Here is a 288,358-nt window from a genome sequence, read left to right as displayed (position 1 = left end):
TATACAGGAAAGACAGGAAAGATGCTTGATTCTTTCCCTTGGTTAATTTTTAGCATAGTGAGCTGTTGCTTAAGCCACCTCCAAAAACAGTTGGCCCGTGAAAACTTTTCATAATGATTCTTGTGCCTTTTTTAAAAATTCAGCATTACTGAGATACAATTTACATCCAATAAAATTCACCCATATTGACTCTACAGTTAGAAGAGTTTTGGCAAATGAAACCATTCATGTAAACATAACCATGATCAAAATATAGGACATCTCCAGGACCCCAAAAAACTTTTCTCCTCTCCCTTAAAGTCAGTTCATGTTCCTCACTCCAGTCCCAATCAAATGCTGATCTGCTTTCTATCACTTTAAATTTATCTTTTTTAGAATTTCCTGTAAATGAAATCATACAGATATAGTCTTTTGTATGGGTATCTTTCTCTTAGCATAATGCTTTTGAGATTAATCCATGTTGTTTCACGTATCAGCAGTTCTTTATAGTGTGGAGTAGTTTTCAATCTTATGAACGTACCACATTTTATTCATTCATCCACAATTTTATTGGACATTTCATGCCTGAAATGTAGATCAGCACTTAGCCAAAGGGACCCCTCTGCAGATCTTTGGAGCCCATTCCCCCCTCCCTGTCTCTTTCTATGTGTGTATTTACCTCTTATCTGGTACTCTGTTCTGCAAATTCCAGCCACCTCCACCTGCTAGAACTCCATTCTCCATATGGTCAACCCAAAGAGACAGATGGGCTCTGTTTTGATTCTGCCTCCCTGCACCACAGCCTGAAAACTGCTTCCAGGTACTAATTAGGGGCAATCATAGAGCTCACCTTTTATGTTTCTTATCAAAGGGATCACAAACCTGCATTGCCTGTTTTTCAATGTCTGAAAAGAAATGTTTTTAAAATATATTTTGTTTAGTGTTCTAGTTTTTTGAGGCAGGAGGGCAACTCCCATAGAAGTCAATCCTTCATGGTGGAAGCAGAAGTCTCCTGCATCTTTTTGACAAGATAAAATCGGAGGTGTTTTTTCCAATCAACCTTCTGAAGTATAATTTATATACTTTAAAATTCACAGTTTAAGTCTATAGTTTGTTCATTTTGACAACTGTATGCAACATATAATCACCACCTCTATCTCCCGCAGGAAGTTTCCTCAATCCTTTTTGCAATCAGGCTTCATTCACATCTCTCAATCTGGGCAACTACTTATCCGATTACTGTCAATATAGATTCGTTGCATCTGTCCTAATAGTTCAAATATATGGAATCACTTTTTGTTTTGTGTCTGGCTTCTTTCACCAGCATAATGTCTATAAGATTCATTCATGCCATTGCATGTGTCAATGTTTTGTTCTTTTTATTGCTGAGTAGTATTCAATTGTACGGATGAACTATAGTGTGTTTATCAATTCATTTGTTGATGATCATTTGGAGAGTATTCAGTTTGGGATTATTATGAATAAAGCTGCTATGAACATTCCTATACAAGTCTTTTTATGGGTTTCATGTTTTCTCTTCTCTTCTATCTAGAAATGGAATTAGTCATATGTAAGTATATGTTGAATTTTATAAAAAATTTCCAAACTCTTTTCCAAAGTGATTGCACCATTTTACATTTCTAACAGTAATGTTGAAAGTTCCAATTGCTCCACATTATCACCAACACCGGGAGTGGTTTTGCCACTCCTTTTAATTTAATTTATGCCAGTGAGTAGAAAGGGATATCTTGTTGTGGTTTTCATTTGGGATTCCTGATGACTACATTAAGTATATATTCATTTGCTAATGGGCCATTGGTATATTCTTTTGGATTGTCTATTCTAGTTTTCTGCCCTTTTGTTGAACAGGGTTGTTTGTGCCCTTACTAAGTTGTAAATGCCATTTAGATAGTATGGATACAGGTTCTTTGTCAGATATATGTGTTGTCAATATATTCTCACAGACTTTTGCTTGGAATCCCACTTCTGGGTATTTATTCAAAAGAATTGAAATCAGGATCCCAAAATGATATTAGCACTCCCATGTTCACTGCAGCAGTATTCGCAGAGGGTAGATCTCATGTTAAATGTTCTTACCATAACAAAATGAAAATTTTAACTTTTTTAAAACAGTTTCACTCATTATTGATTCCATTTTCAATCTGGATACATTTTTCTTTTTTATTTTGTATTATTGCCCTTGCTAGACCTCTGGTGCAATGTTGAACAGGAGTGATGAAAGCAGACATCCTTGCCTTGTCCCTCATCTTATGGGAAAGAATTCAGTCTTTCACCATTAAGCATGATGTTACCTTTCAGCTTTTCATAGACACACTTTATGAGATTGAGGAAGTTCCCTTCTAGTCCTGAGTTGCTCAGAGATTTTATCAAGTATGGATTTCGGATTTTATTATATCCTTTTCTTAAACCTATTAAGCTAATCATGTACTTTTCTTTTTTAGTCTGTTAATATGATGACCCACATTGATATATGCTCCATGTTCTTGGATTGGAAGAATCAATATTGTCAAAACGACTATACTACCCAAGTCAATCTACAGATTCAGTGCAATCCCTATCAAATTACTAATGGCATTTTTCACAGAACTAGAACAGAAATTTAAAGTTTTATTGATCTTCTCAAAGAGTCAGCTTTTGATTTCATTGATTTTCTCTATTGTTTTTCTGTTTTTAATTTCATTGTTTTCTTTTCTTTTCTTTATTATTTCATTGCTTCTGCTACTTTGGGTTTAATTTTCTTTTCTTTTTCTAATCTTATAAAGTATAAACTGAGCTAATTGATCTGAGATCTTTCTTCTTTAGAATATAGGCATTTTTGTGCTGTAAATTTCCTTCTAAAGTACTGCTTTAGTTCATCTCACAATTTTTCATCTGTTGTGTCATAATTCATTCATTTCAAAATATTCTAATTTTCTGTTTGATTTAATTTTTTAATCTGTGGGTTATTGATTTATTTTATTGAAGTGTAATTGATTTAAAATATTGTTAGTTTCAGGTATACAGCAAAGTGATTCAGTGAAATATTTTTTCAGATTATTTTCCATTGTAGGTTATTACAAGATATTTAATATAGTTCCTTGTGTTATACAGTAAACCCTTATTGCTTATCTATTTTATGTATGGGCAGGTGGGGCCAGGAAGGCTCTCAGTGTTCTCCACCCAGTTCTCTGGGAGGCCCTCCAGGGCGGGTCCCCATCAGTGGAGCAGAACCAGCCAGATTCCATACACACAGGTCAGCACTGTGGCTGATCTATGGGTTATTTAGAAGTACATTATTTGATTTCCAAGTATTAGGGGTATTTTCCAGATACCTTTCTATTTCGTTTCATTGTGGTCAGAGAATACACTTTGTTATTTCAATACTTTTATTAAACTTGTTTTATGGCCCAGAATATGGTCTATCTTGATAAATGTTCCTTGTGCACTGGAAAACAATGAGTATTCTGTAGTTGCCAGGTAGAATATTCTATAAATGTCAATTTGGCCAAGTTGGTTGATAGTGTTGTTTGTTTCTTTTATCCTTACTAATTTTATTTATATAAATTCTACAAATTACTGAGAAATAAGTGTTGAAATTACTGACTATGATTGTGGGTATACAGATTCTTCCACACAGTCCCATCAGTTTTGTGTCATGTATTTGGGAGCTCTGTCATTAGAAGCAAAAACATTAAGGATTTTTATGTTCCCTTGATGAATATTAGTCCCTACATCACTGAGAAATGACTCTCTTGATCACTGTTAACAGTCTTGGTTCTGAAGATTAATCTTTATTTATTATTATTTATTAGCATAGCCATCCCTATTTTTTTAAATTAGTGTTAGCATGGTATATCTTTTTCTATCCTTCTATTCTTCACCTAGTTGTGTCTTTACACTAAAAATTTGTTTTGTTTTGTTTTGGGTTGTTGTCAGCATTATATATTGTGATCTTGTTCTTTTATTTGATCTGGCAATCTATGCCTTTTAATCAGGTGTTAAAACCATTTATATTTATTGTGATTCTTAATAATGTTAAGTTTAAATCTTTGTCTTGCTATCTATTTCCTTTTTATCTAAACTCTTCCTTATTTTCTCTTTCCTCTTTTTCTGTCTTATTTTAGATTCAGTGTTTCTTATGATTTCATTTTATCATATTTGTTGACTAGTTATAATTCTTTGATATATTATTTTAGAGGTTGCTTTAGAGTTTAGAGTATACAGCTATGACTTATTACAGTCTACCTTCAAGTGATTATATACTGTTGCACATATAGTATAAGAACCTTATAACAGTATAGTTCCATTTCTTCCCATCTGGACTTTGTACAATTTGTACTATTGTTGTCATTCCTAGCTGCCTTGGCCTTTCCAGACTTTTACCTCTGTCTTCTCAGGGAATCATTGCTTGGCTGTCCCTTCCCTATGATATGGCCTGGAAACTCTTTCCAGGCAGTAAGCTGGGAGAATAAGAGCTCCCCTGGTTTGTTTCTACTCTCGCAGGGAACACCATCCTATCTGCCTCATGACCAATGTTAAAAATAAACCACATTATTTCATAAATTTTGTCTGATTTTTTAATTGTTTCATATGGAAGGGTAAGTCTACTCCCTGTTACTCCATCTTTGTTAGAAAGTGGGACTAATGTTTATTGAATATCTACTATGTACCAAACACTTTATATTCATTCTTTCACCAAATTCTATCAGATTCACTATGATGAAGATACTATTAAGCCTTTTCATAGATGAGGAGACTAGGGTATATGACAGAATTAATGAATAAAGTCATACATCCTACTAAATGATGGAATAATTTTTTGATCTCAGATGTGTTTGACTACAAAAGGACAGTACTTCCATATAAAACAGAGAGAGAGAAAAGTATATGAATGTGAATAAATTACATCCATTCTGTAAAATTCATTTTAATCATAATCATTTTAATGAGCAGTTTAAACTTTTTCCCTAGTGATTATAGCAGGGACATGCTATCAGAATTAGAGCTTTATATTTCATCAGATCACTATCTTTTTAATTTTTTTTTCTTGTCCCTTAATGATTTCATGGACAGATTCTACACATTTCTGGCCACTTTTGTTGCAAGAAAGTCCAGACCACTTTGACATTCCAATCTTAAATAAAGTTTAAACCCTTTCCTCAGTGGACTCCCAGGGACTTGGAGAAGGGGAACTATATAGTTCTTATATAACTAATACTTTTGTGGTGCTATGGCATTACTGGTCTTTCCCTGATCAGTCATGTTCCATATGCTCCTGCTGTGCTCTGCTCTTAAGATGTGTTGTTTTCATGAGAAAGTTCACCTTCAATCAGATCCCTTCTATCACTACTTGCTCTGACCCTGCCTGTGGTTCTATGCCTGCTCAGAGTGAAGTATTACCTTATTTGACCTAGAGTCTTCCAAGGGCAATGCCATGGTTTCTGTCCCCTTATATAACCCCTGTGCTCCTTCACATGGAGCCAGGAAACTGCTAAGTTCCTCTTTGGCACACTCGAAGGGCTAATGGGAGCTAGGATGGGTTTGGCCACCATTCCTTTCCCAGGCTCACACACTGAGGCTCGTTCTTGCCCTTCAACCTTGAATTATTTCTGCAAGCCTGCCCTCCTCAGCTCTGTCTCAAGATAATATGGAGTAACCAAGATTTTCTAAGAAATCCCTCACTATGATCGGCAACAAAGGGTTGGAGTGGGGGCTGCTCTGTGGTTCTGTAGTTCATCAAGTCTCCAGCTGGGGAGTGAGGTGTAAGTCTTTCCTTGTGTAGGCACCCCATTCTCTATGATGATTTTCCTGGAACCCCATTCCAGTCATTTAAATTCTGGAGGTGAGAGAATTACCTCATGAGAAAGGATGGGAAAGATATTACCTCCCACTGAGAGAACAATGGATTTCCCTCTCCCTCTCCCCAGTAATCTCCTTATAACAGCTTATTTGCTAGGTGATGATTATGAGTAATAGGGTCTGTTTAGCTGCCTCTCAGTAAGCTCTGGGGGAATTAATAGGCCCCAGTATTGGCAGTTCTTTTTAGACTGTGGCACATTAATGCCTCTTGTTTTCAGAGGAAGCCCTCAGGTAACAATAAAAATCCCACTTAATGTCTTGTTCCATAACCAGTAGTTCAACTGACCTTCTACCTTAGAGTCCAATATATGATCACAAAAGTCGATTTAAATTTCACTTTGCCTGTTTCTGTTGTGACGACTTTGAAAATCTTAACTCAGCACTGAAGTACACAAGACATGGATAGAAGCCTGAGGAAAGTCAGTACAGTGGGCAATAATACAAAATAAACAAATTACTCTCCTGCACAAAATGTGTACAATCTGACAACAAAAACAGGGTACCTTCTTTTGGAACCTGATCTGGTTTCCAAGAAGTAGGACTGGGCGTTGTGAGGAGACTGGGGAGTAGTATGGCAAAAGAGGGAAAAGAGGAGAAGTGGGTGGGGAAAGAGAGGGATAGAGAGAGACTGAGAACACAGTAAGACACTCCTTGCTTTCATTCTTGGCTCCCATGGACACAGCTGAGAAGGGGCACTGTGGGCCCCTTGAGGGGAGGGCTGAAGGCTGGCAGCCTCCCTTAACTCACAGAGCTATTTCAAGCTCTGGGATTGGTGTCCACGCCCAGGGAGTTAGCATTCCTGTTGGGGGAGGTGGCATGGAAGAGAGCTTTCAAGTGTATTCAACATTCTCCCCCTCAACCCTCTCCAAAAGTCTCTCTATCTCCCACCTCCCCAACACCGAGCTCCTAAAATTTACTGAAGAAAAACAAGCACATTAATCCAGGCTCAACCTGGCATAGCAAAAGAAGCAGGCAACATTCTCAGCAAACCCTGGATTTGTAGGTAAGTGCTACTCACCACATTCTTTAATAAAAGTTTAGTCTACGCTTTAGACTAAAAGCTGTCTTAAAATTCCTTTCCTGTGTCCTGACCTTATCCTCCCTTTTAATGCTAAGCTTTTTCCTGTGTTATTATCACCAAAGCTTTATTCATAGCAATCCATTTATATCCCGGGCACATATTGTGCTCTTAGCTCTGCATATTGTGAGGGACACAAAGAGGAGGAAAGATTTGTCCCTACCTGTTAGTGCAACAGAGCTCAGAGGAGGAAGGTGGGCGAGGGCAGGAAGAGGAACCACTTTCCAATCCAAGTGGTTTCACCAGAGCTTCCCAGACTACTTGTTCTGGATACCTGTACTATTTTGTGACCAACAGATCCCACTCTTCCCACTCTTTGAAATATTGATTGTTCAGATTTGGCATGCACCATTAGACTCCAGCATCGTAAATCTGAAAGTTCCTTGAGAGCAGGAGCTGTGTCTCATTCACCACTACCCTCAGCCCTCAGCATAGCACCTGCCACATGGTAGGATTGCAGGCTGCATGGACCCTCACGTTCATGAATTAATGAACTGAAAGGGCTCCAGAATGGCTCTGTCCTAAGTCCCCAAATCCTCTCCAGGCCCCTGAGCGGGTCTTTGGGGAAACTTTAAAGAACAGTAGAAGAGGCTTATCTCACAGGGCGAATAATGCCTTATATATGTAAAATGTTTTTATTATTTTTGCCCCAAAAGTTATTCATGTAGTTTTCACTTGATCTTTATAGCAACCTGATTGAGGATTTTGTAGGGAGCCTGTCGTCTATTTTATTGGCAAGGAGACTGAGGCTCAGAGGAATGACTCTGTCCTCAATACTTCTGTGTCACTCTGGAAAATCATGTTACTATAGGGCTGATAAATGGAACATTGTCTGCCATAGATGTCACAGTTATCAGCGATTGCAGACATAGCCGATGGTGAGCTGGTGAGCCCTGAGGATACTGGCCCCAGATAAGCTGGGGTGTATATCAAAGGAATGATTTCAGTGAGCCCAGACTCTTGCATCTTCCCATACATAGAAAAACGCTAAGTTCCTTAACTTGGGATATCTAGGTTTCTTTTATTAGCAGTAATCTTTTGTTCCTACTACCTGACCTTTGTTGCAAACTTCTACATATCCTAGCTCCCCCCTCACCTCCTCAGAGCAGTTTTCTCAGGGTTACTTGAGATGATGCCTCCCGGGCTCGAAGTCCTAAAAATTCCTGCCAAATAAAACATAATTCTCAACTTTTAGGTTGTGAATAATATTTTAGTCAGCAGGGCAAAGTTTTCTAATAGCGTGACTTTGTCTGACTAGGTAGCTGTGGATTCAGAAAAACACAGGATTCAAACACTGATCTTCCAGTTAAAAGCCAGGGGTCAGGTTCCCCGTTTTACTTTATCAGGTCTGTCATGGTGCCTGGGAGAATCTTGTTCTATTGTCTCTAGACCATGAAGAGGATGGAGAGGAACATGGTCAGGGGACCACTACAGAAGCACTTTGATTTGGAGAGGGAGAACGCCAAACAGGCTGAAGCCAAAGACTGCAGAGACTAGAGGATATCTGCCTATACCATGTGAGGTTGTTGACCAGGGAGCAGAGACAGCTCCAAAAAGAACTGCAGAGGTTGCAGCAAGTTAAGCCTTCCAGGATGGGGAGAGGCAGAGCAGGGCAGCAAGCCATCAGCTGGCTAAGGCAAGAGTAACATCCCCTACCTCATGACGAGGGCCCTTTCAGAGATCTGGACACCAAGAAAGTGAGAACTTCTGATCTCAACTTGGATTTTAGGCTGCCCACCCATCCATGTCCCTCTCTCCCTCAATTACACAGCTCCCTGGAGCAGCCCACATGCAAACCATCTTGAGCTAACACTTCTCAGGCTCCCAGTCTTTCAAATGAGCTCTCTCTGGCTTTAAAGCCTTAATGTTCTACTTTCTTATATCTGGGTTGATTTGGTTTCACTTCTTTTCTATGCCTGGTCAACAAGCATTCATTGAGTAACTATTAATGTGCAAGTTGTCTTATGAAAAGGAAGTAAAACAAAAAAATTTCCCTGGGATTGGCGACCAGAGAGAATTGTGTAACGATGGCTGACCTCTGATAGGGCTGAGCAAGGAGCACTTGGCTGTTTTCAACACTCACTAATATGAGAGTCAGGCCCTTCCTTTCTTCTGCAGAAAGTGAATTTGTCAACTACCCTCCTTGTGCTCCAAAGTATATTCACACAAGAGCTTACAGATTTTGCTTAGATTAGAAAATGTTGCACAAGCGATTGTTGCGTATTGGTACTGTGATTTCTTTGTCTTCTTAAGCCAAAGGGCAGATATTTCTGTCATTTACCCAAAGAGGCCTCTTTACTCAGAAGCTGTGAGCTCATATCCTTTGTAATAATTCCCTCCCATAAAACCTTCTGTTGCCAAAGAATAATCCTTTCCAAATGTGCACATCACTTAGAAGACTATCCAATGAACATAGACTATATAGTTAAGTAGTTATAACAAGAATAATGCTACTAACTTCATACACTCATTTCTAGTTAGTAGCTACTGATTATCACAGAAGGAAGGGCTACACAATGCTATCCAGAATCTCAGACCTTCCAAAGCTGTCTACACCATTCAGTAAAAAGAGAAGGAAATAAAACTGCCTGCTCAGTGATTCCATCTTCGTCCATTAAACCATGGTGGCTAAGAATACAGACTCTGGACCCAGATTGCCAGGGTTGAAATCCTGACTCTATCACTTACCAGCTGTGAGGCCTTGGGCAGCTTACTGGACCTGTCTCTGCCTCAGTTTTCTCCAGAGTAAAATGTAAATGATGTTTCCTACCTCATAAAGTCATTTGAGGATGCAGTGAGTACTTGAAACAGTACCTAAATGCAAAATAAGTGCTATATAAGTGTTTGCTCTTATCAGTCAATCAATCCTGTAAAAGATTGTTACAGGATTAAAACTCTTCTGTTTTGTTGAAAGTTGCCATAGTTATACAGTTTGTAGAAACTAGTTCTATTTTTCCCATAACAAAATAATCATATGTTAATATTCAGCATAGAATGGATCTATCTCAGCTCTTCAAAACTATGGTCGCTTCTTACTTAAGGCAGGTGCAGGAGCCCTGAAAATGACGTAGCATGTTCAAGAGGAAAGCCAAGTATCACAATTGAATGTAAAATCATTTAGGTCTCCACAGCTAATAGGTGGACACAAGACCCTATAGTAATATCCAGGCATCTGGCCTAAGAATTATTTCTAGCCTCCAGCTTTGGGTTTTAAAGAGGAGAAACTGAGCAAATAACTGAACTTCCTTGTCTGTAATAAATGGTTAAACCAAACTAGAATGAGAGGTCACAGAATGGAAAAGAATCTTAGAAGCCATTTGGTTGAATCCCACTTTAGTTCTCAAAAAGGATGCTGAAGACCAGATACCTACTCTCTATGGGGTGTTCAGAAGACCAGGTCCGAGGGAGGTGGCTGGCCTTGATGACTAGAGAGTTTGTGTCAGGGACAGGTGGTATAAAAGGAGTCTGGACAAGGAGGCAGCAAACTTTGATTCAGGGGCCTCTGTCTCTATTTCCTTTAGAAAGTCACATCATCCTCTCTGAGCCTCAGACTTCTTGACAGTAAAACTAGGGAAGAAGGAAGGAAACAATATGAATTAAGTGTCAGTATTTATCAGGCACTGTACTAGGCAATATATTGCCATGATTCACTTAATGAAATTGTTATTGAGATTCAACTACAGGATACATGCCAGTTGGTGGATTTTTTATTTTTTTATAAACTTATTTATTTTATTTATTTTACTTTTGGCTGCATTGGGTCTTCGTTGCTGCGAGTGGGCTTTCTCTAGTTGTGGCGAGCGGGGGCTACACTTCGTTGCGGAGCACAGGCTCTAGGTGCACAGGCTTCAGTAGTTGTGGCTCACAGGTTCTAGAGCGCAGGCTCGGTAGTTGTGGCGCACGGGCTTAGTTGCTCAGCGGCATGTGGGATCTTCCTGGACCAGGGCTCGAACCCGTGTCCCCTGCATTGGCAGGTGGATTCTTAACCACTGTGTCACCAGGTGGATTGTTTAACATGCATATTCCCAGTCTTCATCTGTAGAGATTTGGATCAGTAAGTTAGGAGTTAGGCTCAAAATCCACATTTTTAAATGAGCTGACACTAAGGCAGATTATTCTGAGACAGGTGTTTTGTGGGCCAGACTTTACAAAACCCCATTACAGCATCTCAGATAGACACAGGAATGCAAATATGAAAAAACATGGTCTGTGCCCTCAAGATGCTCACATTTAAATTGGAAGTTAGCCATGCTTGCAAAAAATTATCACAGAAAATACTAATTGCTAAATTAGAGTTGTTTTCAAAGTAGAACAAGAGCATTGAAAGTTTCCTATGTCTATCAAAGGGGCTCAGGTGAGATGTCCCAAAAGAGGCAGTGTATGAGCAGAATCTTAGAAGAGAAAGAGAATGAAGATGGGTGGGGTAGGGGGGTGGGCAGCTTGTCACGAGGACACGTGGCAAGGCCACTCCTGGCAGTAGGAACACTATGTACAAAGGCGCATGCATGAGAATGATTTGCTACAGGTTGCTCAACCTGCAGGGGTGTAAGGGGTGACGAGAAGGTGTAGGTGAAATGTTTACAGACAAAGCAGTGTAGGCAGTGTCTTCAGTCATGAATAGTTTCATAGGTCTTGCAAGAGTTTAAATCTCACCCTACAGGGTTTGGGAGTAGGGAGATTACATGTCCACGTGTGAGAAGGATTACTCAGCTGTAATGTTTAAGGTAGACCAGATAGGAGAATTCCAGAGTGTAGGCCAGGGTTTAAAGGCCTAAACTAGGGCATTGGCCAGGTGAAAAAAAATGAGTTTCTTAAGATATTTAGGAAGTGAAATTACATCTTTTTTTTTTTAACATCTTTATTGGAGTATAATTGCTTTACAATGGTGTGTTAGTTTCTAACAAAGTGAATCAGCTGTACATGTACATATATCTCCATATCTCCTCCCTCTTGCATCTCTCTCCCTCCCACCCTCTCTATCCCACCCCTCTAGGTGGACACAAAGCATGGAGCTGATCTCCCTGTGCTATGCGGCTGCTTCCCACGAAATTGCATCTTAAGTGTACAAGCATTTCGAGATATTTAAGTGGGGAATTATCAGAGCTTTATGATTAATTATATGTTCAAGGTAAAAAAAAACAGAGTCAAGAATATACTGCCTGGCACAAAGTAGGCACTCATACATCCTTGTTAAACTGGATAACTAGATGGACACACACACACACTCACACACACACACACACACACACGCACTCAAGAAGACAACAGAAGAAGAGCGACCCCAAAAGGACTATCTCTTTCCTTGACTACCTCACCAAGAAGTTATTTGATGAAAGAATATTAGGAGTTTAATGTAAACTCTAGGCCCTTTATCTGGTCATAAGTCCTCTGCCTGGTGCCTACTAACCCATGTAGATTTAGGGAACTCACTCCCATTAGAGCAAACTAGTGCAAGACTTTCAACTCTAAGTGACCAACTCATGAGACATCTTGAAAACAAACCGGGTTTTCTACAGCAGCTATGACTACAAGATGCTGAAACATTAACTCAAAGAGCAAAAAACCCACTTACTCATGGCCGGCAGCTGCAACTCTTGGCTCAGGTGGGTAGGAGGTCACGTAATTGAGGTGAATGAAACAATAGGGCACCAGCTCTGTGTATCACTCACACCCAGTCATTTTCTTTTGAAAACACCATGCTTGCCAAATAAAACATTCAGACAAAACCTCCACGGGCCAAGTCCGTTTAAACCTCTGACCTTGGTGTTTCTAAATCCTCTTTCACATATTTGAGGTAAACATTGGGGACCTGCTTTAGGTTTTTCTGTTTCCATTCATCATGCCAGATCAGCCTATTGTGTAATGTGATCCAGTGGTATTCATATACTCTTTCTCCACCCAGAGAACTAGCTTCAATCATTCTTTTCCTTCTTCTGTTACTGTATTCGTTTTTTAGGGCTACCCTAACAGCACCACAAACTGGGTGGCTTAAGCAACACGAGTGTCTTCTCACATTTCTGGAGGCTTGAAGTCCGAAATCAAGAGTCGGTTCCTTCTGAAGGCTGGGAAAGAAGGATCTGTTCCAGGCCACCCTCTTTGGCTTGTCGATGGCCATCTTCTTCCTGTGCCTCTTCCCATCACCTTCCCTCTATCTGAGTCTCTGTGTCCAAATTTCTCTTTATTATAAGGACACCAGTCATATTGGACTAGGGCTCACCCTAATGACCTCATCTTAACTTGATTATCTCTGTAAAGGGCCTGTCTCCAAATAAGGTCACATTCTGAAGTACTGGGGATTAGGACGTCTACATATGACATTTGGGGAGGATACAATTCAACCCATGACACCTATTAATTAACTCGAAACAGGTATCATCAAGAAAAAGTTCTCCTCTTACTTTGAGAAGGGAAGTCAGAAGAGACCAGAAGATGTTCTTATGTTCTCATCACAGGGAGGACAGAAGCACAGGGTTCTACAGGCTAATAAATTTAGGTAAGAAAATGCTTACTAAACTCATGGATATGGCTTCTTCCCAAATGACCTCTTTACATCGTCCTCTCCTTGAGAAAGTGCTGCCTTTTTCTTCTTACGGAAAGAGCCATTTTTCCACGTTGTTACCACCCATTCTCACCCTTCATGCTCTTCCCACTCACTTTATTACCTCACCTAATACCACACTGAAAGGGGCCATGGTCTAATAACTTGAAAATGCTAAATATGAGCCTCTTCATCTGTTTTCAGAGATGTCTCTTCTTTTTACCTCCTTTCCCAGAGCACTGACAACAAATACGATCCAAGAAATATACAAAACCAAGTCCCAAATGCCTCCTTTCCATCACACTGGTCCCAAGGACTCCATGAAAAGCAAAAGGCAGTCGCTATCTCAAAATAACAGAACTTCCCACTTTATAGAAGAGAAGCCGCAAGCCCAAGAGAAATATTCTATAAACCCACTGAAGGGCAAAGACTCCAACAAGGGCATCTCTCTTCTATGTCAAGATCAAGACGTCTCCACTCACACCCTAGACCAAGGCCCCAGTTCCAGCCCAGCTGGTGGTAGCAGAATGGCACACAGCGATAAGACCAGATCAAATGATGCCAACAAAAGGCCAGACCACACCACTGGGAAACAAATTCCCCTGAATCCCATGGAATGTGGAGGGAACTTCAAAGGCGAGCCCAAAACATCAACCTATTCAGAGTTGTTTGCAAAGGCCAGAAACACTCACTACCTCCGGCACCAGGTCCCCCCTGAGTCTGAGATTGCTTAGCATTGGGGAGATCTCTGGGCACAAGGAATCCTCACAGTACAGAGCAGAAAAGGGGTGTAAAAACAGGGTGACCATCTAAGTTACTTCCTCTCTAACCATCTAACATATCCTCACAATAACATATGCTATAATCACTAAATAAAAGTATTTGTCAAGCAACTGTAGTAAGCAATACAAATATATATATGCAATACATATATGTGTGTGTGTGTATATATATATATATATACTTTTTTCTTAAAACCTAGGTTTTTGTCCTTTTATGGGAATATAATCTTTCACTGAATGAGCAATGTTAGCATGAAAAATGAAGGGAGAGATGAATCTTCCGAAACCATTTTAAGCAATGTACACACGTTGTTAATATCATCAAAATTATGAATCTACATTGATGTCTAGAGTTTTCCTGAAAGGTAAAATATTAAGGATCCTATTTATATTTGCCACCCTTTTCTTATAGGAGATTCTTATGGTGCCACCTGCTGGCAAAATGGCGTGGCTCTTCTGTTTGTTTTAGTTTCACATATAAAGGTAAGAATAGAAACTCAATTGAAAATATGTACATAATATGGTCTATAAATAAAAACTCCTCTCCCACCACAGCTCTGTGCTCTTTTTTGAAGCCCTTTCCTTTCTTCTTTTATTTCCAGATAGCTCCATTTTGGTTTTCTCATTCCCACTTTCTTTTTTTTTAACATCTTTATTGGAGTATAATTGCTTTACATTGTTGTGTTAGTTTCTGCTTTATAACAAAGTGGATCAGCTATACATATACATGTATCCCCATATCTCCTCCCTCTTGCATCTCCCTCCACCCTCCCTCATTCCCACTTTCAACCTGCTCTTATCAAACTTTTTGGATCCTAAAAAATGAAAAAGGAACAGTTTATAAGAAACGTGTCCCCTCTAACATTTTCTTCCAAGAAGCAAAGCAGTGGGGGAAAGCAGGCCAGGGGCAACAAAATTGACTGATGAATAACTAATTTATTTACACCATCCACGACTGTGCTGGCAGGAATAGGAACACCCAGGGTGGAGAAACTCCTTTGTAAACTTCCCAGTCCTTTATTGTGTGTTCTTTCTCGTTGTCTATCTCCATTACAATCACTCCTCAAGGATGAGTTCTCAAAATGATTCACCCCACTTCTAAATGGGTCTTTTCTCTGTGCTGGCCATAACTTCAGGACAGGGTCATTGTCAAGGCAGCAAGGACCTGGCCCCATCTTAGTCGTCTCCTCCACTTGATTAATCGCCCCTGTTCCAAGTACACCTCAGTCTCATGAACTTGAGAAATAAGCATTCTGCATGTTCCTTCTTGTTATCCTGCTTGTATCTTCATATATCTGATGGACCCAGATCTGCCTGTATCTCTAACTCCAAAATTTTATACATTCTATTTCAAATGACATTTCATGAACTGCAACAAAATTGTGCATTTACAAATCTTCTAACATCATAGATTTTATTCTTATCATTTAGTCTAATACATTTCCTTCTTCAATATGATGGATACAATACTTTTATTGATATAACTCAACACAACCAGAGGGAAAGCTGTTGCACGGGTCCTTGCTTGTCCTAACCCATTAAATTCTATAGAACAGTTTAAATCCTTAATCTTCACAAGCCACACTGAGTTCCAGGATAGCTCTCACCCAATCAGCTTAAAGTCATTCATTCATACCAGAGGTCTCATCTGGGGATAGATGTGCTCCCCAAAAGACATTTGATAATGTCCAGAGATATGTTTGGTTGTCACAACCCAGGTGAGGGGGGTAAAAGACCCTGACCTAGAGACAGTAGCACTGACATATGTACACTACCAAATGTAAAATAGATAGCTAGTGGGAAACAGCTGCATAGCACAGGGAGATCGGCTTGGTGCTGTGTGACCACCTAGAGGGGTGGGATAAGGAGGGTGGGAGGGAGATGCAAGAGGGAGGGGATATGGGGATATATGTATACATATAGCTGATTCACTTTGTTATACAGCAGAAACTAACACACCATTGTAAAGCAATTATACTCCAATAAAGATGTAAAAAAAAAAAAAAGGAGTTAATCTCTTAAGGGAAAACTACCTCCAGTTAATACAGAACTCTCCTTTATTTGGTCATTCATTCATTGCATATTTATTGGGTACTCTATCCAAAGTCCCAATCCCAGGTGTTGGGAACACTGAAAACGTACATATAAAACCCTCCCTCTTGGAGCATTTACTTTGACAGACAAAACAATAAGAAAGTAATTATTCTATTAATTTTTAGCATTTACTTTGACAGACAAAACAATAAGAAAGTAATTATTCTATTAATTTTTAATCATGGTTATGATGAGTGTTAGAAAGAAGTACAGGTGCTAAGAAAGCCTAAAACATATGTGCTGACCTAGTCTGGAGAGTCGAGGGAGGCTTCTAGGAGGGCTGATGATCAAGCTGAGTCCGATGGGAAGGAGAAATCGGCCAGGGAAAAGGAAGGAGTGAGGTAGAGAGTTTCCGGAAGGAAGAAGAACCTGCATGAAGGACCTTAGGAGAGAAGCTGCGTGGGGTAATGGGGGTCCTGAAAGAAGAGCAGTATGGTTGGAGCTTAGAAAGAGAAAGGGAGGGGCTGGGAATGAGCTGAAAAGGTTTGTAGAGAAGGCAGGGGCCTCACTACTGAAAGTTTTCCGTTAAGCAACATTAAAATAACATACTTTGGGAGATTTATATAATTATTTCCAAGGCTTATGGTAGCACAATGATATCTCGGGAATGGATTCAGAGACTGGGGCTTTTGCTGGAGCAGCTGTAACTAGATAGGAAATGGGAATGTTCTTAACTCACACCAACCCAAGACAAGTGAGGTTCTGGTGCTGTTCACCTAGTACCTTACACGAAACAAAACTTACCAATCTGGGCTTCCCTGGTGTCGCAGTGGTTGAGAGTCCGCCTGCCGATGCAGGGGACATGGGTTCCTCCCCCAGTCCGGGAAGATCCCACATGCCGCGGAGCGTCTGGGCCCGTGAGCCATGGCCACTGAGCCTGCGCGTCTGGAGCCTGTGCTCCGCCACGGGAGAGGCCACAACAGTGAGAGGCCTGCGTACCGCAAAAAAAAAACAACAAAAAAACGTACCAATCCTGTGTTCATTTGTTATTTCTCCAGGATTACATATACCTGGAAAGTAAGCCAGAGGAAGGGAGTGGGACAGACTGCTGAGCAGTGTCCTTGCAAATTATTTAAAAGAAAAGAATCCCATGATAGCTGTCTTCTTCCCTCAAGCTCTATGGAGTTCAACTTAGCACACGCTGTGTCAACACAAGTATGCATCTCTAATCTCCTGGGACCTTGAAAATGGAATGGTAACAAACCCCTCAACCATAACTAATTCAACATGTGTTATAGACATCGTTTGGCATAGAGTTATTATTAGTCTAGTTTTCCAAATGGAATTGAAGAACAGACACATCCAAACCCAGGTTAGACAGACAGTGAAGGGCTAAGTCTTGTGCCTGCTAGAGCAGCTCATCCTATACAAATTACTGCACAGGACAAAGAACTGAATCTCCATTATAAGCTCAAACATTCATATGAGTATAGATACACATATGCAAAAGCATGTACATTTATACATATGTGAATAGACACAGATATTCATTACCATATTTTATCTGACCCAAAATGCCATATTTTATAGGATGCAATATTATGTCATGTACTAGTGAGAGGAAAAAATGTTGTCAATTAAATTATGACATGCTATTGACTATAAGATGCATCATAATTTCAAAGAAATGAAAACATGAAAATGAAAATTTCAGAACTGACAAAATGAGGTGTATCTGAGTGTGCATATCGTGTGTGCGACACACACATACACATACTTTTTAAAAATATCCCTCACCTATGAAGAACCAAACATGTTAGAACTAAAATAAAACCTTTGGTGATAGTCTTCTATCACCCAAATCATAAGAAACCAGAAAAAAGATTACATGAACTAAAAATTAAGATTACGCTGAAATCCCTTTATTTCCACTTAAGTCCCACTTAATGCATGAAGCATTTTCCAACAGACCTCCCTTTCCCGGCACTGCTGGGACACCTGCCATCTGCACTATACAATTCTACATTTGAGGAGAGAAAGTCTTGTTTTGACCTCTCGTTGTTTCTGTATTTAAATTGTGTTTTCCTGCCAAGAGTTAAGGTCCCTGCAATGTCTGTGTGGGGGGGATGGGGTGACTGGCGTCGTGTTTTCTATCTGTCCCCTGGAGTTTAGCGTGAGCCGCCGTAAATACCCTGGCTCTTGACTTGCCTCCCATTGCTGTAAAATACAGAAAGTGAGTGCCCTCAATTGGTTGTTCATTGGTGTTCTTGGAGATTTTCAAAAGGGAAAAAGGCCATATAGGAAAATCAATTTAAGATTTCTCACTGTGACCACCAATTCCCCTTTTACTAAATTCTTTACTTAGTTTTAATCCAGGAATATTTATGAAATAACTGCTAGGCCCTGCTGGGCTAGGTGCTGGGGATACAAGGGGAGGAACTAACGCTTGCTGCTTGCTGAGCACTCACCCTGTGCCAGATGACGGCCTGAAGATGCTCAGAGAGAGAGGAGCGGGACAGATACACCAACAAGCAAGGACTATGCACGCTGATCTTCTCACGTGACACAAGGAAGGTCTGGCAAATAGGTTTGTTTCTCATGGGCCATAACTGCAGCTGTGTTGAGAAGAATTCTGAAGCCCTAACACTTAACAACATATCTGAACCCTTGTAAGGCGTGATTGTGAAGGAATTCCTTAAAAGAGCACAGCTGAGCAAAGGAAAGACGATAAGTCACTCGTTAACAACTTGCCATATTTTCGTAGTTTTAGCCAGGGTCATAAAGACATACTTTTTAATTATTTTATGATTGAATAATGTATGCTAATTGTTGGCTTTTCGAAAGTACAAAACATGTTACAGGGAGCTAAAAATGATAGATAGTCCCACAGATAGGAGAAATGCTGTTAACATGTTAGCATATTTCTTTCCAATCTTTTTCCTAAGCATCATCAAAAAGGAGAAACATTTCAACAACCATAATTATAAGAGAAATCTTCATCTTTTGGTTCCTGTTAAGGAATGGAGAACAGTTCCCAAAGCATATTCATAGAGCACTCTTACCACAAGATACTCTCAAAAAGGAGGTCCGTGTTTAAATATATCTAGGATACACTACAGCCTGTATCCCCATCCTAGGTTTGGGTGAGGGGTGGTGGTAACATGGTATTAGTGTAACCAAGCAGGACCCTATGGGCCTTCCCGGGACAGACCCCACCTCCACCCCATGTCCTCTGTCTGCCTTTTATCTGTAAAAAAGTTTTAGCCTCCTAGGCCTTCCCCGTGTTCCAAAGAATAAATTCAATCAGAGAAGTGAGAAAATGCAGAAACAAAGGAAAACAGTCAAGCAAGACAAAATAATAATAGTTTAACCACTAAACAAAGTCAAGGGCCTTTAGCTCCTCCTCAAGGGCTGTAGATTATATTCTGAGCCATATTCTTTGAGCTGTTTTGCAGATACTGAAACACCCACCAGGTGGAAGAAATTAACTGTATGAAGATCCCAGACAGGTTGAAAAAAGAAGGTTGATGATGTTGACTTCCAATTACCTCACCACCAAGCAATCAGAAGAATATCCAAGAGCTGATCACATACCCTGCAAACCTCCCCCTCACCCTGTCTTTAAAAACCTTTCCCTGAAAGCCTTCAAGGGGTTCAAGTCTTTTAAGCACTAGCCACCTGGACTCATTGCTTGGTTTCCTTCAATAAATGCTGAACTTTCCTTCACCATAACCCCGTGTTGGTAGATTGGCTTTAGTGCACACAGGTGAGCAGACCCAAGTTTGGTTCAGTAACACTAGCATAGCAAAGATTTTGAGAAGTTCCACAGAAAAGAAACATATTCTCATGAAAACTTCTCTTTTTTCTTACTGTCTTCATTCCTTCCCTTCTTCTTCTCTCTCTCTCTCTCTCTCTCTCTCTCTCTCCCTCCTTTCCTCTCCTCCTTCCTTCTTTTCTTGCTTACTTGCTTGGATTACCAACTAACACCTTGCAGCAGATTTACATTCCTGCGGAATACACTTGGGAAATACTTTCTCAGTTGATGTTCCCAGGTTTCCAAATTTATATGCTTCCCAGGTCCAAGCAGCCAAGGTGAGGGAAGCAAGCCTACCTCAAGCAAGACGGTAAGTGGTAGGATGCTTGCCTTGTACCTAGTGGTACTTGCTGAGGTATATTCCCTCAGAAAATACTGTGTAAGCTGAATAAGGTTACCGAGTAAAACCCTACCAGGCTGTACCTACTGGAATTGGTAGGAAAAAGTCAAAGTGAAGAACTAATAAGGTTTGAAAACTCTTTAAACTTTCCATTTACATAGAGATCTGCTATCTTCATTTTCCAAACCTAAAATTTCTCTTCTATGATCCAAAGTGAATGCATTTTTATAATTAAGACATATTTCTTACCCACCAACAGTATGATGGGTACCAGCAGCCTCCAGACTGAAGGAGGCAGAACTCCAAATATCAGGTTGGTCATCACTGCACCTGGGCATTCAACACTGGAACGTGAGCCTTAAGGATGCAGACAGAGGTGCTGTGAGGACATTAAGTCATCAGATTTGTCCCAAGTTGTTATCATCTGCAAGATACCATCCTAAGCAAATGTTCTTTTAATTTTCCTTCAAACTGGATATCTGTTTAGTTTAACAACCATATATATGTGTCCACTATATGAAAGGAGCCTGGAATATAAAAGAAAACTTCCACTTTCCAGAAACTTCTAGTATAAAAACATTGACAGCTATCCTGTGCCTTTACCCAAGAAATGGCTGGGGGTGGGGCAGTGGTCCCAGAGGTGTAATATCCATCACCTCTAGCTTGAGGTAGGAGCTTTCCACACCAGGGAAGCCTCAAAATGAGACGCTTAGCCTGGGTCCCATCCCACTGGTAAATTCTGCCCCTGTAAATAACATCTCAGTCTGCACAGAATTTGTGTTGGCTTTTAGCTGTTTTATTCTGTATAAAGGTACAGCTTGACCTTTAGTGATTTATTACCCACAGCAGAATTGCTTCACTGTTTTATCTAGTTTAATTTTGGGTGATTCAGTTTAATTATTGAGCATTTATTTTTAAAATATATTTATTATTTGTAATCTTAATTTATTTTTAATCTTAATTTATTTTAATAATAATTTTAATAATTATATGTTATATAACTGTATGTTACATGATGTTATAAAATTATTATAGTAATGATGTTCTATAGTTCTAATTATCATATATAATAATATAATTATTATTTTAAATAACAAATTATTTTAATCTTAATTTTTAATCTTATTTTTATTCATTTAAGTGAGGAATAGAAAATGCCAATGTGAGTGAAATAGTCCATGTTTGGCCTATGCCCCAAATAAAAGACACCTATGCCTTCCTTACCCCAGTCAGCAGTATAGAAATCTGTTAACCCTTAATGCAGATCTCCTGTTGAGTTCCATACATGGTTAAATAAGAAGCTCATAATAGCCTCCAGGGAAGGTCAGGTGAATCGTCTTAGACTCAACATCATGGCCTTTGGCAACTCATTATTTATTTTTAATTTATTTTAATAAACACTAATACAGCAGTAGCTACGATATCCCAGATACTGTTCTAAGCATTTTATAAATATTGACCCAGAACTTTCCCCACAAAGAGTAATGAGTCCTATCTGAAGGAGAGCTGAGAGAGTTGAGAGCTCTGTGTTTCTATCTTATTTTTAGAACTAACACTCTGTCCTTAGTTGAGGAAATCTTTGAACTAAAATTCAGAGTCTCCAACACATAAATTAATATTAGACAAAAAATAAGTAGACAGGAAGTCACAGCCTAGTAAGCCCCACATTTAAATCCCACCATGGGCTTACTTCAAGGAAAAAGGCAGGTGAACCTGAGACTTTCTATAAGAGGTGTGTTGAACTATTAAAATCTGTTACCCTGCTTCTATGAAACCAGACAACTACCAATAGCATAATTCTTTGAAAGGAATTATAACATTGTATGTCAACTAGAATTCAATTTTTTTTAAAGGAATTTTCTAGTTTAGTTCTTTCCCAGGTCCTTCCTCATCAAGAAAGCCAACAGGTACTTCCCTGCTGGTCCAGTGGTTAAGACTCCATGCTTCCAATGCAGGGGGCAGGGGTTTGGTCTCTGGTCAGGGAACTAAGATCCCCCCATGCCGTGTGACCAAAAAAAAAAAAGAAAGAAAGAAAGAAAGCTAACAGACTCTTCAGAAAGGAATATTCTATCATTAACTTATTGCCCTTTTGTAGAACACTGAGTCTCAAAACGTCCCTTGGCAACTGTGGCTTAAGTGAAAGTCCAAATACCCTCCAGAACAGAGAGTGAATAACATTTTCTGACCTCAACCAGCACAAGCCTAGTTTGTACAGGCTAAGCAAGAGTGACTGAAATCAAAAAACTGACCAGAGAAAGAGAGGGAAACAAATGAAAGTGACACCACTACCACCCAACCTCGCTTCAAGCTACAGAGTCTATTATACGTGCATGTAGGAGAACTAAACCTTAAAGACTGTGAACAGCAGTGCTAGATAATTACACAAAATGGAGATAGATCTGAAAGGAAGATCGGCATAAAAAAAATAAAGCATTAATAGGCAAATTTTAAGGTGACAATAACTGGCGATGGTGATATTATTACAGCATATACATTGAAGGAATATGCTTAGGAAAGTACAAGGAGGATGAAATGTATTGAAGAGGAGGCACAGAAGCCAACACACTGGTCCAGGACTGGTTAGGTGTTGGAAAGACCCAGCTCAGAGACACGAAGGTGGAAAGATTAGTTGGAACAGGTAGTAGCTTGTGGCAGACCCAGGACTCACTGCTTTTATATCTTACTAGAAGGGACCCCATGAGATAAAATCTAGAGAAGCATGTTAAGAAAACAAATATCTGGCCCTGAAAGCAAACAGAAAATAAGGCACTAAGATCCTACAAATAGCGTTAGTTCTACATGTGGTGAAGGAAAGGGACAAAAATCAGGAAACAGGCTAAAATTTTAAAAGCTCAGCTGAGCCGCCTAGGAACAGTAAAACCTCAAAGTAAATATAACACTATTAGCATAAATTATTCAAAGCTTCCAACCTGCAAACAATGAGAAAGGGTAGTTTGAGGAATGCTTGGCAGAACAGGAATTGGTTTTCACGGTGTCCCCTGAAGCCAGAATCCGGAAACACTAAGAGCAGCTTCAGTTCAGGTATATGTTAGGGATGATTTTCTAGCTGAGATAAATCTATGACAAGGGGGAGACTCTCCCTAGGATGAAGTTTACATAGGCCTAAAGAAATTCCAGAGCAAGAGACAGTGGCAAAGGCCACAGTGGCATCAGGCTAAAAATGTCTTGAACCCTTTTGGGATGGAGAAACCCAAAGGAAGAGCAAGAGATCAGATCTTGGAGAAGGCCAGACAATTAGCTGTGTGCTTGAGACACACCTACCACAAATATGTCACTAGACAGAGCCCAGTGTAACCGTGCAGCTGGGGACACAGTACTTAAGGGGAAAAAGAAGTGAAAAGGTCTTAAATAGGCACAGAAGGAAAAGAGGGAATTTCAAGCAAAGGCCAGGTGACTGGCCACTATTGTAAACTTTTTAATTTGCAAGATTAAATGCTTCAAATGCTCCTCTCTGACAAAATATGCTTAGGTGCATTTTCCTCCATATATGGTGAAATGTCTTCCATAAGTTAAACTCCAGATAGCTGACAGAAAGCCCAGCATCCGGTGAAGCTGAAAACTATAAGATTTTCTCTACTCTCATTTTTTCACTGTCTACTCTCTTCTCCCCATTTATCACCAAGTCCTCTGCTACAATCTTTGGTGGGAAAAGCAATGTGGGTCCTGATATTTGTTTAGGGTGGTTGTGACACGCTCAGGATTTGTTTGTAGTTTCTAAAGTGTTTCAATAGGGTGGAAATGATCAGCTGTGTTAACTGCTACTGATGGATCATTGCAAGTAGCAATGAAGGTCATTGTTGTCCATGATAAGAACTGTTTTGGTAGAGGGGTGAAAGTGAAAGTCTGATTAAAGTGTATTTAAGAGAGGAAGAGAGGTGAGGCATTGGATACAGAGACTAAAGACAGGTCTGAGTTTTGCTACAAAGAAGAGCAAATAAATGGAATAGTAAGTTGCTTAGGGAAATGGGATAACAAAGAGTTTTTTGTTTGATTGATTCTTTTGTAAAGAAGGAAGACACTGACACATTCATTCATTCCAGGAATTACTAATTTCCTATTCCATCCCGAAAAACAATCCAATTTTTGTAGTGTCCTCGAGACTTTGAACCCCATGAAAACATCCATGTCTAGCAGCATTTCTCATAGTAGAAATTGTCCTTTCATATTATGGCAATACCTATTCCTACTTATTCACCCTATTCAACATCCCCACACTTTTATCACCATTATTTCATAAATCAAGGACAAAACTAGGCCCAAAAATGAAGACTTTAACTCCAATGAATACATCTAGAATAAGAAAGTTATCTTGAAAAGAGGTCAGAAAAGAATGCTTCGTATTCGGCAGAGGATTAAACATGATTCCAGCATTTAGATGTGCAGTCGGATCTCCTAAAACTGTAAGTGAAACATAAACATGGTATTGTTAGCTACAGCTAGAAAGTCATCCAAGATTATGACAGCAACAAAAAAAAGAAACAGCATTCTTCATTTCAAAAGAAGAGAGCCAAAGGAATTGAAATACAATATCATCAGGTTGTAATAGGGAAGAAACTTTGTATTCTATTACAAGTTAATCACTAAAAGGATGTTGCCTATAAGCTTAAATTATACATAATGGCCCATCTCTGCGAACCCTGCCTCCCAGGTAATGAGCATTAAGCTAAAATACTTTTGTTTATCTTGCAGGAAACCTCCTGGGAGGCCCACCTGTGATTGGCTGCAGGATGGACAAAATTAACACATCCCCCTCCTGGCCAAAACCAGGTCTTTAGCCCCTCCCCTGTTAGTAGGAAAGAAGCCTGACTTCTCACTCAGGGAAGATGGTTCTTTGAGACGCAAACACTTTCTCAGCCGGCTGGCTTTCCAAATAAAGTCTCCATTTTTTGCCCCAGCAACTCGTCTCTCAGTTCATTGGCCTGTTGTGCAGAGAGCAGTATGAGCCTGGACTCTGTAACAAATTGAGGTGAAGCCAGCCAGGAACCTTGCTGCCCATGGCTGGCCAGCCCTGGTCAGCGAGTTTGGGGGTAAGGCCCTAGCAGCTCCCGGGACCACTTGTCTTGAGGATCTTCCTCTCAAAGTTCCCCCGAAGCAGCACCGGCTGCCCCAGCACTTGGCAGTGGGAGAAAGGAATCGATGTTTGGGAGCCGACGGACTCCACACAGCAGGGTAAGTTGCTCTGGTGTGGACAGCCAGAAACTTTACTCCTCTCTGAGGCTTTTTTCTCCAGAATAAGCCAATTTGTTTTGTATTTGAGTGACATACCCTGTTAGAGAGAGGAAAGTACTTTGACTCTATTTGTGAACGAGTTTGTTTGTTACATTGGTTGCTAGCATTTGTGTGCACCATTTTGTTTTGTCTTTGTATTTCTGTTTTTTTAAAAATGGGGAATGTTTCAACTATCCCTAAAGAAATTCTTCTGAGGCGCATTTGGGATCAGTGGTCTGACTACAGCTAGGAACCCATGACTAAGAGGAAGATGAACCATGTGTTGCCCCCAGTACATGTTTGGATCTCCACAAAGGGTTTAGGCAGGCTTATCTTGGGACCCCGTGTACCACGTACTGCCACTGCTGCTGTGCTAATTACATTGTTTGTAGTCTCCTGTGTTGTTGGTATATGTAAAACCCCAAGACCAAACTTGAGGGTTTATTTAGGGTTTTCCGGGGTTTTTTGTTTGTTTGTTTCATTTTGTTTTGGTACCATTTCTCCAGTTACAGCCAAATCAGTTTTGTGATTTTTAAAACCTTTACTGATGTCAGATGGAGGAAATGAACAGAAAAAAAACTCTGTTCTTGTCTGAGAGTGGGACATTCCCAGGGAGAAGAGAAAAGTCCCATTTGGTTCCTAAAATCACCAAAAACCCCAGCCCAGAATTCAGCACAGCTGGTTGATGTCAAGACAAAATGGTTAGAGAGGATCAGTTGCTACCTGTGGTTTTACAATAAAGCACTGAGGAATGGGGGCCTTTGAATGGCTCTAAATAATCCTGCAATTAGAGCTACTCTGTGAAAAAGCAGGGAAGAATGATAAAATCCACTATGTGCAAGCATTTGTGCTGTTACATCAGGGAACAAGAGTGAGGATATGTTGCTTCAAACCTTAACTCCTAAGGCTGAGCTAGCTGTCACAGCTGCTCCGACTGTTACGCCAACATATCCAGCCCCTTCCACCACCTCCGGTTTCCTGTTCAGCCCCAATTCCCAACACTGGGGCTCAGGAAGTGGTCAGACTGACTCCCTTCCTTATAAGGTCAATTAGAAAATTCTGTTAGTTCCTGGAGCAGAGGGACCTGGTCTGGTATCATCATCTAAGACCCAACAGGGGACCCACTCCTGGGGCAGGGCAGTTTCCCTTATGCCATTATCCCGTAGGAGGCCTAAATACAAACTGACAGCCAGCTGGGATTCTACAGATGCATAGTTCTTTCTCCACCTCAGACATTTAATTGGGAAGATCAGAGTGCTCCTTATAGCGAGGCTCCTCTCTGAATTGTTCACTTCTATTTTTGCTACCCACCACACTTTATGGGCAGACATACACATTCTTAGTAATATGATGCTTACGAGAGACGAAAGGAGAATGGTCATTGATAAGGCCAGGAGAGAAGTGTACCAGCTCCACCTAACAGACCCAAATGGTACACCTGAAGCTTGGCAGTACCGACAGCTGAACCAAATTGGGATCCCAATGAGGGAGAACTGCCCTTATTAGAGCACTACTGTAAGTGCATCTTAGCAGGGCTTTCAAAAGGGGAAACCAAGTAAAAGAATTTGGACAAAATTCAAATTCAGCAAAAACCAAATGAAGACCCCTCTGGATTTTTGGAAAGGACTTGTCAGGCCTACACACATTATACTGATGCAGATCCCAAAGCCCCTGAAAATACTAGAAAGATAAATCTGAACTTTTTTGGGCAAAGCACCTCAGATATCAGGAGAAAGTTGAAAAAACTTAGATGGTGCGTTTGGAACAAACTCTTCTCAATTGGTAGACGTTGCTTTTAAAGTATTCAACAACAGGAACAATGACAGAAGAAAGACAGTGCAAAACGAAATGCCGTTTTTCTGGCAGTGGCATTAGATTCCCAGAAGGTAAGTAACACGAAGAGGTAAGCCACCATTGGGGAAGGAATGGTGCACTTACTGCAAGGGGGAAGGGCATTGGAAAAAATAATGCCCTGGGCTTAATAGAAAAGAAAGCAATAAAAGAAAGACAGGAGCCTCTCAGATGGTAGAAAGAGAGGAACACTGATGATAAATGAAGAGGCCCGCAGACTTCCAATTCCAATTTCCCCACAGGAGCCCCAGGAAAAATTGACAGTGGGAAATGAGCTGGTTGACTAATAGTTATGGGTGCAGCATACCATAAACACCAAGGTGGCACAGAAAACATCTCAATCCATGCAGGTCACGGGAGTCTCTGGAGAAGTACAAAATCGTTTGTTCTTAAACAGGACGAAATAGTGGGGTTTCACTCTTTTCTGAATTTTTAATTGAGATATAATTCACATACCATAAGTTTTCCCTTTTAAAAGTGTACAAATCAAGGATTTTTAGTGTATTCACAAAATTCACTATTTAAATTTAGAATATTTTTATCACCCGACAAAGAAACCCTATACCCATTAGAAGTCATTTCCTATTCCTCCATTCCAACAAGCCCTGGAAACCAGTATAGTACTTTCTGTTTCAGTGGATTTACGGGATTTGAGCATTCCATGTAAATGGTATCATAAAAGGGGCCTTTTGTATCTGGTTAATTTCACTTAGCATGTTTTCAAGGTTCATCCATGTTACAGCAAGAATCACAATTTCATTCCTTTTTTTTTTTTAAAACTCTGGACCTGCCGAAGACACAAGACACTTTTGGGTTTTTTTGGGGTACGCGGGCCTCTCACTGTTGTAGCCTCTCCACTTGTGGAGCACAGGCTCCGGACGCGCAGGCTCAGCGGCCATGGCTCACGGGCCCAGCCGCTCCGCGGCATGTGGGATCTTCCCGGACAGGGGCACGAACCCGTGTCCCCTGCATCAGCAGGTGGACTCTCAACCACTGCGACACCAGCGAAGCCCTCCTTTTTTTATTGACGTATAGTTGACTCACAATGCTGTGTTAGATCTGGTATAGAGCAAAGTGTTTCAGTTATATATATTTTCCATTATAATTTATTAGAAGGTATTGAATATGCCTCCCTGTGCTGTAGAGCATATCCTTGTTTTTTATCTATTTTATATATATTAGTATGTATCTGTTAAGCTTAAACTCATTTGTTCCTTCCCAGCTCTTTCCCTTTTGGCAACCATAAATTTGATTTCTATGTCTGGGAGTCTTCCTGTTTTATAAATAAGTTCATTTATATCTTATTTGAGGTTTCATGGATGAATGATATCGTATGATATTTGTCTTTCTGTATCTGACTTACTTCACTTAGTATGATAATCTCTAGGTCCATCCTTTTTGCTGCAAACAGCATTATTTCATTCTTTTTTATGACTGAGTAATATTGCGTATATATACCACATCTTTATCCATTCATCTGTTGATGGACGTTTAGGTTGCTTCCGTGTCTTGGGTGTTGTAAACAGTGCTGCTATGAGCATGGGTTGCATGTATCTTTTTGACTTCAGTTTTTCATCTTTTCTGGACTTATTCCCAGGAGTGGGATTGGTGGATCATATGGTAGCTCTATTTTTAGTTCTGTAAGGAACCTCCTTCCTGTCTTCCATACTGACTGCACCAAATTACTTTCCCACCAATGGAATAGGAGGGCTCCCTTTTCTCCACACCCACTACAGCATTTATTGTTCGTAGACTTTTTGAAGATGGTCAGTCTGACTGGTGTGAGGAATAGTTTTGATTTACATTCCTCTAAAAACTAGTGATGTCCAGCATCGTTTCGTGTGACTTTTGGCCGTCTGTATGTCTTTTCTGGAGAAATGTCTATCTAAACTATTTTGAGCAAAAGTGGCAAGAGTGAGCATTCTTGTCTTGTTCCGTATCTTAGAGGGAATGCTTTCAGCTTTTCACCACGTAGTATGATGTTAGCTGTGGATATGTCATATATGGCCTTTCTTATGTTGAGGTATGTTCCTTCTATGCTCACTCACTGGAGAGTGTTTATCGTACATGGGTATTGAATTTTATCACAAGATTTTCTAAACCTATTAACATGATCATATGTTTTTTATTCAATTGTTAATGTGGTGTATCACATTGAATTTGCAGGTAGTGAAAAATCCTTGCGTCCTTGGGATAAATACTTGGTCATGCCATATGATATTTACTTTTTTTTACATCTTTATTGGAGTATAATTGCTTTACAGTGTTGTTAGTTTCTGCTGTATAACGAAGTCAATCAACTATATGTATACATATATCCCCATATCCACTCCCTCTTGCATCTCCCGCCCACCCTCCCTATCCCAGCTCTCTAGGTGGTCACAAAGCACCCAGCTGATCTCCCTGTGTTATGCAGCTGCTTCCCAATAGCTGTCTATTCTACATTTGGTAGTATATAAATGTCAGCTACTCTCTCACTTTGTCCCAACTTACCCTTCCCCCTCCCTGTGTCCTCAAGTCCACTGTCTCCGTCTGCGTCTGTCCTGCTCCTATGTTCATCAGAACCATTATTTTAGATTCTATATATATGTGTTAGCATACGGTATTTGTTTTGCTTTTTCTGAATTACTTCACTCTGTACGACAGAATCTAGGTCCATCCACCTCACTACAAATAACTCAATTTCGTTTCTTTCTATGGCTGAGTAATATTCCATTGTGTATATATGCCACATCTTTATCCATTCATCTGTCGATGGACGCTTAGGTTGCTTCCATACCCTGGCTATTGTAAAGAGTGCTGCAATGAACATTGTGGTACATGTCTCTTTTTGAATTATGGTTTTCTCAGGGTATATGCCCAGTAGTGAGATTGCTGGGTCATATGCTAGTTTTTCATTTAGTATTTTTAGGAACCTCCATGCTGTTCTCCATAGTGACTGTATCAATGTACATTCCTCCCAAGAGTGCAAGAGGGTCCCATTTCTCCCCACCCTGTCCAGCATTTATTGTTTGTAGATTTTTTGATGATGTCCATTCTGACCAGTATGAGGTGATACCTCATTGTAGTTTTTTGGTTTTTTGTGGGGTTATATTGCGGTACGCGGGCCCCTCAGTGTTGTGGCCTCTCCCGTTGCGGAGCACAGGCTCCGGACGCGCAGGCTCAGCGTCCATGGCTCACGGGCGCAGCCGCTCCGCAGCATGTGGGATACTCCCAGACCAGGGCACGAACCCGTGTCCCTTGCATCAGCAGGTGGACTCTCAGGCACTGCGACACCAGGGAAGCCCTCCTTCTTTTATTGACGTATAGTTGACTCACAATGCTGTGTTAGATCTGGTATACAGCAAAGTGTATCAGTTATATATACTTTCCATTATAATTTATTAGAAGATATTGAGTATGCCTCCCTGTGCTGTATAGCATATCCTTGTTTTTTATCTATTTTATATATAGTAGTATGGATCTGTTAAGCTCAAACTCATTAGTTCCTTCCGAACCCTTTCCCTTTTGGCAACCATAAGTTTAATTTCTATGTCTGGGAGTCTTCCTGTTTTATAAATAAGTTCATTTATATCTTATTTGAGGTTTCACGGATGAATGATATCATATGATATTTGTCTTTCTGTATCTGACTTACTTCACTTAGTATGATAATCTCTAGGTCCATCCTTTTTGCTGCAAACAGCATTATTTCATTCTTTTTTATGACTGAGTAATATTGCGTATATATACCACATCTTCTTTATCCAGTCATCTGTTGATGGACGTTTAGGTTTCTTCCGTGTCTTGGATGTTGTAATCAGTGCTGCTATGAGCATGGGTTGCATGTATCTTTTTGAATTCAATTTTTCATCTTTTCTGAACTTATTCCCAGGAGTGGGATTGGTGGATCATACGGTAGCTCTATTTTTAGTTCTGTACGGAACCTCCATCCTGTCTTCCATACTGACTGCACCAAATTACTTTCCCACCAATGGAATAGGAGGGCTCCCTTTTCTCCACACCCACTACAGCATTTATTGTTCGTAGACTTTTTGAAGGTGGTCAGTCTGACTGGTGTGAGGACTAGTTTTGATTTATATTCCTCTAAATACTAGTGATGGCCAGCATCGTTTCGTGTGACTTTTGACCATCTGTATATCTTTTCTGGAGAAATGTCTATCCAAACTATTTTGAGTAAAAGTGGCAAGAGTGAGCATTCTTGTCTTGTTCCATATCTTAGAGGGAATGCTTTCAGCTTTTCACCATGTACTATGATGTTAGCTGTGGGTTTGTCATATATGGCCTTTCTTATGTTGAGGTACGTTCCTTCTATGCCCACTCTCTGGAGAGAATTTATCATACATGGGTGTTGAATTTTATCACAAGTTTTTCTGCACCTATTAACATGATCATATGTGTTTTATTCAATTGTTAACGTGGTGTATCACATTGAATTTGCAGGTATTGAAAAATCCTTGCGTCCTTGGGATAAATACTTGGTCATGCCGTATGATCTTTATTTTTTTTTACATCTTTATTGGCGTATAATTGCTTTTCAGTGTTGTTAGTTTCTTCTGTATAACAAAGTCACTCAACTATATGTATACATATATCCCCATATCCACTCCCTCTTGCATCTCCCGCCCACCCTCCCTATCCCAGCTCTCTAGGTGGTCACAAAGCACCCAGCTGATCTCCCTGTGTTATGCAACTGCTTCCCAATAGCTGTCTATTCTACATTTGGTAGTATATAAATGTCAGCTACTCTCTCACTTTGTCCCAACTTACCCTACCCCCTCCCTGTGTCCTCAAGTCCACTGTCTCCGTCTGCGTCTATCCTGCTCCTATGTTCATCAGAACCACTATTTTAGATTCTATATATGTGTGTTAGCGTACGGTATTTGTTTTGCTTTTTCTGAAATACTTCACTCTGTACGACAGAATCTAGGTCCATCTACCTCACTACAAAAAACTCAATTTCGTTTCATTTTATGGCTGAGTAATATTCCATTGTGTATATATGCCACATCTTTATCCATTCATCTGTCGATGGACACTTAGGTTGCTTCCATATCCTGGCTATTGTAAATAGTGCTGCAATGAACATTGTGGTACATGTCTCTTTTTGAATTATGGTTTTCTCATGGTATATGCCTAGTAGTGGGATTGCTGGGTCATATGCTAGTTTTGCATTTAGGTTTTTTAGGAACCTCCATGCTGTTCTCCATAGTGACTGTATCAATGTACATTCCTCCCAACAGTGCAAGAGGGTTCCCATTTCTCCCCACCCTGTCCAGCATTTATTGTTTGTAGATTTTTTGATGATGTCCATTCTGACCAGTATGAGGTGATACCTCATTGTAGTTTTTTGGTTTTTTGTGGGGTTATATTGCGGTACGCGGGCCCCTCAGTGTTGTGGCCTCTCCCGTTGCAGAGCACAGGCTCCGGACGCGCAGGCTCGGCGTCCATGGCTCACGGGCCCAGCCGCTCCGCAGCATGTGGGATACTCCCAGACCAGGGCACGAACCCGTGTCCCCTGCATCAGCAGGTGGACTCTCAACCACTGCGACACCAGGAAAGCCCTCCTTCTTTTATTGACGTATAGTTGACTCACAATGCTGTGTTAGATCTGGTATACAGCAAAGTGTTTCAGTTATATATATTTTCCATTATTATTTATTAGAAGCTATTGAGTATGCCTCCCTGTGCTGTATAGCATATCCTTGTTTTTTATCTATTTTATATATAGTAGTATGGATCTGTTAAGCTCAAACTCATTAGTTCCTTCCCAACCCTTTCCCTTTTGGCAACCATAAGTTTGATTTCTATGTCTGGGAGTCTTCCTGTTTTATAAATAAGTTCATTTATATCCTATTTGAGGTTTCACGGATGAATGATATCATATGATATTTGTCTTTCTGTATCTGACTTACTTCACTTAGTATGATAATCTCTAGGTCCATCCTTTTTGCTGCAAACAGCATTATTTCATTTTTTCTTATGACTGAGTAATATTGCGTATATATATACCACATATTCTTTATCCAGTCATCTGTTGATGGACGTTTATGTTGCTTCCGTGTCTTGGGTGTTGTAAACAGTGCTGCTATGAACTTGGGATGCATGTATCTTTTTGAATTCAATTTTTCATCTTTTCTGGACTTATTCCCAGGAGTGTGATTGGTGGATCATACGGTAGCTCTATTTTTAGTTCTGTACGGAACCTCCATCCTGTCTTCCATACTGACTGCACCAAATTACTTTCCCACCAATGGAATAGGAGGGCTCCCTTTTCTCCACACCCACTACAGCATTTATTGTTCGTAGACTTTTTGAAGATGGTCAGTCTGACTGGTGTGAGGACTAGTTTTGATTTATATTCCTCTAAATACTAGTGATGGCCAGCATCGTTTCGTGTGACTTTTGGCCGCCTGTAGTTCTTTTCTGGTGAAATGTCTATCCAAACGATTTTGAGTAAAAGTGGCAAGAGTGAGCATTCTTGTCTTGTTCCATATCTTAGAGGGAATGCTTTCAGCTTTTCACCATGTAGTATGATGTCAGCTGTGGGTTTGTCATATATGGCCTTTCTTATGTTGAGGTACGTTCCTTCTATGCCCACTCTCTGGAGAGTATTTATCATACATGGGTGTTGAATTTTATCAAAAGTTTTTCTGTACCTATTAACATGATCATATGTTTTTTATTGAATTGTTAATGTGGTGTATCACATTGAATTTGCAGGTATTAAATAATCCTTGCGTCCTTGGGATATATACTTGGTATTGCCGTATGATCTTTATTTTTTTTACATCTTTATTGGAGTACAATTGCTTTACAGTGTTGTTAGTTTCTGCTGTATAACAAAGTCACTCAACTATATGTATACATATATCCCCATATCCACTCCCTCTTGCATCTCCCGCCCACCCTCCCTATCCCAGCTCTCTAGGTGGTCACAAAGCACCCAGCTGATCTCCCTGTGTTATGCAGCTGCTTCCCAATAGCTGTCTATTCTACATTTGGTAGTATATAAATGTCAGCTACTCTCTCACTTTGTCCCAACTTACCCTACCCCCTCCCTGTGTCCTCAAGTCCACTGTCTCCGTCTGCGTCTGTCCTGCTCCTATGTTCATCAGAACCATTATTTTAGATTCTATATATATGTGTTAGCATACGGTATTTGTTTTGCTTTTTCTGAATTACTTCACTCTGTACGACAGAATCTAGGTCCATCCACCTCACTACAAATAACTCAATTTCGTTTCTTTCTATGGCTGAGTAATATTCCATTGTGTATATATGCCACATCTTTATCCATTCATCTGTCGATGGACACTTAGGTTGCTTCCATATCCTGGCTATTGTAAATAGTGCTGCAATGAACATTGTGGTACATGTCTCTTTTTGAATTATGGTTTTCTCAGGGTATATGCCCAGTAGTGAGATTGCTGAGTCATATGCTAGTTTTTCATTTAGTTTTTTAAGGAACCTCCATGCTGTTCTCCATAGTGACTGTATCAATGTACATTCCTCCCAAGAGTGCAAGAGGGTTCCCATTTCTCCCCACCCTGTCCAGCATTTATTGTTTGTAGATTTTTTGATGATGTCCATTCTGACCAGTATGAGGTGATACCTCATTGTAGTTTTTGGTTTTTTGTGGGGTTATATTGCGGTACGCGGGCCCCTCAGTGTTGTGGCCTGTCCCGTTGCGGAGCACAGGCTCCGGACGCGCAGGCTCAGCGTCCATGGCTCACGGGCCCAGCCGCTCCGCAGCATGTGGAATACTCCCAGACCAGGGCACGAACCCGTGTCCCTTGCATCAGCAGGTGGACTCTCAGGCACTGCGACACCAGGGAAGCCCTCCTTCTTTTATTGACGTATAGTTGACTCACAATGCTGTGTTAGATCTGGTATACAGCAAAGTGTTTCAGTTATATATATTTTCCATTATAATTTATTAGAAGCTATTGAGTATGCCTCCCTGTGCTGTATAGCATATCCTTGTTTTTTATCTATTTTATATATAGTAGTATGGATCTGTTAAGCTCAAACTCATTAGTTCCTTCCCAACCCTTTCCCTTTTGGCAACCATAAGTTTGATTTCTATGTCTGGGAGTCTTCCTGTTTTATAAATGAGTTCATTTATATCTTATTTGAGGTTTCACGAATGAATGATATCATATGATATTTGTCTTTCTGTATCTGACTTACTTCACTTAGTATGATAATCTCTAGGTCCATCCTTTTTGCTGCAAACAGCATTATTTCATTCTTTTTTATGACTGAGTAATATTGCGTATATATACCACATCTTCTTTATCCAGTCATCTGTTGATGGACGTTTATGTTGCTTCCGTGTCTTGGGTGTTGTAAACAGTGCTGCTATGAACTTGGGATGCATGTATCTTTTTGAATTCAATTTTTCATCTTTTCTGGACTTATTCCCAGGAGTGGGATTGGTGGATCATATGGTAGCTCTATTTTTAGTTCTGTAAGGAACCTCCATCCTGTCTTCCATACTGACTGCACCAAATTACTTTCCCACCAATGGAATAGGAGGGCTCCCTTTTCTCCACACCCACTACAGCATTTATTGTTCGTAGACTTTTTGAAGATGGTCAGTCTGACTGGTGTGAGGAATAGTTTTGATTTACATTCCTCTAAATACTAGTGATGGCCAGCATCGTTTCGTGTGACTTTTCGCCGTTTGCATGTCTTTTCTGGAGAAATGTCTATCCAAACTATTTTGAGTAAAAGTGGCAAGAGTGAGCATTCTTGTCTTGTTCCATATCTTAGAGGGAATGCTTTCAGCTTTTCACCATGTAGTATGATGTTAGCTGTGGGTTTGTCATATATGGCCTTTCTTATGTTGAGGTATGTTCCTCCTATGTCCACTCTCTGGAGCGTATTTATCATACATGGGTGTTGAATTTTATCACAAGTTTTTCTGCACCTATTAACATGATCATATGTTTTTTATTCAATTGTTAATGTGGTGTATCACATTGAATTTGCAGGTAGTGAAAAATCCTTGCGTCCTTGGGATAAATACTTGGTCATGCCGTATGATATTTACTTTTTTTTACATCTTTATTGGAGTACAATTGCTTTACAGTGTTGTTAGTTTCTGCTGTATAACAAAGTCAATCAACTATATGTATACATATATCCCCATATCCACTCCCTCTTGCATCTCCCGCCCACCCTCCCTATCCCAGCTCTCTAGGTGGTCACAAAGCACCCAGCTGATCTCCCTGTGTTATGCAGCTGCTTCCCAATAGCTGTCTATTCTACATTTGGTAGTATATAAATGTCAGCTACTCTCTCACTTTGTCCCAACTTACCCTTCCCCCTCCCTGTGTCCTCAAGTCCACTGTCTACGTCTGCGTCTGTCCTTCTCCTATGTTCATCAGAACCATTATTTTAGATTCTATATATGTGTGTTAGCATACGGTATTTGTTTTGCTTTTTCTGAATTACTTCACTCTGTACGACAGAATCTAGGTCCATCCACCTCACTACAAATAACTCAATTTCGTTTCTTTCTATGGCTGAGTAATATTCCATTGTGTATATATGCCACATCTTTATCCATTCATCTGTCGATGGACACTTAGGTTGCTTCCATACCCTGGCTATTGTAAAGAGTGCTGCAATGAACATTGTGGTACATGTCTCTTTTTGAATTATGGTTTTCTCAGGTTATATGCCCAGTAGTGAGATTGCTGGGTCATATGCTAGTTTTTCATTTAGTTTTTTAAGGAACCTCTATGCTGTTCTCCATAGTGACTGTATCAATGTACATTCCTCCCAAGAGTGCAAGAGGGTTCCCATTTCTCCCCACCCTGTCCAGCATTTATTGTTTGTAGATTTTTTGATGATGTCCATTCTGAGCGGTATGAGGTGATACCTCATTGTAGTTTTTTTTTTTTTTTTGCAGTACGCCGGCCTCTCATTGTTTTTGCCTCTCCCGTTGCGGAGCACAGGCTTCGGACGTGCAGGCTCAGCAGCCATGGCTCACGGGCCCAGCCGCTCTGCGGCATGTGGAATCCTCCCGGATCAGGCCTCTAATTCTCATCCCCTGCAGTGCCAGGCCTACTCTCAACCACTGCGTCCCCAGGGAAGTCCCTCATTGTAGTTTTTATTTGCATTTCTCTAATCATTAGTGATGTTAAACATTCTTGCCTGTGTTTGTTGACAATCTGTATATCTTCTTTGGAGTAATGCCTACTTAGGTGTTCTGCCCATGTTTGGATTGTGTTGTTTGTTTTTTTGATATTGAGCTGCCTGAGCTGCTTGGAGATTAATCCTTTGTCAGTTGCTTCATTTGCAAAATTTTCTCCTATTTGCAAGTATTTTCTCCCATTCTGAAGGTTGTCTTTTCATCTTGTTTACGGTTTCCTTTGCTGTGCAAAAGCTTTTAAGTTTCATTAAGTCATATTTGTTAATTTTCATTTTTATGTCCATTTCTCTAAGAGGTTGGTCAAAAAGGAACTTGCTGTGATTTATGTCTTAGAGTGTTCTGCCTATAGTTTCCTTTAAGAGTTTTATAGTGTCTGGCCTTACATTTAGGTCTTTAATCCATTTTTTGTTTATTTTTGTGTATGGTGTTAGGAAGTGTTCTAATTTCATTCTTTTACATGTAGTTGTCCAGTTTTCTCAGCACCACTTATTGAAGAGACTGTCTTTTCTCCAATGTATATTCTTGCCTCCTTTGTCAAAGGTAAGATTACCATATGTATGTGGGTTATCTCTGGGCTTTCTATCCTGTTCCATTGATTTATCTTTCTGAGTTTGTGCCAGTACCATACTGTCTTGATTACTGTAGCTTTATAGTGTAGTCTGAAATCAGGGAGCCTGGTTCGTCAAGCTCTATTTTTCTTTCTGATGATTCCTTTGATTATTCAGGATCTTTTGTGTTTCCATACAAATTGTGAAATTTTTTGTTTAGTTCTGTGAAAAATGCAGTTGGTAGTTTGATAGGGATTGCATTCAATCTGTAGATTGCTTTGGGTAGTATAGTCATTTTCACAATGCTCATTTTTCCAACCCAAGAACTTGGTATATCTCTCCATCTGTTTGTATCATCTTTAATTTCTTTCATCAGTGTCTTATAGTTTTCTGTATACAGGTCTTTTGTCTCCTAAGGTAGGTTTATTCCTAGGTATTTTATTTTTTTATTGCAGTGGCAATTGGGATTGTTTCCTTAATTTCTCTTTCAGATATTTCATTGTTAGTGTATAAGAATGCAAGAGATTTCTGTGCATTAATTTTGTATCTTGCTACTTTACCAGATTCATTGATTAGCTCTAGTAGTTTTCTGGTAGCATATTTAGGCTTCTCTATGTACAATATCATGTCATCTGCAAACAGTGACAGTTTTACTTCTTTTCTGATTTGGATTCCTTTTATTTCTTTTTCTACTCTGATTCTCGTGGCTAAAACTTCCAAAACTATGTTAAATAATAGTGGTGAGAGTGGCCAACCTTGTCTTAGAGGAAATGGTTCCTGATCTAAGAAGAAATGGCTTCAGTTTTTTACCATTGGGAACAGTGTTGGCTGTGGGTTTACCATATATGGCCTTTATTATATTGAGGTAGCTTCCCTCTCTGCCTAATTTCTGGAGAGTTTTTTTTTATCATAAATGGGTTTAAAACTTGTTAAAATCTTTTTCTGCATCTATTGAGAGTATCATATGGTTTTTATCCTTCAGTTTGTTAATATGGTGTATCATACTGATTTGTGTATATTGAAGAATCATTGCATTCCTGGGATAAACCCCACTTGATCATGGTGTATGATCCTTTTAATGTGCTGCTGGATTCTGCTTACTAGTATTTTGTTGAGGATTATTGAGTCTATGTTCATCAGTGATGTTGCCCTGTAGGTTTTTTTTGTGCATGTTACATGTTTGTTTGGTTTTGGTATCAAGGCTGAAGGTGGTCTCATAGAATCAGTTTGAGAGTGTGCCTCCCTCTGCTATATTTTGGAAGAGTTTGAGAAGGATAGGTGTTAGCTCTTCTCTAAATGTTTGATAGAATTCACCTGTGAAGCCATATCGTCCTGAGCTTTTGTTTGTTGGACGATTTCTAATATCAGTTTCAATTTCAGTGCTTGTGATTGGTCTGTTTATATTTTCTATTTCTTCCTGGTTCAGTCTTGGAAGTTGTGCTTTTCTAAGAATTCATCCATTTCTTCCAGGTTGTCCATTTTATTGGCATATAGTTGCTTGTAGTAGTCTCTCATGATTCTTTGTATTTCTGCAGTATCAGTTGTTACTTCTCCTTTTTCATTTCTAATTATGTTGATTTGAGTCTTTTCCCTCTTTTTTTGATGAGTCTGGCAAACGGTTTATCAATTTTGTTTATCTTCTCAAAGAACCATCTTTTAGTTTTATTGATCTTTGCTATTGTTTCCTTCATTTCTTTTTCTTTTATTTCTGATCTGATCTTTATGTTTTCTTTCTTTATGCTAACTTTGGGTTTTGTTTGTTCTTCTTTCTCTAACTGCTTTAGGTGTAAATTTAGGTTGTTTGAGATTTTTCTTGTTTCTTGAGGTAGGATTGTATTGCCATAAACTTCCCTCTTATAACTGCTTTTGCTGTATCCCATAGGTATTGGGTCATCGTGTTTTCATTGTCATTTGTTTCTAGGTGTTTTTTGATTTCCTTTTCGATTTCTTCATTGATCTCTGGGTTATTTAGTAATGTATTGCTTAACCTCCATGTGTTTTTTTTTTTTTTTTTTATGGCTGTGTTGGGTCTTCGTTTCTGTGCGAGGGCTTTCTCTAGTTGTGGCAAGCGGGGGCCACTCTTCATTGCGGTGCGCGGCCTCTCACTATCACGGCCTCTCTTGTTGTGGAGCACAGGCTCCAGACGCGCAGGCTCAGTAATTGTGGCTCACGGGCCCTGTTGCTCCGCGGCATGTGGGATCCTCCCAGACCAGGGCTCGAACCCGTGTCCCCTGCATTGGCAGGCAGATTCTCAACCACTGTGCCACCAGGGAAGCCCCGTGTTTTTGTTTTTTACAGTTTTTTTTCCTGTAATTGTTATCTAGTCTCATAGCCTTGTGGTTGGAAAAGATACTTGATACAATTTCAGTTTTCTTAAATTTACCAACACTTGATTTGTGACCCAAGATATGATCTATCCTGGAGAATGTTCCATGAGCACTTGAAAAGAAAGTGTATTCTGTTGTTTTTAGATGGAATTTCCTATAAATATCAATTAAGTCCATTTGGTCTAATGTGTCATTTAAAGCTTGTGTTTCCTTATTTATTTTCATTTTGGATGATCTGCCCATTGCTGAAAGTGGGGTGTTAAAATCCCCTACTATGATTGTGTTATTGTTGATTTCCCCTTTTATGGCTGTTAGCATTTGCCTTATGTATTGAGGTGCTCCTGTGTTGGGTGCATAAATATTTACAGTTGTTATATCTTCTTGGATTGATCCCTTAATCATTATGTAGTGTCCTTCTTTGTCTCTTGTAACAGTCTTTATTTTAAAGTCTATTTTCTCTGATATGAGTATGGTTACTCCAGTTTTCTTTTGATTTCCATTTGTATGGAATATCTTTTTCTATCCCCTCACTTTCAGTCAGTATGTGTCCCTAAGTCTGAAGTGGGTCTCTTGTAGACAACATATATACAGCTCTTGTTTTTGTATCCATTCAGCCGGTCTGTGTCCTTTGGTTGGAACATTTACTCTGCTTACATTTAAGGTAATTGTCAGTACGTATATTCCTTTTGCTATTTTGTTAATTGTTTTGGATTTGTTTTTGTAGGTCTTTTTTTACCCTTGTGTTCTCTTCACTTTTGATTTGACAACTATCTTTAGTGTTATGTTAGGGTTCCTTTTTCTTTTTTGTGTGTATATCTGTTATAGGTTTTTGTTTTGTTGTTACCATGAGGGTTTTGTAAAGCAGTCTATGTATATACGTGATAGTTTTAAGTTGGTGATCTTTTAGTTGTGAGTGCAGTTTAACTACCCTGCATTTGTACTCTCCTCCCTTCATAATTACTCTTTCTGATATCATATTTTACATCTTATTGTCTTGTGTATCCCTTATCTGCTTATTGAGGATACAGACGATTTTACTACTTTTGTCTTTTAACCTCCCTAATAGCTTTGGGTTTGGGTGATTTCTTACCTTGCCTGTCTGTTTTCCTTTACTGGTGAGGTTTCCCATTTCGTAATTTTCTTGTTTCTAGTTGTGACCTTTTTTTTCCCACCTAGAGAAGTTCATATAACATTTTACTCTAGTTTGTGTGTCACCTGACCCGGGGGTTTGAGATTTGATTATATTGTAAGTCCACCCCTCCTAACCATCTCATTGTAGTTCCTTCTTTATGTCTTTACCCAAAGAAGATCTTTTGTGGTAGGTTCCAGTCTTTTTCATTGATTGCTGTTCTGCAGTTAGTTGTGATTTTGGTGTGCTCATGAGAGGAGGTGGGCTCAGGGTCTTTCTACTCAGCTGTGGTGGCTGCTTTCCTCTGTTTGATTTGTTCAAGTAAACAGCACAGGAATTTATTATCTGTATTGGGAACTAGAACAAAACCCCAAGTTCAGCTACAAATTAGACAACAAAGTGCCAAGGGGTTTCATCAGGTTTAAATAGTTGTAGATAAAAAGGGAAAGAGGACTGTACTATTAAAAGATTCTGAGGAATATTCCCTGTATAAGGCTGATTGATTCCAGTCTAAAATCACCTCTTCATCACTCCATTCCATCATTGTTCTGCAGGAAGTACTCAGAGCAATCTTCATCTCTTTTCCCACAGGATAGTGGAATGGATCACTGACAGTGTGAAATTATAATAGGGAAGAACCTTTGTATTCTGTTACAAGTTAATCACTCAAGGAATGTTACCTATAAGCTTAAATTATACATAATGGCCCATATCTAGTTACCCTGCCTCCCAGGCAATGAGCATTAACGGAAATACCTTTGTTTAGCTCACTGGAAACCACCTGACCAAGCCCACCTGTGAATGGCTGCAGGAAGGACAGAATTAACACATCTCCTCCAGAGTCTGGCCAGAACCAGGACTTTACCCCTTCCTCTTTTAAATAGTATAAAGGAAGCCTGAACCCTAACTTGGGGAAGATGGTTCTTTGGGACACTAGTCCACCATCTTCTCATTCTGCTCACTTTCCAAATAAGGTCATTATTCCTTGTCCCAACCACATGTCTCGATTTATTGGCCTGTTGTACAATGAGCAATATGAGCTTGGACTCAGTAACAAGGTTTTCTGTTTGCCTTTTGTCCAGATAAATTTACAATATCTGGTTGAAGGGACCTCCCCAGAAGGGAAGACCCTTCCAGAACTTCTAATCAACGTATTTGTTACCACCTTGCCATGGCTCACACTCCGCATGTCCTCACTGCCTCCCTTACCCAGGTGAGATTCCATGATTTATCATAACCTTTCCCATTTGACTGCTCACTCTCCCCCTCACTTAACACCCTCACTTTAGGATGGTGTCAGGTAGGGGCATTTCTCTCCAGTTCAAATAAATGACCACTTTGGCTCTAATCAGTAGCCCAAGGAGATATTGTTTTTATTTTAAAAATTATTTCATGAAAGGGAGGAGGGAGCCCATACTGTCATCAAATGAGAGTTGCTCTTTTCCTTTTCTCTATCAAGTTTATCTTGAGGTAAATTATCCTGCACATACTATGCAACTGATACCTGCATTTGATTTAAACCACCAATGGCAGGTGTTAAAGACAGCAGGCTCATTAACCAGTTTTTAAGTTCTTTGGGGCAAATACAGTATCATGATTCAGTGTAATCAATGCAGTTAGGAGCAAACAGCAAATATTTTCTGCATGAATTACTGATTGAATTCATTTTTACTATTCAGTATGAGAAAATACCTAACAGAAAAATGGAGTCTGGTGTAACAAAGTATGTGTTTGGTTTTGTGACACTATCTTTCCTTGAACAAATTAGAAGTTTAGAAGGAAGAATGGAGGAAATACAAAATAGAGACCAGGAAGGAGAAACTAGGAAGAGTAGGATATGCAAGGATACAGGTGTTCAAAGGAAGCCAGGTCTTCAGAGGAAGAAAACAGGACTGTGTATTTAAAAAACAACAACCCTGACCTCTCATTGAATATCTTTGCTGTCTCCCTCCCACATGCTGACAAAATGTCTCAAACGTGTTCTACAATATGTTCTGAAGTATAACCTTAAGCAGCTGTCCTATAAGCACAGAACTGAACACCTTCATTGTGCATTCTTCCTTCACTGAGAAAGATTGTCTTGCCTTATTTTTACATACATTCACACATAGAGAGAGAGGTTGGGGTGAAAATTGGAGGGAGAGAGATTGAGAATGCACATACTGTGACCTTGTGAGACAATTTTAGTGTAGTAGTTATGAGTACAGAATCTAGAAATAGATGGTTAAGTTTGAGTCCTGACTATTGCTTGCTAGCTCTGAGCCTTAGGCAAGTTACTTAACCTTTTTGCCTCATATGTAAAATGAGGATAATAATTGTGCCTGCCCATAGCAGGAAGATTACATGAAAAATATAATACACTTAGATCAGTGCTTGCCACCCGATTAGTGCTATTTAATTTTTTAACGTAGTTTAATAACAAGATTCTATCTTGTGTGCATTATCTAGGCACTGCTGGGTGAATAGATCTATTGCAGGAATTATTAAGGAGATCAATGAAAAGGGAAATGGTGAGGATTCACTGGGCATGGCAAAGCTTCACTCAAGCACCTAAAAATCTATTTCAGTTAATAGAGAGTGTAGGTAAATACCATCAATGCTATGTAATTTTAATTGAGACCTTTAAATCTAGTGCCAGCATAGACTATAAATGCAGATTCCAAAAGTAGCAAAAGGGATTTGTTAATGTCTACAGACATTTCTTTCCATGCCCCTGCACTAGAAAGGCAAATAAAGTGAAACATCCAGAAAAAGAGTCAGCATGCTGAGACACTGAGAGTTCCGGTTGTATTTTGATCCTTTCCATATTCAAAAGGTAAATGATTCTTCCTTCCAATGGGTTAGTCATCAAATAAGAATTGACAGATGCTACCACGCGGTCACCACAAGCTCTGAGGGGAGGATGCCCAGTTCCTATTCCGCTTGGTAATTATATCAGGTTGGGGGAAAGGCTCTACACACATCAAACAACTAGAACCATTACATGGCCATGTGGGTCAGGACCACCGGCTCTGAGTGGGGTCAGGGACAGTTGGTTGCTCTTGCCCATCACACTTGGATCTGTGTGATGGCAGGACTCCAGTTCCTGGAGTCCGGCTTGATTCGGTTGTGCATTCCCCATGCATTCAGTGAGGGGAGCTGAATGTGACAGGATCTCAGCCCTTCCAGGTGATGCAGCCACTGGTCACAGGGTCCCCCGACTCAGTTGGTGCTTCATTTGAGGTCCAGGAGAAGGCACTCACCTCCTCCCTGATGACCACAACCACCTTCTCATCAGTGGAGTGGGTACGAAAACCAAGCACCCAGCAGCAGGACCACAGACCACAGTTTACTGAATAGTACTTATTTCTGCACCCTGACGGACCCTGTGGCCCTGCCTGTGGCTCAGCCCTTCATCCTTGCCACACCTGAACTGGCAGGGCAGGTAACATGGGCTGCGGGCCCCCTCCACTCTCCTGCTGCCCACTGAACCGGTTCAGCCCCATGCTCACTGCTCAACACCTGGCCTGGTGGCTGCCCCAGGAGAGAGGCCCTGGCTGGCCATGAGGCAGGGCAGGGCCCAGGACCTGTCACTTGTCACCCTGGATTCCACATGGTTCCATGTAGTTCCTCCATTGCTTCCATGCACATCCTCCACCACAAAGCTTTTTCCTAGGAGCTACAATGTTGAATCATTATTCCACTTGTTCTCTTATCTCATTTTGAATGCAAAGATCAAGCCACTGTGTCATTTGAGTTCACATTCCAATCCTTCATTTCGTCTTCTCTCCCTCTGTTGCCATTACACTACTAGTCATGACATCTTAGAGAAAATTCTTCATTTGTCTTGATTTCTTTGTTTACAGGCTGAAGCAGAAAGTCGATTTTGATAAGGAATTGTATGTACTGTCACAATATATATAATTTCATGGTGTGGAAGAGGTCATCCACTTCAACTGCCTGTGCATAAAACTGAACCTCCATAAAATATTTCGATTAGTTTCTCTTTTTATCCACCTCTCTGGATCATCTTGCTAAATATCCACCATTAAGGGAAGTGACAACTTCATTGTAAGAGGCCTGGAGACAGAACTAAATATAAACCAATCATTTTATATCCTAGAGATTTTTTTCTTTTGGAGCAATATGCACTGGAAAATAAAACAAAATATATAAACTAAAAAATTCAGTACAAGGGGAATGCAAAAAAAAGCCTATGACCACTCTTCTTGTCTAGTTAATCTTCCCAGAACTGCCAGTTACCCTCACAAAACCCAGGTTTTTTATAGGTCCTTCCAGAGATTGTGTGCGTGTGTGTGTGTGTGTAATACAAATGAAAACAAAGTATACATACTTCACAGCATCTTGTTTTTATTCACTTTGATAATAATTTGATAGAGATCATATTAAATCTGTAGATTGCTTTGGATAATATGGCCATTTTAACAATACCAATTCTTCCAGTAAAAGACCATGTGATATCTTTCCATTTCTTTGAATCATTTTAAATTTCCTTTATCAATGTTTTATAGTTCCCAGGATATAAATCTTTTAAACTTGTGGTCAAGTTTATTCCTAAGAAATTTTTTGATGCAATTTTTAAAGGGATTGTTTTTGAAAAAGATATTGCTGTGATTTATGTCAAAAAGTGTTCTGCATATGTTTTCCAATAGCAGTTTTATACTACCTGGTCTTACATTTAGGTCTTTAATCCATTTTGAGTTTATTTTTGTGAATGGTGTTAGAGAATGTTCTACTTTCATTCTTTTACATGTAGTTGTCCAGTTTTCCCAGCACCATTTATTGAAGAGACTGTTATATAGTCTTGCCTCTTTTGTCATAGATTATATGACATTATATAGTCTTGCCTCTTTTGTCATAGATTTTCTCCATTATACAGTCTTGCCTCTTTTGTCATAGATTAATTGCCCATAAGTGCATGGGTTTATTTCTGGGCTTTGTATCCTTTTCCATTGATCTATATTTCTCTTTTTGTGTCAGTACCATACTGTGTTGATGACTGTAGCTTTGTAGTATAGTCTGAAGTCAGGGATCCTGATTCCTCCAGTTCTGTTCTTCTTTCTCAAGATTGCTTTGGCTATTTGGGGTCCTTTGTGTCTCCAAACAAGTTTAAATTTTTTTTGTTCTAGTTCTGTGAAAAATACCACTGGTAATTTGATAGGGATTGCATTGAATCTGTAGATTGTCTAAGATAGCATAATCATTTTGACAGTATTGATTCTTCCAATCCAAGAACATGGTATATCTTTCCATTTGTTTGTTACATCTTCAGTTTCTTTCATCAGTGTCATAGTTTTTGGAGTACAGGAATTTTGCCTCCTTAAGTAGGTTTATTCCTTGATATTTCATTCTTTTTGATGTGAGGGTAAATGTGATCATTTCCTTAATTTCTCTTATCTTTAATTATTAGTGTACAGAAATGCAACAGATTTCTGTGTTTTAATTTTATAACCTGCAACCTTACCAAATTCATTGATGATCTCTAGTAATTTTCTGGTAGTGCCTTGAGGATTTTCTATGTATAGTATCATGTCATCTGCAAGCAGAGACAGTTTTACTTCTTCCTTTCCAATTTGGATTTGTTTTATTTCTTTTTCTTCTCTGATTGATAGGGTTAGGACTTCCAAAACTATTTTGAATAAAAGTGACAAGAGTGGGCATTCTTTTCTTACTCCTGATCTTAGAGAGAATGCATTCAGCTTTTCACCATTGAATATGATGTTAGCTGTGAGTTTGTCATATATGGCCTTTATTTTTGTTATGTTCCCACTATGCCCACTTCCTGGAGGGTTTTTATCATAAGTGGATGTTGAATTTTATCAAAAGACTTTTATGCATCTATTAAGATGATCATATGATTTTTATTCTTCAGTTTGTTAATGCAGTGTATCAGGTTGATTTGTGGATATTGAAAAAACCTTGCATCCTGGGGATAAAACCCACTTGATCATGGTGTATGATCCTTTTCATGTATTGTTGGATTCAGTTTGCTTATGTTTTGTTGAGAATATTTGCATCTATGTTCATCAGTGATATTGGCCTATAATTTTCCTTTTTTTGTGATATTTTCATCTGGTTTTGGCAGCAGGGTGATGGTGGCCTCATAGAATGAGTTTGGAAGTGCTCCTTCGTCTGAAAGTTTTTAGAGTAGTTTCAGAAGGACAGGTGTTAACTCTTCTCTAATGTTTGGTAGAACTCTCCTGTGAAGCCATCTGGTCCTGGACTTTAGTTTGCTGGGAGTTTTTAATCACAGATTTAATTTGAGTATTTATAATTGGTCTGTTCATATTTTCTATTTTTTCCTGGTTCAGTCTTGGGAGATTGTACCTTTCTAAGAATTTGTCCGTTTCTTCTAGGTTGTCAATTTTATTGGCCTATAGTTTCCTATAGTAATCTTTTATGGTTCTATTTCTGTGGTGTCAGTAGTAACTTCTTTTTCATTTACAATTTTACTTATTTGCATCCTTCCCTGCCCTTTTTTGATAAATCTAAGGGTTTATCCAGAAAAAAAGAAATCTAAGGGTTTATAAATTTTCTTTATCTTTTTAAAGAACCAGCTTATAGTTTCATATTTTCTATTGTCTTCTTAGTCTCTATTTCATTTTTTTCTGCTCCATCCATTATGATTTCTTTCTTTCTACTAACATTGGGTTTTACTTCTTTCACTAGTTGCTTTAGGTGTAAGGTTAGGTTGTTTATTTAAGATTTTTCATGTTTCCTGAGTTAAGCTTGTATTGCTATTAACTTTCCTTTTAGAACTGTTTTGCTGCATCCCGTACAATTTGGTTCATTGTGTTTTCATTTTCATTTGTCTCCAGGCATTATTTTAATTTCTTTGATTTCTTCAGTGATCCACTGGTTGTTTAGTAGCATATTGTTTAGCCTCCAAATGTTTTTTGTTTTTTGCAGTTTTTTTCTCATAATTGATTTCTAGTCTCATAGCACAGGGGTAGGAAAAGATGCTTATATGTTTTCAATTTTCTTAAATTTACCAAGGCTTGTTTTGTGGTCCAGCATATGATCCACCCTGGATAATGTTCCATGTGCACTTAAAATGAATGTGTATTTTGCTGTTTTTGGATGGAAAGCTTTGTAAAGATCAATTAAGTCCTTTGGTTTAAAGTGTCATTTAAGGCCTGTGTTTCCTTGCTGATTCTCTGTCTGGATGATCTATCCATTGATGAAAGTAGAGTATTAAAATCCCCTATTATTACTGTGTCACTGTTAATTTCTCCTTTTATGCTTGTTAACATTTGCCTTATATACTGAATTGCTCCTGGGTTGGGTGTATATATATATATATATTTAAATTTGTTATATCTTCTTCTTGGATTGATTCCTTGATCATTATGTTGTGTCCTTCTTTGTCTCTCGTAACATTCTTTTTTTAAAGTCTATTTTGTCTGATATGAGTATGGCTACTCCAGCTTTCATCTGATTTCCTTTTGCGTGGAATACCTTTTTCTGTCCTCTCACTTTAAGTCTGTATGTGTCTCTAGATCTGAAATGGGTCTCTTGTAGACAGCATATATACTGTTCTTATTTTTGTATCCATTCAGCCAGTCTGTGTCTTTTGGTTGGGACATTTAATCCATCTACATTTAATGTAATTATTGATCTGCATGTTCTTATTGCCACTTTGTTAATTGTTTTGGATTTGTTTTTATGGGTCTTTTTTCTTTTCTCTTTTGTTCTCCTCTCTTGTTATTTGATGTTTATTTTTAGTGTTGTGTTTGAATTGCTTTTTTGTCTGTATATTTATTATAGATATTTGGTTACCATGAGGTTTTGATATAGCTCTCTCTCTCTCTCTCTCTCTCTCTCTCTACACACACACACACACACACACACACACACACACACACACACACGATTGTTTTAAGTTGCTGATGTCCTAAGTTCAAATGCATTTCAAATAGCCTGCATTTGTACTATCATCCTCTCACAATTACTCATTTAGATATAATATTTGTGTGTGGATGATTTTCTACCTTTACTGTATATTTGCCTTTACCAGTGAGCTTTTTCCTTTCATAATTTTCTTTTTTCTAGTTGTGGCCATTTATTTTCCATCTAGAGAAGTTCCTTTTAGCATTTGTTGTAAAGCTAGTTTGGTGATTCTGAATTTTTTTAGCTTTTGCTTGTCTGTAAAGCTTTTGATTTCTCCATCAAATCTGAATAAAATCCTCACTGGGTAGAATATTCATGGTTGTAGGTTTTTCCCTTTCATCACTTGAAACATATCTTGCCACTCCCACTGGCTTGCAGAATTTCTGCTGAAAAATCATCTTATAACCTCATGGGGATTCCCTTGTGTTATCTGTTGCTTTTCCATTGTTGCTTTTAATATTTTCTCTTTATCTTTAATTTTTGTCAATTTGATTACTATGTGTCTCTGTATGTTCCTCCTTTGGGTTAATCCTTTATGGAACTCTCTGCACTTCTTGGACTTGGGTGACTGTTTCCTTTCCCATGTTAGGGAAGTTTTCAGCTATTATCTTTTCACATATTTTCTCAGACCCTTTCTCTCTCCCTTATCCTTCTGAGACCCCTATAATGCAAATATTGATGTGTTTCACTTTGTCCCAGAGGTCTCTTAAACTGTCTTTTCATTCTTTTTTCTTTATTCTGTTCTGTGACAATGATTTCTACCACTCTGTCTTCTAGCTCACTTATTCATTCTTCTGACTCATTTTTTCTGCTATTGATTCCTTCTAGTGTGTTTTTCATTTCAGTTATTGTATTCTTGAGCTGTGTTTGGTTGTTCTTTATATTTTCTCTTTGTTAAAACTTCTTGTAACTTCTCGTTCTGTGCACCCATTCTTTTCCTGAGTTCTTGGATCATCTTTATGATCATTACTCTGAACTCTTTCTCAGGTAGATTGCCTATCTACACTTACTTGCTCTTCTGGGGGTTTATCTTATTCCTTCATCTGGAACATATTCCTCTTACTTGCTCTTCTTACTTGCTCTTCTGGGGGTTTATCTTGTTCCTTCATCTGGAACATATTCCTCTGCCAACTCATTTTGTCTAAATTTCTTATTTGTATTTTTATGTATGTGGAAGGTTAGATGTTTCTCAACCTTGAAGAAGTGGCCCTCTATATGGGGTGTCCTACTTGCCCCAGCAGTGCACTCCCCTCTCATCACCCAAGGGCCAGGCACCAGCTGGTCCCAGGGTAGTTTCTAATCTACATTTGCAGCCTTGTTCGTCAGTCTGCAGGATTGTAGTTTTCTTGCTTCTGTGTCTTCCCCAAGGTGAGTGAGGTTGGTCTAGAGGCTTGTGGAGGCTTCTTTCTGGGAGGGGCTGGTGCCTGCCCACTGGTGGGTGGAGCTGGGTCTTGGCTCTCTGGTGAGCAGGGCCATGTCAAGGGGGATGTCTAGAGGCAGCTGTGGGCTCAGGAAGTCTTTAGGCAGCCTGTCTGTTGATGGGTGGAGCTGTGTTCTTGCCCTGTTGATTGGCTGGCCTGAGGTGTCCCAGCACTGGAGCCTACAGGCTGTTGGGTGGGGCCTGGTCTTGGTGCCAAAATGTTGGCTCCAGGAGACCTCATGCTAGTGTATACTCCCTGGTACCTCTGCCAGCAGTATCCTGTCCTCACAGTGAGCCACAGCCATCCTCCACCTTCTCAGGAGACCCTTGAAGGCCAGCAGGTAGGTCTGGTCTAAGCTCCTATGAAGTCACTGCTTTTGCCCTGAGTCCCAGTGTGCATGAGACCTTGTGTTCTCCCTCCAAGAGTGGAGTCTCTGTTTCCTCCAGTGTTGTGGAGCTCATGCACTCCAGCCTCACTGGCCTTCAAAACCAAATGCTCTGGGGGTTTCTCCTTCCAATCCAGAACTCCAGGCTGGGGTGCCTGCAATGGGGCTCAGAACTCTCACTCCTGTGTGAGAACTTCTGTGATATAATTGTTCTCCAGTTGGTGCATCACCCACCCAGGGGGTGTGAGATTTGATTATATCACAACTGTGTTCCTCCTACCATCTTGTATCTATTTTTTTCAAATGCCCATACATCCATCTTGGCTTAGAACTAATGTGTGAGATAGGATTTTTTTTATAATATTGTTTTACATGATAAGTAGTGAATTCTTACTCATAGGCCCCAAAGAAAACATAATTTTTTTCTTTATAAAAGTTTCAGAAGTGAGAAAATGAGTGTTATGATTATGCTTTTTTTCTAAATACAGAATGTAAATGATAGCCATAAATGGAAATCATTTTGCAATCAGAGAGAAAATATAGCACCATTACAGCTACTAAATAGAATAAAGTGGAATAGAGTTCCTTGCCCAAAAAAGAAAAGAAATCTAAACATTGCCTATATCTAAAACTGTATTTATAGTACCTATCCACATTTGAACCCATTCACGTGTCACTACCAAAGAAAAAAAAATGTGTGTTTCTTGAACACCAGGAGTCTTGGGGATTTTTCTTTTCCACTACAAATCCTCCAAAAAACCTCTTAGAATTCCTGTCCTTGAAGAAGGAGTCAAATTAGACAGTGAGAAATAACCCTCAATGAAGGTGAGATGGGCCCTCTCTAATCTAGTAGTTTACTGTCCATTTCTAACAGTACCTGTCTATATTCTCATAGCTATAAAAAATGAGATTTATCAGCTAAAAGAAAATCATTCAGATTTTCAGGTGCCAGATAAAAAACATGGTTATTATCTGGAGTTTCTTTACTAGGAATAAGACTAGTATTACTAGGAAAGATTAATTTCTTTACTAGGAATAAGACTCATTCTACATTCTGGTGGTTCTCAGTAATTTTTAGCTGTTTTCCGAGAAGGAATTGTATGTATCAGCACAAGGCAGTCTTCTGAAATGATGGTAACAGCAGACAGAGTCTCAATAAACTCTGGCTTGGTACTCCCAACACCATTCTAAATTAAGAGCATGATATTGTCATACAGCAATTTTTTCTATTTTTAAAAAATAAATCAAGTAAGGCTATAAAACAGACATATCAAAGGGCAAGATATTTTTATTCAAATAAACCTGTTTAATGAATTGTTCAGATATTTATTTATGCAACAAGTATTTATCAAGAAACTTCTATGTGCCAAACATTGATTTAGTGGTGGGGATACAATAATGAACAATGAAAAATAACCCCACACAAGTCCCAACCCTTTTGGAGTGCATTCTTTGGAAGGGTTGACAGGCAATAAACGAGGTAAATAAGTGAAAAACACATGATAGTAATAAGTGGTAAAAGAAAAAAAATGTAGATGAGAAAACTTGAGGGCCATGATGAAATTTTAGATTAGGTGATCAGAGAGGACCTCATTGAAAAGTCAAGAAAATGAAATGAGAATCAAAACACTTCAGCTAACTTCATAATTACCCCCTCTCCCACCTTCAAGGACACAACTGCAAGGGAGAAGAAAACTATAACACAACGTACTAATTTGAACTATGCACATGTGTGCACAATCCAACTTAAGAAATAAAACCTTACAGATACTAATATAAAATCCCATATAATTAATGTTCTACCACTGTTTTATCCCACATTAAAAAGTAATCAGTATTCTTAATTTGGTGTTTATCACATCTATAATTTTTACTTTTTCTACATAGGATTATATTTCTAAACCACGAGTGAAATCAAACTGTATGCATCCTTCTGTAACTTGTCTTTATTCAACATTACATATTTTCAGGGTTATCTCTAATGACAAAAATATTTCTAAGTCATTAATTTTAAACTGCTCTATAGACTTTTGTGGAATGACCATCTATTCTCTTGTTAGTTAATGGTCATTTAACTGTTTATTTCTGATATAGAGAGTGCAGTTGACTTACTTGAAAAGTTAATATGTATCTATACCTTACTGATCATTTTAATTTTCAGTATAGACAATCATGTCATCTACAATACTTTGTTACTTCCTTTCTGATCAATATGTATCTCTACCTTATTGATCATTTTAATTTTCAGTATAGACAATCATGTCATCTACAATACTTTGTTACTTCCTTTCTGATCATTAGACATTTTATTTATCTGTCATGTTTTACTCTTCTGGCTAAAACTTCTGGTACAGTGTTGAAAAGAAATGGGCATAACAGTCATACATGTTTTGTTCCTATCTTTAAAAGAAATGCTTCAATATTTCATCATGTGATGTTATGGTTATTTGCTAGTTATGTTTGGTTTAGGAAGTTCTCTTCTTTTTTGAATTGAAGTATAGTTCGTTTGCAATGTTGTGTTAATTTCTGCTGTACAGCAAAGTGATTCAGATTATATACATATATATATATATAATTTTTCATATATTTTTTCCATTATGGTTTATCACAGGATATCAAATATAGTTCCCTGTGCTATACAGTAGGACCTTGTTGTTTATCCATCCTATATATAATAGTTTGCATCTGTGAACCCCAAACTCCCAATTCATCCCTGCCCCAGCACCCCCTTGACAACCTCAGGTCTGTTCTCCATGTCTGTGAGTTTGTTTCTGTTTCATAGATAGGTTCATTTGTGTCATATTTAGGTTCCACATATAAGTGATATGATATGGTATTTATCTTTCTCTGTCTGACTTATTTCACTTAGTATGATAATCTCTATGTCTATCCACATTGCTGCAAATGGTATTATTTCATTCTTTTTTATGTCTGGGTAGTATTCCATTGTATATAGGCACCACATCTTCTTTATCTATTCATCTGTTGATGGACATGTGGGTTGTTTCCATGTCTTATCTATTGTAAATAGTGCCGCTATGAACATTGGGGTGCATGTATCTTTTGAATTATAGTTTTGTCCAGATATATGCCCAGGAGTGGGATTGCTGGATCATATGGCAACTCTATTTTTAGTTTTTTAAGGAACCTACATACTGTTTTTTATAGTGGCTGCACCATCTTACATACTCACCAACAGTGTAGGAGGGTTCCCTTTTCTCCACACCCTCTCCAGCATTTGTTATTTGTAGACTTTTTAATGATGGCCATTCTGACTGGTGTGAAATGTTACCTCATTGTAGTTTTGATTTGCATGTCTCTAATAATTAGTGATGTTGAGCATCTTTTAGTGTGCCTATTGGCCATCTGTATGTCTTCTTCAGAGAAATGTCTATTTAGGTCTCCGGACCATTTTTTTTTTTGATTCAGTTTTTTGTTTTTTGCTATTGTTGTTGAATTTTATGAGCCTTTTGCATGTTTTGGAAATTAAGTCATTTTCAGTTGCATCATTTGCAAATATTTTCTCCCTGTCTATAAGTTATGTTTTCATTTTGTTTATAGTTTCCTTTGCTGTGCAAAAGGTTGTTTGATTATGTCCCATTTGTTTATTTTTGCTTTTGTTTCTATTACCTTGGGAGACTGACCTAAGAAAACATTGCTATGATTTATGTCAGAGAATGTTTTCCCTATGTTCTCTTGTAGGAGTTTTATGGTGTCATGTCTTATATTTAAGTCTTTAAGCCATTTTGAGGTTTTTTTTGTGTGTGTGTGTGTATGGTGTGAGGGTGTTCTAACTTCCTTAATTTATGTGGGGTTCTCCAGCTTTCCCAACACCACTTGCTGAAGAGACGTTTTTCCCGTAGTATATTCTTGCCTCCTCTGTCAAGTGTTAATTGACCCTATGTGTGTTTGTTTATTTCTGGGCTTTCTAATCTGTTCCATTGATTCCTATGTCTGTTTTTGTGCCAATACCATGCTGCTCTACTTACTTTAGTTTTGCAGCATTGTCTGAAGTCTGGGAGGGTTATGCCTCCTACTTTGTGCTTTACCCTCAGGATTGACTTGGCAATTCTGGGTCTTTTATGGTTCCATATAAATGTTAGGATTATTTGTTCTAGTTCTGTAGAAAAATGTCATGGTTAGTTTGATAGGGATTGTATTAAATCTGTAGATTGCTTTGGGTAGTACGACCATGTCAACGATGTTAATTCTTCCTATCCAAGAGAGTAGAATATCTTTCCATTTCTTTGAATCATCTTCAATTTCCTGTATTAATGTTTTATCATTCTCAGATCTTTCACCTCATTGGTCAGGTTTATTCTTAAGTATTTAATTTTTGGATGTGATTTTTAAAAGGATTGTTCTTTTACATTCCCTTTCTGATATTTCATTGTTAGTGTAAAGAAATGCAATCAACTTCTGTATGTTAATCTTGTATCCTGCTACCTTTTTGAATTTGTTTATCAGTTCTAGTAGTTCTAGTTTGGAGTCTTTAGGGTTTTCTTTATATAGTATCATGTCATCTGCATATAATGACAATTTTACCTCTTCCCTTCCTATTTGGATACATTTTATTTCTTTTTCTTGTCTGATTGCTGTGTCTCAGACTTCCATTACTATGTTGAATAGAAGTGGTGAGAGTGGGTATCCTTGTTCCATATTTTAGCAGGAAGGCTTTCAGCTTTTCACCATTGAGTATTATGTTGGCTGTGGGTTTGTCATAAATAGCTTTTATTATATTGAGATATGTTCTCTCTATATCTACTTTGGTAAGAGTTTTTAAAAATTTTTTATCATGAATGGATGTTGGATTTTATCAAATGCTTTTTCTACCTGTACTGAGATTATTGTGTGGTTTTTGTCTTATCTTCATGTGGTTCATCACATTGATTGATTTCAATATGTTGAACCATCCTTGTGACACTGGGATGAATCCAACTTGGTTGTGGTGTATGATCTTTTTTATATGTTGTTGGATTCAGTTTGCTAATATTTTGAGGATTTTTGCATCTATATTCATCAAAGATATTGGCCTGTAATTTTCTTTTTTGATAGCATCTTTGGTTTTGGTATCAGGGTGAAGGTGGCTTCACAGAATGTTTTTTGGAGTGTTCCCTCCTCTTTAACCTTTTGGAAAAACTTGAGAAAGATCGATATAAGTTCTTTTTTATCTGTTTGGTAGAATTCGCCTTTGAAGATATCTGGTCCTGTACTTTTGTTTGTAGGTAGTTTATTTATTTTTTTATTACAGATCCTATTTCACTTCTAGTGATTGGTCTGTTCACATTATCTGTTTCTTCTTGATTCAATTTTGGTGGGCTCTTATGTTTCTAGAAAGTTGTCCATTTCTTCTAGGTTGTCAAATTTGTTGGTAATTAATTGCTCATAATATTCTCTTATGGTTTTTTGTATTTCTGTGATATCGGTTGTTATTTCTCCTTTTTCATTTCTTTTGTTTATTTGGGTCCTCTCTCTTTTCTTCTTGTCGAGTCTGCACAGAGTTTTGTCAGTTTTGTTTATTACCCTTTCAAAGAATGAGCTCTTGGTTTTATTGATTTTTTTTCTATTGTTTTTTAAAACTCTATTTTATTTATTTCTTCTCTGCTTTTGATTTCCTTCCTTTTACTGACTTTAGGTTTTGTTTATTCTTCTTTTTCCAATTCTTTTAGGTGGTTATTTATTTGGCCTGTGTCGCTATGAACTTCTCTCTAAGAACTGCCTTTGCTGAAACCCATACATAGAGTTTGTATGGTTCTGTTTTCATTGTCATTTGTCTCAAGGTATTTTTTAATTTCCTCTTTGATTTCATCATTTACCCATTGGTTTTTTAGTAGCATGTTGTTTAGTCTCCATGTAATCGTTTTTTCTCATTTCTTTTTCTGTGGTTGATTTCTAGTTTCATGCAATTCTGGTCAGAAAAGATGATTGAAATAATTTCTATAGTCTTAAATATGTTGAGGCATGTTTTATGTCCTAGTTCGTTGTCAATCCTAAAAAATATTCCATGTACACTTGAAAAGAAAGTGTATGCTGGATTTTGTGTGTGTGTGTGTGTGTGGTGGGGGTGTGGGGGTGTGGATGCAATGTCCTGAAAGTATCAATTAAGTCTAATTTCTATTGTGTCATTTAGGATCTCTGTTGCCTTACTGATTTTCTGTCTAGAAGATCTCTCCATTGATGTGAGCAGAGTGTTAAAGTCTCCTACTATCATTGTATTCCCATAATTTTTTTCCTTTATGTCTGTTAGTATTTGCTTTACTTATTTTGGTGCTCCTATATTTGGTGCATATATGTTGACAACTGTAATATTCTCTTTTTGTATTGATCCTTTTATCATTATACAGTGTCCTTCTTTATCTTTCTTTATGGCCTTTCTTTTAAAGTCTACTTTGTCTGAGTATTGCAACCCCCATTTTCTTGTCATTTCCTTTTTATGAAATATCTTTTTACAACCCCAAATTTTCAATCTATGTGTGTCCTTTGTCCTAAAGTGAGTATCTTTTAGGCAGCATATTGTAGGCTCTCTCTTTTTTTTTTTTTAAATCCAGTCTGCCACTCTTTGTCTTTTGATTGAAGCACTGACATTTGACATTGACATTTGAGGTAATTATCAATAGATATGTATTTGTTGCCATTTTATACATTGTTTTCCAGTTGATTCTGTATTTCTACTTTTATCCTTTTTGTTTTTCCATTTGTGTTTTAATGACTTCCTTTTGTATTATGTTTGTGTGTTCTTTTTTTTGGTTTTTGTGATTCTGTTATGTTTTTGATTTGTGGGTATGCTATTTTTCAAGTATGCTAACCACTTCCTATTTCTACTTGCTTTAAATTATAGTCATTTAGACTCAAATGCATTCTAAAAGAAAGAAGAAAAAATCTACATTTTCTTACTATCTTCCTCCAGATTATATTATTTTGATGTCTTGTTTTACATTTTCATGTTTATCCTTTTGCTGTTCATTCTGATCATCATTGCTTTCAAAAAAAAATTATTTAAGAAAAATCTGTATACTGGCTTATTTAAGTGATTTACTTTCCAATTGTGATTTTCTCTTTCCTATAGCTTCTTGCTTCTTTTCTGTTTAGAGAAGACCTTTCAATATTTCTTTTAGGATAGGTTTAGTATTGCTGTATTCTTTTCATTTTTGCTTGTCTGAGAAATTCTTTATCTCTCCTTCTAAATGATAATCTTTACTGGGTAAAGTATCCTAAGTTTCAGATTTTTTCCTTTCAGGCCTTTGAATATATCTTGCCACTCCCTTCTGGCCTGCAACATTTCTGTAGAGGAATCAGCTGATAACCTTATGGGGGGGGGTCCCTTGTAATTAACTCTTCTTTTATCTCTTGCTGACTTTAGAATCCTCTCTTTATATCTTTTGCCATGTTAATTACAGCACATCTTGGTGGAGGTCTGTTTGGGTTCATCTTGTTTGGGACCCTCTGTGCTTCCTGTCCCTGGATATCTGTTTCCTTCTTTAGGTTTGGGGGTTTTCAGCCATAATTTCTTCAAATACATTTTCAATCTCCTTTTCTCTTCTTCTCCTTCTGGAATTCCTATTTCGCACAGATTGACCCACTTTATATTATCCAATAGTCTCCTATGTTGCTTTTGTTTTTGTTTTTTTGTGTTTTTTTTTTTTTTTTTTTGGCTTTCTGTCTGCTGGGTGATTTCCATTATTCTATATTCCATATCACTTATTCATTCTTCTGCATTATTCATTCTGCTATTCATTGCCTTTAGCTCACCTTTCATTTCATCTCAGCAAAAGAGTTTTCTAATTCTTCTTTGCTCTTTATAGTTTCTAGTTCCTTTTCATAATAATCTGCCTTTCTATTGATAGTCTTTCTTAATTCCTTCAGTATTTTCATTATCTCCTTTTCAAACTTGGTGTCTACCAAACTAAAGATGTCTGTTTCATTTTTTTTAAGGGAGTTCTCTTGACCTTTTAACTCGGAGTGGTTCCTCTAATTCTTCATTTTACTTATTTCTCTTACTCTGTGATTTTAGGAGAAATGGTTATCTACTGTGGTCTTAGAGGGCTATTTATATGTGGGAGCATCCCTGTGTATCCTCTGTTGGTTTAGTATTTTGGTTCAAGGGTTGTTTTTAGTATGGTTGTCTGCCAACTCTTTCCTCAGTGTGTCATGGCCATTATCCCCTTGATAAGGGGAGTATGACTGGTGTTGTGGTGACCAGAGCCTACACTAAATGTTGATCAGGTCATCTTCTTTGCTCTGTGGTTGTCACAGCCCTGTCTCAGGTAGGGTCTGCTCCCTAATTGTTGGAGTAGAAGCCCCCAGATTCATTTCTGAGCCGTGTTTCTAATCTGCAGTGTGAGGTAAGTGGTATCAGAGGGCTCCCACTGGGAAAGAAACTACTGAGTATTCCTCCACCAGAGCTGTCCACTGGGGAGTGCACTCTGCTGTGCCACCTGTCACAAAGTACACTGTTGTTGGTGCTTCCCTCAGCCCCTCCTCAACACCAGCAATTGGCCCTTGTGTCACTCAGGTATTGTTTTCACAAGGCCGCCAGTGAAGAACTGCTGATGTCAAGTCCCTGGACTGCAGTCGTCGTGCACCTGGACCCACTATGGGAGCTATGGAAGCAGCTCAGACCCTGGCCCAGCCTAGCCCAGCCCCCATGTGCACGCACCCACAATGTCCACACCTGTTAAGTCCAAATCCATCTCAGCCACAGGAGCACCTTTTGTCTGCTCTGATGCCCCGCAGGCACCCAGTTCACAAAGCCAGTGGTGGCTTGCACAGCTGTGGGGAGAGATTTCAGTTCTACTTCCTAAATTGTGTGGCCCCTGGGAATCAGCTATGATTTCAGCCCAGCCTCTCTCTGTGGGCCACCCGCTGGCACCTGCTTCAGGAGCCTGCTGAGGCGGCAGCTGGTACGTACACTCCCAGAGCCCACTGAGGTGGTGACTGGTGTGCGAAGAGGCTGCTGACGTGGGCTCCACCCCTCCCTTCATGTGCCACTTAACAGTGGTGCTTCACTTCTGTGGCAGGCCCTGGCTTCTTCCGTGTACACCCCTGGTTGCAGCCATACCATGCTCCAGCCCCTTCAGGCTGTCTCCGTGCAGCCAACCCCAGTCCTCTCCCTGGGTCTGTCCTCTAAACCCCGAGTTTCAGCACCCAGCCCCTGCCCTTACCAGGTGGACGCACATCTGGTGTTGGGAGCACAGGAGAGTGGCACAGACCATCTGTGCAGGTCTCTCTTGTTCTGCCTGCTGCAAACTTGTTGTTGTGCTCTCCACTGAGCCTCTGAAGCTCTCCCTCTGTCCTGGTTGATCTCCCCACTGATGAGGGGACTTCTCAGTGATTGGGAAACTTTTCTCTTTCTCACCTCCCTCACAGGGGAGCAGTTCCCATCCTGCTTCCTTTTTTTTTTCTTTCATCCTACCCAGTTATGTGGAGATCTTTCTTGTCCTTTCAAGTTTTTAACATCTTCTGCCTGTGTTCAGTAGGTATTCTGTGAGAATTGTTCCATATGTAGATGTATTTTCCATGTATTTGTGGGAGGAGGCAAGTTCCACATCCTTCTACTCTACCATCTTGATTTCAATTCCAGAAGTTTCCTTCTATTACTGATTTGTTAAGATGATTTTATTATACATGAGTGTAGAATCTTATTAAATGTATATCTGCATATACCAAAAGGATCACATTACTTTTCTTCCTTATTCTTTCAACATAATAAATTATATTATTAGCTCTTCTGGTGCTGAGCTATACTTGCATTTTTAGTACAAATACAACTTGGTCATGTTTAGTTGTGTTTGTTAATATATTGCTATATTCAGTTATGAGATCTTTGTATTAAGTAAACTTAGCCTACAAATTTCCTTTTTTTTTTTAACATCTTTATTGGGGTATAATTGCTTTACAATTGTGTGTCAGTTTCTGCTTTATAACAAAGTGAATCAGTTATACATATACATATTTTCCCATATCTCTTCCCTATTGTGTCTCCCTCACTCCCACCCTCCCTATCCCACCCCTCCAGGTGGTCACAAAGCACCGAGCTGATATCCCTGTGCTATGCGGCTGCTTCCCACTAGCTATCTACCTACGTTTGTTAGTGTATATATGTCCATGACTCTCTCTTGCTTTGTCACAGCTCACCCTTCCCCCTCACCATATCCTCAAGTCCGTTCTCCAGTAGGTCTGTGTCTTTCTTCCTGTCTTACCCCTAGGTTCTTCATGACAGTTTTTTTCTTCTGAAATTCCATATATATGTGTTAGTTTATGGTATTTGTCTTTCTCTTTCTGACTTACTTCACTCTGTATGACAGACTCTAGGTCTATCCACCTCATTAAAAATAGCTCAGTTTCGTTTCTTTTTATGACTAATATTCCATTGTATATATGTGCCACATCTTCTTTATCCATTAATCCAATGATGGGCTCTTAGGTTGTTTCCATCTCCAGGCTATTGTAAATAGAGCTGCAATGAACATTTTGGTACATGACTCTTTTTGAATTTTGGTTTTCTCAGGGTATATGCCCAGTAGTGGGATTGCTAGGTCATATGGTAGTTCTATTTGTAGTTTTTTAAGGAACCTCCATACTGTTCTCCATAGTGGCTGAACCAATTCACATTCCCACCAGCAGTGCAAGAGGGTTCCCTTTAATCCACACTCTCTCCAGCATTTATTGTTTCTAGATTTTTTGATGATGGCCATTCTGACTGGTGTGAGATGATATCTCATTGTAGTTTTGATTTGCATTTCTCTAATGATTAGTGAAGTTGAGCATTCTTTCATGCGTTTGTTGGCAGTCTGTATATCTTCTTTGGAGAAATGTCTATTTAGGTCTTCTGCCCATCTTTGGATTGGGTTGTTTGTTTTTTTGTTATTGAGCTGCATGAGCTGCTTGTAAATTTTGGAAATTAATCCTTTGTCAATTGCTTCATTTGCAAATATTTTCTCCCATTCTGAGGGTTGTCTTTTGGTCTTGTTTATGGTTTCCTTTGCTGTGCAAAAGCTTTGAAGTTTCATTAGGTCCCATTTGTTTATTTTTGTTTTAATTTGCATTTCTCTAGGAGGTGGGTCCAAAAGGATCTTGCTGTGATTTATGTCAAGAAGTGTTCTGCCTATGTTTTCCTCTAAGAGTTTGATACTTTCTGGCCTTACATTTAGTTCTTTAATCCGTTTTGAGCTTATTTTTGGTTATGGTGTTAGGGAGTGATCTAATTTCATACTTTTACATGTACCTGTCCAGATTTCCCAGCACCACTTATTGAAGAGGCTGTCCTTTCTCCACTGTACATTCCTGCCTCCATTATCAAAGATAAGGTAACGATATGTGCGTGGGTTTATCCCTGGGCTTTCTATCCTGTTCCATTGATCTATTTTTCTGTTTTTGTGCCAGTACCATACTGTCTTGATTACTGTAGCTTTGGAGTATAGTCTGAAGTCAGGGAGCCTGATTCATCCAGTTCCGTTTTTCATTCTCAAGATTGCTTTGGCTATTCGGGGTCTTTTGTGTTTCCATACAGATTGTGAAATTTTTTGTTCTAGTTCTGTGAAAAATGCCAGTGGTAGTTTGATAGGGATTGCATTGAATCTATAGATTGCTTTGGGTAGTAGAGTCATTTTCACAATGTTGATTCTTCCAATCCAAGAACATGGTATATTTCTCCATCTATTTGTATCATCTTAAATTTCTTTCATCAGTGTCTTATAATTTTCTGCATACAGGTCTTTTGTCTCCTGAGGTATGTTTATTCCTAGATATTTTATTCTTTTTGTTGCAATGGTAAATGGGAGTGTTTTCTTGATTTCACTTTCAGATTTTTCATCATTAGTGTATAGGAATGTCAGAGATTTCTGTGCATTAATTTTGTATCCTGCTGCTTTACCAAATTCATTGATTAGCTCCAGTAGTTTTCTGGTAGCATCTTTAGGATTCTCTATGTATAGTATCATGTCATCTGCAAAGAGTGACAGCTTTACTTCTTCCTTTCTGATTTGGATTCCTTTTATTTCCTTTTCTTCTCTGATTGCTGTGGCTAAAACTTCCAAAACTATGTTGAATAAGAGTGGTGAGAGTGGGCAACCTTGTCTTTTTCCTGATCTTAGTGGAAATGCTTTCAGTGTTTCACCATTGAGGATGATGTTTGCTGTGGGCTTGTCATATATGGCCTTTATTATGTTGAGGAAAGTTCCCTCTATGTCTAATTTCTGCAGGGCTTTTATCATAAATGGGTGTTGAATTTTGTCAAAAGCTTTCTCTGCATCTATTGAGGTGATCATATGGTTTTTCTCCTTCAATTTGTTAATATGGTTTATCACATTGATAGATTTGCGTATATTGAAGAATCCTTGCATTCCTGGAATAAACCCCACTTGATCATGGTGTATGATCCTTTTAATGTGCTGTTGGATTCTGTTTGCTAGTATTTTGTTGAGGATTTTTGCATCTATGTTCATCAGTGATATTGGCCTGTAGTTTTCTTTCTTTGTGACATCCTTGTCTGGTTTTGGTATCAAGGTGTTGGTGGCCTCCTAGAAGGAATTTGGGAGTGTTCCTCCCTCTGCTATATTTTGGAAGAGTTTGAGAAGGATGGGTGTTAGCTCTTCTCTAAATGTTTGATAGAATTCCCCTGTGAAGCCACCTGGTCCTGGGCTTTTGTTTGTTGGAAGATTTTTAATCACAGTTTCAATTTCAGTGCTTGTGACTGGTCTGTTCATAATTTCTATTTCTTCCTGATTCAGTCTTGGCAGGTTGTGCATTTCTAAGAATTTGTCCATTTCTTCCAGGTTGTCTATTTTATTGGCATAGAGTTCCTTGAAGTAATCTCTCATGATCTTCTTTATTTCTGCAGTGTCAGTTGTTACTTCTCCTTTTTCATTTCTAATTCTATTGATTTGAGTCTTCTCCCTTTTTTTCTTGATGAGTCTTGCTAATGGTTTATCTATTTTGTTTATCTTCTCAAAGAACCAGCTTTTAGTTTTATTGATCTTTGCTATTGTTTCCTTCATTTCTTTTTCATTTATTTCTGATCTGATTTTTATGATTTCTGTCCTTCTAACTTTGGGGTTTTTTGTTCTTCTTTCTGTAATTGCTTTAGGTGCAAGGTTAGGTTGTTTATTCGAGATGTTTCCTGCTTCTTAAGGTGGGCTTGTATTGCTATAAACTTCCCCCTTAGAACTGCTTTTGCTACATCCCATAGGTTTTGGGTCATTGTGTCTCCATTGTCATTTGTTTCTAGGTATTTTTTTATTTCTTCTTTGATTTCTTCAGTGATCACTTCGTTATTAAGTAGTGTATTGTTTAGCCTCCACGTGTTTGTATTTTTTACAAATCTTTTCCTGTAATTGATATCTAGTCTCATGGCAATGTGGTCGGAAAAGATACTTGGTACAATTTCAATTTTCTTAAATTTACCAAGGCTTGATTTGTGACCCAAGATATGATCTATCCTGGAGAATGTTCCATGAGCACTTGAGAAAAATGTGTATTCTGTTGTTTTTGGATGGAGTGTCCTATAAATATCAATTAAGTCATCTTGTTTAATGTATCATTTAAAGCTTGTGTTTCCTTATTTATTTTCATTTTGGATGATCTGTCCATGGGTGAAAGTGGGGTGTTAAAGTCCCCTACTATGAATGTGTTACTGTTGATTTCCCCTTTTATGGCTGTTAGTATTTGCCTTATGTATTGAGGTGCTCCTGTGTTGGGTGCATAAATATTTACAATTGTTATATCTCTTCTTGGATCGATCCCTTGATCATTATGTAGTGTCCTTCTTTGTCTCTTCTAATAGTCTTTATTTTAAAGTCTATTTTGTCTGATATGAGGATTGCTACTCCAGCTTTCTTTTGTTTTCCATTTTGCATCTTTTTCCATCCCCTTCCGTTCAGTCTGTATGTGTCTCTAGGTCTGAAGTGGGTCTCTTGTAGACAGCATATATAAGGGTCTTGCTTTTGTATCCATTCAGCCAATCTGTGTCTTTTGGTGGGAGCATTTAGTCCATTTACATTTAAGGTAATTATCGATATGTATGTTCCTATTCCCATTTTCTAAATTGTTTTGGGTTCTATATTATAGATCTTTTCCTTCTCTTGTGTTTCTTGTCTAGAGAAGTTCCTTTAGCATTTGTTGTAAAGCTGGTTTGGTGGTGCTGAACTCGCTCAGCTTTTGCTTGTCTGTAAAGGTTTTAATTTCTCCATCAAATCTGAATGAGGTTCTTGCTGGGTAGAGTAGTCTTGGTTGCAGGTTTTTCTCCTTCATCACTTTCAGTATGTCCTGCCACTCCCTTCTGGCTTGTAGGGTTTCTGCTGAGAGATCAGCTGTTAACCTTATGGGGATTCCCTTGTGTGTTATTTGTTGTTTTTCCCTTGCTGCTTTTAATATGCTTTCTTTGTATTTAATTTTTGACAGTTTGATTAATATGTGTCTTGGAGTATTTCTCCTTGGATTTATCCTGTATGGGACTCTCTGTACTTCCTGGACTTGATTAACTATTTCCTTTCCCATATTAGGGAAGTTTTCAACTCTAATCTCTTCAAATATTTTCTCATTCCCTTTCTTTTTCTCTTCTTTTTCTGGAACCCCTATAATTTGAATGTTAGTGCATTTAATGTTGTCCCTGAGGTCTCTGAGACTGTCCTCAGTTCTTTTCATTCTTTTTTCTTTATTCTGCTCTGCAGTAGGTAGTTCCACTATTCTATCTTCCAGGTCACTTATCCGTTCCTCTGCCTCAGTTATTCTGCTATTGATCCCATCTAGAGTACTTTTAATTTCATTTATTGTGCTGTTCATCGTTGCTTGTTTCATTTTTATTTCTTGTAGGTCCTTGTTAACTGTTTCTTGCATTTTGTCCATTCTATTTCCAAGATTTTGGATCATCTTTACTATCATTATTCTGAATTCTTGTTCAGGTAGACTGCCTATTTCCTCTTCATTTGTTAGGTCTGGTGCATTTTTACCTTGCTCCTTCATCTGCTGTGTTTTTCTGTCTTCTCATTTTGCTTATCTTACTGTGTTTGGGGTCTCCTTTTTGCAGGCTGCAGGTTCGTAGTTCCCGTTGTTTTTGATGTCTGTCTCCAGTGGCTGAGGTTGGTTCAGTGGGTTGTGTAGGCTTCCTGGTGGAGGGGACTAGTGCCTGTGTTGTGGTGGATGAGGCTGGATCTTGTCTCTCTAGTGGGCAGGTCCACGTCTGGTGGTGTGTTTTGGGGTGTCTGTGGCCTTCTTATGATTTTAGGCAGCCTCTCTGCTAATGGGTGGGGTTGTGTTCCTGTTTTGCTAGTTGTTTGGCATAGGTTGTCCAGCACTGTAGCTTGCTGGTCGTTGAGTGAAGCTGGGTGCTGGTGTTAAGATGGAGGTCTCTGGGAGATTTTAGCTGTTTGACATTATGTGGAGCTGGGAGGTCTCTTGTTGACCAGTGTCCTGAAGTTGGCTCTCCCACCTCAGAGGCAGAGCCCTGACTCCTGGCTGGAGCACCAAGAGCCTTTCATCCACACGGCTCAGAATAAAAGGGAGAAAAAGTAGAGAGAATTAGTAGAAGTATGAAGAAATAAAGAAAGGAGGGAAGGAAGGAAGGAAAGAAAGAATGTAAAGTATAATAAAGTTATTAAAATTAATTATTAAGAAAAAACCAAGGACGGATAGAACCCTAGGACAAATGGTGGAAGCAAAGCTATACAGACAAGATCTCACACAGAAGCATACACATACACATTCACAAAAAGAGGAAAAGGGGAAAAATCATAGATCTTGCTCTCGAAGCCCACCTCCTCAATTTGGGATGATTCGTTGTCTATTCATGTATTCCAAAGATGCAGGGTACATCAAGTTGATTGTGGAGCTTTAATCCGCTGCTTCTGAGGCCGCTGGGAGACATTTCCCTTTCTCTTCTTTGTTCTCACAGCTCCCAGGGGCTCAGCTTTGGATTTGGCCCCGCCTCTGCGTGTAGGTCGCTGGAGGGCATCTGTTTTTTGCTCAGACAGGACGGGGTTAAAGGAGCCGCTGATTTGGGGGCTCTGGCGCACTCAGTCCAAGGGGATGGAGGGGCACTGCGTGCGGGGCGGGCCTGCAGCGGCAGAGGCCAGCATGACGTTGCACCAGCCTGAGGCCCGCCGTGCGTTCTCCTGGAGAAGTTGTCCCTGGATCCCGGGAACCTGGCAGTGGCAGGCTGCACAGGCTCCGTGGAAGAGGGGTGTGGATAGTGACCTGTGCTCGCACACAGGCCCCTTGGTGGCGGCAGCAGCAGCCTTAGCATCTCCCCCCCGGTCCCTGGGGTCTGTGCTTTTAGCCGCGGCTCATGCCCGTCTCTGGGGTCTGTGCTTTTAGCCGCGGCTCGCGCCCGTCTCTGGGGTCTGCTTTTAGCCACGGCTCGTGCCCGTCTCTGGGGATCATGCTTTTCGCCACGGCTCACGCCCATCTCTGGAGTTCCTTTAAGCAGCGCTCTTAAACCCCTCTCCTCGCGCACTAGGAAACAAAGAGGGAAGAAAAAGTCTCTTGCCTCTTCAGCAGGTGCAGACTTTTCCCCGGACTCTCTCCTGGCTAGCTGTGGTGCACTAACCCCTTCAGGCTATGTTCAAGCCGCCAACCCCAGTCCTCTCCCTGCACTCCAACCGAAACTGGAGCCTCAGCTCGCAGCCCCGCCCACCCCGGCGGGTGAGCAGACAAGTCTCTTGGGCTGGTGAGTGACGGTCGGCACCGATCCTCTGTGCGGGAATCTCCCTGCTTTGCCCTCCGCACCCGTTGCTGTGCACTCCTCTGTGGCTCCGAAGCTCCCCCCTCCGCCTCCCGCAGTCTCCGCCCGCAAAGGGGCTTCCTAGTGTGTGGAAACCTTTCCTCCTTCACAGCTCCCTCCCACTGGTGCAGGTCCTGTCCCTATTCTTTTGTCTCTGTTTTTTTCTTTTTTTCTTTTGCCCTACCCAGGTACGTGGGGAGTTTCTTGCCTTTTGGGAGGTCTGAGGTCTTCTGCCAGCATTCAGTGGTGTCTGTAGGAGTTGTTCCACGTGTAGATGTATTTCTGGTGTATCTGTGGGGAGGAAGGTGATCTCTGCATCTTACTCTTCTGCCATCTTCCTCTTGTAGCTTTTTTTAAAAAGTTGAGGCTATTGTTGTACAGTATTACATAAGTTTCTGGTATACAATGTAATGAGTCATAATTTTCAAAGGTTATGTTTCATTTATTGTTATTATAAAATATTGGCTGTATTCTCTGTTGTACAATATATCCTTGTAGTTTATTTTATACATAGTAGTTTGTATCTCTTAATCCTCTACCTCTATCTTGACCCTCCTCCCCCTTCCTTCTCCTCACTGGTAACTGCTAAAACTAGCAGTTCTCTATATCCATGAGTCTGTTTTGTTATAATCACTAACTGCTTTTTTTTTTAGATTCCACATATAAGTGATATCATATTGTATTTATATTTTTCTCTGTATGACTTATTTCATGTAGTATAATACCCTCTAAGTCCATCCATCTTGTTACAGATGGCAAAATCTCATTATTTTTTATGACTGAGTAGTATTCCATTGTATATATAGCCACATCTTCCTTATCCATTAATCTGTTGATGGACATTTAGGTTGCTGCAATATTTTGGGAATTGTAAATAATGCTGCTATGAACATTGGAAGTATAGTATCTTTTTGAATTAGTGTTTTGGGTTTTTTATTTACCCTGGAGTAGAAATGCTGGGTCATATGGTAGTTCTATTTTCAGATTTTTGAGAATATTAGAATATATTTTAAAAATCGAATTGGGGAATTTTTATTTATCTGTTTTTTTCTATTATCATCTGCTTCTCCTTTCCATTTTATTTTTTTGGATGGCTTGTATTTTTTTATACCTCTGTTGGTTTGGAAATTGTATATTTTATTTCTGTATAGTAATGTTATGATTAAAAATGTAAAAAGTACATCAGATATGTTAATGTATAAAGGGTCTATGATTTGTTCTCTATTTTAGGGAAATTGGATGTAATGACTCAGAAAATATATAGAGCACCAACCTACTGACACATCATAAATGACTTGAAATCAGGATTTAGTTCATGTTTAAAATCTCCTTTTCTGTACTTCATGTGGGACAGAATGAAATGTTATATTAACTGTGAGTACATTAGGCTATAATATAACAATTCTGCAAGGTAAGCATCAGTATTTTTTATAATTAAGTTGAGGTATAAATTCAAGCAACTTGCCAGAACTCATGCTAGTTAACGGCTAAAATTTGATTCAATGTCTGCCCAGTCCCAGAGCCCACACTCTTCCCCCCACACGCTCACACTTGACCTGATGCTGCTCCTAGGTGATGACTCAATATTCGGAAAACAGAGTGGGGAGAGTGGCCTTGATGGAGAATACAGAAAGACCCTGAGCTCACTTCCTCTCACAAGCACATGAAAATCACAACTATATGCAGAATAACCATCAATGAAAAAGACAGGCACCTACCAGAAAAGATATTCTATAACTAAAGACATAAAGAAGGAACCACAATGAGACAGGTAAGAAGCACAAGCTCGCGATATAATCAAATCACATAATGCCTGGGTGGATGACTCACAAACTGTAGAATTATATTGCAGAGGTTCTCCCACAGAAGAAATAGTTCTGAGCCCCACATTAAGCTCCCCAGGCCAGGGTTCTGGCACCAGAAAGATGAGCCCCCAGAGCATTTGGCTTTGAAGGCCAGCGGAGTTTAATTGCAGGAGCTCCACAGGACTGGGGGAAATAGATATGTCACTCTTAAAGGGCACACACAAAATCCAGCATGCACTGGGACCCAGGGCAAAAGCAGTAATTTGATAGGAGCCTGGGTCAGACCTGCCTTCTGGTCTTGGAGAGTCCTGGAGAGGCAGGGGGCAGCTGTGGCTCATCCTGGGGACACAGACACTGGTGGCAGCCATACTGAGGAACATTCAGCCACATTAACACTCCTGGATGCTGATGTCTTGGATCATTAGTGCCAAGACCTGACCCCGCCCAAAAGCCTATAGGTTCCAGTGCTGGGACGCCTCAGAGCAAAACAACTAACTGGGCAGGGACCCAGTCCCAGCCATCAGCAGACAGGGTGCGTTAAGACTAAAGAGTCCACAGCAACCTCTGGAAATGCCCCTAGACATAGCCCAGCCCATCAGAGGGCCAAGACCCAGCTTCACCCACCAGTGGACAGGTACAGGCCTGTCCTGCCAGGAAGCCTGCACAAGCCTCTAGACCAGCCTCAACCACCAGGGGGCAGACACCAGAAACAAAACTATGATACCACAACGCAGGCCCTACCCTACCCTGGGACCAGCTGGACCTGCCCACTAGCAGGCCAAAGCAAACTTCCAGACATCCTGCTGCATCAGGAACACCCTCTCCCTGCAACAATCTGAAAAAAGCTCTGGGGTCCCTGGGACCTGCAGCCAGACTCCAGAAACCAACTCCGCCTGCTAGTGGTCTGGCACTAACCCCAGGATGTGGCTTCACCTGCCAGTGGATTGGCAACAGCACCAGAGTCTTCGGGACCCTGCCTCGCCCACCAGTGAGCCAGCACTAGCTCCATGGCCCCCTAAGATTCCACAGCCAGTCACATCATGACCAGGCTCCACTAAACAACAGCCAGCAGCACCTGCACAAGGCAGGTCCTGGCAACCAACAAGACTAGGGGCCAACCAAGCCTACCAGGCTGCCCACAAAGTCAGTCGCCACAACAGAAGGACCTATGCAGACCTCAGGGGGAACCCCCAGAGCATAGAGCTTGGGTGACAAGAGGGGAGTGCACTGCTGGGACTCACAGGATGCCTCCTACAGAAGACCACATCTCCAAGGTCGAGAAACATAACTTACCACATATACATAAAAATACAAACAGCAACTTAGACAAAATGAGGAAGGAATGAAGATAGAACTCCAGAAGAACTATGTGGAGATGGGCAATCTACCTGAGAAAGAGTTCACAGTAATGATCATAAAGATGATCAAAGAACTTGGGAGAATAGATGCACGGAGCGAGAAGTTAGAAGTTTTAAACGAAGAGTTAGAAAATATAAAGAACAACCAAACAGAGATGAAGAATACAATAACAAATGAAAAATAAACTAGAAGGAATCAATAGTAGACTAAATGATTCAGAAGAAAGAATATGTGACCTGGAAGACAGAGAAGTGGACATCACTGCCACTGAAAAGAAAAAAAAAAGAAAAGAAATGAGGACAGTTTAAGAGACCTCTAGGACAACATCAAGTACACTAATATTTACATTAGAGAGTCCCAGAAGGAGAAAAGAGAGAGAAAGGGCCCAAGAAAATATTTGAAGACATAACAGCTGAACACCTCCCTATCCTGGGAAATGAAACAGTCACCCAAGCCCAAAAGTGCAGAGTCCCATAGAGGAACACACAAAGACACATTGTAATCAAAATAAAAAAGATTAAAGATAAAGAGAGGATACTAAACGCCACAAGGGAGAACAACAAATTACAGGGCAACTCCCATAAGGCCAGCAAAAAATCTATAGGCCAGAAGGGAGTGGCATGATATACGTAAGGTGATGAAAGGGAAAAACCTACAATCAAGAATACTCACCCAGCAAGGCTCTCATTCAGATTTGATGGAGAAATCAAAAGGTTTACAGACAAGCAAAAGCTAGAAGAATTCAGTACCACAAAACCACTTTACAAAAAATGCTAAAGGAACTTCTCTAGGTGGAAAAGACAATGTCACAGATAAAAACAAGAAAATTAGGGAAGGACAAAGCTCACCAGTAAAGGCAAACATACAGTCAAGGTATGAAATCATCCACACACAAAACTAGTAGTGAGGTTCAAAGACAAAAGTAGTAAAATCATCTGTATCAACAAGCAGTTATGGGATACATGAAACAATTAGATGTAAAATATATCAAAACCAGTAATAGTGAGGGCAGGAGAATACAAATGAAGGGTATGTAAAACATCTTTGAAATGAACAGACCACCAACTTAAAAACAATCACATATATAGAGACTGCTATATAAAAACCTCATCGTAACTACAAACCAAAAATATGATATATAGAAAACAAAGAAAAAGGAATCCAAACATAACACTAAAGTTGGTCAACAAATCACAAAAGAGAACACAAGGGAAAAAAGATCTACAAAAACAAATCCAAAACAATTAACAAAATGGCAATAAAAACATACATATCGATAATTACCTTAAATATAAATGGACTAAATGTTCCAACCAAAAGACATAGACTGGCTGAATGGATACAAAAAAAAGACCTGTAAATATGCTGCCTACAAGAGACTCACTTCAGATCTAGAGACACATACAGATGGAAAGTGAGGGGATAGAAAAAGGTATTCCACACAAATGGAAATGAAAAGAAAGCTGGAAGAGCAATACTTATATCAGACAAAATAGACTTTAACATGAAAACTGTTACAAGAGACATGGAAGAACACTACATTATGATCAAAGGATCAATCCAAGAAGAAGACATAGCAATTATAAATATAAATGGACCCAACATATATATTTACATATAGGTCCTTCTGGGACTCTCTAATGTGAATATTAGTACACTTGATGTTGTCCTAGAAGTCTCTTAAACTGTCCTCATTTCTTTTCATTCTTTTTTTCTGTTCAGTGGCAGTGCACCTTAACATACAAGGCAAATATTAACAGATATAAAGGGAGAAATTGACAGTAAGACAATAATAGGGGTCTTTAAAACCCACTTACATCAATGGACAGATCAGCCAGCCAGAAAATCAATAAGGAAATGCAGGCCTTAAATGACACATTAGGCCAAAGAAGTTAATTGATATTTACAGAGCATTCCACCAGAAAGCAGCAGAATACACATTCTTTTCAAATTCACGTGGAGCATTCTCCAGGATAGATCACAAGCTAGGACATAAAGCAAGCCTCAGTGAATTTAAGAAAACTGAAATCATATCAAGCATCTTTTCTGACCAAAACACTATGATACTAGAAATCAACTACAAAAATAAAACTTCAAAAAAAAACCTAAGAACACATGAAGACTAAACAATATGCTACTAAACAACCAATAGATCACTTAAGAAATCAAAGAGGAAATCAAAAAATACTTAGAGATAAATGAAAAACCTATGGGATGCAGCAAAAGCAGTTCTAAGAGGGAAGTTTATAGCGATATGAACTTACCTCTCAAATAAACAATCTAACCTTACACCTAAAGGAACTAGAGAAAGAAGAACAAACAAAACCCATAGTTAGTACAAGGAAAGAAATTATAAAGATCAGAGCAGAAATAAATAAAATAGAGACTGAAAAACAATAGTAAAGATCAGTGGCATTAAAAACTGTCTCTTTGAAAAGAAACAAAATTGATAAACCTTTATCCAGACTAAACAGGAAAAAAAAAAGAGGGCCAAAATCAACAAAATCAGAAATGAAAAAGAAGTTACAAATGGCCATAAGAGACTACTTCAAGCAATTATATGCCAATAAAATGGATAACCTAGAAGAAATAGAAAAATTCTTAGAAATGTACAATCTCCCAAGACTGAACTAGGAAGAAATAGAAAATATGAACAGACCAATTACCAGTAATGAAATTGAATCAGTAATTAAACTCCTAACAAACAAAAGTCCAGGACCAGATACCTTCATAGGTGAATTCTACCAATCATTTAGAGAAGAGGTACCACCTGTCCTTCTGAAACTATTCTAAAAAAACTGCAGAGGAAGAAACACTTTCAAACTCATTCTCTGAGGCCACCATCACCCTGATACCAAAACCAAAGATGCCACAAAGAAAATTACAGGCCAATATCAGTGATGAATATAGATGCAAAAATCCTCAACAAAATATAAGCAAACTGAATCCAACGATACATTAAAAGGATCATACACCATGATCAGGTGGGATTTATCCCCAGGATGCAAGGATTTTTCAATATCTGCAAGTCAATCAACCTGATATACCACATTATCATGTGGTTTTTATCCTTCAATTTGTTAATATCAATAGACAAAGAAAAAGCTTTTGATAAAATTCACCATCCTTTTATGATAAAAACTCTCCAGGAAGTGGGCATAGAGGGAATATACCTTAAAATAATAAAGGACATATATGACAAACCCACAGCTAACATACTCAACTGTGAAGAGCTAAACACATTCCCTTTAAGATCAGGAATAAGACAATGATGCCCACTCTTGCCACTTTTATTCAAAAGTTTTGGAAGTCCTAGCCATATCAGAGAAGAAAAAGGAATAAAAGGAATCCAAATTGGAAAGGAAGAAGTAAAACTGTCTCTGTTTGCAGATGACATGATACTATATATAGAAAATCCTAAAGATGCTACCAGAAAACTACCAGAGTTCATCAATGAATTTGGTAAAATTACAGGATACAGAATTAATACACAGAAATCTGTTGCATTTCTATACACTAACAATGAAATCTCAGAAAGAGTAATTAAGGAAACAATCCCATTTACTATTGCATGAAAAAGAATAAAATACCTAGGAATAAACCTACCTAAGGAGGCAAAAGTCCTGTACTCCAAAAACTATAATATGCTGATGAAAGAAATTGAGAATGACACAAACGGAAAGATATAATGTGTTCTTGGATTGGAAGAATCAATATTGTAAAAATGACCATACTTCCCAAGGCAGTCTACAGATTCAATACAATCCCTAGCAAATTACCAATGGTATTTTTCACAGAACTAAAACAAAAAAAATTTAAATTTGTGTAGAAACATAAAACCCTGAAATGCCAAAGGAATCTTAAGAAAAACGGAGCTGGAGGAATCAGGCTCACTGACTACAGACTATACTACAAAGCTATAGTCATCAAAACAATATGGTACTGACACAAAAACAGACACATAGATCAAGGAAGAGGATAGAAAGCCCAGAAATAAACCCATGCAGCTATGGTCAATTAATCTATGACAAAGGAGGCAAGGATATACAATGGAGAAAAGACAGTCTCTTCAATAAGTGGTGCTGGGAAAACTGGACAGATACATGTAAAATAATTAAATTACAACATTCTGTAATACCCTATACAAAAAAACAAAACAAAACTCAAAATGGATTAAATGCCTAAGAGTGGATACTATAAAACTCCTAGAGGAAAATATAGGCAGAACACATAAATTGCAGCAATACTTTTTTGTATCCATCTCGTAAAGTAAAAGAAATAAATAAAAGCAAAAATAAACAAATGGGACCTAATTAAACTTAAAAGCAAAGGGAACCATCAATAAAATGAAAAGACAACCTACAGAATGGGAGAAAATACTTACAAATGATGTGATTGACAAGGGATTAATTTCTAAAATATACAAATAGCTTATACCACTCAATGTTGAAACAAAACCAAATACCCCAATCAAAAAAAATGAACAGAAGACCTAAATAGACATTTCTCAACAGAAGACATACAGATGGCCAAAAAGCACATAAAAAGATGCTCAACATTGCTAATTATTAGAGAAATGCACATCAAAACTAAAATAGGTATCACCTCACACCGGTCAGAATGGTCGTCATCAAAAAGTCTACAAATAGGGACTTCCCTGGTGGCACAGTGGTTAAGAATCCACCTGTTAACGCAGGGGACATGGGTTTGATCCCTAGTCCGGGAAGATCCCACATGCCGTGGAGAAACTAAGCCCATGCGCCACAACTACTGGAGCCCGTGCTCTGCAACAAGAGGAGCCACCGCAGTGAGCAGCCCATGCACCGCAACAAAGAGTAGCTCCTGCTCACTGCAACTAGAGAAAGCCTGCGCACACAGCAGTGAAGACCCAACACAGCCAAAGCAAATTAAAAAAAAGGTCTACAAATAGCAAATGCTGGAGAGGGTGTGGAGAAAAGGGAACCCTCCTAGGCTGTAGGTTGGAATGTAAATTGGTAGAGCCACTATGGAGAACAGTCTGGAGGTTCCTTAAAAATGTAAAAACAGTTACCATATGATCCAGCAATCCCACTTCTGGGTATATATCTGGAAAAGATGAAAACTCCGGCTGGAAAAGATACAAGCACCCCTATGTTCATAGCAGCACTATTCACAATAGCCAAGACATGGAAGCCACCTAAATGTCTATAGACAGATGAATGGATAAAGAATACATGATACACAGACACACACACACACATACAATATACAATGGACTACTACTCAGCCATAAAAAAGAATGAAATAATGCCATTTGCACCAACATGGATGGACCCAGGGATTATCATACTAAGTGAAATAAGTCAGACAGAAAGACAAATATCACATGATATCACTTATACATGGATTCTAAAAATATGATACAAATGAACTTATTTATAAAACAAATAGGCTCACAAAGAAAACAAGCTTATGGTTACTAAAGGGGATAGCAGGGCTGGGGGAGATAAATTAGGAGTTTGGGATTAACAGATACATGCTACTATGCGTAAAATAAACAACAAGGAACTACTGTATGGCACAGGGAACTATATTCAATATCTTGTAATACCTATAATGGAATAGAATCTGAAATATACATATATATAAATAACTGAATTACTTTGCTGTACATCTGAAACACTGTAAGTCAACTGTACTTCAATTTAAAACAAAACATTCGGGAAACAGAACCAACTCTCAGTTAGGTGGGACGTGGTCACTCAGTGCCTTACACAGTAATATTTCAACTATGACACTCTGGCTTATTAATCCCTAATAAAAACTTTGTAGTCATCATTCTCAAAAAATGCTCTTTATTCATTCACATATTATTGCATTTAATGCTCACTTCATACCCATGAACAGAGGAAGCAGAAAGATAATTCCTTCACAGATGAAGAGTTTGAGATCCATAACAAAGTCCTTCTTCCCAATTAACAGCGAGTGAACAGAAGATCAAAAACCAGCTCTGCTTTCAGCTCTCCAACTTTACCCTTCTTTCTTGAAGACAGTGTTCAGCCCTAATTTTCACATGTTTGTTATTAAAAATATCTTTAGCAACAAACTTAAAGTATAACCAAAAATCCATACTTTAAAATGTAAAGAAATTATATTTACATATAATTTTTCACATTAACTCATTCAAACTGTAACTGTTATATTACAGGTGTTGGTTGAAACATCTAAGCATCTTAGCATTTTGTCTTCATATCATGCAAACTAAGTCCTAACCACTTTTGACCACTACTGATACCAGGAGACATTCCACCAGTAATTATTCAATTGGAAAATTTCATTGAAACAATCTGAATAAATCATTTTTGCTGCAAGATTACATCCATTAAAATGTCATGAAAACGAGTGGGTAAGTAATAAACAAATTTGCAAATTGTGTTAAAGGTCAGGCCCACTATTAACATGGACTAAATCAATCTCAATAAAAGACATTTTTAAAATAAGAAAAAAATAATTCAAGTGGCCCAAATACATATACTTTGTTACTATGATTAATTACATGGGCATCTGTATTAAGATTGGTAAAAGCAGCATGTGGAAGAAGAAATAAGGTACAAGACCTAGGAAAACTACTCGAAAGGAACAAGGCTAAGATGGTCACTCAGAGAATGGGCAGTATTTCCTCCTGCTGGGGCAGGTGAAAAGGAGAAAGTGTGTGTCTGTGTCATGATTATTCAAGTCTACACCTCATCCCATGAAGGGTAGCTTGGGCTGCAGTTCACAGAATAAACAAATTGTGACTAGCACAATTTTTTTTTTTTTACATCTTTATTGGAGTATAATTGCTTTACAGTGGTGTGTTAGTTTCTGCTTTATAAAAAAGTGAATCAGTTATACATATACACATGTTCCCATATCTCTTCCCTCTTGCGTCTCCCTCCCTCCCACCCCTCTAGGTGGTCACAAAGCACTGAGCTGATCTCCCTGTGCTATGCGGCTGCTTCCCACTACCTATTTTACGTTTGGTAGTGTATGTATGTCCATGCCACTCTCTTGCTTTGTCACAGCTTACCCTTCCCCCTCCCCATACCCTCAAGTCCATTCTCTAGTAGATCTGTGTCTTTATTCTCATCTTACCCCTAGGTTCTTCATGACATTTTTTTTTCTTAAATTCCATATATATGTGTTAGCATATGGTATTTGTCTTTCTCTTTCTGACTTACTTCACTCTGCATGACAGACTCTAGGTCCATCCACCTCCTTACAAACAGCTCAATTTCGTTTCTTTTTATGGCTGAGTAATATTCCATTGTATATATGTGCCACATCTTCTTTATCCATTCATCCGATGATGGACACTTAGGACAATTTTGATATAACACCATTCTTAAGAATATATTATATTTTATCAATCTTTTTCTCACATGCACAAACACACACACAGTCATAGAGGTAATTCTGAAACAAAGAGAAAATCAGAACTCACAGTTTACCACAAATGCATACCATCCAACTCAGAAACCCAGGTGCTCCAGAATCCACAGAAGGCATGAAAATGGTGCTCAGAGAGCACCATTTTCAGCTCTGGTTTTTGCTTTTTTGAATGGTGACCCTAATATCCTTTTCCAGTTCCAGTAAGTTTTGGTAAAATTTTTCAGCAGTGTCTTCATCTAGGTCTATCTGGAAAAGAAACAAAGATAGGGATGACTACGAAGGAAAAATGAAATGAATAGTATTTGAATAAAAGGGAGCCACTTAAATAACACAGGTAAGAGAACCCAAAATAGGGCCAGTTGGAATGGGCTGTGGTGGCAGCCATGTGGGGAATGTTAGGAATCCTGAGGACACATTAACTCTCCATCCAAACTCCAACACTCACCAAGCCTACTGATGCTTCCCTTAAATAGCAAGACTGAAAGATCTGAGCTTTGCTGTCTCCCCTAACTGCTGTGTACCTAGTAACAGAAGACACCAAACATCTGTGATATAAAGAAGGCAAAGAGGAAAATCAAGAAATTTTTTTTTAATTTCAACTGCTACTTACTTCCTAATATCCACATTCTTTAGTAAAAAGAGCCCTGATCTTAGCTGAGCTCACTGCCCTGCAGATGAAAGACTACATTTCCAGCCTACACTGAAGTTAGTGGTACCAGGTGACCATGTTCTGGCCAATGAGATGTAAGTGGAAGTGTTGTATGGTACCTATCCAGGACTCTCTTTAAAAGGAATGGGGCACCCCTTTCTTTCTCCCTTCTTCCATGCTGCTCCCCTAAGCTATAAGGATGAAGGCCACACCTCAGGGATGACAGAAGGAACCTGGGCACCTGACAATTTGCAGAGCTGCCAGGCCAGCCTAAGGTTGCCTCTCCAAACTGCTTTACATGCGAGAAACCTAAGCTTTTATCTTGTTTAATCCACTATTATTTTACACTCTTCTCTTTTATGTAGAAAATCTAATTTTAACTTACACACTGTACGTAAAAGCAAACTTTCAGCCCCTATAAAGTGTTTGTTATCTCTTTCCAAGTCAACACAGAGCCTAAACTTAAAAAAAACTCTTTCTTCATGAAGCTAAAAGGCTAAAAAATGAAAGAAAATTTTATAACATTTTGGAAAAAATATTTCTATTCGTTCAATTATATTAGTGTTTTTTCATGTTGTAACTGGAAAAGACATTATAGCTCTCTTTAGTTCAACCCAACCTTTAAACAGAGCAGAGAGCTGACTTCCCAAAATTAATCAAAGGTTAAAACATATTCTGCAGTGCTGGGAAAATGGTGGAAGAGTAAGACGTGGAGATCACCTTCCTCCCCACAGATACACCAGAAATACATCTACACGTGGAGCAACTCCTACAGAACAACTACTGAAGGCTGGCAGAAGACCTCAGACCTCCCAAAAGGCAAGAAACTCCCCACGTACCTAGGTAGGGCAAAAGAAAAAACAGAGACAAAAGAATAGGGACGGCACCTGCACCAGTGGGAGGGAGCTGTGAAGGAGGAAAGGTTTCCACACACTAGGAAACCCCTTCGCAGGTGGAGACTGCGGGAGGCGGAGGGGGGAGCTTCGGAGCCACGGAGGAGAGCACAGCAACGGGTGCGGAGGGCAAAGTGGGGAGATTCCCGCACAGAGGATCGGTGCCGACCGGCACTCACCAGCCTGAGAGGCTTGTCTGCTCACCCGCCGGGGTGGGCGGGGCCACAAGCTGAGGCTCGGGCTTCGGTCGGAGCACAGGGAGAAGGACTGGGGTTGGCGGCTTGAACATAGCCTGAAGGGGTTAGTGCACCACGGCTAGCCGGGAGGGAGTCCGGGGAAAAGTCTGGGGAAAAGTCTGCACCTGCCGAAGAGGCAAGAGACTTTTTCTTCCCTCTTTGTTTCCTGGTGCACGAGAAGAGGGGTTTAAGAGCGCTGCTTAAAGGAATTCCAGAGACGGGCGCGAGCCGCGGTTAAAAGCATAGACCCCAGAGACGGGCGCGAGCCGCGGCTAAAAGCACGGACCCCAGAGACGGGGGGAGACGCTAAGGCTGCTGCTGCCGCCACCAAGGGGCCTGTGTGCGAGCACAGGTCACTATCCACACCCCTCTTCCAGGGAGCCTGTGCAGCCCACCACTGCCAGGTTCCCAGGATCCAGGGACAACTTCCCCGGGAGAACACACGGCTGGCCTCAGGCTGGTGCAACGTCACGCTGGCCTCTGCCGCCGCAGGCCCGCCCCGCACGCAGTGCCCCTCCCTCCCCTTGGACTGAGTGCGCCAGAGCCCCCGAATCAGCAGCTCCTTTAACCCCGTCCTGTCTGAGCAAAAAACAGACACCCTCCAGCGACCTACACGCAGAGGCGGGGCCAAATCCAAAGCTGAGCCCCTGGGAGCTGTGAGAATGAAGAAGAGAAAGGGAAATCTCTCCCAGCAGCCTCAGAAACAGCGGATTAAAGCTCCACAATCAACTCGATGTACACTGCATCTGTGGAATACATGAATAGACAACGAATCATCCCAAATTGAGGAGGTGGGCTTCGAGAGCAAGATCTATGATTTTTTCCCCTTTTCCTCTTTTTGTGAATGTGTATGTGTATGCTTCTGTGTGAGATCTTGTCTGTATAGCTTTGCTTCCACCATTTGTCCTAGGGTTCTATCCATCCATTGTTTTTTTTTAATTTTTTCTTAATAATTTTAATAACTTTATTATACTTTACCTTCTTTCTTTCTTTCTTCCCTCCTTTATTCTTTCTTTCTTTCTTCCCTTCCTTCCCTCCTTTAGACAACGAATCATCCCAAATTGAGGAGGTGGACTTTGAGAGCAAGATTTATGATTTTTTCCCCTTTACCTCTTTTTGTGAAGGTGTATGTGTATGCTTCTGTGTAAGATTTTGTCTGTATAGTTTTGCTTCCACCATTTGTCCTAAGGTTCTATATGTCCCTTTTTTTCCTAAATAACTATTTTTTAATTCAATAATTTATTATACTTTTATTTTACTGTATCTTCTTTCTTTGTCTTTTTTCCTTCCTTCCCTCCTTTCTTTCCCTCTTGCCTTCTTTCCTTCTTTTCTTCTTTTTCTTTCTTCCTTCCTTCCTTCCTTCCCTCCTTCTTTCTTTATTTCTTCATACTTCTACTAATTCTCTCTACTTTTTCTCCCTTTTATTCTGAGCTGTGTGGATGAAAGGCTCTTGGTGCTCCAGCCAGGAGTCAGGGCTCTGCCTCTGAGGTGGGAGAGCCAACTTCAGGACACTGGTCAACAAGAGACCTCCCAGCTCCACGTAATATCAAACAGCAAAAATCTCCCAGAGATCTCCATCTCAACACCAGCACCCAGCTTCACTCAACGACCAGCAAGCTACAGTGCTGGACAACCTATGCCAAACAACTAGCAAACAGGAACACAACCCCACCCATTAGCAGAGAGGCTGCCTAAAATCATAAGAAGGCCACAGACACCCCAAAACACACCACCAGACGTGGACCTGCCCACTAGAGAGACAAGATCCAGCCTCATCCACCACAACACAGGCACTAGTCCCCTCCACCAGGAAGCCTACACAACCCACTGAACCAACCTTAGCCACTGGAGACAGACATCAAAAACAACGGGAACTACGAACCTGCAGCCTGCAAAAAGGAGACCCCAAACACAGTAAGATAAGCAAAATGAGAAGACAGAAAAACACAGCAGATGAAGGAGCAAGATAAAAATGCACCAGACCTAACATATGAAGAGGAAATAGGCAGTCTACCTGAACAAGAATTCAGAATAATGATAGTAAAGATGATCCAAAATCTTGGAAATAGAATGGACAAAATGCAAGAAACAGTTAACAAGGACCTAGAAGAAATAAAGATGAAACAAGCAACGATGAACAACACAATAAATGAAATTAAAAATACTCTAGATGGGATCAATAGCAGAAAAACTGAGGCAGAAGAACGGATAAGTGATCTGGAAGATAAAATAGTGGAACTACCTACTGCAGAGCAGAATAAAGAAAAAAGAATGAAAAGAACTGAGGACAGTCTCAGAGACCTCAGGGACAACATTAAATGCACCAACATTCGAATTATAGGGGTTCCAGAAGAAGAAGAGAAAAAGAAAGGGAATGAGAAAATATTTGAAGAGATTATACTTGAAAACTTCCCTAATATGGGAAAGGAAATAGTTAAGTCCAGGAAGCACAGAGAGTCCCATACAGGATAAATCCAAGGAGAAATACGCCAAGACACATATTAATCAAACTGTCAAAAATTAAACACAAAGAAAGCATATTAAAAGCAGCAAGGGAAAAACAACAAATAACACACAAGGGAATCCCCATAAGGTTAACAGCTGATCTCTCAGCAGAAACTCTGCAAGCCAGAAGGAGTGGCAGGACATACTGAAAGTGATGAAGGAGAAAAACGTGCAACCAAGATTTCTCTACCCAGCAAGGATCTCATTCAGATTTCATGGAGAAATTAAAACCTTTACAGACAAGCAAAAGCTGAGAGAGTTCAGCACCACCAAACCAGCTTTACAACAAATGCTAAAGGAACTTCTCTAGACAAGAAACACAAGAGGAGGAAAAGACCTATAATAACGAACCCAAAACAATTTAGAAAATGGGAATAGGAACATACATATCTATAATTACCTTAAAAGTAAATGGACTAAATGCTCCCACCAAAAGACACAGATTGGCTGAATGGATACAAAAGCAAGACCCTTATATATGCTGTCTACAAGAGACCCACTTCAGACCTAGAGACACATACAGGCTGAACCTGAGGGGATGGAAAAAGATATTTCATACAAATGGAAACCAAAAGAAAGCTGGAGTAGCAATTCTCATATCAGACAAAATAGACTTTAAAATAAAGACTATTAGAAGAGACAAAGAAGGACACTACATAATGTTCAAGGGATTGATCCAAGAAGAAGATATAAAAATTGTAAATATTTATGCACCCAACACAGGAGCACCTCAATACATAAGGCAAAAACTAACAGCCATAAAAGGGGGAATTGACAGTAACACATACATAGTAGGGGACTTTAACAACCCACTTTCACCCATGGACAGATCATCCAAAATGAAAATAAATAAGGAAACACAAGCTTTAAATGATACATTAAACAAGATGACTTAATTGATATTTATAGGACACTCCATCCAAAAACAACAGAATACACATTTTTCTCAAGTGCTCATGGAACATTCTCCAGGATAGATCATATCTTGGGTCACAAATCAAGCCTTGGTAAATTTAAGAAAACTGAAATTGTATCAAGTATCTTTTCTGACTGCAATGAGACTAGATATCAATTACAGGAAAAGATCTGTATAAAATACAAACACATGGAAGCTAAACAATACACTACTTAATAACGAAGTGATCACTGAAGAAATCAAAGAAGAAATTAAAAAATACCAAGAAACAAATGACAATGGAGACACAATGACCCAAAATCTATGGGATGCAGCAAAAGCAGTTCTAAGGGGGAAGTTTATAGCAATACAAGCCCATCTTAAGAAGCAGGAAACATCTCGAATAAACACCCTAACCTTGCACCTCAAGCAATTAGAGAAAGAAGAAAAAAAAACCCCCAAAGTTAGCAGAAGGAAAGAAATCATAAAAATCAGATCAGAAAATCAGATCAGAAATAAATGAAAAAGAAATGAAACAATAGCAAAGATCAATAAAACTAAAAGCTGGTTCTTTGAGAAGATAAACAAAATAGATAAACCATTAGCCAGACTCATCAAGAAAAAAAGGGAGAAGACTCAAATCAATAGAATTAGAAATGAAAAAGGAGAAGTAACAACTGACACTGCAGAAATAAAATAAAAAAGATCATGAGAGATTACTACAAGGAACTCTATGCTAATAAAATGGACAATCTGGAAGAAATGGACAAATTCTTAGAAATGCACAACCTGCCAAGACTGAAGCAGGAAGAAATAGAAAATATGAACAGACCAATCACAAGCACTGAAATTGAAACTGTGATTAAAAATCTTCCAACAAACAAAAGCCCAGGACCAGGTGGCTTCACAGGGGAATTCTATCAAACATTTAGAGAAGAGCTAACACCCATCCTTCTCAAACTCTTCCAAAATATAGCAGAGGGAGGAACACTCCCAAATTCCTTCTAGGAGGCCACCAACACCTTGATACCAAAACCAGACAAGGATGTCACAAAGAAAGAAAACTACAGGCCAACATCACTGATGAACATAGATGCAAAAATCCTCAACAAAATACTAGCAAACAGAATCCAACAGCACATTAAAAGGGTCATACACCATGATCAAGTGGGGTTTATTCCAGGAATGCAAGGATTCTTCAATATATGCAAATCTATCAATGTGATAAACCATATTAACAAATTGAAGGAGAAAAACCATATGATCACCTCAATAGATGCAGAGAAAGCTTTTGACAAAATTCAACACCCATTTATGATAAAAGCCCTGCAGAAAGTAGGCACAGAGGGAACTTTCCTCAACATAATAAAGGCCATATATGACAAGCCCACAGCAAACATCATCCTCAATGGTGAAAAACTGAAAGCATTTCCACTAAGATCAGGAACAAGACAAGGTTGCCCACTCTCACCACTCTTATTCAACATAGTTTTGGAAGTTTTAGCCACAGCAATCAGAGAAGTAAAGGAAATAAAAGGAATCCAAATCGGAAAGGAAGAAGTAAAGCTGTCCCTGTTTGCAGATGACATGATACTATACATAGAGAATCCTAAAGATGCTACCAGAAAACTATTGAGGCTAATCAATGAATTTGGTAAAGTTGCAGGATACAAAATTAATGCACAGAAATCTCTGGCATTCCTATATACTAATGATGAAAAATCTGAAAGTGAAATCAAGAAAACACTCCCATTTACCACTGCAACAAAAAGAATAAAATATCTAGGAATAAACCTAGCTAAGGAGACAAAAGACCTGTATGCAGAAAATTATAAGACACTGATGAAAGAAATTTAAGATGATACAAAGAGATGGAGAGATATACCATGTTCTTGGATTGGAAGAATCAACATTGTGAAAATGACTCTACTACCCAAAGCAATCTATAGATTCAATGCAATCCCTATCAAACTACCACTGGCATTTTTCACAGAACTAGAACAAAAAATTTCACAATTTGTATGGAAACACAAAAGACCCCGAATAGCCAAAGCAATCTTGAGAACAAAAAACGGAGCTGGAGGAATCAGGCTCCCTGACTTCAGACTATACTACAAAGCTACAGTAATCAAGACAGTATGGTACTGGCACAAAAACAGAAAGATCAATGGAACAGTATAGAAAGCCTAGATATAAACCCACGCACATATGGACACCTTATCTTTGATAAAGGTGGCAGGAATGTACAGTGGAGAAAGGACAGCCTCTTCAATAAGTGGTGCTGGGAAATCTGGACAGGTACATGTAAAAGTATGAGATTAGATCACTCCCTAACACCATAACCAAAAATAAGCTCAAAATGGATTAAAGACCTAAATGTAAGGCCAGAAAGTATCAAACTCTTAGAGGAAAACATAGGCAGAACACTCTATGACATAACTCACAGGAAGATCCTTTTTGACCCACCTCCTAGAGAAATGGAAATAAAAATTAAAAAATGGGACCTAATGGAACTTCAAAGCTTTTGCACAGCAAAGGAAACCATAAACAAGACCAAAAGACAACCCTCAGAATGGGAGAAAATATTTTCAAATGAAGCAACTGACAAAGGATTAATTTCCAAAATTTACAAGCAGCTCATGCAGTTCAATAACAAAAAAACAACCCCATCCAAAAATGGGCAGAAGACCTAAATAGACATTTCTCCAAAGAAGATATACAGACTGCCAACAAACACATGAAAGAATGCTCAACATCATTAATCATTAGAGAAATGCAAATCAAAACTACAATGAGATATCATCTCACACCAGTCATAATGGCCATCATCAAAAAATCTAGAAACAAAAAATGCTGGAGAGGGTGTGGAGAAAAGGGAACCCTCTTGCACTGCTGGTGGGAATGTAAATTGATAGAGCCACTATGGAGAACAGTATGGAGGTTCCTTAAAAAACTACAAATAGGACTACCATATGACCCAGCAATCCCACTACTGGGCATATACCTGAGAAAACCAAAATTCAAAAAGAGTCATGTACCAGAATGTTCATTGCAGCTCTATTTACAATAGCCCAGAGATGGAAACGTCCTAAGTGCTCATCATCAGATGAATGGATAAAGAAGATGTGGCACATATATACAATGGAATATTACTCAGCCATAAAAAGAAATGAAATTGAGCTATTTGTAATGAGGTGGATAGACCTAGAGTCTGTCATACAGAGTGAAGTAAGTCAGAAAGAGAAAGACAAATACCATATGCTAACACATATATATGGAATTTAAGAAAAAAAAATGTCATGAAGAACCTAGGGGTAAGACAGGAATAAAGACACAGACCTACTGGAGAACGGACTTGAGGATATGGGGAGGGGGAAGGGTGAGCTGTGACAGGGCGTGAGAGAGGCATGGACATATATACACTAACAAACGTAAGGTAGGTAGCTAGTAGGAAGCAGCCGTATGGCACAGGGAGATCAGCTCGGTGCCTTGTGACCGCCTGGAGGGGTGGGATAGGGAGGGTGGGAGGGAGGGAGACGCAAGAGGGAAGAGATATGGGAACATATGTATATGTATAAGTGATTCACTTTGTTATAAAGCAGAAACTAACACACCATTGTAAAGCAATTATACCCCAATAAAGATGTTAAAAAAAAAAAACATTCTGCAATTTCTGCAATTGCATTCTGCAATTCTGCATTTCTATGAAATGCTAATAAAATACTTTGGTTTATAGAATTAAACATTTTCTCCCCTTGGTAAACCAATTATTCCTTCAAGATCAATAGATAGTAAGTCCAAACAAATTCTGAGGGCCTAAAAGTAAGCTCATTAGTTTACAATAGAGTTCCCTAAGTGTGTTCTTTGGGATGATGTTAAGCATTATGTAAAATTTAAAGAGAAAAGAAAAAGTTGTATAGTCAAGAATAGCTTGCAAGCAGCAGGATGAAACACGTCACACATACTTCTTAACCGTATCAACTTCTCAAAGCCTTTACTGGGCTAATGTGCATTGTGCATGTCTCTGAAAGAGGGACATATAATATGAAGCATTTCTCAAATTTACTTGGCTGACAAACTGCTTTCTGCAAATCTCAAGGAACTATCCCACAAAAGGTATTTTGGGAAACACTGGAGGTTCATAGGTTCATTTTCAGTAAACATATACCACGGGAAGCAGAGAGCCTGGTTCCCCTTAGACCTCAAGCTACTGACATAGACAAGATCACTGACAATTTTGACTCTGACTTAGCTAACTTATTTGCTTCAATCTAAGTTTATTTTATGCTGATTCCTCCTCACAATAAGATAGGCAGTGAAAAATGGGAAGCTAAAGTAAACCTTACTCATGACAAAAATACAACAAAATTAGGACTTCACTGGTGGCGCAGTGGTTAAGAATCCGCTTACCAATCCACCTACCAATGCGAGGGACACGGATTCGAGCCCTGGTCCAGGAAGATCCCACATGTCTCAAAGCAACTAAGCCCGTGCGCCACAACTACTGAGCCTGTGCTCTAGAGCCCGTGAGCCACAGCTACTGAGGCCCGCGCACCTGGAGCCCGTGCTCTGCAACAAGAGAAGCCACTGCAATGAGAAGCCTGTGCACTGCAAGGAAGACTAGACCCCGCTCGCCGCAACTAGAGAAAGCCCACGTGCAGCAACGAAGACCCAATGCAGCCAAAAAGAAAAAACAACAACAACAACAAAATTAATCCTTACAGGGTCAAAATAAAACTTTTTTCATTTTTCTAATATGTAACTAGGTTTATTTTTATTATTTATTTATCTGGCTGTGCCGTATCTTGGTTGCAGCAGACAGGATCTTCGTTGCCGCGTGTGGGATCTTTAGGTGCAGCATACGGGATCATTTTTAGTTGTGGCATGCGAGACCTAGTTCCCTGACCAGGGATCGAACCCCGGCCCCCCTGCATTGGGAGTGGTGAGTCTTAACCACTGGGCCACCAGGGAAGTCTCCTGTAACTATGTTTAATTTCATTTTAGGTTACACAGAGTCTACAAAACACAGCATTCATTTTTTTTCCAAACTCCATCCCGTTCCTCCTCAAAACACCAGTCTATTAAAGCTAACAGTTGTCATAAGTGGAACTGAACACTCAAAGGGAAGCTAACTTCACTCAGAAAGATGCTTTATATTTCATCCAACTTGTGACACATTTCTTGAGCACCTGCCATGTGCAAGGGAACATGCTAGGAAAGGGGGTGCAATCCCCCCCTCCTCATGGAGCTTATCCTTGGACAAGGTGGCCCGCTACTGAATGAATACTACACAGAACTGGCATAAGAGGTCAAAAAAGCCTAGCATGAAAGCATCTGACCTGATGTAAAAGGTCACGTGAAAGCTGTGATCTTAAAGATAAACAGTAGAAATGAATCAGTAGAAAGAAGGGTAAGAGCAGTTTAGGTGGAGAGAAGGTGTGCCATGGCTGAGAGGCAGGAGACAGCAGAAAGAAATGAAAACAGGCCCACGTGATGCCAGCGAGCGGAGACGGGAGCTCCAGGAGAGAGAAGCTGGGCAGCTGGTAGGGCTGGTCAGGAACCAGCAGCAACCTCTTCAGTGAAACAAAGGAAACATTTACCTTTTTGGATGTTACGTAATTGCTTCCAAAGCCAGTGGTGGCACTCAGATATTTCACCAGAGGATCGAGAGACTCGGGCTTTTGGTGGAAAAGCCAGACCTGGAAAAGAAGAGGGTGTCAGTGATTCTTCTCTTCTGCCCAAGGTGAGTGAGGCTGGAGGGGATGTATAATCAGCACTTTACAGAGCCCCAGACAAATTCTAAAAGTCCTCCTGAACAGCATCAGCTCACTGTGATGCCTTCATGAACCACTACTATAATTCGAAGGAAGACAGTAGGGCAGCCTGCTTAATAGCATCCTGTGAAATTTTTATTTAAAGCAAAAAACCATATTTTAGCTGTCTCTTCTCTTAATCCCCAGATTAAAGTTCATGGCATGTGGTCTGGAGCTTATTCAGAGTGGATACTCAGCTCACGCCACAGTAAAGTATGGGTCACTGATGTGATATTTTATTAATAGATAAGCACACACACGTACATCTTTCAAAAGATGTACGTGGTAAAAAGTCTTCCTCCCCAATTTTCTAGCCACCCAGTTCTCCTCTCTGGAAGCAAACACTCATGCTACTGTTTTGTATATTCTTCTAAGGAAGTCTATTTGCTTAAAAACATATATATCCATTTCTCTTATGCAAATGGAAGCAAAATATACACACTACTCCACACTTTGCATTTTTCACTTGAACAGGCCTTGGAGATACTTTCAAATCAGTATATGAAAATTTTATTCTCTTTTAAAGTAGCACAGTATTCCATTTCATGGATGTGCCACACTTTATATAATCAGTTTTCAACTGCTAGACCTAGAGGTTCTTTCCAGTTTTTGCTATTACAAACCTCACTGTGATGAATGATGAATACATCATTCCATATAAGTTTGAGTACATCTATAAGATAAATATCAAAGATAGAAATGCTGGGTTAAGGGTATGTGTGTTTATTATTTTGAATGATCTTGTCAAAGAGTCCTTCATAGAGGCTATATGAGTCTACTCTCCCCCAGCAATGTAGAAGACTGCTTATTTCCCTAGACCACTGCCAATATAGTACATTATCAAACTTTCTAATCTTTGCTAATCAGAGTTGAAAAACAGTTTTTCATTATAGTTTTAATTCGCATTTCTCTTAGTAGGAGTAAGATTAGGCATCTTTTCACATGATTAAAACAGTTTCAAAACTCTCTGTTCATGTCCTTTGCCTATTGTTCCAATAGGTTGTTTTTCTTGATTTGTTGAAGCTCCTTAGATAGTAAGAAAATGTAACCCTTTATCTATGGTATGAGTAGCAGGTGTTCTTCCACTTTGTGGTTACTCTTTCGAGTGTATGTGTAGTGAGAATTTTAGTCATGTAAAATTTTTTTACTTTTATTAAATCAAAATTTTCAGTCTTTTCTTTTATGGTTACTGGGCGTAGCTAAGCCTCCACACTCTTAAATTATTTTATAACTTCCCCGTTTTTGTTTTTTTTTTGGCAGCACCAAGCAGCCTGTAGGATCTTAGTGCCCCACCCCCCCGTATTTTTTTCTAGTAACTATATTTTTTAATTTTTATGGATCTTTTAACTTACCAAGAATTTTATTTGACAGTAAGGTAAGAAGAAAAGATCCTATTCTATTATTTTCTGAATAAACCATCTTTTCCCCATTGTTTTGGAAGGCCATCATTATCATATACCAAATCCCTGTATGCTATGGGCCTATTCTCAACTTTCTATTCTGTTCCATTGATCTGTCAGTTCACATGCCAGAACTATACTTGTTTCATTAAGATGGTCTTCTTTAAAATCTCAAATGTTGAAATACACAGAATCCTTTACAATAAGCCTTCTCTCATTTACTCCTATAATTCCTATTTTATAGTTAATAGCAAAAGGCTTAGATGAGTGAAAAACATGTGCCCAAGGGTTCACAGCCAGAAACTGGAGAAATGGAATTCGAACAGAATTACTGTAATTCTATAGTAATAGAATTACATATAGCACATTCTTAACCACCGTGCTTTAGGCCACTCAGGTTCAAACCATCTAAGGAGATAAAACTTATCCAAAGATTGAAGAGATTCTTGCTACACACGTGGTGTGCTCAAACCCTCATTTGTATCCACCAGCATATATAACCATCACTAAGTGGTAATTACCTCCCACCCATCCACACTGAAGGAAATTACAGCAGGGTCACAACAAACTTTTAAAACTGTGACACTGGGGTCATGCTGCTCATCTCATCCAAATCCAACCTATCCTTCAGAGCCCGGATTAAGCCCGACTCAGCAAGCAAAGCCTCCTCCAACCAGTCCAGCCCCACTGTGATCCTCCTTTCTTATTATTCCTACAGTACCTGCCACCAGATGACAGAATGTCTTACTTTCTTGTCTATTTTCTCTATTCATTCTTTTTTTCTAAACATGACTCTAAGCTCCTTAGTAACTTCTAACTATTTTGACTTCTAACTAGATTTTGACTTCTATTTCCACACCACCGACACTCAATATATACTTGACCTCTAGACTTGATTTTCAGTGACATAAATGTGCGGAATGAGTGCCCTAAAGGACTATTCATTATCTTAAATAGTTTGACATATATATTAAGAAATAATTAAAATTAGTTTAAAAGTACTTGCTTCTACTGTGTGTCTCTACAATCAATGCATTTGTTTCTGCAATGTTTACCAAAAGAAGAGTGCCAAGTCAATTCCCTTAACGTTTGCCTTAATTTCAATTCAGCTACGATTTAAGAATCTGTTAAGTATGAGCACTACAGTGCTAGGCTCTCGGGTTTTCAAGATGCCTAGCAAAAGTCCTGAGGGAGCTAAATGGAGTGAGGGAGACACACACACAGAACTGACTTTAGTACAATAGAATTTCAACCAGATGGTGTAAAGCACAGAGGACAAATAAATTTCATCTTGTATGATGATTCTGATCCATTAGTAGTGGATGTCGTTGGGCCTTGAGTTGAAAAACACTCAGAGACATCATTTATGTAAGCAGAACAGAGTATTATGATCCATTACTAATGTCTGCCATTGATGAGGAAACACATGCAATCCACACATGTGCGATTTAAGGAAACGAACTTGTTTTCTAATAAAGTAACAACTCGATTCTCGAATATTAACAGAGAAAAGAGAACCTTCCCATAAGGAAATGGAGCTGGACTTCGTTGCCTCTACTCTTGACCCATGAAACACACCTTCTCCACAGGAAATCTCACACTGACTGCCCAGCCACCGTGTTGCTTTGCCTGCCGCTGCAGTATTCCACGCTGTGCTCTCCTCCGGCTGCTCATGCACTTTGCTTCTACAGAAGTGCTGTCCCCACAACCATGGTATCCAGTGCCATGAAACATACTAAACGTTCAAAGTTCACTCCTAATGCTCAGAACTTAGCCCTAAACAGGACCTTGATTATTCAGAGCTTGTTCTCTTATCTTTTCTGTTAAGATTGTTTCTAAACCAGTGAACTTACAGTCTACATCTGTGAAGTGAATACAATATATTAAAACTCTAGTAACATACCAGTGCTTCTGTTCCATTGTATGGTGTCAACGTGAAAGCATTTGCGAAAAAGCGGAACTAAGAAAAAGAAAACCATAGTCATTTCGTGGTGGTTTAGAGTCACAAAAGCATTATTCATTTAAATATTAATAAAAGACAACCTGCATTTCTTATTATAGAGCATTTTTTAAGTTTCAAAAAATAAAGAAATCTAAATAAGAAATATCACTTAATCTCCATTACTCCAATCAACCACTTTTAACATGAAGGCATATTTCCTTCTCATCTTTTTTCTCTGCCTGCTATAATGGAGGGATATTTTTTTCCTGAGCTCTACAAGGAGGGACATTTCCTAAAAGCAACATTTTCTAATGTGTGCTGGAGGACACTGGTCCTGCAAGATACTCAAAATACAAAACAAACAAGCAAAAACATGATTCTATGATCATACAATGCACAATCGTACACTTTTGGGGAACTTTTAATGCATCTGACTACATTAAAAGCTCAGAGAAATCCAATTTGATATCCTTTAACTCGTTATTGACCAGGGGATTTTTGCAGAAACTAATGCCTGTAGCCGGTAATTTGTTATGAATATTGAAACGTCTCTAGTCAATAACGTTTGGGTAACAAAAGACGTATTAATATGTCTCTGAGACGTATATAACATATTACTGAGACATAATATACGTCTCAATAACATGTGAACACAGGTTTCCCAAAATTATATAATCATAGAACTCTTGGGATCTATGGTGCATGACCAAAGAAACATTCCCTTAAAGAAAAGTGGACACTCAGATGGTGGTACAGTCGGAATATCAGGTAGTATGAAGCAGAGATTACATACTAAGTAACGTCAAAACCCTTGAATGAAATGGAATTCTGCCACCTTTAGACTCAATTTCTTATTTCCCAACCCTTAAACACAACTTTTTGGTTCCAACTCGAACAGCTTAAGTAAACTAAGACAAGAAGTATTCATCACTTACCAGCCATATGATTGGCATGATCAACGTCCACACAAAGGGAGGCATAATTCCATATGTCAAATTGGTCAACACCGTACCTGGGCACGCTACACTGGAATACAGACCCTGGGAACACAGAGAGGGGTAGCAATTAATTTTAATTCAACATACTTTGAGTCACCTATGTGCTAGTTAATAAAGGAGATACACAAATGAGCCAGCAAGCCAGGGCATCAAGGATTTATGCTCTAAGTTGTCCTTGAAGCTGGGTAGACCATTTCAGTTTAAGAATCATGTACTGAGAACTCACTCTGAGAGGCACTCAGGATGCAAAAAATAGTAAGATAAAGTCTCTATTCTCAAGAAACTTAGAGAACAAAGAATAACCAAGCTTGAAGCTGGACGAGAAAAGTAGGACCTGGTTACCTGAGTTTTCCATGTTATTAGCTTAATTGAAGATCAGCTGACCAATCAAAATAAGCTGTGACAAAGCGAGAGAGTGGCATGGACATAGATACACTACCAAACGTAAGGTAGATAGCTAGTGGGAAGCAGCCGCATAGCACAGGGACATCAGCTCGGTGCTTTGTGACCGCCTGGAGGGGTGGGATAGGGAGGGTGGGAGGGAGGGAGACGCAAGAGGGAAGAGATATGGGAACATGTGTATATGTATAACTGATTCACTTTGTTATAAAGCAGAAACTAACACACCACTGTAAAGCAATTATACTCCAATAAAGATGTTAAAAAAATAATAAGCAGTTAAGATAAAAAAAGACATACACAGTAAAGTCTTTGCCTGCAAGAAGTTTCTGATCTAGTAAATATAGACAACTAAACCTCAACTGTGTCTGTTTCCCTGCAGGTATATAAGGTCCATATCTCCAGCTTGAGTTGGGAGCTCCTGGCATCAGAGAGGAATGAGGGCTGTGTGTGGTTCCACAAAGATCTCCTCCAACTGAAGATCTCTAAATCAGGTTCTTAGCCCAGGACTCATCATTTTAGAAAGATCTGTTCTATAAAGAGAGCCCCAGTTAACATACGGCACGTATTAGTAATAGAAGAGGCCCTGGGTGGTCTTTAGTAATCCTTGGAGCACTGGGATTTGTTTTACTAGTTTATTTGGTTTAATTTTCACTGCATTTTACCTTATTTTGATGTTGACCATTTTAATTTATATTTTTATTACTTTTAATCTTATTATTTTTCTTTTAAACAAAAATAGAAAATGCCAGTGTAGCAGAGTCAGTTCAATGGACAGAAAGTACCCTGAGCATCAAAAGCTGGAAGGTCTTCTTCTTTATTCAGTGCTGCAAGGGCCTGGAGGTGCCTGACACGGATAATCCAGCCCCCGAGAGTCCCCCTGATTTACCAACAGTCCTCTGAAAAAAGTCAGGAGTCTTAGAGACCAAAAATTCTTCCCAAGAATATTTTGCCCCAAAGATAGCTAAGGAAAATTTCTTATTCTGGGAACTAGCCAGGAACAGTTAGGGCCTTTTCAGCCCTAAATGAAGACATCTGTGAACTAAAATCCAGGGCTTCCAACACATACAACTTTCTGACATTAAGCAACAAAAGAAACAAGCAAGGAGGCCGTCTTATCCAAGACTACAGTCACCCCACATGTTTAATCCTAGGGAATGAGTGTGACGACCCTGAGTACTTCCACAAGGCCTGTGTGAGGGGCCATTCATGGATGGTTAGTCTTTCAGGTAGCTTGTACAGACCTAACAACATTTCCAGTCATACAAGGCTTCAAAGGGAGGTAGTTCTTTATTAGCTACTTCTCTATTCATAAAAGCCAAGGAGAAAAATCACAGGCTGCAAAATAATCACACAGATTTTAGGAGGCGGCAGCATCAGCTAAATCTCCCTTTTCTGTAAAAGATGAAATCCCAAAACTTATTTGACAATTGAGACAAGCAAAATCCCAGAGCTTATTATGAAAAGAGAAGCTAATCCACTCTGACCTTACCCCTAAAAGGGAGTTTCCAGAGGACAAGCAGTTGTGACAAGTTTTTAAACATCTCAAGAAATCTCAGGAGGAGGCTAACAACTGGACCAACACACTGAGCTCAAATAATAACAAGAACAGTCAACACACAAACACACATAAGCACACGCACACACAGGTGCAGACCACATGACCACAGACACCCATACCCAAGCACACATACCACATATACAATCACATTCATATACATATGCACACACCCAAAAAAACCACACGTGCATGTGGATAGGCACACTCACACGTGTATGCATGCACACAAGCACACACCCTCCCACCCCCCACGCATTCACGCCCACATGTGTGCAGACACATGCACACACGCACACAAGCACACACACACACATTCTGAGCACAAAGCATGGCTGTGACTGCTTCGTACCAATCCCATCATTCAAGCCTCCCAACAAATCTATGAGGCAGGCACTATTATTATCCCTGTTTCTCAGATAAGGAAACTGAAGTACAAGGAGATTAAATAATTTGTCCAAGTTTACAAAGCTGGTGACAAAGCAAGGATTCAAATGCATTTCTAGAGAATATGCTCATAGCTTCTACTTTTATACCACCCTCTTCACTAAGAGGCTTGATTCTAAGAGCCAGTTCTCAGAAGTGAGAATTCCACCTGATGAAGGTCTCCACTGCAGAATCAACCAGGTCTAGACCATTACGTAAGGCTTAGATTACTGTACCTAAAGTGTGATCAAAGAATGTCCCTTAAGGGCAGATAGTTTCTGCACTGTCTTTTTATTTTTCCTTCCTCCTCGATTCTGAGCCTAAAAATGGTCAGTCTTTTGTAAATATTAGTGGAATTAAATTTCTCCCCAGTCCCACACTCAAAAAACACAGTCAAAGCAAACAAAGGAAAATGCCCATGGGAAAGACCAGAGATTTCCAGTTAAGATTTTAGACCTGGGCAAGAGAGACACACAAAGAAGCACTAAGTTCCAGACCACAGAGGACACAAGGAGCCAGCATGACTGACAACAGCTGCTCTCAAAACCCGGGTCCTCACAGAGACAGAGCTCTGCAGCCTCACCAAAGGTCACCACTCTCCAGAAGGCTTTCTAAGTACCAACTGTCCTGTAACATCAGATATAATAAACACTGGGTGGCCGCATGGCTTAGTGGGAAAAATCCAAGCTATGAAGTTAGCCGTGGGCTCAACTCTGAGCTCTACCCTTTACTAGCTGCGTGACTTCTGGGTAAATGACTTAAGGGCTCCAATCTTTCGTGTCCTCATATGAAAATGGGAATACTCAGACCTACCTTACTATGATGGGAAAGGTATTAAATGGCATACATAGATAAAAAGGATGGCACCTAAAACATAGCAAATGCTTAACAGTAACTACTGACATTGTTAGTAGTATCATTCTGTTATATAAAATATAGCTCTTGAAGAGCTATGGAATGGTGAGTGAACCCCCATATATCTAAAAGGTCAGGAGCTAATCATCTCGGCCCTAAAACTTTCCTATACACCAACTATCAGTCTTCATCATGTCTTATCTTGTCCTCATAGCAATCCTGCTCAAGAAACAATATTTCATCTTCTAAACTACCATAGTTACTAGAAAGCCAGCCATCTTACTAGGAAATCAGTGGTAGTTCAGAAATCACTGCCCTGCCATTTCCATATCACTGAGACAGGCCTCACCCGCTGGTTGAAGTTCCTGTTCAAAGCCACACTCAGAAGGTCAATAGCATATTTGGAAGAGCTGTAGGGCTCCTGGCCTTTGCTGTGCTGGATGTCCTCAAGGTTGAAATTAGATTTCACTGCATTACGAGATGATGTCCAGATGAGCTGAGATGGACTGTCACTATGACACAGGAGAGATTCCAGTTCCCGAATCTGAATGAGGAATAAAAGAAACAAAAAAATGTATCAAAATATACTGGGGGAGTACAAGATAACAATTTTGAAACCAATATAAATGTACACTAGAATTGAACAGGTATGTCATTGGTAGAGTGGGACACAGGTACACAAGAGAAGAGACTAGACTGATCTATGTGGTAAGGGATTAGAGTCAGAGACATCAGTGTGAACTCATGATTAGCTTAATAAAGATTCAGATGGTTACATACAAAATATTTACAGATATTTATACATAAATGGGTTAGTATGCACGTAGATACATCCTTGCTCTGTTAGCTGAGAGAGCCTAGAAGCAAATGCTATCTCAACAGCAATAAGCACCCAGACCTTGGTTTCTAGTACCATTCTCCAATAAAAGGAAACAGATCTCCTTAGGAAAATGGCTGATTCTAAGACTGGGATAGGAAATACGTAAGATGAGTCTTAAACATCATGTGATGCCAGAAAGGATGTGCTTAAAACAAAACCAGAAAGCCATAATGATGAGGGCACGTTGAAGATATAGAGGTTCCACAGGACAGAAAGCCTAGAAATAAACCCACGCAGCTATGGTCAATTAACCTAAGACAAAGGAGGCAAGAATATACAATGGAGAAAAGACAGTCTCTTCAATAAGTGGTGAGGGGAAAACTGGACAGCTACATGTAAAAGAATGAAATTAGAACATTCTCTAACACCATACACAAAAATAAACTCAAAGTGGATTAAAGACCTAAATGTAAGACCAGATAGTATAAAACTCCTAGAGGAAAACATAGGCAGAACATTCTTTGACAGAAATTGCAGCAATATCTTTTTGTTTTGTTTTGTTTTGTTTTTTGTTTTGCGGTACGCGGGCCTTTCACTGTTGTGGCCTCTCCCGTTGCAGAGCACAGGCTCCGGACGCACAGGCTCAGCGGCCATGGCTCACGGGCCCAGCCGCTCCGCGGCATGTGGGATCTTCCCGGACCGGGGCACGAACCCGTGTCCCCTGCATCAGCAGGCGGACTCTCAACCACCGCGCCACCAGAGAAGCCCAGCAATATCTTTTTGGATCCACCTCCTAGAGTAATGAAAATGAAAACAAAAATAAACAAATGGGACCTAATTAAACTTAAAAGCTTTTGCACAGCAAAGGAAACCATAAACAAAACAAAAATACAACCTACAGAATGGGAGAAAATATTTGCAAATGATGCAACCAAAAAGGGATTAATTTCCAAAATATACAAACAGCTCATACAGCTCAATATCAGAAAAAACAAACAACCCAGTCAAAAAATGGGCAGGAGATCTAAATAGACATTTCTCCAAAGAAGACATACAGATGGCCAAGAGGCACATGAAAAGATGCTCAACATCGCTACTTATTAGAGAAATGCAAATCAAAACTACGATGAGGTGTCACCTCATACCAGACTACAAATAATAAATGCTGGGGAGGGTGTGGAGAAAAGGGAACCCTCCTACACTGCTGATGGGAATGTAAACTGGTACAGCCACTATGGAGAATAGTATGGAGGAGCTCTACTAAAAATAGAGCTACCATATGATCCTGCAATCCCACTCTTGGGCATCTGGAGAAAACCATACTGCAAAAAGATACATGCACCCCAATGTTCATTGAAGTACTATTTATAATACCCAAGACATGGAAGCAATCTACATGTCCATCGACTGATAAATGGATAAAGACGATGTGAGATATATATATATATATATATATATATATATATATGCCACAATGGAATACTACTCAGCCATAAAAAAGAATGGAATAATACCATTTGCAGCAACATGGATGGACCTATCATACTAAGTAAAGTAAGTCAGAGAAAGACAAATATCATATGACATCACTTATATGTGAAATCTAAAAAAATGATACAAATGAACTTATTTATGAAACAGACACAGAAAACAAACTTATGGTTATCAAAGAGGAAAGGTCAGGGGGGAGGGATAGATTAGAAATTTGGGAATAACATATACACACTACCATATAAAAAATAGATAACCAACAAGTATAGCACAGGGAACTATACTCAATATTTTGTAATAATCTATATGGGAAAAGAATCTGAAAAAAAAAAGATATGTGTGTGTGTGTATATATATATATACACACACATACATGTACGTATAACTGAATCACTTTGCTGTACACCTGAAACTAACACAACATTCTGAATCAATTGTACTTCAATAAAATTTTTAATAAATAAATAAATTTTTAAAAAAGATATAGAGGTTCCAACTGAAAGAGCTCCCAATGGCCCAAACTAAAATAATTTGAGCAAGAAAATAAAGTAGTATTTATAATACAAAGGAGAAAAATATATATCCATGAATCTGCATGGATATAACATGATTTTTTTCAGTTTTACTGAGGAATAATAGGCCAATAAATAAGTGATTGGATAAAGATTTAAGTGGAGGAGAATAGACAAATCTCCCTTGCAGAGAGCTACTTGCAGTAGCTACTCTACTCTTAAGGAGGTCAAGCACAACCCCTTAAGTGTGGGCTACACATAGTAACTCTTCCAAAGAGTACAGTATGTAAAGGGAGAAAGAAACAAGTAACTTAATAGTGGAAAAACCTGACAAACACTGATTCAAGTCAGGGGATCAAAAAGAACATCAATATACCTAGAGTCTGTCATACAGAGTGAAGTAAGTCAGAAAGAGAAAAACAAATACCATATGCTAACACATATATATGGAATCTAAAAAAAAAAAAAAGGTTCTGATGAACCTAAGGGCAGGACAGGAATAAAGACGAAGACATAGAGAATGGACTTGAGGATATGGGGAGGGGGAAGGGTAAGCTGGGATGAAGTGAGAAAGTGGCACTGACATATATACACTACCAAATGTAAAAGAGATAGCTAGTGGGAAGCAGCCGCATAGCACAGGGAGATCAGCTCCGTGCTTTGTGACCACCCAGAGGGGTGTGATATAGGGAGGGTGGGAGGGAGGGAGACGCAAGAGGGAGGAGATATGGGAACATATGTATAACTGATTCACTTTGTTACAAAGTAGAAACTAACACACCATTGTAAAGCAATTATACTCCAATAAAGATGTTTAAAAAAAAAAGAACATCAATACTGATAAAACATATTGATTGGATGTGATGAGAATGGCACTCCGTCTCTGTGGTCTTCTTCCTAAAAACACATTTTCTCAAATCTAACCATGAGGAAAACAGACAAATCCCAATCAAGGGACCATGTACAAATACCTGAGCAGTAATCCCAAAACTGTCAAGGTCTTCAAAAACAAGGAAAGTGTGAGAAACTATCACAACCAAGAAGAGCCTAAGGAGATTTGACTATTAAATGTAATGTGGTATCCTAGAAGGGGTGCTAGAACTGAAAAGGGACATCACACAAAATTAAAGAGTTCTGAATAAGGTATGGACTTTCATTAATAGTAATGTATCAATATTGGTTCACTAATTGTGACAAATCTACCATACTAATGTAAGATGTCAATAATAGAGGAAACTGGGCATAGTGTATGCAGGAACTCTCTTTGCAATAATTCTATAAATCTAAGATTATCCTAAAACTAAAGTTTTATTAAAGAAAAATCTAGGAAAGCTTCCAGATGTGCAATGAACATTTACATCAAACACAATCAAGAGAACTCATGAACATGAGATTAAATCAGTTACCTGGTTCCACAACTGTAATATTGCACTGTGCCTGGAACTTTACAGAAATTCTCTCTACTCTTTTAACAGCCCTAAAAGTTTGGTCATTTATAATCAAACTGGGGATGGATCCATTTATATAATGCTTTTACATCTGGACATAGAATCCAAGTTTGTGATCCATAAAAAGTTGTAAGATTCCTAAAACTAATTTGGAGAGAGTGGAAGGCATCATCAACCTTCCTATCATTTTATTTGATAAATCAATCCCAAAACCCCTGCTGATAGCCTACCTATATAAGAATACACAAAGATAAGTCATGTCACAAGGACACCTGTAATAACTGTGCCTTTGGCCACAACTCTCCTCTGCCATTCCCCCAACCTGGATTACCCCAATACTAGATATCCTTAACAACTTAATTTTTTAAACAATAGATTCATCAAAAAATTAACAGACTATTAACAGCAACAATTAACTTACCCTCTACCACTGCCAATTCATTTAATAATTTGAAAAGAGAGCATTTGAATTTGAAAAGAGAGCAAAATATTTCCTTTATCTTTTATCTTATGAAAAGATAAAGGAAATATTAGATAATGAATCCCTGTAGAGTTATAAAACATGACCATATAAGAATTCAATCCCATCCTGAACTATATTTTAACTTTTGTCATTGAAAAGGTAATACCACATATTTTTTTTAAGATTCATGTTTCATTCTAAAGGATCTAGAATGAAACATGAATCTCCCACTCATCCCTGATGCTCTGGCACCCCAGTTCAAAGGTATCCACTGTTCCCAATTTCATCTGTATCATTCTAGAAATGGTATATACATGTATATACAATGTGTAAAGATATATATTTTTGTTTGTTTATACAAATGAGATCACACTATACAAATTACAACCTGCTATTTCTTCTCAATAATGAAATACTACAGGCTATCCCATGTAAGTGCAAGATATTTATCTGATTTCTTTTAGTGGTTTCACAATATTCCAATGTTTATGTATATCTTAAATTATGTATATCCAGGCTAGTCCTCAAGGAGGTCCAATTTTGAGGGAAATTAGGTTTAAGGTGAAAAAAGTGATCATGAATATAAAAGTGTCAGAGATACAAGTTCTATGCAAGCAAACCCAGCATTAGAAGGAGTTCTTCTCGCACCAAGGAATTGAAAGCAACTGGCAACATATCTGGCCATTACTTAATCTAGATATTAAAGCTGTCCTATGAGACTAAACCTGAGGGAAAAGCACAGAACAACCTAGACAAGTTGCACATCCCTTGCTTAACATTATAGTTGCCTGAAATTGTGGCACACCAGACTGGATGCTTAAAAAAAAATCACAAATCAAGATAGTAAAAGATTAACCATGAAGTAGTGTTTAATAATGGCTTCCCTGTCACCCCATCCTATCTGATGCAAAGCCCAGTTTCAAAGACCATTTAGAACAGTACTGGTGCACTTACTCGGTTCTGTACATTGTTTCTGAAGGTGCTTGTGTGTTTATACCTTACTTTCTCTCCGATCTCTAAAGCTGATGTCAAAAGAAAAAATATACCAGTAGGCTGCTTTAAGCAATGTCTTAAAAGAGTAGAGTGATCACCCTATTTAAACACGCAAAGATTTAATGCTAGCCATAAACTAATGAGCTTAACAAAACAGCACTGTGATCTATCTGTGCAAGCGTTTAGGATCACAGTACTAAGTGTTGGCTTATTAAGCCCAAAGCCTTTTTACCAGGATAAAGTGGCCAAAGACATTGGTTGCAAACACCTCCTGGAGGCCATCGGCAGTAATCTTTTCACTCTGGGTCAGCACTCCTTCAGCTGTAGAGAATATATGAATCGCTTTTCTGAAACAGTAGAAGACAATTGCATGACTTTTTAAAGCTTTTTTAACTGAAGATACTAAACAGACACCCCCTCCTGCCTTCCCCCACCCTAAAACTACATTTTCCTTGATTCTGTAATAACAGGAACAAAAATACCTATTTCTCAGAGTGGGTTATCATGAGTACTAAATCAAATGCAAAAATGCTTTCTTGCTCCAATTCACAGAAGGACTTACATAGTTATAGCTCATACTACCAATAGGAACCTGAGTCTCTCAAAAAGCTGCTGCAAAAACTCTCGTCACCTCTTTCCAAACCAGGTTACAAGTCAGCTGCCCTGGGGAAATAATAGCTACGCCAAGAAGAAAAAGTCATCCCCTGAACACTGACTTTTAACTGCTGAACAAAGTTAAACAGGCTGTTTTATTATCAGGAATTCTTGAAGCACCGAATATACTAATTGATTTGCTGTGAGATCTATGTCGTAGGTCAAGACCAGCGTGGAATTTTGTGTGTAGGGCTCTGTTTAATGGCAGAGAAGTAAAACAAAAGTAGCAGTATAGGAAATAGCATGCAGTGAGAGTAATATCTGTTTATGAATAAGTACCCTGGGTCACAAAATAAGATTTATCTCTTACTGTAGGTTGTGGTTAAACATTTTTGGAAGCCACTCTAATAATGCATATAGAGAATCTCCCAGGAAGGTATTTAGGTCTGTACATTTCCCCAGCCTGCTGGTCAGGGCACCTGGCATACAGCTGAGAAATTGCTTCTCAAGTTGCCTTCCTGGGTATTAGAGTCTCACTGACAATTCTGCCTAGTTCTGAAATGTTCTTGCTAACAGACACAGTCAGGCAGACCAAAATTGACCTGCCAAAACGTCCAACCACTCAGAATGTCCTGGGGACCAAGAACACAATAAGAATCATGACTTGCAACATTCCTCACAAAGATGAAACCTTCTTTCATGACATGGCTGCAACACGCCCTTTCTGTCTTCATCCTTCTCAACACCCCCTCATCTCAAGTTATCCTACTGAGGGCAAAACCAGGCAAAGTAATAAACACCTCCCTTCTAATCAGTTCACCTAGAAGACGGAAATTACCTTGAAAAGAGGCCACAGAAAAGTGCTTTGATATTTAGCTGTGGATTAGGCATGATCCCAGCATTTAGATATACATAGTCAAATCTCTGAAACCTGCAAGTAAAACCAAGAAAAGATCGTTAGTTATCTCTTTGAGCAACTAGAATCAAGAAGGCCTATGAAGGACAGAAAGTACTTTCTGAACCAAAAAGATGGCCATAGCAAGCTAAAGCATCAGTATTACATTCTCAACAGTTTTTCTTTAGCCATGGTAAATATTTGAGTATTCCTTTTTTTGATGGTGGCTTCAAACAGAATTTGGAGAGCTGTAACGGGCTTTGAAGTCCAATCTTCTCTGATCAATGCCCCTTCCAGCTTAGTCCTCCCAACAAGGCACTGAAGCAACTTTCTATTAAACCCACTCTCCTTCTGGTCTTAGAAAGTTTTTTGCATTTTTTTTTAATTCACATCTTCCCTCATTGACAAGTGAAATCTATATAATCTGATCCATCCGTGCTGGAATCTGAACGCCAAGATATCCACTAGAGCATTAGATCCATGTGGAAACCTCTCCTTGTTCATGGCCACGTGCTCTGTGTCATAAAATGATGAAAGCTCACAAGAATACAGTGAGATTACAGAAGCTGAATGGGGGTAAGGTGCTTCCGATAGGCTCCCTCCAGGACACGTGTGAAATGCTGACTTGTGAAGCCTTTTTCACCAACATAAACCTTGATCTAAGTGTATTCTTTTTGAACTAGATTCAAGGTAAGTAGAGCCCGTGCTCATTACACTTACAGACACTATGAATATTCAAAATGTCGCCTAGAATTCTGTGCACCACACTGTCTCCCTGTCCTCCGTATAATCCAGGACAACACGGGCCACAGCTACTAAAGCTGGTACCTCAGGATCATACATGGTTACCAATACACACCACACACAACATTTCCTGATCATCCTATAAGTAATCAACAGCCGCATGGCTCTAATTATAAACTGTTTAAATTGCTCATACTGATACCATCAGGTTATCCATGTAAGAGCCATAAAGACAGTATGGGTCCAGCTATTGCTAGTTGTTCCATTATCTAACTTGCAAACTTTCATCTAAGTATACTAACAAATCTCGCTGGGAATGGAGAGGGAATGTGTAGCAAAGAGTGGAAATGGCAAATTTCCAAATTCAGGTCTGGCTGCAGTTAAACGGCATAGTACCCTTGAAAGCTTAAATGATTGACACAAGTGCTCTATTCTGGATAAAACAGAACCACTATTCCTTATCAGTTTTCAGCAGCACAAATCTAATAGAACAGAGTATCACAGGTGGAAAGACCAGCATCAGGAACGGTGCTGCTTCAGCCAACTGGAAAGGGCCCTTCTCAAGCTCTCTTAGCCTCTAAATTTAGGTCCACAGTCGAAGATATCCATTTGGGCCATGAAGTGCAAGACATCCTTCGTATAAGCAAGAGATCTATCTGGACACTGTCACATATTCCCAAATTTGTCAGTATCACTACAACCATCATTTCCTAAATTCGGATAATACCACCCACCTCAAAGAGAGCTGTTTTGAGGATTAAATAAATACATCAACGCTGCACTTAAATGCTGACAGGCAGCTGGGACAACTCATCATCCTAGTGCTACCTTCTTCCCCACAGCCTCCCCCCTTACGTTTGGGTCGAATTACTAAATATCTTACTAAATACTAAATTACTAAAACTGTGATAACCTATCCTGAGCCTTTGAAGGCAGTTGAGAATAGTCAGTACTATGAATGTCGCAACATGAAATCTCAAAACTGTACTGAAATGGGCTACGACTAACTGAGGATGAAGGTTCTATTCTGCTAAACAAGGAAATAACTAAATCTATACAAAACAGGATGAGAGAGCCAACTGGCTGAGAAGGTTTGGGGACAGAAAGCCTGCAAACACGACTTGCAACTCATAAATGCTCTCCCGACTTGAGGGTTTTTAAATCAGCAAGAACACTGACTGTATAGTTTCACAGACTTGGAGACAAGTTATGGAAAAGTAGATGTGAAACCTAGAAAAGCTCAGTTTTTAGAAAGACAGTGTGACAGAAAATTCTAGGAGCTCAGCAGTAGAGGAGAGCAAACCCTCATTTACAAAGGGCTAAGGCTGAAGGGAAAACTGTGCCGAAGAAAACCAGTTTCACTTTGTAACTTGTACATGTGGAACAGGGTAATGCAAATTGCTATCAATAAACATATACAAAATGCAAACTATTGGGCTTCCCTGGTGGCGCAGTGGTTGAGAGTCCACCTGCCGATGCAGGGGACACGGGTTCGTGTCCCGGGAAGATCCCACATGCCACGGAGAGGCTGGGCCCGTGAGCCATGGCCTCTGAGCCTGCGCGTCCGGAGCCTGTGCTCCGCAACAGGAGAGGCCACAATAGTGAGAGGCCCCCGTACCGCAAAACAAAAACAAAACAAAAGCAAACTATTATTCTTCAGCCAACGCTTTAACCAAGAAGGTCTTCCTTATGTATACTGAAGTTCATTTTATTGTCCAAGGAAATAAAGCAGCTCTTGCTTTGTAAGGGCCTCAATTACAAAAATATAATTAATAATTTATTGTTTAAATTAAATGACTGATTAAATTTAATTATTCCAGATATTGCTAGGACTCAGCATGGACTAGTGCAGGGTTCTTGACTTTTTGATCATAAATTCCTCTTAGAATTTAATAAAAAGCATGCCCTCTCTCTCCAGAAAAATGCATTGTGCACCCATATGCAATTTATTGTACACACTTTCTGGGAATTTATACATCCAAAGACTCTATCCCTTCATATACTAAATATTTATCAAATGTTTATTACATGCCAATTACTGTCCAGGTATGAAGAAATTTTTAGTGGCCTGGGGAAGTTTCTTCACTTGTCAGTACCTGCCCTACCACTTAATGAAGTTCTTATGTGAAGGAAAGATGCAAAAAATGCATTCAAACATCAAAGGACTTACACTAACATAAAGCTTCACAACTGACCACATGTCAAAACACACTGAGAAATTAATCTTCATGGAATGGTCATGATTTTGACTGAGAATGAAATTTTGGTACTGAGGCAAGGCAATAACGGGTCACTCTATACAGATTTCCTCAGCGTAACTTCTTTTTATACTGCACCTATTTCTTTTTTAGGTTTTCCTATCCTTTCTTATTCTATTAGCTGTTGTGTTGCACAATCACATGAGAGAAAAGCCATCCACAAGAGGCATACCTTTGCTTGAGCTCCTTGGAGGCCTGGAACACTGACGGCAGGCTGCTGACATCCACCTGCACAGTGGAGACCTCGGCGGTGGGGTGGGAGGCCAGCAGAGCAGTGCGGACGGCTTCCGCTTTGCTCATGTTCCTGCACGCCAAGCACAGGTGAAGCTCATGGTCTTCCTCCAGCAACCGCCTGCAGAGGGCTAGGCCAACGCCACTGAAAGGACAATTCAGATACAGAATATGCATTCAATGAGATGGTGCCAAATAGAAGCATTTCTCCCTGGCTCAGAAGACTGATTTTGTCAGCTTGAGCCCCAACCAGGAGCCCAGGTAGACAGAAAGAATTCAAAAATTATGTATATATGTGCCACATCTTCTTTATCCATTCATCCGATGATGGACACTTAGGTTGTTTCCATCTCCGGGCTATTGTAAATAGAGCTGCAATGAACATTTTGGGACATATATACACTACCAAACGTATGGTAGATAGCTAGTGGGAAGCAGCCGCATAGCACAGGGAGATCAGCTCGGTGCTTTGTGACCACCTGGAGGGGTGGGATAGGGAGGGTGGGAGGGAGGGAGATGCAAGAGGGAAGAGATATGGGAACATATGTATATGTATAACTGATTCATTTTGTTGTAAAGCAGAAATTAACACACCATTGTAAAGCAATAAAAAAATAATAATGTTGCAATAAAAAAATGTAAAAGAAAAAAAAATTATGTAAAGAAGGGGGAACCCTCCAACTCTAATAGTCACTGGCTCAGGACGCTGTCCCGTTTGTGTCTCTTTCATTCTGCAAAAGCTCGATGACCCAAATAACTCGACTGCAAATCAGAGTTCTCCTTTAGCATTTCTTTTAAGACAGAGTTTATCCTGCCAGTGGTTTTCACTTTACACTGATTATGACACTCATGAAAGTGATTCAGTACATCACCAGCAAATGTGGAAAAGAACATCTTATTAGTGTTTTCCGGTGTGCATGTTTTACTCCGCTAAGTTCCTCGAGGGCAAGGGCTCTACTATCTGTTGGTATCATGGCCAGTAGCAGGAGCACCAGAAATTCCTGATAAGGAATGGATGAATCTTTCAAGGAAAAGGTATAAGTAACATGGCAAGAGATACAAGTCCCTCTCAACTGCTACGATTGAATAACCAACAGGAAGAGAAAGAACTCAACATGATTAAGTAGAAGATAGGAATGGGACATATAAGATGGGTACCAGGAGAGAGAAGCAGGGATGAGTACAAGTGTCAAAGATAAATGACCTCCTTCAGAAAGAGCATTGTGAAACCACATAATGGGGACAGCATTCAGACCAGGTTGGCTGATAACAATGAAAACCTGGGTAAATGGGTTTTCTTCCAAGACTTAAGCTGATTCCAGGCAAAAAGCCTAGTACCATCAGTAACCTGAGCATCAAATATAGCTATGTTTATTCATCCCCACTTGAGAATAGGCCTTTACTACAAATATACAACTGCACGTATCACAATATTTGTAAAAGAAACAAACACACAAAATCAAGTCTGACTTATTTAAGCAACTTCCACATAGGAAGCACCGAACCAGTTGTTAAAGTTACTCAGGTGAGGGCATGCTAAAATTCTGCCCATTACAGACACCTGCCAGGTTTGGCTTAGTCAACATGGACATGGCCAGATAACTGAAAGTGAACTAATTTTAAATGACATTTAACATATCCTCAGTCTTAATCCCCCCAAAACTCTAAATGCAACAATTAGAAAAATGGTTTGGTTACTTTCATCCTCCACACACTGTTCACTTAATAGCAAATGAGAAGTAAAACAGGCACTAGAAGAGGCTGAATCCAAATGCCCAACCCTGGAGTAATTACTCATTGGCAGTATGGTTATTTGCACTCCTTTCATGCCTTAACAGGAAAAAGTTGCTTTTCTCTGAGTTTCTGAAGAGTATATATACTAGGTGTCTAGGACGGTGTTACATGGAATGAGATTTTCCCCCCCAGTGTTCTAACGCTCATGGACGCTGAAATTTACCTAGGGCCAGAAGCCTAGCACAAAAAAAAAAACAGCTGGAGTACAAAATATGGCAACCTGGTCACGATTAAATTACCAGTGATGAGAAAGTCAAAGACGGGAAGGAGGCGAGGTCTGCGTGGGAAGCGCCCTTTCCCTGGATACAGACAGTATCGTCATTGAGAGACTCATCTCTTAGTGGCGCTCTAGTTTTCTTTCCGCTGTCATGTTTAATTCAAAGCACCAGTTACTGAGCCCCTCACTGGGCCGACAAGTCCGGTACCTCGCGCAGTGGGGGACCCAGGGAAGAGCGGGCCAGGGTCTCGGCCATAGTCCCCACCGAGGCAGGGTCAGCGACGGGAGCTCCCAGGGTCGGTCTGCGGCAGGTCCTCCTGGCCCGGTACTTCCTGCTCCCTCGGACCGCCCCCCCACTCCACCCCGCCGCCGCCGCCAGTATCGCGATGGAGCCCTCACCTGCTCGCCCCGGTGATCAAAACCACTTTCCGCATGGTCGCGCACCCTATCACCACGCACCCTGAAGCAGGTACCGCACAAAGCTTCTCACAAGTATTATACTTTGACCCGTATCCCCGCCCCGGCCGCGCCCCCAGCCCTTCAATCAGGGCCCGGCGGGGCCCCGCCTCCCTTTCCGTCATCTACTTCGCGCTGGGCCCCTCCTCCATCGCAGCCCGCCTTCCGCTCGCGGCGCGGGGGCGGGGATGGAGTGAGATAGGCCGAGGGGCGGAGCCGCATGTCGCCCAAGGCCCAAGCCAATCCGGGCTCTCCCCGCCCCTGACCCTGCTCGCCCCGCCCCTCGGCGGAGCAGGTGTCCCGCCCCAGACCCTGCGCGCGCCGGTGGCGTAAGGCGTTTGTCTTGCTTGGGCTGTGCTCCCAGCAGAGCGATAGGGTACGGGCTTCGTGGTATACACAGGGTCGATACGCTGGCGCCTCCGATTGGCGCTTCACTGCAGGAAGACCTCAGGATATTTGCACCAGAGCTCCTTATTTTAGAGGAAAGGTTTGAATCTAGGAACTGAAGTTTGGGGACTATCATCTACTTAGTTTTCCATCCAGGCACTGTGCCACTTAACAGCCCAGCTGCCCCAGAACTCCTCCTCCTCTAAAAAACTCATCTTCGCGAAAATGAACATTTGTTTTATTAAGAACTTTACGTAGAATCATGCATGAAGTACCAATTTTCAAAACTTGGAATATGGTATGGAACCAGAGAATCTCAGAACTCCGTAGGACGCAATGGGTCGTGTACTGTAACCTCCTATTTCATTATGTTTCAAACTCTTTGTGGTAAAAGACCCGCTTTGTTTTTCAAAGCCATCCCAGATGGGTACTTTTGTAATATACAATAAAAATAAATTACTAGAAAAATGAAATAAAATGCAAAAGGCATACAAGCCCCAATTTTTTTTTATTAGCTTCAACAGATGATACTCTGCCAAACTGCTATAAAAACTTACTTTAGGGGCTTCCCTGGTGGCTCAGTGGCTGGGAGTCCACCTGCCAATGCAGGGGACACGGGTTCGTGCCCTGGTCTGGGAGGATCCCACATGCCGTGGAGCGGCTGGGCCTGTGAGCCATGGCCGCTGAGCCTGCACGTCCAGAGCCTGTGCCCCGCAACGGGAGAGGCCACAGCAGTGAGAGGCCCGCGTACCGCAAAAAAAAAAAAAAAAAAAAACTTACTTTAGGTTTCTGGATTATTGTGGACTGGTAACAATATGACCATCACCAGTCCCGGTCCACACTAAGGAATACTGCGCATCATGTATCAAACTCTGTGCAACACACTTTATTTCACAGCCTCTTTCAAAATTTTAGTTATTTATAAACAGCAATGATCTCTGAAAGATATGACTGAGATCATTTATATTGGCTTTTGAATACCCTAGAGGTTTTGATTAATTTGGTATCAGTTAAGTATGAGATAAATCCTATACCAATAAAATTAGACTGAAAGAATAAATGTGATTATTAAAGATTTGATTCCTAAATTATCAATTCTTCTTTATTATTTGGGTGAAACACAGCTACTATCCTTAATCCCACTTTCAATTATTCTAAGAGGCCACAATTTAATAATATTTTCTCAAAGTCTTGGGGTAAAATTAACCCCATGTTGGGCTGCACCCTGCAGTCTTGCAATCCTTGCAACTGCCCAGTCGCTAGACCAAAGAAAGAACCAGAAGTCAGCTACAGAGACATCAATGATTTATTGCACAGGGAACCTTACAAGTCAGAGGCAATGATCCTGGAGTGACACCCCACTGTGTATGGCCAACAGCAGGCAGGACAAGGCAGCAATCTTCGCTACACAGTAGAGGAGAAGGTTATCAGTAATAGGGGATTTGACATCAAAAGAGCTCCTTGGTTGCCAGGGGGACTGCTGGAAGGTCTTGTTCTTTGGTTTAGCAACCATTGCAAGGGCCAGATTTTCTTGTTGATGATCAAACATACTGGAGTCATTCTGGTCCTCGGGCTAGAACAATAGTTAGCTGGGGGTTGGGCTGATCATAGAGGTAGTTACTAATTAAACTTTGTGCTTAGGAGAAGGAGGCAGTCATGTGCATAAGGTAAGGGTGAGGCAGGGCCAGGTAGGGCAGGGCTGTACAGAGAGCAAGAGAGAGGCCATCTTATAAGGCCTGACGGTACACCCCAAACTTTAGAATCTAGACCCAAAGTCTCCTTTTAGAGTGTCTTAGAGCTCTGAGATGACTTGTAAAACGAATAAGAGAGGGGACACAAGTGTTGTGTGGCTATCCTATGAAAAACTCTTTCCTACAAATAAGGTGAAGATGCAGCATCTTCACAGTCTTAGGGTGACAACCAGTGTAGGACTGACTGTGACTTAAGGGAAGGCCTGAAGACTTCAGAGCAAGACCAGCCGTCTCTCCTTCCATCATGATGTCCATCCAAGCCATGTGAGGAGACCTTGGTCTCCTCTTCCTTCTTTCAAATAAAGTTGCTACTTTCAAGGTTCTGCAACCTTTGAAAGACAGGCTGAACTGCTAGAGGTGCCAGAGAGACAAGGAGAATAGAACTCTGTTGATGACAGACATTTAATTTTGTATTTTAAAAATATTTTATCACATGTAGGATACTGCTCAGTAAGAGTCATAATGCATTTTTATTTACAAGTAAATGTAATTTTTTTTATCATCTCAAACTAGTCACCTTGAGTTTGTATTGTTCATGGACTATTTTCCTGGAAATACCAGAAGGAAACATGGTGCACAGTGATCCCATTTATCCCAATCCTTGGCCCCATGATTGGAAGAGTAAATGTAGCCACTTTACCTTTGACTGTCTGTTCGCTACTTCATATAATAAATCTGCCTTTACCCTAAACCCTGAAACTGATCTCTGATTTCTTTTATCGTGCCTGAAATAGCTCTTAGGTAGATAAAGATGAGTAAAGTTATCTTTAGCCTCCATAACAGAGCTCTGTTCTGGGCCCTTATAATTCTCTCCAGAACTAACTTCCCTCTGGTTTGCAAACAGGGGCAAAAGAACAGCTGCCAGTGGGGTCATGTGACTTTTCTTGTAGATATCTTTCATCTCTTTTTTTCTTCAAATCACTATACAACCAGCCTGGTGCAAAACTACTTTGAGTGGGATTTTACCCATTTCATTAGATAGTAAAAGGTCATCTGTTGCTTATGCATAAGAAGCTATTGTTCTGGAGGACTCAAGGACCAGAGGATGTTATAAGTGTATACATTACTTTTTCAAATACAAATGAGTATAAAGTTATAAATGGAGATATATCAGTTTTCTAGTTCTTAGCACTTGAAAAATGCAGTGCCCTTCAAGTTGTTAGTTCAAATGTAAAAGAGCAGACGTAATCTCCGTCCTCAGTAACGAATTATATTTTCAGATATATGCATAATATGTATCTATGGCTTATCACATATGGACGCAAATGTATCACTCATGTCTACCTTTAAACTTAGGCAATAGTTGTTGAGAATAGAATTGTACCTCTTTGAGCATCTCTGCTGTTCCTGTTTATTTTTTTTTCTCCTTCACCCCCAATACCCCACTCTCACTACACAGATACTTGAACACCTGGCCTTCAGTCCTGGAATCAAACCAGATACTCTGGTGGTCAGAGTGTACATTCATGAGTCCTCTGGTTATTCTCTGGGAATTTATATCCATTCCCTTACCTACTATGGCTGTCACTGAAAAAAAAATAAGTTCATATTACTCAGATTATTAAAAGTATAAATGTATTCTTCAGGGACCAGGTAAGACATATGTTGTTTTGGGTGGTTCCATCCTACTCTCTATTATGAAGACTGAGTCTGTATTCTGGTTGTTCATAGTTTTTTGTTGCTCTTTGTATGCGTGAGCAGTCTTGGACAGATGATATTTGGATTTAGAAGGGATTTCTGTGTATCAAACAAGACAACTTTGTAACAACAATAATAAAGGATCCCTAATTCTGGACTAGATTCCCTGGAACTGGACCAATGTGAAAACATAAAATCCCAATCTCTAGTATGTTTGGATATGCCAGGGACCAAAGTAATTTTCTTCCAATAAACAATCAACTAATATATGCGAGGCCTACGTAAATAACCCTCTGTCGGATAACCCTCAACAAACAGGTATCCCCACCACATACACCCCTTAACTGTGTCCCCACCCCCCATCACTTCTCCAAAAAGGATGTAAGGGAGTAAGGAGTTACGGGTAATAAAACCCAGAAACAGTGCTATTTTCACAGAAAAAAAGGATCCGTCAGTAGCATATTTCTTTAATCATCGTTATTTACAATTTATCATCTGACAGACTTACAGAGAATAAATAAAGAAAAGACAATATACAATTGGTATATCTCATTTCTTTTTCTAATACAGAGAATTTTTATGCATTCTATTTTGGAATGACTAAGATAGTTTTAAGCAAAAATTAAATCAGTTTGCTATTTACCCCTTGACAAGACACATCATCCTCCAAAGCCTGCAGAATAAAGCCCAGATGTTTCCTCCTCATAGGAAGAGTGCACCACATTGCTTCAGAAAGTCAATCCTCAGAAAAAATTCCCAGACAACGGGGTAGAAGAATAGGATATCATGAATAGTAAAGGACATAAAATGAATAGGCTAGATTACAAACTCTTGGTGCATTTGTAGGAATCCACTCAACTTTCAATTATTTCCAAACCTCTTTTCAAGAAAACAGTTTTTCACTGCAAGTGATTACCTATCCCTTTGGGCTTTCCCTTGAGTCTCTTTGCAAATTCCTTTACATGCAGTTGTGAATGTGGGTAAGCATGGGCTAGCTTGGGACTCCCATCTTTCTCCTTTGCAGGCCCGTGAAGTTGTTGACAAGGTGTTTGCAAGAGAAACTAAAAATCTTGTTCCAAAAGAGCTGGGTTTGGGGCCAGGGTCGCTCCCTGCTCTTGATGGGGTGCCATGGAGAGAAGTACCTTGCATTTCTGTCTAAATACCTCAAAGGATAAGACATTTCCATAGATCAATTTCACCATCAGTAAACCTAGAAATGGAGGATGTAACTTACAGGTACAAGTCTGGGCACTTTTTCCTCTTTCCTCCTTTGAAAATAAACCCTCTACATTAGAGCAAAGCAATTTTCCCTAAATTCACCCCAGTTATGCCGGATGACAAGTGTCTGCTTCTACCTTTTATTCATTCAAAAAACAACATTCGGCAAATATTTGTGGTGTGCTCGCTATGTGCTAAGAACTTTACAGGACATGGGGTATACAGAGGTGAACTCACGTAGAATCTTGTGACCCTTAAACAGGGCAGCTTAAACATGCCATCATAAAACTCAAAGCTGTAATCCACAAAACCAGTTTCAACTCCCCTGTCCCCTCCAAATCTCTGGGCTACAGCTGCAACCTACAGGTTGCAGCTGTATTTGCATTTCATTTGGTCCAATGTGGTTGCTATTCCATTTAAGAATAGACTTTCAGGCAAATGAAACTTCTCTACTCTTCTGAGAATAGTGTTTTGCTACTCACTAGGGGGGGTCTCTACCCTTGTACTCTATTCCTTCCAAAAGCTCTCCCTGGTGCCATTAAGGAAGTACCACCTTAGCTCTTGACCAAAATTCTGATTTATTCTAAAGTCCTCTCCTTGCCATCATACAAATCCTACTCGTAGGAACCACAGAAACCACCTATAATTAATTTCCTTCTATCCTAGCTAGTGAGCTGTGGGTCTTACTGTCCTTTGTGTTGCCTGATTTTTCTAAGCCGTTCTTGGAATGTTTCAGATGCTGAACAGCCAGACTAGTCAGAAAATGTGGAAACAGTCTAGGTAGGATATTGCTTGTTGATAAAGGAACAGATTAATTTTGTTATATTCTCTTTAGGATTTTATAGAATTGTATCCAGACAATGTCTTTCCTGATGCAACCAAGAAGACCAGGTTACAAATCAGCAAGGGTTAAAACTATCCAGAAATGAAATGTGTACATGTGAAGAACTGGTGAACTCTGAGTAAGGTCTGTAGTTTAGTTAATAGTATTATACCAATGTCAATTTTCTGGTTTTGAAACTGGACTATGGTTATGTAAAATGTTATCAATTGGAAAGCCTGGTGTTAGGGAAAGGCCACTCTGTACTATTTTCTTGGGAGTCTTAAAGCATTTCAAAATAACAAATTGAAAAAAAAAAAAAAGGATACAGCAACTAAACAAATTACCCACCATGGTCTGAGCCAACCAATGTAGCTAATTGTAGCAGAGAACTCAAAATGCCAGAAATCCAATAAACATTAACCATTCCAGTCTCTTTCCATCTCAATTTAGCATTCCAAGACATTTACCAAGTGGAAAAGACATTCATCTGTTTCTATAAAAATGTTAAATTTTAATTCAGAAGGAAATTCCAGCATAGATCTGGATCTGTGTCTTCCAGAAACCTACCATATGCACTGCCAGAGGTCAGAGGTCTTACTGAAAAGACTAAGATGGCAAATTCCAGGTCTATAAACTCAATGTAGGATCAAAGCCTTCCTACCTCTATACTGGGAGTAATTTAAGCCTTAACTGTAATTTTCTTCATTTTTGGGGTATATTTGGGCAAAACAGATGCTATTCTGTTTTAGACTATTTCCTTGGAACATCTTCATCTCTTTCCCCTTCTTCAGTTCTCCTTTACTCAAAACATACGGCTTAGCCCCACATCATGGCTTTCTTGTAGGAAGTCTGGATGAGACTAGAAAAACACATGGTTCCAACATGGCATGTACCTCTTTGTGCAGATATCAAACAAGATTCAGTCTAGTTTAACTTAAGCCTGTTGTTCCAATGTTTCCCTGTGGCCTTTCTAGGCACAACAGTGATGAGCATTATTTAAAATGGATTTCATTCACAGAAGCAAAGAAGGGAACACAAAGCCTCATGAGCTAACATAAATTCCCCATCTCTTGGTCTTCATTTCCAAAGCAGCACTGGGAAAGCCATGTCCTGTTCAGACAAAAAGTTGATTTCTTCTCACCACCATTAAACCCCAGGACCTGAGGTGGTCTAGAACACACGTGTTCAAACTGCCTCCCTCTCTCACTTCCTGTGAGATGAAAAGGTCATTCCCTGGTGGTTGCTTGTGTGTTTTTAGGTTCATGCTGGGCTGCCCTTTTCTTAAATCTCTGAAAAGCTCCCTTCCATGTCATACTCTGCACCTGACTTTTCATTTTTTAAATAAATACTTTTATAATCTCTATCATCCAGAATTGCTTCTCTCTCCATATACATCTATCTTTTATCTTCAACACACTTACTTTCTGTCCTCTCTCGGCTCTCTCTTCAGAGAGATCTGCTTTCATGCTTCAGAATGGATTCTCAACAGCACCCCCTGTGTCCATCTTGCTTGCCCTGACCTCCCCCATCCTTCTCATGCACTCTCCATTATCCTTTATTATGTAGTCTTCTTTCTAACTCCCACGTGCCTGGTCCAGTCACATGCACGTTCATTTATTCATCCTTTGCTCCATTTCCATACAATGCCCTTTGTCATATAGTCTTATACACTTGCAAGCGATCTTTCCATTGCATTAAAACCACTTTTCCCCCTCGGGGGCCTCTTTCTACTCCAGATCTTTTCTGAGCACGTATGTGTCTGGACAGCACATCAAGATTTGGACTTAGCTATCAGCACATTCACCAGCAAAAGTATACATTTAAATCTGAATACCCCAAAACCACAATCTGGACATAAAATATTTCACATATATCATGAAGAGGATAACTTCCTAGAAAGGTAACAAGGCCCCACAGTTTCTCATCCCTTTTCCTATCTCCTTTTCTACATAATTCCTCGCTTCATTCTTCCAATTTGGATTCCAGCTACCTTTAAAGTCGACATACTAAGCCTTCGCCATTGCGCTCTGTTGGGTCTCTCAGATTTGTGCTGCTAAACTCGATGGGTCTGACTAAGGGAGAAGTTAAAACTGTATCTGTAGTACCAAAGCCTTAGCACCAGAAAATGGTGCCTTCCTCATCTCAGAAAAAGATAACTGTACCTGACAATACATATTTGCCAGCTGCTTGAAATAGATTACCTCTATGACTCAAGGCCAGAAAAATCCAGACATACTAAATTCATTTTAAATATGATTTTTTATGGGATCATGAAATGCAGTGTATTGACGCAGAATTGTAAAAAGAAGTAAGTGGAGAGATATAAGGCGAAGGAAGGGGAAATTATGTCTTTCCTCTTGCCACATAGGAAGTCATGGCCTGGTCTGGATGTACTCCTGCCAGAAGTACGTGGATAAAGGAGAATAAGCTACAGGCCCTGATTTCAAGTCCCTATGATTCTACTGAAATGGAATGATTAACGTGTCAACTTGACTGGGACATGTGGCACTCAGATTAAACATTATTTCTGGGTGTTTCTGTGAGGGTGTTTCTGGATGAGATTAGCATTTGAGTTGGTGAATTGAGTAAGGCAGATTGCCCTCTCCAATGTGGGTGGGCATCATCCAAACCAATGAAGCCCTGAATAGAAGAAAAAAGTAAGGGGGAGTTTGCCCTCTCTGCCTGACTGCTTGAGCTGACACATCAGTCTTCTCCTACCCTCAACTGGGACTTATACCATTGGCCTTCTGGTTCTCAGAACTACAGCACCAGCAGCTTTCCTGGATCTCCAGATTGCAGATGTCAGATTGTGGGACTTCTCAGCCTCCATAATTGTGTAAGCCAATCCCCCAATTCCATATACATATATAGTCTGTTAGTTCTGTTCCTCTGGAGAACTCTGAATAATACATGAAGTTAACACTGATCTTGGGAATGTAGAAAGTGTGGCAGGCCCCAAGTATAAAAGAACATGTCTGGCCCTGCATATATCAGATGAGATAATGTATGTGGTACACTACATGGTAAACTTTAAAGCACTGAACAAATGACAGGTGTTACTATTACTACTATTATAGTGGCTTCCCTACATGATCTCTTTTGCTGACCACGATCTTCAGAGAAGGAGATGATCAGATAACTGCAGATGCAGATAGTCTGCATCAATTGTACATCCAGTTATCCAATGAACACTGAACGTATCAGAACTGGAAGAGACTTCAAGACCATCTCATCTAACTTGTTCCAATAAAGAAACAAAAGTCCAGAGAAGCAAAGTGACTTGTCCAAGATGATACACTTGGCTTGAGGCAGAAATAGGGTCACAGCTCCCAAACTGATGTTCTCTCCAAAGTTAGTCCTGGGAGACACTGAAGGCCAGACTCACAAGACAACCATGGGGAAAGGGTGTTTTCTAGGGGAAGGAAGATGACCCGCAAAATGAACCTTGGGGATTGGGGATTTATGCTTCTGCTGTGGCCTGGAGCAACGCTGAAGGCGGACAGGGGGAAACACTCAAGTTCCTGAGAGACTGTGTAGAAGGTGGGCTGGGTGAAGGCAACAGAAGCAGACCCAAGGGGTCAGGTCTATCTCTTCTAAGTTTGGGAAGCTTATATTGTGATCTTTTCTTGTTTCTCCTCAGAGGGAATTGAGGGTTCTCTTTCCCTGTTTCCTACTGAATCTGAGGATCTGTGGAGTGTGAAAGCTCAGAATCTGTTCTGAGGGGACTCTTATTTGACAGTGTTATCAGTATCCATGGATTCTGAAGCCAGAACCTCAAACTTTCTTTTTCTGCTGGTCATACCATCTCCAAGGCAAGAGTGTGAACACCAAGCAACAGCAGCGAATGACTCCTCCACGCTCAACCTGCTCCTCTCAAGGGACTCCTAGGGTTAAAAGGACATTAAACATCATCTCCCACAACCACTTATGTTTGAAACCCTATTGACAAAAGGACAGTGACAAAGGACTCCCCATCTCTGGAGGCAGCCCATTCATCCTTGCATGTTCTATCTCTGGTTATGTTTTCCCTAGTAAGGAGTGGAAATCAATCTCCCTGTAACTTCCCCTCATTGGTCCTCAGTCAACCCTTTGGGAGTGCTCAGAACATATCTATTCCCTATTGTGCATGGCCTTCAGATTTATGCCTGAGAAATTCAATCACCAGCCCTTGGGTTCCATTTGGTATTCATCCATTAAAAGAGTTGGAAAATTTGGAGAAGATAAACCAAAAGGCCTAGGATCAAGATATCAAAAAACAACAGTTTGTACCGACTCAAAATCAGGCTCTCACTAAAACACACACCTGAAAATGTCTGAACAAGACAAGAGGAGGACCCTCTACAGTAGTGAACATCACATCTGTTACCTGTCCTCCACAGGTCTCTTTCCCTGTGTCCATTCTCTATTCAAGAATATTTCCATGCACGAGGCTTTTTTTGTTATTGTTTTGCAAATGACGATTCCTGTTCATGTAGCCTTGCAGTAGATATTCTTTCCTATGTACATCCTCTGTATTTCCTATGCATATAGATCTCAACCCTGATCCCTGCCCATGAACAAACAAAACACCCATTCAAAGAAGGTGGGTTTTTTCAAGCATGTTAACATCTACTTTGCCAGGAGAGGAAAATGCAGAGTTCAGGACATGTCTACAGGCCGAATTAGGAAATTAAACCATTGGTGACTAGTTACTGAATACCATTTCATCAGATTCTCCACACTTACCAAGTATTTTCCCTAAGTCTAATCTCATGTTTCCTAAGACATTACTATTCTTCAAGTGTTTTCTTTCTGAAACCATTTTTTTTAAAAAGCTGACATGGAAAACATATTGTAGAATCTGCACATTCATAAACACAAGCATATTTAACCTTTATAAATTATCTCAATTATCTAGCCTTTGTTATCCAACTTTTTTAGTATATCAAGTAAGATTCTTTACTAGATTTTATCTGCCCTATTCTGCCCTAGGCTTTTTTTTTTCTTTTTTAGTTCTTTAATGTAAAAAAAGTATATATGTGTCGGGGTAGAGAGTGGGGGAGTGGAGTGGAGGGAGACGAGGGACAGAAAGAGATAAAGGCAAACAAGCCTCTGTCTCTCAGGTCCATTCAATGTCCAAATGGAGTGGCTTAGGCGTGGGTGAGTGGTAGGTCTTGTGAGGAGGACCTGTTGCCAAGCATTGACAGCATCACTCGTCCCCTTGCTGAAGAAGCAGAAGGTGGATTTCCTGGAATGAGGGACGGTGCTTGGTGTCTCTTCTCCAGCAGCTGAGCATCAGCTTATACACAGAGTCAGGGCAAATGGCAGGCTGGGGGAGGTAAGTCTTTGGAAAGAAAAATGAACAAAAAATGAGACTATTAAGAAGAGCGCAGAGAAAGGAAGAGCAGTTGCATCATAGTATGATTTGCCCACTCCCCATTTTCTTGGACTTGGAAAGTGAAATGAGTGGGGTGTCTATTCTTCCTATTCATGAGGATTCTAAATCCCATCAGTCCCTTTTCCATTCCTTTTGTCTTTTCCAGTTCTCTGGAGCAGAATTTCCTGATGGGCCATCCTGTGGTCCCTACCATCATGCAAAAGATGAAACTGAAGCAAGAAGACATCTTAGACTGGAAAGCAAGTGATTAGAACACCAAACCTCTATTTATAGCCTAGCCACAATGAGATTTATTCTGATTGAGCCAATCATGGCAAAAGGGCAGAAAGTATACTAGCTGCCTCAGCTCCTTTATTGGAATAAAACCCTAGTCACTGAGATGTGGGATATATCCATGTAGCTCCTAACCATAACCTTCTCTGTGCTCCCTCTCTCCTGTACTGGCCCAGGGAGAGAAGATTGGACTTCTTCCTTACATTATTCACCAATATTTGTACATTTACCCCCTCTACAGCCCTGCCCTGAATTCCAGCCTAGAGTTGTATTTGGCTCTACTCCCAAAGAACCAGTTACTGACTGCTTCCACCAGCAAGATGCCACTCTACTGACTCCAGGTCATCTTCTGTTTGCCTGTAATCTGTTGCTGTCATTTCCTTACCTATGTTTTTTAACACCTTGGTATATTGACATATTCCTAAAGCAAACCTAAATTTCTCAAGCTCTTTGAAACATGGGTCCAACATTTGCAGCTGGTAAATCATTAACTATTTCCATCTTGCCTTCTCCCACACCAACACCAGCTTATGTCATGCATCATAGGATCATAACGAAGCTCTATCTTTAATTTTTTGAGGAACCTCCACACTGTTTTCCACAGAGGCTGCACCAATTTACATTCCCACCAACAGGGCATGAGGGTTCCCTTTTCTCCACATCCTCACTAGCACTTGTTGTTTCTTGTCTTTTTGATAACAGCCATTCTAAAGTTGTGAGATGATATCTTATGATGGTTTTGAGCATTCATTTTTTTAAATTTAAACTTTAGTTATTTATTCATTTATTTATCCATTCATTCATTTATTTATTTTTGGCTGCATTGGGTCTTCGTTGCTGTGTATGGGCTTTTCTCTAGTGGTGAGCAGGGTCTACTCTTCGTTGTGGTGCATGGGCTTCTCATGGTGGTGGCTTCTCTTGTTGTGGAGCATGGGCTCTAGGCATGCGGGCTTCAGTAGTTGTAGCTCGCGGGCTCTAGAGCACAGGCTCAGTAGTTGTGGCGCACGGGCTTAGTTGCTCCGCGGCATGTGGGATCTTCCCAGACCAGGGCATGAACTTGTGTCCCCTGCACTGGCAGGTGGATTCTTAACCATTGCACCCCCAGGGAAGTCCCAGTTTTTAATTATTTAATTCCATTTAGACCATGAGCTTTTAAGAAAAGTGCTATCTGAGAATTCTTTACAGTTTGTAAAAATAAATTGAAAACAAAAATGTCAAATACATTTTAAAATTATTGAAATTATTGTTATAGACTTCCAATTGAATACAAAAGATTTAAGCTTTGCTTAAGCTGTAAGCCCTAAGTATAAGATTCTTTCTAGAATTTGTGCTTCTGAAAAGTTTTCTTCTGCATTATATCTGCTATGTTCAACAAGTTGGTGACATTGTGCCATGTGAAAACAAATTAGATCACACATGTGTAGTCTAGAGACCATAAAATCCATCTAGCAGCTGATAGTGTTGAGAAATTACCGTCCTTAATTCTAATGTCAAACTTTTAAAATTTGAATACTGAAATTTTAATAAAATTTAAAGTAATTAAATTTTGTAAATTGTAATAAAATACAAATTTAATAAATTATGTTTAGTAAGTCCATATGTTAAATTAAATAAACTTTTATCAAAAATTTATAAACTTATAGATGAGAAGCTTACTAGCATATAATGGTAATATTTGGCTTTGGCCTTGGCTTCAGTCAAATATTTGACTTTACTATTCAAATGCAAAGCAGACAGTGGACATGAAGTGGGGGGAGGGGAAGCATGCCTTTCTTGCCTGAATGTTTGATAGTTCAATTTTGCTTCGTGTAAATTTTTTTTTTCCATGTGGGATTTCAGTCACTGAATAATAAGAGGAGGGAAACTGAAAGGTTTAAAATATTCCTCCCTTTGCCTACAATTCTAGGATGTACTCAAGTTAGAATCATTATGATAATAAAATTACACTTTCTAATTGAATGCACCGCCTTTAATTGGCCACAAGAATCTAGTAGGTCAACCAGGTGGCCACGATGTGCTACTAGTCCAGGAGAAAAAACATTTTTCCTTGTTCTACTCTCTTATCCATGCACACCGGAGTAAATCTGCCCTTTGCCAAGGTAAGAAGGCAATTACTCCATAATCGAGATAGATAATTTAGATCTCCTGCTACCAGAATATCTACAGAGTATCAAGATAAAATTCTAGGACCCCTCCTTCCTATTTTTAAGCTGCATATTGTACAATCTCTAGTCATTCCCTTATCTTTTGCTTGCTTTGATCCATTTAAGCCACAGAGGATCTACTTTTAATCTTCTGCAAGAGCCTTCTCCCTCTCCTCAACTGTTATCATCTTCCTGCCTGAGATGCCACACTCCAAGTGTGTGCTGTAGCCAGGCCACTCTGGGGTTTCAGTGCTCCCACCACCAGCAAGCTTTCAATCCCACGTCTCACAGGAACTTTAAACACTGAGTCATCCAAAGGAAACTTGTAGTATCTTAACTAGGAATTGGGGCCCTTGTAAGCTAAGAAGCCCAGCTTTTCCTGAGTCCTGAGATGCCACAGCAGCTGGGCCCAGAGGTGCCTTCCAAGAACAGCAAGGCCAGGATGTACTTGAAGGTCTCTGGACATGTAAGTCAAGAAACATTTCTAGACAGTCCAAACCAAATTTTTAACGAATGTTAATAAATCCCTCATTCACTTTTAAGCTTACGTTTTTGTTCCTATGTTTCTCAACCAGGAAGACAAACCATAGAGCCTAGACCAGGAAATAGATCAAACATGAGAGATAGGATTTTATTTTCTGGTATCTTTGAGTTGGGGAGCAGCCTGAGGGGACCCCTCATGTTCTCCAATGACCAACGGGTTGACACATGGATAAAGCAGAGTGTATGGATGCCTAGGGAGGACCTTGGTCTTTCACATCACCTGGATAATTAGTGACAAAAGTTCTTGGTCTTTTATATTAGCTGGATAATTAGTGACAAACAACTATGATCCAGGTAGCCCATTTTCCAGCTCAGACCTATCCTGTTAAGTCAGAACTTTTCTTTCTCTCTCCTTCAAGAGCACCCAAGGCCACATCTCTCCAACCCCAACAGTTCTCACCTGCCTCCCTTGGTCTCGGAAGAACTCTCCAGTATTCTCGATGACCTGTTCATCTGACAGCTGGGAATAGGGCTGTTCCTGGCAGAAGGTGAAGGTCTCCCACAGAGTCACTCCGAAGGCCCACACATCACTTGCTGTGGTGAATTTGCCCTGTTTAAATAAGAACAAGAATAATCTATGCATAACAAGAGCTGATTAGGTTTTCATAATCTGGAGTTTTGCCACTTTTACAACCCAGGGCAAGGAATACTGGGACTGCCAAGATACTCATGGGCGATCTGGAAACAACAATAGGAAGTTGTCTCGATGCCAAGCTACAGGCCCTTTTCTCACCCTCAGGATCTCTGCTGAGGTATACTTCTCTTGGAGGTGAGATCCAAGGGCTGAAAAGGATGCAGCCGTAAGCTATCTGACTCTTCCAGTGCATGTTAGAAGGTCAAACTCTAGGATCTAGGGTAGCCTTGGAGAAACGCCCAGGGGAAAGGCAAAATTAGAATGGGAAGCAATTGTTTCTATGTGAGAGATACGGAAATCTAGTGTAAGTGCCCCGAGTAGTCCTTGTTCAATAATCGTCACAGCCTTGAAGGATAGACTAACGAGTGACAGCAATGAGATTCAGATGCAATCAGCAGGTATTAAATACTTGCATATGTTCTATTCAATAAATACAGTGCTGACATAGATGATATTATTTATCCTTATTTTTCAGATCAGAAAGGTGAGACAAGAGGTTTACTAAAATTCCCTGGTTAACGAGACCATTAATAATGGAAAAACTGAGATTTGGACCAAAACCCTCTGAATCTTGGTCTAATAATCTTTTACAACACCACACAATACCTTTAAAGGGAGCAAAGCTTAATAATCGCATTAGAAATGAGTAAAATATGTGATTCATCTATATAGGTGATAAAGATCTTTATAAGGATTTACATAAAATGGTATATATCACAGCATCATTTATAATTGAAGGAAATTGGAAAGTACTTAAATATCAAATTATAGTGACATTATTAAATTATAGGATATATCCACACAATAGAATATTATGCAGCAATTAAAATCATGTTTTTGAAGAATATTTACTGCCAGTGAGAGAGAATTGTATGTGCATAGTATCATCCCAATACATAAAATAATTATATATGTAATACATATATTCAGAGAAATACATGTATAGAAAAAATCCTCAAAGGAAATACACTAAAATATTAATATTAATAGTGGTTATCTTGGTGAGAGGAAGGGGATAACTATACATTTCTTATCTCAACATTAATTATGAACCCTATAAGATATGAACAAGAAACAAACAGATTAATAATAAATTAACAAAACTAGATTGCTAGTTTTGCTAGGCTTTTCTCCACAATATTAAATGACAAAAGACAAAATTACACATACACAGCATTGTAGGAAGTAAAAGTTTAAAGTCTAATAATTCTATAAATCAGCTAAGTGGTATAAAATCAACAGTAAATTGTCCCAAATACGCATGGTCAGAAGATATATTTCTAAGAGGCATTTGAAAAAAACGTATTCACTTGTGGTCCAGAATACCAAGAGCTGGATAAAAATTATAAAGCAAAGAATGAGGACCTTAAAAAGTAAATGGTGAAAATCATTAAAATACAAATATAGAGATCATCTAAATAATTAATTAGAAACATGGTTATGAAATTAATACAGAAGAAAAATATTTTGTGTGGATAACAGTTCTTCAAATGACAAGATTTTAATACTCTAAATTAATTAAGATCAGTCAGTAGGTGGAAAGGGTAGAGATGAAAAAAATGGTACTAAATCTCTTCTCATTATGGGTATATTTTTAACCTTTTCCTCCATACTTTCTATGGTAAGCATGTTATATTTTATCAGCAGAAACAGGTAAGTGTTAAAAATAATAATTAGTACACAAAGTAAATCATATCAAGTCAGAGAAAATATCAAAGTCTATTTATTGTCTGTCTCCTGCTGTCTCAGGTGCACCCCTACACACCGTCTGCATCTGCCTACATGCCAGCTCCTAGGGCAGAGCTCAGAAACACAGGAAACTCACCAGCAAGATGCTCTCCCAAGACATCCAGCGGATCGGGAGTACTGCCCGGCCCTGGATTCGGTAGTAGTCACCGCTGTACAGGTTTCTGCTCATTCCAAAGTCAGCTATCTTGATGGTATAGTTCTTACCCACTAAGCAGTTTCGTGTGGCCAGATCTCGATGAACAAAATTAAGCGAGGAAAGGTACTTCATGCCAGATGCAATCTGGGTAGCCATAAACTTCAGGTTGGCATAACTGAGGAAATATAAAGGAAGAGAGAAAGTAGCCTCTGGAAAGAAGAAGCTGTGAAAGGTACACACCCTATAGTTGGTACCAACAAACTAGGGTTCCAACCTCAACATCCCTTCTCTATTCTTTATGAATCTCTTTGCTTTCCCCTAAAGGGCAGCTGCTTTATTATTCCCTGCATACTAACCTCCCCAACCATTCCAGAACAATGATGAACTTTAAGGCTCACTGCTCCCCACTTCAGATCCCAGCTTAGTCTCATGAACACAGGGAAGAGACAGAAGACCCGGCGTATTTACCTGACAGTGGGTACGTTGCTGAAGGATGAACTGGGGGGCTCGTGGCGGGAAAGAAACTGATTGAGATCTCCATTCTCCATGTACTCAGTGATCATGCAGAGAGGATCGTCAGTAATACACACAGCTAAGAGACGGATGATGTTTGGGTCCTTGAGCCGGGACATGATCTTTATCTCCTTAAGAAAATCATTCCTTTGGAGGACAGAGACATAGATAAACCAGAGGTTGCCAGAGTTAGGATCAAGAGGGCAAAGAAGACACAGCAAAGTCTAGTCCTAACCATTATACTGAGTCTTGTTTCCCTTTGGATAACCTTTGAGAGAACAGAGAAATTGGTACCTGGAAACTGTCTCATTCTACTCATCCTGGAATGCGATGTGCCCTTATTCAACTATAATTTGGCGGGGGGAACATGGACCATGACATTCACATGTGCATCCCTAGTATCCAACAGAAGGCCTGCCCCATAGAAAGTGATTAATATTTGCTAAATCAAATATATGTTGCTAAAAACTTGTCTTAAAAATAAAACCTTCAACTGAAAGTCATATCTTAAGTGCACTGGGGTCTTTACCTTTTTTAAAGCCATGAAGGGACTTCCCTGGTGGTGCAGTGGTTAAGAATCTGCCTGCAAACGCAGAGGGCACGGGTTCGAGCCCTGGTCCGGGAAGATCCCGCATGCCGCGGAGCAACTAAGCCTGTGCGCCACAACTACTGAGCCTGCGTTCTAGAGCCCGCAAGCCACAACTACTGAGCCTGTGTGACACAACTACTGAAGCCTGCGCTCCAGAGCCCGTGCTCCACAACAAGAGAAGCCACCACAACAAGAAGTGCGCTCACTGCAGCGAAGAGTAGCCCTGCTCACCACAAATAGAGAAAGCCCACGTGCAGCAGCAAAGACCCAATGCAGCACCCCCCAAAAGAGAAAAACAAACAAAAAGCCGTGGAGTCACTCTATAAGTAAAGTGAAGGCACTTTTTATAAAGTGAATAACCACCCTCTGGTTTAATCTGATAATTTTTTATTTTCTCATACTGGTTTCTTTTAATGCAGGGTGCACCAGCAGTCAGTCACAACACATATTTAGTAGCCTGTTCAAAACAGCTGTTTAAAGTTCACAGTGGTAATGCAGCATCATTTCAAAAGAAGTACTCACTTGGCCAAAACTAATAATTGTTTGAATAGATGGTGACAACCACCCTTGAGTCACAAAGTGGGCTATAACCTTCCAAGTAGCAATATTTGGGTTAGTGAGACTAACCCACATTCTCAAAACTATTGAAGCAGACCTGTTATAAGTCTCCTGTGAGTTTCCTAGGAATCCTGGACTGGAAGTCATACTATGTCAATATAAAATCCTTGAAATCAGTGTGGTCCTGATATAACACCTCTCCTCTTTCATTACCCCTTCAATCTCAAACCCAGTGGGGGGGTCCATGGCTTGGGAGAGCTCAGAGCCTAAGCCATCCATCACTGCTAAATTGGAGTGGGCACAGGTGGGACACCAAACATCACCAAAAAAAACAATGGGCAAAGGCTTTGTCACATCCCATAGTTTTTTTCTTTCATCTTGCCACCTTCTCCAATCACGTGCTAAGATTAATATCAGGAATAGTCTATCTCTCTATGGGACCCAGAGGATGTCCCTTTTCACTCATACTAGTATCCTTAAATTGAAATTCTTGCAGTTAAAATTCCAAAATCTCCACAGTTCTGTTCCCTTGCCTTTCTTTCTTCTTCATGCCATATCCTTTCAATTGCAAGACTTTTAATAAAACCCTAACACCATTTTTGGAATTTATGATAATTTAAGGAATAGGGATCATAAACTTTCTCTAAATTTGAATATCAGTGAGACACATCAAGCCAACACAAATGGGGAAATACATATGTTACCCAGATGTGCAGATTTCTCTGAGACACATACAACCAGCTTTCAACCAGCATGCCTCTCTGGGTGAGGATTAACTCACCATTACTGTAATGGAAAGGCTGTCAGACAACGCAGTGTGGCTGGAAACTGCAATTTATGTAGTAAAGGATCCAAGAGATTATTAGCCAGTTTGGAAAACTGCTAAAGGACTGTGGATCCTTTTGCTTTGAGGTCCATGGATACTTTTCCAAGTAGAGGTAGCTTCTCATTTGGGGGGTTGCTGGACATAGAAGAAAAGGAGCATAAAAGAGAAAAAAGAGGATGAGAAAGTAAATAGAGATGTGGGGGGAAAAAGGAGAATGGGAGAAACTTAGCAAGAAAGATGTGTGTGATTGCGAAAAGTCTGCAAGGGGAGGTAATGACATTCAGGCGTGTGTCTGTGTATAATGATTGAAGAGGTATGTATTCAGTCTCTAGTGTATGTTGGGGTGTACAGTGCTGTGCAAAGGGGGTTAGGAAGTGAATGTGTAGCATACCCAAAAGAAAATGTACATTTGTTTTTGAGAGAGATGAGAATGAAGCTGAAGACTACTGAGCCATCAGAAAAATAAAGCACAACAATGGAAATGTGAGGTAGCTCACAGACCTTCCCATCTCAAAAGCAACAAATTGCTCAGAAGTTTCCAGGAGGGTTCCTGATCCTGAAGATGAAACACATAAAGGAAAATTTAAAATGCAGACCACAGACCTGGCATTCTTGTTGGCGTCTGCTCGGAGCATTTTCACGGCCACCAGGACAGGCTGGTTGGCACTGACATCTAGGGCAAAATCTTTGTCTTTGAATTTTTCCATTCCCTCCACTTCACAGAGATGAACCTAGACAAAAGTCATCTAGTCTCAGCATCATCATTTCTCCTGAAGATGTCTCAGTACTCTTGCTGGGCATTTCCTGGAGATAAACTAACTCTTACAACTCAGGCAAAATAATCAAAAAGACCAGTAAGAAGATACGTGCAACACATCTTTGACTCAAATAACTGATTTTAGAAAATGGTAAGGTACCCAGCTAAGTGATATGTTACTGCTTTATAAAAGAAATACATTGATTGGAACATTAAATATGTGAATGAATCTATAACATGGTATTTTATTAAAGCATAGCCCACTATAAAACGTCATTCGGTATAAATACTTGAACTTTGATTCAAGGAAGTTTAGTTACGGGATCGTGCAAAACATAAGGCAATTTCTTCTCTAAGGTAAGCCCTTAGTATGGGATTAGCATTATCAGAACCTCTAGGCATTAGTAACTGTATAACAAGCCTGTGTTTCCAACCCAGGAGACAGAATGAGTGTATATAACACCACAAACAGATGCCGTGGACCCTTCTACCTCCACCACCACCAAACCTAACCAAGGTTAAAGCACGCCACCCATGCTGGAAACCAATAACATATTCTTATGAAACCAAATTACATTTGGAATTTAGATGGTGGTGTTCAAGAGCTTCTATTGCCACTTAAATCATTGCTTTGAATTCTCAGAAGGCTCATGTGACTGATGTAAGAGTGAAAAGTCAAATATTACATGCATCACTCTGAGGGCAATTGAGAAGTGTGTTCCTCCTTATCTTGGTTAGTGATTCATTCCCTAGTGGTTGGTTCTGGGACCAAAGGCAGGGGCGAGGTTGTTTTCTGACCATTTTACATGTAACTCCAATTAAAAGGGAAAAAACAAAGTGGCTATCCAATAGCAGGATGTTCTTGGACAGTTTATAAAAGATGATCACATCTTATGGGTCCCCACACTTTGTAACCTGTTGTAAAAATTTTTGAAAATATTGAACGTTTTTCAGAATATCTAAGTCTAGTGACTTTCCTGCTTTAAAAACTCTTATATAGAAATCAGAATTCCCAGGATTTCCACAGCTGTTTGACAAAGATGAGGCTGACCAATACTAGTCTTCTAGAGAACAATGCAAGGAGAGACAAGTGGAGGAGACGTTTGATGTGAATCCACATTGGATGGGACAGTTTGCTCTACTGACCATTTTTATTCAACCACTTCCTTTGAACGACCAAGGACTGGAGGCCCCACTCAAAGAATCAGCTCACCTCCCCAAACTGGCCTTCTCCCAGCTTCTCCTTGAAAGTTAAGAGTTTCCTGGGGAACTCTTCCACAGCCACATCCTTCCCCGAGAGCAGGTCCATGGTAATGGCAGGCACGGAGTAGGTGTTGCCTCCAGTCACCCCCTGGAGGTTCACAATGTCAGCCTCTGCATAGTGGGGCACACCCTCAGGCCCACTGGGCTGGACTGGCTTCACAATGCCACTGCAGCCTGCGAAGACAAGGACAATGAGTCTCGTTCCAAGGGGCCTCTTTGGAGATATCTTCAAGAAAGGAAATATGAGAGGAGGGCTAAAACATGCCCCCAAGACAGCCTAACCTACGCCATGACATTCTTACTTGGAGAATGGTTCCTCTGGAGATTCTTTCTTGTGGCCTCCACAATGTAGGCACCATTTTATCTCTTATCTTCTCCTCATAACTACGTGATCATTAATAACCTCCTTGGTTAATCTTGTGGAATTGTGGTGAAGCTCCAGGAAGGCTCGCTATACTAGTTAGGGTAGGAGTATTAAAGTTTTAGGATTTAATGGCATATTTCCTTACTTTTAAGATATAGTCGCTGATTTTAATAACCTATTTCAGGGATTAAAAACTGTGATTAAATTTATATGATCTAGCTTAAGACACATCCTGACTTAAAAAAATATTAAAATATGAGGGGGGATGTTTTAGACTTCAGAAAGTAGGTAGATCACTTTGGTTCAGCCTAGGAAATAAATTACATCCCTATTCTTGCTGTCTGTAAAATTCCCATAGTTCAATACGCTCCTTCAATGTTTGCTATCCACTGAGTGGTAAATACACATTAGTTTCCTCTCTTCCTTTGGAAGGACTCCCTTGAAAAGCCTCTGCTCTCATGGTTAGTCCTGCTACTTCTCCAATCAGCTCTCCCCTGAACACCATCAGTCCTCTTCCACTGACTGGGGTCACTCCTCGGATGCTGACATTATGGACAGAAAAGCTGCTCTGAGCCTCAGCGATGACCCCAGCATCCCCTCTGATGTCACTCTGCAGCTCTTTTTAAAAGACACTAGAATGTGAATCAATTGGCACCATTTTACCGAAGCAACGCTTTATTGAGAAAAGACAAGAAATATTTGCTCTCATAATAAAATCTTGTATCAGTCAAGTAAATTTTCACCAAAGAGAAATGAACAAAAGTTAAATAACTCAATTATCTAGGTGACTAAAACCTGGGGATTCTAGGATCTCTTTAGCTTCGTTGTTTTTTCTCCAAGTGAAATTCTAGTCCTGAATTTACCCCTATTGCTGTTTGATGTTGGGCGAGTACCTTAACTGGGCCTTCTCACTTTCCTCCTATAAAAAATGAGAAGGTTGGACTAGTTGGACTGTTTAGGTTCTTCTGGTGTTAATGCCTTAGGAAAGCATTTTATTTATTTTTCTTCTTCTGACATGTGGGTCCCTCCAAACATCTGCTATGTGCAGTAGCAAAGGAGAGATGTCCAGATTCAATTAGGAGCAAATCTAGAAAGACAGTGTGGACTTCCCAGGAGAAGGTGGACTTCTCTAGGCTAAAATTAGACTTGGTTGAGTAGGAGCAATAGTTTCACACCTTCATAAATCTTGTCCCTCAACTTTCTGCTCACTGTTTCATCCTCACCTGATTCTTCCTCCCCTGGAGCAAATTCTGGGAGTTTCCGTATCAGCCTGGACGGCTCCTGGTAGTCAGGGCGAAGGGGAAAGATGCGATCGTAAGTGGAGTTGGACTCCTGCTCGCTTGGCGATGAGGAGCGGTTATTGTTGAACATGCTGGACTCGCTTGGCAGGGAAAGGCTGACTGTCATTTCATCATCCAGCATCCTCCGGGAAGCCTGAAAGAGAAGGACAGGGGAGAAAGGCATGTTGACACAAAAGGGATCATCACTCCCTCCTCTTCTTAAACCCAGCTCTTCCACTCAGATGAAATAACTCTCTAATACTCAAACTCCAGAAGCAATGCAAGTGACAGGGCTTCAGTCTGGTTCCACAAATGCCAGGGTTGTAGAAACTCAGAATCATCTTTCGTTTCTTCAAGGCAGAATTTGACTTCCAAATTTCTGCACTGCCAACATTAATTAACTTCCATTGAAACACTTAGAAGCATTATTCACGTGACACCATTAGAACCTATCAGTAGCCAATCAAAGAGTTTCTCAGTCTTAGAGTTTTCAATGTTCTGTTAAATAATGGGTTTTCCTGACACCACTCAACTGATTGATTTTGTGTAGGCATAAATTAAAATGCTTATTAACGTAACAAATGTGCTGTAACATGATGAATCTGTAGTTCACCTGACCACTCTGGCATTGTAGATTAGGGTAATACCCGCTTGACTCTGCATTTTCACTAACCAAAAATAAAATGGCTACAAAATAAGAAAGGAAAGCCCTAGGTGCTAGGGATACTAACATGAATTATACCCAACACAGGAATAAGAAGAATAAAACAGCTAATTGTTCTGTCATTCTATTTAATATGACCTGCCTGCTCCTTCAAAAGGAAAATCTCATAATCTAAGTATAGGTGACTATTTGGATTTAAACACATGAAACATTCAACTCCAACAAACACACTTTGGGTGCTCAGTGGAGAAACTTAGATGTCTGCTCCATACCCTAGACTGAGAGTTCCTTTGTTGCAGTAATATCCTCAGTACTGAGCATGGAGCCCAGCACATACTAGGTACTCGATAAATATTGGTTGACTCTCTCAAAGAGAGAATTCTGAGGACACCACTGTAAGTATCCTGCAGATAATGCTACAGCATAAGGCTATTTTGAGCAATGTATTTGGAATACATAGGTATGCTTAAGGGTCTTCTACAAAAAAATTCTTTCCCCCAGAAGAAATCCTGTGTCATTCCAGAGCATCTTGAGTTATCTTACTCAGGATGTACAGGGACAGAAAGAATTTCTTGAAGGACCAAGTTAAATATTCAAGGGCAAAATTTTTGTTCTCCCTTTTACCTGGAGAGTCTCCAATCCAAAATTCTTCTCCCAGACCATGAATATATGCCAGTGGGACTCAGAAGAAAGACTCAAAGAGTGGTAAATTCTGGCTCAAATAAAGAGAAAAATAGCTCACAGAGAAGAGAACACAGACTCTCCCCCATCAACTAAAATGCAGTCATAACAGACTGTTCAGTAAGAACACAGCTTCAAGCTGTCCAACGAACCGTCAGACCATCAGCTGCTACCACCACCACTCTTTGCTACCCCGCATCCTGGAATTTAGATACCACGTGTGTTCTAGCATTCTAAAAGACAAAAGGTTTTGATGTTGCCTCATCATGCCAGTGGGTGAGCTCTCTGTGGATTCTGCCTTTCAGCCTTCAGTCACTATTTATGGATTGAAACTTTTAATTTAATTTTTTAGACTAATGTTAGAAGTCTCTGTGGGAAGCAAAGAGACCCTCTCTTCTGTGAAATATTCCTGCCTAAAGTCCTTAAAATAAACCTCAATCATCTCAGAACTTGAATGTGTAACATATCAGAAGGAATTGCATGCTACTTGTCTGGGTCATTCCCCTCACTTTTCTGATTTCAGCCCCTTCCTCTTGTCCTACCCACAAAGAGTTCAGAAGGTTCCAGTCCACTCTCACAGTGCCCTTTCCCTTTGTCTAATATGTACTCTACATAGGCACTGGTCTCCTGAGATCCCATCCCCAAATATTTAGGCTATAAACACAATCAGCCTATTCCCTCCCTCCTGTTCCCTGCCCTCGATGGGCACCTCAAAGCCTCACAGCCCAGAGTATCTATGGTCTCTCACAGTCCACATCCATTTGAGCTCACTGACCAGGGACAAGGTCCATGACTAAAGGTAGAAACACTTTATCATCAGCCAACCCCAAGAGTATCACACATTTAGCAGCAGTGCCCAGAATTGCTATCTGGTCTAAGACACCAAGAAAAGTCGTAGATATTCCATCCGTGGTGAAAGGTATATATTTTAGAAGAAAAGAAGTCAACAAATTTCAAGACTGACAATTAGAACAAGCATAGAAAGCATAGAAAGTATGACCTTGAGCACATCACATTTTCTCATCAGCAAAACAGTTAAATATAACTACTCTGCCCAACTCACAATTATTCAGTGAGGTTCAAGGAAAATCAAGGAAAAAGTCTTTGCAGACTGTAAAGTGTTAGACAAATGTAATAGAAAGTATATAGATCATTTGGCCTAGACTAAAAGAATCTGAGGAGGCACTCAGAAGGATGCATAACCATAACTTTCTTTTTTTGGGGCCGTACCATGTGGCATGCAGGATCTTAGTTCCCCAACCAGGGGGGAAGCATGTGCTCCCTGCAGTGGAAGCACAGAGTCCTAATCACTGGACTGGCAGGTTCTCCCCAACCATAACTTTCAAGTACAAAAAGAAGTAGGAATAGAACTGTGAGAAACTTGGCTTGGATATTAACGAAGCAGCACAGGAAAGGATGGAGCCGCTTCCTACCCCGGGATTGTCCTGCACTTCCTCACCTTCTCCAGCATTTTCTGCCAGAACTGCCTCCAGAGGATGATGACAATGATAGCCAGGAGGATGAAGATTATGGCCACTAAGCAGCCAATCAGGATTCGAGTGTTGCTGTCATCAACTTTAAGCATTGGATCTGTAACCAGGAAAAGAAGGACGAAGAATATTATCATCTCAAGGGGCAAGGAAGAGCATAAGGGCTTGGACTAGAGATAAGAAGGCAGAACCTATTCCTTCAGGATAATTCCACAAGATGCCACTTAACACTTGGTCTTGCTACTCTTGTATTCCTGTGCTCTTATATCCTACAGCCCTCCTCCATGGGATAGTAGCTTCCTCTTCCTCATGTATTAGACTGGATAATGGAGAGGTTTTCCATTCCTCCCAAAATTTTGCTCCCTTTATACCACGGCCCCTAATCACACCTCATGAAAAACAGGTGAAGAATCAGTTTCACTCTGCATTGAGACATGCCAAGGCAGCTGAGAGTCCTCTTTGGAGACACTTGATCACGTGTTTCCCAGATTGCTGACTTGTACAGCCAGTGACTGTTTGAAGCAATGCATACACTTTTCCATATTTCTCTCCAATTGGAGAGACTAGCTTTTTGTTCCATTCATTCATTGAGATCCCTACAATGGGTCTCACCTAGAAATAGCCCTTTCCCTGTTTTGGCTCCAAGCTTCCCAAACTTCTAAGAAGCAGTTGGAACAGCTCCAGACTCTGCCTCAGCAGAAGAATCACATGGACCAGCAGGGAAGAGAGTGAGGTTGGGCCCTTAACTTTGGAGGTGGTCTGTCCTATCTTTCCAGAGCTACTCTTCATTGAAAGCCACCTGGTATCAAGCCTGCTACACAGTCAAGCCTTTGCAAATCTCCACCCTTCTTCATCCTCCAGGAGGTCCCTTCAACTTAACTTTTATAACCAAGAAGCATACATACCATAGGTTGTGGGTGCCACAGGCGATGTGGGAAGGGCTCCAGAGTTGTTGTACATAGCAGCATCTGTCACAAAACAAGGGTGAGTCAGAGCTGGGAAGAAGACAGCTCGGTAGTGGTTTTTCTGAAGGCAGGTTGTAAGCTAGCACTTTGCGAAATCGATTTACTGGCTTGCTACAAGCCTTTCTTAGAAATTAAATCATATAATATATTAAGTAAAAAATATTGCCATTCATCTAAATAGTAAGGGTAACTTTCCTTTTGTAAAAATTTTGTTTCAATTATTACCTACTAAGTGTCATGGTACAAAAAAGTTAAAGAGAGTTATCAGAGGGCTGTGACCACACATTATCATAAATCATGCATAGGAAGTGAGATCTAAATTCAACAAAATGTAGAGAGAATACAATGGGTAAGTAGACATAGGACAGACATAGGGTTCAGATGCGCTTTCCCTTCAAGGAAATTACAGTGTTTTACAAAGAGTTTTCACTATGCCTCAGAGTCCTAGCTCTTTAATTTATAAATTAAGCCTTCTTCCTTAGCTAGTGGGAAGCAGCCGCATGGCACAGGGATATTGGCTCGGTGCTTTGTGACAGCCTGGAGGGGTGGGATAGGGAGGGTGGGAGGGAGGGAGACGCAAGAGGGAAGAGATGTGGGAACGTATGTATAGGTGTAACTGATTCACTTTGTTGTAGGGCAGAAGCTAACACACCATTGTAAAGCAATTATACCCCAATAAAGGTGTTAAAAAAAAAAAAAAAAAGAAATAGAGTACCCTTTACAGTCATGTTGAAGCTTCTAGGACTAGCTACCAAAAGTGTATTTGACAGATTGATGTTGGTAACTAATTTTTCCCTCTGACTTGTCTAATCAAGGGGGTCAAGAATTAGAATATGCAAAGACTATCAGTAATAATAAATAATAATTAGGCAGCAATAATAAGTTATTGGAGTATTTGTTACAACAGCCCACCCTACCCCAAATAATATACTCCTGCCTAAGTCTGATTTAGATTTACTTCTTCTTTGGCTCCGTAGTACCCAGTGCCTATATCATTTAGTACATACCACAGTGTTTCATATTTTAAGTTTACTCATCCATCTTCTATGAAACATTGGGCACCTTTAGGTCAAGGGCATTGTCTTGTTGTCATTGTAACCTAATAAATAAGACAGTGCATGGTATATAGTAGATGCTCAATAATGTTTTATGCATGAATGCACACATGTTCATTGTAAGTAGTATATGGTATAAAGAGGAAGTAACAGTGAAGGAGATATACAAGGAACAATCAGATAAGTGCTGTAAAGTCAGACCCTTAAGACTGAGATTCAAGACAGTGTCTAAAAGGACTCTGGTCAGTAGAATAAAAAAGAAGAGATTCTCAGGAAGAAACTGTTTTGAATTAAGTAATTATATTCCTCTTTGAGATGTACCATTGACCCTTGAACAACGTGCAGGTTAGGGGCACTGAGTACTCTGCGCAGTGGAAAATCTGCATATAACTTAAAATCAGCCCTCCATATACATGGTTCTTCCATATCCGAGGTTCTGCATCCATGGATTCAACCAACTGTGGATTGTGTAGTACTGTAATATTTACTATGGAAAAAAATCCATATAGAGATAGACCCGTGCAGTTCAAACCCATGTTGTTCACGGGTCAACTGTACATATATGATACTTAGTGACTTCTATTTTGATTAAGAGATGGATGCTTCTCTAAGGCAGGTAAAGAATCCTGTCATAAGATTTAAATCCTCAGAGAGGGAACTTCCCTGGGGCACAGTGGATAAGACTCCACACTCCCAATGCAGGGGGCCTGGGTTCGATCCCTGGTCAGGGAACTAGATCCTGCATGCACGCTGCAACTAAGAGTTCGCATGCCGCAACTAAGGAACACATGTACTGCAACCAAGGAGCTGGCGAGCCACCACTAAGAAGCCTGCAAGCTGCAACTAAGGAGCCCGCCTGCTGCAACTAAGACCCAGCGCAACCAAATAAGTAAATTTTTAAAAAATCCTTTTTTTAAACACACCTCTAAAAATGTGTCCTCTTTAATGTTAGTGAGGATGAAAACCAAAATAAAATCTATTAGATACCACTGAAGGTTGCTAGAGCATTGACTCATTACTCTGTAAATTGATGAAAAAATTAATTATGTATGCTGCCCTTCCAACATGAACTGTATTTCAGGGTTAACAAGCATATGGGGAATAGTTCTCCTATTCAGAAGAAACTCAGGTAATAAATGCAGAAGGAATAAAAGAATTAGAAAATCACCATTTAGCAACTCCTAATGAAATAATTTAAGCACTGGTCATCAATGGAGGATAAAACCTAAGGAGAAAGTTCATTGGGAACTTTTCAATGAAAGGATAACCACCTGAGCCCAGAGATCAATCTTAGCATCACTAAAAGTAAGAGATTCTAACATAACATCCCCATGATGAGGTTCAGCATAGAGTACACAGCACTATCCATGAAAAATCCTTGGCAAAAATGAATACTGAATTTGAATCAAGTTCACCTGTAGATATAACCACCAGTCTACAGGATGACAGAGGACAGAAGCTCCAGTAAAATTACACCACAGAAAGTAATCAGCAAAACCAGAATGGAATTATTTTTAAAAAACTGTTTTAGGTTAACAGAGATACCACCTAGTAATATAATAAAGGAAATACACCAAGAGGGGCTAATTAGTTGGATCCTAATTCAATCAAGCCAACTGTAGTAAGACACTATTAGATAATCAGGGATACTTGAATGTGGACTGGCTATTATATTATATTAAGGAATTATTTACTAACTAATAAATTTGTTGGATGTAATAATGGCATTATTATGAAGGTAATGTTATTTTCTCAGGTGTATTCTAAAATTTTAGTAGTGAAATCAAATAATGTCTCAGATCTGCTTCAAAATACTGTACCAAAAAGGGAGGGATAAAGGAAACAAGCATGACAAAAAAAAAATATCAATGGTTAGTAAAGCTAGGTGATGGATGGGGGTTCATTGTTCTCTTTACTTTTATTTAGACATCTTCATTTAAATATTTTAATAATGTTTAGGTGCCCTTCCCCTTAACTGGCTTGATTTACATAAAGGTTTTAACACATTGTACTCATTTTCTTTAATCCTTTATCTTACATCTCTTTTAGACAAATATGTGTGAGAGCCAAGTAAACATTCTGTCCACTTCTACATCCTCATCCCTACCCTTCCACAACTACACTAGTCGCAGAAAAGAGTCCCTCTATCTACCCATGAGAAGCCACCTGTACAACCGTCCTCCTTTCAGACACCCGCCAGTGAGAAGCTCTGGACACTGCCTTCCTCCTTCACCACCCTGCTCCCAGTTCCCTAAGGGGCCCCCGAGCTCCCAACCTGATTGGAAGGTGATCTCACTGAACATCATCCAGGTGTCAGCAAAATGGTATTGGCACTTGATGGCACTGGCCATGCGGTGGTGGAGGGGCACCGTGACGAACCGAGCACTGGGGTTGACGTCATCCAGGACAAGGGGGAAGGAGACAGCGTTAGGTTCCCATTCATTGGCTTCAGAGCGAAAGTAGCACTGTACCTCCTTAAAAATCTTCACACCTTTGGCAAACATGTTGTTGCAGTGGACCTGGCAGAGAAAGAGGCATGTGAGTGACAGGGTGACCCTGTTGGGTGGCACTAGGGACACACTGCAACCTAACCCAGTAAGATCTTAGACCTGCCAAATTTCTCTGATCACCACCCTTGGTGAATAATTGGTGCTCTGCAGTCTTGCGTTTTTCCCTTCTAGGAATCTCACAGTGGCAGTGATACCTTATAAAACCTGGGCTGCTACCCCAGTCACCTCTTTGCAATTGTGCTCCCCTGGCTACCTCACTGCATGCTGCTGGGAGTAGCGTCCTTATCTGTTAAATGAGGGCTGGACCAGCATCCTCTCAGTTCCTTCCTTGCCCTGAACTCTCTCTGCTCTATAACCCAACCACTCCAGTCCTCTCAACCACGGTTGCTATCTGCCCAGAATGGAGCTATTCTGAACTACTTTCTCCTATGTACATTCCAAAGCCAGTCCACTTCTTTCAACAGGTTTCGATGAGAAACCTGAAATAACACACAATCCAATATAATTTCATCTTTCTCTTTAGAAATCTCATTTCCACTGCCAGGTATTAGCATTTGTCAGCCAGAGACACAAAACTTAATTATCTCTCTTAATTAAATTCAGCTTAGGTAAAGCCATTCTGATGAGAGCCTCAAATCTTCCTCATAGATATTTTCTGAGATGAGAAAAAAAGGCCTTTAGGAAGGTAGCTTTTTTGTTGTACCTTCCTTGGGATGAATTAACAGTTCTAGTTTATTGAACACAAGTAAATGGAACAAGGCTAAGAACAAAATCAAAGAAATACCAACTACAGCTTCAATACATTTTTCAGATGTTTTGAAATCTGCAAAGTGTTGGATAAGTAGCCTGTGGGGAAGGTAATAATCTTTCCTACAGATGTTTTGGGAATCCTTCTAGAATGCAAGTAAATAGCATAGGATTTCATTCTCCTGTGGACTTAACATATTTATGTAATAAATAGAATATATTTTAAAATGCATTTATATATAAATATATATGTTTCAGAATCTCTTTCAATTTATTTTTTCTTGATTTGTATAGTAAAATTTTTTCTATTTTTCCAAAAATAAGGTCTTGGATTTATGATCCTTTCTATAGTTTTCTGACTTTAATTAATTGGTTTATGCATTTATCTTTGATGTTAGACGGATGGACCTAGTGGCAGGGCAGGAATAAAGATGTAGACATAGAGAATGGACTTGAGGACATGGGGTAGGGGGGAAGGGGGAAGCTGGGGCAAAGTGAGAGTAGCATCGACATATATACACTACCGAATGTAAAATAGACAGCTAGTGGGAAGCAGCAGCATAGCACAGGGAGATCAGCTCAGTGCTTTGCAATGACCTAGAGTGGTGGGATAGGGAGGGTAGGAGCGAGGCTAAAGAGGCAGGGGATATGGGGATATATGTATGCATATGGCTGATTCACTTTGTTGTACAACAGAAACTAACACAGTATTGTGAAGTAATTACACTCCAATAAAGATTTAAAAAAATAATAAAGAATGTATTCAGTACCATGAATTTTATTCAGTGTGGTTTTATATGTATCCCATTTGTTTTGATATATGTAATTTTTCATTTTCTAAATGCTTTGTGGATTTGATTTTCTTTTCTTTTTTATTTGTTTTGTTTTGTTTTGTTTTGTTTTGTTTTTATTGGAGTATAATGGCTTTACAATGGTATGTTAGTTTCTGCTTTATAACAAAGTGAATCACTTATACATATACATATGTTCCCATATCTCTTCCCTCTTGCGTCTCCCTCCCTCCCACCTTCCCTATCCCACCCCTCCAGGCGATCACAAAGCACCGAGCTGATCTCCCTGTGCTATGCGGCTGCTTCCCACAAGCTATCTACCTTACGTTTGGTAGTGTATATATGTCCATGCCTCTCTCTCGCTTTGTCACAGCTTACCCTTCCCCCTCCCCATATCCTCAAGTCCATTCTCTAGTAGGTCTGTGTCTTTATTCCTGTCTTACCCCTAGGTTCCTCATGACAGTTTTTTTTTCTGAAATTCCATATATATGTGTTAGTTTACGGTATTTGCCTTTCTCTTTCTGACTTACTTCACTCTGTATGACAGACTCTAGGTCTATCCACCTCATTACAAATAGCTCAATTTCATTTCTTTTTATGGCTGAGTAATATTCCATTGTATATATGTGCCACATCTTCTTTATCCATTCATCCAATGATGGACACTTAGGTTGTTTCCATCTCCAGGCTATTGTAAATAGAGCTGCAATGAACTTTTTGGTACATGACTCTTTTTGAATTTTGGTTTTCTCAGGGTATATGGCCAGTAGTGGGACTGCTGGGTCATATGGTAGTTCTATTTGTAGTTTTTTAAGGAACCTCCATACTGTTCTCCACAGTGGCTGTATCAATTTACATTCCCACCAACAGTGCAAGAGGGTTCCCTTTTCTCCACACCCTCTCCAGCATTTATTGTTTCTAGATTTTTTGATGATGGCCATTCTGACTGGTGTGAGATGATATCTCATTGTAGTTTTGATTTGCATTTCTCTAATGATTAATGATGTTGAGCATTCTTTCATGTGTTTGTTGGCAGTCTGTATACCTTCTTTGGAGAAATGTCTATTTAGGCCTTCTGCCCATTTTTGGATTGGGTTGTTGATTTTCTTTTAAACGCTGTATTTTAACTATAATCAGAGCAGGGAGGGAAATACGCAGTACTTTGCCTAAGAAGTAAAAAACTACTCTCTAGAAGACTTCAGTGACCTGAAAGTCGTCTTTTACTTTTCATTTGTCTCAGAAAAATTAAAATATGGTAGACACCTGCTTGGCCTGCTAGTCCTGAGAAGACTAGCTCTGAGTCAGCTCCTGAGAGGTTTCTGGCACCTTCTAAATGCAGACATATGCTTTTGAATAATTTTGATCTGTGATAAACTAGTTAAACAGGAGCTCCTGGGGACTCAGGAAGATCAAAGTCAATTGAACGAATATTATAACTTTATGGGGACTTTAAAATACATTTTATTATTTTTGTGACTAGAAATTCTCCCAATGATCTATAATGAATTGATACACATGTTCATAGGTACATATTGGGTATACACATTATTCAGCAATACAAATAAATTTTTCCTTGAAGCATACATAGTTTTGTTACTGGGCATATTTCCCTCCACACCCCCCCCCATAAACCTGTAAAGAATAATGTGTTAACACACGATTTCACACACATTTTACAACTTCCCAAGAGCCATTTTGAGCAACACACTGGCAGATTGGGTATGTGTTGATCCTTCAGTTCTCATCATTTAACTAATAGCTATTAATCCAACTAGGAGATATTATCATCTTAACATGTGAGAGTGATGTAGTAGACATGCATTTTCTTTTTGACTCCAGGTTTGTGCCAAGAATAACAAATTTTTATTTATTGGGAATGATACAGTTTCCCTTCTTCAGTGTCCCCATGTCATTCTACATACCTTCTTTTGCAAATAAATAGTGTCTTCCCCCACTGAACTGCAAATTGCCCCAAGGTAGGGACCATTTCTTATTCATCTGTTTACCCCCAGAACCTAGAATTCAGGTTTAACGTCTAATCTGGTCACTTTTTGCATGGACTTTTCTTCCATTCCTTTCTCTCTGAAACATACTTGGGATTGAGTAAGAAAAAAGGAAAAACTATCATTTGAGCTAAGTATCAGGAAACTCACCATACCAACGGAAAGGTCCTCAACCCTTACATCCAGGGTAGGCTCTCCTGAAAGGCCCTACCCCAGAGAAAATGGAAATCAGGCCTTAAGTCCCCCCGTCCAGTTCTTCTCATGGTCTGCACTTACCTCTCTCCAGAGCACACCCAGTCTGGGCTTCTCCCAGGTCTTTCAGCTTCCATCCAAGTACTCAATGAAATTTACCTACTCACTCTTAACTACTCTGTAATAGTTAACTGATAAAATAACTTCTGCTATTGCATTTAAGACATTAATTTTTTTTTATTGTTTTACTCCCCCTGAGGTAAAATACTTGCATTTTAATACAGACTTCTGGGTGATGGTGTTTCAGAAAAAACAAACCCAAAAACCTAATAATTTACATTTGAGGCCTTAGAAAAACCACCTCATTTCACCCTTGAATCTCACTCATTGGATAACCAACTCCTCTGACTGGGCAAAGAGTCACGGAGGTCCACAGAGAAGACAAACTGAAACCCTGGGCCTGAGGTCTAGAATCCGGATGGTGGCCCAGCCAGGAGTCACAGTGATTCCTCCTGCCTGGCCCCAGTCCTTCTTCAAGTTTCTGTTTATAGTTAGGAAAATACTATTATATTCTCAGTGTCTTACTGATGTTCATCATATCTCCTCCTCCTTCTACCCCAGGTGGCAGAGATATTTATAACCATAAATGGCTAGAGTAGGCAATAAGGTATATCATTTGTTCACTTGCAAACATTTATTGAGCCTGTATATATTAAGTGTCAGACGCTTGGGTACAAAGACCAGAAAGCAGAGTCTGAGAAGGAGCTTGAGGTCTAGTAAGAGAACCAGACACATAGACAGATAACTGATAATAGATAGGAAACAAAGAACTCTGGGAACAGAACAGTATGGGATCTTCTGTCGTGATTTCTTAGTGCTGTGGGCATGGAGGAAACACTCAGGGATGGGAAGTGGTTCAAAATACAAAGCTCCTTCTTCTTCCATTGAGAATCAGAGCTGCAATGAGACACGCTTACTGGTAAGAGTGTGTCCCCTCCCTGCAGAGGGCTGGGTGGGGCCATGGAATGACTTCCAAGGGCCCTCATCACTACTGCCTTTGTGGGCCACTCCCTCCACAAAAAATATGTTAAAATTATATTTTACAACTGTTTTGTTAAAAAGGTAAAAACTTTCAACGTTAAGGCTCATTTCTTTTATTCTGACAGTAAAAGAAGTTAAAGGCCCATTTCCATGGGCCTTACAAGTATCGTGGGTCCCAGACACTGTGCCCACTTTGCATAATGGATATGTCCACTCTGGTGTTGAGACAACAACAACAGCCAAATACATTGTGAAACAGTGACCTAATCTAACATCCTTATTTACAAATGAAGAAACAAGCCCAGACAGATGAAGTGACTCAAGAGATGCGTGCAGCTAGTTAGCAGCAGAATATGTGCTTGAATGCCATTCTGCTGGTACCACCCTAGGGTTCTTTCCAGCATGCTTTTTCCCTACACCATGATTTTGGCTTCTACGCCTAACTCCACTGACCTTCATAGTAGTAAAATTCCTGATGCGGTCAAACTCAAACATGATCTCGATGTAACCATTGGTGGCACTCTCATTTCTCCAGCCCACGTAGTCATAGCCTGGCCACACATGGTACTCATGGGTCTGGGTGAAATCATCCAGGCCAGACACCCCATCGGTCAATTGGCCCAGCCCTTCAGTCATGCTGCTCAAGCCAAAAGAGGAGAAGGAAAAGGGAGAGAGGAACCTGGAGTTAATTACATATTCATGGCAGAGTTTTACCCAGTTTCTTCACCCCAGGTTTTGTAAGAGCTGATTATCTCGGAGGTTGAAGAATTATGAAAAATCCAATATATTTTGTAGTACTGACTCATTTATCCTGCATCAGTGGAGAACTAAGAATTTCATATAAATGAATTTTACGAAATATTTGATGCTTAACTCTATAATAGCAAAGCTTTTAAATACCTTTTTTAAATCATTTTATAGGAAAAGCTTTCTATGATCTATTGTATCCTTACCTGTTCTTATATACTTAACAAGTCTTTATATAATGATTCAATATTATCAAATGCATTTGACTAATTCATCCATTAATGAGTAAATGAATGAATGCATAGAACAAATACTACAGCAGATGGTGGCACTTGCTCATCGCTAAATAAATGGTCCCAGAGCTGGTTGGAAACTTTTCTGACTTTACTTTGACTGCATGTTGTCATTGTTCAGTGAATCAAATCCAGGGAAGCCAGTCATGCCTTCTTCTACCCCACATCTCCAACAACTTGATTCGATATCGAACAAAAGGGGGAAAAAGTAACTTCTAACAAATTTAAATACTGATTTACATTTAAATTTAATTACATTTGAAGAATACTAGACTCATGGAGTAAAATGCATGGACCACATGGGAGTCTCAGGCACTGGATTTCGTTTTATTTTCTAGCTTGGCACCCTTTTCACTTCCGAGTGTAAGGCTCTGTTTGAATGGCTGAGTTTGCCAGAAGCCTGACTGCTGGGTGGGATGGATGTGTATTGATGTTAATTTGACTACGTGAAGAACATAAAGAGACCTCCTTCTGTTTATGGAGGGACAGAACAAGAACCCATCGTGTGGAACTTCTCTCTCCTCAAGCTCTGGAAGATATGTCGAGAGTCTCCCAAATGAAGAGATTGGGATATTCACACTCAAGCAATACTCCATATGACCCATGAGGTTATAGGCAGACCAATGTTATGTAAAATTTGTGAATTACCAAAAAAAAAAAAAAAAGGATTAAGAGTGATTATGCCAGCCTTACAGGTACATTTTTAAATATACTTGTTCATTGAAAAATGTTTGGCAAATTATAAAATTTGACTGGCCTTATCCACAGTGACCAGAGCCTGGATCTCCCTTCCAAGGTTTTGCCATCTTTTTCTTCTCTCTACAGATCAGAAGGCTAGGAGAACATAAGTTTACTTGCAATGAATATATTTCCCATTATCCCCAGAAAAATAAATCCCCATGAAAGTCTTCAGAAAAGCAGTACAAATTAGAAGGAATGCTTAGTCAATTTCTCTTTCATCAAAATTTAATCAATAAGGAAAGAAACTTTCCCTGTTTACTTCATATACTTTAGAATTGTTAGAATTTCTACAACAGTATATATTACTTTTAGAATTTTTTTAAAATTTAAATAAGTAACTTTTGCTACTATGACTATTTATTTCCTGAGAGCTTGAATTAGGTAACTCTGTATCTCATCACTTAGCCACCCCCCAGCTAGGTAGCTCATGCCCTCAATTATTAGATGGAAGCTGGCTGTGTCTAAATCTCTGTGATTATTTTGTTATCTTTCCTCTGGGGTTCATCCAGAGCCATATTTCCAGTTACCTGCCTTATTTCTCTATTTGAATGTCCTGTCAGTCCCTTGAACTTATATTCCAAACTGAATCCATCATCATCCCTTTCTAAACTAAGTCTTTCACCTAGGTTTCCCAATTCTGTCAATTATGCTTCTCTTCCATATCCACTAAGGGTCCCTGGCACATGATAAGCATTCAAAATATGTTTGTTGAATGAATAAATGTTGTCTCCATTGTTTTAGACTATTGTTTCATCTAACTCTTTTTCTCACATTACTGTCTTGCCCCCTGCATCCAATCAGACTACAAATATTCCCTAAATGAGTATCTTTCTCATTCCCATTCCCACAGTCAGCATTATGGCCTGGGTCATTAATTCTTTTCATCTGACAGAATTTGGAATTAGAAAATGTCCCCCTCATCTCCTCCCTTCCTATTCAAATCTAAACTTTGAATGCAGCTTGATTAATCTGTCTGAAGCACAGCTCCCATCATGCTCTTCCCCAGCTTTAAAAACCTTCAGTGACACATTGCGTTGATGATGTTGGTAAAGAACAACTCCTCCTCCCCTCTTCTTCCTGGCCCTGACATTCAAGTTCCTCCAAAATATGACAAAATCCGCCTTGCTATGCTTCTAATGTACTGCCTTGCTACATAAATATGGCCCATGGTTAACTAAACTGCTGATCTTTCCCAGACATTCCCCTAAACTTTACAACCATGATTCTTTTGTCATCATGGTATTCCCTCTGCCTAAAATGCCATTTCAAGATTCTTTGCCTGTGAAAGTTCTACCCATCCTTTGGGGTCATTTCAGATTTCCTCTATTCTATTATGTTTTAACTGGTCCTCCAATCAGATAATAACTTACATGTATATAGCACATTATCTCTACAAAATGCTTTCCTTATATACTTTTTTTTTATCACTTCAGTCTCATAGTAAACAGAAATAATTTTATGACATGAATCCAGGTGTTTTCACTCCCAATGCTCTGTTTTCCTTCTATAGCTTCCTTGTTTCTTTGAATCCCAAAGCACTCATTGTGTATCTCTTACTCTTATGCTTGTATCATAGTAATTTATATCCTGGTTTAGTCCCCATTCCTAACTGTGAGCTTCTTAAAGGTAGGACCAATGACTTTATTATATTTGAATCCCTACCAAATTCCTTGCACATAGTAACAGTTGATTAGCAAACACTCACTAAACTAAACTGAATTCAATTGACCTCTGATTTCCTCTGTGCCTTGAGTTGATGGCAGTTGGGTGTGGCTAAGTGAAATGATGCCAAGACAGATTATGTAAAAGGGGAAGAACAGTGACTAAGCAGATGGAGAGGAAGTGATTAGTAATAGAAGACTGGATGAGTGGGGCATGGAAGCTTCACACAAGGCATGGAAGCTGGAGGGCAGCAGTTTATTCTTCACACCCAAGACAATGGAAGTGCTGTAATTCCACACTCCTCTTCCTGAGACTCAATAATCTCTCTCTCAACCACCAGCAACCTCCACCATCTGGTGTGGACTTCACTATGGTCTAACTTCTCTGCCAGGCTCAATCTTTGCAGACAAAGATTAACCTAAGAGAGAAAAGTGTTGAAGTGGGGTAGAAGAAGAACGGCAAGACTTGGAGTGAATTGGGATAGGTGGGAACATCTCTTATCCAACCCTAAGTTCATTCTGTATCTGAACATACTTCACCATGGCCTTCCCTTGGTTCATTTCATGTATCCATTGGCCCTTCTGCTGTTCCCAGTTCTAGCTTTTGCTATAGTCAGGCCATTCTGGTCCTCATCCCTGATTCCCTTCTTCTGCTCCCCTCTACCTACCTCCTCTGCTCCAATTATCATCTCATCCTAGAATCTTTTCTTGTCTATTGTAAGCCTTAATAGTCTCCTTCTTTTCACAATTTCTAAAGCATTTACATTTCTGGGGTTCATTCTTTCTGAACTTCTTTACCTGTCCAGTTTATTATACTTGTAACTTCAAATCTTCTGTCCCTTTGTTTCCATAAGTAGGCTATTATTTTTGTCAGACCACACATCTTGTTTTGAGGGTCAAAAATTATGGCTACCGTACTTAGAGCCATACCACAAAGTTTAGCCCTTACTTTGTATAATTTGTTGTTTTCCTTCTGATTACTTTGTCTTCCCAAACTAGGCTCTTAGTTCCTTCCAAATAAAGACTACATATTTTACTTCGTCTAAATTCATCTCACAATGCCTAGTATAAGGGCTAAATAAACATTGGCTAGTTGACTGATTGAGTCATTGATTATTGTTCCCAGAACAATACAGAATTTACCTGTACCCAACGGCCCCATCATAGACAGAATCGTTCAGATAAATGATGGAGCCTCCTGGTAGTACAAACTGCTGTCCAGCTGGAGCATTATAAGACACCAAGCCATCTGCCAAAGGAAACACAGATGTGTCAGTGCCTTTGGGAAGGAGATGCACCTGCTGCTCAGAACAACTATCCCAGGGAACTACCTGAGGCTTCAAGACTGCAATCTTGAGCAATGTGTCCACCTAGGACTCAATCTGGGCACACAGGGAGTACTCCTCAGCAGCAGTCAGCAAAGTAACTTGGAATGCAGTATGCCAGGTGTGGGGCACCAAGTCCTGGGTGGATGAATAATATTCCTTTCTTTACTCTAACCAAGAGGGGATCACTTCTTGGAGATTAGTAATTCTGGTGAAAATCTTGGTGAAGGTAATTCCTCTTTCTGATTTGATTGCCTTTATTTCCGAGGGGCTGGGGTTTTTAATAAGGTCTACACGCTCTCTCTAGAGACCTACCTAGCCAGACACAGCCATAAAGCTCCACCCTCATGCACACATTCATGGAGTGATCAGTGACTGGGATAAAGCGGACAAATCTGGCCACAATGGGTGGCTCCAAGTCCTTTAGGAAAATGTCATAGGGGTTACTATTTCCATCCAGCACCTGAGAAGAGATAAAAGAAAGAGTGAGAAGATGCTATGAAGTTATGCTGACCCTTCTTCATTCCCCAAGTCATAATCTCTTTGATGGAACCTCTCCTTTTAATTCAAGGAGCAGAATGTATCCACTCAGCAGCCTTGATATCCCTATGTGTGCCCCCCACCCCACCCTCCTTCATCTTGGGTCACACATTTACAAGGGCATCCCAGGTCTGCAGACACACATACCTACATAGACAACCTGTGTACTTCCTCTTCTAGCCCAAGTCAAAATATGGTCCCAGACATCCCAGGGTCTGAATGTGTCTTCTTCTCACCTGTTTCCCATGCCGGTTCCGCCAAGAGATCCAGCGAGTGCCATCCCGACTGTAATTGATCTTGTACATGGGGGCAAACTCAATGCCATGGCCCCCTGCATGGCGCCCCTGGGTCCCCACCAGAGTGATAAAGTGCAGGGTGTGCAAGTCAATCTGAAGAAACTCCTTCAGGTCATCAGGTTCCACTGGAATCTCAGGACACCAGGCTCCGTCCCCTTCTTCTGAGTCCAGCCTTGGTTGACGAGGGTTGGGGGTAGAGGAAGGAACCACGAAACCACAGAGTTATTTACCAGTCCCCAGCAAGCAGCTGCCCAGTGCTGAAGAGAGACAGCAGGCTGAGAGTCCAGTCCAGATGGACTTTTTGGGCTCTCCCTACCAGTCTGACTGTCACCACAGTACCCACTTGTGGTCAGTTCCCTCTTCCTGGGGCACCATGAAACCCAGAAAGACAGTCACCACCAGGGAGCTATAAGCCTTCAGATGACATGGAGCCTTTATTTCCCATCCTGATTTAGTGATCTCAAGGGAGGTCCCATGCAGTGAAACCCTTCCTACCCTCTATTCCCCACTGAGTTATTTTACCACCCTCACCCCCAGCCCCCATTTTCAGTCTCAGCATAACAAGGCTAACCATTCCTTGCCTGGATATCAAGTTATAAGAGTGGGGAGGGAGGAATCATAAGACCTGCAGTGTGGGTTGTGTAATGTAGTGGAATTTTAACCAGCAGGGTGAGCATGGCAGCTCAGCAAAAAGCCATGGAAACCTATGGTGAAAGTGAGGGGTAAGAGTATGTCAGGGAATAGTAAATAATCTGGTTTCATTTTACTACCTCCAGGCTGAGCTACCCACAAACAAAACTGTGAAATCATTATAAGGCTTATTTTGGGACCCTCTTACCCCTTTCCCTCTTCCCTGGAATGTGCCTTCTCTCACAGACGGCACCTGCTCATTGTTGCTCCCTTCCAACCCCACCAAACATCACTCTAATCTTGCATACACTAAGACAGAAATCATGGAGGAGGTTTACAGGGTTGCTTTTCCTATGGATGATTCCATTTTAACAGAAATCAATGCTTTACACCAAAAGAACTAGATTCCAGGAAGAAGGTTACTTCTTAACAAGCTGAATAGTTTTTGACAATAATTTTTGACAAGCAATAGTTTATTGCTTTAAAGGACCCCTGATATTAGACCACAAGAAACCCAACACACTTTGTTTATGGATGAGGGTGGCCCTTCTATGTGAGGTATCCTTGAGAGGAGGGGAGAATTTGTTGGATGCCTCAATGTCTATTTAAGGCCTTGATGCCTTGTACTGTGATTGATGTTTCACAAACACCCACTGAGAAGAGGGCCATGTCTCCTAACTCTCAGTGACCTACCTAATCTGCACTTTTTCATAGGTACCACTGTAGTCCACTTCCTGCAGTAGCTCATGGTGAGAACGTGAGATAAAGAAAGTGCACTGCATATCAATAAGCCGATCTGCTGTGGGTGGTGTGGCTCCAGGGCCCCTGTGGTTAGGGTGAGGTTGCTAGACCAGCACGTGCTGCCGGGCCCCAAATTCTCTACTGAAAACATGCAGAGCAGGTCCACTTTGATGTCCTTCCCCCATTCCCACCAGCTCCCACCAAGTACCACGCTTCTTCCTTAGACCTGGAGTCAGTAATTCTGTCCAACCCAGAACTCAGGTGTTCTTGAGGCATCCATTCTCACCTTCCATATTTGGCAGCTGTGGACTCTGACCACTGACTGGAAGCTGTGATGTCTTCATCTGGAATGTGGCCTCCCGACATGCCCAGAGGATAGCGGCATATGGCTGAACCAAGAGAAACCAAAGAGAAAAGAGAGGAAATCCTTTTATTTTCAGAGACCCCCAGCTAGAATGCAATTGATTATTAGACAGGAAAGAGGGACTAGGCCCCTCTATGACCCCAGTTTGACCGCTATGACTCTCTCAGCCTTTTCTTCCTGGCCCTGCCTCCAAACTTATTAGCGTTCAATTTTCCAAGCATTTGAACCTCAGCTAACTTTATCTTTTGGTCCAAACTCTGACAATACTGTTATGTGCTGATTTATTCTTTTATTTGGTAATAACTCTATGGCCCATCCCCATTTCCTTATTAGCAGACATGCATTTCTAATCAGTTTCCCAACAGTGGTGAGCCGTACTCATAATCACTAGGTACCTTTTATGATCCATAGCGTTTTCTTTTCCTAGATAGCTGATTTCATGAAACTATGGAGCAGAGCTAAAAAAAACACCTCTCCTACAAAGGTACTGAACTCTCAGCTTTGGCCCCCATTGGTACCATGTTTTAGACTCTGGGTAAAAATAATAACCTCTGGAATTGGACTTCCTCCTCCATCCAAGACAGAGTAATAAAGACCAGATTTATTCTCCTGGGTGAAACAACCAGAAAACGGGAATAGTATATGAAAAATTGGATTTCAACATAATGAATATCAGACAACAAAGGGCAGCAATCCCTGAGAGACAGGAAACAAAGAAGATGAACCCTACAACTGCAAAAGCTTACTTCCATGAGAGAACGTCCAGGCTATAGCACAGTGAGTGAAAACTCCGGCAGAGGCTGGAGAATTCCCTGAGCTCAGAAGACAAAGGTAAGAGTCTGTAGAGGTCAAGGGGACTAGAGCTCTCAGGACGTAGGATTGCCGATAAAATACAGGATCCCTGGCTAAATTTAAATTTCAGATAAACAATGAATAATTTTTTAGTACAGATATGTCCCATGCCAAAAAAAAAAAAAAAATACCAGGCTTTAAGAGAAGCAGAGAGATAGAACCTATAATAAGAAAAATAAATAAATCAGTTGAAACTGATTCAGAATTAATATAGAAGTTAAATTAGAAAAGAAGAACACCAAAATAATTATAACTGTGTTGCATATGTTCAGAAATATAAGGGGAGCTATAGAGGATAGAGAAAAGAAGTAAGTCAAATTTCTAGAGATAAAACTTGAATGTGTGAGATGAAATACACTGTATGGGATTAAAAGCAGATTACATACTGGAGGAAAAAAAAAGGAACATAAAGACAACTATAGAAACTATCCAAAATGAAAAAATGAAAGAAAAGAGAATCAGTCAATAAATCAATAAACAAAAAGCAGAACATTAGTAAGATGTGAAACAATTTCAAACATCTAGATATACATGTAAATGGATACCTTGAAAAAGAGGAGGGAGAAAGACAGAAAATTATTTGAATAAAACATGGTGGGCTTCCCTGGTGGCGCAGTGGTTGAGAGTCCGCCTGCTAACGCAGGGGACGCGGGTTCGTGCCCCGGTCCGGGAAGATCCCACATGTCGCGGAGCGGCTGGGCCCGTGAGCCATGGCCGCTGGGCCTGCACGTCCGGAGCCTGTGCTCCGCAACGGGAGAGGCCACAGCAGTGAGAGGCCCGCGTACCACAAAAAAAAAAAAAAAAAAAAAAAAAAAAAAAAAATGATGGAAAATTGTTTTAATTTGATGAAAATTATAAACCCAAGAAACTTAACAACCTGAAGCACAAGAAACATGAAGAAAACGACACTACAGTATATCATAATCCAATTGCTTAGAGCAGATAATAAAGAGAAAATTTTAAAAGCATCTAGAGGAAAAGGACACATTATGCACCGAGGACCAAAGATAAAGACGACAGCAAATTTCCCAAAATGGCAATTACATGGTAAATATATAAGATGATTTTTAATGTTATTTATATCTCTGTAAGTGGTAATTGGCTACTTAAACAAAAATAACAACATATTGTGGTGTTTACAACATACACAAAAGTAAAATGCATGACAACAATAGCATAAAGGCTTAAAGGGAAAAATGGAAGTTATCTTGTTGAAAGGTTCTTATACTCTATGTGAAGTGGTATAATGTTATTTGAAGATAGACTTTAGCTAAAGATGTATACTGCAAACGCTAAAGCAAGCACAAAAATAATATTTTTTAAAAGACTTATAGCTAATAAGTCAAGAAAAGATAAAACAGAATCATAAAAATTCAATTAATTGAAAAGAAGGCAGAAGAAAAGGAAACAAAGAGCACAGGACAAATAGAAAACAAATAGCAAGAATATAGATTTTAAGTTAATCATATAAATACTCCCATTAAATATAAATGGTCTACATACCCTAATTAGAAAGTAGAGATTGTCAGACTGGATTTTTTTAAAAAAGCAAGTTTAAACTACACATGGTGTATGAGAAACACACTTTAAATATAAAAACACAGATAAGTCACAAGAAAATATGGAAAAAAACATACTACAAAAACTTAATCAAATGAAAGGTAAAGTGGTTATATTAATACCAGACACAAAAAATTTCAAGACAAGGAATAAAGATGGGATTTCACAGTGATACAGGGGCTAGTTCATCAAGAATACAGGACAGTCCTAAATACTTATGTATCTAATAACAGAGTTTCACAACAAATGAAGCAAAAAAAAATACAAAATAATGGACAAATCCACAATTATAGCTGGAGATTTCAATTATTCCTCAACTAACTTCTTTCCAAAGAAGACATATAGAAGGCCAACAGGTACATGAAAAGAGCTTAACATCACTAATCATCAAGGAAATGCATATCAAAACCACAGCAAGATAGCACACATCTGTTAGAACAGCTATTATCAAAAAGATCAGAAATTACAAGTATTGGCAAGGATGTGTAGAAAAGGGAATGCTCGTGCACTGTTGGTGGAAATGTAAATTGGTGCAGTGACCATGGAAAATGATATGGAGGTTCCTCAAAAAATTAAAAAAAGAATTACCATGTAATCCAGCAATTCCACTTCTGGGTATTTATCTGAAGAAAATGAAAACACTACTCAAAATGATATATGCACCCCCATGTTTACTGCAGCATTATTTACAATAGCTAAGTTATGGAACATCCTAAGTGTCCATTGATGGATGAATGGATAAAGAAGATGTGATATCTATACACATACATACCATATATATGGTTTATTTAACCATAAAAAAGAATGAAATCTTGCCATTTGTGACAACATGGATGGATCTTGAGGGCATTATGCTAAGTGAAATAAGTCAGACAGAGAAAGACAAATATCATATGATTTCACTTATATGTGGAATCTAAAAAACAAACAACCAAAAAAAATAAAAAGCTCATATATACAGAGAACAGATTGGTTGAGCCAAATGGGTATAGGGGATCAAAAGGGACAAACTTCCAGTTACAAAATAAGTAAGTCACAGGGATGCAATATACAGCATGGGACTTAATAACCTGTATCGCATATTTGAAAGTTACAAAGAGAGTAGATTTTAAAAGTTCTCATCACAAGAAAAAATTATTTTTGTAACTATGTATGGTGATAGATGTTAACTTAGACTTATTATGGTGACCATTTCTCAATATATACAAATATAGGATCAATATGTTATATACCTGAAACTAGTACACTGTTATATGTCAATTATAACTCAATTTTAAAAATTATATTGGAATTTCCAGATAAAGCAATAAGGCAAGGAAAAAAAAATAGTAAAAGGCACCCATATCGGAAAGGAAGACATAAAACTGCCTTTAATTGCAGGTAACAGTATCAGTTATGTAAGAAATCAGATGAAATCTACAAAAAAGCTACTACTAGAACTAAAAGATGAGTTTAATAAGGTTTCAGGACATAAGATCAATATACAACAATCAGCTGTGTTTCTATAAACTAGCAGTGAACAATTACAAGTTACAGTAGCATCAAAAATTACAAAATACTTAAGGATAAACAAGACAAAAAATGTGAAAGACCTGTGTACTAAAAACTACCCAACACTGCAAAAAGAAATTAAAGATCTAAATAAGTGGAGATAATATACTACAAGTTCATGGGTCAAAAGAATCAATACTATTAAGATGTCCATTCTACCCAATCAAAGTCTCAGCAGGCATTTTTGTATAAACGAACAAATTGATTCTAAAAATCATATGGAAGAGCAAAGATCCCAGAATAGTCAAAACAACTTTGAAAAAGAAGATCAAAGAGGAAGAACTAACATCAGATTTTAAAACATTATAAAACTACAGAAATCAAGACAGTGGGATGTTGGTATAAGATAAACAAACATACCAAAGAAACAGGAGAAAGTCCAGAAGTAGACCCATATATCTATACACTGATTCTGTCCTGCAGCCACTCACTCCTAGGCATTTGTCCAAAAGAAATAAAAGTGTAAGTCCATACAAAGGCTTAGGAGTGTCCTTAACAGCTTTATTTGTAACAGACAATGCAAATTGGGAAACAATCATATGTCATCAACAGGTAAATGGATAAACAAATTGCGATATATCCATGCAGTGAAATACTACTCAGCAGGACTGGGATTAGAACGAAGCAAGTGAGGTGTTTAGGGTGCAAAATACAAGGAGGTGCCCACTCCCAGGGTCATGGAAGTCCCAGTGCTGCCTTTGCAGGATCCCGAGGGTGAGCACCAGCTTGCACTTTGCACCCTAGGCACCTCCCTTGCCTCACCCTAGTCCCATCTCTGCTACTCAGGAATAAAAAAGAATGCTCTATTGATACATGCTACAACACAGATAAATTTCAAAATAATTGTGCTGAGGGATAGAAGAGTATGAACCAGGCAAAAAGAGTATATACCGTATGCGTCCATTTATATTGTATATTATACAATTCTAGAAAATGAAAACAAGTCAATCTACAGTGACAGAAAGCAGACCAGTGGTTACCTAGGGAAGGAAGGAGTGGGCAGAAGGAATTACAAGAGGACACAAAGAAACTTTTGACAGTGACGGATATGGTCATAATCTTGATTATGGTGATGATTTCACAGGTTTATACACATGTCAAAACAGATCAAATTGTGCTGCTTTTTTTTTTTTTTTCCCCAGTACATGGGCCTCTCACTGTTGTGGCCTCTCCCGTTGCGGAGCACAGGCTCCGGACGCGCCGGCTCAGCGGCCATGGCTCACGGGCCCAGCCGCTCCGCGGCATGTGGGATCCTCCCGGACCAGGGCACGAACCCGCGTCCCCTGCATCGGCAGGAGGACTTTCAACCACTGCGCCACCAGGGAAGCCCAAATTGTGCATTTTTAATGTGTGTAGTTTATTGTATGTCAATTATATGTCAGTGAAGCTGTTTTTCAAAAAGTAACCTCTGGGGTAGGATAATATATTGAGATTTTTATTTGTATATTTTCACGCCCCTTTCCAAAGCTGATAGCCAAAGCCTTCCTGCTCCTTTGCCCCATGGGAGATTTATGTTTACTGGGCAGAAATAAGAAACTGCTTGAAGACTAACGGCTTCCTGGAAAGCCTGCCCTCATTAAGCGACCGTAGGATGAAGTAGAGGCGGCAGGAAGATGGGTGAGGTTTCCCTAGGCTAGAAGAAGACAAAGGTAGGCAACTTACAGGGCTAACAGGAACCAAGCTCCTTTCCTAGAAGTTCCCTGGAGAGGTAGCAAAACATCAAAGGGAAAATGGTTTCATGTGAGCATCGTGCCCAAGCTTGGCACAGAAACAGCCAAACTGCTGTCCCTGAAGAACATGGAGGGCTTGGAGAATAAGGATATCCACTATAATCATGACAAGCTGAAGGCAAGAAGCCCTTCCGTCCGTATCACACCCAGAAAAGTTCCTGGATTCTTTTCCAACCCTAGGAAAGGGGAGGATGACTCTGAGTCAAGGGCCAGCTGACACTTTAAGAAACAGTATGATTAAGCAAAACCATATACAGGCAGCTTTGACAAGAAACATGGCCATATACCCAACTGAAACTCTTCTACGTTACTGTCCACTGCATTTTCCAAGTCAGATTTGAAAGTATCATTTTGCCTATTCTTGTCAAATATATAATTTCTCCATCAGAGGTGATTGGTTCTGCAGATAATCATTATGCTTGAATCTGGGAGGTTCAGGAATGAAGCATCAGATTCTCAAAATCTGAAGACTCTGGAACATGAAATTGAAGGGAGGAGTAAGGATGAGGAAATACTAATACAGGATCCCAAAGAGGCCAAAATTACCAATGAGTGAGGTCAATGTATGTTTCAAAGTCACACACAGGGCACTGTCCTCTCTTCTGCTTCATCCCATCAGGCAGCAAAGGCCACGCCCTGACTAAAGGTCTGCTCTAGTCCCCTCCTCAAAGTTTTTCCTCCATGTTGTTGCATGTGCTAAGTGTTTTAGTCATTAGCATCAGTGACTTAATGGGCAAGGAGAGGCTTCTGGAGGCCTTTAACCCACATGCTACATGCCCCAGTCCAGTTTACCAGAGCACCTGCATTGGCATTTAGGACACAAGCCCAGCTACTAATAAAGTAGAACTTCGCTTTCCCTTTGCCACCGTCCCCTGTGTGTATATTTCCCTCAGAGACATCCTGGGGAGGGGGCCTGGCTCGCCACGGCAGACATTCCTGGCTCTTTTGGCTGTCAGCCATGTCATAGTGCCCCCAATTGCCATCTTGACCCCTAAAGTACAATTCTTCACAATTTGAAAAGTGCTGTCCAACTGCCTACCTCTTTTTCTAAATTTTACAGCACAGGGAATATAGCCAATATTTATAATGACTTTTTAAAAAATAAATTTATTTATTTATTTTTGGCTGCGTTGGGTCTTCATTGCTATGCGCGAGCTTTCTCTAGTTGCGGTGAGCAGGGGCTACTCTGCATTGCGGTGCGCGGGCTTCTTGTTGTGGTGGCTTTTCTTGTTGCGGAGGCTTCTCTTGTTGTGGAGCATGGGCTCTAGGTGCGCGGGCTGCAGTAGTTGTGGCACGAGGGCTTAGCTCCTCCGCGGCATGTGGGATCTTCCCGGACCAGGGCTCAAACCCGTGTCCCCTGCATTGCAGGCGATTCCTAACCACTGCTCCATCAGGGAAGCCCGCCTACCTGTTTTCTACCCACCCAGTAACCCGATGTGGTAGGGAGGGCATGTATTATTATTTTCAAATTGTATATGAGGAAACCAGCTGAAGTCCCATGGCTATTAAACGATAGGGGTTTGACTTAGATCACATCTCTGAGTCCTAACACAAAGTTTGTCCCAGTGCACCAGACTGCCCCGCTCTGGTTTAGCCAAAAGAATGACCTGAGGAAAGCTGTCTCTCCCAAGATGACAGGATGCTGATGGCAGCTCAGCTGATCAGTAAGCGAGCTGCTCTCTGGCACCCTCCATCCCTTCCGAAACCAAAGGTCGTTCCCGAATCCAGTCCAATCTCAACATCACCCACAGCATGATAATCTACTTGTTTGCTTGTTGCTTACTAAATCCATGGTTTTTAAAATATCCTATTGTTATTAATTCATTCACCCAATGATTTGGGGGGGGATCTTTATGGGGTTACAACAGCAAACAAAACAAAGTGCCTTTCATCACAGAGTTTACATTCTAGGGTGGGAGAGAAGACAAAAGGCAAATAAAAATTTAGTAGGGGAGGAGATGGTAAATGCTGTGAAGAAAATAAAGTATAGAAAGGGAATAGGTTCTCTTTTAACTAAAGAGATCAGGAAGACCTCTGAGATAAGCTGACTGAGCAGAGAGCTCAGTGAAGGAAGACAGCAAGCCAGGTGACTCCAGAGGGGAACATGCTTCGTGTAAAGGGCACACGAAATGCAAGGAAAGAGCGTTCTTGGCTGCTGGAGGTACAGCAAGGTCAGTGCACCTGCAGTGGAAAGACTAACCTAAGTTATTATCTAGCACCCTCCCTTTGCAGGCTAATGAACTCATACTCAACTAAAGCAAGCATTTCTGAGGGAGGATAGTACCACTTCCAATAAATTTCTCCTTCCTCTGATTTCTGACATTTTCAACATCTCTGTTACAGCAGTAGGTACAGACTGCTATGTAATATAATTATTTCTGTGAGTCCTATCTCCCCTACAGATGCCAAACTTTTGGAGGGAAAAATAAAAGGACTGTATCTTGTTTGTTTTTATTTCTTTTATTTCTCATTGCACATCAGGGGAGAGAATAGGTGCTTAAAAAACATTTATCGAGGGCTTCCCTGGTGGCACACTGGTTAAGAGTTGGCCTGCCGATGCAGGGGACGCAGGTTCATGCCCCGGTCCGGGGGGATCCCACATGCCGCGGAGCGGCTGGGCCCGTGAGCCATGGCCACTGAGCCTGTGCGTCTGGAGCCTGTGCTCCGCAACGGGAGAGGCCACAACAGTGAGAGGCCCACGTACTGGGAAAAAAAAAAAAATTATCGAAAACAGAAGGTAAACCTTTGAAATAGATATAGATCAGGAATAAGAAGAAAGTTGAGTAAAATATAGTCTTCCTACAAAACTCATTCCCTAGCTTTTTCCATTTCAGCCAACTCCATTCTTCCAATGACTTGAGCCAAAGATCTTGAGGCCCATCCTTGACTCCTTTCATACTTCATATCCAGTCCATCAGGTAATAGTAAATCCTATTAGCTACTCTAAAAATATTCCTGTATCCCACCTACCTTTTACAAATATCGTGCTACCAATCTAGGCCAATTCACTGTCCCCTATCACCAAGAAGAGAACAAGAACCTCCTACCGGCCTGCTTTTGTCCCATGTGTCTACTAAAATGTAAATCAGATCATGTAACTCTTCTGCTCAAAGCACTCCATTAACTTCCCATCTCACTCATAATAAAATTCAAAAACCTTACACATCATCTGTGCCCTGAGTGTCCTGGACCTCATTTCCACCCTACCCTGCCCGTCAGCCATGCTGGCCTCTTTGCTGTTCTTCTAGCACACTGTGTGCTTCTTCTTCAGAAATCTGCATTTATTGTTGAAGTATTTAATTTAATAACATAATAACCTTCGTAGGGTGGAGGAAAGAGAATTGGAATACCACATTTCCCTTTTTTTTCCCCACATGTTAACATCTCTACAAATCTGAGTGCCTCTTGCAAGCAAATAGTGAGTCATAGATAGTTTTGTTTTGTTTTTTTCCTTAGAGGCACAGAAAGTAATGATACATCTTAGAGTCAGAAGTTTCTTAAATTCGATGAAATATGGTAAGAATAGCCTCCATTTAGAAGCATTTATCAAGTGCAGGCAACGAGATAAGCATTTTGTCACTCATTATTTCAAGTTTCCCACTTATTACCCATTTTACTGGTAAGAGTTTAAGTAACTGCCCAAGACCTTACTAACTCAGATTAGAATCTAACTCTAGAGGCTGTGACCTCACTAAACTATACAACCTCTGAAAATCAAGTGATTTCAAACTCATTCCTGGCTCTACCACTTAAACCAGCGGTCCCCAACATTTTTGGCACCAGGGACCGGTTTGATGGAAGACAATTTTTCCATGGATGAGGGGCAGGGAGGGGGTGGGGCGTGGGTGGTATGGGGGAATGGTTCAGGCGGTAATGCGACCAATGGTTCGGGCAGTAATGCGAGCAATGGGGAGCGATGGGGAGCGGCAGATGAAGCTTTGCTCACCCCCTGCTCACCCCCTGCTGTGCGGCCCGGTTCCTAACAGGCCACGGACCGGTGCCGGTCCGAGGCCTGGGGGTTGGGGACCCCTGATTTAAACCATGTGGGATCTGAGCAAACTCCACACACCCTCTTTAGATCTCAGTTTCTTCCTGAGGGGAACAAGGGAGTCAGAGGAGACGTTCTCTAAGGCAGTGGTTCTCAAAAGCCAGTCCATGGACCAATTACTTTAGGATCTCTTGGGAAGGTTCTAGAATACATATTTAAGAGCCTCGTCTTAGAGATTTGTTTTTGGCATATCTGAAGCTGAGCCCAGGAACCCACAAATTTCTAAAGTCTCCCGGGTGATTCTGCTGTGCAGCCACACTGCTCCCAGATCCCTCCCAGCCTGGACCCAGGATGATCCTCTGGGACTCTGCCAGACAACCAGAGAAATCTTCATTCACAGTCCCACTGGGCTTTCATTCCTGGCTATCATGTATCTCTAGTCACTGAGCCATGAATGTAATGAGAACTGCTTCCTGGAACATCTAAAGTAAACTAGAAATGGGGAAGGAGGGTCGCATGGGGTGAATCATGACATTGTTGCAAAGAACTTCCCCACCAAGGCGCTGCTTATCCTGGGAACAGCAACCAAGAAGTTTCAACAGAGATGCTGTTGCTATAACTGCTTCATGGAACATTTCAGTTCCATTATATTTCCCGGGCTCAGGGATCCTTTCTATTTTGTGTTCTAACTAAAGTCTTACAAGAACTTACCCTATTTAACAGAGAAAGAGGGAAAGAGAGACACCGAGATCCCACATAGGATACTCTCCTGGGTGTAAAGGAGTATCAACTCCCTCCCGAAGGCTCTGTTCTCCTTATCTATCGTTGTGTTAGAGCCATGGGCCTCAAAGTATGCTCCCAGGACCAGCAGCATCACCATCACCCAGGAACTTGGTAGAAATGCAAATTCTCAGTCCCCATCCCAGTCCTACTGGATCAGACACTCTGGGGATGGGGCCCAGCAAAGTATGGTGTCACCAGCCTTCCAGGTGACTCTGATGCACAATCAAGTTTGATAATTAGAGGAACTGGGGGAGAAGATGAGGGTTCAGCTCTCCACATAAAAAAATGCAAATGTGTCAGAGCTCCCCTCGTCCTCATCCCCTCCAGCCCTTCCATCACACCGAAGCATCACACAGAAGGGTTTAAGCCCATTGTGTGTAGACAGCAGAGTGGCAACAACATTGACGAAAACTACAAGGGCTCTCCCTGAGTCAAGAGCAGGGTCTCTGAACCTCTGCCTGGAGATGGATATAGAGTTATTGGAGAGGAGGAATTCAGGATGATAGGTGACATGTTACCTCTGCTAAGAGGCGATCAAGGGGTGAGATGTAAACTTGGCCTCTGAGAATCACTGGGCCCATCAGTAAAACCCACAAATGTATCACCTGCAAATTTCTTAAGTCCAGCTATTTCTCTCCTTCCCCACACCTCCTATGCAGGGCCCAATCTCCACCATCTCACTTGTGGACAACTATAATGCCTTCTAGTTCTTCTTCCTGGTTCCCCTATTGTCCCTTCTCCATATAGTAGCACAGATGAGCTTCCTAAAGCCTTACCCTAGCATAAACCTTCTAACAGCTTCTCATTCTTCTCAGGATAATGTGGCCTCATCTCGGGACATCCCAGATCTTTGCTCTCTATATCCCAGCACACTGGTCTTATTTCAACTTCACAACGACACAAAGTACCTTCCAGCCTCGAGGTCTCTCTAAACATGATGTACGCTTTGCCTGAAATGTTCTTCCTTTCCCCTCCTTTACCTACTAACTCCTGCTATTCCTCCAGCTCTCAGACCACGCCTTCCTTAGAGAATTCCTCTGAGCCCCCAGCTAAATTAGAAATCTCTGTTAAATGCTTATAACACACTGCTTTTCCTTTATAGCACCTTTCACGCATGTAGAACAAATAATTGTTTAATTTCAGTCTCCCCACCAAACAGTACATGCTTTGAGGGCAGGATCCTGTCTATCTTTCTCTCTGTTGTCTCTCTAGTTTCTAGTAGGGTGTCTGGCGTTAACTGAGTCCTCAATAAATATCTGTTGAAAAAGTGGCAAAAGAAGAGTTTTATGTTGTTTATTATTACAGAACTTAAAAACAAAGGCCTGGGAAGTTAGAGAAGGATAGCCCCTACTAATGACATTTAACCAGGCAGCAGACATCTGAGACTTCCTCGTAAGCCTGGGCCATTACATATTTTATTGCAACCTATCATGGATTTATTAATGGATTTGTTCATGGATTTATTTAACAAGTATATTTATTTAATGACTATTTGTGTATTTATTTAATAAATAAGTTTCTGCTATGTGTAAGGTACTATTCTGAAGATACAGTAGTGAACAAGATAGAGAAAATGATTTATCTCATGGACCTTACTTTCTGGTAGGGGAGACAGACAAAAGGCAATAGATTTTCAACAATCAAATAGGCAATCAGGGCTTCCCTGGTGGCACAGTGGTTAAGAATCTGCCTGCCAATGCAGGGGACACGGGTTCGAGCTCTGTTCAGGGAAGATCCCACATGTCACGGAGCACCTTTAAGTTTGCGTGCCACAACTACTGAGCCTGCGCTCTAGTGCCCGAGAGCCACAACTACTGAGCTCACGTGCCACAACTACTGAGCCTGCATGCCACAACTACTGAAGCCCACGCGCCTAGAGCCCGTGCTCCACAACAAAAGAAGCCACGGCAATGAGAAGCCCGCACACTGCAAGGAAGAGTAGCTCCCACTTGCCGCAACTAGAGAAAGCCCGTGTGCAGCAATGGAGACCCAATACAGCCAAAAATACATAAATTAAATAAATAAATTTTTTTAAAAATAGGCAATCAAATTGTCTATTTGACTATAGCTCTTATTAGCTATTACTATTTCAGGTAGTGTGACAAAACTATGGAAAACACTAAAACATGGTATGAGGATAAAAGTGATGGTGGGGAAAATGGGGGGTTCTTTTAGGTAACAACCTTCATCAGAGAGTTTCCGTTTTACTTGTGCTTGTTTACCTGCTTATTGAAACTGTAAGCAATTTTGAGAATAGTAATCACATCAGATTCTTTCTTTTCCCCCTCACCATCGGCCAACACAGAGCACCATTAGATGCTCAACACACACTTGGCAAATAAATAAGTAGACAAAGAAGTAGAGAGATGGGTAGATGGACAGAAGGATGAATGAAAGGATGGATGAATGGAGACTGTGAACTTAACCACAAGTTGAATTCTTCAGAGCAGGTGCTGCAACTGATTCATTTCTCTGCCCCAGAACCTCCCAAAGTGCCTGGCCACAAAAGATACTCAGCCCACATTTGCTGAAAAAATACCCTGCTCAGTTGCATTTCCCCAACAAGGGTCAAGGTTTGTCAGAGTGAGCGCCATCTTGTTCCCAGCTCACAACCATCTCCAGAGGACAGAGAGTGGCAGGGATGCTCTTTCAAGGGCTTTGTGGGCATTTGCATGAAAGGAAGAGAAGTTCTGACCTGAATATTAGTCAGTGGAGGATCCCCAGCTCAAGCTAGGATAAGGCTCTGGGCCACAAGTGTTACAAACCCTCTTCAGACAATGGAGTGGGGCTGGAGGTCTAGAAGTTGAGACCAAGGACTATAAGGATGAGGAAAGGGAATTCAGAGACAAGAGCCAGCAAAGCAGCCATTAGGCAAAGTGTCTTGATGAATCAGTCTTGCCAGGGGCCTCCGAGAAAGGACACAGGAAAATAGACAAGATGATCTTGGATGGCCTTTCTCATCCTAGTGGGTCTTTGGAACCAGGATGAACCTTGGCCCAGGGCAGCCAACGTGGCCCTTCTTAGCAGTACCAGTGTGGTTTTCCTATTGAATATGCCTATTTTTGGTAAACTCCTTCTGTGGAAGGGATCCCAGCCAATAGCAAAGACTCAGAATTGCCAAGTCCTAATTGTCAGGTCCCCTTACTTTCCCCCAAGCCTACCTCATCGTTTATCAGAGCCCATCCATCTGCCTCTGAGCTCCACATTATGAAATGTAAAGCAGCAGGAAAAGGCAGAAAATAGCAAGGGAAGCAAGAGACCCTGCAGCAAAGAAGTATCACCTGATTTTGCCTGCTGAGTTGTCTTGGTGGTTTCCTGACGCTTCCACTATCCACCAGTCTCCTGGACAGAGAAGCCAACTCACTTTTCCAGTTTCTCAGAGTGGAAAACTACCAGTACTGGCTGCTACATGCCCAGGCGGGAGCTCGGTCCATCCTGAGCTCTGGTAGAACCTGGCAGGCAGGCTGAGGAGAAGCAGCGGCCACCAGGCCCCAGCTTCCAAGAACTATTTTCACACTGTGCTGCCAAAGTTGAGAGCCTGAAAGGGCTGCTTGTTCCATGATGTTTACCATCTCACTGTTAGCTCCAGACCACAGGCCCCCATCAATGAGTGTCCTATATGCAGCTTCCAAGAAAACACACACACGACACACAGAAGGCCTGAGGCACGAAGAGCTGACAGCTGGGCCTCTCTGGGCACAGGCAAGGTTAAGACTGACGGGGCGGGGTACAGTTACTAGGGTCAACCAGGGGACCCAAGACAGTCTCTGGCCTAAAGGAACATTTGCAATCATAAAACTTTAGAGCCAGGACTTTAGGAAACCAATCCCTTTAACGGCTCCATGTTAAATATTAGAATCTCTGAGGCCCAGAAAGGTGAATTGACTTACTCAAGGATGCACAGCTGACTAGGGTAATCAGGACTGAAATTCAGATCCCCTGATCCCTGGTTCCTCTTTCTTCAAGCTCAGGCTACCATGACCTAGTTTTTTTAGCTCCAGAGAGGACAAGGTGGTCTAGTTAAAGAAGCTGTTATTTGGGCCCTTTCTCTCCATAAGCTCTACCTAGCAGGCTACTTCAGACTGGTTCGCTGTGCAGGTAAATATCTACATAAAGGGATCTTGCTAGGTGCCAAGGAAAATTATTTGGGTTCCTCTAGGTACAATGAAGCTATTTTGCCAAGACCTCTTTTGCCCAAGTCTAAATTCCCCTTAGGAACAGTTCTTTAGAATTGCAGTTCTCCTAAAAGCCCCAAATATTTTCCAGAAACAGTTATTGCAGAGCTCCAGAAGAGGGGTCCCCAAGCTATACTGGATTTCCGGGTACTCAGATGAGGGCCAGACAAGATATGTTCTTCTTCCTGGTTAACAAAGTCAGCGAAAGACTTGTAGTAAAATAGTGTGTTCATTCCCTCAACAGGGAGGTAGGCTGAAGACACAGCTGGGTAGCCATGAGTCAGGAGTTGAGAAGAAAGCCACAGCATAGTTTGGAATCAAAACAGGTCTATGTTTAAAACCTGACTCTTGCGAGACCCCCAAGACAAGTTACTAAGCCTCTCCGAACCTCAACTTCCTAGTCTCTTAATAAGCCTGCCAAGCGGGGTTGTTGTGGAGATTTAATATAATGTATGCAAAGAACTTAGCACACTTCCTGGAAGACAATAGGGCTCAGTAAATGATATAGGAGAAGGAGAGGGGATATTGTATTCACGTTTTCTTAAGCAATTCAAAGGTTTTATGGCCTTAGGAAGATTAATTAAGCTTTAAGCCTCTCAGTTTAACAGTGATAATAGTACTTGTTCATAAGAATGTTGTAAGGAAATATGAGTTATATATGTCAAGTACCTAGATAGTAATGTTTAGAGCAGAGTAATGCTTAGAACAGTAACGTTTAATAAAGGTTAGGTGTTATTTTCTTAACTATTTTTACTGATTCATTCTAAAAAAAAAAAAAGATTGGAATTGGCTTCCAAAGCTGTATAAGATACTAAGTAAATAAATAAACAGAGAAATAAGTGGAGAAATGTGGGTAAGGGGAAAGAGAACAGGGACAATAAGATAAGACGGAGCTAAGGTTTGTATCCAAAATAATACATTTGGTTCTATACCTTTTGCCGGTGATGGGCCTCAAATTTGTCTCTAAGCTTCCTACTAGCCAATTGGAAAAGCAAAGCATAATCAGTTAATATGAATCACAATGGCAACGAGATAAAAGTTAACTTTTTATTTCTGTTTCCAGGTGGCATGGAGTAGCTTACAGTAAACCTCCACCTGAGGATAACTGGAAGAACTGAATAAAATTCACAAATCATCTACCTGAAAGCATCTGATTGATGCTGAGGTAGTGAGAACAGAGAAACTGAAGCTTCAGAGAAGGGAGAATCGGACAGGTGACATAACTTCTGTAGTCATATGTAGCCCTTTGTCAACTGGAGACAAGGGCAAGAGGCTGACTCTGGGCTTTGCACTGGTTAGAGGGTCACTAGAGGATAAAATCTAAGAGCTTTTGAAGTAGACCTGGGATCCTCCTAGCAGGCGGCTTTTTTCTTGCTCAGCACATTTGCCAAATGATGGGGCTGTGTAGAGACGCAGTGGAGAAACCTAAGGAGAAACCCTCTGAAAGGCTGAACTGAGTTTTTGAGTCTGACAAAACAAAGATTAGAGTTCAGGACCCACCAGGAAGAGAGGCCACAGAGAAAACACAGGAGTTTTTAAAAAGCACTGAATAACCAAGAATCGAAGCTTATACCCTTACCAATTGCCCAGAGTGAAGAAATTCTACCCCACCAAGTAAAGGGAGATCCAACTGCTTTCACTGTTGGCCAATCTGGACTTTGGGTTCACCTCTTCTTAAGAAAATCAAAGATCCAAACACATTTCTAAAGAGAAGACCACCCCAGCCTCACAGAAAAGTGGGCCAAGTCAATTTCAGGACATCTTAGTGGTTATAAATAAAGAAAAATATGTTTGAATTTACCCCAGTATTTGTAAATTTCTTACTCTTGGCACTTCAAGAGAGGAATTTAGATTCATCCTCATAAAAGAAATGAAGGATTAATTTTACTTAATGAAGAAACACAACCAGTAGCCATAGATATACCATGTCGTTGTTGCTGTTATAATTAGTAGTTGTAGCAGTACTAGTATTATAGTAGTAGTAGGAGGAGGAGGATAGCCATCCATCACTATTGAGCAAGTTCCTCAATAAGAAAAGCTATGACAAAGTCCTAAGTATTGGTCTAACCTACTAAAAACAAACAAACTAATATTATAGCTTTCTCAAGGTGGTTTTAGCCTGTCCCCATAGCCAGGGCTTCTCTTATGCCAGGATGAACCATTTCTTAAGTTAGCAATGCTTATACATAGAAGATACTCTTCACTGTTAGACCTTATATATTGACTACAGCTTACAGCACCCAAAAGATTAAATCTGAATCCCTCCCTTGAAAAGTCAAGAGTAAAAGCTTTACACATATTTGGGTAAACTTAAGCATATTTTTCTTTATTGATATCCACTAAAATGCTCTGCCCACAGGCCAAAGGAGGGAGACCTTAAGCTTTTAGGAATAAGCAGAGGCTGCACTCTACCTCTGCAAGGCGAAGGGCTCTCCGCCCTCGGACATCAGAGGCTGGACCTCTTTACTGCGCATTAGTAGCTGCAGCTCAGGGAACTTCAGTCTATCATCCTTCTACTTTGCACTCCCGTCACTTAAAGGGATGATATCGTATAGCCTCTTCTCAGCTTCTGAACATCTTTGTGAGGTCAAGTCTCACATGGCATAATTTAGATCCATTTTTGTAGAAAAAAAGAGAAGCCTGAGAGCTTCTCAACTTCCCTTCTTTCCTGCCTTCTTTTTATTCCTCAAATATTTATTGATTGCCTCTATAGGCCAAGCACTGTGATAGGTGTCTGTCATGAGGACACAAGAGATCGACCACACCAAATAAGACAATAGCCAAAGTCATAAACATCTGTGAAGCAGGAAAAAAAGAAGTTGCATACTTTTTAACAACTCATCACCTCCCACTTAAGCCCCCCCCACTCCAAAATCTTCATTGTTTTGAATGTCTTAACTTTTGCTTTACTTTATTGTGTATGTGTCCAAACCACTGAAAAATTCTGGGAGGGCTATCTTACCACATCCATGCTCTTCAGAGTCCTGTTGGCTAAGACCAAGAGCTAAGTCAACAATCACACTATTCTCCCCAGAAAAAATACACCGTCATGGATATGCTCAGCCTGGGCACACGGCCCTGAATCCCTTGGAATTAGGATGGCCAGAGTTCAGGGTTGTTAGAAACCCCTATTCTCCAAAGGTAACTTGAGTCTCTCTTGGAGACCACAAGAGACGATAATAGTCACTAATGAACGCTTTTTCTCTTTCCTCCTCCATCATCTGCTTGATAGAAACTATTGTTTTATAGTGTTTGGGTTATTTTAATTTCCTTCTCTTCCAAAAGTAACAAATCACAACACTTGATATTTGCATATAACTTTCCAAAGCCCATTGACTTCATTATCTCATTTGGTCTCCCTATAGTAACCCTGTGAAGTGCAGAAAGCAGAGTTTATTCTTCCCATTTTATAAGGGAGCAAAGTGAGGTGCAGAGAGTTAGCTAAAGTCACTAAGCTAGATAGTGACAGAGCTGGAACTAGAATCTAGACCTCTCAGTTGCCGTGGTCTCTTCACCATCTTTGTTGTCATCACACTCTGCTGTCAGCACATACTCTCCACGCTGTCTGTAATATGACCTCAGGGTCAAGAAGAAACACCAATTTAGGGGACAATCTAGAAAGAGGGCCCAGAGAAGCTTATTGCTTGTTTAGATTTTAGAAAGTCTTGATCCCAGATTTGTTGAAATTTTACAGCAAAAGGAACGTGCATCCTGGGAGGGAAGACATTGGCACAGCATTTTGTTATCACTGGGTGAAGGCAAAGCCTTTGATCAGAAAGCACTTGTCACATACCGAGGATCCCAAAATCATGTGGTTCCTGTTTTTGGCAACACCTTGACCTCATCTTTGCCCTATGACCCCTCAGTGACAACCACCTCCACTCTCTTGTTTTTGCTATTTGTGGCTCTGTGCCTTTACTTGAGCTCAGTGCTCTCCCTTCCTTTTTTCACTGAGACTGGCAAATTCCTTTATCTCTGGGTCACTCTCATACCTTCACCATCTCAGCCAGCCTGACATTGGAGACTTGATGTGATTGGGTAGCACAAACATAAAATGAGTCTAACACTCCAGGAGGCAGTAGAGCACAGAGGTCAAGAATGTGCTCCCCGGAGGAGGATCACAACCCAGCTCTGCCACTTGGCTAGGTCTATAATCTTGAGTTACCTAATGTTCCTGGGCCTCAATTTCCCCTCGGTGAAACTGGAATAACAATACCACTTACTTCATAAGATGATTGTGAAGATTATATTTGTTGACGCCACTTAGAATGGTACCAGGAATATATTAAGTGCTCATTAAATATTAGTTGGTATTCTTCTTCAAAATTTGCATTCTCTTTTCCCCCATTTGGCACAACTAAGAGTGCTTAAGAGGCAAATGAGTTCCTGTTATCTCCAGAGAGAGATCTTTTTACTGGCAGGAAGGATAGCAAAGGCCACCCTGAGGCTAGACTCGACAAACAAACATACAAGCAAGAAAGAGCCAATCTGGGCAGCAGCTAGCATTGTTCACTTACGAGAAATTCAACCCAGGAGGTGGCTTCCCAGGGCCCTGCTCAAGCCATATGAAGTACACACGTACACATACGTACAAACACACAGCCTTAGCACCTCAGGCCTGGTTTCAGAAACCTGGAACTAGCACCACATTCTGATTAACAGTTGAGGCCCCATAAACCCTCTCAGCACATCTCTGGAGAAAATGAATAATGAGAACCCTGGGAAACAGAAATGATTTTTCAGTATGGAAACGTGTGTTGGTAATGTAGCAGGTATCAGCCTTGGTGGGAGACGAGGGAGTGGGGAGAAGGGGACAACTCTGTGCGGAAAGCACCATAGCATCTCCAGTACTTTGGTTTCTTTGCAAGGGTGAGTTGGTCCTGAAGGGCTTCTAGCTCTAGCCTTGCTTGCTGAGTGTGCTAACAAGAGCGAGGTTCCAAGTGTGACCTCTATAGGACCCTGTTGTCTTACCCTATTCCTTGGCTTCAGGCTGTCCCTCAAACCCAAATTACCTCTCACCCCCATAAATGTACATCAGAAGTCACAGAAAGGAAACCATGAGGCTGCCCAGCTATACATGATAATTAGAGAAAGATCATTTCCTCAAATGGCTCCCAGATGAGTGGGTAGTCTGGTGGAAGAAACCTGGGGCTGGGAGACAGGAGCTGGGGGTCCCTGCTTTGCCATTAGCTATGTATGTAGTCATGGAAAAATCATTCACCCCCTTTGACGCCCAGTTCCTTTATCTGTAAAAGGAGAAGGAAGGACTTAAATATCTCTAAGGTTCATTGCAGCATGAATAGCCCAGGATTCTAGGTCCCTAGGCCCTAAGAACTCACTGAATGCAGGACTGATGCTGGAAAGAATAAAACCACAGGGATGAACCGAAAACCAATTTGGAGCCAGTAGGAGAACTCCTCTCTGAATCTCAAACCCTTAATGTCTTTGTTCCTCCTTTCAAAGTGGGAACATTCTAGATACCAAAGGAGGACTGCCCCACCTCAGAGCTCTGAACTGCTAGCAAGTTGCCTGCTTCCTATGAGGGGAAAATCCAGGATGGAAATGGGAAGTCCCAGCACTGCCCTGCCCTGGCTCTGTACCATGGATCCTAAATGCCTGGGTTGCCCGTTGGAGAGAAGAGGTGTTTCTCCCTTTTCCAACCACAAGTAGTTGTCACAAGCCAAGTCAGGATTGTAGGGACAATTGCCCCATGCTCTTCACATACAGCAGTGATCTAGTTGGCTGAGTGAGTCCTCAGGACTTCAGGTTTTCAGGACTAGGTTTTCAGAATAACCAGGTTACTTCTATTACTTCCTCCTACCTGGAACTCCACAAGGTTCTGGACCCTTAATGTCCACTGAAACACCGGTTTTATACATTCTGAAGGACCCTGACCCTGGTGACTGATCAAACGACTTCGATAGCCAGGAGTATTCTTGTCCTTCATTGTGGAGTCTAGAGGTGTCCATTTCCCATGGAGGTAGCCTTGGCTCTCCTATTAAGTCCAGTAGCCGCAGCTCAAGTTAAGAAAGAGGGTTCTTGACCCACGGACCCTACCGGAGGATGGAAAACTGCCCTATTGGGTCCTTTGCTCATCACCCTGCATGTGTACTCTCTCTCCCTCCCAGCCATTGCTTGTGCTATTTCTTCTGTCTAAAAGGTTTCCTCTTGGACCCACCTCTAGAGAAAAAGATTCCCTAGAGAAGGTGGCTTCTAGTACTATGAAGCTCCTGCAGGCTAGGCTGGGGCGGGGTTTCTGGACTCAACCTCTCACTAGGGAGCATTTTAGGATTTAAATTGTAAAAATATTCATCAGCTATCTCCTATGTGCTTAGCCTTAAAGGCAAGATTCTTCTGAAGTTCAGACTTTAGATCCTTGAGCCTGGGAAGTGGCAGGGAGCTGGGGACAAATGGTCTTTCTTACAAAGAATAGCCATGCAAGTTCAGGGACCCTGTTTCCAAGCCCAAAGCCTAGCAATGTCTTCCAATATGGGCAGTAAAGTCCCCATACCACTAAGTCATAGTAGGTTTGTGACAAAGGATCTCATACATTATCTAATCCAACTTCATTTTACTACTGGTGAAAGGATTAAGAAAGTACAAAGAAAAATATAATGACTTAGTAGTGTTATGCAACTAATTTAAGACCAAGCCAAGGAAGCAACCTAAATGTCTTTCAACAAATGAATGGATCAAGAAGATGTGGTGTATATATACAGTGGAATACTACTCAACCATAAAAAATAATGAAATTTTGCCATTTCACCAACATGAATGGAACTGGAGGGCATTATGCTAAGTGAAATAAGTCAGACAAAGACAAATACTGTATGATATCATTGATATGTGGAATCTAAAAAATACAACAAACTAGTGAATATAACAAGAAAGAAGCAGACTCACAGATATAGAGAACAAACTAGTGGTTACCAGAGGGGACAGAGAAGGGGGGAGGGGCAATACCAGAGAGGAGAGTAGGGGATTAAAAGGTGCAAACTATTAGGTATAAAACAAGCTACAAGGATATACTGTGCAAAATGGGGAATATAGCCACTATTTTATAATAACTATAAATGGAGTATAACCTTAAAAAGTTGTGAATCACTACATTGTACACCTATAATATTGTATAGCAACTACACTTCAATTAAAAAAAAAACAAAGCCAGATTGTAACTAGGATTGTTCTCAAAATAATTTTCTAAGTGAGTTAAATATTATTTTCCAAATGAACTACAAATCATTCATTAGAATATTCTAATAATATCCAAATCATTTAATTATTTGTAGAAATGTTGTTCAGAAATTGTCGGTATGATTCTTTGATGCAGATGCCAATAGCTAAATGATTCTCCTGAGACAAGATGTTGACAGAGGGAACTGCCTCAAACTTTTCCAATGACTTCCTCCTTGAACTGACAGTCAGTAGGTCCCAATCCCTGATGCACTGTTGCAGCTAGAAGAGAGCTAGGCACACTTTTCACACTTCAAGACTATGTACACACACCTGTACATCAGTATTTCCCATATGGACTTGCAAACCTTCCACAGCAGCCCGTGGTGACAATACCAATTTCAACACTGCCACTACTGGAAATGCTACTAACATCACCTGACCCACTACCTGCTTTGCTACCACTGTCAAAACTCCAGTGCTTCAGAGCAGTGAGCCACCAGCCCAACTGCCCTCATGCCTTGACCTGTATCACACTAGCACTACTCTGCAGCCTCCATGGGGGTGGAAACTGCAGGACACTTGTGATCTCAATTGTAGAGAATTTCTCTAAACAGCAACATTATTCACCGTCTGTTGGCTTCTGCTTCTTTGTCTAGATTGATATTTTTAAATATTCAATATCCTTATTATGAATAAGTCATACTAAGACAGAAGGCTCACTGACCAATGGCCATGGGGAAATCTTCAAAATGAACTTAAATCAGTGTTTTTTTTAGACTTTATATATTAATTGAATTTAATACTTAGCTCAGTTACTATTTGCCAAACAATATTTACACTTAATAATCCATTAAAACATATTTCAATATTTAACAATAGATTGTATATAAGATTTGTTTACTACCCTATTCTCCTAACTTAACTCCAACATTTCATCTATTTATACCAAATGGCCAGCCTGTGGGGAAAATCTAACTGGCCAAGAATTTACTCTATTACTTTCAGTCCTTCGGTGACACCAATAAGGACTTCTGAAAAGTCATCCTTAAATCAACATGCATTTATTGTGTACCTACTCTGAGCTCATCAGTGTGTGCGAGCCCTAAGCCTCCATGAGCCCCAAGCTTTGTGACTAGACTCACTGCTTCCCATTGCTTGTCTCCAGCTTAACCTGGTAAAATACAAGAAATGGTAGAGGGAAGTATTATCCCCTCAGCATACCTCAAATATTCCATGTTCCTATAAAGTTCTTTGCAAGTCAAGACCTTTATTTCTTTTTCCTTGGCAGAGAGAGCCAGCAGGAATAGCTGATGCCAGGAGTGGGGGAAAACGTTTTAAAGATAACTGCTTGCTGTCTTCAAACAGCCTGTTTTCTGTTCCAGGGCTACAGCGATGTTGTCAAACACAGATGGCTAGCTCTTTTGGTTTAGTCATTGAAATAGCCTCATGTCACACCAGTCTCTGTGAGTGTGCCAAGCACCAAAACATCCTACCATTCTGTGCATTCACAGCAACTCTTCCTTGGAGACCAAAGCAGGGAGAATGACACTGGGCTTGGTAAATGTAGTAGGAGGCAACCAGACTTCAACTAGGTGAGAGGAATACAAAGCAGAAAAATGAAAGAATGGTGTCAAAGTTCAGATCTGGGATACACCAACTAAGCTTATTATAAGAAAGCAATAAGGTGAGCATTTCACAAATGTACACTCATGCTATATGAAGAAGAGGAAATGAAAATGCCCTCAGGAATCCAAATACAGAATGAAGCCACTGGAACGCTCATACACTGCCATGGGGTGGCATATTGGTAAAATCACTTTGGAAAACTCTTTGGCCACACGTAGAAAAACAGATTATATGAAACTATAAGCCACTTCTAGGTATATAATCTAGGTATATACTCAAGTCAAGTCTTTTGACTTGAGTATATACCTCTATCAAAAGACCTTTACAAGAAGGGTTATAGGAGCTTTATTCATAATGAGCTCAAACTGGAAATGATCCAAATTCCCATCCACAGTAGACTGAATAAATAAAATATTCAAATAAAATAATAATATACAACAATGGAGACAGTCACCAACTGCATGCAATGATATGGATGAATGTCATGAACAAAATATTGAATGAAAGAAGCCAGACACAAAAGATGACTCCACTTAAACAAAGTACAAAACCAGGAAGAATGAATTTATGTTGTTAGAAAACAAAATAATGACTACCCTTGGGGGGAGGGTGGGGAAAAGTGACTGAAAGAGAGTGTGAGGAGAGCTTCTGAAGTGCTGGTACAGTTCTGTTTCTTAATCTGGATACTGCTTAGATCGATGTGCTCAGTTTGTAAAATTCATCAAATTGAGCACTTATGCTATATCTACTTTCCTATATTTATATTTGTGGCAAGATGAAAAAAATGACTTCAACCCTTCACCCTTCCCTTCCCTGAAGGTATTCAGACCTTCCCTGTGTAATTTTTTTGTGCTCTCCCACTCTGACTCTGGGCTTGGCCATGTGACTTGCTTTGGACAATGATATCTCAGAGAACATGACTCAAGCACTGGCTTCAAACATGTTGCATGTTTCCCTTTCTGCTCTCACTGCTGTGCAATTTCCATTAAAACATATCTATACTAATCTGCTGGAAGAGAGCACAGCAAAGTTGCCCCAGTTGTCAGAGCCAAGGCCATCCTCAATGAGCCAATAACCAGCTTACTCCGAGATATGTGCATGAATCCAAAAGAGACAAGAAGAATAGTCCAACAAAGACCAGACTAAATCACCAGTTTTGCATAAGTTGTTAAGCGGCATTACTATGGTAATAGACAAGTGATACAACTGTATACTTCAATTTAAAGTTAAAATACACATGTAATTTAAAAAATTGGGGGAAGGGGACTAACATACCTATTTTTGAGCATGGCCACACCCTGTAGGAAAGAGAAACTGCCTGAGATCCTACAAGACCAGGGTCCCCAAAACATAACATGACATCCAAGTAAAATACAGGCCTCGGACAGCCAAACATAACTAGAAAACCAACCTGCAGAATTTCTCCAAGGCATCTAAAAATTCTCTCCTTCGGTGTCCCAGAAAATGCAGAAGCAAATGTTTGTTTCTTCCACCTCCCATTTTTAAACATTTTCCTTTTATTCTACCCTACTCCATATAAGAAGCCCTTTCACAATATGTCATAGAGAGAGTATAGTAATTTCTGTTCCTGCTATGGCCAGGTTTCACCATGGAGGGAAAAAAAGGGAGGGAGGAATGACCTTTTGGGCCCCTTAGCAGTGCCTTTCCCAAGATGAACCTTGATGGGCTTGAGTGTTCAGCTGTCTTCCAGCGTGGGGCTGAGCAATGGCTGTGTTACCTGGGTTAACCTGAGCTTTTGCAGAACTCAAGATAGGCAGCAGCAGGAGCAGCACCAAGGGCATTCTGGGAATCAGGATCATCTCAGAAGATGGTGTTGGAACTGGAGCCTGCAGCCCACCAAAAATGCAAGAAAACAAGAAAGAGAAGAAGAGGAAATGAGTGAGGCAGATACTTTCAACATGAATGAACACAACTTGCATCTTTGTGTTCTTACAGTGTTTATTTCTATATTCAGAACTTTAAATCATGGAGTTTAATACTTGAATGGGACATTCAATAGTCACATACTACAAGAATTTTCAAACTCTGGGACATTCAATAGTTATGTAATATAAGAATTTTCAAACTCTATTAGATCATATACTCATGGAATTAAAATTAGCCAAACTGTAGGTGGGTAACAACGTTTTAGTAAGATAAATACTTACCCAAATTGTGAATGGTGATAAAGTAAAACTTACATTTACAATGTTTTTTCATAATTTTAATATTGATTCCAGTATTAAATCAAGAAAAACATTCAATGACGTTAATGTGTTTGCCTTTCAAAAGATGTAAGGTCAATATTTATCCTTTTTAGCTCTAGAATTATTAGCTCTAGAATGGTACCTGAAATTCTGTATTTTTAAGCTCCCCCAGAATAATCCATGTTATTAGTGGATTAGAGTTGAGACATCAGCATGAACTCACGTTTAGCTTAATAGAGATATAGATGGTCACATATGGAAATATTTATAGATACGTGTACACATAGGTTAGCACACACACACATATATCTATCTCCTTGCTATATAAGCTAAGAGGGCCTAGAAACAATGATACCCCAATAGCAACGAGCAAACCTAGTACCCAGATCTTGATTTCTAATACCATTCTCCAATAAAAGGAACCAGGGTTCCCTTGGAGAAACTGCTAATTCCAGGACTGGGGCAGGAAATATGATGATCTTGGAGAATATTTTAGTGCCAGATGAGCCTGCAGAATCTTTTAGTGCCCCAAGTTGAGAAAGCATACACAAAAATGATGGGGAGGGCTTCCCTGGTGGCGCAGTGGTTGAGAGTCCGCCTGCCGATGCAGGGGACACAGGTTCGTGCCCCGGTCCGGGAAGATCCCACATGCCATGGAGCGGCTGGGCCCGTGAGCCATGGCTGCTGAGCCTGCGCGTCCGGAGCCTGTGCTCCGCAACGGGAGAGGCCACAACAGTGAGAGGCCCGCGTACCACAAAAAAAAAAAAAAAATGATGGGTTTATGGCAAAGGAACATGGAGCCAACAGAAAGAGTTCCCAGTGGCCAAAGCTGGAACAACTTAAGCAACAAAATGAGTCAAGTAGTATTGGATTATAACTCAAGATATAAAATAAATATTTACAAGTCCATGTTGATATAAATAAATGATTGAATAAACAAATGGAGGAGAATAGACAAATTTCTCATGCAAAAGAATTCTAAATAATTATGTAGATACTCTCTACTCTTAAAGAGGTGGTGCATAACCACCCCTCTCACTTCCCCACCCCCGACTCCTTAAGTGTGGGCTGCACACAGTGACTTTCTTCAGAGTACAGTATCGAAATGGAGAAGGTAATTTTTCAGTAGAGAAACATGACAAACACTACCTCAAGCCAGGTGATCAAGGTTAGCATCAACTTTGTTAAGTCACACTGATAGTATGTATCCTTGATACGATGTGATGTGAATGGCACTTAGCCTCTGTGGTCTTTTTCCCAAAACCCCATTACTCCAGCCTAATCATGAGAAACACATCAGACAAATCCCAATTAAGGGAAATTCTACAAAATTCCTGATACATAATCCTCAAAACTGTCATGGTCACCCAAGACTAGAAAGTCTGGGAAACCGACACAGCTAAGGGAGCCAAAGAAGACAGGACGACTAAAGGTAATGTGACATCCTGGATGGGATCCTGGAACAGAAAAAGGACATTTGGGGAAAACTGAGGAAATCTGAATAAAGTAGAGACTTTAGTTAATAATGATGTGTCAATATTGGTTCACTAACTATGACATATGTACTACACTAATGTAAGATGTTAATAATAGGGGAACTTAGGTAGTGGGTAAATAGGAAATCTATGTACCATCTTTGCAATGATTCTGTAAATATAAAACTGTTCAAGAATAAAGTTTATTTAAAAAAGAAACTCTCTTCCAGGTAACACTAATAGTCAACAAACACTGGATCCACTGTTAGGAAAAATATGTAAAACAAAATTATAAAGGGAGACAAAATCCCTTTAAGCTTGAGTGATCAGAGAAGGTTTCATGATGAAATCAGCATCTGATCAGATTCTTGAAGGATGAATAAGATTTTAATGGGCAATAATGGGAATAGAGTAAATAATAGGATGACATAGCTAAGACACTTTTTTGAGGAAACAGGAGCTTTCTATGATGTTTTCTAGGTAGTAGAACTCTGACCCACCCAAAATGGTAAGAAAAAAAAATAGGTATTCAGATAGTTCTGCCTGAAGAGGATAGAGCCAGAAACTAATCAAATACAAAAGACTAAAGTGGCATCACGGTAGGGGGCAGGGGCAAGTGACCCACAGACCACAAAAGGGTGATGACCATAGTTTCATGGCATTGATTTGGAGAGATAAAATATGTCTCAGTGCCTACACACTGCCAGCAGCAGGAACACTGCGTTTCTATAAATGAGTCCACAAACAAACATGCCCAGAAAAGAAACACACGGGCAGACCTTGGAGACATTGATCTTGGCTGTAGTCTAGCACTAACCCATGACCATGATCCAGGATGTCCTTCTACAAAGATCTGAGCTCCTTGTGAGCAGCCATTCAGCCTTGCGAGCACTGCCTTGGGTAACCACCCTCTCTTAGCAGCCTTTTGAAGAAGAGTGCTACAATTCTCTTTCATGACACCTTCTTTGTGGGTTCTTGGCCATTACTTTCTCCCCTCCATGACCTTCCCCAGTGGTTCCTTCTTTAAGGACTGTCTCCTACACCTCATTCCCTTCACACACTGAATTTGCTTCTATTAGATCCTCCATAACATGGTTATAAAATTACCCATTTAATCATTAGCTTCAAAATGACTCATTCTTGTATCTCCAAAAGAATACATTATATCTCGTACAAAGGAGGTGCTCAAAAACAGTTTTTAACTGAACTAAGGATTCACAAGTTGCTCAAAAAGGGTTGACTGAATTTCCTTTTGGAAACTCTTACTTGGTTGCAGGCTGTGAATCTCCAATACCAGTGATTATTTCTGTTTGTTTGCTTAAAATTAGGGTGTCCAGCAGCTAACAAACACAAAAGAACCATTAACAAACCTAGGAGTACTATAACTATACCATGGATATCTAACACGTGCCAAGGGCTATCTCATGTAATATTCACAGTAACCCAATGAGGTTTGTTTTCATCAGTAAGGTAATTGAGGAGGAAGAGGTTAAAACTGATCTGGTTACACAGCTGATAGGCACCAAAACTCATACATGAACCCAGGGTTTGTATTACTCTAAAATCCACTTAGGTCCTTTTGTTGTTGTTTATTTTGTTTCTGTCTTTGTTTGTCATTATACTACACTCTCCTTTTATTTTTTTAACATCTTTATTGGAGTATAATTGCTTTACAATGGTGTGTTAGTTTCTGCTTTATAACAAAGTGAATCAGCTATACATATACGTATATCCCCATATCTCTTCCCTCTTGCGTCTCCCTCCCACCCTCCTTATCCCACCCCTCTAGGTAGTCACAAAGCACTGAGCTGATCTCCCTGTGCTATGCGGCTGCTTCCCACTAGCTATCTATTTTACGTTTGGTAGTGTATAGATGTCCATGCCTCTCTCTCGCTTTGTCCCAGTTTACCCTTCCCCCTCCCCATATCCTCAAGACCATTCTCTAGTAGGTCTGTGTCTTTATTCCCGTCCTGCCCCTAGGTTCATCAGAACCTTTTTCTTTTTCTTAGATTCCATATATATATGTTAGCATACGGTATTTGTTTTTCTCTTTCTGACTTACTTCACTCTGTATGACAGACTTTAGGTCCATCCACTTCACTACAAATAACTCAATTTCGTTTCTTTTTATGGCTGGGTAATATTCCATTGTGTATATGTGCCACATCTTCTTTATCCATTCATCTGTTGATGGGCATTTAGGATGCTTCCATGACCTGGCTATTGTAAATAGCGTTGCAATGAATATTGGGGTGCATGTGTCTTTTTGAATTAGGTTTTCTCTGGGTATATGCCCAGTAGTGGGATTGCTGGGTCATATGGTAATTCTATTTTTAGTTTTTTAAGGAACCTCCATACTGTTCTCCATAGTGTCTGTATCAATTTACATTCCCACCAACAGTGCAAGAGGGTTCCCTTTTCTCCACACCCTCTCCAGCATTTGTTGTTTGTAGGTTTTCTGATGATGCCCATTCTGACTGGTATGAGGTGATACCTAATTTTAGTATTGATTTGCATTTCTCTAATAATTAGTGACATTGAGCAGCTTTTCATGTGCTTCTTGGCTATCTGTAGAGAAAAGTTTATTTAGGTCTTCTGCCCATTTTTGGATTGGGTTGTTTGTTTTTTTAATATTAAGCTGCATGAGCTGTGTATCTATTTTGGAGATTAATCCTTTGTCCTTTGATTCATTTGCAAATATTTTCTCCCATTCTGAGGGTTGTCTTTTCATCTTGTTTATGGTTGCCTTTGCTGTGCAAAAGCTTTTAAGTTTCATTAGGTCCCATTTGTTTATTTATGTTTTTATTTCCATTACTCTAGAAGGTGGATCAAAAAAAGATCTTGCTGTGATTTATGTCAAAGAGTGTTCTTCCTATGTTTCCTCTAAGAGTTTTATAGTGTCCAGTCTTACATTTAGGTCTCTAATCCATTTTGAGTTTATTTTTGTGTATGGTGTTACAGAGTGTTCTAATTTCATTCTTTTACATGTAGCTGTCCAGTTTTCCCAGCACCACTTATTGAAGAGACTGTCTTTTCTCCATTGTATATCCTTGCCTCCTTTGTCATCGATTAGTTGACCATAGGTGTGTGGGTTTATCTCTGGGCTTTCTATCCTGTTCCATTGATCTATGTTTCTGTTTTTATTCCAGTACCACATTGTCTTCATTACTGTAGCTTTGTAGTACAGTCTGAAGTCAGGGAGTCTGATTCCTCCAGCTCCGTTTTATTCCCTCAAGACTGCTTTGGCTATTTGGGGTCTTTTGTGTCTCCATACAAATTTTAAGATTTTTGTTCTAGTTCTGTAAAAAATGCCATTGGTAATTTGATAGGGAATGCATTGAATCTGTAGATTGCATTGGGTAGTATAGTCATTTTCAAAATGTCAACTCTTCCAATCCAAGAACATGGTATATCTCTCCATCTATTTGTATCATCTTTAATTTCTTTCATCAGTGTCTTATAGTTTTCTGCATACAGGTCTTTTGTTTCCATAGGTAGGTTTATTCCTAGGTATTTTATTCTTTTTGTTGCATTGGTGAATGGGAATGTTTCCTTAATTTCTCTTTCAGATTTTTTATCATTAGTATATAGGAATGCAAGAGATTTCTGTGCATTAATTTTCTATCCTGCAACTTTACCAAATTCATTGATTACCTCTAGTAGTTTTCTGGTGGCATCTTTAGGATTCCCTTTATATAGTATCATGTCATCTGCAAACAGTGACAGTTTTACTTCTTCTTTTCCAATTTGTATTCCTTTTATTTCTTTTTCTTCTCTGATTTCCATGGCTAGGACTTCCAAAGCTATGTGGAATAATAGTGGTGAGAGTGGACCTCCTTGTCTTGTTCCTGATCTTAGAGGAAATGCTTTCAGTTTTTTAGCACTGAGAATGATGTTTGCTGTGGGTTTATCGTATATGGCCTTTATTATGTTGAGGGAGGTTCCCTCTATGCCCACTTTCTGCAGAGTTTTTATCATAAATTGGTGTCGAATTTTGTCAAAAGCCTTTTCTGCATCTATTGAGATGATCATATGGTTTTATTCTTCAATTTGTTAATATAGTGTATCACATTGATTGATTTGCGTATATTGAAGAATCCTTGCATCCCTGGGATAAATCCTACTTGATCATGGTGTATGATCCTTTTAATGTGTTGTTGGACTCTGTTTGCTGGTATTTTGTTGAGGATTTTTGCATCTATATTTATCAGTGATATTGGTCTGTAGTTTTCATTTTTGGTAGTATCTTTGTCTGGTTTTCGTATCAGGGTGACGGTGGCCTCACAGAATGAGTTTAGGAGTGTTCCTTCCCCTGCAATTTTTTGGAAGAGTTTGAGAAGGATGGGTGTTAGCTCTTCTCTAAATGTTTGATAGAGTTCACCTGTGAAGCCATCTGGTCCTGGACTTTTGTTTGTTGGAAGATTTTTTTTTTTTTTAACATCTTTATTGGGGTGTAATTGCTTTACAATGGTGTGTTAGTTTCTGCTTTATAACAAAGTGAATCAGTCATACATAAACATATGTTCCCATATGTCTTCCCTGTTGCGTCTCCCTCCCTCCCACCCTCCCTATCCCACCCCTCCAGGCTGTCACAAAGCACCGAGCCAATATCCCTGTGCCATGCGGCTGCTTCCCACTAGCTATCTACCTTACTACGTTTGTTAGTGTGTATATGCCCATGACTCTCTCTCGCTCTGTCACAGCTCACCCTTCCCCCTCCCCATAACCTCATGTCCGTTCTCTAGGAGGTCTGCGTCTTTATTCCTGCTTTACCCCTAGGTTCTTCATGACATTTTTTTTCTTAAATTCCATATATATGTGTTAGCATACGGTATTTGTCTTTTTCTTTCTGACTTACTTCACTCTGTATAACAGACTCTAGGTCTATCCACCTCATTACAAATAGCTCAATTTCGTTTCTTTTTATGGCTGAGTAATATTCCATTGTATATATGTGCCACATCTTCTTTATCCATTCATCCGATGACGGGCACTTAGGTTGTTTCCATCTCCGGGCTATTGTAAATAGAGCTGCAATGAACATTTTGGTACATGACTCTTTTTGAATTTTGGTTTTCTCAGGGTATATGCCCAGTAGTGGGATTGCTGGGTCATATGGTAGTTCTATTTGTAGTTTTTTAAGGAACCGCCATACTGTTCTCCATAGTGGCTGAACCAATTCACATTCCCACCAGCAGTGCAAGAGTGTTCCCTTTTCTCCACACCCTCTCCAGCATTTATTGTTTCTAGATTTTTTGATGATGGCCATTCTGACTGGTGTGAGATGATATCTCATTGTAGTTTTGATTTGCATTTCTCTAATGATTAATGATGTTGAGCATTCTTTCATGTGTTTGTTGGCAGTCTGTATATCTTCTTTGGAGAAATGTCTATTTAGGTCTTCTGCCCATTTTTGGATTGGGTTGTTTGTTTTCTTGTTATTGAGCTGCATGAGCTGCTTGTAAATTTTGGAGATTAATCCTTTGTCGGTTGCTTCATTTGCAAATATTTTCTCCCATTCTGAGGGTTGTCTTAATCACAGTTTCAATTTCATTACTTGTTATTGGTCTGTTCATGTTTTCTATTTCTTCCTGGTTCAGTCTTGGAAGGTTATACCTTTCTAAGAATTTGTCCATTTCTTCCAGGTTGCCCATTTCATTGGCATAGGGTTGCTTGTAGTAGTCTCTTAGGATGTTTTGTATTTCTGCGGTGTCTGTTGTAACGTCTCCTTTTTCATTTCTAATTTTATTGATTTGAGTCCTCTCCCTCTTTTTCTTGATGAATCTGGCTAATGGCTTATCCATTTTGTTTATCTTCTCAAAGAACCAGCTTTTAGTTGTATTGATCTTTGCTATTGTTTTCTTTGTTTCAATTTCATTTATTTCTGCTCTGACCTTTATGATTTCTTTCCTTCTGCTAACTTTGGGTTTCGTTTGTTCTTCTTTCTCTAGTTCCTTTAAGTGTAAGTTTAGATTGTTTATTTGAGATTTTTCTTGTTTCTTGAGGTAGGCTTGTATAGCTATAAACTTCCCTCTTAGAACTGCTTTTGCTGCATCCCATAGGTTTGGATCGTTGTGTTTTCATTGTCATTTGTCTGTAGGTATTTTTTGATTTCCTCTTTGATTTCTTCAGTGATCTCTTGGTTATTTAGTAACGTATTGTTTAGCCTCCATGTGTTTGTGTTTTTTACATTTTTTTCCCTGTAATTCATTTCTAATCTCACAGCGCTGTGGTCAGAAAAAATGCTTTATATGATTTCAATTTTCTTAAATTTACTGAGGCTTGATTTGTGACCCAAGATGTGATCTATCCTGGAGAATGTTCCGTGTGCACTTGAGAAGAAAGTGTATTCTGCCACTTTTGGGTGGAATGTCCTATAAATATCAATCAAATCTGTCTGCTCTATTGTGTCATTTAAAGCTTGTGTATCCGTTTTAATTTTCTGTCTGGATGATCTGTCCATTGGTGGAAGTGAGGTGTTAAAGTCCCCCACTATTATTGTGTTACTGTCAATTTCCTCTTTTAAAGCTGTTAGCAGTTGCCTTATGTATTGAGGTGCTCCTATGTTGGGTGCATATATATTTATAATTGTTATATCTTCTTCTTGGATTGATCCCTTGATCATTATGTAGTGTCCTTCCTTGTCTCTTGTAACATTCTTTATTTTAAAGTCTATTTTATCTGATATGAGTATTGCTACTCCAGCTTTTTTTGATTTCCATTTGCATGGAATATCTTTTTCCATCCCCTCACTTTCAGTCTGTGTGTGTCCCTAGGTCTGAAGTGGGTCTCTTGTAGACAGCATATATATGGGTCCTGTTTTTGTATCCATTCAACAACCCTGTGTCTTTTGGTTGGAGCATTTAATCCATTCATGCCTCAACAAATTTTTAAGTGTGCAACACATTATTGTTGACTATCGGTATAATGTTGTACGTCAGATCTCCGGAACCTACTCAACTTGCTTAATTGAAACTTTCTGCCTGTTGATTAACTCTCCATTTCCTCCTGGCAACCACAGTTGCCCCTGGCAACCACAGTTCCCCTCATTAATTCTATGAATTTGACATAATTGGTATCATGTACTATTTGTCTTTCTGTGACTGACTTATTTCCCTTAACATAATGTCCTCAAGTTTCATCCATGTTGTTGCATATTGCAAAGTATGCTTTTTTAAGGCTAAATAATATTCCATTGTATGTAGAAGCCACATTTTCTTTTTCCATTCATTTGTCAACATTTAGTTTATTTCCACATATTGACTATTGTGAATAATGCTACAATGAACATGGGAGTGCTAATATTTCTTCAAGATCCTGATTTTAACTATCTTGGATAAATACCCAGAAGTGGAATTGCTGGGTCATGTGGTAGTTCTATATTAAATTTTTGAGGAATCTCCATACTGTTTTCCATAGAGGTTGTGGCCAACTCATCTTCAAGAAGGATGCCAAAAATATATAATGGGGAAAAATGAGACTCTTAAATAAATTGTATTAAGAAAACTAGGTACCCACATGCAAAAGAATGAAATTGAACCCTTATCTTACACCATACACAAAAATCAACTCAAAGTGAATTAAAGACTTAAATGTAAGACCTGAAACGTTAAACTTCTAGAAGAAAACACAGAGGAAAAGCTTCACAATGGTGGCCTTGGAAATGACTACATTGATATGACTCCAAAAGTTCTGGCAGCACAAACAAAAATAAACAAGTGAAACTACCTCAAACCAAAAAGCTTTTGCAGAGCAAACTATCAACAGCATGAAAAGGCAACATACAGAAAAGGAGAAAATGTTTGCAAACAATATAATAAGTGATTAATATCCAAAATATACAAGGAACTCATATAACTCAATAGCAAAAAAGAAAAAAAGGAAACACCCACACAAACAAAAAAACAAAACCAAAAAACCTAATAAAATTCCTTAAAATGGGCTAAGGACTTGAATGGACATTTCTCCAAAGAAGACATACAAATGGCCAACAGATATATGAAAAAATGCTCAACACTGCTAATCATCAGGAGATACAAATCAAAACCACAATGAGATATCACCTCACATCTGTCATGATGGCTATTATCAAAAAAGAAAAAAAAATGAAGGACAATAAGTGTAGACAAGAGTGTGGAGAAATTGGAACTGTTGAACCCTGTGGGTACAATATTTTTTTTAAATAACAAAACTTGGAAAAATTTCTATCAATAAGGGAGTACTATAAACTGTGGCATATTCCTGCTATGAAATACTATGCAATAGCTTAAAAGTATGAGTTAGAGCCACATGTAATTGCATGGTTAGATGCCCATGACGTGGTTTTTAGGTGAACAAGCAGGTTTCAAGATTTATATGAAGCACACTATATACTTTTATGGATATATACACACATTCACATACATTTATATGTACATAAAAGATCTAGAAAGTTAAACACCATGCTGATAACAAACTTTAATCTAGTGCACACTATAGTGCTCGGATAGGGTGGTATGTGAGGATAGAGCAAGGAACCCTAGAAGGCAAATGCTGATAATAGTAGTTCCCTCAGAGATCATAGTGTTTGGCAGGGGAGATTGGAAATGGTGATCAAAGGGAAACTCTAGCCTTATTTGCGATGTTTTGATTTTAACAAAGAAAATATGTTCCCTGTTAATGTCATTCACATTGGTTTCTCTGACAAAAAAAAAATTCCTGGGGGCAGTCTATCAGAATCTCGAGGGTGCTTTCCAACCAACCATGCATATCCCACAGGTTCAAGGTATTGGGTGAACCTGTCTTATATTTTGAGAATCACTTGCAGTATTGAGAGATATTATCGATTAGTATATCTTGCAGATAAATAGAGAAGCAAAAGAAAAAAAGTTTGAGAGTTGCTACTTATACCTTTCATTTTTTAGAACACCTGCCCCTTAGTACATACCTACAAATGCATACTCATCAAGCCTTACAATAAGCCTGAAAGGAGAGATTACCACCTGCCTTTACAAAGCAGGAAAGTGAGTCCCTAAGTCACTTCACCCACAACCTAGGCAGACTTACCTGGTCTGGCTGCTGGTTCCCACTCATCACGCTGAATTACAGTTCTGTCTGTCTTTCAAGCCAGACTGTGAGTCATTTAAGATTAGGGGTCTTGCTTCTCTCTACATCAAAATCAGATTAATTCTAACTTGCCTGGGTCACAAAACTAGAGACAGAGTTAAAACCCTTCCAGTTCTTCTGACTCCACGGCCAGTGTTACTTCACCCACAGCCCAATAGTTTCCAAGGAATGTCAATGACTGTGTAGCTCAGAGAGTATATGTCCTGTGTAATGAAAACCCCACTTCCGCTTCACAGTCAAAATCTCCTGCCCTAGCCAAGCTGGATGAACACTCCACACTGACTCCAAAGGAGCCACGACTCAGGACCTCCCAGATCCGACGGGAGATGGTTGACTCTCCATCTCAGGACTGCCCACACCAGGATCTAGACAGGCTATGGGTCAAAGCCATCGGAAAAACCAGGAAGTAAATGGAAGGGTAGGCAGATGGGAGTGTGACAGCCACAGCCAGGAATTATCGGGAATTTTTTTAAAAGAACCTAGAATCAAATTTCTTACAAGTTATTTCTGTACTTGGGTGAGCTTCAAAGGCCTCTTTCTGAAACACAGTCAGGGCCACATCACGGTTTAAGAGCAAGTCATCAGCACATCCTGCCTGATACCATCCCATTCTGTGGAGAGTTCACACAGATAGGGCTCGCTCCTGGTCAGTCCTGTGTCTCCTGCAGCTCCAGGTTACACACAGCTGAGGCAGTAACAAACTCCTCTTTTCCAACTGCCTTAAAAAGTCAGACCATTTCCTACTTTATGCTATCACTTATATGTGGAATCTAAAAAAGCCCAACTCAGAGAATCAGAAAGTAGAGTGGTGGTTGCCAGGGGCTGGGTGTGGGGTGGAATGGAGAGGTATTGATCAAAGGGTACAAACTTCCAGTTATAAGATGAATAAGTTCTGGGGATCTGATGCACAGCATAGTGATTATAGCTAATGATACTATATTTTGTACCAAAGCGTAGATCTTAAATGTTCTTACTACAGAAAGGAAATGGTAATCATGGGACAGGATGAAAGTGTTACTTAATGCTATGGTGATCATCATTTTGCAATATATAAGTGTATCAAATCAACATGCTGTACACCTTAAACTTACACAACGTTATATGTCAATTATATCTCAATAAAGCTGGGGGGGGGGGGGGAGTCAGACCACATCCCTAGTAATAAGCTCTACTCTAGTGCCCGAATAGGAGAGTGAGTGAGGATAGAGCTGCGAACCCTGCGAGATGAGTGCTGAAATGACTTTTGAACTGCTGAGTGAGAAAGGGTGAGCAGGAAGCTAAGGTCTCTCACCTAACTCAGACACCCAGACATCTCAGGGTATGAGGCTCTCTGTACTAGTGGAGAAACAGCTTTCTGTGCTCCAAAGCACACGCCCTACTACAGTGTCTGTTTTTTACTATAGGACTGATAGATGGTAGAGAGAGAGAGAGAGAGAGAGAGATAATAGACACATGATAGATAGAGAGGTAGACAGATGATATAGACTTAAATATAAAAAGAAACACTTTTATAAGTGTTGCTATAATAGTTACCTGCATTTATTTGGAAGAACAGCCCCATCATTCCCCCTCAGTGATAAGGAGAGCAAGCAAAGCAGGCAAGCCTTTGGATTTCTTGCCTTAACAAAACGGAAAGTTTCAGTTCTTTGTTTCTCCCAAGCCCCTTTGAAGTGACTGTAACTTACAGATAGTAGAGCTCTCATTTTTCCCCCAGGTCTGATTATTAGTAAAAACCACCTCTTTCTCTGAAGCAGTGCTGGAGGTATATCCCACTTTAAGAAATGTCTGAACTTGCCAAGCTCATAAATCATGACATGTTTATCCACATTACAGAATTCTTTGAACAAGCCTTCAGTGCTGGGTACCTTTGAATAACAAGTTTCCACACAATACATTTAAAATAACATCCGGTATAATGTTCCATCTACGCACCAAACTCATAAATCACTGAGGGAGTCTCCACGTTACAAAATAATTCTTCACTTCACAAAGGGATCCACGACTGGGTTCCTCTGACAGCAAATCCTTCCAGCAATTCAGAATATGATTCAGTATACCTAAATCCGGTTTGTACTCAACTTTTCAGGAGTACAGTTTCTATACAAAGCAGGGCACATCTGACTGGGCAGACGGTCCTTTTCCCCAGACAATCCATCCTTCCAGGTCCGAAAGCTAGAGACAATCTGAGGTGCCCACCCCTTGGTCGAAGAATAAAAAGTCTCCGATCTTCCTGAGGGATCTTCATGCTGAGCCCGTGAAAGGGGCCAAATAGGAAGCGTCTGCCCTTCTGGAAAATCAGCCGTGGGCTGCAGCCAGGCTGCCTCCACCTCAACTCGGACAGATCTTCCTACAGGAAGGGGTAGGGCCCTGGAAAGGCTGGAGTGGGAAGGGAAATGAGATAAAGGGACTTGGGTCGGACTGGAGCCGATCCGAGATGCGGTGTGTGCACAACTGTGTGTGGTACTTGTGCTTGTGTGTGTGTTGAAGGACCTGGTGGGGAGAAGAGAAGCCACGTGATTTACAGCTGTAGATTTTCATTCAGAGGCCATTCAGGGCATTCGAGGCTTGTTTTCCTCTCTGCTGAGTCATTTTTCATTTCAGATTCAACAAATAGAAAGAGCAATCTTTGGAGTATTTAATACTCAGCAAACAAATATGCAGAAATGAGCTTGGTTTTGGCAGAAGATGAGCCACACACACACACACACACACACACCATCGCTGTACCAAACACCCTCATGTTTTATCTTGATTCCCAAGGATTTGTTGATGTCTTTCTCATTCCCAGCTTCCCTCTGGGAGTCCCAATCTCTTGCTTCTCAAAATGTAGCTGCTCAGTGCTGAGCCAAAGGCCCAGACTGGCCCAATCTGTGTTTAAGCACAAAGGATGACCCAAGGTGACCTTCACTGCTCAGAGGAGGATGCAACAGCAAGCTCTGCTCCTGCCTTTGTTAGAAGAGCACTTTGCTTTCCTCACTCTTTTCACCTTCGTTGGAGGCAACTAGAGTTTGCCAAAGCAGCGGAGGGTTGGGGGGGAACAGCCAGACAGCTATCTCATCCTCTCACTCGCCATCCAGAAAGAGCAGAGGACACTGAAAGAAATCACTGTCACAGAAGACACTCCCCCTGCTGGGGGCAGGATGGACCACAAAACATCCACGGCGTGGCAACATTTGCCTGTTATCCTTTCTATTGTATAAGCACTAGTGATGTCAAATCTAATGCCGTCATGAGATTAGTGGGAGGAGAAAGGAGAGTAAATACAAAGTGAAGGCAGGGCATTTTCCAAACACAAAAGGGTCCGTTAGAAGCTCAGTATCCCTGGGCCTGCTAAGACCTTGGGCAGCTCATTTAACCTCACTGAGCTCTAGCAGCCCCGGGCTCTTCATGGGGATATTTCACTCCCACCCCTGACTTCCACTAACCCACACTTGGGTACCTGTCCCACCCAGCCCCTCTCATTTTCTTTCTGCATCCCACCCTCTACCCCAGGCCCCTCAGGAGCCCTGATGCATGTGCTGGTGATCAGAGGGCCGCCTGCACCACTACTGAGCACACTGATGTCAGCAGGAGGGCCTACGGTTGGAGGGTTTTGGAGGTTATGATATGAAGACGTTAGTCCTCAAAAGTATAGGCCCACTGCCACGAAAGCTTGAAGGTATCTGAGTGCCCATCTTTCTCAGTCCTCTGTGGTTAAAGGTGATGAAGGTAGGGCAGCCTCCAAAGCAGACAGGCCTCCACAAGGTCAACAGCTGGTCAGAGGCAGGGCCAGGCCTCTGGTCACCCAGGTTAGCACTGGTTCTCTGGTGCCACCGCCTCTCCCTGGCCCAACCTCCTGTTTTTCTTTCCTTAAACTCTGAGCTCACACACCTTCTTTAGGCCCTGTCCATCTCAGTAACTGATTTCTTTAAACCAGAGTGAAGTTATTTGGAAAACCTCTGTGATGGTTTTCAAATTTGTCCACAAATTCTCTGACACTCTCCCATGGAGAGCTAGGATCTAATTTCCTTTCTCTTGAATACAAGCTCGACTGAGTGACTCGCTTCTAACAAAATGAATACAGTGAAAGTGATGGCTGTGAAACTCCAGAGCTAGGTCCCAGAAGGTGATACACATCCACTGGGCTCTCTCTCTCTCTCTCTCTCTCTCTCTCTCTTAGACTTGCCCTGGAAACCCACTGCCATGTGGCGAGGGAAGCCAGGCCATGTGGAGAAGCCATGTGTAGGTCTTCTGGCCAATACCGTTGCTGAGGTCCCTGCAGACAGCAGAAGAAACTCTCACACTTGTGAGTGAAGAAGGCTCTGGTGACTCTGGTCCCAGCCACCATCTGGGGCAACCACAGGAGAGACCCCGGGCAAGACAGCCTAGCTGAGGCCAGTCACCTCAGAAACATGAGCAATGATAACAATAACATGATTGTTGTGTGTTAAGCCACTAAGTTGTGAGGTGATTTATTACCCGGCAAGAAATAACTGGAAAAACCTCCTTGGGTAAGTAAGGCACAGCCTCCTTGCAAATGTAAGTGTTGGGTTTTGAACACTGCCAAGTTTTTACTTATCACCAATCTGTCCATTGCCTCAAAGCCTAGAATGAAAACTTAGGCCACACAGTAAAGGGGTCAGATGGAAACAATGGTAAGCAAGAGACACAGCTCTCTCATTAAACCCAGAAGTGAGTTGAAAGACTAACGTACGAGATGCCTTTCCCTTGAGGGCTTGGCAGTGAACCCCGAAGCAGCATCTTACTCACTGGATCCCCCCTTCCTATTGCACCTGGGCCCCTACCCCAGAGGTAGGACTAGCTCTTCAGGCAGCCCTTCTCAGCCACCACGGCCATAGCCAGACTTGCCGGGTTTGAATCCTGTCTCCTCCTGCACCAGGTATGTAGACCTGGCCACACACACCCCTGAACCTTGGTTTTTCTGTTTCCTCACCTGTAAAATGAGAGCAATAATGGCACCTGCTCCTGTAGAATGTCATGAGGATGGAATGAGTTATTACACAGGAAGTACTTAGAACAATGCCCGGCTCACAAATGTTCACGTATATTTGTATTTCTATTTTATTTTTACTGTGCCCAGGCCTTGTATCCTCAATAAATTTGCAAGTTAGGGGCAAAAAGCATGCCTCCCCCATCCGTCTCCTTATATCTGTATCAGCTGACACCTACACAGTGGATGCCAGTTGCTTGGCAGGTCATTTCAATGGTAATAAAACAGGCAAGAACAACAGTACAAACTCCTCGCCTTTGACAAGCGCACTAAACCTTGCTGGGTACATCCTGAGTGATGCTGCCTCTGGAGAAAGTGACTTGACCCTTTATGGACAGTCATTCAGAGGTCACGAAAGACTCATGCACTTAACTATGAGCCAGCACAGCAGAAACCAGCCTGGGGCCGAGGAGAGAAGGGCGGTGGCCACGTCTTGAGGGACAGTGATGTGATCCCACTGCTAGATCGAGTGCTGCTCTGCTCCCACGTGAGAGAGCACACACGCCCCCAAGACCTTCCAATCCAGCCACCCAAAGCCGCGAGGGCCAAGAACTTGTTCCAGTCATGCTGTTTCCACCAGGCCTGCCCTATTCTTGTGCTCCGTGGCCGTGCTGGCCTCTTTAGAACACGTGACTCTATCAGGCTTCTTACTAATTTGCACAGGCCCAATCAACACGGGCTTGAAGCACCTCTGGGACAGGAATAAATTCAATCTCATCCAGCCATAGGAAACCCTCCTGAACCTCAGAAGAGATCTGGTGTGATGCCAATGAACACTGCTTCCAGTTCCCTGCAGGAGGAACTCCAGGGAGACACTTGGATCCACATTCCCAGACACCAGCCAGCATCTACCCTTTCAGCAAAGAAACCTAGGTGTCTTTCCCTTAACATATTCAGAGACTCCTGTATATGAGGGTTAACACCAGTGCTCTCGCCACGAAGAGAAGGGAGACCCCTCACCTTCTCTGAAACGATCAGCTGAACGAGGAAGCAAGGAGTTCACCTTTTAGGCCTTTGCAACCATATTCTGTAGTGAACATTTTCAGCAATGATACAGGTCAAGCACTTCTAAAACAGCCAGAAACGAATAAACCTCTGGGTTGAAAGGCACTTTGCTTTCCTTTTTTGGCTGGGCACAACATTAATTCTTTTTAACTTTTTATCTTATATTGGAGTATAGTTGATTAACAATGTTGTGTTAGTTTCAGGTGTATGACAAAGTGATTCAGTAATACATATACATGTATCTATTCTTTTTCAAATTCTTTACCCAATTAGGTTGTTAGGGAACATTGAGCAGAGTTCCCTGTGCTATACAGTAGGTCCTGGTTGGTTGTCCATTTTAAATAGAGCAGTGTTTACATGTCAATCCCAAACCCCCTAACCATCCCTCCCCACACCTTCCCCCACCACCAGTAACCATAAGTTCGCAGCAACATGGATGGACCTAGAGATTGTCATACCGAGTTAAGTAAGTCAGACAGAGAAAGAGAAATATGTACGATAATGCTTATATGTGGAATCTTAAAAAAAAAAAAAAGGACACTTTTCTATAGATCTGGAAAGTACGAAATATGGGTAAAAGTAGAAAATGGTGTCACAATTAAAATTAAATGAGATGATGTATACAAAGGACTTAAAGCACTGGTGCCTGGGAGATAGTAAGTACTTATTAAGATTTAGTATGCTCACACATATACATATGGGATCTAAAAAAAATGGTTCTGAAGAACCTAGGGGCAGGACAGGAATAAAGACGCAGACGTAGAGAATGGACTTGAGGACACGGGCAGGGGGAAGGGTAAGCTGGGACGAAGTGAGAGAGTGGCGTGGACTTATATATACTACCAAATGTAAAACGGATAGCTAGTGGGAAGCAGCCGCATAGCACAGGGAGATCAGCTCAGTGCTTTGTGACCACCTAGAGGGGTGGGATAAGGAGGGTGGGAGGGAGACGCAAGAGGGAAGAGATATGGGGATATACGCATATGTATAGCTGATTCACTCTGTTATAAAGCAGAAACTAACACACATTGTCAAGCAATTATACTCCAACAAAGATGTTAAAAAAAAAAGATGTAGCCATTAGTAGTGGTATTATGAATAGAATGGTGTACAGGAAGAAAAAACGATCAGTAGTCAAGGTGACACATATATATTGGGCATCTATTGTGAGCCCAGGATAGGTTGGGTCACCTGGAGGTAATACAACAAAAAAGCATCAGGAGATTTACATGGCTGGCACACGTGAACATTTGGAAAAACAAAGATAGCAGGCACGCAAGTTCATGGCAGGCCATGGCTGCAGGGATGGTGTGACAGAGGAGGAGATGTACAAGTGGACGTGGACAAATAGATTTTAGGAAAGACCAAGAAGGAAAAATACAAAATAAGGAATCATGAAAAAGTGCCAACGTTTGAATGGTCTGGCCAATGAAAGAGGCAAAGGCTCACGAAGACCTTCAAGGATGGGAGAGAAAAAGAGAAAGAGGAATTCAGAGCTGACCAGCTTATCTGCCATCACTACCAGGCTCTGACACCTTGTAGACCCTCTCAGGGACTTGGAAGGTCTTTTTAGACTCAAAAGTCTTAGGAAAAACAAGCAGGGCAAGGACATGGAGCGGTAGTGATAAATTTAATCTTCTCATTTTGCTCTGAGTTTAGGAGTAGCAGAGCAAAGTGGAAGACGGGGTATTATGCAACTGTTGGCATGGGGACATATAGACACTAAGAGTGAAGGCTCATGGGCCCCAAGACCTTGGACAAATACAGCTCAGGAGCTCCTGCCCAAATCCCAGAGCCTGAAAACTTCATTCAGCAGTTGGGTTAGGACCAAGTGTCTGGGATTCCTTTCCTGGATGCTACCGTTTTCTTCAAGCAAGTCACTCTCTCTGCACCTGCAGCTCCTGCAATCCTTGCCCAAATAATAATGTCACTGATGAAGAGAAGTTCAGCCTCCAGCCATTTCTATTTCATGCTTCCTTCACGTTGCTAGCTGGACATTCCCTTCTGTGTTACTTTCACTGGCAGCCTCTGAACCAAGAGGTGCGGAAAATATAAGTTTACTTAAGGCTATGAAACATCTGCAGACTTCATCTGACTTCAGGAAGTTTCCCTTTGCATGACCAGGGCCTGGTACTTACTCTTGATGTGTGAAGAGCCTCCTCTCTCCAACCTGCCAGGCCTAACCCTCTCCAATTCGTAGCCCAGCTCAAAGACCCTACATTGCCAGGGCCAAGTGGGAGACCAAAAGCCTGCCCAATCCTGGCCTCAAAGCTCCCCCAGTCTCGGTCTCAGAATGTTCTAGTCAACTCCACCTCTCCTGAAGAAAGACTCACACCTACCAGCTCTTTGAATAAGACCTCATGGCTTCTGAGTTGCCCCTTTTCACCAAGTAGATCCATGCTTTCCTTCAAACTCTTGCTCTGAACACCTGTCTGACTTGCCCCATCCCACCTTTGGGCTCAGATGATTGGCTTGGAGATATAAATAGATATGAATGTAACATTTGTTAGTTGCAATATTTCTCTGCATGCTCCCTCCCTAGCTAGACTGTGTAAGCTCCTGCAGGGAGGGACCTTTTCATGCCTTCTTTGAATTTCCAGTGCAGAGTCTAGAGATAATCAGTGAATGTGTTGGGCAGATGAATGGATGACCAGAGGGGTCCTTAGAATCCAGGAGTGGCAGTTGCCCATCCATCTCACTGCTAACAGCTGAGATATGGCGTGTGCCGGCTTTTTCAACTAGTCTCTTACCTCCTCTCTGGCACTTCTTCCAGGTCATAACGGAGTCTCCTCTCTCGACTCCATCACATCTATACTCTGTAACTTAGCAGACACCATACAGTGACTTACATTGCTTCCTAGTTGTGCTTGTATATGTCTGTGAAAATCTTGTCTCCACAGTAAAACTGTGAGCTCCTGAAGGGCAAGAATATTTCTCATCTCTCAGTGCTTATGAGAGTAATAATAAATATTTCTGGAGCACGTATTATATACCAGGCAATATGAATTTTCTCATTTGGCCCTCGTAACAACTCTCTGAGGTTTTTATTATTTTTATCCTCATTTTGCAGATGAGAAGATGATGGAGACACAGAGTGTCGATAATTTGCCCAAGATCACACAAGTAGCAAATGCAACAGCTTTCAATATGTGGTTACCTATGGATGGTTGATGAGGTTTAGGAGCTGGGTGCTGCCACATTCTTCCCACCCAGTCCCGTTTAATTGGACATTCTCTTCGGGCACAAAGGTATGCTCAGCTCTCCTCTACTTGCGAGATTTCTATCACATTGCCAGCAAGTGAGTCTGTCTTCAGGAGGCAGTCCCTACCTGCCTCCACCTCTTTTTTAAATTAAAGTAGAGTTGATTTACAATTTGTGTTAGTTTCTGGTGTACAGCAAAGTGGTTCAGATACACACACACACACATATATATGTATATGTATATATTCTTTTTCATATTCCTTTCCATTATGGTTTATTACAGGATATTAAATATAGTTCCCTGTGCTATACAGTAGGACCTTGTTGGTTATCTATTTTATATACAGTAGTGTGTATCTGCTAATCCCATACTCCTGATTTATCCCCCCATCTCCTTTCCCCTTTGGTAACCGTAAGTTCGTTTTCTATGTCTGTGAGTCTGTTTCTGTTTTGTAAATAAGTTCATTTGTATCAGATTCCACATATAAGTGATATCATATGATATTCGTCTTTCTCTGACGGACTTCACTTAGGATGATAACCTCTAGGTCCATCCATGTAGCTGCAAATGGCATTATTTCATTCCTTTTTATGGCTGAGTAATAGTCCGTTGTATACATGTACCACATCTTCGTTATCCACGCATCTGTAGATGAACATTTAGGTTGCTTCCACGTCTTGGATATTGTAAACAGTGCTGCTATGAACACTGGGGTGCATGCATCTCTTCTAAGTAGAATTTTCTCCAGATATATGCCCAGGAGCGGGATTGCAGGATCCAATGCACCTGCCTCTAACTTGTGCTCCTTGCTTCTCATTGGCTGACCTGGAGCCTCTCAGGTACCGGACCTCAGAGCTGCGTTTGGCGTCATAGCACTGGGACAGCTCAGTGTTCACACCTGCCCCTTCCACTCACACACACAGGCAGTTCAGTGTAGTAGAAAGGTCTGGGCAGGGGCAGATGCTTCTGTGGCTCTCGAAGCTTAGACCATTGGAAGGGTCCATTTGATTAAGAAATATAATATAAAATTACAAATACAAAATTAAGTTCAGGGCCTCAAACGGATCTTGAACTAATGAGGAGGGCAGAAGCAGAAGCTGCACCCACTATCAGCAAACCCACCTCAGGACCCGAGCTCTAGTCCCAGCTCTGCCACTAACCACGCTACTGCCTGAGCAATCTCTTTCCCCGAACGGGCTCAGCTCCCTCCTGGTTCAAATGAGGGGGCTGGGATGAGTGAGAATGGGGGAGCTCTGCGGCCCCTCTCAGCCCTGGTGCTTGAACTCTAGCAGCCATGGCTCCAAGCACTTTCCCAGGCTCTTCACCGCAACATCGCAGAACCGCCCCTGGTCCAGGAGGGATGCTGCTTCTCCCTCCAGCCCAGGCACATACTGTATTACAGTAATGAGAGCTTAGGTTGCTTTAAATATCACAAAACAAAAACAACGGGCAGCCCGGGTTCATCATCATTCCCTGCCCAGACCACAGAGGAGAGTGCCGCCAGACCGAGGCCAGAGCAGAGATGGTGAGGGGAGCCCACACACCCCTTTCAGGAATCCATTGGCTCATGTCTAGAACGAAAATCACCAACGACGGCAGGGGCTGTGAAGAGCCAGTGGGAGGGAGAGCCCGCAAGGTCACTCTGGGACACAGAGGCCCTGGCTGGAGTGAGGGTGGAGATCAGGGTTCTGGATCCACCAGAGATGAGCTGGTGCCAGGCCTGAGGCTGCAGGAACCGCGGTCTCTCACCTCTAGGAGAGCCAGAGGAGTCCAGCCAAAGGTCTCCACAGAAAGGAGGCTGGTCTCCCCCACAGGGCCCTGGGAGACATCCGCTGAGCAGAACACCAAGCATTCATCAGAAGGGAAGGAGCTGTGGCGACATGGAAAGGACTTTCTCCCACGGGGCTTCCCCAAAGCCAAAGGGCAAATACTCAGGGGAAGCCGGCAGACCCTACAAGGCCCACTCCCTGAAGCAAGAACTAAGCTGTTCAGCTCACCATAAAGAGTCCCTAGTCAACCCACATTCTATAAAATGGTCCGTGACCGATCAGAGGCCCCATCAGTTAGTTGTTTGATGTTGGCATGTGTCAAATTATGGTGAAGGACATGCACACAAGCAATCCTCCACAGAGACAGGAAAAAAGGCTCACGCACATACTCTGCAAACCTGGCTCCCCGGCCGCTTACAGCTCTCAGGCTGTGTGACTCCACTGCTCCAAGGCTGTCCCTGGTGGTTAGGGAACATGGCACTTAGGACAGATGGGGCTTAGGGCCAGGGAGGTGCCCTTTCTACACCACGCCAACCCCATGCCCTGAACCCTCTAACACGTGGTGCTTCCACCAGAGAAGGAAGTGAAGAGGAGCGCTGCCAGTGATTTGTGTTTGACAGCAAACACACGTGGGCACCTCTTTTCTAAGCTTTAGGATCTTTTCAGGCTGAGCTTTCTCAATAACTATGTCAGTCAGACATTTTCAAAGGGAAGCAGAAGGTCTGAAGTTAAATGAAGGATTGAGCTCCTTTTGCCAGGACCTCACTCAGCAGTAACTTCAGGAATGTGCATCGAGCAACGCATCCAATGGCGGGTGGTGTCACCAATCCGTGGGGATCCCAGCATGCCCACAGAGGATAGAACTAGGCCTGGGAAAGACAGAGACTCGGCAGAAGGCCGGTGCTGGGTGGAGGGAAAGAAGCTACTGCAAAATCCATTAAACAGGGAAACCAGAACCTGGAATAGATGGTTCCTAGCACACGGCCTAACCGGCACTTGAATTTATGTTCCACAAAAGCAGAGAGAGCATCTCCCTTGATCATTGCTGACTCCCCAACACCTAACACACTGCCTGCCATGGAGCAGGTGCTCAGGAATTAATGTATAGTAGGTGCCCAATAAACTCTTTTTCCCTTTTTTACATTCTTAATCTCTTCCGGCTCAGGAACTTAAGCTGACTGTGGGTTTGTGGTCTGTTTGCCACTCATGGCTGGAACTAAATAGATAACGCTGTTCTGGGGCACACCTGTTTCTCGCTTTCCATCTGGCCTCCCTTCCTTCCTCATACTCACCACCCTTCCAACAAGAACAACATACTAGTAAGCCCTCTATTACCTTCCCTTCTCTGAGCTCCTCATTGATCTTGATATATTCTCTCTTGGACTGGAAGTTAATTTTTTTTTCATACGATGCAGTCTTGTCTCTATTTTTATCCCATTTGTGTAGTGCCAACTATATTCCTCTCATTATAAACTCACTGAGATCAGGGACTAAGTTACACATGCTTTGTAGGCACCATGGCACCCAGCCTGATGCTTTATCTATCTCTGAACAAACTCACAGTCTCTCTCTCCCAAGATACAACTTCCCTAGTTATACTTAATTCCTCATTATTCAATATGGTCTATTCCCCCTTAAACATCTTCCCACCTTTCAAAAGGAGAAAAAAAAGACTTTAACCATTTGTTAACCAGCTTTTATTGAGAACTTACCGTATATCAGGCAATGTGCTAGGTGGCAAAAGGGAAAAGATGAACACACACACACACACACACATACACGTGCACACAATAGAGGTCAGAAATATCACAGTTTAAGCCTCCTTCTCTACTAAAGTCAAAAGAGTTAGCTAGCTAAGTGGTCTAGCAGAAACAGTATCTGACCATTTGCTCAACTAATGATGTAACCTTGGATGAACCAAATATTCTCCCTGAGATTCTGTCTCTTAATCCGCAAAACAAAGGGAAGGACTGCCAAGGACATGCCCTCTCTCATATTCTGTTCCTTCTTCACAATGAGCAGTACCAAAGTTTACGTGATTACATTCTGTGGTAGAAAGTAAAACTGCTATAGCTATTGAGAGGAAAATGAGAGCCATGAGGTTGAAATAGTTTGGAGGTAAAATTTAAACTACCCATAGAAGCAACTACTGTTAAGCCCACATCAACAAACTGCATACCCAGAGACTTTAGTAGTGATAGACACTCAACAAATCGTCTATACTGAGTCACACACATGAATCTAGTTGGGTAGACAACATCCAAGCAAAATGAGAGTGAATATAAGACTTTACATTGTTCTTGGTCTTTCTGAACTCATGAGCTGTAAATATAATCCGGTTTTACAGCTGGAAGAGAAAGAAAAGACACTAAAGATATCTCTTTTTTCTGCAGATTATGAAGAAGTTAAAAATTTTCAAAGGACAATGGAGGAAATAATCCAAGAAGGAAGGCAGAGTGACAATAACTGCAAAGGAGCAAAGATAAGAAAAATGATTCAGTACTCGATGCACAATAATGCCTGTGTGATAAGAATGCTGAGAAGAAAAATAAGACAAAGAGGATCAAGAGAAGAACTCAAAACTGTACAACTGGAACTAATAAGAAGAATGAGACTTTCCTCAGACAGGGTGTATTAGACTTTGTGGAAGTCCAAGGAAGCAGAACTTCCAGGATCCACGGGTTCAAGGGGTTTAATACACAATGAGTGGGAAGAGGGGAGAGGTTATTTCTCTACAAAGCAAACAAAAGGATTCACTGAAGGAGACTTTGGAATGTTCCAACTGGAAAAAAAAGAAGACTCCATTGGGAGTTAATGGTCTTCATATACATGATACACTGTCCTGAAGTAGAAGGATCCAGGCTATACAACAGACATTCAAAATCATAACTAAGGAAGTTTCAGAGAGGAAGACTTTGACCAAAACTAAAGGGGAACATCCTAAAAATTAGAATCATCCGAAATTGGGGTGTATTTCTTTGTGAGGATATGAGCTCCTCATTATTGGAAGTGTTCATTCAAGTGAAGGCTGAATAATCATCTTATTTAGGAGACTGTAGGAAAGAGTCCTTCTCTGTGCAGGCGATTGTGCTAGCTAACTTCGAAACGCCCTTCCAAATTTTTTTATTAATTTATTTATTTTTGGCTGCATTGGGTCTTTGTTGCTGTGCGCAGGCTTTCTCTAGTTGAGGCGAGCGGGGGCTACTCTTCATTGTGGTGCACGGGCTTCTCGTTGTGGTGGCTTCTATTGTTGCAGAGCACGGGCTCTAGGTGCGTGCGGGCTTCAGGAGTTGTGGCTCGTGGGCTCTAGAGCGCAGACTCAGTAGTTGTGGCGCACGGGCTTAGTTGCTCCACGGCATGTGGGATCTTCCCAGACCAGGGCTCGAACCAATGTCCCCTGAATTGGCAGGCAGATTCTTAACCACTGTGCCACAATGGAATCCCTCCCTTCCAGATATAGACTGTTTCTGAGAGGTACCCAGGTGTTGAAAGAACAATTTATTTATGCTGATACAGATTGGAAGTCTCACATAATGATAACTTCCGGCCCAAGAGTCACATGGCCTGTAGACATATGGAGTCTCTCACATGTTCACACCACATACACATGCACACATCACAGCTGGTCATTGTCACTTTTCTTGTTATGCATATACCATCTGGTCCAGACTCTGTGGCAAAAGTGGCATAACAAGACTTTAGTGGCGTAACAAGACTACTCTCTACTACAGCCAAATTGTTTACAGCAACTTTGAGCTTCAGTCAGAAGTGGATCTGGAGGGCAAAACTGATCACTCTTCCAAGAAAATATGGTCAACCTATTTCATGCCACTTAATAGTTGTAAAGAATAATTAGATTTATTGTAGTCAGTCATAAAATCCTAGTTATTCAAGTGTTTTAATTTGTAAGTATACATGGGTAAATTATCTTTGTTTTTGAGTTCCCCCTCTCATGTCCTGATCCCCCTAAGTCCTGAATTATTTATCAGGGTCTTGAATACCATTGAAATGTAAGCCAACACTGCTCAGGGTTTCTCTTATTTCATTTCACCACAACATATGTAGAAGACAGAATATGGGAAGGTAAATACTGGTTTAATTACACAGAGTATAGTTTCCTTTTCTGTCTCTACACAGTAGCTATAAGCCATTTGAGGGCATGGACTCTGTCCTGTTCCTCACAGTGCCCTGTAAGAAATTAATGTCTCTGAGTAACACCTCAGAGCTGCATCATCTCAAGAATATCTCTTCCAATGGCTTGTCATGGTCCCAAATCCCAATGTTAGAGTCCTGGAGTGCCATTGCTTCTAAAATTTTGGTTAGAATGTACATTTAAACATGTTTAGTAAAAGAATGACCCAACTCAAGCATGCTCATGCTTCTATGCAAATAACTTCCTCTTGTGTAGAGATTTGCATGTACCAAAGGATCCCAACGCTGAAATCATATGATAAAAATTCTGAAAGCTCAATACCATCCTTACAATCCTGGAGTCTCAGAGTCTCAGGCTGCCCAGAACAAAATATTCACCTGGGTGTAAATCTTCAATCTAGCACTCAAATGAGATTCATGATGTCCTTGACCTAGCTCCCTGAAAAGAGGTGTAGCACACACAGGGATCTAGGTCATGGCTGTAGGGTCCACGATAGCCCAATAGGCAGAGCACTCACAAAGTCCCAAGCCTGGGTAGAGGATCCAGGGCTGAGAGGAAGGAGCACATTTGCCCAAAGTGGCAGAAGATAGTGTTCCCAGTGGAAGCCAGGGTATTGCTACTGAATGAACATCAAGTGAAGGGTGAGCTAAGGGTGAGCTAAGGCTGAAAAGAAGACAGCAAATCCTAAGGTTTGGATCCTACACTATTGCAAGCAAGAAACATAGTGAGAGATAGGCTCACAGTAAAGTTACGGTCACTGCCAATGTGCTGGATGCCCCCTCTGTGTGGTCCATGACAGTTTAAAGGAGCTCTCTCATGAACTGACTTATGGTTACCAGGGGGAAGGGAAGGGGGAAAGGTATAGTTGGGGAGTTTGGGATTGACATGTACACACTGCTCTATTTAAAATGGATAACCAACAAGGACCTACTGTATAGCACAGGGAACTCTGCTCAATATTATGTAACAACCTAAATGGGAAAAGAATTTGAAAAAGAATAGATACATGTATATGTATAACTGAATCACTCTGATGTACACCTGAAACTAACACAACATTGTTAATCAACTATACTCCAATATAAAACAAAAAGTTTAAAAAAAAAAGCTACAAGGATATATTATACAACACAGGAAATATAGCCAATATCTTATAATAACTAGATGTGAAATATAACCTTTAAAAATCATGATGTTGTACACCTGAAACTTATATAATATTGTACTATACCTCAATAAAATAATAATAATAAATAAAAGATTATTAAAAGGTAGGAGAAAAAAATAAAGAAGCTCTCTCATGAGTAACAATCCCTGTTTGAAAATGCCTATGATTGTACTCAGGGCATGTGTGGGACATCACTTTCCTGACTAACTGAATCACATACCAACTAACATAACAGGCCAAGGTGAGAATGGGAGCTAATCAGGAAGAAGAGATCTTTCTGAGTATTATCTAAACTCTTTGCAAACCCAAAACTCTTGGTATTGATGTTTAAGAATTTTAGTATAGAACTTTTGCTCTTATTCTTATATCCGTGGTGTCATGAAACTAAAACTGGGTTTTCACTTGCATAAAATTGATGGCATTTGTAGAAATAATGAGCGATTCTTAGAGAAAGGAAGTAAAAACAAACTTAAGAGAAGTTGAACACGTTGAAGATACTCTACATTTGGCTTTTATTTTCTCATGCTCTAAATGAATCACACACAAAATAGAGAATGACATCCTGTATCCAGCCACCAGCCTGACAGTTTGTAGGAACCAGATCACACAACCACATTCAGCCTCCAACAACTGTTCTCCAACAACACCCCATGCTCTTCAAAGCCAACGTCCATAAAAGTAACCAACCCCAAGTTAGAGCAACTACGACAGTCAGTTGTTCACAGAAATTGCATTTGCAGCGCAGGACAGGGTAAACATTTTTCAAACAACTGACATCAGGGAAGTGTCCAAAATTAATGCAGAATTGAAACGATGGGATGTAAATGGATGTGAGTGGAACCAACATAGATCTTATGAAGGCAATCATTAAATCGTTATGGCCTAGCAAGGCCTGCATTTAGAATTATAACACTAATGAGACAAGTTTCAATTCAATTCAGCAAACATTTTTTTTACACGGCATTGACAAATGCAAATGCCTCTAGTTAGTTCTCAAAATCTCCTTGCCCTCTGCCCATGTTCCCAGGCATCATGGTGCACTGATGTAAGTTAGCAGTCTATGCTGGCCTTCTTCATTCCCTGACAAGGGAGCATCCTGTTGCAGATACTTCTGGTTAAATAAGGATATGGAGAGCCTCAGAAAATATACTCACAGCACCCCCAAAGCCCCCAGAGGATTACATATTAAAAGCTCCTCGCCCTGTGAATCAAACAGAGCAATTTCAGGCTTTGGAGAACCTACTAATCTCTCCTCCTTTTCCTCTGAAAACCCAGGACAGGCCTTTAGGAATAAAGCATCTTCTTTAGGAGCCCATGACTGATGGGAGAAGCCCTCCAAAGCTAGCAATGGGAGCAGTTAGGGAGGAGCCCTCTGAACAGGCTCCTTGGACGCCCTTATAGTTCAAGAGGAGAGCTGTGTGTTGCAAGGTGCCTACGAGCTTCCCAGCGGTCAGCCTCTGCTGGTGGGCACATTCCTCACCATGACCCTCTCCGGCCCTGAAGATGCATAAGCTGTACCCACACAGCAGGAGGCAGGGGAGAGTTGGGAGGAGAATAACCCGACCCCAATCATTGGGCTGGACCTCAACCCGGCTTGAGATAAGTACTATTCTTCCTTCTCCCCTGAAAAACAATCACCACGGCACATCCAGAGTGAAAATACAGGAGATGGAAGGGTAAATTAAAACATCCTCATGCTGGGCAGGCCTAAAGGGGCAGCAGGATTAAACACCTTAAATGAGTCAGAGACCGTGCCTCCCCTGATGTGGTGGGTTTTTTTTTTTTAATTGAAATATAGTTGATTTACAATATTGTGTTAGTTTAGGTGTACAACAAAGTGATTCAGTAATATATACTTTTTTCAGATTATTTTCCATTATAGGTTATTACAAGATACTGAATATACATAGTTCCCTGGGCTTTGAACAGCCTCAAGCGTGCACACAGCAAGGGGCTGATTCCCTCTGTAAGCAGAGCATCTACCTGGACAGCTTCTGAGAACTGAATCCCTGGACTGCTCTGCTTGGACACGGTACCCCACAGAGCTTTGCCATTTGTCTGACCTCTCCCCCTTCTCAACTCTCCCACCTTCTGGGTTTTCCCCTCAGTCAGCTGTCTCAGTGTTCAGTTTCCTTTAACAAGGTGTCCTGAGAAGACAGTTCTAAGGCACATGGACAAGAAGATAAATGACAAACATCCGTCACCAACAAATTCCTCGATTTTGTTCTCAGTCTCAGAGAAGATTTGTTTAATTGGCACTTGCTAGCATTCCAGTCAGTAAGTCTAGACCCTCAGGGCTGGAAATGGAGAACCCTAGACCGCCTACTGCTGTAACCCCTCCTTCAACAGTCATAACAAGCAGCACAGCTCCGTGGGTGAGCCGCAGGCCCTGGAACCAGATCGCCTGGCTTAAAATCTCTACTCTGATCTTGACTAGCTGTGTGATTTTAAGTAAGTTATGTAATGCTTCGGCCTCAGTTTCCTCATCTAAAACATGGGATACTAACAGCAGAACTTCCTAAAAGGACCGCCGTGATCTAATACTTAGAACAGTGCTTGGCTTCAAATCGTAGCTATTATTATTATTACAACTGGAGATGTTTAAACGACTGGAGCATGTCTCATCTCATAGTAAATCTATTTTGACTATCCCTAGTACATGGCTAGGGCTCATCCGTATAATAATAAATAATCATGACATTACAACCTCTTAGCAGCAAAAACAAACATACCAAAAACAAACGAAAAGCTCCGCCTCCTTTGCCCTAACAAAAAGCCATCCAGGTTAGCATGCAAAGTTGCCAGATTCATTCTCTCCCTGGAATATATTCCTCCAAGTATGTCTAATGCTACATTAGTTATAAAGTAACTGGGATACTTCAGCTTTCAGCAAATGATTATGTGAGATTTTGCAGTTTCAATTTCTTCTTGTCAGGGGGTCTCACGACCTGGGTTCTCTGACCTTCCCAGGAGACCACTTTGTCTCCGATAGCTGAGCTGCTCTGTGCACTCCTGGAAGACAGTCCTTGGTTCTTCTTAAAAACAGTCTCGGGCTTCCCTGGTGGCGCAGTGGTTGAGAGTCCGCCTGCCGATGCAGGGGACACGGGTTCGTGCCCCGGTCCGGGAAGATCCCACATGCCGCGGAGCGGCTAGGCCCATGAGCCACGGCCCCTGAGCCTGCGCTCCGCAACGGGAGAGGCCACAACAGTGAGAGGCCCGCGTACCGCAAAAAAAAAAAAAAAAAAAAAAAAAAACAGTCTCTAATTTCATCTTGTCTAAGAAACACACACTTCAACCAATAAACTTAATCCATGAATTCTATGAAGTTCAAAAAAACAAATTAGCAGAGAAAGAGTTGCTTATAAATGTGTTATTAATTCTCTTCTGTGCTTTCGCCCTAAGATGATGCTCAGATGCCTGAGTCCCCACCAATCTTACCTTCACCTCCACCCAGAGGGGTGATGGGGGATTCAGCAAGATGAGGAGTGGAGGCACAAGGAGAGGGCTCTGGGTTGGCCTCTGATGGAAACCTCAGCAGGGAAATGGAGATTCTAGGCAGCTAAGTACAGGGACGCAAGGTCCAGAAATCCAGAAGTGAATTCTGGAGCTTGAAGCGGAGGATTAGCCCAGTTAAATAAGCGGGGGCTTTCTGTCAGAGGAAAACTAGTGGCTGGGCAGAGGACAGAGCAGGGAAGAAGGCTGCGAAGCACATGGCCTACCTCTGATTTCAGCAGGAAGAGCTGGGCAAGCTGCAAGGGTGTGAGTGGGGAGGAGAGGCAAGGGGCCTCTCTTAATAAGGTGGTGGTTTGGGCCCCAACCAGGAGGGCGTAGCTGTCAGTTTCATTTTGGGCTGGGGATGGGTGAGTTGCTTGTCCAGCAATCACTCCCATCAAATGTGCATCCAATCAGTGTCATTTTTCAAACCCTCACCCTACTTTGGCCAAGGAGGCAGGGATGAAAGCCAGGGGCTCAGGCTGAAACAGGCGGGAGCCTGGAGCTCTGCGGCAGGCTCTGGCCCTGGAGCTCACGAAATATGACACCTAGAGAGGGGAACTGCAGGAAAAGAGTCACAGCCAAACAAACACACCCTCAGCCAGCGCTCTGAGCCCAGAGGCCAGAGAGGGGGCCGCTGGCCCTTCGGGGAAAGATGGCCAGCCGTTCTCTCTCTTTCTCTCCAGGATCAATGTTCCCCCAAAGAGGAGGGACTCATTTTTGCTCAAAGAGTATACTCACCTGCCCCACCCACAACTTAGAGATCTTCTTTTACGAATCCTTGCTTGGTGAAGTTTTTTTCGTGTTTTTTTGGTGAAAAAAGATGATGCTTCCGTGTCTTCTGTAGTTCGGATGCCCACATTTGCATGGAGTTTGCTATTGCTTCTCTCCTACGCTTTAACCAGAACAGGAGCATAATGGGTGGAATATGCCATGGTTAATCCACAGGAATAGATAACCTAAAGTCAGATGCATTTTGCTTTAGAAGGAGTAGATGGTTTGTCTTTTGATACGGGAGGCAATACAGCCTAGTGTTTAGGACCCTTGCACGTTTCAAGCCAGAGAGAATGGGTTCATAGCTCAGCATGACTACTGACCTGCTGTGTAACTTAGGGCAAATCACTCAACCTCTCTGAGCCTTACATTCTCATCTGCAAGATGAGGATATAATGGTATTGATTCCACACAAGTGTTATTAGAATTAAATAAGATTGTCTGCTTAAAGCAGTTATATTGCCTGGCATAGAGCAAACCCTCAATAAATGGCAGCTATGAGTGTGTCTGATGCTCAAATATTTATAATTCTCTAAATAATCCTGTTAAAACAATTTTTAAAGGTCAATTTGGGAGGCTTTAGCACAGTGCCCCCTCCCCGTTTTAAGTCCCAGCTCAACTCTCTTCTAATTCTCATGCCACAGGGATCAATAGCACATCACTTGTCACCTAAGTACAAACCATCAGCATAAGAAGAACTACTTTTGCTGTTTCTATTATTTCTTTCTCTTGCTTCTCCCACTCTCTCATGTTAAAAGCTTTCATTTCCATACCTGATAAATTGGAAAGAATGTCCACCTACCAGTCCCAAAACTTGACAAAACTAATACAGTTTAATTTGGAAATTTTTTCTAGAAATTCTCAACTCTAGAAATAAGTCACAATAATGATACTGCTCTGCAGCCGGAGCAACACATTTGGGTCTCAACATTTGAATTTTTTTTTTTTTTTTTTTTTTTTGCGGTACGCGGGCCTCTCACTGTTGTGGCCTCTCCTGTTGCGGAGCACAGGCTCCGGACGCGCAGGCTCAGTGGCCATGGCTCACGGGCCCAGCCTCTCCGCGGCATGTGGGATCTTCCCAGACCAGGGCACGAACCCGCGTCCCCTGCATCGGCAGGCGGACTCTCAACCACTGCGCCACCAGGGAAGCCCAACATTTGAATTTTTTTGCGAATAGATTCAAAGCTCTCTGAATTGAAGTTTTACATGGGATTGAGTGAAATAAGATAATCTTAACATTTGAAAGAAAATATTTATGTGTTTGAGAAATTATGGAACACAAAATTACCAGGAACAAGAACTTAAACACAAAGCTGGTCTGGCCTTTGGGAGTTAATGAAGATTGTTTTGACTATAAAATATTTCTATCAGTGACTAATAAAAACACTCCTAGACTGTTGTCATATCACAGGGATCTAGTTCAACACACATTCATTCATTTAGTATTTATTGTGCAATTTCTAAACTTCAGGAACTGCGCTCAGCACTGGGACACAAAACAGAAACAGTTACTTCCCACCTGTGTCTTAGAGTTTATCGAGAGGTTCAGAAGACTAAAAGGCAATTACAGAATGACATAAGAGAGCAATGAGTGAGAGACACAGGGTGCTATGAGAGCCCCTGGGGAGGACACCTGGCCAACAGTTAAGGGGCAGGAAAAACTTCCCAGAATAAACAATATCAAGGCAAGATCTGCAGGATGTGCAAAGCCTGAAATAAGTAGGTGCGGAGGGGAAAGAATGTTGCAAAAGAGGAAGCACCCTCATGTGGAAAGTCCCAGAGACCAGAGGCTCAGAGGGAATCTTGGGAAGTGGACTCATTTTCGTTTCTGACTGGAGCATGGGGTACAAGGCACAAGCAGCAAGAAATGAAACCAGAGAGGAAAGCAGGAGTCTTGTAGGGCATTTACTCTGAGCACAGGGGCACCCCATCAGAGGACTCCAAAAAAAATGGGACATGAGAAGGCAGAGTTAAGAAACCGTTGCCCGGATAGGCAAGAATACTAAGGATGGAGAAAAAGTGAAAAAATTAAGAGATGTTTCCATATGGAATTAAATGGATTTGTGGTTTGGTTTGAATACGAGAGAAAGAAGCCAAGAGTGAGGCCCAAGTTTCTGGCTTGGGAAGCTGGGGGTCTCACCACAGGGCCTTTGAACTTACTGTTCTCTCTGCCTGGAATACTCTTCACCCATATACCTCCGAGGCTCCTCTGTCACCTCATTCAGGCTCCTGCTCAACTACTGCCTTATCAGAGTCTTCTTCATCCTATACAAAACTTAATCAGTACCCAAATTCTCCCCCCAGCCCCATTACTCGCTATACTCTTAACCCCTAATATTCCTTCACAGCAATTATCACCACCTGACATTTTATGTATTTGTTAAGCCGCCTTTCTGTCCCCATGAAAATGTGGGCTCCATGATAGCATCATTTTTTTTCTATTTTGTTCCCTATATATCCGCAGTATCTAAAATAGTTCCTGGCATATGGTCACCTTCAGCATATCTTTTAATGTTTCATGATTAAATTCACCAAGGTAGGAAACGCTGAAAGAGAAAACACAAAAGTGGTTTAAGAAAACACACACTTGCCTCTATTTGTAACACTTTGGTTCAGAAGCTCCTTTGTTTTTCAGTGAAACTCTAAGACACACAGAAAGGTACACAAGTCAGACATGTACAGCTCAATGAATTATAACAAAATGAATATACCATGTTACCAGCAGGCAGAGCAAGAAAAAGAACATCATCAGAGCCCCCAACATGGCCCTCCCAATCACTCACCCCCTTGCTCCTCCCCAAAGGTAACCAGGAAACTGACTTCTAACCCCATCAGTAGCTTTACCTGTTCTTGAACTATGTATAAATGGAATAATTTCGTTTGTATTCTTTGTGTCTTGCCCCTTTCGCTTAATGTTAGATTTGCGAGATTCATCCATGTTTTTATACAGAGCAATACTTCCTTCTCTTTTGTAGCTGTATGGGATTCCACTTTATGAAGGGCCCATAGCTTACTTTCTACTATTGATGAACATCTGGTTGCTTCCAATTTGGAGCCATTACTACTGACACTGCTATGAACATTCCAGTACATACCTTTAGGTGACCATATGTATTTGGGAAGGTAGGGAGGGTGGGCTATATATCTAGGAAAATAATTGCTGAGTCATAGAGTATGGATATGTTCAGTTTTAATAAATACTACCTAAAAGTTATCAAAATAATTGTATCAATTCCAACTCTCATCTGCAATGTATGTTATTTTCCATTGTTCCATATCCTCAACAATACTTGGTAGTGCAAACCTATTTCATTTTAGTGGTGGGTGGGTGGTGGTATCTCACCTCCCCAATGACTAGTGAAGGTAAGTATCTTTTCATATATGCCATTTGGGGATCAATGCTTGTGAAGTTCCTGTTCAAGTCTCTTTCCCTTTTTCTGCCTTTGTCTTATTGACTTGTAAGGGCTGTTAATACATTCCAAATACAAGCTCTTCATTGGTTAGAACTGCTGCAAATATTTACCCTGACTCTGTTGTTTGCCTTTCACTTTCTTAACACTGAGGTTTGATGAACATAAATTCTTAACTCTGAAGTAATCTGCCTCATCAATCTTTACCTTTATTGTTCACACTTTCTGAGACTTGAAAGAGTTCATAAAGGAGGGTGAGGAAAGCAGGGAAATGGAGACAAAGGGAAAGTGTTTTGCAAAGGAGGGATATAGTGTGAGCTAAGGCAGGGATGTGTTCCCAAGACCAGAAGAAAAGGTTAGCCAGGAAAGGTGACGCTAGACTGAGAGGGGCCTTATAATTGGCCAAGGTGCTTCCTTTTGACCTGAAGACAATGGCGATGTTTTAAGGTCCTGTCTCCACCTACCCATCTGCCTTCCCTACACAATCTTTCCTGCTCCTGCAGCTCAGGGGATGTGCCCATCACAGAATTTAATCACTGTCTCCCACAACAGCTTTCTACCTTGTATGTACTTCTATCTCTGCCCTTATCATACTGCATTGCAATTTATCTATGTTCCAGTCTAAACTGACAACTTCTTGAAAGCAGTCATTGGCAACAGAGTACAGGACCAGCTTGTACAGGCTCACGAGAGCTAACTATTAAATTTTCAAGAAGTCTGCAAGCCAGTTGACATTATGTCAGTAGCTTGAAATCAACCATGGTATTTTAAATCAACCAGAGTATTTTCACAGTGTGGAAGTCAGCAAATGCTCCACATTAGGGCTCCTCCCTCCCGCACAGAGCCCGTTGTTAATCGTTTGCCAGCATACCACTAGACACTGGTATTATTCATCTCTATACGCTTGTCACTGAACATAGTGCCTGCACCAATATTTATTGAATTAAATTGCATTTTTTCACAACACCTATCACACCTTATAGAACCCCAAGTAAATAAATTCTCATTATAATTGGACATTATGCTAAGTGAAATAAGCCAAACACAGAAAGACAAGTATTACATGATTCCATTTACACAAAGAATATAAAATAGTCAAAATCATAAAATCAAAAACGGGAATGGTGGTTGCCAGGGGCTGGAGGAGGTGGGGAAGGGAAATGGGGAGTTATTAATCAACAAGGCATAACGTTTCAGTTAAGTAAGAGGGTTATACTCCGGAGATCTGCCGTCCAACATGGTACCTACAGTCATTAACAATGTCCTACACACTTAAAATTTGTTCAGGGGATAGATTTCATGTTCTGGTCAAAACTAAAAAAGAAAAGGGACTTCGCTGGTGGTCCCGCAGTTAAAGACTTCACCTTCCAATGCAGGGGCTGCAGGTTCAATCCCTGGTCAGGGAGCTAAGGTCCCACATGCCTCATGGCCAAAACACCAAAAAAACATAAAACAGAAGCAATATTGTAACAAATTCAATAAAGACTTTAAAAATAGTCCACATCAAAAAAATCTTAAAAAAAAAATTTTGGAAGAATCCTGCTCTCTGCTTCTTCAGCACAACCAGCATGTTTGTCGTGTTCATTTACTATGCATGCTGACACCATACCTGAGAGTTTATATGTGAGTCCCCGAAGCAATGAGAAGGCAGCATGGGTAACGCATAAGCAAGTGCAAGGCAGTATGTTAGAGAAGCCCATCCTTCCAGAGCCCACTTCTCACGAGGCACTTATAAGCCACTTGGTGTTCCTAAGAGGTCTGTGAAGCATTGTTCCCATGCAAATTTCAAAGTACAAACAGCCCAGACATTTCCTAGAGCCGAAAGCTTCACCTAACAGGGCCACTGAAAGAGGAGGAGCCTGTGGGCCTCTGTGTCAGACACATGGGCGTGTTCCTTGGTGTTCCCTCCGTAAACAAGATGATGAAACGTCGGATGGTGAGAGAGCTCATGACTCACGACAATGCCCTGGATGGGGAGAGGGGTTTTCAGTAAAAGGAGTGAGTAAAGTTTTATGTGCCACACAAACCCAAGAGCGTAAACTTGACGAAAGAATGAACACAAATTAGACACAATGCCAACATTTCAAAGCAACTGAAAATTTAACTGTAGATCCTTTGTTGTTAGAGTGAGAATACCATCCCAATGATTCTTCACCGAAAGAATGCCAAGGGTTGGTGGGGGGGGGGGTGGTCAGCATATAAGAATCTCCCTAGGGGTAGAGATGAGGGCCTGTGTTATTCAAAACAAAAATTACTCAATATTATAATTGCTTTCATTTATTTTTAGTCATGGTAATTCACTTACTTGGAAATCTCAAAAACCATTAGGGAAGGCGTAATATTTTCTATTTAAAAAAAGAGGCATGGGTTTTCAAAAGGATGAGAAATGTTGTTAATATATTTTAATTCTTGTCTTTTACAGATGAGAAAACTGATAATTCAACTGTAAATTCTACAAGAGCATGGACCAAGTCTGTCTTATTCACCAGGATTTGTCCAGCACTAACCACGCCTGGCACACAGTAGGTGTGCTATAAACGGTTGCTGACTGAATGAATGAGAACCGGAGAAATGGCCAGCATTACACATGTTGACATTTTGGCAGAGTTGGCATGACTGTCCTAACCCCAGTGATCTTTCCACCCTAAAGTGGTGGTTAATTAAAAGCATGGACTCTGGAGCCAGACTGCCTGGGTTCCTAGACCAAGCCCTACCATTTACTAGCTGTGTGACCGCAAGCTGTTTATATAGCACCCCTGAACCTCAATTTCATCTTCCATAAGATGGGAATAATCATAATCCACTCCCAGAAAGCAGTTGCGAGCATAAGGTGAGAAAACACACATAAAGTATTTAGGAAGTGCCCAGATCACAGGATGTGCTCAATATACAATGGCCGTTACCATCAACCACAGATAATAAGGTGGGACTAAATGATCTTATGCCCTAATGGCTCAGCATTGCCTTCTGTATTCTTGGGAAACCCTCTGGAAAATTTGCCTGAGACAAAACCTTGAAGCATTACTTATAAATGACACTTTATATTTCTTCCAGAAGTCCATCAACTTAATGTAAACCCAAAGACTACCAAAAACCTAAATAAATGAGGCCAATGAGACAATCTTTGAGGGAAGGTCCTGTGTTAATTGTCACTTCATCCCCTATGAAGCCCAGCAGAGGGCAGCTGGGATAGCCTGGTGGTCAAGAGCACAGATGATGGGCCTCAACTGCTTAGCTTTAAATGCCAATTCCTCCATTTGTTTACTGAGTGACCCGGGCCAAGTGACATACTCTCTCTGTGCCTTTGCTTCTACAATTATAAAACGAGTTTAATAACTGCAGCTACCACACAGGGTCATGGTGAGGACAAAACAGTGACTGGCACTTGGATGGCACTACAAGTATAGCCATCACCACCCACAACAGACATTCATGTGAATCCACGTGTGTTGCCATGAATTCAGCTACATGACGGACTGTGCTGTTGTCTTGCCATTGGTTGTCTTTGCAACTGTTGGTCATGTTACAGCTGGCACCAGAACCATGGTCCCAACCCCTAGGGCAGCCCTGACACTGGCCTGAAGTGCAAGGCAGTATGTTAGAGAAGCCCATCCTTCCAGAGCCCATTTCCACAGAATAACACATATGACAACACTGATTACTGGAACAAAGTCCAGTCGACCAGACCGAATTAAGGAACCGCGTCACACAACAAAATGTGGGCGATTCCCTGGCAGAACGCTGTAAGGGAATCACAGGGGAAACAAAGCTGCCAAAATATCAACTCATTGACGAGACTCTGAGGATAGCCAGCACCACAGCCAGAACCAGCTGAGCCACGGATTGGCAGGTGCCCAGGGGCTCCCGGGAACTGAGCATTCTCAGGTTACCTTTCCATCATTTGTAGTTTCCTGGACCTTCTTCAGCCACGGTTGTGGCAGCCGTAACAGGTGAGTTCAACCTAGGACAGCTTTTGGATTATCTTGTCTACTGACGCCCCCCTGCAGAGTCTTCCTTACAGACAGATCTATAACCCACACACAATTCAGATGTTTAACAGAAATAGAGTATAAAAGCTTTGCGATTAACAGAGTTTAAACTCAATAACCTTGCAGATTTTATAGAGACAGTATAGCATTGTGGTTAAAAGTCTAGACTCTAGAGCCAGGTGCCCCCTGACTTCAAATCTTGGCTGAACCATTTCCTTACCTTAGGTAAGATCTTAACCTTTCTGAGCCTCGGCTGCCTTATCAGTAAACCATAACAATTATACCTACGGCATATGACTTCCATGAGACTAAAGGAGGTAACATGTAAGACACTTAGGAAGTATCTGACAAATGGTAAAGGCATTTGGGTGGTAAAGGCATCTGTGCACATGAAGAGAAAGGAAACACAGAAGAAGTCTCACACTGTACAGAACAAGAGACTATGTTCATTTGTGTGTGCCGGCGCTTGACGGGACAATTATGTTAGTCTTACATGTTTCACCCTTAACCCATGCTCAAGTATTCCCCCTGGTTAAAGTCACTTAGAATGTGTCCAGAGCAAAAGTTCTTTCAACTGCCTTCATCCCTTCACTTGCATAACACTCGAGTTGCTGAACCAATCTCATTCAGATTTTCCACAACAGTCACCTTTGCACTGAGTCAGCCTGGAAACTTTTAGTAGATTGGGTTGCAGTTTCTAAAAGCTGCGAGTGAAAACACCAGATGCCCACCTACATCATGTCTTGTTTCTCTGGTTTTACTAACTTATAAAAGGGGACCCACAAAAATGATCCACTCGGGCTTCCCTGGTGGCGCAGTGGTTGAGAGTCCGCCTGCCGATGCAGGGGATGCGGGTTCGTGCCCTGGCCCGGGAAGATCCCACATGCAGCAGAGCGGCTGGGCCCGTAAGCCATGGCCGCTGAGCCTGCGCGTCCGGAGCCTGTGCTCCGCAACGGGAGAGGCCACAACAGTGAGAGGCCCGTGTACCGCAAATAAATAAATAAATAAAAATGATCCACTCAATTACACCATTAATGCTTGGTATGTGTACTCTAAATACTCATTATTCATCGTGGGATCAGGTTAGTAACTATATTGGGGCCCAAATTGATGAGGTCAAGGTCTTAGAATTCAAATTCTTCCCTGACCCCAGTCTGGTCCAGGCAATATCACCTCTGGTTTAGTGCCTCAAGCATTTCCTCCATCCCCACCAGATCTGTATCAGCATAGTCAACAACAAGAATGATAAATGTTTACTGAGGATCTATATGAAGCTCCAGGTATTCTCACACAGACCCTCTTCTTTAATTATCATTTGCCCAGCACTGCCTGCTGCTGAACAAAATGCCTAGCATGTGTACTCTCCATTACCTGGATATGAATCCCAGTTCTGCCACTTAATAGCCACGTGACCTTGGGCAGATCATTTAGCCTCTCTCTGCTTCAGTTTCCATATATATAACGTGGGAATAATGACAAAGCCTTCTTCATAGGATCGCTGCAAGGGTTCAACAGGTCAAAAGGCTCAGAAAAGTGGCAGCTACAGAAACAGTGCTCGATGAATATCTAACTATTATTAAGCTTCCATAGGAGAACAATCTCTTCATCTAAGGAGCACCCTGTCTCTTCAGACGTTAGAGCTAGAAAGGACCTCAGTGATCATACAGTTCAGCCTCCTCAGTGTACAGGTTAGAATGAGGTTCAGCGACTCCCAACTGATTTCTCCACAATTATAAACCTTATTAACAGGCGCCCAGAGATTAGACCCAGGCCCCTAACCCAGGTCTTCAAACTGCCCCTCAGTCTAATAAGCTGGTTTATAAATCACTCCACCAACCTGCCTCAAAAAAATCTTTGTATTTAGTGACTCAAACAAAGAAATGAATAATGTTGTAGGAGTATTGTGGCAACAGTACCATGACGAGATATATGGAGAAATTATTTTAGGGCAGTGGGCCTCCAACTGTCCCACTCCATTCATACATTATATGAAAGGACACAATAATGTCTGTTTTACTCTGTTCTAAATGTGTTTTATGCATAGGAGCTCAGCATAAATTATTTCTTCAAATCCTCAAAGCAATCCTATGAGATAGGTATTATTCCAGTTATACTGAAGAGCAAACCAGGCACAAAGTAGTTAAATAATATGTCTAAAAACATAGCTAATAAACGGTGAGATTGTGATTTCAACCCAGGCAGTCTGCCTCTAGAATTCATACTTCTAACCACTATACTGTACTGCCTCAGTAGCATAAGAGAGAAAAGTTCTCATGGCCCAGTTAAAGTTTGGGTGTTAACGACATCTATATATTTTAAATTTTCTTACTTGGTTTTAACCAGGAGTATTTACGGTACTAAACACAGAAGGTGGCATAGATGCTAAGGGTGCTATTGCTGTGTGTGTGTGTGTGTGTGTGTGTGTGTGAGACTGTATGTGTGTGTGTGTCTATCTGTGTATCTGCATTCCATGTATGTGTCTTTCGAAGCTCCCAGTACCCACACAACATGACTTTACATATAATCTTCTTTGGGTGATTGGCTGATAGTTGGTTGAATTATTTCAAGATCTTTCTGCCCACACAAGCAGAAGTATTCTACTGGGAAACACAGTATCTATCTTTGAACCTCTCATAAATTACTATAAATGTCTTATTCACAGACATTCTCAGGAGTTTATTACGTAGCCAAACCCAGAACTTTGGGCCTTGGAGAACTCCAAAATCTTTTCCACAAAAATGAGTCCCATTCCTCATGCTCCTTAAGAAGTCCAGATGAGGAATTGATGGTGTTAGAAAGAAAGAAAGAAACCAAATTAACAAATTACACTAAAGTTCTTGGCATTTGACTTTGGGGGCACAGAGTCAAGTTCTGATGGTGTTGAGGTTTATTAAGAATTCAATCAATGTTGGACTTCCCTGGTGGCGCAGTGGTTAAGAATCCGCTTGCCAATGCACAGGACACTGGTTTGAGCTCTGGTCCGGGAAGATCCCACATGCCGCGGAGCAACTAACCCCGTGAGCCACAACTACTGAGGCTTCGCTCTACAGCCTGCGAGCCACAGCTACTGAGCCCACGTGCCACAACTACTGAAGCCCACGTGCCTAAAGCCCGTGCTCCACAACAAGAGAAGCCACTGCAAGAAGCCCGTGCACCACCACAAGGAGTAGCCCCCGCTCTCTGCAACTAGAGAAGAGCCTGCATGCAGCAGCAAAGACCCAATGCAGCCAAAAATAAATTTATTTTTTTAAAAAAAGAGTTTCATTAAAAAAAAAAGAATTCAATCAATGTAGTAATTCTTTTGGCTTGTAGAGTCCTTGATACATAAAAGAGAAAGGTATTTTGTCCCCCCGCCCCACCGTAAACAGAGGGTTGGAAAAAAGAGGACAGGATGTCCCCTTTAAATAGAAGAGGAAACTGAGACAGAAAAAGTTAAGTGATTTAGATCCAAAGAATCAAAGACATTTAGAACTGGAAGAAGTCGCTGGTCCAAGGCCACACAGCAAGTGAATAGTAGTCCTGGGACCTAAACTTGGGCCTCCTGACTCTGGATCTAGAGCTTTTTTGCAAAATAAAGCCACACAGAGCCATGTTTGTGTGGGTCTATTTCTGGATTCTCTATTGTGCTCCTTTGATCTGTGTGTCTGTTCTTTCAGCCCGTACCCACAGTCTTGACTACTGTAGCTACTTAAGTCTTCAAACAGGGTAGACTGATTCCTCCCACTTTATTATTCTTTTTAAAAATGGTTCTAGTTGTTATAGTTCCTTGACCTTTCCATGTAAATTTTAGAGTAATCTGGTCTGTATTCATTAAAAAAAATTGTTAATATTTTGATAAGAGTTGTGCTAAACCTATATATCAATTTGGGGAGAACTGGCATCTTTACTATATTGAGTCTTGATCCATGAACATAGTATATTTCTCCATTTATTTAGTCCTTTTGATTTCTCTTCTCAGGTTTTATAATTTTCAGCAAACAAGTTCTGTCCATGTTTTATTAAATAGATATGTAAGTATTTTTGAGTGATTATAAATGTCATTGTATTTTTAATTTTGGTGTCCACATGGTCATATATGGAAATACAACTGATTTTTGTATCTTATGAGCTTGTTGAGTTTGTACCCTGTGACTTTGCTGAAACGCTTTATTTGTTCCAGGAGGGGGGTTTTTTGGTAGGTTTCTTGGGATTTTATAAGTAGGCAATCCTGTCATCTTTAAACATAGCTGTATTTCTTCTTTTCCAATTCCTTTATTTCTTTTTTGCAATGGCTAGAACTTCCAGGACTATGTTGAATAAGAGTGTCAAGAGGAGACATCTTTGTCTTGATCCTAGTCTTAGGGAGAAAGCATTCAGTCTTTCATTATTAAGTATGCTGTTTGCTATAGACCTTTTATAGATATTCTTTATCAAGTGAGGCAATTCCCCTCTATTCCTAACTTGCTGAGAGTTTTTATCATGAGTGGGTGTTGGATTTTGTCAAGTGACTTTTCTATATCAATTAATGTAATCATGTGATTTTTCATATTGAACTATCCTTGCATAGCTGGAATAAATCCCACTTGGTTGTAGCATACAATTCTTTAAAAAGAATGTATAAATACATTGTTGTATTTAATTTGCTAATATTTTGTTGAGGACTTTCACATCTATTAATATAGCCACTACAGCTTTCTTTTGGTTAATATTTTCATAATATAGCTTTTTTCATCCTTTTTCTTTCAACATGCCTGTATCATTATATTTGAAGTAAGTTTCTTAGACAGCATATAGAAGTCATGTTTTTAAAGCACTCTGCTAGGGACTTCCCTGGTGGTCCAGTGGTTAAGACTTCATCTTCCAATGCAGGGGGTGTGGGTTCAATCCCTGGTCAGGGAGCTAAGACCCTACATGCCTTGCGACCAAAAAAACCAAAACATAAAACACAAGCAATATTGTAACAAATTCAATAAAGACTTTAAAAGTGGTCCACATCAAAAATATCTTTAAAAAAAATACAACACTCTGCTAATCTTTGTTATGTTTATAGGTTTACAACAGTTAAAATATCAGCAATTACATATGCTTCAATCTAACGTATTAGCTCATTTAATCCTCAATACAATATCCTCAAAATACACCCATTTTACCAAATTAGCAAACTGAGACACGTTTGCCTAAGTTAACAAATCCAGGTAGCAGTGGAGTTGGCATTTGAACCCAGCCTAGCACCAGCATGCTTGCTTGCCTCCACTGTGCTTCACAACCTGAGCTAGGCAGCAAGCAGGCTACCCTGTTCTTGCCCCAGGAGTAGTTCGGCACAGACTATGTGTATTCTAACAGGTCCACCTGCCCAGGAGCTTCAGCCCCAGTAGGGAGAGAAGTGAAGTTCTAGTTCACTGGCTAGACCTTTGACCTGATAGTACTTGGAGCCATGCATGCTGGTCATAAGTGACTGCTATTAGATTTGGGCAGGCAGGGAGAAAGAGTGCTCTCCTTATGATCCCAGAGGACCTGAGCAACAGGGGTCAAAATCATCAGCAGACCAAGTTCAGGGAGAGAGTCCCCGAACAATGAAAAAAAGAGAGGTATACTTCAACCTGAGCCAACAAAACAGCAGTGTCCAGTTCAAGTGAGGTCTACCAAGATAAACATTGAGCCCCATCCTCCACCCTCACTGTGGATAGGACACAGGGCAGCACCTTGGGTCTGGTCCAAAGCAGACACACAGACACATCCAGGGGCCTCATGAGGTTACCGTTCAAGGCTATCCTGGATTTGGCAAGAGTCCCCTGAATGTTCCAAAGGGGACCCAAAATTAACCTTCCTCTCTTGAAATGAAGCAGCAAATAAGATGACTCAGGGCAAAGGAGTGGAGTTCTGCACACAGCTCATGGCTCCCTTCAGCTGTGAACATTTCTGCACTGGGAACATTCACTCTCCTACCACCCCCATCATCTACGCAAGGTCTCCTGGGATCTGGGTTGGCTTAAGTGGATTAATTAATGAAAATAGAAGGACAAAATGATCTGGTAAATGAACCCTGTTGCCACAGAGAGGAGAGGACCTGGAGCATAGAAGAAAAACAAATAGTAAAAGCTCTCAATCAATCCACAATCACAAATCATATAAATCAATCAACTAAATTGCAGTCAAAGACCACACAGATGAGAATTTAGCCTGAGTCCCTGGAAACGTTTTGCCTGTGTCAAGACTGAGCACAGTACACAGTAAACCAGCTGGTAACTATCACCCGTGCATCAGTAACCTATGTTCCAAAAGCTAGAAAGCAAATCCAGAAAGGTGAAGACACTTTCTCAAGGTCATCCAGCAAACACAGAAGCAGAGCTCAGGCTTAGAGTCTGGTTTCCACCACATCCATCACAGAAATAGACTCCAATGCTCCCATTTGTAAGGATGCAACATGTTCCTCCCCCAAAAGAAGCCAGACTGACTACCCTGAGAATAGTCAGCAAGAGCAGGACTTGAGTTTTCTTAGAAATGTTTAGCTCTATAATTTCAACTTTATAAAACACTGTGTTTATAGAAAAAGACTCAAGTGTGTTCAGCTGATAGGATGATGAGTAAAGTCCTCTCCGCCAGAAAAAAAATCTTCTCTAAGGTTGGGCTGTATTATTTTTATACTTTTTTTCTTAAAGGAGTCCATTTTCCCCAACGTCATTGTAAATATGTCTAAGACTAGTGAACTGAGGCCTTTAACAAGAAAGAAATGAGCTAGGGAGCGACATTTTTGTTAAGAACATGCCTCAGCATTGCAGGAACCATCACGACAAAAATTTCCCAAGTCCTCAACTCAAAAATATGTTCAACTGTATCTTTGAGAACTTTTGTGTTCCTCATTCCCTACCAAAGACTTCTTTACACACAGGCCTCCAGGACACTCAGACTCCACTGAACTCCCCTCACCAAGTTCAATCCGGGGATCAGTGGCTGGGGCAGTTTCTCTCCCTCACTGGTCTTTGAACACAACCTATTATACCATGTTATCTGACAGACTCCCATAGAAATTGTGCCACTGTTTGAGAGGAGATGGCTTTACTGGGAGATATGAGGTCACACCCGGAGGACTGGTCCATCTGCCCTCCAGGCCAACGATGGGCAGCTCTGTGAGAAGAAACATGTTCTGGGCAACAGACAGGACACTGTTTGCTAATGCCTCCGTGACTCACTCTGCGACCTTGGGCCTACATTTCCTCAACTACAAAACAGAGTCTCTAAGGTTCCTCCCACCCCTAACTTTTTGCAAGCCTAGGTTTCTAATGCTAAATCCCAGAGGGTTTATTTGAGAGAGACTGACATATCAGGTGGGACAGACTTTATTTAGATAAACCAAATATTAATAATAGCTCATTTTAATGAGTGTTTTCTGCGTGTCATGTACTATTCTGAGTTTTCTACATGTAGCGTGTTATCCAATTCTTGCGGCAACACTATGAGGTAAAAATGATTATTATCATTAAGTTACATACAAGTAAATAAGGCTCAGAGAAGTTCCCTAACCTGCCCAAGGCCAGAAAACTGGTAGGTAACAGAGTTAACTCTTGAACTCAGCCAGTTTGGCTGCAAGGCCATGTTCTTAACAGTTGTAACTATATATATCTTACATAACTTCTAGATGTTGGAAGATCTGTCTGCAGAACTCAGGGTCTCCCAAATGAGTGACCTTTACTGACTTCAGGTCTCACTAAATTCACCCTCTCCCTTCCCTACAAGTTGCCCAAACTCTTCATGGATCCCCTTCCATAATTTTTTTTAAACCCTTGCCCAAACCCCAACACATAGGTATAAATACTATGAAATGAGAGAGGTGATTAACAGTGTGTCTAAAGTAGAGATCTAAGCCTAAGGGAATGAAGCTAATATCCAGCAGATGAGGGAAGTGGTTTTGGAAGTAGGATACCTCCCTGCAACCCCCAAATCCCTGACTGCCCAAAATTCACAACCTCCCCGTGTTCATTTCTGCCCAGTTCCCAGGGCTTAGGGCTCCCTGGGAGGTGCTATTCAGTCCCAAGATGCTAAATAAAAAGACTGTGTGGATGAGTCATCCAAACTGGAGAGTGTAGAAAAGTCAGGCAGAAAGAAAACAAGCTAAAACACCTCCCTTGGATACCCCCACCTGCCCATGCGGGAGAGCCTCCTCTGTGCTTCCTCTTTCTCCCTGGGTTACCCACGACAATGAGAAACCCACTGGGAAAAGAGCTAAAGAGCCTGGGAAGACCAACTGTGATTTATCCATGAATGGAGCCTTGCAAAGACTAACCAGCCAGTTAGGACCCATCAACAAATAAAATATTGATAGAATACTAACTACATGCAAGGCAATCTGGAGATAGGGAGTCTTTGCCTTTCTGTTTGAATCCACCATAGTAACTAGAGTTGGAAATAGCAAACCCTCAGTAAAGTTGGAGTTTGCAACCCAGTAGCAGCAGAATTTGTAAGTGACCCCCCCACCCCCGGAGTAGAAAGCATCCTGCCTGAATGCTAGGGGAAGAAAAGAAAAAGGCCAACATTCGAGGGAAGGGGAAACTTTATCCTCAACCCGCCATGAGCTTGGAATTCAACTGAACAATTATCATACCTCCTGTGCTCCTGGGAACCAGCTCCCAGCCTCCAGCACTGGAGTTAACCCAAACTGGCCACATCTCTGGGATAATATTGTTTTTGGTTCCCTCTCTGCAACTGGCCAAACCTCCTTGAGCACAGAGGAAACACTGTTTCCTTTGACCAGATTAAACCTTTCGTTTCTCACAGGAAGGGCAGTGACTTTTGCCATCATGCAAGAAACAGAGTGCAGGGATGGCGCACCACAGGGAACGGCAGGCTGCAGGACACAGGAGTTAGGGGCCAGGCTTTGGTTCCAGCTGTAGCTCTGTACTTTCTAGGTGTGTAACTTGGTAAGTGACTTGACCTTCATGAGCCTCCCTCTGTCATCTGTAGAAGGCAGTTGATACTATTCATCTCCTAGGAGTTTTTAAACTCCAAGGACCTCTAAAAACATTGCACATAATGTACCTGGCATCGTAACTAGCACATAGCAGGTTCTTTAAAGTTGGTAACCATTATTAGTATTGTTTCCAAAATACAGGAGGCAATAATGAGACTTTGCTTTGGAGACTGTAGGTTTTGGCTAAGTAAGCTACAAAACTGCTGCTTTTCCGTTAGCTTATTCAACGAACATTAGAGAACCTACTATGTGCCTGAATAAGTTAGGCTCTGGGGATAGAAAGATAAATGACGCGTTTTCCCATCCATAAGGATTTCACATTTTCTCCTTTCGCTAACAAGGAGAAAGTATTATATAAACCCGTAAAAATAGTGGTGTGACAAGTGTAATGGGGGAAAGTGCTGTGTGAGCATAAGGGGGGAGTGATTAATTAAGTTGGCTGGAAACAGCTTAGTGTGATTCAGGGAGGAATTACTGGGCTGAGCTGTTCTGCCCATTTCTGCATGTGACTTGGAGCATGTGATCAGGAGTATGTGATCGGGAGTAAGGCATAAGGAGTACTTCATGAGCCTTTAGGCCAAATAGATAAGCAATAGTAGAAATCATTTCTGACTGCTCACTTGCACATTCCTACATGTATGTGCACGCGTGCACACACACACACAAACACACACTTTCCAACTTTCTCTCTCTAATGCACACATGCAACTTGTGCCCACACATTCCAATCAGTTCCCAGATTGTGGCTTTCCACCTGCCTGTCTCTACCTCTCCACACTGCTCAGCCAGCCCCAGGCCTTCTCCCTGGATTATATAACCATCTCTGAAGGCCCTTCTTGTCCACACTTTCAGCTCCCACCTAATGCTATGACCCTTCCTGTCTGTGCTTATGGCTTCACTCTCATTCTCTCCAATACATCCTCTGTTCTGCAGCCAAAGGGATTTTTAAAAAATTGCAATTCTCTTCCCTGCTTCAAGAAGACTCCACTGGCCACCTCTCAACTCCCATCACCAGCCCTAGCACAGCATACGAGGCCCTCCATGACCTTGCCTCTCCCAATGTCTCTGGCCTCCCCCTGCCACTTTTATCCACTCATTCATTTACTGAATATAAACTAAGTGACTACTATGTGCAAGTCTTTGGGCCAGGCACATTCTCTTTGAAACACACGCTTCAGCAGGCTGAAGTGCGGTTCATTGAAAGCCCCAACCTATCTCCAGCCTCCAAGCCTTTGCTCATCTGTGCCTTTTGACTGGTAAACTCACCACCGACAGTGACATGATCACCAGCCTCCCCTCTCTCACCATCATGCCCTCACAGAACTGACCACATGTCCTCCGTGGTCCCATCCACTCTGCTGTGTGGTGAGTGCTGTGCCAACACCAGCATCCCTTTCTTCCACTCATTCGTTTACATTCCCATCCTCCCACTAGCCTGTGATCCCTGTATTATCCATTCCCATATCCAGAGGGTCCAGCATCGTCTCTGGACCACGAGAAGCCCTTAGGAAGTGCTTGTTGAATGAAGCAGTGTTTCTCCTCGGTTCCCAATTGTGAAAAATTGGTTTTCAGTATTTATCCCTCACTGTTAAAGTGGTTCTAGAAAGGAAAATCCAGATGGGTTTCCAACGTTGATATTAGCTCTAGTAATAATAATTACAAGGTAATTAGCAAATGATAAGTTTAGTACAATATTATCCACCAGAATATGAGGGAGGGGGCAGAAATAGGACTCAAATTCAGACTTCTGACTGAATTCTGTGTTCAGAAGAACTGGTGAAAACAAAAGGGGGATCAGAGAGAAAGAAAGTAGAATGATGGTAGCCAGGGGCTGAGGGGAGGGGAAAATGGGGAATTATCATTTAATGGTTATAGAGTGTCCGTTTTACAAGATGAAAAGAGCTATGGAGATGGATGGTGGTGATGGTTGCACATTATGAATTATTTAGTTAGTTAGTTAGTTAGTTAGTTAGTTAGTTAGTTATTTTTTGCGGTACGCGGGCCTCTCACTGCTGTGGCCTCTCCCGTTGCGGAGCACAGGCTCCGGACGCGCAGGCTCAGCGGCCATGGCTCACGGGCCCAGCCGCTCCGCGGCACGTGGGATCTTCCCGGACCGGGGCATGAACCCGTGTCCCCTGCATCGGCAGGCGGACTCTCAACCACTGCGCCACCAGAGAAGTCCTATGAATATATTTAATATCACTGAACTGTATACTTAAAAATGGTATTTTTATATTATGTGTGTTTACCACAAGAAAAAACTGGAAAAAAGGGAGATTTGTTGGTGAAATAGTAAAGCAAAAGGCATGGTCTGCTCTCACCAAAAGTAAATGTCACACTTTACCCTGTTCGTTGACTACCTATGAAAATGCACTAATCCTGCTCTGAATTATTCATTCCTAGGAGGCAGAGTGTCTGTTACTCATTCGTTCATTCCTCAATATATATTACCAAGTATAGAATATGTTCCAGGTTCTGTGTTAAATGCTGGATAGCCTCATCAGTGAGTATATGAATTGCTGCCCTAGTGGAATTTACATGTTGGGGGAAATAATTACAAGGCATGCTGAGTCCTGTGACAGAAACGTCCAGCACACAGGGACTGAGAATAATAAGGGTATCTGCAGATAGAAGGCCTTCCCTGAGAAGGTGAAAGCTCAGACCTGAAAGGTATAAAGGAATCACCAGGAGAAAGGGCAGAAGCAGGGGGTGATGCTAGTTGTTCCAGGCAAATAAAATAGTTTGCATAAAGGTCCTAAACAGAAAAGAAATTAACCTGTTGAAGAAACGAAGAAGGGTTAAGAGTGCCTAGAATGAAGATGACCATGGTGAGTGGAGAGTACCACACCACAGAAAGCTTCAAAGCCAGGGGCTATAGACAGACTTGTGTCTCCCCCAAAATCCATGTTGAAGCCATAACCCCTAATATGACTGTATTTGGAGATAGGGCGCATAGGGAGGTAAACAAGGTTGAGTGAGATCATAAGGGTGGGGGCCTGATCTGATAGGATTAGTGTCCTTATAAGAAGAGAACCCGAGAACTCACTTTCTTTCTCTATGCCACGTGCAAGAAGGCAGCCTCTGCAAGCCAGAAAGGAAGCTCTTACCAGAAACTAAACACTGCCGGACCTTGATTTTGGTCTTTCCAGCCTCCAGAACTGTGAGGAAATAAATTTCAGTTGTTTAGGCCACGCAGTCTGTGGCATTTTGTTACGGCAGCCCGAAATGATTAATACACCATGGTAAGATATTCAAGTTGTATACAAAGGAAATTCATAAAATTTTTTAAGCAAGGGAGTGACATGACCCAATCTTTTGTTTTGTTTTTATAACAATTGCTTTTGCTGGCATTGGGGGAAAGATGAAGAGGGACAGGCACCAAAGAGGAGAAAACAAGAAGCTATTGCAGTCAGCCAGGTGAGCAGCGGTGGCAGCCTGAACTGGGACGCTGGCAACAGAGAAAGAGGGAACTGGACAGATTTAAGATATTTTCTGGAGAAAAAACAAGCCTTGCTGATGGCTCACGTGTAGAAAGAGGGACCACTGAGGATGACTTTGAGGGTTCTGCCTTGGCTAGCTGAGTGAATGGTGTTGTCATTTACCGAGTCTAGGAAGAATAGAAGAACAAAGAGTTTGGGGGAAAAGTAAATTCAGTTTTGGACACGAGAAGCATAAAATACCTATGAGTCATCCGAGTGGGAATATCAAGAGTTCTAACTGTTACCTGAATCTGGAGCTCAGAGGAGAGGTTGGGGCTAGAGATATAAATTTGAAGAACAAAAGCATATAATCAGCATTTAAAGTATGAGACCAATGAGATGAAATAGAGAGAGTCTATATATGCAAAAAGAGAAGATGAAAGGGCCAGGACCCTTACTAAGGCTCTTTCTACTCTACCAAACTCCTCTTTTTGCTTAAATTTATAAATAGGGGCAACTTGATAAATATGTAGAATATATAGTATGGCCCATAGGGAAAAACCCTATCTTTTAGGTCTTTTTTTAAAGTGCTATAGCTAGAGAAAGAAATGAAGAGAGATCTGAATTATTGAGAGTTCTTATAAAATAAATTCTAGTTTAATTAAGGTCTGTGCTTGTTAAAAATGTAAGGCAATTGCTCTCTGTCTCTCTCTCTCTCTCTCCCTCTCTCTGATGATACAGAGATGATAGACTGATAGATAGAAACATAGATAATCAGCTGCCCATACACAAATAAAAACTATAAACTTCATGAATCTAAAATGCTTTTTCATCTTCAATAAGTCACAAGAACCTACTCTATAGCACAGGGAACTCTACTCACTACTCTAATGGCCTATATAGGAAGAGAATCTTAAAAAGAGTGGCTATATGTCTATGTAATACAGATTCACTTTGCTGTACACCTGAAACTAACATAACATTGTAAATCAACTATAGTCTAATAAATTTTTTTAAAAAAAACAAAGTTAAAAAAAATAATAAGTCACAAGAGAAACGAAAAGCCAGAGTTGCTCTAACATTAGTTCCTTCCTCTCCTGAGATTCATTAAGAATTGATGTCACCTTAAATACTCCAGTCAAGAGAAATTGGTTCTATATAAATAAAAGGAGTTCTCACTGCCCTAGACCCAGCAAGGTCTCTCTGACATGAAGCTGCACAGTCTACAGGGAATATAATCAGGGTAATGCTCCCATATCCTTCCCATGAAAACACCCACTGGCTCCCAAAAGCTGCCCTCTGAGACGCTCCTTCTGGGCACTTTTTTTTTTTTTTTTTGCGGTACGCGGGCCTCTCACTGTTGTGGCCTCTCCCGTTGCGGAGCACAGGCTCCGGACGCGCAGGCTCAGCGGCCATGGCTTACGGGCCCAGCCGCTCCGCAGCATGTGGGATCTTCCCGGACCGGGGCACGAACCCGTGTTCGAACCACTGCGCCACCAGGGAAGCCCTGTGCACAAACTTTTTAATGATATATTAATTTTCTTTGAAAGGTAGGGTGGGGGAAAGAATCTGGAAGTATATTTGAGCTGATTGTAATATCTACAAAATTAACATCTTTATATCTAATTACAGAACTAAAATAGGCAATTAGAGCCCATAATTAAAAGATGTACATAATGATGAAATTACAGGGTGCAATGAGTCGGGAAAAATCCTAACTATACTCCGTGAACCTGAAATCCCTGGCACTACCTCACATTGCTATTTTCATCACAGAAACCATTTACATGAGCTTATCTAAGGAAGGTTTTCTGTGTCTCTTGAGTGGATCCATTTCACAGGGACAGAGAGTCCCTGAGAACATCACCCCAGATAATTTTCACTAAGACCAGTCAGCAAATCCACCCTTATCAGAAAGATTGGGACATTGAAAAAATGTATACATGTATATATATATATATATATATATATATATATATATATATATATATATATATATACACATATATATATATATCATGATGAGTGGGATGGAAAGCTATTCTCTGGACAGTTTTGAAAAATTAATCTTTCACCATCACACAATAAGTCTTTTTCTTTTTGAAGCATTATCAAAACATTGAGTCAATTAATTAAGAATCAAAGAAGAGAGTATATGTGAATCTATATATATATGTGTGTGTGTTTGTACAGTTCAGTACATATATGCATATGTGTGTATACGTGTGTTATAGTTTAGTATATATGTATATATTTATATGTATACCTGTGTGTGTTTGTGTGTGTGTGTGTGTGAGAGAGAGAGAGAGTTTTCAGGGAAATGTGAAGAAAAACAAGTATATCATGTATCATGCAGTTCATGTAGGTCCAGCCACTAGTCTGTGGACTACTTTGCAAACGATAATTTAGAAATATAATAGACAATCAGAGTTAGAAAAGCAAAAAGTTAAGGAACAAGAGGAAAAACATGAAGAAACAAGGGGTCAGAGGATGTACCTGGATGGAATGCTGATATTATATCAGGCACTTTAATAAGCACTGCACACACATTGACTCATCTAACCTTTATCACAACCTTATGAGATGGACACGACTCGTTTACAGATGAAATAACTGCAACACAGTGGTTAATAACTTGCCCAGGTACTAAGGGTAGGGCTAAGTGACTGGCAGGCGTGATAGAGAGGGTAGGTCAAAGGTGACTAAGATTTTAACATAATGAAAAAAAAGAATTGTGATAAAATTCTCAGAGACAGAAAAGGGAAGAAAAAAAAAATAATGACAACGTTGAGTTCTTCCACAGATGTCATGCCTTTGAAATGCCTGAGGGTTCCCATGAGAAGGTGTCCATCACGCAGCTGGAGATTCAAGACAAGAGCCTGAGCAAAAGGTCAGGATAAAGAGGATGATCAGAGAGAGGGTCTTTGAAGAGAGTAGACAAGCCAGGGGGTGGCCCGAAACAGCCAAGGGACAGGACACAGAGCAGAGGAAATGAGGTCAGAGAAACGACATGAGTCCAAAGTAGGAAAAGCATTAATAATTAGTCATCTTCCAGAGTCTCCCTGACCTAACGTACACTAACTCCCTGCTACTTCCATCATAACCAACATGCTTAGGACAGGATAACCCTCAGTAAGTACTAAGGATAGGATCATTATTACTCATAGTATATGCTCGATAGTAAGCTCTAAAAGGACAGGGGTAGGTCTGTCTTGTTCACTATTGAATTCTAGAAGGCTATGGCTTAGCCTGGCACTAACTCAGTATGTCCTAGGGAATGAAGGAATGATTAGAGGATTGGAGAAACCTGACTGATGAGAAGTAGTAGGAGTTAGTGAGCAATAGGAACTCCTTCCCAGGCCGGTGCTGTTTCTACCATGCTCCACCGCCTCCCCTCCCCTCCCCCAGACCACTGCCCACACTTTCTCAGGAGCAGCCCCCGCACGATGCATTCACATGTTACAGAATATGCGTGTGTGCTGACAGGGTGCACAGCGGCCAAGCCACAGCCACTTTCCCCTAACAGACCACACCCCTCATTTACTGTGAACCTCCTGGCGCATAAATAAAAGATCAAATCCAGCATTTCAACCACCAGAACAAGCATAAAATGTTTACCGAGGCCAAAGGCAAAAGCATCATCCCACCCTCTGACCCCACAGAACGTGTACCAGAGTCAAATCACTGAAATTAGTGTGCTGGCTCCTCAGCTAACCTAACCACTCGCTTCTGGCAAATCAGAGAGGAGCCACTTACCCTTCCAGACCACTCGAACCCTTGAGCATCAACAGATGACAGAAGAAGCTCAGGGTTTGCACTTTTGGTTAAAGCAACTGAAGTCAGAGAGAGCAACAAAGCTGAATTCAGTCAACATCATCAGAAGTATTCAGGTTGATATTAGCTACGCTGTCGGTGCCCAAGAGAAAACTAGAGGGAAGTTTCTTTAATCACCAGTTCATAGTCTTTTTGATCTGTCAACTTGGCTGCGCTCTAGTGCCCAGTTATTTAAATACTAAATACTATTCAAATACTAAACATTTTTTAATATATCTAGCTATTGGTCCTGGTTACTTTTTTTTTTTTCTTCCTTCTCTTTGGACCACAGTAAGCCTTAGAGTAGTCACTTCTGGAGCAGGGTAACTTAGAGGTTAGAGTGATGAGACGTAATTTGCATGTATGAGTTAGGAAGGTGTTTTGCAGGTATGTTACAGGCTTACTTTATTTGTTTTTTTACATCTTTATTGGAGCATCACTGCTTCACAATGGTGTGTCAGTTTCTGCCCTACAACAAAATGAATCAGTTATACATATACATATGTTCCCATATCTCTTCCCTCTTGCATCTCCCTCCCTCCCACCCTCCCTATCCCACCCCTCCAGGCGGTCAAAAAGCACCAAGCTGATCTCCCTGTGCTATGCGGCTGCTTCCCGCTAGCTATCTATTTTACGTGTGGTAGTGCATACATGTCCATGCCACTCTCTCGCCCCGTCACAGCTTACCCTTCCCCCTCCCCATAACCTCAAGTCCATTCTCTAGTAGGTCTGTGTCTTTATTCCTGTCTTACCCCTAGGTTCTTCATGACATTTTTTTTTCTTAAATTCCATATATTACTTTAAACCATTTAACTTATGCTCCAAAGTAACTGTAATTTAATGTTGGTAGAATAGCAAATTATGAATAGCTTTAATTGTATGTTTAAAGTCATATGTTCACAAGCTTAAATCTGGATATCAGAATTTAAGCAATTCTTGAAATGTATGAATGTCTCCTTAATATACTGATTCAAAAGCAAAAAAAAAAAAGTTTTGTGTGTGTTATTGTGAAGGTGTTTTGTAAATTGATTAAAATCCATAATCAATTATTATCCTAGATAATCCTAGAGATTGTCCTAGATAATCTGGATGGAACCAATTCGATCAATAGGAAGGCTTAAAAGCAGAGCTGAGATTTCTCTGAAGAAGAAATTCCACTGTAAACAGCAGCTCCAGCCCGCCCTTCCTAATGGTCTGCTCTGTGGATTTTGGACTTCCCTAGGCAGTGGCCACCATCATCCAAGCTAAATCCTTGCAATAAAGCTTGTGATATGTATCTCCCACTGGATCTGCTTCTCTGTTTGAACCCTGAATGACACAATCTGGAATCACCTCTGAACAGATGCACCCAGTCAGTAAATATTTTTTGAGCATTTACCAGGTGCCACGTCCTGTTCTAGATGGCAGAGAGGCTACGGAACAGAATAAAGACAGGTGAAGTGGGCTGCTGCCTGTTATCTCGTGGTGTATGAGCGCCAGGATGCCTGCCTCACCAGAGGTGCCTCTCACGCCAGCCTGAAACCCCGCCTTTGGTGCTGGTGGTTGCTGCAAACCCTCTTAAATGCACGTACAGTACCTGGAACTACCCTTTCCCAGCTGTCTCATAAATGTGCACTCCAAAGGGAATAAGGGAATAGGATCCATTTGATAGACGTAAAACCTTTGAACACTTTTTCCTAAGATGAGGGAGAACTCTACAAAAACAGCAGGTTTCTAAGCAGTGAAGTTAGGAGGGGTGGCCAAGAGCAGCCCTGGGCACAGGGCTCAGGGAAGTAGATTCTAAGTCACACAAGGATGAAGGAGCCCAAAGGGAAAACAGGGCATCCAACACAAACTCTGTCTTCCGCCACCCAGCCTAGGTCAGGCCTTTGAAACCTCGACCCTGCCACGCACCCCACCTTCAAATGTTCTTTTCACAGTTGGAGGTGGGGAATATAGTGCCAAGGTGGATGGTTTTTTTTAGCCTCAACTAAGGCATATATTTTAGAGGTTATAAGTTCGAGAGTATACACTTGAACCCCTGACACTTGGAAACTCAGGCAAAATGAGAACAGAACGATCGTTTTAATATGCGTCCAGCAATTCTGGGTCTCCCACGGATTTTTCAGCTGAAACCAAAGGTCCAGCTGGGATTCCACACTGCACACGTGCAGCAGAGAGCCTGTGTGGAGTTCTGTGTGGGATTCAGATATGTCCTAGCCTGGGTGGAGGAATTTTGAGATGGAATTTTCTAGAAGTCCGTCTGATGAGGGCCCGAGGCTCCACCAGGGAAACTGCTCCTCCTAAGGAAGAGAGAATCAGGATTATAAGCTTGGGCCACTTGACCCACCTCCGTGTTGATGGAGAGGATGGCAATGAGTTCAGTGCAGTGTGTCATACTCACGCCAGCCACCGCTGACACACCTGGTGTCTGAGCACCTGGGAGAGGGATCTTCAACTTAAGGCTGAAACAAATCTGTTTTCATTTTAAATATATATATACACACTCACATACATATATATTCTTTGTGAGGCATTGAAAACACCAGACAGGCTGGATCCTGGCATTAAAGTTGGATGAAAAGGATACCTCCTTTTCAGTGAAAAACCCAGATGTGGTATCAAGAGGGTTGGAGTTTGGCAAGACTCGGCAGGTGGGGTCCAGCAGAGTTGTCTCAGTGCAGCTTTGGTACAGCTGCCAGAGGTGGACATTCATGGGTGATTCCCTGGGCTGGGTTGGGGCAGGAGGTGTGGCTGTAGAGGAAACAGTGGTGGCAGCGGCAGGAGCTGACACCTTCCCTCCTGCTGTGCAGGCATCAGAGCCCTCAAGGGCAGATGCGCGAGTGGGGAAAGAAGAGGAGAAAAATGGAGCTGCCTCGGGGTAGATGAGAGGCCCGTGTTCCTGAACCACTGGAGAGACGTCCCCTAAGGATCCCTGCAGCTATTAGAAGAGATTTGAATGCCACGAAAGGGAAAGAGTTGGTGATTCTCTAATTGGGGATGCAGACAGTCAGAAAATACTTTTTTTCTTTATTCGCTGTTTTAGTAACTCAAGTTTATCCACACCAGCCTAAAGAAACAAAGGTAAAACAAGAGAAAAATATGAAACAATGACAGTCAAAAAATTGAGGTAACATCAGCACTGTGGCAAGAAGGGCCCTGTACAAGCCAGTAGCACTCTGCCACAACAAAAGGCCCAGTGGCCCTGTATTCGGTTTCTACTGTTGCTGTTAACAGATTATCACAAACTTAGTGGCTTAGGACAACACGAATTTATTCTCCTGAGGTCAGAAGTCCTAAAAATCAATGTATTGGCAGGACTCTCTTCCTTCTGAAGGCTCAAGGGGAGAATCCATTTTCTTGCCTTTTCCAGCTTCTAGAAGCTGCCTACAATCCTGGGCCCACGGTCAGAAGTATAGCATCTTCTCTCCTCTCTGACCTCTGCTTCCATCTTTACATCTTCTCTCTTTAACTCTGATCTCCTGACTCCCTCTTTTAAGGACCCTTGTGATTACATCGGGCCCACCCAGATAATAGAGAATAATCTCTCCATTTCAAGGTCAAACTTAATCCATCTGCAAAGTCCCTTTTACCATGTAAGGTAACACAGTCACAGGTTCCAAGGATTAGGACATGGGCATCTTCAGGGGGCATCATTCAGCCTACCAAAAGCCCCTTGCCCTCTCCCACTAGATTACCTCTGCTCTCAGCCATCCCAGGCCAAAGAGCATCCGGGTATAGTTGCCCACTTCTCCTTGTGCCTGTCCCATAGTGCTAGGCGGCACGGTCAAACTAGATCAGCGTCCAGATGAGCTCTCTGCCACAGGACTCCCTTATGCTTCTAGGGCACTTTGGAGTTTACAGGCAAGTTTTCCATTCCCTCTCTCTTTCACTTTCTCTCTCTCTCTCTCTCTCTCTTGCTCGATCACCACTGAGATCAATCACATGAGGCAAGAGAGATGCTATTCACCTCATTTTACAGATAAGACACAGAGGGGTTGATCAGACTAAGGCCACACACTTACAAAGCAGCCAGGTGCAGATCAGATGCCTGCCTCTCTGCTCCAAGTCAATGTACATTCTGATGCCTGCACACTACCCTGGGTGAAGGTGGACAGCAAAGTGTCGTCTTAAGTAAGGAGTCATGCAATGGAAAACTTTACAGCTATTTCACTTCTTTCCTATTGACCCATCAGCCATCTATAAGGCCACACCCTGCTATCACACACACGCGCGCACGCGCGCACACACACACACACATCCTAATACAGCATCACACCCAAGCCCTTATGAACTCACAGATAGAATCAAAACTGAGAAGGGCCCAGCAGGGCTCCTCCAACCCAGAAGTTCCTAATCCATGGAACTTTTGTGCCATGGACCCTTTTTCCAGTCTGGTAAATCTTCTGAGCCTTTTCCAGGAATAATGTTAAATGCGTAAAAAAAAGAACATAGGATTACAAAGAAAACGAACGATACTGGTTATAAAATATTTGAAATACAGTTATCAAAATATTTTAAAATGTATAGTAGAATAATAGATCTTATTAATCCATTAAATAACAAGATCTAGTCAAGAGTCTAATAACACTATAGTTTCAAAGGGCTGATGAGTATATACAATATTTTGAGATAGTTGCTAAAATTATAATGTGATATAAAAATACTATAAATTTTCTACTAATTGGAAGAAATTCTAAATTTCGGTCAGAGTTTAGAAAAATAAATACAGAATTTTTTTCCTATCCAAGGCTAGAACACCCCCCTCCAAATTCTACCCAAAGAACTCGTGTGTGAACCTCAGATTTACAAATCTTTATTTTAGTCCCTTCTCCTGCCTCAAGACAAGTGCATACTTAAAGCAATTAAATGTTGGGTATTTAAACAAATTTAAATTTTCATCAGGAATGGAAAGTCTAAAAACTCCTTTAGGAGCTGTTACAGTGGAGGATTCCTGGACTGAATGTCAATATTATGACATAGTATGAGTGTGTTTCCTGTTTGGTAATTGCAATCATTGTTGCTTTTGCTGTGGTCATCCATTTACAATGCTTGGTGTCAGTTGATTTATCTCTTGTAAAAATAAAATACAGTGTGTATGTGTGTGTGTGTGTGTGTGTGTGTGTGTGTGTGTGTGTGTGAAAAAGAAAAAACTCCTTTAGTCACTTAATTCAAATTCTGGGACTTCATTCTTTAGACACTTTCTAAAATTATGTAGTTATTTAGTTTCTACTGATTTTAGTTTATAATGAGGGATAAACTGAATTAAAATAAAATAAGTTCAATTTTACCTTTGTACTATAAAAAAATGTTTACAAAGCAAATCAATCACTTCTACAAACTACACTGCAGAGAGAAGTTTAGCCTTTTTGAAAAAGTAAACTCTTTTCAAGCTCTTAAAAAATGTTTTAGTAGTTTAATGAATGTATCAACAATGTGCATGTTCATGACAACTGACTTCTCTCTGTTCATTACAGCAGGACTCACTCCTTCACCAGTGCCAGCAGCCCTTGCTGGCCATGCTTCCTACAAGTTCAGGTTAAATGCTCTCATATGGAAAACAGCCTACGTACAGAATTATCTCTAAATGGGCTAGTGATCCTTGACCAAAAGCAGAAAAAATATGTAGGCCATGTCAAACCCAAGTAAACAGAATACTGTTCGTAAGAAAGAATTACTGCATTAGTAAGTGAAATAATGCACATAAAGGGATCTATCCCTGTGTCTGGTACATAAAAAGCACTCAAATATTAGCTATTATTATTGAATCATTAACTTAATTATGATACATTGATTATATAATAATCATGGATTAATGAGACAATAATCAAAATAACTAATATTATTATTATTGCTGATACAACGAATTGTATGTTAATTGCATGTTAATAACAACAATGTTCACAAAAGGACTATATGCCCCATTTATGTTTTGGAACTTGGCTGGGATGTGTCTGAAAAATGGGAGGAAACAGATTTGGTTCCCACGTACATCTCAACTTATTTTAAAATGCAAACGACATCCAAAGATCCCCACTGTTTTACCACCTTCTAGCAGGTCTTAGAGGCATAATAGCCATATTTCATGAACCAAAATTCAGGATGCTGGGTCTGACAAAGGATTGTTTTCCTCTAGTTTGCGCACTTATGTGAAAAATCTCTAAAAGTTATCATATTCATATCATGAATCCATATTATACTCATAATCAATTAGTAAATTGCTTTTATAGAAAAAAATAAAATGTCAACAAAAGAAATATAAAATTGAGCAAAAAGGTTTTCCAGTCACTATTATTTGAATATTTGAAATCAGGACTACTCTTAAACATCCTGCACCTATTTCTCACCCTGTCCATTAGCAGAGGCTATAACATATGTACCCCAAAGAAACCAAACTGTATTTCCTTAAATATTTCCTTAGGTATTTAAATCATGGCAGGCATTGGCCCATGCCTCAGCTGCCAGATTCCTACAAACAGATAATATGTTTCTGCTGCATCTAAGTTAACTGCTCCCACAGTGCTTAATAGTGTAGTAGGTCAAATGGTGTCCCCACCCCCACCAAAGAAGACCTAACCCCTAGTACCTATGAATGGGGCCTTATTTGGAAACAGAATCTTCACAGGTGTTATCAAGTTGAATCGAGGTCATACTAGATTAGGATATCATCCAATGACTGGTATCTTTAGAAGAGAAAGTAGAGGGAGGTTCAGGCACGAGACCTAGAGACACACACGGGGAAGAAGGCTAAGCGACTACAGAGGCAGGGATTGGAGTGACGGCAGGAGTCACCAGAAGTTAGAAGAGGCAAGGAGGGATGCTTCCCTAGAGCCTTCAGATGGAGCATGACCCTGCTGACACCTTCATTTTGGCCTTCTAGCCTCTAGAACTATGTGAAAATAAATTTCTGTTGTCTTAAGCCAACCAGTTGGTGACAACTTGTTAAGGCAGCCCTAGGAAACGAACAGAAATAAACCCACTTATTCTTTTTCTTCCGGAGTATTTTTTCTGTAAATTACAGCCTAAGGTTGGTATGTCTTCCACATGCTTAACCAAGGCTTTCACATGTCAGAGAATTAGCTTGGATCTCCCTTGCTGCTGTACTTTAATATGTTGTTATTTATCTTGATCACTGGGTGTCTAGAGCCCCTTTAAAGTTCTACCGGAAGTGAGTGCCTCCCTGACTCACCCCGTCTCCAGCCCTGTTCCCCTAAGCCTTTTCCCACTGTGTCCATTAGTCTGCATTTTTCCAGGCTGAATTGTTCTCCTTCCTGCCAGCCTCCGCAACAGTCTTGATGCCTGTGAAACAATGCTTGGTCTCCAGTGACTCTGACAATCGACTGCATCTGTGAATTTTAATAACATACTTGATATTTCCTGCAGATAATTGAGGAAGATGTCAGTTAAGGCCAATCCTAAGCTGAAGTCTACAGGTCCTTTCTAGATACTTCCCTGGGGTGGGGTGGGGTGGGAGTAATGTCATTGTTGGAACTGTTGGGGTGTCCTTTGTAATTCTCCTGCCACATCTGTGCAACCTAAGCCTCCCTCACCTTTTCGATGTCACCTGGAGAATATTTCAAAAGAGATGATAACTAGATAAGAACAGGTCATCATATGCTGGTCCCCCACTCGCTGCTAGTGCATTTCTTCCAAATAATGTCTTTTAAATATGTTCGGCCTTGAGTTTTCTTGTGTTTTCTGTTTTGTGTGTGTGCGTGTGCGTGCGTGTGTGTGTGTGTGCGTGTGCGTGTGCGTGTGTGTGTGTGTGTGTGTTTAATATACTTTAATGCAGCTGCCTGCTCACTGACTCACTCTTCTCTGTCTGGTTGTGGCTGTTCCCTCTTGACTAGGGCTTTGAGTGCTTTGTCACACCTGACTGTTTGATAAGAGGAGTTCTGAGCTAGAATTCAAGGCACCGGGAACTCCTGGCTCTGCCACAATTCAGCTGTTACTTGTTCTCTTTTATCCGTAAAATGGAGTAACAATATCTACCCTTCCTTCTCATAGTGGTTATGAGTCAAGAAAATAATAAAAGTTTAAGTGCCTTGTTGATAAAGTAAGTGCTAAACAAAAGCTTATAAATGTATACGTATAAGGAAGTTCATTGCAGCATTGTTTGTAATCACAAAACAGTGCAACTGTGGCAATGGTGATACATTATGGTATATTCAAACAATGAATAATTCTGCTATCATTCAAAAAATAATCAGCTTAGAGATGATAAATGATAGGTAGGTAAAAGAAAGATAGGTAGATAGATAGATAGATGATAGATAATTGATAGGCAAATAGATATGAATAGTTCTGTGTTGAAAATGTGGGTATGTGTGCATATAGACATGCCTATGCAACTTTGCAAAAATATCAGGAAGGATGAGCATCAAACCTTAAATGTTAAGGAAAGTAGTTATCTCTAGGGAATTAAAAGAGATGGCTGGGCTTCCCTGGTGGCGCAGTGGTTGAGAGTCCGCCTGCCGATGCAGGGGACATGGGTTCGTGCCCCGGTCCGGGAAGATCCCACATGCTGCAGAGCAGCTGGGCCTGTGAGCCATGGCCACTGAGCCTGCGCATCCGGAGCCTGTGCTCCGCAACGGGAGAGGCCACAACAGTGAGAGGCCCGCGTACCACAAAAAAAAAAAAGAGATGGCTGAGAAGGGAAATTTTACTTCTCATTTCACATCATTCTTAAATGATGGGATTATGGGTTGCGTTTCCTGAGTGATTTTCAGGTTTTTTAATTTAAAAATATTTAAGGAAAAACAGTGCTACATAAGTGCCTGCTCTTTAGCTGCAACCATGTGCCACATGACTTTGCATATATTCTCCTTAAGGTACACATTTTCCATCACAAACCACACACACACACACACACACACACACACACACACAGCCCTCACACTTTTTCAACAGCTGGGGGAACTAACGTCACAGTGATGAAGGGGCTTGCCCAAGGTTACATAACCAGTAAGTCAGAGCAATGACCCATCCACCACTCTGACTACAACCCTGTCCTCTTTCCATAGTTCACACTGCTCCTGTCACCATCAGAGTCTGTCTGTCCTTCATTTGTTCATTCATTCATTCTACTAACACTTACTAATGCCTACCCTGTGTTTAGCACCACACTTGGTTCCAGAAAAAGCTGCAAAGATGAACAAGGCAAAATTTTTGCCCTTCAGCAGTTCACAGTCTCTTTTGTTGTTTATAAGAAACGGAAGGAAAAGGAATGCTTCGTGGGCAGAGAGAGAGTAAACAGTGGGGAACTGTCCATCTGCCCCGGCTACCCTTGTGAAGTTGAGTCAGAAGATGACTCTGACCCGCTCCTTCTAAAGTGCCCTTTTGTGCTGGAACATGGCAAAGATGCTCTCGACATTTGGGCATATTTTCAGTTTTCTCAACCAACCTCTTATTTTTGTCCCGTTTGAACATACGGTGAGTGGAGAGAAAGGAGGGGAGCAATGTATTTGTAGAAATTTGAAGGGAGTGGAAGGCTCTGGTTGTGGAAGAAGTGATACATGAACTGAAGGTTAAACAAATGGTTGATAGAAGCAGGGAACTATTCTCTGATGGCTCCTGTGAAGTTCACATTTATATGCTGGTGAAAAAGGAAAAAATTCCTCTGAGTCGAAATAAAGAAACACAGACTTACTGTGGGTTCATGGGTGATTTTTCCTAGGATTTTCGGAATGTTGTAAATAGTCTAAATATTGCAAATAAGTCTCTCTCCTTATATATATGGGAATCACAGATTGGGCCCTACTGGACCATAAACAAAGGATTTAGAGAAGTGTGCACCTTCATCTCAAAGTTCACTTAATTTGTCTTTCTTCCCCCATGGAGTTGAATATTTTTCAAATGATAGTATCTTTTATATCCTTGGCATGCAACATGGTTTTCATAAGAGACAGTACATAGGAGTGGCCAAAGGACTGGAACACACAGTCATTGTTAATTGGAACTGCGGGGGGCACGTCACGAAGGACAAGGCACATGAGCTGGGAAGTGTAGACTCTGACAGGTGCAGAGGAGGGCCATGGGCACATACGGCAGCAGTCACAACCCAAGACAAGGTGCAGGCAGGTGAATGAGCCCACCTAGGACCATGAGGGAGCAAGGCTCGCCAAGCTCTAGAGCTGCAAGGAACCTTGGCAACCATCTATCACCCTACCTCATGTCACAGGTGTACCATCTAAGGTCCAGAGAGGTGCAATGGCTTGTAAAGACCACACAGCAGTAGCATCCTGGTCATGTTGAAAGAGGCCCCTGGTCTGCTTGACTGTTTAATACGTGTTCTGTGAACATGTCCCCAGGAACCTGAAGGAGAGGTTCAGAAACGGGATGTTGGGGACACAGGCAAGAAACAGCAAGTCTGAGAGGGGTTTTGGTTTGAGCAGAAAATACAGGTAGGAATACATGAATCATGGGGATGAAATGTACAGCATGGGCAATATGGTTAAAAGTATTGTAACATCTTTGTATGGTGACAGATAGTAACTAGACTTATCATGGGGATCATTTTGTAATGAATAGAAATATCGAGTCACTATGCTGTAAACTTGGAACTAACATAATGTTGTAGGTCAATTATACTTCAATAAAAATAATTAATCAATTAATTAAAATACATGTAGGAAACTGATGGGAAATGAAGTTGGAAAGATCGAGTGGGGTTTTGTTCTGAAAGGCCTTGAATACCATATCAATGTGTTTACACCATTTTTCCCAAGAAGGTAACACAGAACTACCACATATATTGGAGCAGAGCTCAGATTGTAAACTCGCTATTTTTCCTCCCCAGAAACAGACTGACCTGTGAGGATAATTTAACTAGAGCAAGGAAAGATCTTCCTGAGAATAAAAATAATCTCTGAATCCCAGGGAAGGAAAGAGGGTACCTAGATTTCTCATATATTCTCTCTGAAAAGAACAAATACTCTTTTATAATATCTTCCTTTTTAAAAACTTACATACCTTCTTTTCTGTCTTTTTCTGATATAAAAGTAATGCATGCTTATTTATGAAATTTCAGTTGTATGAAGAGCCAAAAATGATCCTGTAATCTCCTCATTTAAAATCAAAGATGGTTAATCTTCTGGTATATTTCCTTTAGAGGTTTTTTTCCTGTGCATGTTTTATATAACGGATCCCATACCTTTATATAACTTTATGACTTTTAATTTTACTTAATATAAAACCAAAAATACCTTCCTGTGGTGTCTAAAATCCTCAAAACTATCATTTCACAAGCTTAAAACCTTTATACTTAACCATATCCTCAATGCTGGCCACTTACATTATTTCTTTTTTGCATCTAATGCTTCATCTCTGTGTGTAAATTTTGTCCCTTTCAGGATGTTTTCTCAGAACAGAGTCATAAAAGTTAAATTCCTACATAAAATAGCATGGACATATTTTTAAGGTCATTCATTCATCTTGTTGAATTGATTTATAATTCTGGGGGTCTTTTTATATAGAGAGAATGGCTAGAGTTTTTAACGGAATGAAAGCAGTTTCTCCTTTTTAATGGCTCTTCTCTAATTACAAGAATATATCATATCTGAAGAAAAGAACAATCTCTATAAAATTAGACTGCTGGGCAGGGCAGGGCAGGGGGCGGCAGAGGGTTTTTACATGAAATTTAATGTCTGCTCACGCTTGGGCATTTTCTGTATTGCTGCTTTCTCCTGTCTTCTGATTAGGGCTACAGCCCTCTTCCCTTCCTCACAACCTGCCTCACCCCTCTCCTCTCCCAGCCTCTCAGATTCTTGGATATGATCAGTTCTGCGATTTATCAAGGGACACTCCATCCTGTATACCTCAGTAAAGAGGCCAAGTTCACACACAGAGGCTTCTGCACCCTTGCCCAGGGCTTCGGGAAGTAAAGTTTTGCAAAAAAAAAAAAAAAAAAGAAAAAAAGATTAGTGGTGCTTTCCTGATCTTCATGGCCTGTGTGTTTCTCATTATCTTCCCTTGGATGCAGTCATTGGTTTTCGTTCCAAAAGCCACTCGAGGCTGGTCATTGCTCCTCCCAGAGCAGGGAGACTTCTCTAGGGCTAATGGTAGGGAGAGAGATGAGTCACCAACCTCTCGTATAGTCAGACCCCCTCCTCTCCGTCCCTCCTGGCAGAGTTCTGCTTCAGACTCCCTCACTGCCCACCTGCTCTCTTGCTGGGCTCCCCACCTCCACCTCCTTCCTTCCCCTTCCAATCTTTCTCATATACCGCAGCAAGGTCAGGTCTTCCTGGAGCAGAAGTCATATCGTGTTACAACTCTGCTCCAACATCTGCAGCAGTTCTTTGTTACCTACATGCGAAACAGGGCCCAGCAGTTTGCAGTGGATCAATAAATGTTTAGCACGTGCTTGTTAATGAGTGAGCACTAAGCACCATGGGAGCTATACAATGAGCTCTATGTCTGGTTCTGGGAGCTGAAACAGACACGTGAAAAGTTAAATAACAAGGCTCCCCCTCCCACCGACTTCCAGTTCTCCAGCCCTGCATATTTGACGGCTGGCTCTCACATTCAACTTGTTTCAAACGGAACTTACTCTCTTCCCCTGCAATCTACGTTTTCTATAGAATGGTCCCACTATCCAGGTTCTCAAGACAAGACAGATACAAGCCAGGAATATAGGGAGATATGGGGGTCAGGAGATTTCGGCCTTGTAGTGCCCATCAAAATCCAGCTATCTGGGACTTCCCTGGTGGTCCAGTGGCTAAGACTCCATGCTCCCAATACAGGGGTCCCGGGTTCCATCCCTGGTCAGGGAACTAGATCCCACGTGCTGCGACGAAGATCCTGTGTGCCGCAACTAAGACCCAGTGCAGCCAAATATTTTTTTTAAAAAATCCAGCTATCTACTTAATCACTTTCCTAGTAGTGAGGGCTTAGGAACACAGAAGGGTACAGAAATAAACAAGACATGCCCCACTTGCAAGAGCAGATAATCTAGTGGAGGAGACATTGAGTTTGCAGGAGGGTGTCCCCTGTCCAGTGTCAACTCATACACCCAAACCATGCCTCAGAAACCTAAGTCTCCAGGTCCTCCCCCATTCAATCATCTAGTTTAGGAAGAATGGACTAGGGCATCCCCACGTATCCTCATGATTCTCTTGGACTGGTCTTCTACCAAATCCCAATCAATCCAGACATCAGAACGACCACAATACTGCAGACACTTTATATTTACAGAACACTCTTTCAAACATTCCGAACTCTTCACACAATATCTTGTTGTAATTTAACCCTCACAACAAAATCACGAGGTATGTTCTTATCATCTTCATTTTACAGATGAGAAAACCATGCTTTAGGGAACTTATGTCACATAGCCAGTTCCTTTCTGTGCTACAGACATATGTTTAAATTCTAATGTGTGTCAGAAATTAAGGGTGAACAAGTATTCACAAAGATCTCTGCCATCAATGACTTTACAATCTGGGGAGAGAGAGAGATACCTAAAAGAATAATTTCGACGTAATACGGTGTGAGGACAGATTAGGCAGAAGCTGCACCACAAGTAGAGAGAAGACATCATCCAGACCAACCCACAGATTCAGGGAGATTCAGAGAAAGTGGGTGAGGAGGGAAGAAACATGTCAACTAAACTACAACTTGACTGAGTCATTGGCTCACAGATGGGGAAACTAGAAGTTAAACTCAGGTTTGTCTGACTCTCCAATTCATGTTTTTCCCACCATCCTGTGACATGGTAGGTTTTCAATGGATATTCATTGAGTAACAGAAGAAATGAATGAATGAATGAATGAATACATTATGCTTCTTCCAGTGGAGAGAATGGCTGAAATGCCAGCCCAAACAGTAACTTTGGCTTTAAAACTCCCACATTCTGACCAGCTGAGCTAATCAGCTAATGCACCTTAGGGAATTCCAGGAGGGCTCCCTGGCAACAAGGCAGATGGTTCTCAACATATGGAGCCCGAATTCACTCCTACAATCTCTCAGAATTGGTTGATAGATTCTAGAATTGAGGAGAGGACTCACCACTTTTGTCTACTCCACTGCCTCAAAAAACCTTTTTTAGTGTCCTGGGCTTTGCAGACAGAGGGCAAAGAAACTAAGTAAGACCAGAGTTCCTAGTGCTACAGCAAAGATTCCCACAGAATCCCACACTAAACCCCTCTGGCTCCAGATAACTCTGTGTAAGGAAAATGGATCCTAATTCTCCTACGCCTACCTCCTCTGAAATTTGGTTCTGCAAGGAGGAAAGCCAGGATCTCGAAGACTTGAAGATCAGAGCAATGTGCCCACATCCTCAAGTGTTTACATGGGGCTGCCCGTCTCCTCCCACAACCTCCTGTTCCACTGTGTTTGTGGAGCAGATGTCTCCGTGCCAGCAACCCCCCTTCTGCACTTCCTGCTTCTCGGCCCAAATCTCTGCCTTCTGTCTTCGTGTGCTTGGCATACACATGCAGCAAGCTTGGAGCTTGTGTGTGCCATCATTGCACAATTCAGAAACCCCAAATAAGAGACAGGTGGTAGGATTCTCCCAGGGAATTAAAAGAAAGACTCCAAGCCCACGCAGTCTGAGTCTGGCTGCCCAGTGAGCAGCCTACGGGTGGGTTGGGCTAAGGCTACTGGTTCAGTAGTTAAAAGGCAGATTCTACCAAACCCATACAAGGCTGTCTTTATTCCTTGGTCCCAAACATTTCTACTCAGAATTTCCTCTTGGCTCTTTCCAATTCTTGAGGAAAGTCTAACTTATTTTGAACGATTGATGAAATCAGTCTGTGGAGGAGAGTCACATCAATAAAATCACAGTCATTTCTTTAAGAAGGGAGATATGAAATGGGCCTTGGAAAGTCACAGACTCTTTGGTACCATTATTTGGATCAGTTTGGGGCTCAAGAGCCTTCATTGCCCTCTTGGGAATTAAGATTTAATGATTCAGCTACTCCATGATGGATTAAAATGGGTTTGCAAATTTTGCCACTGGGGCAAAAGATCACAGCTACCGTCCTTTCCTTTAAGGAAACAGGGTTCAGTTCATATGCTGGGGGGGCGGGGGGGTCAGCAAACTTGTTTCTGTAAAGGCCCAGATAGCAAATATTTTAGACTTTGTGGGCCAGAAGAATTCTGTTGCAACTATCCAACTCAGTTGATGTAGCGCAAAAGAATTCACAGACAGTATGTAAATAAATGAGCATAGCTGGGTTCTAATAATACTTTATTTACAAAATACTTTATTTACAAAAACTGGCCTACTTGTTCTACCATTACCTAAATTACCCCTAAAAAAAATCAGAACCTACATTTAACATGATCTCCAGGTGATCTGTATACAGTACATCTGGAAACCAATGTGTCTCAAATACTAATCAAATTATATTGATAGATTCTGAGGCCTGAGGTTCTGTAGTTTCAACAAGCTACCAGGTGATACTGATGCTGTCAGTGGATGATGTTTAATTAGCAAAGATCTATTTTGGTGATTCTCTACAAAACCCAATACTGGGGTAGAACATGGGAACTGGTGGGTACCAGCAGCCCACCACTACCCACCCAGTTTCTCTACCTCCAAACAGAATAATGCATGCATAATACTATGCTAAATGTTATGCCAAAGCAAAAATATCTGACAGAGACTGAGACCTTGAGTAAGAGGGTCTCACAATCTTTTGAGGGGGGGACCTCATATAAATAAAAAAGTAATCAATACAAGAGGTTGTATGAATGTCCCTTGTAAGACAATACGACATCAGTGAAAAACCCTGACATATGCTATGAATGTCTAGCAGGAAGACCCTCAATCCCTCCCATCCGTCATAAAGGGAGGAACCAGGGGCTCTGTAAGCCAGGAAGCAGGAATTTTGAGTAGATTCAGGGTCAGGAGGAAATTCAGTGAACATTTCCAGCCAGGAACACAACACGATTCCTTCAGCCCACAATCTCTGAATAAAAGAGCTGATGTAATATGAGAAATTATAAGGCATTGAATATTAAAACAATGGAAATAAGATTCTACCAGACTTACGTAAACTCTGAGGGCAATACAGTTTGTGGCTGACCCTTAAATCTACTCTTAAAAGCTACAAAGATCAAAGCAAAAACGAGAGACTGAGATTTTAGAAAACAGGCTCAAAGTGTTTCATGCATATGTATTTTTAGGCCTCCAGATACTTCCCCCTAAGACTTATTATTACGACACCTTAAATCTGGCTCCGAACTGCACCCACACTCAGCAAGAGGGGCATCAGAAACGAGCATCTCCCAAAGCAACGTCATCCCCCTCTCCTAGAGCATGTACCACACAGATGCTCAGTCCCGAGGACGGCATCCAGATGTCTCAGCCCAGCCAGCAGGCAGAGCCCTCCCCAGGCTGGCAGCCTCTCTCCTTTCCAGCTTTATCTTCCACCCCTCCTCGACCCCAACACTCTGCTCCCAGGAGATTACTATTTCCTCCTTCCCCTCCATCCACGTGCCCAATCCGATCCTTGTTTACTGGTCACTCTGTATCTTTGTTGCCTAGGTCCGCTCTGCCAAGAATGACTGACCCACACCTTTCTGAGTATCGAATCCCTGCCTGGCCTCCAAGGTTTGGCCCAAGCTCCACGCCCTCCATAGTCAAGGCATTTGTTCTCTGACCAGCCTGGACACAAGTGCTCTCTCCTTCCTTCAACCTTTCATCACCCTCTTGACGCATCCTTACCTCCCTGGAGCGTACTTCTCTTTTGTGCTCCTTCCCTCTCGTATTAGCCATGAGCAACTCAGGCTGGGTTCTCTCTCGTTTATATTTGAATCCCTTCAGGTCACTTCCAGAGTCGCTTACACATCACAGGTGCTCCATAAACAGCGTTATTATGTTAGTAAGTAAAAATACTATGCAAAGTCCTTGGATAACCATGAACAACAACAAAAAAAGAGCATGTAGTCTAACCCATAGGTTCTTTTTCAGATCACCATGGTCCGTTCTGTTTCTCCTTTTCAGAACATTTTCAGAGCCTTGTTCATCCAGAAACGTCCAAATCAACCTCTGGCACATCCAAGCCCCAGTTCCCTGTGCCAGGTTTGCTTCCTCCATTTCTATTGGGCTCCCCTCCCCTGTCCTGCGGTGGCACACCCACCATACCTGTGGCTCCCTGATTAGTTAGATGCTGACCCAGACCTTGCCTTCTCTAAAATGATCCCGGCACAGCCCAAACTCCAAAATCTCAGACATTCGGGTTTATGCAGCAGCACGATCACAGGGTCTCAATCGTCTCAACTGTAATCCATTCTGTGACAAGCAGACGCCTCTCAGGTTTGCTCCTGTCACGGCCCCAACTTCCCCCCACCCCCATGGCCTCCCCCCTCCAACAGCCCCCCCATGCTGTCTTCATGCCCTAGCACACATGTCCCCCAGGACACATGAAACCAGAACCTTCCATCAGAGTGGCTCGTGAGAAACAGACCACTTGCAAAGGGAAAACAGTTGGAAATACAAGATTTTCCTTTAAAGGAGAAAGTAACGTTGGCAGCAGTGCTCTTCTCAGCTGCCCTCCAGCAGTGTTGAAAGAGCCATTTTGGGAGACAGAGGGAAAGGAAGGAAGTGTGAGTGACAAATGGAGAGCAGAAAATAGTGAAAGAGAGGGAGACAAGAGAGAAAAGAAGAGGGAAGACAGATAAGGGCGGGGGTGGGGGGGGCACAAACCGGAAGGAGGTGGGTCGCAGAGCAAGAGAATGAGGGTCAAAAACAAAAGGAGAAGGGAGCAGAGGAGGAGGTGGAAAAGGCAGAGGAGGAGGGGCCTGCACCGCTGGGTCTCACGAACACGGGCCACCAGTTCTGTGGCAACCCTGCCGCTCTCCCCCAGGAGCTGTGTCATCCACCAGGGGACAGGCTCTCCACTGGCTTATTAGAAACACTCAGAGCTCTGAAGTGTATGTCAGAGTCCCCTGGGCCCAAAACAGACAACTGAATAGAATTCAGGGAGTCTGTCCCCAAAGGCTCTTGTTAACCTTCTGCATTCAGCCTTCATTAGAGATGCAAGATCTTTGAAAAGTCCGTGAGCATACATACAGACGAAGCCTCATGTTCCAGAGTTTCTGTTAATAATGTCCCCTTTCCCTCACAAGTGTTCCGGTTTAGATGTTAAATTACTCACGCTTCCTATTAATAAGAGACACAGGAAGCTGAAACTTATTAAGTCTCTAAACAGACTGAAATACTTAGTCTCATCATTCTCAGAAAAGGAGGAAGCCTGCATTGGTGACCAGAAGAGACCAGAAGAAACCAGGACTCCTTCCTGGGAGAACCAAAGTACTTGAGATAATTCTAGGCATAATACTATGATGGTAAGGGTGGGGAAGGCACCAAGATTAGGCTTCTCGAGCCAAGGCTATTTATAGCACGTGCCTTGGATATTGAAATAATAATTTCTAGGGCTTCCCTGGTGGCACAGTGGTTGAGAGTCTGCCTGCCAATGCAGGGGACGTGGGTTCGGGCCCTGGTCTGGGAGGATCCCACATGCCGCGGAGCAACTGGTCCCGTGAGCCACAACTACTGAGCCTGCGCTCTAGAGTCCACGAACCACAACTACTGAGCCTGCACATCTGGAGCCTGTGCTCCGCAACAAGAGAGGCCACGATAGTGAGAGGTCCACGCACTGCGATGAAGAGTGGCCCCCGCTTGCCGCAACTAGAGAAAGCCCTCGCACAGAAACGAAGACCCAACACATCCATAAATAAATAAATAAATAGATTTAAATCATATGGGCTTCTAAGAAGACCTCTGCTTAGATAATAATAATAATAATTTCTAGAACTAGTCATTTAAGGTTGGGTGGCAGGGGAAGAAAAGACCACAATGATAGGTAACTTTACCCTTCTGAAAGGTAAAGCAGAATGGGTCACAGATAAATAATGTTTGAGGAGTCAAATGGAATAGAGAAACTCTGCAGTAACCTGCAGTAACCTCTGGTTAGTGGTTAAGTGTAGCTATGGATTATTCATTCTGAAATGTACACCATGAAGGCTCAAGTTAAGACTGCTTAGCTCTCCAGTATCAAGAGTCTATTGGAAGGAAGGAAGGGAGGGAGGGAGGGAGGGACGAAATTAGTTTCAAGGCAATCTATGGGAATAAAGGGACCCAAGCTATTTTATCACCACAAGGAAGCTAAGGAGTAATGCGGAGGGAGGGTGGGTAGGATGACCTAGATCATAAACAGAAAGGAGTATATAACCCCAGGAGCATTTGACAGTGAGAAGAAATCTCCTGGGGAATGTGAGGAAATAGTACTTTACCCTCCCATCCTCATCCTTCATCCCAAACATGGTCCACATTATTTACTCAGTTGCACATTCACTTAACAAGTATTACAGAAGCTGTGAGCGATGTAAGTCTAAATCAAGGCACTGAGTCCTCAATGAGCATCTTCCACATGCCAGACTCCATGCTAGATGCTAGGGATGCAGGCATGAAGGAGATGTGGTTTCTGCCTTCAATAAGCTCCAGACTGAGAAGGTCTCAGACACGTGCAATTGCTACCGTTCTAGTTTTGTTGATGGGATTTGAGTCTCCTAAAGCATGAACTGAGAAGTCCCATTCAGACCAAAATTCACCTACAGCAGACCACCTAGACCTGTGCAAACGTTTTTGGTTTCCTCATGAAAGCTCTGCAGTGTATCATGTTTCTCTTTCTGCCTTGGGTCCCAGAGCTAAGTAGTACACTTAACTGCAATAAGCATCCCTGGGCTAGGTTTTCTTGTACATTTAACTCTCCCAAAACTTATTTCAGGGCTCTGGTTCTCTTACCCTGATTTTAGTAGTTCTGTTAAGTATTATTTTTCTCTAAACCACCTCAAATTATTGCTGGAAGAGGGCAATTTATTTAAAAATTTATAAATGATCTTTTCTATTAGAAGAGGCCCAGATTGATCCAGGAACCCCAGAGATTCCAGTGGGTCTTATAGGGACAGGGAAGACCTAGAGATCCTGGGTCACTCGGAGCTGGGGACACAGGACACCCCAGGAGGGGCCTCTAATCTGGGCTGGCTACAACTGGATCAATGAAGTACAAAGAGGAAACAGACATTCAGTATCAGGTTCCCTGTACAATCAAATCCATGATCTTTTCATTTGATATCAGCTCTAGGACAGAACCCGAGGCTCACCTTTCCCCATGACACCTACCAGGGTAAGTGAGGGGCTCGAGGGGAGCCACACTGTCACCCCCAATCTCCTGTGGTGACCCAGCTTCAGTGACTGCCCTACTTACATCAACGGGTGCAGAACATCCTCTGAGGGGCAGGATCCTCAGGAACAGCTGGCCTCTGCTTCGCTTCAATGATCGTAGCTTCTTTGCTTCAAGTCACAAGTCTCAGCACTTTCTAGAGCATTGAACCCCCGACTAGTTGTAGATCTCCCTTTACAGAGGGGGAAAAAACAGAAAGCAATGTTTTATTACAGATGTTTTCTTCATTCATGTTTTCTTTCCTGTTTGACGTTTCTGCCCACCACTATCGAAGAGAAGCCTCCCCAGGACCCCTGGCACTGAAGGAATTTGACAAATCCTCAAAGAGTTTTTGTTTATGGGGCTTATGCTATTGATATTTACCAACTTAGAAATAAAAAAACTGAATTTTTAATTTATTACTTATTAATTCATTAAAATAATAATTCTATGTTAACACAAATAAGAATTTTTCATAAAAATTTTTCATAAAACGTTTAGTGAGAAGAGTGACATTGTTTTACATTTTTAAAAATCTCTTTGATATCTGGCTTAATCAAACAGATTCTATCTGCTTCTGGATTCAATTTGTTGCAGTAATAGCACAAGTCATTTAACCTCTGGAAAATTCCACCATATACTTGTGGGAGAATGAGAGTGAAAAAAGCAAAAACATCCTAGTGTTATTATGAAAACAGTTTTTATCCTGTGGACCCCCTGAAAGGGTCTCAAGAACTCGCAGGGATCCCCCGAGTACACAGGAACCAGTGCTCCATACGGTCAAAAGAAGTCACGCTTCCACCTCGGACTATCAGTCCCCTTCCTCAGATGCAGCTAGTTATCAGTTACCTGAGTAGTCTTCTAGAACTATCCTAAACATATGTAAAAATATATGGATGGATAGGATTTTTTTAATTTAAAAAAATCAAGTATAGCATCCCATATATTTCACCTTGGGTTTTCTGTTATACATGTTGGGGGCAGTTGCATTTCAGCATCTGTAGTTACATCATTCCTTTTCACAGGTCTATAGTATTCCACTCAATGGATACAAGGATATATACCTCTACATAGTGCCACAGGGTCCAAGTGGGTTACTGAACGGCTACCATAAGTTGCCAATTTCTTCAGTGAAGGATTTAGAACTTAATGCAAATAAAGTGGCCACATGGAGCAAGAATGAATGTCACATATATTAGTACAGCCTTCCTCTGACTTCTAGTTCCCTAACAAGGCATGCAGCTGAAGTCTTCAAACTTTGAGAAAATATCCCAACTTTGGCAATACTACTGTCCTTTTATACTTGGGGCTTCCCTCAGTGTTCCAGAAAAACCTGTACTAATATCTCTGTGCCTGTTTGTACCAGAATGTTTACAAACATCAACCTCTTTTGAAACATACTATCATCAGCGCCACATCATCATGGGGGAAGAAAGCAGGATCAGGGTCCAAGGGTCCCCAGACAGTATTTCTGAAAACTATTTCCCTGTGGTACTAAGGTTACAAAGGTTAGCCCTGTTAGATCACAATTTCCCTGACATAGAAAACCTGTCATCTGAAGGAAACCCTCACCTCATAGGGCTAATTTGGTCTAATTACATTGCAGGCTTCAAATGCTAAAATGTATGCAGACTACCTGCGTTCATCTCCTCACTCTGAGATTTACTAGCTGTATAATCTTGGGAGTTACTTAGCTTCTCCTTACTTGTAAGATGGAGATAATGATAACTATCTCACATAGTTATGAAGAAGAAGAGTTGTAATTCTCTAGTAAATGTGCCTGCCGCACAGTAGGTGCTCAATGCTCAGTGACTGCTAGCCCTCGCCCCTTATTGTTCTATGAGCAGAAATAATGTGTGAGACTGATCTCATGTCATGGACTGAGCTGGCTTTTCAGGGAACCCCAATAATCTAGTCTTTTAGGAAGTCTGGAGCTATAAGAGACTGGGACAAGAGAAGAGGATGGAGATTTTTTTTTCCTCTTGTGATGTTTGTCATCTGTCTGATTCAAAATGAGAGACACAGGTCTGCTTTCCTCCTCACTAGGCCAGGAAAACTGGCACCAACATTTCCGGCATTTCTGTTTCAACTTTTCCATCTGTCTCTGAAATGATATAGGCCAGCGTGGTTTGCACTTTTAGGCCCACAGACTCTACAGAAAATCCATCAGGTTTGGAGGAACCCCTCAGGTGAGGATGAGCAGAGATTTACTTCTGAACAATTCCCAGGAGTAGAAGCAGCACTTACAATAATTACAGACAGAATCATTATCACCTCCATTTACAGATGAAGAAACTAAGGTCTGGAGACATTAGGTAAATTCCCCAAGGTAACACAGCTAACAAGGGCAGGGTGGGAACTCAAAACCAGGTTTGTCCTATTCCAAAGCTCAAATTTTTAACCACATCATCATATGATGCTCTAACTAGAAAGGAAACCAGTCCTGTCATGACATAGCAAGGCCGGCAGCTTCATGGAAATGGTCTCACAGAGGGAGAAATTATCCTTAACTGTAAGTTAAGGATTTACTAACCCAGTAGTGTAAAAAATCAAAATCAAAATTCTTCAGAAAATCACACCTCAACTAGATGCAAAGTAGAATGGCAGGACACCAAAACCAATATTTTATTAGTTTTGGATTTGTAGATTATCTTATTTTATTTGCATTTGATTAGATCAATTATTAAGATTAATAGGTTGTTTCAATTTATAGATTATTATTTTAAAAAATAGATTAATAATTTAATTTAGCCAATAGTATTTCTAGCTCCTAGTATACATCAAGTACTATAAGTGTTAAAGATGAAGAAAACATGTTCCTTGTCCTTGAAGAAGAAGATATAGTGGATATTATAAGATATAATAGATATAACTACTATATATAGTATATATATATATACATAATATATATATTTGGGTTGGTGAGATAATAAGATACAAAAGAATAAGATACTAAAAGAAGGAGAAATCAAGCCAGTGGAATGTTCAGGGAAGACTTGAAGGAGGGAGAAGGCATCATTTAAGTGGACTCTTGAAATATAACTGGGATTTTGTCAGAAAAAGTAAAAATAAAAGTCTAAGAAAAGGAAACAATTTGAATAGGCAAGTTATGGAATGAGGATATCAATAAATAGTTGCTGGAGGACAGGAAAAGCTCAGTAATTGAAGCTAGAGCTGGAAGATGGTTGAGGCTATGGACGCTGGCAAGAGGTGAGAACAGGCGACCCAGGAAAAGCTTTGGAAGAGGAATGACGGGGTGAGGGAGGCTCTATAAGGCTTAACCTGGCATGTGGAATGCTTTAGAGGAGAGAGAGGGGCAGAGTGACCAATGGGAGCCTGACCTAGAACAATGACATCAGGAAGGGAAAAGAAATAACGTGGAGGTATGATAATAATCAGGTGGCGAGGACTGGATCGCTCAGCGACTAGCTACAGCAGGGAAGAAGGAAGGAGTCAAGGAAGCCTGCGTTTCCAGCCTGCAAGTGACCAGGAGCACGTCATTACGTATTAACAAAACCTGGGAAAACTGGAAGAGGGATTGGTTTACAAAGGATGATTGTGAGTTTGGTTTTGAACATAAAGAATTTGGCTTCCTCTCAATGGAAACAGATTAATACAGCGAGCAGAGGAGTAGAAATCTGAGTCTGGCCTTCAAGAGAGAGTTTGGTTCCATCAATAGATGAATGGATAAAGAATACACACACACACACACACACACACACACACACACACACACACACACAGTGGAATACTACTTGGCCATAAAAAGGAGAGAGTTTGGTGTTATGGATTCATATTTGAACATCAAGTCCATAAAAGCAATAATTAAAGTCTGAGAAGATGAGATGATCTGGGAAGAAGGAAAAGAAGAAAACTAAAGACAGAACCCTGGGGCCTATCTGCACGGACTGGTGGAAGAACGTCTCTGCTTCCCCTACTACCCTCTGGGTGAGACTCAAGACAACTTAAAAACAGTTCCTCCTCACAAAACATCAGCACCCCTGATCTAACCCACCTCCCTCAGTTTACAGATAAAGAAGACTCAGGCCCAGACAGTTAACTGATTTATCCAAGGCCTCACAGCTGCTTATCAGCAAAACTGAGACTAGACAAATGAAGTGACTTGGGAATTAGTCTTGCCTTAGCAACTGGATACTTGCATGTGCACCGTATGACATGCTTGGATTCAGAGAAGCCTGAGAGCAAACCAGAAGCTTCATTTACCTCTGCTCCATCAGTTCAGCACTGTGACCCTGCCCAACCATATAATCAGCTCAGGGGTTCAAACCACATCTTACTCATCTTGTTGTCACTGTCCCTCTGCCCTCACTTTCCTTACCACTGTCTCCGCTACCGTCGTTATTACAGAGTAGAAAAATCAGATTATTTTCCTCTTCTGAATATGCACATGACCACAGACTTTTGGAGTTGAAAGAACTTAAGATTTCATCTAGTATTAGTATAGCCCCTGTGCAAACAGAGCCAGAGAAGTTCAATGACCAGATGACCAGTTAGCAGTAGACCCCAGACTAAAATTCCAAACTCTTTTTTTCTTTCCATTACACTACCAACCTTTAGTGCAAGAGACTTATTTTTAAGACAATGTTTCGTGTCTTTAATTTCTTGAAATTATGCTATGTAGCCCTCTCCCCTCAAGATGCTTCTTTAAAAAACGAGCTCCATGGTCCAAAATGTTTGTGGAGTGCTATAAGCTATACCTCTCTTGGACGGTCAAAATGCTTATTACCACATTAAAGACCTTGGGAAGTCCTTGCAGTAAAGAAACCTGCTCAAGTCTCTAAGAATACTTCCCAAAAACTTATTTGGTCACAGAACTCTGGCCCTGGCCCTGGCCCTATCGTTCTCCATTTAAAAACCCACTGGTTTCCAAGGATTGTAATTTGGGAAGCACCACCTTTGCCCAGTTAGCAAGATTTCCTTTGTTAGGTCCCAAGAAGAAGTGCCAATACTGAGGTCCTCCCTGTGTGAACCGGGTGGGGTAGCAGTGAGAGACAGAGAAGGAGAGAGAAACAGCAAAGAGCCCCAGTCTCATCCAGAGCCATCTGCCCTGCCAACATCAAAGGGCGAAACAGCTACTTGAGAAGTTTTGACTCAGGATCCTGGTTATAAGCTTAAGGCAGTTGAAGTGGAAATCATCTCCAACCTTGACTTCTTGTGGGAAAATGGGTTTCCAGGTTCTCAAACACTCCACATCAGCTAGCGTGCGGGTTTCACCCTGCCTCTAGCCCCACCATTAGTAGCAATACTCTCTCATCAGTGTCCGTCAAGTTACATCCACAGCGACTCTAGCTTGTCCTTGCTCCTTCCACCACCCTGGTCGAAACCCTGTCACTTCACATCTGGAGGACTGACAGCAGCCTGGGTGAGTCTCTCCAACTTAACTCCTTCTCCCCTGCAACTTCCCTGACATGCTGCCGTCACATTAATCTTCTCAAAACAGCACTGCACCTGCTTTAAGATAAAGGAAAATGTTCAAAACTCCACGACATCCACAGCTCTCCTTAATGTAATAAAACACATCTATACAAGGTTATTTCTCCATGCTCTCCAGTGCAAATTTCCACCACCCCAGGCTCACATCCTCACTGTTCAGAGCCGGCGGGTCATAAGCAGTCTGACTACCAAGCCTCTGTTCTTCCTGCTCTTTGCCTCCTGCCTATCTAATTCCATCCAATTCTTACTCCACTTCCAGCATCCAGCTCAAGTCCCCTGACAATACAACCCCTTCCCTGCACTCCTGTGCTTGCAGGCACTGAGCAACTAGCCCCACGTTTCCTTTACCATTTCCTGAATTTTCTAACTGATAACAAACTCAGGAAATGACTGTGCCTTATGACAGTCAAGGCACTCAGTAAATGCTCAAAAAACAAAACAAAACAAACCTTTTGCTGCATAAAGGAATAAATCCTTTATTAACCTCGGAACAAAGAGTTAAGCAGAAAATTTCATGCCTACAAAACACTAGGAAAACGAACCCTTTTCTGCGCCTCAAAGGCATTTCTACCTTTTTAGTTCAATTGATCTTAGTTTTAGGAAAGGGGAAGAAGATTGATTTTACCCCATCCTGGGGCAGCTGGCGAGTTTTCATTCTTTTTTTTTACAGACAGAGCTGTGCTTTCTTGCTCCTTCTCATAGTTTCCCTGCAGTGCTTGGCCTCCAGGAGACAGCCTAGACGGAGTACATTAGGTGATATTTAAACATGTATCTCTAAATTCTCCACGGGTCTAGCCAAAAGAATGTTTTTTCCAAGAACATATCCTCTACTGACAATTGTTCCTTCCTTCCTTCATTCTTTGAACTATTTGACAAACATTTACTGAGTGAATCCTTGAGCTACAAGGGTGGATAGAAAACAATCATGGTCCTCGAGGCACCCACAGCGGCCGTGGCCCACGGGCACAGCCGCTCCGTGGCATGTGGGATCCTCCCGGACCAGGGCACGAACCCGCGTCCCCTGCATCGGCAGGCGGACTCTCAACCACCGCGCCACCAGGGAAGCCCTGGGATCTGCATTTTTAAAAAGAACTCCAGGTGATTCTGATGTATACTGAAGTTTGAGACTCTCTGGTTCCATGGAAGGACGGGCATATAAGGAGAAGATTATAAAACAGTGGCGCCTACTTGCAAAAAAAGATATCCACAAGGTATGACACAGGCTCAAGGAGAGTAACGAAGCAGTGGTAAAGAGTTAGGTGTTGCAGTGAGAAAGACCTAGGTTCCAATTCTTATTCTGCTACTTATTCACTATGCAAGTGAACCTCTCTTAGTGTCATGTGTTCTCATATATAACATAAGAAAAATACCCACTTCACACAATTATATAAGGTTTCAATGAGATCAAGTATATAAAGTGCTTAACATAAATCTTGGTACACAATAAGCACTCATCACTACGTTGTCATGATAGGTTCTATTATATATATAAATTTACAAATGGATGTTTTTTCTTTTTTTCTTTTTTTTTTTTTTGGCTTACAGGATCTTAGTTCTCTGACCAGGGATTGAACCCAGGCCCCAGCAGTGAAAGCTCTGAGTCCTAACCACTGGACCACCAGGGAATTCCCTAGACATTTTTGATTATTAATGAAATTTAAAGAAACAAGGGCAGATCAGAAAGGTTTTCCTGAAAAAAATAGTAGCTTGAATTTAGTTTTAAAACAGAGTATCTCCAAGTGTAAATGTATTCTTTAAGTCCTCAACATTTCTAGAATGTTTTAAAGTTTATACCTTTGATTCTATAATTTGGAACTTTTCATACTAATGGTAACCAAGCACTGCCATGCGATTTCAGGGCCTGCCTTTTCTTTGTGTTTACAATCGTCCAAATGCCAAATGAAAGCCGGAGCAAGTCAAAGCTAGAAACAGAGGCAACGGGCCGTGGGAGAGTTGAGTCATTGGGTGGTACAGGGCAGTTTAATCCGCTCAGCCATTGTGGTCAGTGCCGTGTTCATGCTGCAAGCAGCTGTGTCATGCAGGCTCTGACTCTATATACCGAAGCCTATCAGTTTATAGACAGAAACCTATAAGGCATAAACACACAAAGCACAGTGGTTCTGTCACTAATTCTATTAGTAATTAGATTAGATACCCATTGTTAGTTACTTCATTATCACCCCCATGCTAACCTTATCTTCAAGTGAATAGACAATTTAACAAATTATCTAATGATACCAAGTTAAAACTAACATTTGACTATTGTCTACCAGTAGAGCTTTGGTTAAGTAAGTATGAGGTCTGATTCCCACCCCCTCAACGCATAACCCCTTAAGGCTATTATTAACTATCTGTTTAACTCACTCCAACAGGCATTTTGTGCATGAGTATTAATTGCTTAAACAACAGACCCAAATTAAATATAGACCAGGCCCTGGGGCCACATGTGTCCACTCTATCTTTAACCTCCACACCAGTGGTTAGTTGCAACAAACCAAATCATCTCACGCATTAAAATAATGTTTTGTTGAGTTTATAACTATATTTGATTTCACTTATAAATCTGCTTTGGATTTATAGTTGCACAAGAACTAAAGCATAAGAGATGTTGTGATATTGTGATTTATAAGAAGTATGTAGTGTAACTGATTCACTTTTTTATAAAGCGGAAACTAACACACCATTGTAAAGCAATCGTACTCCAATAAAGATGCTAAAAATAAATAAATAAATATCTGGTCATTCAGAGGACCAAAATATATTTCTCATATATATTTGGACTTCATCCACAGATGCAGGCTCACAGAGCTCCCAAACCCCTTGGAATTTCCTAAGTGACAAGAGCCATAAAGGCCTTTTGTTAGGTTAATGAAGTGATTCTAGGACCCCACCTAAGGATGGGAGCTGGTTGCCAGGGAAACCAACCTTGTGATTAGAGGGCTGGAACTTTCAGTCCCACTCCACTGAGCTCCAGGGAGAGGAGGGGCTGGAGGTTGAATCAATCGCCAAGGGCCAATGATTTAATCAGTCATGCCTGTGTAATGAGGCCTCCATAAAAACTCAAAAGGACAGGGTTCAGAGAGATTCCAAGTTGAAGAATACACGGAGATTTGGGGAGAATGGTGCCTAGTAAGGGCACAAAAGCTCCTCTCCCTTTCCCCATACCTTGCCCTATGCATCTCATCATCTCGCTGTCCCTGAGTTAAATCCTTTTATGATAAACCTGTCATCCAGCAAATAAAATGTTTCTCTGAGTTCTGTGAGCCGCTCTAGCAAATTAATCAAACCCAAGAAGGGGGTCTTGGGAGTCTCTGATTTGTAGCCAGTCGATCAGAAGCACAGGTATAGCAGCCTGAGCCTGCAAATGGCCTCTGAACTGAGGTGTAGGAAAGGGGTGGGGGCGGTCTTGTAGGACTGAACCCTTAACCTGGGGAATCTGATGCTATCTCTGGGTAGTGTCAGAATTCATTTGAATTGTAGGACACTCAGGTGGTGTCCAGAGAACTGTTCGGTGTTGTGTGGGAACACCCACACACACGCACACAACACGCATGTGGAAATTGGGTCCAGGAACCTCATTTAAGTGTATACCTAGCTTTATGTTTGTACATGTTTTAATAGTGTCCAAACGATCCATCATCCTAAGGAGCTGAAAAAAATTTCCCTATAAAATTGGTCCATATATTGTTCAGGTTTGAGTAATACCAAATTAGATAATCCTAAGGGAAGTTTTTTAGAGCGCTGAGTCTATTCTGTCTCTCTTGAAAAAGCCTGTCCTGCCTTTTCCCCAAGGGAAGCAGTAGAGAACCTGCTCATTTAGAAACCCATGACTAAAACCATCGCTACAAGATGTCAGTTTCCTACAGCCTCAGCAGCTGTCTATCTTCCCAGTGGACCCTCCATCAGCAGCAGCAAAGCTACTATGTTGGGGAGAGTGGGGATGGGGAAGATAGTACTTCTTTGAATGTGGAACAGCAGTTACCTTACACTTGAAGCCATTTACTTGGCCTTAAGAAGTGTGGTTGGTGATGGGGGGAGATTATTGAGCTGTGATGAAAGGAAATGACATGGGCCTAAATATCCCAATGCTTTGTCACCACTCTCACCTAACCTTCCTTTATCCACGAGAAAGTATTTTAACACCCCATGATCAGTGGGGTGGGTATTTTTCCCCAATACCAATTACTGAATCATGCAGTGGTAACCATAATAACATCCTCATGGTAAGGATGGACTTGAACGTTTTTTGGTTTTTTTTTGCGGTACGCGGGCCTCTCACTGTTGTGGCCTCTCCCGTTGTGGAGCACAGGCTCCAGACACGCAGGCTCAGCGGCCATGGCTCAGGGGCCCAGCCGCTCCGCGGCATGTGGGATCTTCCCGGACCGGGGCACAAACCCGCGTCCCCTGCATCGGCAGGCGGACTCTCAACCACTGCGCCACCAGGGAAGCCCTTGAACGTATTTTTGAAGAGCCTAATAGTACTTTTCCCAGTAGCTCTGAGGAATGGTGACTGAGTACACTTAGGAACAAGTTGTGGATGACAATAGCTTCTGTTCCTACAAAGGGCTGGATTCAGACCTTTAGAGGCGCCAAGCGCTGAAAATATTATAGCAACCTCCCCATTCCACCTCACCAAGCACTTTGTTATAAAAAATAATGCTAGGGCTTCCCTGGTGGCGCAGTGGTTGAGAGTCCGCCTGCCGATTCAGGGGACATGGGTCACTGTCACAGTCACTGAATTTTACATATATATATGGGATAACATTAGACAGCCTGAGGTCTTTGACAGAATATGTTTTGTAAATGTTGGCAATACTTGATCAGTTGGAAAATGAAAGTGAGCACCCGGGAGCCTAGAAGGGGAACTTCCTACAGCTGAGCAAAAGGCACGGCACAGCCCCCTTTTTATAGAGGGTGTGGGGTGCCTGTGGATCTAGGAGAGGGCAAGAAGTTAGCACCCTAAGTCATGAAAATGAAAGATGTAAGTAAACATCACAGTTGTGAAGGAGAGATAATGGGAAGAGCTTCAATCAACTTTTACCCTGCAAAGGCCAAGTCCGTCACCAAAAATACAGCTAATACAAAAGGATTAGTAAGTAACTTTTCACACTCCCTCGAGGGATCCACGTAAGTCTAGAATTTACATCCTAGCTTGACATCGAAGCTTGACACCCCTTTGCTAATGAATGACTGAACAAAAGGCTTAGAAAAATCTTTACCTCCAAACATGATATTAAATAGCAGTTAATTTACTCTTTACATGACACTAAATGATCAAATGAGAATTTTCTTTTTAATGAAAGTGGTCTCAGGGAAGAGAGACCACTCAGTGTGAAAGGGAAGAGTGAAAGGTAAGCACTTCTATTATCAGAGGTCTGGACACACCTATAAGGAAAGAAGCATGACGAGGAGAAAGACACCAGCTCTGCCCATGGTCAAACCAGGAAAAACCAAATCTGCAGCTGTATCCTAAAACCTAGAATGACAATCATCACCCTCTGGGAATAACCATTTTCTATTTACTGCTTAAAGAAAAATAGCCCTGTGTGCATTTTATACCCAGTACACACCAAGTATTCATATGTGAGCTTATCTATTCCTCCACATTTGTACTCATGAAGACATGACTGCCTGCAATTTTCACAACTAAAAATAGCATGATCTGAACCCAGTGCTTCTGATAGCAAACCTAGTGCTTACACCATCTCTCCATGACCTGGCTCTCTTGAGATTCCAATCTTACAGAATAACCAAGTAATAGAAAATTTTTGAGCCCTGTTAAATCCACAAAAAGTATAGTATGTGAGGCTTCAATTACTCCCCTCTAAGAATTTTTCTGGCAACAAGTAATTACTATGCGAGGCATGTAATAAGTCTCTAACATACTATATCTTGAGAACTCAGTAAATATTTATGGGTTATGTTCTAAGATGAGTTATAGAGATCGCCTAAGACATGACCTTTACTAGACTAGGTGATACTGACCAAAAGAACTAGGGATTCCAAGAAGTAAGATCTGAGTTGGCCAGAGGGTCGGAAACTTAAGCTAACCTTTAAGGAACGGTGGTATTTGGCTAACATGAGAGGAGAGAGGAGAATACTTACAGTATGGGGCGGGGGCGGGGGGGGTGGGTAGTGAAAACTGAAGTGGAGACAAATGATTCAACACTTAACTATGAAAGTGAATATTGGGGGTATGGGTGCTGGTATAGGCAGTGATTAGCATAATTGAACTGGAAAATGTAGAAATTTTATATTGCCCTTTACAGATGAGAAAACTGAAGTGCAATTAGGTTAAAAAATATAGTTGCACAAAGTTCAACTGCTAGTAGGTGGCAAAGTTAAAATTTAAATCTCACCCTGTTAACTCCTGGCCCATCACTCTTTCCACCATACCATGATTTTAAGTGAGAATGTTTGTACGTGGCATTAGTTAAAACAATTTCAATGAATATTCTTTCAAGTGATAAGTTATTCTAATTTGAATGATGTGACTAAGAGATTTCCCAAATATCTGCTATTAACCTGTTGAATTAGTCTTTCTCGATAATTTTAAGTTTCTGCTTCCATTAGATTAAATAATATTATTAAAGTTTAGGATAAACTGGCAATACTTAACTGAAAAACAAAATTAATAATTAGGAGTCTATTATATAACTATATTACAAGGTCTGACATCAAATAAGAAAGAAATAGCCAGGATAAAATCAGAGTTTTGGGAATTTGGGACTTTTTTTAGAGCAGTTTTCAGTTCACAGAAAAATTGAGCAGGAAGTAGAGAGTTCACATATATCTCCACACGTACACTCACAACCTCCCCCAATATCAACATCCCTCACCACAGTGGTACATGGGTTACAACTGATGAACTTACACTGACACATTATTATCACCCAACGTCCATAGTTTACATGAGGGTTCACTCTTGGTATTATACATTCTATGGATTTGGAAAATTTTATGGCAGGTATCCACCACCAACAGAATAGCTTCATTGCCCTAAAAACCCGCTGTGCTCTGCCTATTCATCCCCACCTCCCCTGTAGCCTCTTGCAACCACTAATCTTTCTACTGTCTCCATAGTTTTGCCTTTTCCAGAATGTCATATAGTTAGAATCATATAGTATGTAGGCTTTACAGATTGGCTTCTTTCACTTAGCAATGTGCATTTAAGGTTCCTTCTTGTCTTTTCATGACTTAATAGCTAATTTCTTTTTAGTGCTAAATAATACTCCATTGTCTGGATGTACCACAGTTTATTTATCCATTCACCTACTGAAGGACATCTTCGTTGCTTCCAGGTCTTGAAGTTATGAGTAAAACTGCTATAAACATCTGTATGTAGGTTTCTGTGGGAACGTAAGTTGTCAATTTGTTTGGGTAAATACCAAGAAGCACGATTTCTTGATCATGCATAAGAATATGCTGAGTTCTATAAAAAACCGCCAAACTATCTTTCAAAGTGGCTGTACAATTTTGCATTTCCACCAGCAATGAATGAGAGTTATTTTTGCTCTATATCAGCACCAGCATTTGGTATAGTCAGTGTTCTGGATTTTGACCATTCTAACAGGTAGGTAGTAGTAATTCATTGTTGTTTTAATTTGAAATTCCCAAATGACATATAATGTTGAACATTGTTTCATGTTTACTTGCCACCTGTATATCTTCTTTGGTGAGCTGTCTGTTCAGATCTTTTGCCTAGTTTTTAATCAAGCTATTCATTTTCTTACTGTTGAATTTTAAGAGTTCCTTATATATTTTGGGTGACAGTCCTCTATCGGATGTGTCTTTTGCAAATATTTTCTCCCAGTCTACGGCTTGTAGTCTCATTGTCTTGATACTAGTTTTCACAGAGCAAAACTTTTTAATTTTAACATAGTCCACTTTATCAATTTTTTCTTTCAAGGATTGTGCGTTTGGTGTCGAAAAGTCATCACCATACCCAAGGCCACCTAGGCTTTCTCCTATGTTATCTTCTAGGAGTTTCCTGATTTTGCATTTTACATTTAGGCCCATGATCTATTTTGAGGTCATTCTTGTGAAGAATGTAAGGTCTGAGTCTAGATTTGTGTGTTTTTGCATGTGGATGTCCAGTTATTCCAGCACCATTTGGTGAAAAGACTATCTTTGCTCCATTGTATTGCCTTTGCTTCTTTGACAGAGATCAGTTGACTATATTTACGTAGATCTATTTCTGGGCTTTCTATTCTGTTCTGTTGATCTATTTATCTATTCTTTCAGCAATACCACACTGTCTTAATTACTGTAACTTTACAGTAGTCTTAAAATCAAGTAATTTCTGTCCTCTGACTTTGTTCTTCTCCTCCAATATTGTGTTGGCTATTCTGGGTCTTTTGCCTCTCCATATAAACTTTAGAATCAGTTTGTCAGTATTCACAAGATAACTTGCTAGGATTTGGGGGGGGATTAGGATTTATTTTTAATTTCCTTTGATATTATTTTAACATTGTTATCTCAATTTTAAAAATCTATATAGTGTACACATTCTAGAATTAGAACTACATCCGTCTGAGGAACGATTAGCTACTCTTGAGTGAATTTAACTCCCACTACTCTCTCCTCTAGATCAACTTGTTCCCCCGAATCTCAAGAGAGTACATCCTAAAGGACAAGCCCCAACAGCCTTTGTAACCTTCACCACTCGTCTAAGTTTTATATGCTTACAGTCCTGCAAGGCATGTTGTTGGTATAGCTCGCATGAGCACTTCCAAGGCAACCTTGCGCACAGTAAATTTTGCTGGATTAGCTATCTATGAAATGCGTTCAAAAGGGCATCCCCACCTACCATCTTCATAGGCACAGTGCTTTCCCCTTTACAAAGCTTCTGACACATTACCTTTTCTGAACATAAAAAAAGGATATAAAAGTACATGAGGGGGCTTCCCTGGTGGCGCAGTGGTTGAGAGTCCACCTGCCGATGCAGGGGACGCGGGTTCATGCCCCGGTCCGGGAAGATCCCACATGCCGCAGAGCGGCTGAGCCTGCACATCCGGAGCCTGTGCTCCGCAACGGGAGAGGCCGCAATGGTGAGAGGCCCACGTACCGCAAAAAAATAAAAATAAGAAAAGTATATGAGGGAAACAGATGAGGAAATTGAGGACCACTGAAGGTAAAAGACTTCTCTGAGGTAAAAAATCTAGAAAATGATGGTGCTGAGACCAAAACTTACTGCATATTCTCCTCACTACCTTTTGCACACAAGGTTCTATTCTTATAAACCCACACCACGTAGCACACAGCATTAACCTCTGACCAGCAGGTACAAGGGACTCCTCAAACATTTCTTTGGGGTCTCGCTAGGCACAAAACACAAGCCAAAAGACAGTTGAATGAGTGAATCCATTATAGACAATGCCAATCTCCTGGAGAAGCCTAGCTGAACCCAGGAGTTTCAAAGTAAGTCTAAACACCATTTAAAACCCTTCTGCCTTTTCACTGCTCTTCCAGGCCTCAGTGATACTTGGGCTGGCTCAAACCTAACCTTTCTCGGTGCTTAGAGACCAAAGTGAGATTCCATTTAATAAGTATACAACTTGTCAAAGGCTGGGATCTCCATTGCTTGGAGAATTACAGAACTTGGAAACATCAAATAGTTCCATGCACAACAGGAAGGACAGAAAGCAAAAATAAGAAAGAAAATCAAAATAAGAAGAGAATTATTTTCAGCCAAATCATATCTGAATAACATAGGCTCAATCATAACAGGTCCAAATGCATGCAAATAAAATTTAAAGAGATGGAGAAAGTTTAGAGAGACCATCACTTTAGCCATTAGGTGATTGGTGTTTTGATGAATATCCCCAGGCAGGCATCTGGACATCTCAGTTCCTTTATTAAGCTATTGCTATTAGAAAATGTTAAGCAGAGTACCTTACACTAGGAAGCAGTCAATAAATCCTTGCTAAATAGAATTAAGCCAAGTAAAATAAAATTGAATTGCCAAGGGATTCCAGAACAATCAGGGAGAGAAACAGGTTAGGAACTACTGAAAAAAGTAGCCAGATGGGGAAAAGGGGCAGAGACTTGGGCATTAGGAGTAGGAGAGGAAAAGAATGGTGAACATAAATCAAGACCAATTTTCCCCCAGTGGTCCCTCCATCTTGGAGGACTTGGTGGGACGAGCTAGTTGCTGGATGACTTCTACAGAAGCACAAAACCTGTATTTCTCTTTTGTTAACTCATCTGTCCCTTTCCTGAATGCATTTCGCATTTAGTTACAACAGCAGTAGCAATTGTGACCCATACTGTTTTATACTGCCCACTAAATCTCTCCATTGTAATAGGATTATCTTGTCTAATATATAATATATAGTATCCCTTCTTCCCTACCTGCCCCAAAGTGCCAACTCCTTTTTTTCTTCTGGTGTTGTACGGACCCCTAGCCAAGTAATCCACTCTTGTGTTTAGCTCCCCTGTAAAGACAGCATTATGCACAAGTGTGTTTTGAGCATTAAGAGAAAGGTTGGATAAAAGTGAGGTGGGAATGGATGAGGGAGTGGAGGCAAGGAGATGAACGGACAGCTGTCTTTTCAAATCAAAGAGGGCAAATTTCCAACAGATCGCATCCATGATCAAACCAAAGTGTTCAAATGAAAGGGATCAATCCAAGATAACAATCTCGATGGTTCACACATGATAGGCTTTTAAACCACAAAGCATTGAAGATTCCACCGGAAGAAGAAAGAGAAGTGACACTGAGTGAGCATTCACTTACTCAGAGCATCTGCTACGTATGAGGCTCTGTGTTGGCCTCTTTGCATATCTAATGGCCCCTATTTCATATACCAAACCTATGAGGTAAGAAAAATGAGACTTGGAGAGGTTCAAGATCTCGTCCAAGGTTACACGGCTAGTAAGTGGTGGCAAAGCCAGAATTTAAACCCATATCCTTTTCACTGCAAAAGTACTTTGAGGAGCATTATTTGTAGAAGGGGATTTTGGTGGGTGAACATTGCTGCCTGGAAGAATGTTTTTGGACTAAGGATATGGAAAAATAGCTGGGCTGGTGCTATGTGGCTGAACATCTGTGCCAAATTATTAATAAAAGCAATCAACTTCATTTATTAACTACATGCCAAACATTATGCTATGTACTCACAAGAGGTATGTGTAATACCTATTAGATGGGAATTATGATCCTTATTTTACAGAGTAGGAAACTGAGAGAGTTGAAGCGGCTTGCCCGAGGTCACACAGCCAGTGCGTATAGAGCTGGGAGTGGAAATCAGGTCTGACTTCACATCAGAAAGAGGCTGAGGCCTGGGCAAGTGTCCAGGGAAAAGGCAGGTGTTAAGGGGAAGAGGCAGGCTGTGGACACCATGAGGTGGTCCTGACCAAGATCAAAGAAGCCACCTAGAGGAGGGAGGCACTGACCATAAATTCCTTACAGGACAACAGGGGTGGCGTTGTCCTATGAAGGGCGCCCTTACTCCCCACTGAGGAATGGCTGAGGCAACAAACGTGGAGACTTACCAGCAGAGGTTCAGGTTGGAATCACATGGGGAACACTTCAAAATACTGAAGTGTATTCACTTCAACCCCTACCCTCAGATACTCTAATTTAATTGATCCTTAAGGTCTACCCGAGCTTCCTAACGTAGTGGTGAGCAGCCCTCATTGTGGACGGTTGCTGACTTCAGAGAAGCTCTGGGAGGCCTGGGGATGTAGGACACATATCTGGACTGAGTAGTCAGTGTTAGGAGAGGGTCCACTCATACCTTGCGCGGCTTCAAACAGGGCAAGGGGTGTAAAGAATCCAGCGTGTCTGAGTTGTGGGCAGGTCACCATTTATGTCAACTGGTGCGTGACATCAGCAGGTCTGTGGAGGTCCGTTTTCAGAGGGGCGTTAGCTTTCTGAATGCCTGTGAGATGTGCGTTTGAGGTGAGGGTGATGTAAAGCGCCTGAAAGTGGACCTTACAAAGAAACTTGGGAGGAAGTGCCTGAGAGTTAATGCTAATTTAAAATGGTGTGACATTAATATAAGGGGGGAAACTCTAATTTTTTAGTGTGTCTATTAAAAGTGTAATCATATGGAAAGGTCTGAACTAGATTTGTTGCATGTGAGAGATAGTTCATATGACAAAGTCTGGGATGTGACTATATAAGAAGGGAAAAAAACAGTGAGTTAACAGAGAGGCGAGGGGAGAGTGAGGAGGTGATGAGACTCCTTTGGACGACACTCCCACTCTGTGCTTGGACATCGTCTAGGAAAAACTCACTTTTTTCCCCTACTAACACACTCACTGCCTGGAGCTAGTGCAGACCCCACAGGCTAAGGGCTCGGACCCACAAGACCGTCCCTGCAGCACAGACACCAATTATGAGTAGTAGGTCCCCAAGTTACCCACAACTTCTTTCCAACTTGGCTACAAATCAGAGGTTCTCATGACCCCTCCCCTACTCCCAGCCTTGGATTCAATCGCTTGCTAGACCAGCTCACAAAACTCAGGGAAACACTTATGTGTACTAGTTTATTATATAATAAAGGATACAGATAAACAACCAGACAAAGAGATATATAAAGTCTGGAAGGGTCCCCAGCGTAGGATCTTCTGTCCCTGTGGAGTTGGGGTGCACTAGTTTCCCAACACATGGATGTGTTCACCAACCCAGAAGCTCCTCCAACTTGATACTTTGGGGATTTCCATCATGTAGGCATGATTAATCATCAGCTCAGTCTCCAGCCCTGCCTCCCTGCCTGGAAGGAAGAGGTGGGGCTGAAAATTCCTAGCTTCTAAGCATGGCTTGGTCTTTCTGGGGACAAAGCCCCCATTCAGGAGCCCACCCAAAATCACCTCATTAGAACAAAAGACACTCCTCTCACCCAGGAAATTCCAAGGGACTTAAGAGCTCTATGTCAGGAATGGGAGTCAGAGACCAAATATTAGAACAAAAGATGCTCTAGTGCTCTTATCACTTAGGAAACTACAAGAGTTTCAGGAGCTCTGTGCCAGGAGCCAGGGGAAGAGACCAATATATATTTTTTGCATATGTCACAGACATGGATACTGTTGGAGTCACAACTCGTGGATTCTAAGTAAAAGAATCTGGAAACGCCTTCCCTACTTCCCTTACCTTTAGTGTTTATAAAGCAAACAGATCTTAAGCAGAAGCAGAGGCAGGGGCCTCCCCACCCCCTGCTGGGCCTCCAACCCCACCCCCAGGAGCAGCTGCATTCCTTCTGATGACAGGCACAGAGGAGGGAACATGAAGAAGATCCAGGGTCAAGGATCTACCCTCAACTAGATATGAAGCTCCTCGAAAGCCATCTCCTTTGAGGAGAGACTTGTGGACTGATCTTAACTAAACCTTTCTCGTTCAGAGACCGCACAGACCCAGGCAAGGGAAGCTTGAACACCATGGTGTCCTTCAGCTTCCACTGAGCTCACTGGGTGAGGAAGCATGGCCAAGCCAGGCACCAGAGGAAAGTTTCAGATAGAAAACCTGGGAATAGGGCTTCCCTGGTGGCGCAGTGGTTGAGAATCTGCCTGCCAATGCAGGGGACACGGGTTCGAGCCCTGGTCTGGGAGGAGAGAGCAACTAGGCCTGTGAGCCACAACTACTGAGCCTGCGCGTCTGGAGCCTGTGCTCCGCAACAAGAGAGGCCGCGATAGTGAGAGGCCCGCACACTGCAATGAAGAGTGGCCCTCGCTTGCCACAACTAGAGAAAGCCCTCGCACAGAAACGAAGACCTAACACAGCGAAAAATAAATAAATAATTAATTAATTAAAAAAGAAAACCTGGGAATATTCCCTGTGAGGAGGGATTGCTTCCACTCAAAAGAGATGGGCACTAAGACCAAGGCCACCCATTCCAGGGTTTCACACACAGCCCAATACAGCCACCCTCACGCCAGCATCAGCACCACCTGCATGACCCAGCATGGCAGAGGCTGCCTCACATTTTGTTCCAGTGTTCAGGGGTCACTGTCACAAGAACTGGTATGGGAAAGGCCTTCACAGCCTTCAGAACGCATTCACATCCAATGTCTCTTGAAACAATAATACTGGGGACTTCCCTGGTGGCACAGTGGTTAAGAATCCACCTGCCAATGCAGGGGACACGGGTTCAAGCCCTGGTCCGGGAAGATCCCACACGCCGGGGAGCAGCTAAGCCCATGCTCCACAACTCCTGAGCCTGCGCTCTAGAGCCCATGAGCCACGACTACTGAGCCCACGTGCCACAACTACTGAAGCCCACGTGCCTAGAGCCCGTGCTCCACAACAAGAGAAGCCACCGCAACGAGAAGCCCGTGCACCGCAATAAAGAGTAGCCCCTGCTCGCCGCAACTAGAGAAAGCCCGCGCACAGCAACGAAGACCCAACGCAGCCAATGAATAAATAAATAAATAAAATTCTTAAAAACAACAACAACAATAATACTGAAAGTATCGCTATTTTTACCGTGTAATAAATACAGAGGCCTACGTGCAGGAAGGTAAAGCAACTTTGCCAAATAATAAAAGGTAGAGCCAGAACTTGAACTTGGGTTCGGAATCTAAATCCCAGGCTCTTTGCAGAACAAAGGTAAGTATATACCAAACACCCAGAATTAATGCAGAGAGCTGCCCACCCGCAGCCCCTTTCCGGTATCCAGATAAATACCCATCCAAGTGCGGAAGTGGCCTTCAAGAGAGGATCTGCACTGCTCCCCTAGCCTGACACCTTCACCTCCTAGTCACCAGTCACCGAGGGAAACGTGGAACTTGACTCGGAAAGTAGTCAAACGTGTGTGTGGAGTGGGGGAGGGCAGTGTTATTGCAGAGTGATTCAGAGCACAGAGTTTAGAGTCAGACATGCATGAGTCTCAACCTTACTAGCTGTACTTGCTTAAGCAAATCATTCTTCTTCTCTAAGCTTTAATGCCCTTATTCATAAAATAGGAATAATGCCTCAGGAACTCTGAGGATTCAATCAAATTATGTACGTAGAGCTCTGAGCATGGAGCCTGGTGCAGAGCAAGCACTTAGCTTTTTTTATTTTACACACAGACACAAAACTAAACATGACCATAGATACCACCTGCTGATGAACCGCCATTAGCATGCTCTCTTGCTGATAACTAACGTCCTTGTGGGGACTTGTTAATTAAACTGCCTCTATCACCTCAGTCTCGAGAGAAATGAACATGAACATAGAGGTATGGAATGGAAAGAGCACTGATTAGCAGTAAAGAAAACTTGGATTTCATCTGCAACTTCACTACTAACGTGCTGTGTTGACCCTGAATGTGTCAACCCCCCTTCTGTCACTTCCACCGCCTGTGAAATGAGGAGGTCAGAAGAGATCTCTAAGGCTCTTCACAGACTCTGACTCTGTCGTTCCTCCAGGGAAACGAGGCAGAAGGCAAGCAGTCAGCAAAATGGTGCTGAACCCCTCCTGGCTTGAACACTGCGAACTCCCGCCTCAAATGGCTGGCCTGAGAGTTTCAGCCACTTGGAAAAATTCTCTTTCCCCTTGGATGGGACTCTTGAACCTCAGCCAGGACTCAGAGGTCCCAACTGCAAACAGTCCCAAGTCATTCGGTAACAAAGGGAAAGGCACCCAGGCCAGCGAAATGGGGAAGATAAGGATCCTCACCAACTGGAAAATGCCCCATCCACCCAGACCCCCAACCACCTCAAACCTCAAGGTGAAGGCACCCGTCACCCGAAGTTGTCCTTCTCACAATTTGGTCAACGACTCCCCTGAAAAATCAAACATACAAAAAGCTGTCCTCTCCCAAACTCAGGACCCTCGAACGCCGCTACTAAATGCCGAAAACCTAACCAGCTCTGTGATCGGCCTGTCTTGCCTGCCAACAGTTTCAACCCTGCGAACGTTGTTTATTGTATCTTGCAGCTGCGATGGATTCGTTTATTATGCTTCAGTCTTCTTTGGTTAGCAGTGCTTTATTCTTCTCTCCATAACATAAATCCAGCCCCCCCAAAACGTGAAATCTTGGATTTCTCGTGCCTAGGGTGCCCCATTCCCTTCCCTTCCTCGCCTGACTTGAAAACCCCTTCTGCCTCCTTTTTAAAACTTTTCCTGAGACACCAGGAGAAGGATATTTAGAGCTTTCGTTTTCGGAAAAGAAAGAAAAAAAAAAAAAAATGAAGGGAAAAAAAGCCCCAAAACACACAACTTACGTTCATCCAGGAGTGCACAGTTTGGGAAAGAAGAAAACAGAGCTATAATCCACTGCGTTCCCCCAACCCAAAAAGAAGAATCTGTTGTGAAACGCTTCTTTTTCCACTTTGCCGATGGAGGAGCCCGGTGGTAGGCATACATCCACAGGCTGATGCAAGATGCCTTTGAGAGAAACCTCACATTCTGAGGATTCCTGGGAAAGCGCCAGGGATCCCAGCATCCAATATATTGCACATTTGGTTTCAATTAGGAAGGGGGTTGGGGAGGGAAGAAGGAAAGTCACCAATCAGAGCTGTTTTCTGTTTAGAGACTATTTCTTTTGACCCAAGGGACCACGGGCAAAGCTATAATTTACAGCAAAACCCATTCATAGAAGAAAAAATATGTATAACCATAGGACAGACTTAAAGACATAGCTCCCTTCCGCCTTATCCCCACCGCATCCATCCCCAAGCCCTCCCCTTCTTCCATCTAAGACTTGGTCCCCACCCTGTGACCCCCACCTCATTTTTCTTACTTGAGCTGAAGCTATGAGCACAACTTAAGGTTTGGATTCTCTTCCAATTGACGCTTCCAGGACAGTTGGGTCACACACATGGAGCTGATCTTTAGTGTTTTATCCATGAAAGCCCAGAGCTGAGCCCTTCCCCTAAAAGATTTGATTTAATCCTCCCTGCTCCGGAACTATCTCTCCCACCAAAAAAAAAAAAAAAAAAACTGGATAGTTTGAGAGTCTAGGATTCCTATTTTTTTCCACTCAATTCCCAGTTGGTTGCTCCCTCTGAGGGTCTGTGGCTGTCCTGAATCCATGCTGCTAAATGGAAACACAAGCGTTTGTGAGGACTTTCTAAATTATTTTGAAACTTTTTTCATTTTCCTCTTTTTTTTTTTCCTATCCACGGCCATGAAGAGAGATCATGTGAAAGGGGAGTGTAAGTGACAGGGAGGAACCCTTCCCTGGCTCTTTAAAAAGAGTAACTAATAATTCTTCCCATCCATCAAGGCTCCTGGCATTAACCCTTCCAAGCCTGGATCATTCTTTACCAAGCACAGGCTTGGTCTGCCCTAGAGGTCTTGATTCTCTGTGAGTACAGGAAATGCAGGGTAAGCAGAGACTCAAGTTCAGGAGATCTGTAGAGAAAGGGAGATGGCAAAAGAGAGGTTAAGAAGACCTAACCGTGGCCTCCCTGGTGGCGCAGTGGTTGAGAGTCCGCCTGCCGATTCAGGGGACACGGGTTCGTGCCCCGGTCCGGGAAGATCCCACACGCCGCGGAGCGGCTGGGCCCGTGAGCCATGGCCGCTGAGCCTGCGCGTCCGGAGCCTGTGCTCCGCAACGGGAGAGACCACAGCAGTGAGAGGCCCGTGTACCACACAGACAAAAAAAGACCTAACCCACCTCTGAGTGTTGGCCTCCTCGTAAAGAGACTTACTGCCTCTGGGCTCTTAAGCTATCCCCAACTCTTCTCTGCTTGTACTTTGGCAGGCAATCTGGGATTGCATGCCCCCAGGAGGAGCAAGAAGAGAGGTGTGACAAACAGGAAGAGGAGAGTGGAAAGAGATCATGGAAGGACGTCCCCATGGTAAGTTTGGAGCGAGAGGTACTTCAGGCGAGGAGCAGGGAGGCAAGAAGACCTCCAACTGGGATGCCATGAGGAGACAAGCTGCCAGTGTTCAGTCCCTAAAAAAGCCCTTAAGCTCAGTCAGAAAGTGGCCTTTCATATCTGTACTTGCCAGAAAGAAGAGGACACAGAGAATCCGGAGAGTTCTTAGAGGGCAGCCACAGAGATGATTAAAGGTAGAAAACAAGACCTAAGAGGAAACACTAGAACTAGGGTTATTTTACAAAGAGAAGAAACAGCACAGAGATAAACCTATTAAGAAGACTTCAAATAACTTAGAAAGCCCAAAGTTAGCTGAGGGTGACCAACTCAGCTCAACTCAATAAATATATATTGAGCATTTATCAGGCACTTTACTGAGTGCTTGCCTGAACCAACTACAGACACTTGTTATAGAAATAGTCCTAGAATCCTCCCAAATATCTAGCCCTGTAATTGCTTACCTCTTTGGCATGACCATGAAGAACGCACTGATAGCCTGACCTATAATTTCACAGATTTGGTGAGACTATAAGTCAGATACGGAAAACAGTATAATAATTTCATAAAGCCAGAAGCTAATAAAGGACAGATAAAGTATGAATCCTCAAACACCAGTATTTAAGGTGGTTCTACTCCATAGTCAGGGTTGGTTGTTTGTCTGTGTATGTGTATAACTAGGAATCCAGCTTGAGCCAGTGATGCTGACTCCAAAACTCAGACACACTGGGGTCTGTCTGAGGAATGACGGGTAGCCCTGTCAAGGGTCTATTGGTATGCAGACCAAGGAGACTTTTGGGAAGAACTCGCTCAGTGAAGAAAGAACCAAGGGACAAAAGACAGGTACCAAGTGCAACCAAGCTGTGTCAAAAGTAAGGAGAAGCTCTAAGAAAACTACCATGTCTATAACTCAGGTTATTCTTATGCAAATCTGGGGTCTAATCATGAACTCTAAGAAGAAGATGCTACCAAAAATAGAGTAAGGAAAAGCTGAAAGCAGTATTTTACTAAAATATTTGAGGGATACTGAAAGCATCAGGAGGGATCATCAGATTTGAGTCTACAGATCTGGTTGGGGGAGAGGGGTATGCTCCTTCAGATATGACAACAGCCACGGCTGCACGAAGCCACAGCTGAAAAGAAAGACAATGGCAAATGCCACTTCAAAGTTGAAAGCAGTGATTCGCAGAATACACAGAAAACATTTCCTGGAGATTCTCATAATTATTTGACAGAGTTTTGAGTAAGCCTGGAATTCTTAAAATTGTGGGAACAGATGTGGAGAAATATGATTTCGTTACTTTTTTGTGAACAGATTTTGCCCCCTGGACTGGCTTGGGAAACATGAGTCATTGCAATCAGAATTATTTATGTTCCATGGGAGGTAACATATCCTAGTTATGAGGACTGTTTCACACTAGAAACGAATTACTGACAAACAGTATAGAATTCCATTACCTGGACTTCACTAAAAATAAGATAGATCTATCTGGAATGGTCAGGATGCAGGATTAACTGGAAGAAATGTGCAAGATTACTTTTCAAGATCTTTTCTAGTCTACAAACCAAGGTTCAAGTAAATACAAGTGTTAAGAGCTGAAATAACTATAGTATTTCTGTCTCCAAATTCACAAGGGTTGGATACATTTGTGGTGCCATAGGAAGTCAAATAAAGGATGGAAATAAAAGGAACGTAGCTAACTCAGTTTAAGAAATACACACACACACACACACAAATCTTAAGAGGCTATATGGGTATTCACAGAAACCAAACCCAGTTGGTATATTTAAGCTTCACAAGGAATTAAAATCAGAAATTAGCCACCAGTAACCTCATGCCTAATTAATTGTCTTCTCTTTTCTCTTTCTTTTCCTTCTCTTTCTCCTCCTTCTTTTCTCCCTCTCCTCCCTCTCTTCTTCCCTCCCTCCCTATATCTCTCTGTCTCATTCATTCATTTATTTCCCATCTCTCTCTCCTTATCTCTACACATCTTGCTTTAACCTATTCTTTTTCAGCAGACCAGACTTTTCTACTTCTTTTCACACATTATTAAAGGTGGTTACCCTAAAATGATGTCTTATCTCTCAAATATATATATATCTCCTCACTTCAAGTGAATGAGAAAGAATGACTAGTTTTTTGAAGCCCAGTTCTGGAATCCTGAGATGAAGAATTCGATTGGTCAGGTGTGTTTCATGTATTCATCCTCTATCTCTAAACTGTGAGGGCAATGGGTCATGTAATATGAAAATTGCTCCATCACGTTCACAGGTAGGTCAATTCTCAGAAAAGGGGTGTCATACATTGAAAGATAAGCCAGTATATCTGAACAAAACTATAATTCAAAAAGATACATGCACCCCTATGTTCATAACAGCACTATTCACAATAGCCAAGACATGGAAACAACCTAAATGTCCTTCAACAGAGGAATGGATAAAGAATATATGGTACATATATACAATGGAATACTATTCAGCCATAAAAAGGAACGAAATAATACCATTTGCTTCAACATGGATGCAACTAGAGATTATCATACTAAGTTAAGTCAGAAAGAGAAAGACAAATGCCATATGATATCACTTACATGTGGAATCTAAAATATGACACAAATGAATTTATCTACGAAACAGAAACAGACTCACAGACATAGAGCACAGATCTGTGGTTGCCAAGGGGGAGGGGGTGGGGGTGGAAGAGAAAAGGACTGGGAGTTTGGGGTTAGTAGATGCAAACTACTACATATAAAATGGATAAACAATAAGGTCCTACTGTATAGCACAGAGAACTATATTCAATACTGTATGATAAACCATAATGGAAAATAATATATAAAAAAGAACGTATATAGGCGTATAACTAAGTCACTTTGCTGTACAGCAGAAATTAACACAACATTGTAAATCAATTATACTTCAATAAAAAATAAATTTAAGAAAAAAGAAAGACAAGCCAAAAGTATCTGCTACATCAATAATTAACAAAGCCTGACAATCCCTGGATTTTATTTTATTTTATTTTTATTTTTTTTTCATTTTAACATCTTTATTGGAGTATAATTGCTTTACAATAGTATGTTAGTTTCAGCTTCACAACAAAATGAATCAGTTATATATATACATATGTTCCCATATCTCTTCCCGCTTGCGTCTCCCTCCCTCCCACCCTCCCTATCGCACCCCTCCAGGCGGTCACAAAGCACCGAGCTGATCTCCCTGTGCTATGCGGCTGCTTCCCACTAGCTATCTACCTTATGTTTGGTAGTGTATATATGTCCATGCCTCTCTCTCGCTTTGTCACAGTTTACCCTTCCCCCTCCCCATATCCTCAAGTCCATTCTCTAGTAAGTCTGTGTCTTTATTCCTGTTTCACCCCTAGGTTTTTCATGACATTTTTTTTTCTTAAATTCCATATATATGTGTTAGCATACGGTATTTGTCTCTCTCTTTCTGACTTACTTCACTCTGTATGACAGACTCTAGGTCTATCCACCTCATTACAAATAGCTCAATTTCGTTTCTTTTTATGGCTGAGTAATATTCCATTGTATATATGTGCCACATCTTCTTTATCCATTCATCCGATGATGGACACTTAGGTTGTTTCCATCTCCGGGCTATTGTAAATAGAGCTGCGATGAACATTTTGGTACATGACTCTTTTTGAATTATGGTTTTCTCAGGGTATATGCCCAGTAGTGGGATTGCTGGGTCATATGGTAGTTCTATTTGTAGTTTTTTAAGGAACCTCCATACTGTTCTCCATAGTGGCTGTATCAATTTACATTCCCACCAACCGTGCAGGAGGGTTCCCTTTTCTCCACACCCTCTCCAGCATTTTTTGTTTCTAGATTTTTTGATGATGGCCATTCTGGCTGGTGTGAGATGATACCTCATTGTAGTTTTGATTTGCATTTCTCTAATGATTAGTGATGTTGAGCATTCTTTCATGTGTTTGTTGGCAGTCTGTATATCTTCTTTGGAGAAATGTTTATTTAGGTCTTCTGCCCATTTTTGGATTGGGTTGTTTGGTTTTTTGTTATTAAGCTGCATGAGCTGCTTATAAATTTTGGAGATTAATCCTTTGTCTGTTGCTTCATTTGCAAATATTTTCTCCCATTCTGAGGGTTGTCTTTTGGTCTTGTTTATGGTTTCCTTTGCTGCGCAAAAGCAATCCCTGGATTTTAAAGAAATTATACTTCACCAAACAAAACAAGAGGACAAAGAATACAGTGAAGTCATATTGTGTACATATTTAACTTAAGTACCAACTTTAGAACCTAATCCTTTAAATAAGATGTCTTTTTATTGGTTAATCTGTCCATAACAGATAAATCCATTGACATGTATTAAGTCAGAAAGGCTTAATTTTTGAAAAAATCAATACAGAGGAAATCTTGTAGGCAATAGATATACTTTGATTTTCTTAAAAGCAGAGTGGTCTTAATGTCCAGAGAGCTGCATATAGACTTTCCTTTGGTTTCTTCCTGCGTTTAGCTCATGATTCAAGAATCTTAGTGTGCTTAATAGTTATCCTATGGAGTTGTATCCACAAAAGCATGAATGCTACATTTATGAGTGATTTGAAGGTCTCAAAGATAATCTTAACCCTAAGAGATCTTTCCCTCAATGGGCTGGGTCTTAACTCTACATACTACTAGATGCCATTCTTTTCTGATGGACTTCAGTGGAAGATGATCCACGTCCAAGCCCCTTGTGATCAGAGTCACCTTGAACAAGTCATTAACTTTCCCATCAATAAAATGAAGGATGATATGAATGCACAACTCACAGGGTTGTGAGAATAAAATTAGATCAGAAAAGAATCACTTGCTGAGTACTTACTGTATGCAGGCATTCCTCTAGGAACTTTACATTTATCATTTCATTTCTCAAAAGAACTTTATGGGGTACGTACTATTATTTCCCCAAGGTCCATATGTGGAAATTAATGCACAAAAATCCAAACTTGCCCAGGATCATACCTGGTGAGCTAGACCACATGTATGTATATATGTGTTTTGTTGATAGTAAAGTGTGTGTGTTTATGGGTGAACAGGAAAGATGTACAGTGTGTGGGAAAGAGTCAATTCTTAGCTATTCAGGGATTGAAGTCTGGTAATCCATGTGGAGAATCATCTACATTATTTTCCATTCCATTCTTTCTCCCCTGAAGCCCATCTTTGTGTCACTGCTTCTTAGCACTTCCACCAGAGAAAGAAATGAGAATTTTTTTTTTTTTTTGCGGTACGCGGGCCTCTAACTGTCGTGGCCCCTCCCGTTGCGGAGCACAGGCTCCAGACGCGCAGGCTCAGCGGCCGTGGCTCACGGGCCCAGCCGCTCCGCGGCATGTGGGATCTTCCCGGACCAGGGCACGAACCCGTGTCCCCTGCATCGGCAGGCAGACTCTCAACAACTGCGCCACCAGGGAAGCCCGAGAAATTTTTTAAAAATTAAAATCATTCTGTCTGTGACTCTTCCATGGACGAGCTGAAAAGTCAAGTAAAGAGGAAGCTGAGGTTAATGGCCAAAATAATGTTCTTATTCACTTGTGTTTTTAACAATGCCACATATAATATTTCACAGTTTAAAGGAGTGCTTTCACAGACATGACTTCATCTGATCCTCAGACAGCCCCAATATGTACTCAGTGCAGATATTTGACAAATAAGGAAAATGAAGCTCAGGGAAGTAGTAACTTACTTGAAGTTGTTGCTGGTAAATGGCAGAATCTGAGTTTGAATCCATTTCTTCTGCTTCGCAGTTCTCTTTCTGCCCATTTAGCATCAACAAAAAACCTGAGAGCCTCTAGCCTCTTGATTTACACCCAGTTCTAGTTAACTAGGTTATCTGGTTTCCCTGTTTTACTGTTCTTCAATTTCCTTTTTCACTGTGGAGAAAGAATAACAAAACCCTCACCGCGGTAGAAATTCTGAGATGAGGGGTGAGAAAATAGACATGGAGAACTCAGAAGTGTAGCTCAGCCTTAGATTTCCTAAGGAGAGTGAGGGTTACAAAAAGAGTTTTTAAAACAATGCATTTCACAGACTCATCCTAGGAATGTAACCCTTCTCCGGGCTAAAGTCTGTAAACCTAAACTGTCTTTGTCAGATAAGAAAGTAACCTACTTTTAATATCTCCAAGGGAAGAGGATCTCTCAACAGTCTTCGTGTTTACCAACACTCAGTGTCAAAAGTTCTGCTTTTTATCTACCCCAAATCTCCCCTGCTACCATGTTACCTCCTCCTTGTCTGCACTCAGTGAAAATAACCCTCAGCTAAATTATTTCCCAGCTCCTTATACACACATATTTCAGAGCAGAGTGGAGTTTGAGCAGCAGTATTATTTTTCCATGCTCAGGCCCAGTTTGGAGCAATCATCTTATACATAATGATAACCCTCCTTATGAAATTTGAAGACCCTCAGCTGCCTCTCGTCCAGGCTGGGGTTTTTCCGGCGTCTGGAAGAGGAACAACATAATCCCCACTGACTGTCCTGTTAGGGATCCAAGAAACTTGGAAAAATCAAAGGACTTTTAGTTATTTGAGTCTTGCTTTTAGGGATTCATCCTCCTTTCCTCATGTATCTATGGAGGGCACTGAGAAGCTTCAGAGATTAATATCTCTGAGTTCTTGTGGGGGGTGGGGGGAAGGCGCTACAGAATTATCAAATATTATTTTATCCTCTAAAATATCTCACATTAGAGACTTTGTTTGCTTAACGCCCTATCATTCATCTTTCAATGCATAACTCCATCCCATTGCCCTGAGTTACACCGTAAACACCACCTTTCTGTTTCTAACACACAACATATTTCAAAGCGGAAAGGAATTTATAGGCCAATGTTATTTTTCCATGTACAATTCCAGTTTGGAATGTCCAGCAGCACTCAAATTGCCTTTCAAGATAAAGACCAGATTCTGATTCCATGTAATCCTTGTGTGCTTCTGGGAAAGCTCAGATGTTAGTCTTATGGATGGAATCCACGTTCTCCAGGGCCCTTCACATCCCAGAGAGGAACCATTTACACCAAGCCAGGCTCCATCAGAATTCTCCAGTGGCCTTTTGACAGAGCTCTCACAACTAGCAAGACAAGTTTCAGTTGTAAAACCCGTGCGACACAAAGCAAGGGCAAATTCTTCTACGCTGACCCCAGTTCAGCGTAAGCTGGAAGAAGCCTCCGAGGTCAACAAGCCTCGCGCTCTTGTTTTACAGCTGAGTCCCAGCACAGTTAAGTGGCTTTTCTGAGGTCACACAAAACAGGAGGGGAAAGCACAGCATAGAACTCACCTCTCTTGAGTCCCTATTCATTACTCTTTCCAAAGCACCGTGCAATTGCACAGAATACTTTTTTACTTGAAACAGTTAAAATATTTAAGGCCAACAAAATAAATAGGAAAAAATAGGTAGAGCATCTGTAGACCAAGTGAAGGCCAGGGGAGTGGCCAGATGGGAATGGAGTCTGGAGAAGATCACCTCATGAGATGTCAGCAGTCTCTGAGAACACAGATGAAGTCCTACAATCTCTTGTTCTTTGCTTTGCCCATGGGCAGCCCCAGTTTCTTCAACAGGATGAAGGTTAGATAGAGGTAGAATTATTTTGTCATGAGAAATCTAAATACGCTTGAGAGAGATGTGGCAGAGGTGAATGGAGAGACGGATCCTAAGTCTGCATCCCTTCCACTCCCTACAATGGAGGCCCCTGGATCCTCACCTGCAGACTCGGTTGCACCCCCTTCTCCCTCGACCTTGTTAGAATCACTCTGAGCCTGATATAGGAGGATCTGTGCAGTCATGGCTGGTCTGTCTTTGATTAAAGACCTACATCTTGTCATGGCCCTGATTCCAAGTTTTATCTGAGGACGAGGATAGTAAATATTTGTAGGTCTGCTCAATCCACAGTGACCTCAGTACTGCCCTCTCTCCTACAGGGGTGGACTACCAAAATCCATGCTTGTATTACATAACCTTCACTTCCTTGGCCATAATTGAAGGGATCAGGAATATACAAGCTATTTTCTGAATAGTGTGTGACCCAAGCTAGTGATCCAAGCTGTTTTTTGAATTATATTTCATAAAATGCAAGAAATCATTCCATAAAGTTTGAAAATGCATCAAGGGATTGCAAACTCCAGTCTGAACTAGTTTCTTAGAAAGAGGAGATCTTGACTCTGAAACCCTAGGTGGTAATAGTCTCTGCATCACATGGACCACGGAAGCAGAGAAAGCTGGTCTACAGGGAGAAAAGAATGAAGTCAATGTACAGAAAATGAAAAGGCAACTGAGAATCCTGGCAGTTTTCTAGTTCCCAGTCCCAAGCTCCTTCCAAGGTCAGGATGCATTTCCTGCTCTTGGATCCCATAAGACACTCTGTATCCTTATAATACATTCACATGTGTTGCTCAAACTGCATCAAGTGGGCTTCTTTAACTTGAAATCACACTCCTTTTAGGCCTCTGCACAGGCATCTCTTCTGGTAAATTAACACCTCAACAAGAATAGAAGGTGGGTATCCTTATTCCAATTATAACTGACAAGAAAACCCACTCAGAGTCTCACCTACGCATTCCCAGTAACTTTTTGGCTAACTACTTGTTGACCAACTACTTGTATGCCTGGATTCTTGAGTAATATCTCCCTCTTGAGTTCTGTGCTCTGAGTTCTTCTCCTGTATCATTCAGGATCCAGTCAGGAAAACACACCACACTAGCTATTTCAACAGAAGGGATCTTACATAAGGAATTAGCCATAAAGGTGTTGGAGGGCTGACCAATCAGAAATAATAACTGCAGAAATCAGCCACCACCCTAACACTGGGAGAATAAAAGGGGTTTGGGCTATGAGAACTTAGGAGCTGGAAGGAGGGGGCACCACGTAACTACAGCTCACATATCTAAGATGGTTCATAATCTGGTTTCTTATGGTACCATTGATATGACATGTTGAGGCTGGTTATGGGAGTGTGGAAAGAAGCTGGAACCTGGACCAAACTGCCCTGATGGCATGAAATGCTACTGCTGGAGCTAAGGGCCACTAATGGAGTAACAACTCTGATACCAAGAAACAGGAAATGACTCTCTTCTCTTCTCTCCTCCTCCCAGCTTTCACTCATCTCCTGCCTCTTATTGGCAGAATCTAAAAGGAGGTCTGTTGGTAAAGGAATCTCTGAGACCCAGTTCCAGCGTCACAGAACAGAGCATAGAAGAATGGATTTAAAGCTGAGAGACAACAGGCAAAATCACCACGACTTGGACACACTCTCCACCCATTACCAATGTCTTGTCCAGATTGCCACCCACGTGTGCCCTCCTTACTTAGATGCCAGTCTTTGCTGTGCCACCTGAACCTTCTTTCAATGGCTATACCTGGTTTAGTGTGCCAGGCACCACTCCTCTCCACAGAATGTTTCTAATCCTAAACCATGGCCTTTCTAAGGCAGCTCCAACTTGCTTCAACTATTCCAATATGCCAGTATGCCTCCTTAGATCAGATAACCAGCCCCAGGGCCTTTGCACTTGCTATTCCCTTTACATGGAATAATCTTCCCCACCTAGTCACCTGGATTTCTCCCTAACTTCCTACAGGACTTTTCAGTGAAATCTGATCACCATTTCTAATATTTTACCCTAATACTTTCTATCTGCCATTTCTTTTTTTTTTTCATTTTACAACTGATTAACACACTATATACTTCTTCATATCCACTAGAATGTAAACACTATTTATTTTGTTTACTACCATATTCCCAAATGTCTATAATTGTTCTCGGCATATAGTAGGAACCCATAAATATTTATTGAATGTTGAATGACTTAATTAAGTAATGCCCACAGTAAGAACTGAGAGAGCTGGAAATGTGTGTGTTCTAAACAAAAAAGACAGAAAGAAAACAGAGAGAATATCTTTTGCCCATCCTAGAAGTCACCTCTAGGAGTCACCTGGAGAGAGATAAACACCAAAGCTCCTATAGCGTTCAGGGCCATTCTGGAATAAGGACTAAAATGAGCAAGGTAGGGGTCAAGAGTACCCAACTCTTGGGCATATATCCAAACAAATTATAATTCAAACAGATACATACACCCCTATGTTCATAGCAGCACTATTCACAATAGCCAAGACATGGAAACAACCTAAATGTCCTTCAACAGAGGAATGGATAAAGAATATGTGGTACATATATACAATGGAATATACCTAGCCATAAAAAAAGAATGAAATAATGCCATTTGTAGCAACATGGATGGACATAGAGACTATCACACAAAGTGAACTAAGTCAGAAGGAGAAGCACAAATAGCATATGATATCACTTATATGTGGAATCTAAAATACGACACAAATGAACTTATCTATGAAAGAGAAACAGACTCACAGGCATAAAGAACAGATCCGTGGTTGCCAAGGGGAAGGGGAGTGGGGAGGGATGGATTGGGAGTTTGGGATTAGCAGATGCAAACTATTATATATAGAATGGACAACAGAGTCCTACTGTATAGCACAGGGAACTATATTCAATATCCTGTGATAAACCATAACGGAAAAGATATGAAAAAGAATGTATATACATGTATAACTGAATCACTTTGCTGTACAGCAGAAATTAACGCAACATTGTAAATCAACTATACTTCAAAAAAATAAAATTTTTAAAAAAGGGTACCCAGCTCTTTCGGCAGCTCTTACTCCAATAAGCCAAATGAGCTGGTGCTGCATGAGGTATCTAAGCCTCATAGTGGAGAAAGATAATCTGTTAAAAGATAAAGATGAAGCAGGGGCATGTATGTGGCAGTATGGGAGCAGTGGGACATCGGGATGGAGACTTTGGGGTTTGGCAGTCTTTCCATCCCTTCAGAAAATCCCAGTATAGGTCCAGGCTAGCTATGAGCTTTGTTCCTTATCCTCAAAACAAGTTATGCTTGCCTAAGTGGAGAGAATAAGATTTTCTCACTCAGGAATGAAGAATTCCAGGCATCATTCACTCTGCTATGTCTCCATCACTGGAGGATGAGTCACAATGACTTGAAGAAAAACATGGTGCTAGTGGAGCCTGAAATCCCAGCAGTTCTTAGGAAATGTGCTCCTTATGAGACTCATAGAGATGGGGGAACCCAAACTAGGGGCCAGCCCGATCCTGATACTTCCTTAAAGGGGCTATCCCTGAACGCTTGTTCTCGTTTCTCTGCATCCCAAAATTTCACATTTCTCCCGCACCTGCCAATGCATTCTAACCAGGGAGGAATAAAAGCTTATGGCTATGTAGCAATGGTCCCCTCATTTCACCAGCAGCAGGAAAAATCCAAAACAGTACAGGAAACAGAGCAGTAAGGAGCAGGGGTTCTAGAGTGAGAATTACAGAGCTCATTTTTAACAGCTTTATTGAAGCATAATTGACAAATAAAAAATAGTATTTATTTAAGGTTTACATGTGAGGCTTTGATTTACATATACATTGTCAAATGATTACCACAATCAAGCTAATTAACATTTACATCATCTCACAGAGTTACCTTGTGTGTGTGTGTGTGTGTGTGTGTGTGTGTGATGGAAATACTTAAGGTCTACTCTCTCAGCAAATTTCAGGTATACAATACAGAGTTATTAACTATAGTCACCATCCTATATATTAGATTCCCAGAACTCATTTATCCTATATAACTGAAACTTTATACCCTTTGACCATCTTGTTTGTTCCACCATCCAGTCCCTGGAAAATACCATTCTGCTCTGTGCTTCTATGAGTTCAACTTTTTTAGAGTCCACATATAAGTGAGATCATGCAGTATTTGTGTTTCTTTGTCTGATTTATTTTACTTAGTATAATGTCCTCCAGGTTCATCCATTTTGTCACAAATAGCAGGATTTCCTTCTTCTTAAATGCTGAATAATATCCCATTGTGTGTGTGTATCCCATTTTCTTTATTCATTCATCAGTCAGTGGACACTTAGGTTGTTTCCATATTGCATTTCCTTTGGATGTATAGCCAGAGGTGGGACTGCTGGATCATATGATACTTCTATTTTTAATTTTTTGATGAACCTACATGCTGTTTTCCATTATAGCTGTACCAAGTTACATTCCCATCAACAGTATTCAAGGGTTTCCTTTTCTTCACATTCTGGGCAACACTTGTCATCTCTTGACTTTTTGATAAAAGCCATCCTAACAGGTATGAGCAGACATCTCACTGTGGTTTTGATTTGAATT

The 288,358-nt window shown here is 41.0% G+C and overlaps 3 protein-coding genes across 8 annotated transcripts; 1 reads left to right on the top strand and 2 right to left on the bottom strand.

Annotated features, from left to right (window-relative positions):
• The first annotated feature begins 8,308 nt into the window (after window positions 1-8,308).
• On the top strand, window positions 8,309-14,779 carry CCDC190 (coiled-coil domain containing 190). The gene is given in 6 exon segments (XM_067710752.1): window positions 8,309-8,390; window positions 8,393-8,518; window positions 13,286-13,409; window positions 13,690-14,175; window positions 14,177-14,258; window positions 14,260-14,779. Coding segments are annotated over 6 exon segments (924 nt in total). The 3' UTR covers window positions 14,284-14,779.
• A 62,285-nt stretch (window positions 14,780-77,064) lies between these two features.
• Window positions 77,065-110,276, bottom strand: HSD17B7 (hydroxysteroid 17-beta dehydrogenase 7). The gene is made up of 9 exons (XM_067728481.1): window positions 110,086-110,276; window positions 107,617-107,820; window positions 104,386-104,478; window positions 103,186-103,300; window positions 97,576-97,770; window positions 93,926-94,030; window positions 92,952-93,008; window positions 89,436-89,534; window positions 77,065-78,903 (listed from the first exon to the last, which is right to left on the bottom strand). Exons 1-9 carry the CDS (start codon window positions 110,265-110,267, stop codon window positions 78,802-78,804), a joined length of 1,152 nt encoding a protein of 383 aa, XP_067584582.1. The 5' UTR covers window positions 110,268-110,276; the 3' UTR covers window positions 77,065-78,801.
• Window positions 110,277-114,369: 4,093 nt separating this feature from the next.
• Window positions 114,370-275,336, bottom strand: DDR2 (discoidin domain receptor tyrosine kinase 2). Of its 6 annotated transcripts, none has more exons than XM_067728477.1 (18): window positions 275,070-275,336; window positions 252,991-253,138; window positions 177,622-177,730; window positions 152,365-152,467; window positions 150,648-150,879; window positions 150,187-150,334; window positions 149,690-149,795; window positions 145,558-145,741; window positions 140,096-140,339; window positions 136,706-136,768; window positions 135,770-135,900; window positions 132,909-133,119; window positions 131,272-131,495; window positions 129,905-130,032; window positions 127,284-127,475; window positions 126,756-126,990; window positions 124,697-124,846; window positions 114,370-121,282 (listed from the first exon to the last, which is right to left on the bottom strand). In XM_067728477.1, exons 3-18 carry the CDS (start codon window positions 177,701-177,703, stop codon window positions 121,148-121,150), a joined length of 2,568 nt encoding a protein of 855 aa, XP_067584578.1. In that variant the 5' UTR covers window positions 177,704-177,730; window positions 252,991-253,138; window positions 275,070-275,336; the 3' UTR covers window positions 114,370-121,147. The 6 variants fall into 6 exon arrangements, with proteins under 6 accessions (XP_067584578.1, XP_067584577.1, XP_067584580.1 ...); XM_067728476.1 differs by lacking the exon at window positions 275,070-275,336 and adding an exon at window positions 274,552-274,751; XM_067728479.1 differs by lacking the exon at window positions 275,070-275,336 and adding an exon at window positions 273,029-273,153.
• Window positions 275,337-288,358: the final 13,022 nt, after the last annotated feature.

This window comes from Pseudorca crassidens, chromosome 2 (assembly GCF_039906515.1).
Source record: "Pseudorca crassidens isolate mPseCra1 chromosome 2, mPseCra1.hap1, whole genome shotgun sequence".
Lineage (NCBI taxonomy): Eukaryota > Metazoa > Chordata > Mammalia > Artiodactyla > Delphinidae > Pseudorca > Pseudorca crassidens.
Note: the sequence above shows the minus strand (reverse complement) of the source record. Positions and strands in the feature narration are given on the sequence as shown.

What these genes read in the sequence shown, in the direction of transcription:
- HSD17B7 (XM_067728481.1), bottom strand. Translation starts at nt 110,267, where the DNA reads ATGACGGAAAGGGAGGCGGGGCCCCGCCGGGCCCTGATTGAAGGGCTG. An exon ending in TTCTGTGGCCTCTTTTCAAG is followed by an intron (nt 103,301 to 104,385) that starts GTAATTTCCGTC and finishes CTACTGTTTCAG; the next exon opens with AAAAGCGATTCATATATTCT. An exon ending in TCATGCCAATCATATGGCTG is followed by an intron (nt 93,009 to 93,925) that starts GTAAGTGATGAA and finishes TCTTTTTCTTAG; the next exon opens with TTCCGCTTTTTCGCAAATGC.
- DDR2 (XM_067728474.1), bottom strand. Translation starts at nt 188,637, where the DNA reads ATGAGTGGGAACCAGCAGCCAGACCAG. An exon ending in GGAATTTTACTACTATGAAG is followed by an intron (nt 140,340 to 145,557) that starts GTCAGTGGAGTT and finishes TTTCTCTGCCAG; the next exon opens with GTCCACTGCAACAACATGTT. An exon ending in GACGCCAACAAGAATGCCAG is followed by an intron (nt 127,476 to 129,904) that starts GTCTGTGGTCTG and finishes TGTCCTCCAAAG; the next exon opens with GAATGATTTTCTTAAGGAGA.